We start from the raw sequence: 268,422 nt of genomic DNA on the forward strand, positions 1-268,422 counted from the left end.
ATGGGTTAATTTCTTCTTTCTTGTAGCCATCCACAGGTGGACAGGGTCTGGATGTTTCCCTGAACAAAGGCACTTTGGTTTAACATTCAGGCAGAGGGGCAGGGTTCCCCAAGGTAGGCCATTATGTATAGACAGTATCCTCTGAGTGAACAAAAGCAGTGGAAAGCAAACATTAAAGTAAAAGAAACAGATCCAACATGTAGTCAAATTTGGCTCTTCCCTGTTACAATATGATATCACTTATATGTGAACTATAAAACAAAAATGATACAAATGAACTTATATACAAAAGAGAAATAGACCCACAAACATAACAAATTTTGGTTACCAAAGGGGAAAGGGGTGGGGGAGAGATAAATTAGGAGTTCGGGATTAACATAAACACACTACTATATATAAAATAGATAACAGAGAACCTCAGACCCCAGGGAATATTAATCAGAGTGAGGCCTCCTGGAGGTCCTAATCTCAGCACCAAGACCTGGCTCTATCCAACTGCTTGCAAACTCCAGTGCTGGATGTCAAAGACCAACAACCAGTAAGACAGGAATACAGCCCAACCCATCAAAAAAAAAAAAAAATGAAACAACAAAAAAAATGTTATAGACGAAGAAGCAAGGTACAAACCTAACAGACCAAAATAAATGAAGACGAAATAGGCAACCTATCTGAAAAAGAATTCAGAGTAATGATAGTAAAGATGACCCCAAATCTCGGAAAAAGAATGGAGAAAACAAAAGAAACATTTAACAAGGATCTAGAAGAACTAAAGAGCACACAAACAGTGATGAACAACACATAACTGAAATGAAAAATACTCTAGAAGGAATCAATAACAGAATAACTGAGGCAGAAGAATGAAGTGAGCTGGAAGATAAAATGGTGGAAATAACTGCCAGGGAGCAGCATAAAGAAAAAAGAATGAAAAGAATTGAGGACAGTCTCGGAGACCTCTGGGACAACATTAAATGCACCAACATTCGAATTATAGGGGTCCCAGAAGAAGAAGAGAAAAAGAAAGGGACTGAGAAAATATTTGAAGGGATTATAGTTGAAAACTTCCCTAATATGGGAAAGGATATAGTTATTCAAGTCCAGGAAGCACAGAGAGTCCCATACAGGATAAGTCCAAGGAGAAACACACCAAGACACATATTAATCAAACTATCAAAAATTAAATACAAAGAAAAAATATCAAAAGCAGCAAGGGAAAAACAACAAATAACACACAAGGGAATCCCCATAAGGTTAACAGCTGATCTTTCAGCAGAAACTCTGCAAGCCAGAAGGGAGTGGCAGGACATATTTAAAGTGATGAAGGAGAAAAACCTACAACCAAGATTACTCTACCCAGCAAGGATCTCATTCAGATTTGATGGAGAAATTAACACCTTTACAGACAAGCAAAAGCTAAGAGAATTCAGCACCACCAAACCAGCTTTACAACAAATGCTGAAGGAACTTCTCTAGGCAGGAAACACAAGAGAAGGAAAAGACCTACAATAACAAACCCAAAACAATTAAGAAAATGGTCATAGGAACATACATATCAATAATTACCTTAAATGTAAATGGATTAAATGCTCCAACCAAAAGACATAGACTGGCTGAATGGATATAAAAACAAGACCCATGTATATGCTGTCTACAAGAGACCCATTTCAGACCTAGGGACACATACAGACTGAAAGTGAGGGGATGGAAAAAGATATTCCATGCAAATGGAAATCAAAAGAAAGCTGGAGTAGCAATTCTCTTATCAGACAAAATAGACTTTAAAACAAAGACTATTATAAGAGACAAAGAAGGACACTACATAATGATCAAGGGATCAATCCAAGAAGAAGATATAACAATGGAAAATATTTATGCACCCAACATAGGAGCACCTCAATACATAAGGCAAATGCTAACAGCCATAAAAGGGGAAATCGACAGTAACACAATCATAGTAGGGGACTTTAACACTCCACTTTCACCAATGGACAGATCATCCAAAATAAAAATAAATAAGGAAACACAAGCTTTAAATGATACATTAAATAAGATGGACTTAATTGATATTTATAGGACATTCCATCCAAAAACAACAGAATACACATTCTTCTCAAGTGCTCATGGAACATTCTCCAGGATAGATCATATCTTGGGTCACAAATCAAGCCTTGGTAAATTTAAGAAAGTTGAAATCGTACCAAGTATCTTTTCTGACCACAACGCTATGAGACTCGATATCAATTACAGGAAAAAATCTGTCAAAAGTACAAACACATGGAGGTTAAACAATACACTACTTAATAACCAAGAGATCACTGAGGAAATCAAAAAATACCTAGAAACAAATGACAATGAAAACATGACGACCCAAAAGCTATGGGATGCAGCAAAAGCAGGTCTAAGAGAGAAGTTTATAGCAATACAATCCTACCTTAAGAAACGAGAAACATTTATGCCCCAGTATAGGTGCTCAGTAATGTTTGCTCAGTGTTAAATGAATGGCAATAACAATCTCATGAATTTGTGGAGCAATTCATAGCTTTCAAAGCCAGATTCCACATATAATCTCATTGGATCCTCACAACAACTCAGTAAGGCAGGCAGGCCAAGTTGTCTTAGCCTCATTTTATAGATCAGCAGTTCTCAAACTTGTGTAGGTTTGGAGCAATCAGAGGTCACTGTGCCCTCTGAGGAATCATGTGAGCTACTGACATTTTAAATTACATAGTAACTGATTGTAGATTCTGGGCAGCAATGTCTGACTATAGGCCAGGCAGAAGCCACGTGGGCTGTTGGTGGAGTAGGTGGTGGGGGAAGCAGAATGGGGCTGGAAGACAAAAGCAGGGACTTTTCTACTGAGGTGATCTGAAGGCGTTTTAGGGATAAATTCAAGGAGCAAGATGAGGAACCTAAGCTAGGCAATGCAAGAGGTTCAGAGTTACAGGCATGAAAACATGGGTTCTTGTTGGTTTCGTGATGTTCAAACAGAGAACCAAAATTAGCCAAAGTCACCTTATACTCTGATGAGATGGTCTGAATCACGCTGGAGGGCTCTTCTCTGAGACCTAGATGAAGGGTAAGGGAGGTTTGACCCTTTTCCTCCTTTTACATAAACTGATCTTAGGGACCTCCCATGTGAAGAGCCCCTATTAGAGTTGGTCCTGCACGGAACTTGGGGAGAGTGGAAGGAAGCTAAGACCACCTGTAAGTCAGAGCACGTGAACAATAATCACAACTGAACTCCCCATCCAAGGATTGATGGACCAAAAACAACAACAACAACAATGCTTGGATTCCCCTTGGGAGTTATAGTAGGGAAAAATGAAGAGGACAGAGTCTCTTGGGGGTTAGTTATGGTGAGTTGAGTGGAAAAAGGTTATCCTGCAGTCCACACAGTACGAGAAAATGTTCCCATTTTGACCAGTGGTATTACTATTTCTTCTAGTATAAGGCTCACAACGGTAGCATTCCCTTACTCTTTCTTGTTCCTTATAGACCTAGAGTATATAGAAATGACAAATATCTATTGAGCCAGTTCCATCTTTTCGATTTTACATATGGAGAAAATGTTGTCTTCTGCTCTGTTGCCACTCTTGTAAAACTCCTCATTCTATCATGGATGAATTTCTGCAATTCCCAACATGCTTCTCTGAATCAGTGTCTGCCTCTAGCCTGTACAGCGTTTGTTACCAATCCATCCCAAAGCATGTCTTTCCCCCATCACTGTCCCTGCTCAAGAGCCTTTAATGTTTCTTCTAAGTTGCTTACTGACCTCAAACTCCTCTCTTTAAAGTCCCTCCATAATCTGACCACAGCACCAGGTTAAATTAGTTCTTTTATGTTGGCTAGATAGAGTGAGATCAGATTTATCACCTTTTCTCCAAGTCAGTGTTATCAGCAGGGAGTTAACCCTTGCAAGTAGTCAGGGGCAATCCAGAGAAAAAGAAAAGGAAATTAGGCTTTTAGTCAAGATGTCCTCCTTCCCTACTTGGAAGCTGAAAGCTCCTCCTACTGCTATATCCAGCAGTTTCAAAAGATGGAGGAGAAAACAGCTAGGCTGGTGATTGTGAATATTCACAATACACATGAAGAGTCTTAGGACTTTACACCTTCTGGAGAAGGGACAGTGTCTGGCAATGGGGACAGAGAGGTAGGACTTCTGGAGGAAAAAAATGATAAAAGGAGAGAAGGGAAGGTTTAGATTGGGCCTCTCTCCACCATGTTAGGGAACATCTAAGAGGGGAGCTCATGAAGGTCTGGGCGGGGAGGCCTTACACGTCTCTAGATAAGGGGACCAGATAGTTAGACTAAGAGACACAAATGCCTGATTCTTTTTACCCCTATCTCTTATCACTAATTCTTGGATCGCGCACGCGCGCGCGCGTGTGTGTGTGTGTGTGTGTGTGTGTGTGTGTGTGTGTGTGTTCTTGTGTATTTTTGCTCAGGAAGGAATGTAGCCAAGATCTTCAACAGCACGGGGAGGAGAATACATTCCCAAGTTCATGTTATATAATTTTACTGTAATGAAAGAATGTTGATGAACGAATCCAGCCAGGGAAGATCCTCAAATGGCAAAGGCATTTAAGGGGCCAAAGATTAGGGACCTATTGCCTGGTTGAGGTAAGGGTGCCGAGGCGATAGTGTGGGACGTGCTTTAACCCTTTCCACACACCCTCCACTCTTTGATGTGGACAATCGATTCGTTCTTGATCTTACATAAAGTCAAACGCAAGCCAAGCTCCATTTTCCAACCACATTGCTGATCTATTAAGCCACCACAGTCCGGGTGATAATAGTGATGTCCATTGCATTCTCACACCCTTTTATTATAATCCAGAAAGATTATGAAGAGGATGATGGCTCTCCAGTTCTGCAATCTATCTGCTCTTCTTAAGACTGCAGTTGGAGCTTCATAGCTCTGGCTAATATTTTTATCTTTAATCTTTGTTTATTTAACAGGTTAAACAAATACTCACCTTGTTGTTTTAATTAACTTTAGTACGGCTAGCTTGCTTTATTTGTTAATTGGCCATTTGTATTTACTCTTCAGTGAATTTCTCACTGCGTTCACTAGAGTTTTAGGGTTTTCTTATTGATTAGTGTGAACATTTTTATATATCAAGTGTATGAATCCTTTACCACATTACTATAAATATTTTTCTAATTTCAAAAAAAAAAAAAAGAAAAGACTGCAGTTGGAGAGGGAATTCCCTGGCTGTCCAGTGGTTAGGACTCTGTGTTTTCACTGCCCAGGGCCAGGGTTCAATCCCAGGTGGGGGAAGTAAGATCCCTCAAGCTGCATGGCATGGCCAAAAACTTCAAAAAAATTAAAAAAAAAAAAAAAAGACTGCAGTTGTAGAGAATCTAAACAGAGGGCAGAAGTACATATTCCCTAGTGGCAGTGGCCAAGATACTACTCTTCACTCTATTGCCAATGATGATGTCACTCTTGGTAAGTCCCTCAGCCCTGAGCTTCATTTTTTTTTTTAAAAAAAAATTTATTTATTTATTTATATTTATTTTTGGCTGTTTTGGGTCTTCGTTTCTGTGCGAGGGCTTTCTCCAGTTGCGGAGAGTGGGGGCCACTCTTCATCGCGGTGCGCGGGCCTCTGACCGTCGCGGCCTCCCTTGTTGCGGAGCACAGGCTCCAGACGCGCAGGCTCAGTAGTTGTGGTGCATGGGCTTAGTCGCTCTGCGGCATGTGGGATCTTCCCAGACCAGGGCTCGAACCCGTGTCCCCTGCATTGGCAGGCAGATTCTTAACCACTGCGCCACCAGGGAAGACCTGAGCTTCATTTTTAAAATCTAAAAATAAAGAGATCCCCTAAGGACCTTAAGAACTTCACTAAGGTCCTTATCCCTTCCAGTGACAACAACATTGTGGAGAGTTGTGCTGTTAAGAGGACAGATTGGTTGTGATTGTTACTGCAGAAGCTGATTTAAGGAAAGGCACTTTCTCTGGGAAAGAGGAATATGAAGTCGAAGGTCAGCCCACCGAGAGAAAAGGGGAAAATGATCGTATCAGCAATAGGAAGACCAAGTGTTCCTATTCAGGGCGGAGGGGTGGAGTCCAGGCACTGCTGCCAAACAGCCAAGCCCTCCAGTGTATGCTTATGTGAATCACCCAGGAACTTGGTGACAAGGCTGATACTGGGCGGAGAAGGTACTTTAACTATGTGAAAGGGAATGACTTTGTAAGTGGCATCTTAGGGGGAAAGATGGTGGATTTAGCCAACTCCTTTTCCCCATAGTCTCCACTCAGCTGTTAGGAAAACCGACAGAAATTGTTGGGGGAGGGTGCCAGGGTGGGGGGTGGTCAGGACCTAGAGAGACCTTCCACGATGACTCATACAAACAATGGTGCTTAGGAAAGAGCCTCTCTCAAATCAAAGTTCAGGGTTTCAAAGAGCTCACATGTTTTCCTTCTATCTTGATGTTTATTTTATATTAGAAATACCAGGGTTTAGAGAACACAGAGACTCAATAAGAAATTTCATAGACTCAGACAATACCTCTAGAGCTTTGGACGGTAATTCACCTAAGCCTATAAGTTTCCATATGTCAAACGTTATATTGATACAATGCCAGGAGCTGAAGATTTCATTTGATCATGAATCTAAGATACGATGATGGCAAGGTATACTACTAAACTGCCAACTGTATCATGCAATGCCATTGTTAAGAGGCATTCCTATTTTGGAGATACTAAAAAATATATATTTTGAATGAATGAAGCATGTTTAATATCCTAACTGTTGAATACTGTGGTTTCTATGTAAGTCTAACTTTAACTGCTACCCAAACACTGGTATACTATCCGGGGATGTGGTAAGGCAACTCTGGCCAAGAGTTTATTAATTCTCAGGGCCTTGTTATGATACCTGGCTCAGAATCCTGAACACCAAGCTGGTAGAATTAAGTGGGGAGGGTCACTGGTGGTGTGTTGGTAGCAGGGGTGCCGGGTGGTAATAGGAAAACTGATTGTCTTGGCAAATTGATAGCATAGCACAAGAGACCAAGGATAACAGTGTTTTTTCTTTTTTTCAAGTTTTAAATTTTATTTTATTTATAAGAGTGCTTTTCAACTCCATTTCCAAGTGTTGACAGTGCCCTTATCTTAGTATTGTCCCTTCTTTTTTTTAAAAAAATTATTTCATTGAAGTATAGTTGATTTATGTTGTATTAATTTCTGCTGTACAGCAAAGTGATTCAGTTACACACACACACACACATATATATATACACACACATATATATATATACACACACATATACATATATATACGTCCTAATATTGTCCTTTCTTTAGTGGAAGAGATTTGGGGCCATCAAGGCATCAAATCCATAAGATCCACAGAATGTCTCATTCACCTGTCTAAAGCATCAGCAATGTTGCATTGGGGTTAACGTTGCCTGCACTTTCCTCTGGAGGGCCCGGCTTTCAGTATTGTTGTGAGGTTTCCTCTAGTCTAGCCCAGTTGCCTGGAGAGAATATGGGATTAGGAGATAAAAGAGCCTGGATTCCAGTCTCATGGACTATTAGCGTAGTAATGAAACTCACAAGGAAATGTACTTGATTGAGAAAAATGGACTCAGTAAATTGTGTGAGTACCTACTTATTTGTGAGACTCAGTCTTCACAACAATTGGAGTCGGTCTTATCGTTTTCATTATGCAGATGAGGACAGCGAGGCACCTTGTCCAACTCACGTGGCTCATAAGGGAAGGGGCCAGCATTTGAACGTGGGTAGTTTGAATTCCAGAGCTTGTGCTTTTAATCACTGCACCCATAAATAAGAACTAAATCTTGCCATTAAGGAGAGTCAGACATAAATTAGCCATGATATAAAGATAAAAGTGCTTTAATAGACATGTTTACGAAGTGCTACACAGCCCAGAGGATGAAGCAATTAAGTTCATGCATCTTACATATTAATAAGAAAACTGAGCCTGAGAATTAGTCAGCTACATTTTTTTTTTAAAGAAGGGACACATCTTACTCTATAATTTCAGACCATGGGTTTCTAAAATACCATGCATTTGTTTGTTTGTGGATCGAACAGCAATGCATTTACTACAAGACTCCTGAATATCAAACACAAGATGCATCAGATAATAGCCAATAAATGTGATATAAACACATTTTTTGACTGTGGAAAATTTTAAACACACACAAAAGTAGAGAGGAGGGTATAATGATTATAATGAACTCCCAAGTACCCCTAACTCAGCTTCAGCTATTAGCAACATTCTGCTGTTCTTGCCTTAGCTATACCTACCTCTCCTCCCCCTCCCCACTTTTTTTTTTTTTCCTGGAGTATTTGAAAGCAAATCCAAGCATGCATATAATTTATTGGTAAATACGTTGGTGTGACTACATAAACTACCAAGCCTAAAAAATAATTAAAATGTCATTATGCCAACCAATGAAATGAACAATTCCAAATATTCACCTAATACCTAGTTTATGTCTAACTTTTCCTGATTAATAAACATGCTTTCAATGGAAGAACTTTTGTCACTATCAAATGTCTTCCAAAACCTCATCAGGACACCAACTGTTCAGGATGCGGAGCCCCTCTCAGCGTGCTCTGAGTCAGTCCAGCATTCAAGGTAACTATCATCATTTTCACCTTTTAGATTTCTTTTGTCTTTGACTTTGGAAAGGCAGATTATGAAAACAGGATTGAGAAATTTGGTTGTTTGCCTCTGAGGAAAAATTATATATGTGTGTGTATATATATGTATATATGTAGATATATATGTATTTTATATATATGTATACACACACAAACACGTACACACACATTATCTAAAATATTGTATCCCCCTAAATACTTTTTTTGTTTCTTCCCCACTAGTATTTACTATTGCATTCTTTCCTTAGTATTTATTGAGCACCTACTATACGGCAAATATCACCAAGGATATATTGATAAATAAGATATAACTTCTGTCTTCACGGATGGAGGGAGGCAGACAAATGATAACTATGTGCTACGGGCTAACCTCAGAACCACAGTGGGGGGCAACTATTGGTCACGGGAAAAATAAGAAGGGGGATCTACTCTACAGGAGAGAGAAAAAGCATCAAGTTTAGCAGTATACAGAAAAGGAGCTGAGTTAGTAGATTAAAGTGTGCTATATATCAGAAGGTGAAATGAGGAGAGAACACACAAGGACTGGTTCTGTTTCTTAGGGAGCAGGACGATTGTGACTGTGACTTGGCTAGATTTGTTTTCCTTCAGTTTACTGTAAAACTAGCCAAATATTCATATAATGATGTACATGAGACCAAGAATACAGATGAGTGGGTGGGCCTTCCAGTTGCCCCCCTCAATCCACTTTTTGCAGTTATCAGAGTTTGATCATCTTGGCAGCCTGTGCAGTGAGGAATCAACTGGAGCTCAGTGCCTGTTCTATTTTTAGTTTGATAGGAGACACCTGAGCAGGCAAGAGTCTACACTGTTAAAGTGTATGCATGTTCCTGTGACACCATGCTTACAGGCTTCTGGGGTCCATTTCTGAATTTTGGGGTCTACTCAAGGTTCAAGTGTAGCAAGCTGGGCCGTGACTTAAGACCAAGATCGTGAACTATTTTGATAGGTATAAAAAGGTCTGTGGGGTGTGTGTATTGTGTGTGTGTAATACAGCTTCCAGATATATCTCACCTGTTGCTTCTCCTTCTGAATCTTAACACTTCTTTCACACCCACACCCACAAACACCCTGTCTGTTCTACTCACTGGCATTGTTGACTAGAAGGAATCTTGGAATGAGAAAGGGCAGAGCTCATTCTCCTCATGTCCTATATAAGTTGACCTTGAGGTGGAGGCAGAGGGGTTTAGAACAAAGTCAACAGCATCTGAGGACTCAGAACAAGTGGTGATGATGATGGTGGGGTGAGGGGAGAACAAGGAGTAGAGGAAAGTGACTCAGGTAGAGGAAATGGCTTGTGCAAAGGCTTCAAGATGAGCCTGTTGGATATTCAGAGAGCTGAAAGCCATTCGTCATGAGGTCCTCTCAATGTTGCAATTATGACTTATGGAACATTTCGGGCTGTCCTTTAAACACAGCCTGGAGTTATTTGATGGGACACTTAGAAAAGCCAAGGCTGCTTTGTGATTAGGAACATTTCCTTTTGCAAACCTCAGAAACGTAGGCTGTAATAATAAAGGACCATAGTCAATAAAGCTTACTGAGGGTTGAGAATGCCAGCCATATTCTAGCTAAGGTTTGTTTTCTAGAAAGTGTGCTGTGGTTGGTTACTCTGAACCTTAGCCTTGGACTTCAGGTGTTAGGCAGTAATTTCTAGATCTTGTAGGCATTGCTTCCCTCCCTCAGTTTTCTTAAGTGTAAAGAGGGAGCTTTGCAGAATTAGCTGAGATGGGCTGGGGAGGGGCTGAGAAGAGGAGGGACACTGATATCTATCCAGCCATTGCTAAATGCTAGGCATCTACATGACTTTCAATTCTCACAACGTTATGAGACAATGTAGGAGAAAATACATTTTAAATTACAAAGCACAATACAAACTATAAGGTGTGCAAAAACAGTTTGGAAATATGTCCCCTTTGTATATTTCATAGATTCTCAATAAAGGATTCAGATTCTTTTGAAGAATGTGGTATAATTGAGAAATGCATATGGGTGGTTTTTGCTACTTTTTTTGTGGTCCTCATGTTACTCCGTTCTTTCAGGTTTTTCCAGTTCGTCAGTTAGTCTTTATTACCCTTGCTGATTGAATACACTTTAACTTAGAGAAGTATAAACAAGCTTGAACACTCTGCTGGGAAAGTAAAAGATCCAGTGGACATAATGAAAGGAAGAATCTTAATGATTTAGGAGGGCAAGGATCAGGTGTGTAATTAGACAAGTCACGACTCATGTGGGTGGAGCGAACCCATTAGAAAGTGGTTTCTATGAGGAGTGGGTGTGATCAGCATTTCCTCTGAAGAGAAAGGGACAGCAGTCTGTACCGTAACGCTTACAGACATCCCAACAGCCTTGGTCTATGTGTGCCTCTTTAAAGCAGCTTGGCTGCGTGCACAAAATTTAACAGCCCAGAAGTATTCCACAAAGGATCATATATTTTAAGTGACTTTGCCTGCTGATTACTGTGGCTGGAATATGTAGCTGTAGACCAGCTGAAGACATGTGGACCTTACAATATGTTTGCGGCTTTTTTATTATTTTCAAAACAGTGCATTTCTTTCAGGCTCCATCCAACGCGTGACACTTTGGGCCCAGGTGACCTTGAATGGCTGGTTGATAAGATAATTAGGGGAAAAAGGTCTGAAGTTACTGTCACTGCTTTTAGGTCAGAGTTAGGAGAGAATCATGAGTGATTAGGTATAATCCCTTCAAACAAAAAAGTACTGCTGCTGCTAGGTTGGTTGTTAAGGAAGCATAAGAAAGTAATTCTGATGTAACCTGGCTGGTAAATTTCAGGTATTCTAAGTGTCCGGCTCTTATGTTCACTGGAGCATAAAGCACAAGGATATACTGTATAAATACACTGAGAGTTTCAATAATTAATTTAGGTTCCTTAATTTGATCATCAGCAAATATTTTCCTTTGGTGTATACAAGTAGCTCACGATTGATATTTCCTCTTGGTAACAGTTTCCACGGTTATGTTAAACTATTAATCATCTTGATCTGAACTCTTCTCTAAAGATTCCTGAAGGAGTGTTTAAACAAAATTATAGGGAGGCACAATCTTTAAACATGCCAATGCATATGCCAGATTAATTAGGGTAAACGGAAAGATGATATACTCATTCACGTGGGGCTTTTACTTCAACTCACTTTTACAAATTTAAGATTATTTTGCATGAATATGAAAGTATATTTATGAATGTAAAACTAATATATTTTCATTGAAAATTGTCAGAAATGAAGGGAAAATTTGGATGAGATAAAAATCACCCATAGTTCCATGTCTTAGGGAAAATCATTATTAACAAAGTTAGGTAAATCTCTTTCTATGCATATTGCATATGCATTTCTAGGCAATTAAGAGCACATTATAAATACATTTTATATACTGTTTTCCACTGAACATTATGCCATAATGATTTTTTCTGTTATTAAAACTCTTTGTAAATGTAATATTTAATGGCTTCATAATATTTAACCCTATGAATTCCATAACCAATACCATGAATTCCACAACGAATTCCAGGATTTTTCATCATATAATTTGTTGCTGATTTTTAATATTAAAAATGCTGTGATAATTACCTTTGTGCATAAATATTTGCCCCTAGGTTAGATTTTTTCTTTTTTTAATGAGATTGTGTTTCGGGCAAGGAATTACTGAAGTAAAAGGCATGCATTCACATTAAAAAATTTTTTGATTCAAGTTGCCAGTTGTTTGGAAGAAAGGTTGTACTAGTTTATACTCCCTACAAATGTTCAAGAAAATGGTTTTATCTAGTAGCCAGCTGCATATAGTCATTAAAACAAACACTGCTACCACCACTACCAAAACCCCGCCAAGTGGGTAGGTGAAAAATTTACATCATTTCTTTTATCATTAGTGAAACTGCTCATTTTCTACCCATATTTCTCCTCTAGTGAGTTGTCTGTTCATATCTCTGCCCAAAATAAAATGTTTTCTTATGGCTGTTAAATCATGATATTTTAGAATATTATTATTTTGTCATGCATGATTCTGCTTGGTTTTACAATGCAGATTGTGTTAAATTTTTTTTTAAAATAAATTTATTTATTTATGGGCCTTTGTTGCTGCACGCAGGCTTTCTCTAGTTGCTGCACGCAGGCTTTCTCTAGTTGCTGCAAGCGGGGGCTACTCTTCGTTGCGGTGCGCGGGCTTCTCAATGGGTGGCTTTTCTTGTTGTGGAGCACTGGCTCTAGGCGTGCGGGCTTCAGTAGTTGTGGCATATGGGCTCAGTAGTTGTGGCTTGCGGGATCTAGAGCACAGGCTCAGTATTTGTGGCGCACGGGCTTAGCTGCTCCACAGTATGTGGGATCTTCCCGGACCAGGGCTCGAACCCGTGTCCGCTGCATTGGCAGGCAGATTCTTAACCACTGTGCCACCACGGAAGCCCTGTGTTAAATTTCAACTTGTGAGAGAAGCTTCCACATTTTTGTAGTTAAATATATTTCTTTTGTGGGTCCTTTAAAATTTTATTTAAAAAAATTTAAAGTGTATACGTCAGTGGTTTTTAGCATACAATTTATAAAGTTGTGCAACTATCACCACTATCAAATTATAGAATACTTCATCAGTCCTGTACCTATTAGCAATTACTCTTCATTCTCTCCTCTCTCATCTTCTGTCTCTATAGATTTGCCTATTCTGGGCATTTCATATAGATGGAAGCATATAATACATGGCTTTTTGTGTCTGGCTTCTTTCACTTAGCATAATGTTTTCAAGGTTCCCAGGGTTCATGTCAGTCTTTGTTTTTTTTGTCTCCTTTTGACCCTGTTTGGTTTTGCTACATCCTTTGTCTTTTTTGAGGAACCACAGGAACTTAAAATCTATTTGGCCATAGTACACCTTAACCCACTGGCTGTAGTTAATTTGCCATTCAGCTTCTACTGCTTCTTACATCAGAGCATTAAGCATGATGGGTATTTGTTTGAAAAGGAAAAGCTTTACGACAGTAGAGAAGTATCCTTCTAGTCTGAGTTTTAGAGATTCTATTAAGAATAGATATTAAATTTTTCTGAAAGCTCTTCCTACATCTACTGAAATGATCATATGGCTTTTAGTACTTGACATTCCTATGATATACAGTAGGAGTTGGACAATTTTTTCATTCTTGTGGTAAAAAACCATGGATTGTTGAATTTGTTTGTATCTGTTATCATTAACTATTTTATGTTTGCCACGTGGATATTCCAAAGTTGAGAATAAGTGTTTGAATACAGTGAAAACACAGATATTTGGGGCCAGCATATCTGAGTTTTAATTTAAGTTCCAATATTCATAATCCTGTGACCTTGGGCATTTTCCTTCTCATCCTCACTTTGCATTATTTTTGTAGATTTTCAATCATATGAGTATGGAAAATTTTATATCCTGCTTTTTTCCTCACTTAACTTTACACCACATACATTTTCCATGTTACTGCATTATCTTTTTGAAGGCTGGTATAATGTATGATTTAGAAATGTGCTTGAGGTAGCATAGTTTAGAGTTCTTTATTGTTGGGCCTTTCATCCATGTCCACATTTTCACCAATAATAACGTTGTGATGAAATTTATTATGTCTAAAACTTGTGTATATTAGCTCAAAGCATATAAAAATACTTTAAGGGATATAGATCATCATAGTGCTTTCTAAAATTATTATACCAATTTACACTCTCACTGACGATATATAAAATTTCCTATTTTACTGCATACTTTCCAGCATTGTTTATTAACATTAAAAAAAAGTCACTGCTGGGGCTTCCCTGGTGGTGCAGTGGTTGAGAGTCTGCCTGCCAATGCAGGGGACACGGGTTCGAGCCCTGGTCTGGGAGGATCCCACATGCCGCGGAGCAACTGGGCCCGTGAGCCACAATTACTGAGCCTGCGCGTCTGGAGCCTGTGCTCCGCAGCAGGAGAGGCCGCGGTGGTGAGAGGCCCGCGCACCGCGATGAAGATTGGCCCCCGTTTGCCACAACTAGAGAAAGCCCTAGCACAGAAACGAAGACCCAACACAGCCATAAATAAATAAATAAAAATTAAAAAAAAAAAAAAAGTCACTGCTAATCTGGTAAACAAAATGTTTTCTATTTGTGAGGTTGTACTTTTTCTCACACAAATATGAATATATGGCATTTCTTTGGTGAGTCGTCTGTGTTCTGGAGTTCCATAAGTTTTTTTTTCAATTTATATAATAAAGACATTATAATAAAAATATTCGTACTTGGTCTGTCATAAAAATTTTTCTTTCCATTTTGTATATCTTCTTTTTTTTTTGGCTGCGCGGCTTGTGGGATCTTAGCTCCTCATTGATCAAACCCACACTCTTGGCAGTGAAAGTGCAGAGTCCTAACCACTGGACCACCAGGGAATTCCCTATCTTTCCATTTTGATTATGATCTTCTGAATGATAGCCCAAACTTTCTATTTATGCTATCAAATCTGTTTATTATTCCTACTGTAATTTCTCTGTAACGTCTAGGTTTAGAAGGTTCTTTTTTTTTATTTTTTGATACATTTATTTATTTATTTATTTATTTATGGTTGCGTTGGATCTTTGCTGCTGCGTGCAGGCTTTCCCTAGTTGCGGCGAGCGTGGGCTACTCTTCGTTGAGGTGCGCGGGCATCTCATTGCGGTGGCCTCGCTTGTTGCAGAGCACGGGCTATAGGCATGCGGGCTTCAGCAGTTGTGGCACGTGGGCTCAGTAGTTGTGGCTCACAGGCTCTAGAGAGCAGGCTCAGTAGTTGTGGTGCACAGGCTTAGTTGTTCTGTGGCACGTGGGATCCTCCCAGACCAGGGCTCAAACCCGTGTCCCCTGCATTGGCAGGCGGATTCCCAACCACTGCACCACCAGGGAAGTCCTTAGAAGGTTCTTTAAAGCCTTTATATTTTTGAGAAAAATTAATTCTAAAAACCATCTTATTGTTTAATATCAATATTTAACTCCCCAATCCACCTTGAATTTATTTTTATGTGGTGAGAATATAAATTAAAAGATTTTCAAATTTTTACCAATTGTCTAATGCCAGTCACTCTCTTACTTTCTAATATTTTACAACAAAAATTCCACTGGTTGTTGGTGTTTTCTTCATGACTTCTGAGTTTTTAAGTAGAATATTTAAATTTGTAGGTACAGACTTCCATATTGATGCTTTCCTGTTTCTTGATCCAGCATGCACTATTTTAATTACTGCAGCTTTTTATTATGCTTTTTTAGTAAAGATGGTCCTTTTCATTATTTTTCTTTAAAATATTTTAATTTTCCATTTTTTTTCTTCTTAATGAACATTAGAATAAATAATTTGGTCATGTTCCCCCCAAAAATCCAATATATTAAGGGTGACTGGAATTACATTACGACTATAATTTTATTTGGGAAAAATTAACATCTTTAAGACATGTTGTTCTCTCATCCAGGAGATGGCATGCTTCTCATTATTTTAGCATTTATAAATGTTTATAGATACAATTTTGTAATATTCTTCCTTGAGGTCACATAGATTTCTTACTTATATATGCATATATATTGTGAATAGGATGTTTTTCACTGTACTTTCTATTTATAAATGACAAGCAGGAAAACTATTTTTCTATTTTGTAACCATCCAGTTTACGGGACTGAGTGTTTCTAATAGATTTTCATGCCTTTGGTTTTTATCTTATAAGGTATATCTTCATGTTTTCTGCCAAAATGAAAATTGTGACTCTTAATTTTCTCCTTTTTATACCCTTTATCTATAAATTTATGTATTATTACTTTGGCTAGAACTCACAGAATAATGTTCAAGATCAACGGGGATAGCCTTTCTGCTTTGTTTCTGGTTTAAAGGGAAGCATTTAATGGTTCACTACAGAACTGGTTATAGTTGGTTTGAAACAGATATGCTTTAGTAATGCTGGACAAACACCCTTATTTCTTTTTTTAGAAATTTAAGAATTCACTATGAATATATTTAGTACTGGAGATTTAAAAAATAACATTGTTCTGTAAATTAGTACAGCCACTATGGAAAACAGTATGGAGGTTCCTCAAAAAACTAAAAACAGAGTTGCCATCTGATCCAGCAATCCCATTCCTGGGCATATATCTGGAAAAAACTATAATTCGAAAAGATACATGCACCTCTATGCTCATAGCAGCCTATTTATAATAGCCAAGACCTGGGAACAACCTAAATATCCATCAACAGATGAATGGATAAAGAAGATGTGGTATATGTACAATGGAATACTACTCAGCCATAAAAAAGAATAAAATAATGCCACTGCAGCAATATGGATGAACCTAGAGATTATCATACTTATCATACTAATTGAAGTAAGTCAGACAAAGAAAGACAAATATCATATATCACTTATATGCAAAATCTAAAATATGACACAAATGAACAGAAACAGACTCACTGACATAGCGAACAGACTTGTGGTTGCCAAAGGGGAGGGGGGGTGGGGGAGGGATGGATTGGGAGTTTGGGTTAACAGATGCAAACTATTATATATAGAATGGATAAACAACAAGGTCCTACTCTATAGCACAGGAAACTATATTCAATATCCTGTAATAACCCATAATGGAAAAGAATATGAAAAAGAATATATACGTATATATGTATATATATATATATATAAAACTGAATCACTTTGCTGTGCAGCAGAAATTTGCACAAGATTGTAAATCAACTATACTTCAATAAAATTAAAAAAAATTCTTCAACTCCTTTTAGTATTATTTCCCTGTGAATCACATTTCTAGATATGTAGAAACTCATATCATTTGCAAACCTCACTCGTATGGTGCTTTACTTCCTTATTCTGTCTGCATAATGCAACTAATTTGACTTACTGTGCAGTACAGATCTTTTAATCTATTCAAAGTAACCCAATACAAATTCTACATAGTAGGTACACTTTCAGAACTGTGTTTTGTTTTCAATTGCAGTAGCTTTTCCTAGCTAAAAATGTCTGGTACCATCTTTCTTTTTATTATTTAGATTTTGAGCTTTATTTTATAGTTTTATGATTATAAATGACAAAAATCAACATAATTTGGAAGTTGATGGGGTATAAATTAAATAAAAGGAATACTCATAAGCGTGGAAGATTGGTCAAAAGTGTGAATGTCAGAAGAAAGAAGGAAGAGGAGTCAATGGCTGAGGGAAGTGAAGGCGCTGAAGAGAACCACTCAGACAATCAAGATCTTTTTCATTGTTCCTGTGTTTCTTCAGAGTGCTACAGTGTGCCCCGTGCCCTATGTGGAAGCAGTTCTCCCAGAGGATGGAGGTGAGTTGATCGGGATTTTCCTACTTGAAAGAAAATCTAGTGTTCTTGCTTTTTTTCCCCCCCAGAAGCCTGAGGAAGTCTTTATCCTGGTAGAAGGATAGTGATGGAGTTAGGGGAAGCGTTGGAGTCTGACGAGCAGCTCAGCTCTGCCTTGGGCAAACTCCATTCTTTCTTTGCAGGTGGAGCCAGGAGCACAGGTCTGGGAATTTTCCTCATTTGCCTTTTTCCTTCCCTTTCCCTGTTCTTTTATTCCAATCTCCTTTCTCCCAAAGCAGTGAGTTGTGGGATTATGACCCAGAAATGGGCTGTCTGTTAATCTTCCAGTACTTGCATTTCTTATTCCAGCTGTGAGAAGGAAGGGGAGCACTTTATTTTGTGAACCATGGTCATTATGCTTTTTTCCCCCATCCACTAAGTTGATGCCTATAGCTTTCCAAATGTTGGTGAAGGAATTAGCCAGGCTGCCCTCAGCACCAGGACAGCGTCTTGTGTGGAGGGTAGTAGGTCCAACAGTTACTTTCCGATTAAATAAAAGGAAACCTTTACTGTTACACATACGGTAGAGAAGATGGAAATAGCATGAAGGGGTCTCCTTTATTGTAATTTCTCAGTACACTGCGTGGAATTCCATAATATGCTAGTGGCATAGATCATGAATCCTCTTCATTATTCCCGGGCCACCTCACAAAATGGCACTATCCAGCAAAACATTATTTAGTAGCAAAATATATTTTAATTGAAAAATCATTTTAAGTAACTGAATAAAAATGTGTATCAGGAACTTTCCCCATAGACAGGAGAATATGTACATTTTGTGAGAGTGGAGCAGCATCTATTTAATATATTTTTATATAGAAAATACAGGCGTATTTAAAAAAAGAAAGTATGTCACAAGAAATAACAAAATATAACACAAAATAAAAAGGTAAACCAAAAGTAACAAGTTGACTAAAACAAGACAAGACCCAGCACCGTGTTGGAATGTCTTTGCGTAAATTCTGGGACGTCCAGGACTGCCAGGAAGAGATGATCCTGCATTTTAGGAGAGCTGGTTGGTTGTGCAGTGGTTAAAAGCCAGTCCTCCTTTTCCTGGAACAACAACAACAAAAAAGAGATTCAACAGAAAAGACTGAATTGAAGGGGGAACAGCTATTTGGGGGCTGATTAAAACGCAATTGAAAGTCTCAGATACCTGGGCATCATCTGTGATGTTGTTTGGATGGATGGGGGCCATTCCTTGAGAAAACAAAGGGACATGGAGAAAAAGCGCTAACATATGAAAAGATGTGAGAATCAGCACACTGGAGTTTTAGTCCTGGCTCTGTCACTAGTTTCCTGTTTGATAATCCGCTCATCTGTACAATGAGGGGTTTGGACTTGGTGAACCTGAAGGTCTCTTACAGCATGAACCGTCTGTGGGTTGTTTTTTTTTTTAATAAATTTTTAAATTTATTTTTGGCTGCATTGGGTCTTCATTGCTGTGTGCGGGCTTTCTCTAGTTGCGGCGAGCGGGGTCTACTCTTCGTTGCGGTGCACGGGCTTCTCATTGCGGTGGCTTCTTTTGTTGCAGAGCATGGGCTCTAGGAGCGCGGGCTTCAGTAGTTGTGGTGTGCGGGCTTCAGTAGTTGTGGCACGCAGGCTCAGTAGTTGTGGCTCGTGGGCTCTAGAGCACAGGCTCAGTAGTTGCGGCGCACGGGCTTAGTTGCTCCGCGGCATGTGGGATCTTCCCGGACCAGGGCTCGAACCCGTGTCCCCTGAATTGGCAGGTGGATTCTTAACCACTGCGCCACCAGGGAGGCCCCCATCTATGGTTTTTATTTATGGCATTTGTTTAGGATTCATTTTCTGCACACAGAGATCAGAGGACACAGTCTCTTCCTTAAGGATTGAGCTATCTGGGAAGAATACTGGGTCAGTCTTATTCATCATCAGAGAAGGACACAGGTTGAGGGATTTAATGAATGCCACAGGGTGTTTCTCCACCAGCTGTCACAGCTGCCCAGAAACTGCTCTGTCAACCAGCATTGATTGAGCATCAATTTTTGTGCCTATACTAAGTATGAGGGAGACAATCTTTAAGGCACTCCATCTCGTGGGAGAGAAGGAAATAAATATTATTTGTAAACATTTATCATTTTGAGTTTTCAGAAAAGTTTTCTCCCCGTCCCATTTCAGGGAATTATACTCCACTTTTCTTTCTTCAGTGAATTGCCAGTCTCTTCTGCCCTTTACCCAAAGGTATGGTAAAAGTTTTAGCAAAATGACTTTTCACGTTAGTATAACATGACCTAACCTAGGATCACCATTGACTGACCGATCCATGGTGGGCCCTTTAATCAATCTGGACTCGTGAGTTCTTCTCCTGGATTTTTAAACTGGGTCAGCACACTATTTCTGTAGATACTGGAGTGTGACAGGTAAAATGTGGGCTCTATAAGCAGTTCTGTCCTTCCATGCGCACTGAACAGCAGAGGAAAGCACTCTGCAGCAAGAGAGCATGGAGAAGATGCTGGAGAGAGGAGGTGAGACGGGAGGTGAGAGACTTCAGATGGCTTTCAAGAACTCAGTCTGGTCGTCCTGATGCTGAGCCAACCCACATCTTCTGGTTCCATACACGATCCCATTATTGTGATAACAGATTCCTTTCTTTGCTTAAGCCAGTTAGAGTTGCAGTAAGAGAGTCCTAGCTAATTCAGGTCTCCTAGAAAAATCCATCACAGCATAAGGATGGGCAGGGGGGCTGCTGAGGCCTCTGGGTTGACCTTTCCTTGAATGTGGGAAATGCCTCTAAGGTGAATCTGCCATCATTTTTTTGGATTCCTTTATCAACCTTTTGCGTAAAAAAATCTAGAAGACTTTTATCTTTATTAATAGACAGTATTTTAATATAAGCTGATAACTACCCTTCCCCTGGTCAAGAAAAAGCTCCTTTGACCCTTGAACAATGTCAGGGTTAGGGGCGCTGACCCTCTCAGCAGTCAAAAATTGGTGTACAACTTTACATTTGGTCAGTCCTCTGTTGTTGTGGCTCTGTATCCACAGAGTCAACCAGATCGTGTGTACTGTACTATGGATTTATTGCAAAAAATCTACATACAGGTAAACAAATCCATGTTGTTCAAGGGTCAACTGTATTTTGATATTAGGGAATCACGCAAACTCTGAGTTTCCTTTTCTTATCTGTAAAATGAAGTAGTTGAAACATAAAGTCTAAAATTATAAGAACGTTACAAATACTTCTTGTTCCTTTTTGAGTCACTATCATTCTTACTCCTTTTATTTTCTCTCTCTCTCTTCTATTCTTTGCTCTCTTTTTTCCCAGCAGTTCTCTCCAGTTTGACTCGCAAGTTCTTTCGACTCTGCTCTCAGGTAAAATGATCATCTTTATCTTGGAAACGTCTAAATATACTTGTACAATCCAAATTTGTTCTTTGGGGTTCAGTATTTTTTTCTCTCTGCAGAGGTGGCATATATTTGAGGTGATATGAAGAAATTCATGGGCATGAGATATTTTTGTTAATTAAGTTTGTATTTAGATAGATTTTTGTCTTTGCAAGTTGACTTTGATATTCCAATCGAAATGAAATAAAAGGAAATGGAAAAATAAAAGCTCTTTTCAGTTAACTTTTAAAAATCAATATGGAAATATCCATTTGTTTTTAATGATTCCTGTAAGATGGAAGTAAATATACAAAATACAAATCTAAGTGATGTAATACAATGATGTATATTAAAAGTTTTAAAATAGAGCTGGTGATGTTCCAACATTGCAATATTTGTGAGGACAATGTTTTAATATTGAAACTATTTTGGCAATGGTATGACGCAATATATAATCAGAATGGTATGTTACTGGCATAAAAACAGATACATAGATCAATGAAGCAGAATAGAGAACCCAGAAATAAATCCACACATATATGGTCAGTTAACTTATGACAAAAGAGCCACGAATATACAATGGGGAAAGGACAGTCTCTTTGATGAATGGTACTGGGAAAACTGGACAGCCACGTGCAAAAGGATGAAAGTAGACCATTATCTTACACCATACACAAAAATCAACTCAAAATGAATTAAAGATTTGAATGTAAGACTTGAAACCTTAAAACTCCTAGAAGAAAACATAGGTGGTAGGCTCCTTGACGTCAGCCTTGGCATGATTTTTTTGGGTTTGACTCCAAAAACAAAGGCAACAGAAGCAAAAATAAACAAGTGGGACTACATCCAACTAAAAAGATTTTGCACAGCACAGAAAAGCATCAGCAAAATGAAAAGTCAACCTACTGAACGGGAGAAAATATTTGCCAACCATATATCTTGTAAGGGGTTAACATCCAAAAAATATAAAGAACTCATACAACTCAAAAGCAAAAAAAACTCCATCTGATTAAAGAATGGGCAGAGGATCCAAACAGACATTTTTCCATAGAAGACATACAGAAGGCCAACAGGTAGGTACATGAACAGATGCTCAACATCACTAATCATCGGGAAACACAAATTAAAACTACAATTAGACATCATCTCACACCTGTTAGAATGGCTATTATCAAAAAGACAAGAAATAACAAGCATTGTTGAGGATGTAGAGAAAAGGAAACCCTTGTGCACTATTGGTGGGAATGTAAATTGGTACAGCCACTGTACAAAACAGTATGGAGGCTCCTCAAAAAATTTAAAATAAAACTACCATATGATTCTGCAATTCCACTTCTGGGTATTTAACTGAAGAAAACAAAAACACTAACTCTAAAAGATATCTGCACCCCCATGTTCATTTCAGCATAATTTACAACAGCCAAGACATGGAAACAACCTGTGTCCATCAATGGATAAATGGATAAAGAAAATATGTGTGTGTGTACACACACACACACACACACACACACACACACACACACCACAGTGGAATATTATTAAGCCATAAAAAGAATGAAATCTTGCCAACTCTGGCAACATGGATGGACCTTGAGGGCATTATGCTAAGTGAAATGAGTCAAAGAAAGACAAATACCGTATGATCTCGCTTGTATGTAGAATTTACAACCAAAACCCAAACCAAACTTACAGATACACAGAACAGGTGGGTGGTCGCCAGAGGTAGCGGTGGGGGTAGCGGGTGAGCAAAATGGGTGAAAGGAGTCAAAAGGTACAAACTTCCAGTTATAAAATAAATGTCATGCGGATGTAATGTATAACATGGCAATTATAATTAATAATGCTGTATAGCACATTTTATGTTGCTAAGACAGTAGATCTTAAAGGTTCTCATCACAAGAAAAATATTTTATAACTATGTACATGGACTTACATAGTTAACTAGACTTATTGTGGTGTTCACTGTGCAATATATACATACAAATATTGAATCACTATGTTGTACTAATATACTAAACTAATATAATGCTGTATGTCCATTACACCTCAATAAAAAGTTTAAATTATTATTATTTTTTAAAAATTATTTCAAACTATTTCTCCTTTGATTTATTTTTGTGATGATCTTTTCTTAACTATGATATTTATCTGGTTAGAAATGAGAAACCAATTGCTAGAACATATTTTTACATAAATTTTCTTGTAGTCCATTAAATATTGACTATATATACCGTAAAAAATATGAAACAAAAATTTTGACTTTAAAAACAAACATTCCTTATCATCAATTTCAATTCTATTTTTTATTATAAACAGGAATAGAAATGAACATCAATAAAACATATTGAGTTTGTTATTTATTTGCATCCTTGCATATGAAGGGTGCAATCTTCTGTTCAAGAAGGCAGTTAATTTATTTGTTTAATTAACCCTTTTTTCTTTTTATTTTTGTGGAAAAATATGGAAGACTTCACAAATTTGCAAGTCCTCCTTATGCAGGGGCTATGCTAATCTTCTCTGTGTTGTTCCAATTTTAGTATATGTGCTGTAACACATATGTGTTTTTGAAAAATCATTGTTTTATTTGTCAATCCTTAACTAATACTTCTTTGTTTGGCTTTAGTTCAAATTTAGGGAATATCTCAAAATGGATAGTTTTGGATACAAAATGCTTACGTTCAAACTAGAGGTACCTTCTGGCTCTTGAGACAACTTAACTGACTTGAATTTCAGTCTCCTTATGTTATAGATAAAGAGTAGTTTTTGGTTTTCTTACCTGGAACAGTCATGTCCTGTCCAAGCCGAGAGACAATGGCATCGGTTTGGTCTTACGCATTTTCCACCATTTAAGCAGGGAGACTGGCAAACAGCTGGGATGAAAAATTCATGTGTTTATTTAATGAATACCGAGCAATTCTGAAGATGCCCATGAAGGCAGGCAGAATAAGATTTGACTCTGCTTTCTGCTCCAGCCGCCAACATTCCTCATGGACTGCATCCTGCTACTTTGCTCAACCTCATGTCATTACGTGGTACCACCTCCCTTTTTCCTTCCAGCCGAGTCAATTTTCATATTTAAGCCCCAGGTTAAGTTCTACCTACATACTGAAACCTTTGCTGATAACTCAGAGTTGACTGATTTTTCTCTTTAATCTTTTTATTTGTTCAACCAATTTGACACATACTGTTTTGAACTGTAAATTATTCAAATACTCGATGAGACTGTAGGTCTCTGGAGGGAGCCAGCACTGAACTCTATGACTGATGAAGTCATTACATCAGACATCAACTCTTACGACAACAGATCAGGCGCGCAGATTGTCCAACATGACAGATGATTCAAAAGCCCTTTGTGTTTGCTAGGAAATGTATTTCATGGCTTTTACCATTGGAATTACAGAAACTGGGGTAGAGTTAAAAATTAGCCACAGGTGAAACCCTGAGTGAACACCCAGAGATTTACTACGCAGACATCTTTCTCACAAGTCCTTAGTCTCAGAGTCAAACACTTCATCTGCATGAATCTGTTAAAAAACCTAAGGACACTAAAAACTGATGAAGACCAGTCAGTTTAACGTATCAAAGAAAAAACTAAAATGTCTGTTGGGAGAAAGCTGGGAATGAGAAACATTTAAGTCTCATGATTTCAGCCTCATTATAGCTTGGAAAGGGCAGGCTTCCCCACAGGAAAAACTCATCTTTGGTGAGAGATAAAGAAATGTCACTTCTCTAATCACTCATTCATAAAATATGGGGAAAACGTCAGCAATCCAGGCACTGGATAAGCGCTGAGAGAGGACAAGAAGGAAAACACCAGTCTTTGCCCTTAGCTTTCTTGACGAGCAAGCTAACGGAATGAGCGTATTTGCAATATAACAAAAAGGAAATTATGAAATAAAGCAGGGTTAAAAATAGCAAAAATAAAACCCAATAATCCACAACTAATTCTCCATCTCTGCTTGCTAATATATATAAAAAAAATTACTCTTTTTCAAGAGCATGATGATTTAGTGGTACTTGACTGTACTAACACATTTTTTATTATGTTCACTTCTCTGTCTAAAAGCCTAACACCTTCCTCCTTCCCTATAACATGGGTGCCCCCAACGTTCTATTCCGGGCCACCTTCTCACGCTACGTGTCTTCTGCAAAGACTTATTTTTTCTCCCCCATGAATGTTTTCCAATGATGACTGACATATTTCTATCTTCAATGTAGATGAGTCTTCTGGGAACCTAAACCATCATCCAATTGCCTGTCAGACCTCTCCCTTTTACGTTCCACTGGCCCCTCAAACTCAGCATGTCCTTACGTACTTAACTCCTTATCTGTACCTTCAAACCTGTTCCTCTTGGGTTCTCTACCTCAAGGGTAGAAGTGGCGCCACCTTCCACTCAGGGGCCCAAACTGGAAATATCAGCCTTGGCTCTCTTCAGACCTTTACTCCTACAATACATCTATAACCAAGTAGTGTTGACTCATCTCCCTAACTTCTCTCCAATCCATCCTTTTCGGTCGTCCTCATTTCTCTAGACTTCATAACCTCTTGCCAGTTCTGCTTTGATAACTCCCTAACAAGTCTCCCTAATTGAAGTCTTGCTTTCTGCCCTTCTCCGTACTGCTGCCAGAATCATTTTTCAAAAAGAAAATCTGATCACATGCTTTTCCTGCTTAAGACCCTTTAGTGGCTTCTGTGGCTCAGAAGACATAATCCAGCATCTTGAACTTGGCATGCAACGCGCTTCCTAATCTGGCTCTGCCCATCTTTACAGCTTCATTTCCAGCCACACCCCTACACGGCCTCTGTGGCTTCAGCTCTGTTTTGCTGATCACGTTTGTGCTACTCTTCCATGCCTTTGGCTAGAACGAGCTCCTCCTGGTGACTCCTCTTCCTTTGATTCTATGCTTGGAAAGCCTTTTCTGAATGTCTGCACTTGGGTAGTTTACCCATCTTCACTGTTGTCCTTTTAGAGAATTCAGTTAGCCTCTAGTCACCTACTTATAGGCCACTCTGTATCCTTTCTTATTTTCTACATTGGATTCTGGAGGGCAGGAGCTCCTGTTTTATACAATTTTGTATATTGAATATCAATACTTAGTGGGTATAAGTGGGATATGGGCGGAGGAAGCTGCAGCAAGATTGAAAAAACATAAAGACTATACGGCTCATGTCATGAAGGTGCTTAATGTCAGTTAGGGAGCTAAGGAGCTAAAAGAAATACAAATAAATCAGATCAACTGAGCTTTAAATGGCATGGTTCTAGCTAACTGTGTAATATCTATAGACATGGAATGTTAGAAGATAGATTATCGTGGTAGAGAGCAAGTTTAGGGACAAGAGGAAACTTGGGCAGGGCTTTGGAGGTTGGGTCAAGTTTCAATAGGTAGAGGAAGCCACGTCTGCGGGGGACAGGATGTGACTGGCAGGATGGGAAGTAAGGTGTATCAGGTGTGCTGACGCCAGTCTGAGAGTCAGAAGAATTTGGGTTGGATGTGAAGACAATAGGCAACCATCTTAGGTTCTTAAAAAGGGCAATTCATGCCCAAGGTAGTGTGTAATGGTGTTGTTTTGGAAAAGGAGATGGGAAGGTCAAGTAGTAGACTCTGGCGGTGATCCAAAGGAGGGGTCTTTTACTAGCTGGTGATAGTGGGGATAGAGTAAGATGCAAGAGATACTGTGCAGGAAGGAACAGAAGGAGTGCTGATACTGGTAATCTCAGATGACGGGGAGGGAGAGTGGAGGATGTCTCCATCTGGAAGCATGATGCCACCACCTGCGAAGATAAGATGCCTGGGAAAGGGCAAGGCTGGTTTGCAGGTAGCTTCAATTTTGTATGCATGAGAAATATAGATAAATACCAAGGCTGATTTGTAATAAAGAAATACCAAATAGATTGCTGTAAGAGTTTCAAATAAAAGCTTCAAATTTAGCCTCCGGAATTACATTTTTCCTTTCCTACACTCACGGATGCCTCACTTTTGGCTTTATGTGGGATGGCTGCACATCTGATTTTGCCTTTTTGCCTTTCACTACCATTTCCCTGGCTTACCTATTAATAGTGCCCCTTTCATTCTCAAAAATGTCCCAGTCTGGAGGCTAAATTACATGGTCACCCCAGCCTCAGAGCTCATGACAAGCTCTGGTGTCAGCTAGCCTGTTCTACTTTACAATTAACCTCACTAGGAGGTGGTATACATATTATTTACACGAGGAATAGTGGAGTGTTAAATAAATATAGCAAGTTCTTTGCTTTTAATAGTTGCCTGAAAATTAGGACATTAAAAAGGTAAAAACATCTATCATTTTAAACTGATTGATTTATTAGACAATTACTGAAAATCCTATCATATGCAGGCACTATGCTAGGTACTGAAGATATAAAGGTCACAAAGGAATATCCCTGCCCTCAGGTGGCATACAATCTAGTGAGGGCAGGGAAAGATCAATAACCAAGCAATTAAACAGATATCAAAGTACAGTGGGATAAATGCCCGTATTTGAGATAGACAAGGGTTACTAAGGGGACATGTTTGTCACCAACCAATCAACAACAGTTTGTTACAGTCTTCCATGATAAGAAACCATCTCTTGTTGAGTTTTTTCACTTTAACTTAAATTGTATTTACTTAGAGTCTTGTTCTTTCTAGATAGGTACTGCGAATTTAGTGATTTATCTTCATAGAGATTAAAATAAATATTCTTCCAAACTTCTGCATTATGTTTCCTCTACATTCTGCAAAATAGAGCAAATGACATGAAAAAGGCTGACAACTGAGTCGACTCAGATGCTCTTTTTTGTCACACGACCCCGAGAGGTGTCTCTGAGGCAGCCATAGGTTCAGCATTGAGACCGCCATTCAAGGGACCGCCTTGAGGAATGTTTTTTGTTGTTTTTTTTTTTTTTTTTTGGATCTTTTCAACCAAGATCCCATGTGGGATCTTAGTTCCCCGACCAGGGATTGAACCCATGCCCCCTGCATTGGAAGCATGGAATCTTAACCACTGGACCACCACGGAAGTCCCTTGAGGAATTCTTGAGAAATTCTGATACCCTTTTGTTTTGCTGCCACCTCTGAATCTGAGTCACACTCATCAGTGTCCTCTAGGGCTTCACGGAGTCAAGTCACCAAGAAAACAAACCATGAGAGGAGGCCTACCTGTGTGACAGCGGGACCCTGTCCAGCCAGATGGACAGTCACACTGATACGGTGCCACACAGCGACCGCCGTTCAGACAGGGAAGAATGCAGATTGCTAGAAAGGAGATCAGAAAGGATTTGATCAAAACACGCACACTCAGATATGTTCAAGTGTCCAAAAAACATTTTCCAGGAGGAGTAAAACCTTGGATGACCCACTAGATAATCTTCCGTATGTGCTCTGTTTATTAATAAGTATCATTGGGAAAACACAATCCAGAAAGTCAGTCTGAACCCTCAACCTGATGTAATGACTCTAATGCCAAATGCACTCTTTCCGAGAGGACACACCGTAATTGATGCCTGCTAAGTGCTTTGCTTTCTATTCACAAACTAAGCAGAATGTTCTCCATTTGTTATCGTTTCAAATTTCCATTACAAATTACATAAAATGCTCTGAGAGGGTTTGGCTACCTCGAGATTCTCTTCTTGCCTTTAATTAAATGTGAGAATGGGAGTCAGATAAGCTCTTCCATGGGCTGGTGTTGGCAACACATTAGTAGTGATGGGACAGCTCAGCCTTTATTTTCTTGGAGCTGAGGCCTGATGGTGACTGAATGAGGCCTCCCCTACACCCTCCACGGCAATCACTTCTCCTACTAGAAATTACTGAGCTCTGTAAAGAGGTGTAGTCTGTTTAAAAGGAGTGAGATTGTCTACTGGCTTGGTACTCAAAGCACGGTTCTCAAACCCAAAACGTTAGTATTATGTAGGACTTGGCTAGAAATGCAGAACCTCAGGTCCCAACCCAGATCTACCAAATCAGAATCTGCATTTAACTTCTCCCAGGTGTTTTGTATGCACAGTAAAGCTTGGGAAGGCCTGCTCTAATGCATTACCGGCACATGTTCAGTGAACTAAGCCAAGCCTGTTGTTACCCCAGGGTAAATGTTTCCCCAGTCTTTGGATCCTTGGCATTATAGCAGGCCATGTGTGGGAGCCCTAAGTGGGAAGGCAGGATTGGAGAGAAGAAGAAGGAAAAATGCAATTCTCTTCTTTCTGAATCACTGTGAGAACACTTGCTTTGGCAAGTTGTTAGCAGCCTAAATTGATTTCCATCCTATATTTTCCTTTCTAGATTAGCTGAAATAGTTACACTTTGGAATCTCTTATAAAATGTCTGGCCTTAAAAAGAACTGATATAGACCAATGGCCATCACGTTAGTGACTCAATGTGATTTACACGCTCCCAATGAAACATGAAATCATTTTATCCATACATATATATTTTTTAAGATATTGAAACAAAGTATAGTTTAGACATTAAAAAAAATTAAAACCATTCATTTACATTCTTTCGGAAATTCAAATTTAAATGCATTTCCATGAGGATCGAAATTCTATGTTAATTTATCAAGCACTGTATAGATATGAGAGTACCAACTTTCCTTACTTTCTTAATTGGGAAGAGCTACCCTTAATTAATGGTGGGCTCCAAATCTTACCTGAAAAGTACAATGTTATGCAATGCCATGAATTTATACCAACTGTAGCAATGAGTGGCACAGAACATAAACAGAAGTGAGATAAAGGAAGACCAAGGTTGTGGAACCCTCTATTATAAGCTCCTTCCCAAGAAGATTCTTGGAAATCTGTGCCAGGAGGCAGATGAAGACAGCTTTGGATGGATCTTGGTAACTGTATTTTTCAAGATCACTGATATTCTAGATGTTCTGCAACTAAATGACATGTGTAAATCAGCCCTTGGCCCTCTGTCTGGTCTGCTAGGGGATTTAAGCAAGTGAATCTCTGCCACTGGTAAAGCCAGCTCCTAGTAACTCCCCTGAGTTGGCAACTTCTAGGCTAACCACTGGGACTCAAAGTAAGATTTGAGGACAGACTCACGCTCTTCACAGAGACGCCCCATCCAGCCGTCTGGACAGGAACAAGCATTTGGGCGTTGGCAGATACCTCCATTCTGACATGGGAACCGACAGACAGCTGGAAAACAAGCAGGATGAACCATAAATCTAGGGAATTATGGAAGGGTGGTTGTCAGAAAATAGGACTGATTATTTACATTTCATGCTATTTCCTTGAATCGAGTTTTAAGGAAGAGAAACAAAACCCAACCTCAAGATTCGGTTGGGGATGAGCATGAGGGGCTCAGGAGGGGCATAAACAAGCTTGGGTAGTTCTGAGACTGTAACTATCAACATTTTCATAATTTGAGGATTCAGGGCAGGAGGGAACAAGGTGGTTTATATAAAAAGATAGTCTCTTTTGATCTGGACCAGGGGAAGTGCCCTTCTAGAAGATGCGAAAATTCTCTTCCAAAGGAGGCCTTTGATGGCCGGTAGCTCTTTGGTGATACCACTGTCCTACACTATCTTAAACAAGTGAAGAAACAAACAAACAAGTAAACAAACACACAACTTTCATTTGACTTCTGACTTTAAGTGACACCTGGGCTATTCCTTGAGGATACCACCTCCTCAGCAACCCTCTCAAGAGGAGTTTGCACATACTCTTACAACCCATGTGCTGGTGATCTCATTTCTCATTGCTGCTTCCAGACAATTAATCTCCTTTCTCTTGCAATAACCCTTGCCTCTTTTGAGGCTCATGCCTTTCATTCACTGATTTCCTCAATTCTCCCTGCCCCCAAAGTCACTGAAGACTTTGGCATTTTTGACTTAAGACATGACACCATAAAACTCCTAGAAGAGAACATTAGCAAAACATTCTCTGACATAAATTGTAGCACTATTTTCTCAGGTCAGTTTCCCAAGGCAAAAGAAATAAAAGCAAAAATAAACAAATGGGACCTAGTCAAACCTATAAGCTTTTGCATAGCAAAGGAAACCATAAACAAAATGAAAAGACAACCTATGGGCTGGGAGAAAATATTTGCAAATGATGCTACCGACAAGGGCTTAATTTCCAAAATATACAAACAGCCCATACAACTCAATATCAAAAAAACCAACAACCTAATTTAAAAATGGGCAGAAGATCTAAATAGACATTTCTCCAAAGAAGACATACAGATGGCCAACAGGCACATGAAAAGATGCTCAACATCACTAGTTACTAGAGAAATGCAAACCAAAACTACAATGAGTTATCACCTCACACTGGTCAGAATGGCCATCATCAAAAAGTCTACAAATAATAAATGCTGGACAGGGTGTGGAGAAAACCCTCCTACACTGTTGGTGGGAATGTAAATTGGTGCAGCCACTAAGGAGAACAGTATGGAGGTCCCTTAAAAATTTTAAAAAATTTACCATATTAGTTACCGTATGATCTAGCAATCCTACTCCTGGGCATATATCCAGAAAAGACAAAAACTGTAATACGAAAAGATACACGCACCCCAGTGTTCATAGCAGACAATAGCCAATAGCTATTAGCAGACAATAGCTGCTAATAGGCAATAGCTAATAGCAGACAACAGACAATAGCCAAGAAGCAACCTAAGTGTCCATCAACCTAAGTGTCCAGATATATATGCACACACACACACACACACACACACACACACACACACACACACACACACACACTGGAATATTACTCAGCCATAAAGAAGAACGAAATATTGCCATTTGCAGCAACATGGATGGACCTAGAGATTATCGTACTAAGTGAAGTACGTCAGAGAAAGACAAATATTATATGGTATCACTTATATGTGGAAACTAAAAAATAATAAAAATGAACTTATTTACAAAACAGAAACAGACTCACAGATAAAGAAAACAAAATTATGGTTACCAAAGGGGAAAGGAGGAGGAGTATGGGACTAACAGATAAACAATACTATATATAAAATAAATAAAAAGGATTTATTGTATAGCATAGGGAACTATATTCAATATCTTTTTCTTTTTGGCGGGGGTCCGCACCATGCGGGCTTGTGGGATCTTAGTTTGCCAACCAGATATTGAACCCGGGCCCTCGGCAGTGAAAGTACAGAGTCCTAACCACTGGATCAGCTGGGAATTCCCTCAATATCTTGTAATAACCTATAATGGAAAAGAATCTGGAAAAGAATATATATCCGAATCACTTTGCTGTACACCTGAAACTAACACAGTATTGTAAATCAACTATAAAACTGAAAAATCAACAATAAAATAATAAAAAAAAGACTTTGGCCTTTTTTCACCCCAAATCCAAATCTGACCACTGTCCTCATGGCCATGTGGACAACCCATCTAACAACTTGATTATTCTTTTAGTTCCTTGGTGATGTCTGTCTTGTTCAGTAGCAGAATTTCTCACTTTCAGTAAGTATTTGTAGAATCAATGGAATAATTATTATGATTTGTAAAAAAAAGTAGCCTATCTTATTAGAGAAATGTAAGCTTTAGAAGGACATACTAGGATGTCTCATTATCTACCTCATTCCATTTTGCAGAATTTTCAACACAGAAACCTCCCCCTCCGAGAAGATATTATTATTATTATTATTTTTAGTTTTATTTATTTATTTATTTTTGGCTGCATTGGGTCTTCATTGCTGTGCACAGGCTTTCTCTAGTTGTGGCGAGCGGGGGCTACTCTTCGTTGCGGTGCGCGGGCTTGTCATTGCGGTGGCTTCTCTTGTTGTGGAGCCTGGGCTCTAGGTGCGTGCAGGCTCAGTAGTTGTGGCTTGCGGGCTCAGTAGTTGTGGCTCACGGGCTTAGCTGCTCCATGGCATGTGGGATCTTCCTGGACCAGGGCTCGAACCTGTGTCCCCCCTGCATTGGCAGGCAGATTCTTAACCACTGCACCACCAGGGAAGTCCCCGAGAAGATATTATTGAATGCACTCACAAAATTCACCCTTAGGTTTGCAAATTCAATCCAGCAAGTAAAGAGACAGCTCGTGTAAACATGGAATGCTCGCCACCAGCCCCCGGCATGTCCAGGGAGACCAAGTGGTGGGCTCTGCTTCCCTGGGGCCGCCCAGTACCTCTTGTCTCATACTCTGCCCTCTGGGTGGACTGCCTCATCCCTTATGGGGCTCAGGGTCTGCTCAGGATGGACGAGTAGAACTGGAATCTGTGTTGAAACACCTGAGTGTCCAGGAGGTGCCCTCATCGCCCAGACATGACACAGCTCCCCTTAGCAGCTGGAGAGCACTTCCAAGATTTGGAGAGAAGACTTGCGTAAGGAGCCATGATTGACTCAGAAAGGGGCCATGAGCTGGGCCAGAGGTCTGTGTGCAAGTCTTCAAAAATCAAACTCATAAAGTTAAGGAAAATGACACACATGTTAAAAGAAGACTGAAAGCCAAGGAAAGATAGAATAGCATGCATACTAGTTGTTGGCCATATCAGACTGCCATATACATTTTCCTACAGCTTCACTAAGAACTAACCATTCAAATATTTCCTTACCTCTGCAGACAGGAGGTGATGTCCAGGTTCCATTCTCTAGGCAAACACTCCTCAGGGAACCCTCCAACATGTATCCACTGTAACACGAGTAGGTGATCATGTCCCCATACTGATAATGTACACCTCGGGCAATTGCATTTTCTACGTGAGTTGGTGGACCACATGAGATTTCTATAGGAAAACCAAAAATATAATTAAGCTTGTGCTACTAACCCAGCCAGTGGTTGGGAGAGGACACAGTTTCACCTCTAAGACTTAAAGAGGAAAGACAAAATACACAAAGGTAACCTTTTCACCTACATAATATCTGAAAGACACCAGAAACTAAAAGCATCACCTGCTGCTCTCTAGAAAAATTAGATGTACAATCAAAGGTTTTGTCTCCTGATTCATATGTTGAAGCTGAGCTGTTTTATACTCAAGGCAATAAGTCTTGCCTTCTTATACCTCGCCAAAGAGGTATAAGAACTTCAATGCAGCATGCTTATCAAATAAGAAGAGAAGAAGCATGGGGATTATTTATAGTCTATCACTTTCGAGTAAAGATCATGAATTGTAGTACTGCAGATTCCATCATGGCTGTTTTATTAGCGCCTAGAACAGTGCCTGGCGTACAATGGGCTCTCGATACATGTTTGAAAGGTGAGTATATGAATGAATACCGTCTCTAGCCTAAAGATACTCCATTTACACAGCTTGATGAGGTTTATGAAATTCAAGGTTTCACATTAGTTTCCCTCTTTCCAAGACTGTAAAGCAGTGACTCTCTTCTTTTGGAAGATGTAAGATTGAAGGAGAATCCTCTCTTTTAAAAGAGCAGGTACTGAATATTTAAATAAAAATGTTTATAACTAATTTTGCTTTGAGAATTTTACAAGAGAATAAACTAGATAACTAGAGTTTTTCTGTGGTGTCTCACAAGACAAGGACTGGATTGGAGTCAGGACTCTCATTAGTATCCAGTTTGTATAAGGCTAACGTTTAGATGAGTCTTCATGAACTGGCTTCTAAAAGGTCACTTTGTGGTCATAATACTATTAAAATCTTGCCAGAGGGGATGATCAATTTGTCTGATTCTTCTAAATTTTCTTTTCCTTCTAAGGTAGTTAAAAACATTAATTCAATCAGTCAGATATCCAATATGTATCAATGCATACTGTGTACCAGAAACTGGAAGGCAATAAATGGAGAAAATGCTGTACCTTTGCTCAGACAAATGGGTGAAGATAGACAGAGAAATACTATTGTACAACTTAAAAAGAGCTATATTAGAGGTCCGGATGCCATACTGTAGAAAAATTGAGGTGAATGTAACTAATTATGCTTAGGATTGTCAGGGTATGAATCACGACAGTGGCCTTTGGACCAGGCTATAAAGCTCGAGTGGATAGGAGGACTATTGCTTCCAGGTTGGGGGAACAGCATGTAAAAAGATGCCAGTGAGCTTGATGGTTCACAGACGTGGTTGTCAAAGCACGGATTTCAGGCCACCTGTGTGGGAATCAGCTTGGGTTCTTATTAAAAATGCAAACTTCTGGGCTTTCTAGCTTTTGAGTCTGCATCTTACATACTCTCCCCAGAGGATTCTCATACACACTAAATTTACTCACTGATTTGTAGTGATAAATAGCAGGATGAGGTGAAAAGGATGAGGAAGGTGGCTGCTTTGGTCCCTCAGGAAGGATATTTGTTCTAAGCCAAAGACTTCCTGTCTAACAGAAAATGCAAAAGAGGGATTGAGGACAACAAGTGTGGAAACTGTCTCCTCTCCTAGGCAACCCCGGATCTTCTCAAGAATACTGAGGAATAATTAAGCATGCACTGAAGGGACATTTGTAATAAATGCATGTCTCTCCTGGCTCTTGCTTCCAGTGCCCTGAGTGGTAAGTCTCCGGGAGCTAAGGCCAACGTGAGGATATGTGGGCAGAATCGGGCCACTTGGCCTGCTTTAGTTCAGGCTGATGGCTTTAAAGGAGCCTAGACAGTCAAGGCTTATACATACTTAGTTCGTCCCACTTCACTAGGGGTAGATTTCATAAGGAGTTGGGACCCAAATCCCAGCTAAAAGTATGATACACACTTTTCTGGAGTAAAATCAAAATTCTAATGCTGCAGTAGGCTGCTAGCTGAAAATTCAAGGATTTGGGGTTATTTTACAGCTCTTCCTATCAGGACATATCACAAATATACACCAATTCATTTTTCAAAACAAACCTATAAGATAGGCATTATTGGTGCTATTTACAAATGAGAACTCCAAAGTTCTGAGAAGTAAGTCAGACAGAGAAAGACAAATATCATATGATATCACTTATAGGTGGAATCTAAGAAATGATACAAGTGAACTTATTTATACAACAGAAACAGACCCACAGACATATAAAACAATCTTATGGTTACTAAAGGGAAAGGAGGGGGAGGGATAACTTAGGAATTTGGGATTAACAGATACACACTACTATATATAAAATAGCACAGGGTACTATATTCAATATCTTGTAATAACCTATACTGGAAAAGAATCTGAAGAAGAATATATATATATAGATATTTGTAACTGAATCACTTTGCTGTCCACCTGAAACACAACATTGTATATCTACTATACTTCAATAAAAGAAAAAAATAAAAAAGCATATGCTTATGTAAATTAAAATATTAAAAAAAAGCAGAATAATGTCAAGAGTTATCACAAGGCAGCAAGAGAGGCTGCCAGACTGTGTGGTAGGTATCAGCATGGTGCTAGTCCAGAGGTTTTCCAGTTGTGGTTCCAGGACCAGCAGTATTGCCATCAGCCACACCTGGGAAACTGTTAAAGATGAAAATTCTCAGGGCTCACTCCAGACCTATTGAATCAGATACTCTAGGATGGGCCCAGCAATCTGCTTTTTAAAAAATTTTTAAAATATTTATTTACATATGTATGCATGCATGCATGCTGCGCCGGGTCTTAGGTGCAGCATGTGGGATCTAGTTCCCTGACCAGGGATTGAACCCAGGCCCCCTGCATTGGGAGCATGGAGTCTTAACCACTGGACCACCAGGGAAGTCTCCCAGCAATCTGTTTTTAACAAGCCCTCTAGGTGGTTCTGATATCTGCTCAAGCTGGAGAACCACAGTGAAATAATTTTTGTATTGCAAAGCATGCATAGCCCATTAAAGGAGAGTTTAGGGACTCTGACAGTGTGGAGAAAAATAGGTATCTTAGATTTAATATCCTGCGCATTCTTAGGAGAGCACGTTTTGAAAACCTGTTCAGTAAATTCTGGTCAGGCAGGTTTTAGTCTAGTTCTGGATTGTGGTTTTATGTTTGGATTTCAAGTTAAAAAAAAAAAATTTAAAGTAGCAAGACAGAAGTTGATGACCATGATAAGACAGAGTTCTAAATATCTACATGTAAGTTGCCTGATTGAAAATAATCTCCCAAAGATGAGAAAACACTTCCCACTAATGGAATTCACTGGATCCCATGTGCTGACTTACTTTCACATCTGGCACTTGTCTGTGTCCACGTCTCGTCAGGGTTGCAGGTGATGATGCTTTGGCCCTGGAGCAGGAAGCCTTCCCTACACTTGATAGATACGTTCTGATCGACATAAAACTCCTTTTCAGAAAGCACAGCATTCTCAGGGATCACAAAAGGGACAGGGCATGGATTTGCTGTTAAAAATAAAAGAAAATGTGTACTGGTATTTTCCCTCTTTTCTGAGTTTGCTTCTTTGAAGGCAGAGCATTAGCCCTGCTGGAGCTGGGTTCTCAGTGATGATAATATAAGGCTTAAAAATATAGAACTTCACACCATCACCCTGATACCAAAACCAGACAAAGATGTCACAAAAAAAGAAAACTACAGGCCAATATCTCTGATGAACATAGATGCCAAAATCCTCAACAAAATACTAGCAAACAGCATCCAATAGCACATTAAAAGGATCATACACCATGATCAAGTGGGGTTTATCCCAGGAATGCAAGAATTCTTCAATATATGTAAATCAATCAATGTGATACACCACATTAACAAACTGAAGGAGGAAAACCATATGATCATCTCAAGAGATGCAGAAAAAGCTTTTAACAAAATTCAACACCCATTTATGATAAAAACTCTCCAGAAACTAGGCATAGAGGGAACCTACTTCAACATAATAAAGGTCATATATGACACACCCACAGCCAACATCGTTCTCAATGGTGAAAAACTGAAACCATTTCCTCTAAGATCAGGAAAAACACAAGGTTGCCCACTCTCACCACTATTATTCAGCATAGTTTTGGAAGTTTTAGCCACGGCAATCAGAGAAGAAAAAGGTATAAAAAGAATCCAAATCAGAAAAGAAGTAAAACTGTCACTGTTTGCAGATGACAAGATACTATACACAGAGAATCCTAAAGATGCTACCAGAAAACTACTAGAGCTAATTAATGAATTTGGTAGAGTAGCAGGATACAAAATTAATGCACAGAAATCTTTTGCATTCCTATACACTAACAACGAAAAATGTGAAAGAGAGATTAAGGAAACACTCCCATTTACCAATGCAACAAACAGAATAAAATACCTAGGAATAAACCTACCTAAGGAGACAAAAGACCTGTATGCAGAAAACTACAAGACACTGATGAAAGAAATTAAAGATGATACAAACAGATAGAGAGATATATCATGTTCTTGGATTGGAAGAATCAACATTGTGAAAATGAAAAATGACACAAAGCAATCTACAGATTCAATGCAATCCCTATCAAACTACCAACGGCCATTTTCACAGAACTAGAACAAAAAATTTCACAATTCGTATGGAAACACACAAGACCCCAAATAGCCAAAGCAATCTTGAGAAAGAAAAATGGAGCTGGAGGAATCAGGCTCCCTGACCTCAGACTATACTACAAAACTACAGTAATCAAGACAGTACAGTACTGGCACAAAAACAGAAATATAGATCAATGGAACAGGATAGAAAGCCCAGAAATAAACCCACGCACATATGGTCACCTTATCTTTGATAAAGGAGGCAAGAGTATACAATGGAGGAAAGACAGGCTCTTCAATAAGTGGTGCTGGGAAAACTGGACAGCTACATGTAAAAGAAGGAAATTAGAACACTTTCTAGCACCATACACAAAAGTAAACTCAAAATGGATTGAAGACCTAAATGTAAGGTCAGACACTATAAAACTCTTAGAGGAAAACATAGGCAGAACATTCTATGACATAAATCACAGCAACAACCTTTTTGACCCACCTCCTAGAGAAATGGAAATAAAAACAAAAATAAACAAATGGGACCTAATGAAACTTAAAAGCTTTTGCACAGCAAAGGAAACTATAAAAAAGATGAAAAGACAACCCTCAGAATGGGAGAAAATATTTGCAAATGAAGTAACTGACAAAGGATTAATCTCCAAAATATACAAGTAGTTCATGCAGCTCAACATCAAAAATCAAACAACCCAATCCAAAAATGGGCAGAAGACCTAAATAGACATTTCTCCAAAGAAGATATACAGATTGCCAACAAACATATGAAAGAATGCTCAACATCACTAATTATTAGAGAAATAAAAATCAAAACAAAAATGAGTTATCACTTCACACCAGTCAGAATGGCCATCATCAAAAAATCTACAAACAGTAAATGCTGGAGAGGGTGTGGAGGAAAGGGAACCCTCTAGCACTGTTGGTGGGAATGTAAATGGATACAGTCACTATGGAGAACAGTATGGAGGTTCCTTAAAAAACTAAAAATAGAACTACCATATGACCCAGCAATCCCACTACTGGGCATATACCCTGAGAAAACCATAATTCAAAAAGAGTCATGTACCACAATGTTCACTGTAGCACTATTTACAGTAGCCAGGACATGGAAGCAACCTAAGTGTCCATCGACAGATGAATGGATAAAGAAGATGTGGCACATATATACAATGGAATATTACTCAGCCATAAAAAGAAATGAAATTGAGTTATTTGTACTGAGGTGGATGGACTTAGAGTTGGTCACACAGAGTGAAGTAAGTCAGAAAGAAAAACAAATACCGTATTCTAACACAAATACATGGAATCTAAAAAAAAAAAAAGGTTCTGATGAACATAGGGGCAGGATAGAAATAAAGACACAGATGTAGAGAATGGACTTGAGGACATGGGGAGGGAGAAGGGTAGGCTGGGACGAAGTGAGAGAGTAGCATTGACATATATACACTACCAAATGTAAAATAGATAGCTAGTGGGAAGCAGCTGCATCGCATGGGGAGATCAGCTCGGTGTCGACCACCTAGAGCGGTGGGATAGGGAGGGTGGGAGGGAGACACAAGAGGGAGGGGATATGGGGATATATGTATATGTATAGCTGATTCACTTTGTTATACAGCAGAAACTAACACAACATTATAAAGCAATTATATTCCAATAAAGATATTAAAAAAAAATACCCCATAGTATTTGGTTTGGATATGCAAAGATACCTTTCTCTGGGCCAATCTCACCTATAGGTGAATTTTCCACCATGGTTTAGACATTTGGGAAACTAATTAGAAACCTGAATCTGATTTAATCCCCTCCTAAGGTCAACACACACGTTTGCAGAGAGGAACTGGGTGGCTCCAAGTCCCATTTTCCGTGCAGGAGGCCTCGGGTGCCCCTTCAAGGCTGTAGCCTCTGTTGCAGGAATACACCACGCTGGGCCCAGCAGTACTGTTTTCAACTTCAGCTTTCCCGTTCAGAAACCCAAGTGGAGCTTCACACTTGGTCTCTAAAAAGAAAAAGAAAAGCTTCATCTTAAGTGATTCTCCCAGTCCTCTTTCCTTCTGCAAAGAACTTGTATCACTTATTTAATAATTTAGAAAGAAAAAGAAAAGAAAACCACAGAGTAACAGGATCCACACAGAGCATTTTCTTACTATCTTGCATTTCAGAGATAGAAACTATTCAAACCATTATCATTGTAGTGTGAATTAAACCTGCTGCAAAACGGAAACAATCCCCTCACCGACACCATAGCAACTTCCTATTCCAGACATAGGTGTTTCCTTTTCATTCTCCTCTCCTTTCACCCTGCACATACATTCACACACTTTTTGATAATGAACAACTGAGATAAAAAAAATGCTATTACTGGGAATGCCCAATGATGCCTTTCTGGGACTTGAGATGTTACTCAATGTTTATGTATGTGTTTATGTATACACACACACGCACACACGGTTCTTTTTTAGAACTAAAAAGTCATATTCCCCATTGAATTTCAGCCATATAATATTGCTTAAAAGACTTAAGATTCCTATTGCATACAAAATCAACTGATTAATCTATACTAGACAGTTTGGTTGAAACAACAGTGAACAAAGATTCAGGTACCCCAAGTCCTAGTGTTAGCTCTGCCACTAAAATCATTTCTGATACTGGGCAGGTCACTTCCCCTCTCCCAGCCCGTTTTCACTCATTGGTCAACTCAAGGGTCTGGACTAGATTATTCAAGAGGCCCCTTCTAGTTTGAAAATTTGATGACTCCTCCAGAATTATTAAGAGAAAAACATTTTTAAGCCTGCCATTTTGATTGGTTTGTAACTACTGTATTTAAATACATTGTCTTTCGGCAGAGGAGTAATATGAGCCATGTCCTAGGAACAGAGTCACCTGTATTCACCCGCATCCTGCTAAATACACTTGGCTGTTCTCATACAATGAGTTAATGAAAGTTCCACAAACAGTGTGAATATTCATTTATTGGACAGTGGTACCAACATCATTTTAAGATGTCAGTATTGCCCAGGACTGTTACCAAGGCAACAGCTCTAAGCCTTCTAATTTATCATTATTTTGGGGAAAAGCCCATAAAAAGAAGGCAGGTAAACTCAATAATTAACTAGTTTCTAAACAAAATGTTTGCCATTCCAGTGTCAGCAATCTTGTGCTCTATTCCAGTTTAATCATTAATCTCTACCACAGCGTTTCACCCTTCTATCGGTTTGGTGCCCTTGAGCAAAAGCCAGTAAAATGTTCTCATGCAGTTCACGGAGTCAATTTCTTTTTTTTTTTAATTACAAAAATGACTTATAAAGAAAATGTGGCCACATTGTTATTTTGTGTCCTTAGTATCGTTTTGGGGACTAAGTGTCATTTGACTTACTTTTGCACGTTGCCACCCCTCCACTCCACAGTCCGTTCTCCTGACAGACCCGTTCCCTGTTCCCCTGTGAATCAATGAAAACAGGTCATTGACAAGATGGTACCTCTATAATGAAAAACTAAGGGAATACAAAGTCATCTCGGATGTGAACTTGAAACTCTTGGCACTGGAATGCTAAATAAATTCATTAAATAAATATAGTTTAAGAGGTAGGTTTAAACTTTCAAAAATGTTTTCATCAAATTACCTCAAAATTCGTATTCTGGCTGATGAGTGTAATTAAGGTACAGACTTTGTTTCACTTTTTGTTTAAATGATAACTAATTATAACCAATAGCAAAGACTGATGAAGAATGTGTCTGAAATGTCAGAGAGGTACATTTGCTTAGGATACTTAATATTTTGAATTAAATTTATTTTTTAATATCTGAGAGGTACAGCAAAGAAGGTGAATTAGTTTATTTATACCCTTGGACATGAAACATGTCAAGATATCTTATGGGTATCAGGATTGACTTTTTGACAATGTAACGTATCCATTAAAGATAAACTTACCCTATTAAGGGCCCGAGCAAGTAAAATTTTACATATTTTGAGTAAAAATCTTTCTAAAATTTATTTCCCTGCCTTCAGAAATAGAGTAAAAATAATGTAATTTACTTAAAAAAATATTTATAGTTGTTATTCTCAATGCACTTTTGGTATATTTTCCAATATCTCATAGCCCTTGGGGGCTATACAGGCTGTTTGCCCCCCCTAGAGTTATTATAGGCTGAGCTAGGCTAAGATTACTGGGTTTTTATTTCTGGATATAATTTTTATGCGTCCTTGCTTCCTCTTTTTTTGTTGTTTATTTTTTACTGTAATCATCAGTGTTCCTAATGATAACCTTTTCCCATGTTTTAAACTCCTAATTTACTATGGAATAATTAGATAAATAAAATTCTCTAACATTATATGTTAAAAAAAAAAAGATTAGGTTCCAATAATGTATTAAGGGGCTTGACTCTAAGTCAAGTATATGAACCTTAGCACATGGATTTTGTCTCATGGCTTTTCAGTCCTCAGAGCTCTTTGGATACATATTCTCTTGAAGCTGTGCTCTAAATTAGCAAAATGTCTGAAAAGGAGCAATCACCTCTACTTTGGTTTTTATCTGATTGACTGATGTCTTTTATCCTTAATCTTCTATTCAAAGGTATTTTCTTTGAGCTATCAGTTTAATTACTGACAGATTTTTACATATAAAAATTCCATTGACTTTGATGGAAGGATACTCTCCTGACTTTCCAAGAAAATAATTGAACCAATAAAATTAAATTTTTAAAAAATATATATTCATTATTTTCTTCTTATTGAAAAAATAATATGTTTTGACTACAGAAAGGTTGGAAAACATGAAAGAAAAGTACAAAGTTTTCTAGGATTCTTCATTCAGAGATAAACCCTGTTAACATTTGCTGTACTTTCCTTGTGTTTATATACTTATGTATGCACAGGAAAATATACTATTCTAGTTTGTGAATTATTTTTTATTACTTTTGAGGAAGTATGTGCCAAGCCATCAAAGCCAGCTCCCTATTTGGGTACTTCCAGAGTGGACTACACTCAAGTAGCTAATTTTAGTCAATAGGTTAGCATTTTTCCCACTAAGATATTTTCCTTTTTCTTCCAATAATTCACATAATATTCTGTTCCAATTACGTCAATTTTTGTTCCAATAAAAGCTCAACTCTATTTTCTGTAACTATTGCTGTAAAAAACAAAAATCAAACACCGCCCGTTGGTTCCCTCCTTAGTAAGTTGCAAATTTTATCATGCTTTTCCTTCTTTCTTTTTCTCTCTCTATCCCTTTACTTATCTTGTTTTTGTTTTTGTTTTGTTTTTTATCTGGAGTTTTAGATCCAGATTAGCATCAAGTTACTATTTTTGACATAATGTATCTGCTTAATCAACAATTAAGTTAGATAGTTATAGTAAGTTTTAGAATCATAGAAACCACTTTATTGCTCACTACCAGTGATTTTAGAACATGACTATCCCATTTTTGAGTTATTTTGATTTATTCCTCAGTTGCCTGTAGTGATTTTTATTTCGAGAAGACTGCATGTGTAGTAAAATTTTTGAGATTTAGATGGCTCAAAGAAGTTGTTTACCTTACATAAAAATGATAATTTATTTACATATTAGAAAATTTAACATGATTTACATTAGCTGTCTTAATTGCTTTGTCTGATTTTGGTAATAATATGCATACTAGGAGTAATGATAATAACTACCCTCTACTGAACTCAGACAATGCATAAAGGGTGGTGTTGCCACTTTCTTTTATCTCCAGTCCTTGCAGTAACTTTGCAAAGGTGGTTATGGCATTTCTACTACAGATGGGATGAAACAGAGGCTCAGAGAGGTTCAGTCAGTTCCCCAACATCTTTCATCCAGCAAGAGCAGAGAGCCTGTAACAGAGGTCTGCTGGGACCAAGTCCCTATTCTTAACCACTTTTCCAGCCATTGACCTTTGGTATCTGGGGCACTTGTTAAAAATGCAAAAATTCAAATTCAACAGTTCTTTTTTTGGTAAGACTTTTCCCTAATGGTGTGTTTTTCCATCCAGAGGCATTATAATGTCTGGGTGCCTCTATTTTTTTTTCTGACATCAGTAGCCATGATGATGATAACCTAAATCCATTAATTCATAAGAGCTGCAAATTCTGAGATTTAAATTCTATCATTATTGACTGATTTCATCTACTACTTGGTTACTTAGTCATCCAGTTAGCATTGAAAAGATACTTTTCCCCCTTTTGCTGTGTTTGCAAAATAATGAATTTGCTCATGGGTATCCCCTAAAAGTTACCAACTAATTTTCTTCTAGTATCATTGTGAGTCTACTGTCATTCATGACGTATTTGATGTGTTTCAGTCCATTAAAGTTATTACCCTTATTGATGCTAAGATGGTCTCATCTTGGCCTGTGGAAGCCTCATCCAATTGGCTCCTGAGTTTTTTTTTTTAACATCTCGCCTTTAATAGGTTCCCTCCTAACTCATAGGATAAGCTTTTCTAGGCTAATCTTTTACATTTCATGTTCCAGACCTGGACTTGGTTATTTCTGTAAGTAACTGGACATTAATATTTATAAAAACTTTCTCAGGTGATTCAAACATGTAGCTTGGAATAAGAACAATTGTTATAGCATCTCTCTCAATTTTGTGGTTAACACTGGGATATTTCTAAAATTTTTAAGGTAAATTATCTACTTCCTCAAATTTAATGACCCATCAGTTTGCTATATATTTGTTTAGATTTTACACCACTTTTCTTCTTAACAAATTGCAAGATTAGTACTCTCACATGAAGAGAAATTGAGTTTCAAAAACAGAAAAACTCTTCAATTGCAATAACCATTACATTATCATCCTTCTTTCCCCCCATCTTTTTTTAAAAAAAAGTCTTTTGAGGAAATAAAACAAGATCCACCTAAGCCTAGTTCCAGCTTTCATGGACCTATCTTATGAAAGTTCTCTGGTTCTATGGTCAGCAGAAAAAAAATGGAACATGCTATACACATTTAACAAATCACTGGCAATGCATACGTCTGCAAAACCTACATTTAATACCATTATAACAGCAAAACAGGAAAGAAGTTTCCTGAAAAACCAAAGGACAACATTATGTAATATAAAACAGGCCTCTTAAAGTTCAAGTTTGATGATGTGATCATGCTTTTAGCAAAACTGACTGCAGCATTCGCACCAAAGTAAATAGGTGCTGCTGATGGGATTTTAACATTACAAACCAGGCAAGCGTGGTCTTGAGACCTATCGTGGTACTTGGTTAGAACTGCTCTGGGGATTTTTTTTCAGGCCATAGCTGCCTGGTGGGAACCTGGCATCTCAATCAAAAACCCTCCAAGGTATTTGGGCCCATTGCTTGAGGAAACCCTAGCTCTGTATAACTAAATCCTTATGGTTGCCTCCCCACAGTGACAGAAGGACTGTGCAGAATACAATTAACAGGAGGCGAAAACACAGGTTTAAATGACCAACTAAAGTCTTGTGGCTGGTATACAAAGTTCCTCTTTTTTTCATGGCTTTGATTCTTTAATTTGAGACTTACTTTGCTTTTTAAAATTGTAAGTCACTTTAAATATTTCTCAGAGACTGCTGAAATATAAGGCAACAAAGTATAGAAAAGTCTTTTAGGACCCAAATCGGTGAAACAAAATGGCGTAACACTAAAACTACTCCTAAGTATATTGGAAAAACAAATTAATGCTAGTTAAACAATTTGTTCGCTTACCTCTAATTCATAACCAGTTTCACAGTGATAAATAATCATGCTTTCAAAGCTGTATTCACTGCCAAACACAAACCCATGTTCTGGACTTTCAGGTTTCCCACAAGAAACTGGACTGCAGGATTCATCAGAAAATGGTGGCTCCCAGGTGCCATCAATCTAAATAACAAGTTGTAAGTTACATTTAGAAATTAGTACCCATGAATGAAGAAGTCTGCAAATATTGCTTGTATAACAGAATAATCCCCAAATGATAGTCAGAGGACCTAGAACTTGGTCCTACTTCTGCCACTTATTATCTTTGGCCTTAAAAAACACACACTAATTATCAGATGGCTTTAACAGTCATCACTAAACAATTTTAGACATTCCTGAAACTCACAAAACAAGCATTTTCTTCCTAATAGAATCCTTTAAAAAATCAAGAACACCAAGAAGTATGTTTTCATTATGATGCATGAGGACTGGATGATAGATACCAATATTCCATGACTTGTAGTAATACACCCTTATATTTTACATAATTCTGCATTTTAATCTAAAGTTGATGAGAAACAGCAACTTTCAGGCATACGATCCAAAGTTTAAAAAGATGGCTTCCTTTTTCTCCCTTCCCAACACGAATACTTGAAAACATTCTATCATATATTGTGAGCAAGTCACATAGTTACAGAAAAAAAAAAAGACACACATACATTTACTTTATTTCCTCATCAACACAGTTAGAATTAACATGTTCCAGCCTTCTTTTCAGGTATAGTGAGGCGTACACAGATGTTTCCCTTGAAGACTGTTATTCTCTTGCTAATGTTGTTTTGTTTTCTTTGAGGAAATAGCATATGAGTTGAATAGCAGTCTAAAACAAGACTTGAGGCTAAGCCCTTTATTCTACAGATGAGCCAGAAATAATTATATATATATATATATATATATGACTGCCTCATAATTAACCATTCCCCTAATGTCAGAAATATACATTGTATCTAATTTTTCAATACTGTAAATAATGCTTCAATAAATATATTTTTTGCACAAATGATATTCTGGGTATTACTATTAACTTTTAAAAGCTACATAGTATTGTTTTCTTTTGATACATCTGGAGTTTATTTTGGTATATATTAATTTTTTCCCTAGTGGTTACTTCATTGTATCAGAATGATTTGTTTATTAATGATTCCTTTCTTCACTGACTTGTGATGATTCCTTTATCAGGATCTACTTTTGACTTATTTCTTCCATTCCATTCATTTCCCCTTCTACCGAATTTTACACTAATACCACACTGATAGGAGCTTGGCAATTCTAAGTAGCTTTATTAAAGTGACACAAGTAGTAAGCAGAGGCAGAATTTGACTCCAATTTTTGTTTCTGCTACCTTTGCTCTTCTACTAAACCTGGAAACATATTTGGTAACAATTAGGCCTCATTTCTACACATAGAGAGTCTATGTGTAGACCATACACATAGTTGATTTGTCATGAATCTCTTGTTATAGATATTTTAACATTTTATTTACCTTTGGGACTTTTCACCTGCCCTTGGCACTTTCTTATTTTTAAAAATGGGACCATGGGAAAGAAAGATATATTTTATTATATTTCTACCAAAAAACTTCTCAAATTCTTTGACATGATTGGAAACGAGACATTTTCTCTTTTCAGGACAGCAAGATACTGCCTGTGCGGATATATGTATATGTATATCTATATCCACACACTTACATATACATATAACTATATACACACACACATATATATAGTATAATATACACTTACATATATATCCACACACACACACACACACACACACACACATAGTATAATATATATAAATGAGTTATACCCTACATGTTCTAATTAAGACAGAGAATCTTACCTGACATGTTGATATATTAACTCCCTCATAGGTATACCCTTTTGCACATGACACAGAAACTTGCTTATTCACACTGAAATCATCCCCATGAACAAGTATGTGTGTTATGCTTGCTGGCAAAGGACATTTTTTAGGACTGCAAGAGATTCTCTCAGGGAACCAACGACCATCTTTCTGACAGGTGAATGTGTCTATCTCTGTATCCATCATATAACCTTCTAGACACCTGCAATGGGAAAGTAAAAATGAGTGCCTTAAAGGGAGTGCAATATAGTTGGTGACTTATTCTTGGATTCAAGAAGCTGTTATAAAGCTTAGTAGACATTTTATGTGATGTATTAAAAATAACTCAAATGTCAGGGGGATGGAGCTGCCTTGCAAAAACACCAAGAAAACAATGACAACCAGATGAATCCTTAGTTATCCACATTAAGGATTAGCCAAGTCTAAAGTTGCTTTAAACGTTGTTGACATGATTTACCTTTGTTCTGGATAATATCATTATTAAATTCATTTTTATTATGAAAATATCTAACAGTTCAAGAAACTCTAGACGAAGTCAGTGGATTTCTGCATAATTGTGGGTAGAATAAAGCCAAGTGTTAAAAGCTTCAGTTTTTGGACTGCAGTCCAGAGAGGGTGTTTTCTTCCCAGTTAGCTAAATTTTTGACCTATCACTTTTCATTTTACAACCCTCCTGCCTGTGCCCCTTGGAGACTCTAGAGCCATGGTCTTACCTGAGTTTCACTTTACTTCCATAGGTGTGTACCTCTCCAGTTGCCACTGCACTGGAGACAGGTGGTGGGGGTCCACAGGACAGGGGCTCGCAGACAGGATAAGGCTGGCTCCACGTCCCTTTCTCTGTACAAATCAGATCTGAACTGCCTCGGATGACATACCCAGATCTGCAGTTGTAAGTTATCACATTTTCCTCCAAAGAGCCACTCTCACTGGTGAATGCATTTGGTATCGTTGGGGGAGAACCGCAAGAAGTGTGTTCACAGCGTGGGAAGCCAGAGCTCCATTGGCCATTGGCTTCGCAGGTGATTTCAGAAAGTCCCAGGAGCTGGAAGCCTTTGAAGCACTGAATCCGAGCTGCCTGTCCGCAAGCAAAATCTGTCCCGTTGACTGCTCCATTTTGAATGACTGGTGGGGAACACGTGCAAGGCAGGCAGGAAGGTGGGCTGCCACTCCAGGAACTATTGGAGAGACACTTTCTTGAAGGACTTCCATGGAGCTTATAACCGGGAAAGCACTGATACTGTATATGCCCCCCATGATAAAAGGAAAAGCCATTAGGGAAGCCATGGGCAAGATCTTCAGGAGGGCCACAGCTGACTGGTTTACAGAGAGGAACCTGGGCATCCCAGTTACCATCTGACTGACAGATGAGTTTGGGGGCACCGTGCAACACATAGCCGTCTTGACAATGGAACACCACTTTCTTCCCGAAGCCATAGTCCAGGCCATCCATCACCCCATTTGCCACCTGTAGCGGGGGGGCACACCTGACAGGCACACAGATGGGAGTCGTCCCACTCCAACTTCCATCAGCAAGACAAACACGACTGCTGGCCCCCTCCAGCAAGAACCCTTCATCGCAAGTGTACTCAACCTCTTTTTGGAATGTATACCCCTCTCCCTTTACCTGGCCATTTGCTGAGACTGGAGGTGAACCGCAGTCCACAGGAATACAGATTGGCTCATTCCTGTCCCAATTTTTATTTTCTTGACACGTTCTCCTGTCAGTGCCATTCAACACATACCCAGGATTACACTCATAGTACAATATGCTCAGGTATGTGTAATTGCTTCCTTTGATGGAGCCATTCATAACTAGATTTGGCTTGGGGCATGAGATGGCCTCACAGCGTGGGGAAGTACCACTCCATTCTCTATTCTGTAGACAAAGTCTTACGTCGGAGCCCACCAGAGTGTGCCCAGGTTTGCAGCTATACTGTATGGCACTGCCCATGGTAGTGTCTGTAAAATGCAAAAAGCCGTTTTCAGGAGCAACGGGCAGGTCACATTCAACTGAAATGCATGATGGCGCACTGCCATTCCAAGTTCCATCCTCCTGGCAGATCAGCACAGGGTTCCCCAAGAGTTCATATCCTGGATTACAGGTGTATGAAACCAGGGTGTTGTATCGGAATTTTGCTGAATGTGTAGCAGGAGATCCCTTTGTGTTTCCCCAGGTTTTAGCCCCTGTTCCCAGATGATGAGGCGGGTGAGGAGTCAGATATGGAACTTCCATCATGTCTTCTTCTTGGTTAAAATATTCCTGACCATCTCTGACCTTAGTACAGTCTCCAAAATCAATGTGAGGGGGGAGACCGCAGTCTATGAGTACACACGTTGGGATGGAGCTTGACCATCCCGACTCTTCACAGGTCTGCATGGCGTGACCAGCTACCTGGAACCCAGGGAAGCAGCTGTAGATGATCATGGCACCATAGCTGTAATCTGCACCTTCTACGAAACCGTTTTCAATGGGATGTGGGGGATCACAGTGGATGGCACTGCAAGATGGGACATCCACATCCCAATCACCTGTCTCTAAACAAGTCAAGGCTTTGGGACCTTTGAGCCTGAAGCCCCGGTCACAAGAGTAGGTGATGGTCTGCCCATAGTGTAGGTTTGTGTAAGAGAATTTGCCATTCGAAATCTCCTTGGGCTTTGGGCACTCAATGGGTTTACAGGTTGGTTTTCTTCCAAGCCAGTGACCTTTTTCCCCACAGAGAGTGGTAGAATTGCCCACCAACTCAAAGCCTGGCTTGCAGGTATAGAGAGCTGTGCTCAGATAGGCAAGACCTTGCACGTCAATGATACCATTGAGGATTTCCTCAGGTTGGGGGCATTCTACTGGCACACATTCTGGCAGTGGAGAGCTCCAGGTACCATCAGCCTGGCAGAAGGTGGTAGGATCTCCTCTTAAGAAAAACCCATCCACACAAGAATACTTGACAGTACTTCCAAAATGAAGAGCAGGAGAAGGAGCAGGGACCCCAAAGGAGATCAGCGGAGGCGGGAGGCAAAGAACCATCTTACACACAGGAAAAGAATCATTCCACTGCTGGGATGGCAAGCATTTCAGGACAGAGGGGCCCTGGAGGGCGTTCCCTTCTTTACAGGAAAATGTCACCACTCCCACCTCGGTGGGCAACTCCTTCAAAACCAGTTGGTTCTCCAAGAGGGGTGGCTCTGGGCACTTGGCGGGCACACACTTTTGGTTTGGCTTCTTATTCCATTTGCCAGATTTCAGGCATGTCCAAGAATGATCGCCAATAAGCTCGTAACCCTCATTGCAGAAAAACTGAACCTTGGACCCTACTTCAAAATTTTCTCCTTTCCTGTAGCCATTCTGGATTGGGGGAGGTTTTCCACAGTTGAGAGGGATGCACGACAGAGGGGATTCACTGTGCCAGTGGCGATTGGCTTGGCAGACAAACACAGGACTTCCGACTGACTTATAGCCTGGGTTACACCGGTATCTCACTTCACTCTCAAAGGTCCTGCCAGTTGTATGCTGGATAACAGGGAGAAAGCAATGAAGTACAATTTGTATAACACGTAATATAACTGACAAAATACAGCAAATCACAGTAAAGAAGAACTAAACTAAAATGCCTATGTTAAAATGGATCAATTAAGACATAAGCAAATGAAGACTTGTATTTTTCCAATAGGTCCACTCTATTTTTTTTATTTAAATAAACAAAAAGGATGGCAGAAGGTCAAATTAGGTAATCCCTACAGCAGAAATGTTGGCCACAGTGGTAAGCCCATAATAAGTAAAGATCAATAGTCTCTAAATCGATTGATGAGTTGATGAAGCAATACCAAAAATTATAAATTACTTGGTAAATTAAAAAAATCTCACTGACCAAAGCAGTGCTATAGTTTGTTGTTTTACTCACAGAAAAGGAAACATACACAAACATACATTTGTTGACGCTTAGATAATAAGAAAAACAAATTTTTTTATGGATATGGACCTACTGTCAGAGTTTTGTGTTCATTCTTAATATAACTTTAAAAAATTGCTGCCATAACATAAGGATGGAAAATAAAAAGTAATATTTTACGTTTTAAACAAAAAAGTTAATATTCATACTCTCAACATGCAAATATATAAGTGAATAACATAATAAGAGGTCTTTTTTAGGCAGTACAAAGATGAATTACTTATGAAAACTTTAAAAAGATTGCAATGTTTCTTTTGTTAATGGTACGTCTAGCTTCCGTGGTGCAGTGAACTTCTTGGTATTTGGACATGATTATTTGTTTTGTTTATTTATCTATTTCTTGGGTACCCCACATGCATGTAAACACCATGCCATCACAGACCTAATCCGTGTTATTAAATACTAGATCTCCAGTGCTTACCTGGCACCTAGTAGGAGCTCCAGAAATATTTGTTAAATGAATAAATGAAGAAAGCCTCCTTACATATACTAGACACCTTCTTCCAATGGAAAGCTAATACATCTGAGCAAAAGTCTTAAATAAAAGGCATTCACGGGCTTCCCTGGTGGCGCAGTGGTTGAGAATCTGCCTGCTAATGCAGGGGACACGGGTTCGAGCCCTGGTCTGGGAAGATCCCACATGCCACGGAGCAGCTGGGCCCGTGAGCCACAATTGCTGAGCCTGCGCGTCTGGAGCCTGTGCCCCGCGACGGGAGGGGCCGCGATAGAGAAAGGCCCGCGCACCGCGATGAAGGGCGGTCCCCGCACCGCGATGAAGAGTGGCCCCCGCTTGCCGCAACTGGAGAAAGCCCTCGCACGAACCGAAGACCCAACACAGCCAAAAATAAATAAATAAATAAATAAATAAATAAATAAGAAAATCCTTTAAAAAAAAAAAAAAAAAAAAAAGGCATTCACTGTTGTTTTAGAATATAAAGGAGAAAAGGCACTATGTATGCATGGGTTTTTAAAAAGTGTTTAATTAGAATACTGTCTCTTTAAAATGACCCTTGATTTGGGGGAATAGATTGTTATTCCTGTTTTCTTGATAGATTTAATGAGAAGACACATAGTAACGAGAAAGGAGGATATACGTGGATCTGACAAAACCCTTCGTCCTGATGAAGTTACCTTTAGGTTCCCTAAAGGAAAACTGCAAAAACCACCTTATGGTGAATGGATGGTTTACCCCCATCTTCTGTCTAAAAATAAGAAATGATAACAGATTTCTCTAGGTTCCATTTAGACCTTGATTTCTATAAACAATACATCCATCTTGGAATAACTTTTTGTAAATCAAAATAGTATCTCTTAAAACTATTTTATTCTTACTTCATAGCTGGGCTAAGATATTGCTATAAAGTGTTTCAAGTGCCTATATGCTAGTAGAAGGTAGAAAGCTATAGATTAAAAGGATTCATGACCTCTATCAAATTCTCTCCAATATTTACCACCAATAGATTTAGTGGCTTCTGTTATTCACCTATTAGTCTGTTCATGTCTCTGCTTCTGAATAAGCCACAGTGGGCTGGCCCTGTAAACGATGAAAGCCATGGACACATGTGAATCAGTCTCTTACCTCCAGAAAGCCATTCTCAACCTTTGGTGGTTCATTGCAAGATACAGGGTGGCATGTGGGTATGGGGCTACTCCACTGTCCTGTGGCTTCGCAGGCGCTCTTCTTCTCCCCTTTGATGTAGAAGCCCCTGCTGCAGCTATAAGCCACCACGGCTCCAAAACTGTAGTTTGATCCAATCGCATAGCCGTTCATGATGCGGGGTGGCTCTCCGCAGCGCACGGGGATGCACTGGATGGACATGGGGGAAGGACTCCACTGCCCACCTCTCAGACATTCAATCTTTGCTGAGGTGTTCAGCACGAAACCCTCCATGCATTTGAAGCTCACAACTGAGCCTGCGGCAAATTTTGCTTTGCTCACAGATTCCAAGATGCTGTAGGAAACAGCAGGGGGTTTTTCACAAAAATGAGCTATACAACGGGGCATGGCCTGATCTTCGGGGGGAACCCACTTGCCCTGGGCATTGCAGAGGAGCTGGGAGTTGTCTGCCAGGCTGTAACCGTCTGAACAATAGTAGAATGCAATGTCTCCAAATAACCGATGGGCAGTCTCTGGAGAGGCATGTTCCACACTGGGGGGCTCGTCACAGGAGACAGCCAGACACTGCTGGTCGCTTCTGCTCCACTTGCCATTGGCCAGGCACTCAATGGTGTCAGGACCGGCAAGGGTGTAGCTATGAGATGAGGGAGAAAGGAACAGTAACTAAGCATATTATTTGAGAAAAGGTGTTTGCATCTTCTTATTCTGCTTTTATTTTTTAAATCTTTCCACCAATGACTTTACTTTTACCCTTTATCCTTTAAAACAATATTTACGATTTGAATTTGAGCTTATTGATCAAATGACCTTCATTTAAGATATACATCTTGTTATTAATATTAGGGCTTGTTCAGAAAGGGAAGTGGATTTTGCTATTTATACTACCAAATGTAAAATAGATTGCTAGTGGGAAGCAGCCGCATAGCACAGGGAGATCAGCTCGGTGCTTTGTGACCACCTAGAGGGGTGGGATAGGGAAGGTGGGAGGGAGACACAAGAGGGAGGAGATATGGGGATATATGTATACGTATAGCTGATTCACTTTGTTATAAAGCAGAAAGTAACACACCACTGTAGAGCAATTATACTCCAATAAAGATGTTAAAAAAAAAAAGAACTCTAAAAATTGTTACACATTTCTTTAAAAATAAAAATGAGGACTAAGCTATGGTCCTGTCTGACTCAATTCAAAGTTGGAACTTCATCTATCTATAGATGATTTCCGTTGCTTAATTTGATCACCAGTCTTTGAAACAAAAGCTCTGATGAACCACAGGTAGCCTGCATATAACTCCTAGTTATCCACTTGCTTATAATCAATGAACTTTAAAGGAGGGATTATAATTTCAGTCTCCATTGTTTCCTAAACCCTTAACCATGTGGTTAGCATTAAAAGCTGTGTCTGCATATGACTCTGCTATTCAACCAGCACGAATAAATTTTGTTTTCTTTATGCACAGGTATTTCCCCATATATGATGCTAGATTGATGACTTACAAAAATCTTAAATTATGCTCAAGTGCTCTCTCAATGAAGCAGATCGAAATATTAGGATACGCAGTATTAGAATAATTACATTTGAGTCATTCTGATTTTCATTCTCACTTTCGCACTGAAGAGAAAGAGGACAGGGAGTTTGAAAGGACTGTCTAACATCCGATCAGTCTGTCGTCTTGATAATAATGAAGCGTAAGGGGACTAAAATAATTTGGCACCAATTGAACCCTGTTTAGAAATATTAATTTTTTCATTTTGCAGATGAGTGAATGGTCGTTCAGACAGGCTAGGAAATCTGCTGAGAGTCACATGGGTGCAAGCAGCAGAGTTAGGATCTGAATTCGGTTTACTGGATTCCAACCCTTCTATCTTTCCCATGATGTTGCTCTATCTCTCTTCCTTTTATTTTTTTTTTAGGAGATGACTCTCCCTTTGTATGTATGTATGTATGTATTTATTTATTTTTAACATCTTTATTGGAGTATAATTGCTTTACAATGTTGTGTTAGTTTCTGCTGTACAACAAAGTGAATCAGCTATACCTATACATATATCCCCATATCCCCTCCCTCTTGCGTCTCCCTCCCACCCTCCCTATCCCACCCCTCTAGGTGGTCACAAAGCACCGAGCTGATCTCCCTGTGCTGTGCGGCTGCTTCCCACTAGCTATCTATTTTACATTTGGTAGTGTATACATGTCAATGCTATTCTCACTTCATCCCAGCTTACCCCTCCCCCTCCCTGTGTCCTCAAGTCCATTCTCTATGTCTGCATCTTTATTTCTGTCCTGCCCCTAGGTTCATCAGAACCATATTTTTTTTTTAGATTCCATATATATGTGTTAGCATACAGTATTTGTTTTTCTTTATCTGACTTACTTCACTCCGTATGACAGACTCTAGGTCCATCCACCTCACTACAAATAACTCAATTTTGTTTCTTTTCATGGCTGAGTAATATTCCATTGTATATATGTGCCACATCTTCTTTATCCATTCATCTGTCGATGGACACTTAGGTTGCTTCCATGTCCTGGCTATTGTAAATAGTGCTACAGTGTCCTCTCCCTTTTTAAAAGGAGGTCGGTTAGATCGCAATCGGTGGGTGTCCTGTGGAAACTGTATGGCAGTGTCATTAGTACAACTTATCTGACCTGCCCTTCAGCAAAGATTCTTAAGTCATTAGCTAGCAAACATTTCTCCTGAGGTCCCTTTTCGTTTTATAAGGAATCGGCTCTTATAGAGAGATTGGAATTCCTTCACCCGCTCTGGCAAGATTTAGGAAATCCATAGGAAACAGAAAGATCAAGGAAAAAATGATAGAGCATCATCAGAGATGTGTGTTCCTACCCTACCTACAGTCATATATCGTGCTATGGATAGAAGTGGTCTCAAAGCGAATACTCATAGCCTTCCCCAATAGCTGAGCATAGTCTCCAGTTAGGGTCTGCTGCAGTTCATTGTTGTGGAAAAGCTCAGTTCTTTGCATAAGAATCTGAGCTGAATAAATTTTTGGACGGCTTCTGTCTTAAAGGATCCAGGAAGATATACAAAGACAGTATGTTACAAGCATAATTTTATTATTAAAAATACATTGCCCTAGGTCTGAGTGCCTAGACTCTGCTATTCCTGTGTAGAATGTGTTCCATTTACAGAGGCTCTTTTTTTTGGGTCTTCTTCAATTTATTTTATCAATGTTTTGTAGTTTCAGTGTACAGATTTTTCACATCCTTGGTTTAATCTACTTTTTTTTATACAGCAGGTTTTTATGAGTTATCTATTTTATACATATTAGTGTATATATGTCAATCCCAAAACCCAATTCATCCCCACCCACCCCCGCCAGCTTTCCCCCCTTGGTGTCCATACGTTTGTTCTCTACATCTGTGTCTCTATTTCTGTCTTGCAAACCGGTTCATCTGTACCATTTTTCTAGATTGCACATATATGCATTAATATACGATATTTGTTTTTCCCTTTATGACTTACTTCACTCTGTATGACAGATTCTAGGTCCATCCACCTCACTGCAAATAACTCAGTTTCGTTCCATTTTATGGCTGAGTAATATTCCATTGTATATATGTACCACATCTTCTTTATCCATTCGTCTGTCAATGGGCATTTAGGATGCTTCCTATAGAGGCTCTTGATGTTTTATATTTTTATAGCACAATTTACATCCTTTGCACACTTTGAACCATGCATCATTATTTTCACGGGGTCCTTTGATGTTGCTACCATATTTCATTGGCTGAAGTTTATAGACATCACCTGAGACATCCCTGATTTATTAGGACCCATTGTGCCATCTATAGAGTGCTTCCTTTAGGTAATGGGACTGGCTGCTTTGAGGCAGAAGCCTCTGCCTCCAGAATCTTCCTTATTCCTCAAAGCCTCTTGAGGACACAAGAACAGAGTTTTGTAATCTGGCAGCACTTTGTTAGGCCTCTGACCCCTGATCTGCTGGAAAATCTCCACCAATGACTCTTCCCTAATGGAAAATCACAGCAAAAAGCTCTTCTGTAATATAATGGAAGATTACCACTAAATATATGTATTTTGAATAAATGAATTTAAAGAATGCATTTTCAATACTATCCATACTTTCCTAGAACTGACACCATCCCTTTCTCTGACTTAAGAACTTGACTTTTCTTTATGATTCTCGATCAACATTTAGTTCTTCATTAGGCAATTCGGCCATGCTATGTGCTAGAATCCCTTCCTTAGTGTACAAGGCAATGTCAGTGCATGTACTTTGTGTCCCAGATGAAATGGCTTTTGAGGGGAGTCGTGAAAGAAGCAGGAAAGGAAGACAAGTAACAGGAGCAAAGAAATGGGAGTGTGATATAGCTGGGGACTTCTGGGGACTTACAAATAGTTAGGAATGGCCTATGAACATCTGGAAAAGGAAGCAGTGGTCACTAGGATCTTGTGTGTTTTTGACAGTTGTGATGGTTAATGGGTGAAGATGTGGCAGGCACAGATGAACTGGAAATGGTTTTTGACAGTTCCTTTGACAAGGATTCTCATAAGATTTTAGCAGAAGAAATGCTGCTAGAACAGAAAGATAGTTAAGTGGTTTATTAACTGGATGACCCAAAGAGTATTGGTTAATAGAAGTAAGCTAGTTGGGTGTTTCGTACCTTCTGAATGCCACAAAACTCTGTCCTTAGCCCATCAGTTTGTAAGCAACACATAACTGTAGGGTGAAGGATAAGGGTTTTAACAGGGCAGTTCAGTGTTTCTAATCTTACTAGGTAATATTTAACAAAGATAAAATGGGAGGTCCTGTATATAGATAATAAAGAAAAACTGCACAAAGGGAAACCTGGCTTAGTGGCAGCCAATGTGAAAGACTTTAGTTTCCTCGAATGAGTTGAATGAGTCAATGGTGACATCCTTAAAAGGGTTACTGCATCTTTAGAAACTCATTTATCCAGAAAGACAAGAAGAGAAATGAAATAAATTGTTATGTTTTAAGTACCACGTGTCAGTCCCTAGACTTGGTGTTTTTATCTCTCTTGCAGTTACATTCTAATTTGCACATTCAGCTCTGGGCATCACAATTCAAAAAGGGCTATAGACCTATTGGAATAGGCTCAGAGGAGAGTGACTTTGAGAGTGAACAGACTTGGAATCATGCCCATTGATGAGAAAGAGAAAGGCAGATTTGAGGTTGAGCTGGCTGAAACATCTGTCTCCCTACACCTTCACTTCCAAAGCTGCAAGCTTGGCATCTTAACCAGAGTGTAGGATCATTTTTCAGTCACGGAAATGTTATGAAGGGGCTGGGATCCCTTACTGAAACCTCTCAATTAGTTCTAATGATCCATTTGTAGAACCCTGGGGCCAAGCTATCAATACTTGAATGGCTGGCATTTCAGAGGAGCAGAGGAATTTACATTGAGTGGCTTCAAAAATAAATAAATAAAGCCAGTGCTTTAGACTAGATAGCATATTCAGTGAAGATGGGGACAGAGGCTTATCAAAAATAACTGTCTTCTGAAACATATATATCAGTTAGTCTTTTAAGATGCTAAAGAAGGATATATTCTCTGAATGCCAAAAAAACAGGAATTAATTTGTAGTTATTGCCTAGATAGAACTATAACTGGTCTCTGATCAAACTGCCACACCATTTCATTATGTTAGAAATCGAAATGAGTGTTAAGATTTCTGGAAGACATATTTCACCTGCTTATGTAAAAGAATCACTTAAAAATGATAAAGTTTTGTACAGATGATAAGATACATCCTATATACGCTGGCTACTAAAACAGGAAAAATTGGAATTGGTACAAATCTAAAACATTGAACTATTTAATTTTACTCTGTGTGACCTTTTGTATTCTCATTCAAGAGACACTGGGGACACCCTTGCAGTCTGTTATTTAAAATCAGGCCATACGTATTATAAAACAAGTTGTTTTCCTCCGTAATTCCAAGGAAAAATGTCCCATCGATATTACAGTGATGTCATAGAATGACACATTTTAGGATACACTGGCTGTAATACATTATCATACTTCTGGAATGATAACAAAAAATCCTTTGAAAATGGGCAGAGTAATCTCCAGATGCAATTTTCAGTGATTTGATTCATGGAGTGAATGCCTACTAACGGGCATGGGCCTGGGAAGCTTTGTGAGAAGGCTCCCCAGTGGGTTATTAGCTCTTCTCTTCTGAGAAAAAGAACCTTAAAAGAGTCTTAAAAGAGCAGCATACTAGATATTTAAAGGGCTGCAATTTAATAAGAGCAATAGAAAGTATAAATCTGTATCAGTAATTAGTTCTGTTTCCAATTGAAAAAGATTACAAAAATGTTATCGTAGTATATTCAGTAATTGCATTTAAACGTCTATATTTGAGAAGACTCAAAAGGGAAACATTCTATCAGGATGTTAGGATGTCAGTGACCCTTCCTTCCTACTGAGTTTCTCACCAAGAGAGTATACATGAGGATGAAAAGGAAAATGGGAAGCAAGTGACCATTTTATTAATTGAGGCAAAAAGCTGAAAACCACCAGTGTAATGTTTTGATAAAAGGTGAATTTGGAAGGCCAATTTCAGGGCAGGAGACAGAAATCAGACTTATTCCTTTTCTTCTCTGGCATTCATCTTACTACTCCAGTCTCCTAAAGTCTCTGTTCTTCTATCCTAATCTTGAGAGAATGCCTTCTTTTCTTAACCCAAGGAAAGGCCCATGCAAAGCACAACACCAATTAAGAGAAGACAAAAATATTGAGACCAAAACAAGAATGTGTGTATGTGCACCCGATAAAGAGGAGTGGGTAGCTTAAACGGTGTGTAGGTCAGTGGTCTATGTTAGGCAGCCCCAAGGGAGAAGAGGGGATTGAGAGGGTTAGGGAGGGAAATAGGCCCTAACATTCTTATCAGGCCAACAGCATCTTAGGAAGTGAAAGGAGACAGCAGGATGCCAAAGTCATTACACAAAAGCCATGACATGAACACAGTGATTCCATCCTGGAATAGAACAGACATAATGCATGTTGACCTATGGTAATCAATCCCTTGGTGGGAAGAGATAGAAAAGGAGTGAAGAGAGAGAGGACAAGCACTGACTTCTAGTTCTGGCTATAATATTGTCTGAACACCCTCCCTAAATAACACTTGATGAAATACAACAGAAATTATTTTAAATGCATAGCTTAGCTGACCAGAAAGGATATCTCCATGTGCCAGAAATGAAGAGGAAATTAAAAACAGAAAAGTAAGCCTGTGAATGAATGCTACGGTTGCCCTTGGATTGGACAGGAAAGGGGAAATAGAGAGTAATAGCTGAGTCTCTGGCAAGAATCTATGTCCTAGAAGGACATACACTGAAAGGATATTCACCAGAAAAATTCCACCTAGAGGCCTAGTGAGATGACAAGTGAGATCTCTGTATTTGCTGGGAATCTGGCTGGAAAAACAAAGTCCCGGCTAAGGTAGCAGAACCCAGGACTGCACGTCATGTGGACTTGAGGGTAGGGTTTATACCACTCATTTTGTATGGAAAGCCTTTGAACTGATAAATAAATGTAAACTTAGGTTTTTGGATGGTGATACTCCTGGGGCACCTAGAAGAAAAAATAATCCTTATACTCAGATCATTAAAGGACTGTCACAGATCAAACAAGTCCCAAACACTATAAGGACAGAATCTGAAATTACAAAACACACATGCACGCTTTCCATCATGAATGGGTCAGTAGACAGAACAAACAGCAAGATAAGGGCACCAATAAATTGAGATAATAGAAAAAGTGGTCTAAAATCTAAAAAAAAAAAGAAAGAAATATGTTCAAATAATTAAGGACAAAAACCCTTAAAATCCTATTTAAAAAGAAGAGACTATGTAAAAAGAAATAGTTGAAAAATAAAGAGAAATCCTAAAAATAAAAATATAGAAAATAAAAATTCAAAAAAAGGGGACACATTTCAAAAGCAGATTATAGATAGTAGAAAGGAAAATTAGTGAACTGGAAGATATATGTGAGGAGATTATCCAAATGCAACCCAAGTTTTTAAAGAGATGGAAAATGTGACAGGTTAATAAACATGTAAAGTAGAAATAAAAGCTCCAATATTTATCTAATAAAACTTACAGAAATGGAGAAAAGTGAAAGTTAAGAAGAAAAAATATTTAAAGTGAAAATAGCTTATTCTAAAATTGGTAAAAGATACAAATTCTCAGATGTAAGAAGTACAATGAGCCCTGAATAAGATGAATGGCAATTAGTACAACTTTAGTCATACCATAGAGAAACACCAAAACAATGAAGACAAATTAAAAAAATAAATAAAGGGAAAACACATTACTTATAAAGGAACAACAATTCAACCAGTTTCTCAACCTCAGCACTACTGACATTTTGGACCAGACAATTCTTTGTTGTGGGGGTCTGTCCTATGCATTGTAGGATGTTTTAGCAGCATCCCCAGACTCTATTCACTAGTTCCTATAGCACCTTTCCCTCAACAGGGACAACCAAAAACGTCTCCAGACATTGTCAAATATTTCTGGAGGGCAATATTGCCCCTGGTTGAGGGATACTAAACTAGACTGATGGAATCCTCTGTAGAAACACTAGAAGTCACAGGGCAGTGGAAATATCTTTCAAAAATGTTTATGGAAGCAAACTATTAATGTAGACTTGTATACCCAGCTAAACTATAATTCAGGAGCAAGGGTAAAATACTATTATTTTCAGACAAAGATTGTGTAACATACTGACTCTTGCCAAAAGAAAGATATAAAGGAGGTACTTCAGGAAGTAGAAGCATTAAACCCAAAGGAAGGAGTGGGATGGAAAAAGCAATTCATAAAAATGAATGCTTTTTATGAAAGATTCATAAAAATGTTAGTAAATCTAAATAAGCATTGAGTATATTAAAAAAATGACTAATTTGGAAAGTTGTAAAATAAGAGGGAAGTAAAACATAGATAGTGATAAGACATTTAAGATGAGAGGGGTGACAAAAACAAATATTTTCTAAGATCTTTGAGTTGTTCAGCAGAAAGGCAAAGAAACTGAGTATGATCTCAGAGTAGGAAAAACTTCTTAAATTTGACACATACAAAAAACAAACTCTAAAGGAAACGACTGATAAATATTAAGGACTATCTAATATAAAGTTAAAAATATGCATGCCTCATGACCCAACAATTCTCACTTTTGGTGTCTAGGCCAGAGGTATTCTTCCTTCTATGGACAGGGAGATGTGCAACAATGTTTACTTCAGCACTGCTGTATCATCAGATAAAGTGGAAATCAACTAACCCTCTACCAGCAGGGAAATGGGTAATTTAGAGATTGCTCAATCCGACAAGGAAGCACTATACAGCAGTTAAAATGAATTCTGTTGATTTACATTTATCAACAAAGGCAAAAAACATGACGTTAAATGAAAATCAAGCTTCAAAAGGATACTCAGAGTATGAAACAACGTACACGAAAATTAAAACATTTAAATCAACAGAATATTTGTTTATGAGGACATACATATGTAACACAGAAAAAAATGCACATTTACTTTGAGAAGAGTAAGTGATGAGAATGGCTTCTAGTTATTTTTGTAATACTGTATTTCTTTTATAAAGAGAGATCTACAATAACTATGGCAAAAATTTAACATGTACTTTTATCTCAGCGGTGGATACACAGGTAATTTTAAATAGAGATTAATTTGGTTTTGTGCTCTTTTGCATATTTAAATGTTTCATTAGGCATTTGTCCAGAAAAAAGGAATAAGACAGAGCTCTCCAATCTGGCCACCCTCATAACACTCTAAGAGTAAGTGTATGTAAAGGGGCAAAGTGTTCTTCCTCTCACCAAAATTTTTACTTTCAGAAAAATGAAACTATCTCCTAATAGCTATTGATATTTTTCTTTTAGGAAAAAAACATGAGTGGTAGTGATTTGTGACCATGTGTACTTTCTATTAATTTGATTAACTACTTAAGATAGTTTCCCCTATATTATTAAAACGTCATCACTTTACATAACAATAATGATGACACAGAAAATATTAATAAAGCCATATTTATATAGTACCTTCATGCACATATAAAGCACTTTTCTAAAAAATGGCCTCATACCCTTTAACAGCTATATGACTGAGGTGACAGATTTGGTTTCCATCTTTTCAATGAGAAGAAAGCTCCCACAGGGTGTCTATTTGCTTAGAGCAGAAGGGATCTGTACGATAACGTGGCCCAACACCTTTATGTATTAACTATAAAGTGGGAATAATATATCTTCTTCAAAATCCCCCTCTTTGTTGAAGGGAGCAGATGAGACAATTCACAGGAATGTCCTTTGAAGAATGTAAAACCCCCTATGAATGCAGGGGTTTGTTGTGATTTTCATTATTGTCTTTATTGCTTCTTTTAACAAACCCTTTTTGTATAATATGCAGACTTAACATTAGGCAGATATAGAACTCTTCTTATGATATAAGTGAATGATTTATAGAGAAAAAAAGAAAAATGGGAATTTTTATAAGAGCATGATCTTTAAAAGTACATGCAAAGACAAAATTCTAGTAGGAGATATAGTAAAGTATCATTTATCTTTGGGCAATTTAAAAAAATATATTTTTGGGCTTCCCTGGTGGCGCAGTGGTTGAGAATCTGCCTGCCAATGCAGGGGACGTAGGTTCGAGCCCTGGTCTGGGAAGATCCCACATGCCGCGGAGCAACTCGGCCCGTGAGCCACAATTACTGAGCCTGAGCGTCTGGAGCCTGTGCTCGGCAACGAGAAGCCACGATAGTGAGAGGCCTACGCACCGCGATGAAGAGTGGCCCCCACTTGCCACAACTAGAGAAAGCCCTCGCACAGAAACGAAGACCCAACACAGCCATACATACATACGTACACAAATAAAAAGAATGTAAGCAGACAAAAATAGCATTAAAAAAAAAAATAAAAAATTTAAAAAAAATTAAAAAAAAATATATATATTTTTATTTTCTAGTTTTATATGGTGATAATACATTACTTCTTAATCAGAAAAAAAAACCCAGAAGTTGTCAATATCTAGTTATTATTTGGAACATTTATATCGATAAGGTTTCACAAACATTTAAATGACTAATCTTAAATAGTACTATGTAGTTCGTTACGAAGCAAATTTTTAAATGAATCCATCCACAGGGGAGAGATGGGGCCATCAAAAGCTAATTCCTACAAATTGATACAACATTGTAAAGCAACTATACTTCAACAAAATAAATTTTAAAAAGCTAATTCTTACACTGACATTTTAATATTCAAGATTTCTTTTCTCACTTAAGAAGGTGTTAAGAGCCGGGATTTCTGTCAGTTATTTACGAGAGTATTTGACTCTCAAGAGCTTTTTGCAAGAAAATATTGTTGCCACCTGCTGGTGGCCTGTATTAGTGGAACGGTCTTCTATCTAGGTGAAAACAACTTCAACTTTCATGTTACTTTCATGAAACTGTGTCCTCTCTACTGTCGTAACATCATAATAGTGGCACAGCTTGTTGAGTTATTATTTTCTGGCTAGTCCATGCAGTATATCATTTTACTCCTCACAATATCCATAAGGAGTATCAACCTTTAATGAACCCATAGAAGCAGAGAGAGGTTAAACCATTTTCCCCGGGCTGCACAGTGAGTGAATGATAGAGCTGAGACACAAATCCAGAAAATGGCAGCCCCTCTGCTGCCACTCGTTCCAACTGTATGAAAAGCATCTGTGGTAAATCTGGAGTGTGAAAGTTATAAACTATTACTGGTGAAAACATTTACTGAGGAAGCACGGAAAAAAATGAGCAATGAAATGCCAGTCAGATGATCTGGGATTTAATCACCCCTCAATTCTTTACTGCCTGCCTGAGACCCTAAGCAGACCACCATCCCAGAGGGAGCCTCTCCTTTCTCTGTGTCTTACACGGTTTTTGTGAGGATAAAATGAGATAATGAGTATGAAAGCACCTTGTAATCTGTTCCTGTTTTTTTACACTTTACCTCTGAATTAAATGAGATCATTAAAAATTTTTAAATCTGAACTTTTAAATATTTTTTTCATGCAGATGTGGCATTTTTATGTTGTGACCTACGTCTTGCATTTGGTTTGGCAGAGGATAAATACACAAATACCTATCTAAATATGCTTTTTGCATCTTTAATTAAAGTATAGAGATATTTTCCACTGCACTGCCCAATGTCCATTATTCAAGGCCTAATTTGATAAATTACTCTAATTCCAGGAAAACATTGTTTCCACAGGGGAATATGCTCCCTTTCTGTTGTAAGAAAAGAACATAAAGCTCTCTTTGGCTTTGGCTGCCAGGAAATTTAATTTAGTATTCAATGGAGCCCATCTGCGTTTGGGCCCATCCTCTCCCCAAATTCCTTTCCTTCATTGGGTTTACTCACCCTTCTTTGCAAGTGTAAGTGACAGTGTTCCCAAAAGTGAAGTTACTCCCGGTGGTGACAGCATCTTTGATGGCCGGTGGCTCTCCACAGAAGACGAGATGGCAGGTAGGTGGCGCTCTGTCCCAGCTGCCTGAGGCCGAGCATTCGATGACCAGAGGGCCCTGCAAGCTACAGGAAAGAATGGTGCTGCCTCTTTTGTTGGCTATTTACTTTTTGCTTTGGAGATGAACTAGGAAGGACTTAGGAGAGAATAGGGGACACTTGCGGAATTTTAATACATAAAAATAAAGTTTCTTCCCATTTTATTGCTTTATATAAAAACAAGGGAAATCTGGGACTTCCCTGGCAGTCCAGTGGTTAAGACACTGCGCTTCCACTGCAGGAGACACAGGTTCAATCCCTGGTCAGGGAACTAAGATCCCACGTGGCAATCAATCAGTCAATCAATCACTTTTTTTTTTTTTTTTAAAGGGAAATCTCAGCTGGCTATAGATTCATTTAAAACTATGAGTAGGCTAAAACAACATAACTGGGGTACAAAATAAAATGGTTCAATGTGCTCATTGGTGGTGCTGTGATTAGCAGATTACTTGGATGAGAAGGGGTAACATGCTGGTTAGGATCCAGTGATAAGGAAGACAGACACCCAGGAAGTCAAGGTAACTGAGGTCAGAGGGCACTGCCCTTGCCATTAGCCTGGGCATCTGAACCGTGTTGCTCATCACTCTGACCTCTGGTCTTCCTTTGAATTTAAAAACCTCACAGGCCTACGGCATGGCTTATCCACCTTCACTGCCAACCAGCTTTTGATTGTACAACTCTATTTTCTGTTCACTTGATCTGTTTCATGTCAGATCCTGTTGGACAAGTTTTTGATCACAGCCCAACTCTTTATTGTCCCTTCTTTTTGTTTTGTTTTGTTTTTATTTATTTTATTTTTGGCTGTGTTGGGTCTTTGTTGCTGTGTGCGGGCTTTTTCTAGTTGCGGTGAGCGGGGGCTACTCTACGTTGTGGTGCGCGGGCTTCTCGACGTTGCGGGGCGTGGGCTTCTCATTGCGGTGGCTTCTCTTGTTGCAGAGCATGGGTTCTAGGTGCGTGGGCTTCCGTAGTTGTGGCTCGCAGGCTCAGTAGTTGTGACACACAGGCTTAGTTGCCCTGTGGCATGTGGGATCTTCCTGGACCAGGGCTTGAACCCGTGTCCCCTGCATTGGCAGGCAGATTCTTAATCACTGCGCCACCAGGGAAGCCCTTTTTTTTTTTTTAAGATTTTTTTGATGTGGACCATTTTAAAAATCTTTATTGAATTTGTTACAATATTAACAAATTCCTTAGTTCCTTGACCAGGGATTGAACCCGCACCCCCGGCATTGGAAGGTGAAGTCTTAACTACAGGACCACCAGAGATACTGTCCCTTCTTTTTGAATACACACACACACCCCATTAATCAAATTAACCTCTTAACAGTATTAAAGACCCTGGTCCTCATCTTGACATGATTTTTACGACATCCTATGCAATATTTCGTTTGCCAAAATATCCATCACTAAAGCATTTTATTAGGTGTTGTGTTATGCTTCATAAACATTTTTTGCTTTCCTTTTTAATGTCTGAATGTTTATAACATTGAATTAGAGGTCCCAGAGTCAAAATTAGATGGAATATTTCCCTGGGCATTTACTATAGGCTGGGCCTCAAGACGCATACACATTTGAGAATATCTTTTACATTTAAAAACTTGTATTTCAAGCCAGTCAGTCACATGCAAGTGAAACCCACTGAGTAAATAATGAGGAACAGGGTACTGTAGGAAGCTTGGCTGGTGTCTAGGACTGTACCTGTATCCATTCTCACACGAATACGATGCAGTAGAAAGATAGGTGAGCCCACTCAAAATATATTTCCCATTATTTATGTCTTCGGGGCTGGAACACTTGACCAGTTCACACAAGGGAGGAGAATGACTCCAAGAACTGCTAGCAAGGCAGGATGATTCTTTCTCACCCTCCAGAGTATATCCTTTGTTACACCTAATGAAGAGAAAAGAAAATGACAGAACAGAATGTCTTATTTTGCATAAGTTTATCTGTGCCAAAACTTCCAAAAAGATCAAGAATTTACACATATTGTTAGAGCACTTTTTTTTTTCCTACTGAAATAATGCTTTTAAAAATTTTTTTCAAGGTTGAATACTATGCATCTTGCTCGCAGGGATCCTGCTGAGTGATAAATAGAAGGACGGATTTAGGATTTGGCTTGTCTCCAGTTTGTGTCAGTAGCTGCAAACAGAAAATTCTTTTTTTAGAATTTATTTTATTGGAGTTGATTTACAATGTTGTGTCCATTTCTGCTGTACAGCACAGTGATTCAGTTATACATGTGTATATACATACTCTTTTTCATATTCTTTTCCATCACGGTTTATCATAGGATACTGAATATAGATCTCTGTGCTATACAGTAGGACCTTGTTGTTTATCCATTCTCTATATAATAGTTTGCATCTACTATCCCAAACTCCCAGTCCTTCCCTCCCCCACCCGCCTTCCCCTTGGCAACCACAAGTCTGTTTTCTATGTCTGTGAGTCTGCTTCTAGCAAACAGAAAATTCTTGGTTTGAGAGTGGTCCTGTCTAGAATGAGTCCCTAGGATGACATGGAAGAAGGCCCTGCAAGCTAATGAATATTTTTGGCTGTAAGCTGGAGCTCTGGATCCAAACCCAAACATATAATTCAACTAATTCCATATTAATTTGAAAACATCCTCTGGGATTACTCTTTGTCTTTTCTTCCAGTATTCTATCACTACCAGCATGTAATCAACAAACTCTACAATGCAGTGTTAATCTTGGACACTCACCTATATGTTACTTTACTGCCATAGGTAAATGATGATCCATCAATGACACCATTTTCTGGGCTAGCTGGTGCACCACAGGAAACGGCTTAAGGGAGGAGAAGCAAAAGGCATTGCTTTTCTTAGCCAGTATGTGTAAAAATCTCTAAAAGCTTAAGGGCAGCTCTAGGTTTTTGGTCACATTTAAATAAAAGCCCGATACTGGGCTTTAAATACAAAGAATACTGAGACAACATAACACTTGGCATTTCTCCACCTTGACTTTCTAGAATTGCCAAACACCATAAACATGGGGGAATTTACTCAACATACGTTCACAATATGGTATTAGATGACTCCATTCTCCAGACTCCAAACATGTTATTTTGGCTACTCCCATCAGCTGGTGTCCTTCATCACATGAAAATGTGACTTCAGCACCCACAGTATAAATCTCCCCGGAAGAGTGGCCGTTTTCTGGATTTCCTGGAGCCTTGCATTTTATAGGTTCTTGAAAGAGAGAAACAGTTTTTGTGGGTCAATAGGTGGCTTTCACACAACCATGCAAGGTCTCATAGCAAAAGAATTCCACTACAGTTAAGGTACCAGTTAAATCCTGAGGAGAAAAAAAAAGCTTTTGAAGGGAAAGGCATGAAGTCCAGGGACACACTAGCCGATCAGACCAGAACATACATTTAATAGGTGTTTTAAAAACAGCATTTTGAAACAGCAATGTATAAGAAAAAGAAACTAAATTTATCAGTCCCAAAAGGAAGCTGTTTATCGAGGAAGCAGTGGTGGTGCCTGGGCATGGCTCACAAGGGCTTCAGCAAGTCCTCCTTCTCCCAACCTCATACCCACTTTTTAAGAGCAATGGACCTTCTCTCAAGCTGATGTGAAGGCTGTCCCAAAGCACATTTAGGAGAAGTTCCCAGCCGCCCCTTCCAAACAGCCTACAGATCCTAAGCCTCCTATGTGTCGATCTGGGGTCAGTCACTACTTCTAGGAAAGGAAAAAAGTTAAAGGGAGATTTAGGGCTAGAGCTGAACGAGAGGAGTGAATAAATACTTAAATTCTCAAAAAGGGAAGATATACTGATTTAATCTTTCTGAAGATCCTTTTGGGTTATAAGCCAAGGACCTTAACTGAAACCCTTGCAAAAAGTAAAAGCAATTATAAGATTGATTTTGAGAATTCCTCTTTAATTTCTGTCTAATTGTTTTCTGATAGTTGCTTTCTCATAACAAATGTAGAAAGATATATATGGGTTATCACAAAACATAGAGATGTGTAAGGCAGGATTGTCTGTGTTTTTTCAATGATATAATTCTGTGTGCCTGAGGCAGAGGAAAGATACTGAAGGTGAAGAGGTGATGAAGCATCCTATTTGCTCTGACTGAGGCAGTAGAGGCCATTGCTTGTATTTCTAAATCCACTCTATTATTCTTCTATTATGTAGATATTTCTTCAACAGTCTGGTGATAAAGTTGGCTCTCAGTTTTGTTTTTCAGAAATTGGGAAGTTAGCAAAAGCACAATGCTAGTTTAAAGCACCTTTAATTGTTGCTTATGTATCATTAAAAAAATTTTTTTATTGAAGTATAGTTGATTTACAATGCTGTGTTAGTTTTACATGTACAGCAAAGTGATTCACTTATACATATATATATATATATATATATATATCCATTCTTTTTCAGATTCTTTTCCATTATAGGTTATTACAAGATATTGAATATAGTTCCCTGTGCTGTACAGTAGGTCCTTGTTACTTATCTATTTTATATACAGCAGTGTGTATCTGTTAATCCCAAACTCCCAATTTATCCCTCCCCCTGCTTTCCTCTTTGGTAACCATAAGTTTGTTTTCTATGTCTGTGAGTCTATTTCTGTTTTGTAAATAAGTTCATTTGTAACATTTTTTTAGATTCCACATATAAGTAATATCATATAATATTTGTCTTTCTCTGCTTATGTATCCTTTTAAAGGTGGTTTTTCTTTTCCATCTCCCCCTTGAAGTTAAAAATTCGTCTTACTTTTAAATAACATACATTTACAATATATACTTGAACTAAAAAATTGAAATAGACTTCCCAATTACACATAGCCTAGTTACCTGCACAGTTTTTACCATCTCCTGTGTAGGGTGGGATACATGAGCAGATGTAGGACCCATTTGTATTCAGGCAGGAAGCGTGCTCACTGCAATCTGACCCAACTGCACATTCATCAACATCTAAAATGAAGACAGTTTACAGATAGTAAAGTTGATGGATTTGTCTTATGTAGCAAACATTTGTTTTTACTTTTAAATCATTACATATCATTTAATGCATCACACTATATATTGATATATATTTTTATGAAATTTAGATATGAGAGTCATAATCACACTGCAGATCTACAATAAAAGCTATTATTTCCCCAGTTTATAGGTGAATAAGTAGAACAGAAATAAATATTCTTAATATTGAGCCTGGTAAAAATTTAAAACATGTTTGGCATGTCTATGGATAGCTGCTTTGTCACTGTGGCTTGCCCAGAGCTCACTAGGATGAGATGAAATTAACAAAGGCATGCCATAAAAGCCTCAGGAATTTGGGATAATTGTCTCCCACAGAGTTAGAGTAAATGCACACAGTAATTAAATGCATGCAGTAATTAAATGCACACAGTAATTGCCAAGATTTATCTCACCGAGACACGATGGTGAAATGCCATTCCAGCTCCCATTATCCGTACAGAACATCCTTGAATCACCCAACAGATAGTAGCCATTGTTGCACTGGTAGGTCACTGTGCTGCCAGCATGGAAGTCCTCGGCTGAATAAAAGCCGTTCTCCAAAGGGGGTGGCACCCCACAGCTAATGCCTGTAATGTGACAACTACATTAGGAGCAACATACTCAATGAACATTTTACTTATATTTATTTATTTTTTTAAAATAAATTTATTTATTTATTTTATTTTTGGCTGCGCTGGGTCTTCATTGCTGCATGCGGGTGAGCGGGGGCTACTCTTCGTTGGGGTGCGCGGGCTTCTCGTTGCGGTGGCTTCTCTTGTGGAGCACGGGCTCTAGGCACGCGGGCTCAGTAGTTGTGGCATGTGGGCTCAGTAGTTGTGGCTCGCGGGCTCTAGAGCACAGGCTCAGTAGTTGTGGCGCACGGGCTTAGTTGCTCCGCGGCATGTGGGATCTTCCCGGACCAGGGCTCGAACCCGTGGCCCCTGCATTGGCAGGCGGATTCTCAACCACTGCGCCACCAGGGAAGTCCCATTTTACTTATATTAAACTTGTAGTTGAGTTAAGCATGAACTTTTCATTGCACACAAACATTAGACTGAGAACGCTTAGGAATGGTGATAGGCTACAGCCATACCTGTGCCCAGAGCGTCTGGCTCACAGTAGGCATGCAATTCATTCATTTAAAAAAATATTTATGGAGATCCTGCTACGTGCTACACACTGTCCTGATGCTGAGGTTGCAGTAATGAACCAAACAGACAAAATCCCTGCCTTATAAAGTGTACTATCTAGTCAGAGAAGAGACACAAGAAACACATAAATATATGATATATCAGGTGGAAAGAGATGCACTGGAGGAACTTCTCTGATCACCCTATCTACAACAGCAGTCCTGCTTCCACCCAGCCCTCTCACTTTATATCTCCCTACCCTGCTTTACTTTTCTTCAGAGCCTTTACTTCTGGCCCTTGCTGTTCTTATTTACTATAAATAAATAATATTATATTTACTTGTTACTTTCTGCCTCTCCTACTACAATGTAAACTCCAAAAGAAGAGAGACTTTTTTCCCCAACTGCTGCATCTCCAGAACTTAGTTCAGTGTCTAGCACACACTCACACTAGGTACTTTCAAAACTGTTGAATAAATGAATGACTGGGTGTATCCAACTTAAGAGATCTATTCCTGTTTTCCCACCCAGCAGTGACCCATCTCCCTTTGGGCTCCAGCCCTCACACCTGTCTTTCCCTCCATCCAGTTCCTTGGGTCACCTGGGTGCCTTCACAGGTGGTGGGCTCTTTGGATCCTCATCTCCCACCTCCCTCATGGTGCCCAGCACACTTCATTACACAAGGGAAGTATTCAGTGAATATCTGCTATATTGGCTACTATGCATATGCAGTATTTCACTTTTATCTAACATTCCTGAAAAGTGTTCTTAGGGTTCCAGCATTTTTCAAGAATTTACTGAAACGCCTTCAACGAAGGCAGCTCACGTTCACAGAGAGGCAGCGGCTGTGTCCACTGTCCTTGATTCAGGCAATACTGCACGGGGTTCCCGACCATCTGGAAGCCTGGATCACAGAACAGACTGATTTTGGAGCCTGGCTTTACATCTCCTGATGCAGTTCGCAGATGAGGTACTGATCCTTCTAAAGGTGGGCAATCTGAGGGCAGAGAATGCAGGTTCAGAGCTTGTCAGTAACACAGTGGCAGCAGCACCAAGTTAAGGGTTTCAAATCATATGTTGTACCAGCGTTTGAGCGCCACTCTATTGATATTAAAACAAGATGACATGTAACCAGATCACTGGCAGGCAAAATTTCTGGAAAAAAAAAACTATTGGAGTCAACAAACAACTTTCCCTCTTCCAGCAGAAGTCTGCTGAATATTTTTTAAGGAAAAAATAGTATTTTAGAATTAATAAAATGTTCTTATGAGTTATCAAAAACCATGAATTCTAGGTTACCTTCAGAAACTTGTTTAAATACACTGAATTTTAGGAGGCATTTTTGATCATTCAGAGTTTGACTATTCAGTATGTGGGTCATAACATCCATTTCTTTTCTCTCTGTGCCACCTGCCCCTAGATGACAGCTAGGAAGTACAGAGCCGAGAGAGTACCCCATCTCAAACAGGAGGATGGGACTTCGGGGGGCATTTAAAAAATTAACTATATCCCTCCTCTCATTCTATTTTCCTTATCTTATTTTACCTTTGTTTAAGTTTCCTGCACAATTATTTTGTACCCTGTTACTCAGAATGTATTTAACTATTAAAAAATAATAGATCCTTCGGATGAAGGGTAAAATGAATTACTAGGTAAACAATAAACTGACAGACATATACTATTTGACCAATAGAGAATCAAATGTCTCCTTTTGCTAGAAAATCCCAGAGTAGTCAAGAGACAGCAGAGTCTATGGAAGAAGGAAACTAACCAGAACAGAATAAGCTCTTGGAATCGATCTTCACTCTCCCCACAATTCCTGACAGGAAATCAGGCCAGGCTAGCACATTTCCTTTACTGAGTTCCTCTGGGCATGAGGAAGCCAGCGATTTCACCTGAAAGTTTAAAAACACATCTTTAGATAAACCTCACTATTTTCACGAAGACAGAGTTATTATACCTCCTACTGAAAACCTTCACAGAAGTGTGGAGGGCAGTGGTGGGAAGCAGACTTTTGGATGTAGTGTGATTTCAGGGGCAAAGGAAAATTCTCTTCCTTCCCTCTCTCTCCTCCACCCCATCATTCCTTTTCCCAAATATTTCATTGTAACTGGAATTCTGAAATTCTACCTATAGAATTTCTGGTCTAAAACTTTGCAGTGTGTTCAGGTGTTATAGGGGTTCTCCCTTTCCAGTCTCCTGTCTTCTATCTCTCATCTGGAGTTGAGAAAGCTGAGGTTTAGGCAAGTTCTGCCACTATAATAATAAGAGCAAACATTTATCAGGCTCTTACTATGTGCCAAACAGCGTCTCAATCTTACATGCAGGATTTTGTTCCATCCTGCCAAACTCCACTATGCAGTTCTATTTGTTTCTCTTTCATAGATTAGAAAACTAAAGCTTTGAGAGATGGGGTAACACGTTCAAAATCATCAGAGTGAGTTCGTGGTAAAACTGGAATTTGAACCCAGGCCATTGGACTGCAGACTGGCTTTAACCACTAGCCCAGCTGTTACTCTTTGTGTGTAATCTTGCGCCAGCCCTAAATTTCTGCTTCTTTAGTCAGAGGGATTGGAAGTAGTCTTCTCTATGATTCTTTCTAGCTCTGAAACCACAAGATTTTATGAAACAATCATGTCCAATAAAATTGTAAAACATCACCAAGAGACTGAAAAGGAGATTCACTGAAAGTTACTGTAGATAATCTCTGCCTGGCTTAGTCTACGACCATAACATCAAATGATATCGGTGGTAAGTTCTGGAAACTCAGAGGTGTCAATAAGATATGGCATCGTTAGGCTGTGCACATTTGTACTAGTTTTGTACCTTTGCATCTCATTACTGTCATACACTGAAAATGGAATTGACCTGCTGTGGAGACAGGACATAGTCCCAGAGGTTGAGCTGGCTTATGGAGCCCACAAAAGACTCAGCTGGGTTGAATCCCTCTCCTTTTTTGTCTTGTTCTTGCCCAAGAACTAATGCACCACCACCTAAAGAGAAAGGAGAGAAAAAAGGAGGAAAACTGGCCTGATTGTTATTTCTAAAATGATAACTTAATGAAGGCACAGCCTATATAAATGGATCAGGGAAAGTTATTGAAAAGCTAAATTATCTACATTTGCTGCATGATTTATCAGTAAGATGAATTCAATATTTTATATACCAACTTAAAAAAATGGTCAAAGAGGATTTCGAATATTATATATTGGATTTATATATATTTAACTATAAAACTAGATATATACATATATAAGCATATGATATTTTATGTCAACAAAATAGCTAAGTCCTATTTCGCCTCCTTTGTTCTAGGAAATTACCCTCCATGACAGATTACCAGTAGCTGCTCTTCATCTTTTTATTCTTCAGCTTACAATGATTAAAGTTCTATCATCAATTCCAGGGAACATTCCAGTGGCCACCTAATTGCAAAATCCAATGGGACTTCCTTCAATATTCACCTCTGGTGACTTCTCTGTATCCCCTGTTTCTATTAACCATTTCATTCTATTAAACTGCCCTTCCTGGCATACTTAATGGTCTGTGTTTGCCCCTCCAGAACTACCCTCCCCCCTTCTCCGCTCTGCTTTGTGTCCCCTAGGTTGACACCTATGGACTACACCACCTGGTTTCCTTGGTCCTCTGGCTTCCATTTGGCCAATGGAAAGACCAATTAGAGGTAAGAAAGTGGGATGAGAGAGAAGTTTAACTTCCCGGATACCTTTCTCCCAGGCAACAGATGGTAGGGGTTGCTTTCCTCTCTCTCACATCATTGCTCCCGCTGGGTGATTTCTCCCCATCACTGCAGGTTTGCCTGCTTTCTGGCGACAACTCCCCATCCTTGTCAATTCATGTCCATCTCTTGTGATTTTTCCATTGTTGCTAGTCATGGTGTGTTTTACTACCACATCTTGGTTCTCAAGCATGCCCACACCTTTGAAAACAATCTCTTCATGAAACGCTTCAGCTACCCTCCTTGTGTGTTTCCTGCCAGGAGCCCGACTGATTCCACTTGGTTTCCATGACAGTATCCTCTCCTGGTTCTCCCTGAACCTTTCTGCTCATTCTCAGTCTCCCTTCTCTGCCTGCCTCTTAGACTCTGATGCGCCCAGGATTCCACCCTAGCCTCCTTTCTTCTTCCTTCAGCTGTTCCCGCTATCTGACCTCACTCCTGCCAATCCATGTCTATAGAGCCCTCATTCATGATTTCCCAACCTACATCTCTTTCTTACAAAATTAATCATTAAAATTAATACATACACGTAGAAGGAAATTTGAAAAAAGAAAAGTATAAAGAATTCCTTCTACCCAGAAACAATCATTTAACAGTTTTGTGTATTTCTTTCTAGGTTCTATATTCTTTTAATTATTTTTTTTAGTATGGGTGTGTGAGAGAGATTTTGAAACACACAACACAGGAGCCTACTACATGTGATGTTGGAAGCTTGCTTTTCTTCTTGAACATGTTCTCATTTCATGAGTTTTAATAGCTATTTTATCACGTGAATGCGCAACAATCGATAATTTTCTTCATTAACTAACAACCACTCCTTATTGGGTACTGGGGTTGTTTCCAGGTTTGGTGCTAAGATAACACTGAGATAAATATATTGATACGTAGATATTTGTTCAGATCATTGATTCTTTCTTTTCGATTGATTCCTGGTAGTGAAGTGTTGGTTGCGTGCAAAGGGTTTCTCTAAGGCTGTTGATGCAAGTTTCTGAATTGTTTCCCAGAAAGTCTGGATCAATTTTCACACCCTCCAGGACTCTGTAAGAACATTCACCATGCTGAATCCTTGCCAAGCATATCTTACCACTAAAAAGCAACTCTCAATTTGATATAAAGTGGTATCAACCTATGTTTGTAGCTGCACATATTCCTGGGATTAAATTCAAACTCAATATGCCTAAAACCAAATACAGAATCTTCCCCCACCCCTGATTCCTGCTCTGATAATTGTCCTTTCCTGAGAGAATTCCTATCTCAGCCAACAGACTCTTCAATAAATCTGGTCACCCAAACTGCAGTCAGTCATTAACTAGGGTCTGTCAGTTGGAGCTCTGCAATATTTATGGACTGTAATTCATTCTTATTGCTATGGTCAGACAACCATCTCCTTGGGTGGCTACTATTATAGTTCCCTTGTTCTATTTTCCTATTCCTTTAACTTACTTTTCACTCTTCTATTAGGATGTAATTTTTTTTTGAGATAGAAGTATTCCTTTTTTTTGAGATAGAAATATTCCTTTTTTTTTTTTTACCATCAATGAAATAAATGCTCATTATGAAAATATCAGAAAAGAATAAAGAAGAAAAATAAAAGCCACCTGCAATCCCATCACCCAGAGAAGGGAGAGTTAAAAACAAGAATACTCTAAATTAAACACAAAAAGGAGCCACCACCCCGCTTCACAGGATAATGCCACTTCCTGCAGAAACGCTTTTAATGTTTCCTTATTTACTACAGAGAACCTCCAGCCATTCCTCCTCATATGACATACGTCACAGAAGGACCTAGATAGTGCAGGCTTATTGCCAGGTACAAGGCTGAGAACACTGGAACATTTAATACTTTTGCATTCCTTCAAACAAAACTCTAAATATTTGTTTAAAAGTATTTTTAGAAGAGAGTTTGAGTTCCATCAGAAAAAGGGCCTAAAAGATGGATAGCTATTAGCAGTGCCCCAGCCTGTATTCTGGATCTACTTGTATACTGTGCATACGGATCACGAACCAAACCTAAAATAAAAACAACAACCAAAACCAACCAACAAAAAAACACCAGCAATTAATCTCCTCCTTGGAAGATAGTTTAGTAACCACCCACTGTTACTTCAGCACGCATCTTGGTAGTCTTAATATACATCCCAAAGGCATTTCTTACAGAGTCACACAGCTCACCTAGGAAAAGCTTCTAATAACTCAGTCAGGATAATCAGGGGGTGGTAAATGGGAGAGATAACTTAGCAAACTTGATGTTCATCAAAGCACCACCGCCTCTAGCATCAAATGGAATTATATTCCTTTTGCTAAGACATACCAGGGATGGGCGAACCAACAGAGAGGCCCATACCACCGTCAGATAATTTCCCATCGATATAGACTTTCCAGGCTCCATCAGCACTCGTCCAAGTGATTGCAATATGATGCCAACTGCCGTCATTCACCGAGGGACAGTCTGTTATTTTTTCCTTGCCATTCACATAAAGAACCCAGCTGCAGAAAGATTCCAGGGGATATAGTCATCAGTCATATGTCATAATCCCATCTGTGGGGCATGTTACTATCTTTCTTTTTTTCCTTCTTTTCCTTTTTTGTGGGTAAAGCACTTCGGGTAAAACCGTTACTTCTTTTTCTCCATTTCAGCCATGTTTCATAGAAGCAGATTTGATTACTAATTACTCTTTATTGTAGCTCACGGAAAACTGGTTTGTGTGAAACACTGAGGGGTAGGAAAAAGTCTTAGGATGAGCTGAAAGAAGTCAGTCCAACTTGAGATAATTCACCAACTGTCTATTCTGGAGAGACTGAGTCAAGAATGGAAGGAATGAGAGTTATGTAAATGTCAGTCTGGTTTCCTTCCTCTAGGATGCATGTTCCTACACCTCAGAACAGACTTCAGAGATCTCATAGGAAGTCAATCCTTTCTTTCTGTTGCCAAAACAGTCACATGGCAGACGAAGTATATCGATCCAAAGAAAAGAATAATTGGAACTAAACGGAGGTGACCAGACACAAGAGGGTTCCAACAACCATGTCACTTAGAGGACTGTCAAAGTTAACAAGCAGTTAAAAGTAAAATATCTTCAAAAGCACATGGAGACAAAGAAAAGACTAGGGAAAATTGATAAAGAAGGTTAAGAATTCATTGAATAACTCTCCCAGCATCTTCTGAGCCCCTATTCAAAGATGTTTATGAAAAAATATTTTTATTGATAAAACATGAATTGTTTCCCCTCTGTGTTTTCCCATTTTCCTCCCCCAATTCAAGCAGGCAACAGGTTTTCTCTTTCTATACATTCTGCCTCAGGGGAGGATTTTGCAAATTTCTTGGATTTTGTTTCTGAACGTTCAAGTCCATTAAGAAGAATGGGGTTTGAGGACGGGAAGATTTCCACCAGAATAGTGAGAATCTCATGGATTGATGAGAGGAAAGAGAGCTCAGTGGGTCCCTGAAGCCTGCAACCTGCTCACTAGCAAAAGGCCACAAATTTGGGCAGATCTGGGAGGAAAAGGCCATGTGGTACACCACAGAATCTCTCTAGACTGAAGGCATAAACTCTCAGCCTTGACAAGGACTCCACATGTGGCGAAGAGCAGTAGTTCTGCAAGGACCACAGAGGCTGAGGCAGTGGATAGCTCAGTGATCAGCAGGGTAGACAGATGACCAATGGCGGGAGTCCTGCCTGAGTCTTTGGCTCTTTAGCAAAACTCTGTGGGTTTTAGATGATCTGTGAGCATCTAAGACAGGAGAAGCAGTCAGTAGAAAGAAATCAGAGAAACAACCGGGGCTGACTTTCCCAGAGGGATGGGGTTCTGCATTTGGAATGAATTGATCCAAAAAGACATAAAGGAATGTCATCTTGCACACCTGAGATTATAGACGGATTCGTATTCAATACAAGTGTCTCCCAGGGGTCAACAGTGCCACTGAAATCTCTTGACTCTTGGCCGCTCTGATATGTAAATAAAGGAGCACTGGTCTGAAAAGTCAGAGTTTGCCACTCCCAGGGTGTGAGATTTGGGGGCAAAGCGTTTAGTTTCTCTGAAACTTCACTTTACCTTTTAAGGGGCATCAGTTCCTCAAGTCATTGTGAAGCTCAAATGAAATAATACATATGAAAACACTTAGCAAATAGCAAAATACAATACATGTATAAGGCATTACCACTGCAACTCTGCCTTCTTATAGGACTTGTCCAGATGTTCTGTTTGATTACTGTCACCCTGCTGTTCTGCTGGAACACCTGACCGCCCCCCCAACACCACCACTCCAACCCCCTTGTCAGTTCTAACTTGGTGCCAGGATACGTCCTAGCACAGCCTTCCTGACACCTCTGCTTACCCATTATAATCGGTTAGAAGGAAGGTATTGTCACTGCCATTCTCAAGTGCATAGGAGATTGGCGTCCCATAGTTGGTGGTGTCAGAAGATTTCATCCAGAACGTGCAGGTTACAGCACGGAGGGATGGAAGCGCACCATCCAGCATGACGTAACCATAGATGCCGGAAACTTCGAAATCCAGGTTAAAACCTGCAGACTGTTCTGCAACAAATAAGAAAGTATGAGCACACATACAGATGGCCAATAGACACGTGAAAAGATATTCAACATCGCTGACTATTAGAGAAATGTAAATCAAAACTACCATGAGGTATCACCTCACACCAGTTAGAAGAGCCATCATTAAAAAGTCTACAAATAATAAATGTTGGAGACGGTGTGGAGAAAAGGGAACCCTCCTGTACTGCTGGGAATGTAAACTGGTGCAGCTACTATGGAAAACAGTATGGAGGTTCCTCAAAAAAGTAAAAATAGAATTACCATATGATCCAGCAATCCCACTACTGGGCTTATATCTGGAGAAAACTCTAATTCTAAAAGATAGACGCACCCCGATGTTCACAGCAGCACTATTTACAATAGCCAAGACATGGAAGCAACCTAAATATCCATCAACAGATGAATGGATGAATGGATGAAGAAGATGTGGCATGTATACATATATATGGACCATTTAAAAATGTGGACCATTTTTAAAGTCTTTATTGAATCTGTTACAATATTGTTTCTGTTTTCTGTTTTGTTTTGTTTGGCCACGAGGCATGTGGGATTTTAGCTCCCCAACCAGGGGCCGAACCCACACCCCCTGCATTGGAGGGCGAAGTCTTAACCACTGGACCGCCAGTCCCTAACAAATTCTTTTAAATAAAATCATCAGTGAGTATCTAAGACAGGAAATGCACTCAGCAGTGAAAGGAAGCTGAGAAACAGGGAATAGTTGGAAGGAGAGGTGGGGTTGGGGAGTCATTAAAGATGAGAGACTCTAAGCACATGTGTGGAGTGACTGATACTGCAGGAGAGAAGGAGGGGGTCACTGCAAGGGCAACCCTCCAGCCCTGCTCAGGGCTCTGGCTCTTCTCCATTTTATGAGCCCCAATCCTGCATATCCCACTCAACAGAACAAAAGTCCTACAGCTGAAAGACTCCAGTGCTCTGAGAAAGCAGTTTAGCATTGACTCTCCAACATATCCATGGATTCTGACCTTCTAAATCAACTGACTTATCAAAGCATCCTTTCTAAACACGCAGAACATGAAGAGTTCTGCTAAATTCGATTTTCTCCATTTCTCCCTTACATCTCTAAGCTTCAGCCTCCTGTGTTACTGGAGATAACATGAACCAGTCTAGTGGGTGGCTGTGAAGAATGAGTACAAAATGCTTCGCATAGTTTTTGGTATATAGGTGGTGCTCGGTGCAGGTAAAAATTGACACTGTTATTATATCATTATTGTTAGTATCGTTACTAATAACATTAAGTTCATATATACCTGTTTCACACCTGCTGCCTGAAAATCCTGGCTGACATTTACAACTGTATGAGTTTAATTCATCCACACAGGTGGCCTGATTTCTGCAGGGGTTAGACTGACATTCGTTGATGTTCAAATCACAGTGTGGCCCTGTGAAGCCCACTGCACACTGGCACCTGAAAGAAAACAAAATATTGTAACAGAATAGTTGCAGAAAGGGCGTTAGAAGCAGTCTCCAATGACAACATTGTCTCAAAAGACTCTGAAAAGCTGAAGTGCTATTATGATCTCTCTTATACGTGGAATCTAAATATATGTGTACACACACACACACACACACACACACACACACACACACACACACACACACACACACCAAGCTTATAGAACATAAGCCAGAGACAGGCGGTGGGAGGTGGGAGAAATAGGTGAATCCTTTTTGTTTTTCTTTTTTTTCAGTTTAACTAAATTAAATTTTTAAAAAACCCTGAAATGCTGAAACATATTTTCCACATTAAAACAGTGCTTTAACTGTTACTTTTTTTAGTTCATTCAAATAAACCTATTTAAGACAACATATATTTGAGATATTGTAGTAGTAAAAATAGAGTATAAAGCAGTTCTGGTCAAGGTGAAGTATTATTCATACATTGGGAATTTCTCTCCCCACAGAAGTGCTAGAAGAAACAAAAATTCACATATGTTAATCCAATCTTTATAACAATGAGGTACTTTACAGATGAGTAAACCGTGGCGCAGTGAGGTTGATTTGCCTGAGTCCTCTTTTTACTAAGTGGTGGAGGAGGACTTTGACCTCAGTCTAGTGGCTTACTCTTAATCAGCATGCCATACAGTCTCTGTGGTATGCAACAAACGATTTAAACCCCTCAGAATGGAGGACACATCTAAGGATGTCAAATGTTGGCAAGGGTGTCATGAAATGGGAAATCTCGGTGAGTAGAACTACCATTTGGCAATGTCAAGGGAAGTGGAGAGTTTGTATTCCCAGAGCCCTGTATGTCCATTTCTAGTATGAACTCTAGGAGATTACTGCCCAGGTGCACAAGGACACACATAACAAATGTTCACAACAGCATCACTCTACACGTTCACAGAGAAGCGAATGGGAAAATAAACCATGGTATAATCATTCAGTGGAATACTAATCGGCAGGTGAAATGAGCAAACTAGAGCCAAATATATCAGTCTTGAAAATACGGAGTATTGAGTGAAAAACAAAACCCAAAATACAAAAGGATATATATACATATGATATGATACCACTTAACGTAACGTGTAAAACTATACTATATACTGTTTATGAAGTCATATATGTAGTAAAACAAAAAGTCTGAATGAGAAAGATATAAACCAACTTCAGGACAGTGATTATTATTGGGGAAGAAGAGGAATATGTGGGTGTATGTGTGCATATTTGGAGGGACTCCAAAACTATCTTTAGAATCTGATTTTTTAAAAACAAAAGACATAAATCAAATACGGCAAAAGGCTAAGGTTTGATAATTACTGTGATGAGTGTATGACTTTTATTATTCTTGGTAATTTTCTGTATGTCTGAAATATTTTTAATTAAAAAGGAACTGCCCAATAAATGTAGTTAATATTGTTACCAGCATGTTTATATGGGGACCTCTTTGATACTGGCAATAATATGAATAAATGGTATTTGGGGGTTTAAAAGAAAATCTCAGTTGGAATTGGCGTGCATCTTCGTGGAGTTCTGTGTAGTTGAGGGTAAATCTATTTTGGCTAGAATTTCACTCATCTTTATATGTACATGTGTGATATCATTATGGCAGTTCAATATCTTTGTCTATGAAACAGATTCACTTTGGTGGCAACTAACATTCCTTTTGAATTAGGAGGGTTTACCTTCACCTTTCCTCTAGTTAGGATTTAGACAAATTTGGTATGCATCAATTGTTTTGGACCCTGGGGAGAGTCTGGAACTCTTGCTGTTCATCTGGAAATTTCTCATTGCCTATGGTTAGGGGCTGTATGCCAGAAGATATAAAAAAGCCTACAAAAAGATGATGCTACCCTGCTAAGACCTCATTTCCGTATTAAGAGTGAAAGTCTCACTGGCAGAACTGGCTTCCTATTTCTTCCAGATAGTATCCTAGCTCTGTTAGGGGACGGTAATGGAAGGGGGCTGAACCGGAAAAGTACTGGGAAATGTTGCAACTGGGGTAGAATTTTTTTTTTTTTTTTTTTTTTTTTTTTGCTTTTAACTTTTGAAAACTTACAGAACCAGTTGCTTGTTGAGGGCAATAAAGTTTCCTAAAATTTTGCAAGCAAGACCAGTCTGTCTTTTGCACTGCAGAAGCCACAGATCCTGCAAGAGGAAGGGGATGGAATAGGGCAGACTTGATAGTAATAAAAAAAAAAAAGTGTTGGTTTTCAAACTGTTTTCTACTGGCTCCCTAAGAGCTGCCTCAGGAAGACAGAGTCTTTCTCCCCACAAACACCACTATTTTCAACCCCCAAAGCTTAGCTTTCATTGTTTTATTTGTTTACACTCAGATTTCTCCTGAAACAAGGGTTACTGGACTAAAAAATAAAAGTTTGAAAACCATGGTTATAGAATGTAGAATGGTGCTGTGACAGTAGAATTGCATAATTCCTATTTCAGCTAGTGGGAAAACTCCAGTTAAAATATAAAGCATTTAAAACTGGGTTTTGTACAGTGCCTCTGTATTTGCTTCTGAATAAATGTGCTTCCTTTCATCTTTTATGACTTCCCAAGTATAGAGCAGTGGTTTCCAAGTCTGGCTGTGCATCAGAATCACTGGGGAACTTAAAACATACAGGTTGTCTATTTTAAAATTATAGACTTCACCCAAGACTTAGGAAATCAGAACATCAGGTGGTAGACCGATTCTACCATAGCTTATCCTTGGGCTAGGATTTGTGAAGGGCTGATTTGGAATTCAAAGTAATACTGTGCAAAGACTGCAGAATGACTGAACAGTTCAGATAATAAAAATAGTGAAAGGAGCCAGACTTAGTCTTTTACCTGAAGCTATTGGCACCATCCTTGCAGGTAGCTCCATTCTTGCACGGTTGGCTGAAACACTCATCCATGTTTATTTCACACCGGCTGCCCAAAAATCCAGGTGGGCACTTGCACAAGAACCCCCCAAGCTGATCTTCACAGACTGCATTATTTAAGCATGGGCTTGACTGGCATTCATTGACTTCTGTTTCACAGTGTAGGCCTGGGGATGGATGAGGACGAGAACGAGCCCACATGTTAACCCCTTGGGAAAACTGGGATCGAGGTGCTGACCCCTTAGAACATGCTGCTTCTAAAGGATGGGAATGGAGGCTGCAGAGCCACTGGCCTACCAAACTGGTTTCAGAGCCATTCTTCAACAAGCTCTGGCTTTTCTAAATCATTTTAGGACTGTGTTTTTGAAAATCTGCTCTTCCAATCTTACCTCTTTCTGAAACTAACATTAGCAATGAATATCTAATTGAGATAATGTTAAAAAATGGAACTAGCAAATTTAGTTCAAAGCGTTCCTCTGTTTCTTTGACCTTGCCTCTTTCCTTCACTGATCATTTTCTGTTTTGGACTTCTTCTTTATCAGTTAAGTGTAGATAGATAGATATTTTAACTCTATTATTTAGCATCCATTCGCAATATGATTTTATATATAATTTAACTCCAGTTCCTTCTTGAGTGTTTGTCTTAGCATATAAACTCATGTCTTCTCTCTCTCTTTCTGTCTCTATACACACATATATATACACACATGTACAGGAACATATTCTTTTTTCTGAACTGTTTTAGAGTAAATTGTAGAAATGTTGCCCTTTTACCCCTAAATACTTCAGTGTGAATTTCCTCAAAAATAAGGACTCTCTCTTATGAAATCACAGCACAGTTGTAAAATCAGAAAATTAATATTAACTTATATAACATTACATATATATATATATATATATATATATATATATGTAATGTTCGTAAATGTAATGATTTCTGGGGCTTTACAGAACTCTATGACAACTAGGAAGAATGGAAACATCTTACCCATGTATCCTTTCACACATGTGCAGCGATAACCAGCCAAGCCATCAACGCAAGTTCCTTTATTTGAACAAGGACTGGAGCTACACTCATTTATGTTTTCTTCACAGAGTTGACCTGCAAAGAATCACAGAATATTTGAGCTGGAGAAAACTGAAAGGAATTTAAGACTAATCGGTTTTCAAGCAAGTTGTTCAGGTGTAAGAGCAAAACGATTGGAAATCATGGCTAACATGTTTGTGAAAAATTTTGCTCTTTGCCAAATACAATTATTTGCTGAATAATATTCCAATATATATTATATATATGATATCTATTTATCTATCTATGTATCTATATGTATCTATGTATGTATGTATCTATCTATCTACCTACCTACCTATCTCACATTTTCTTTATCCATTCATCCCTTGATTTATACTTAGCTTGTTTCCATATCTTGGCCATTGGCTATTGTGAATAATGCTGCAATGAACATGAAAATACAGATATCTCTTTGAGATAGTGATTTCATTTCCTTTGGATGCATACCCAGATGAGGGAATGCTGGATTGTATGGTAATTCTATTTTTAATTTTTTGAGGAACCTCCATGCTGTTTTCCATAATGGCTGCACCAATTTACATTCCCACCAACAGCTCACAATGGTCCCCTTTTCTCCATGTCCTTGCCAGCACTGTTATCTCTTATCTTTCTTAATTTTTAATTAATTTTTATTGGAGTATAGTTGATTTACAACGTTGTGTAAGTTTCTACTGTACAGCAAAGTGAATCAGTTATACATATATCCACTCTTTTTAGATTCTATTCCCATATAGGTCATTACAGAGTATTGAGTAGAGTTCCCTGTGCTATACAGTAGGTCCTTATTAGTTATCTATTTTAAATATAGTAGTGTTTATATGTCAGTCCCAATCTCCCAATTTATCCCTCCCCCTCCTTTTCCCTTTGGTAACCATAAGTTTGTTTTCTACATCTGTGACTCTATTTCTGTTTTGTAAATAGGTTCATTTGTACCATATTTTTTAGATCCCACATATAAGCAATATCATATGATAATCTGTCTTTCTCTTTCTGACTTACTTCACTTAGTACAATAATCTCTAGGTCTATCCATGTCGCTGCAAATAGCATTACTTCATTCTTTTTCATGGCTGAGTAATATTCCATTTTGTGTGTGTGTGTGTGTGTGTGTGTGTGTGTGTGTGTGTGTGTGTGTGTACACACCTCCCCCCCACATCTTCTTTATCCATTCCTCCGTTGATGGACATTTATATTTTGATAATAGCCATTCTAACAGGTGTGAGGTGGTAACTCATTATTTTAAGGATTCCAGGGTTAATATTCTAAGAATGAGAAACTTTCCCCTTACCTGTGTAACCAGATGGGCATTCACAAATGAACTCCCCAACTCGGTCTTTACAAATTCCATTGTTGTAGCATGGCAGTGAGCTGCATTCATCAATGTCTGTTTCACATTTTAAGCCTAAAATGCAAACCAGACACTGAAGGTCAATCAAAGAGCGGATTAACAGAAACAGAACCATGATCATTTAAACATAATTATCCCAATAATCTGAATTTATAGGGAGTGGTGGTGGTGAAGGAAAGGGCAATATTTGTTAAGAGCTACCATCTAGTTAAGTATTTAATGAAGGTATTACCTCTCTCTAAACAGCTTTAAGGTATCCTTATAAGGATACATAAAAGATAGCAAAAGATCCTAAGTTAGAAGTAGAGGGGGAAAAAGGGAAATCTGGAAGCATAAAATAGAGCCAGGAATTAGTTTAATTCCAAAGTGAAAAATACAGAGTCATATATACTTGCTACCTAGGCCACTTGGCGGAGGAAGTGGGGGCGGGACTAAATCCTGCCAGATCTCAGCTCATATGTCAGGTATCCTAGAATGGGGTGCACCTTCCCATAAGGTGCACACAGGCTTTCTATGGGCTAGCTCTGCCGAAACCCAGGTTCTTCTACACCAGGGGGTCTCAAAGTGTGGTCCCTGGACCAACAGCATCAGTAATCCCCTGGGAATGTGATAGAAATGCAAATTCTCACAACTTCCCTAGACCTACTGAATCAGAAGTTCTGGATTGGGGTCCAGCAATCTGTGTTTTAAGGAGTCCTCCAGATGATTCTGATGCACGTCAAAATTTGAGAATCACTGTCCTATATTATGCTTTTCTCAACCACCTCTCATTTATAAAATTCTAGGACAAGTTCATTATTTCTTGTGGAATGTTGGGACAAAAATTTTTATAAGAATTGAAACACACACACATGCACATATGCACATGTTGAAATAAGTGGAATGACAACATTCTGTATTTTGTTTTCCAACTTCTCTTTTGCTTATTTTGTGGTGAATTATTTAAACACCACTTTCTCATTAAAAACACTTCATGTTGGTGGCATAAAACTCGAAAAAAACATGTAAAAACTGCATTTCTGGAAGAAAACAGGACATTATTTTAAATAAACTGCAATTTTTTAAGATATAGTTCATTTCTCCTCAAAAATTATATTTCTGGACTGAGCTGGATTTGAACCAAACTGCAAGAAAACATAATTCTTACGTAATTCCTACATAATCAAGTTCAAAGCCACGCTGTTTTTCTAAGCACAGCTTCCAGAAAGAAATAAAGCAACAAATCATGGCCATTCATAAGAACTTCCATTCATGTGAAGCAAATGAGAGAAACTGGAGTTTGTTTAAAAATGTTTATGCTGGACAATCTGTTCTATGTTGAGTGTCATGCATTTAATTTGTGTTAGAATGCAACCTTGGACATGGCCTCTGGAACCGTATTCCAATTTAAATCGTGAGTTATGATGTGACTTTTCATAGAGAAGATGATTCTTTATTCTTCCCCCAAAATGTGCAAAGAAAACTGTCATTCGTAAGATATGTATGCTTTTTTCACTTATTGGTTTGTCTTGTTCAACCAAACCTTTGTGCAATTATACAGTCTAATGTATCTTATGGTGTTTATTTTTAATGTTTCAAAGTTTGATACCACAAGTCACAATGATACTGTATGAAAAACACATGAAAATTTGCATTCCTGTGTTACCTGTATATCCAGCTGGACAGAGACACACATAACCACGCCCAAGTTGTTGGCAGGTTCCACCATTGTGGCAGGGGTTTAAGAAACATTCATGGAAAACCTACCAGTGGCAGAAAAGAAATTTATCAGAGACAAAACACTATTTGTTTCAAAGCAATTCTGAGTAGGGAGTTAGAAGGTTTACATCAGGTTTTGGTTTCCAGGTGAGTCCAGCTGGACGGCTGCCTGCATAACGCTGGTACCCGCCATATATGGGCACAAATGCTATATATTATTCTTGAGTGATGTTCTGATAAACCCAGGCAGTGTTGCTAAATGCTGGCTCCATTTAAGGCATTTTAAAAAGTATTCTAAGGACAGGCCCCAACCCAGACCAGCTAAATCAGGAATCTCTGGAAGTGGTATCTGTGCATCATTCTTAAAAGTAAGCCAGTGGATTCTGATATGTCTGTGTCCATTACGTGCAGTTTCAAATATGACTTATGAAGCCCTTATAAGTGAGTATGTTTGGATGTAGGAAGTTAAAATAAGAAATATAACTTCATTATCCTCCTTAAAAATACTTAAAGCCAAGGAATTTATTATGACATTGGGCAAGGTGCATTCAGAGTCATGGCTGAATCACCCAAAAGAATTATTCTTAACTCGTCTTCAAAAAAATAAATGGAAAAGTTTTATGAGTTATGTTTCCTATTTTTTTAAAAACCCGCAACTTACTCCAATAAATGATTTTTATTTTTGCTGGCAAAAAATTTAAATAACTTTCATGAACGTTGAGTAACTCTTCCTGCTAATCGGAAAAGGGCTTTGGTTAATCCAAACGCCCTTACTCAAATGATGGGTTATGCTCATGGTACATGTTAATTATTAGCAAATCAAAAGACGCGCCACATCTACAATTCTCTGTGCCAGACATTGCTGGGAAAAATTCCCATTTCTGGTACTTAGAACTTCCAATGCTGCATTTTTGGCAAGTTCATTTTATAAGTCATAGGCAAATGTAATTATTCATTGATAATATTCATGAGTCTTGATTACTTGAAGTTTCAACTCTGGTAGTTTTCCTCTGTGGGACATGTACAATGACAAATTGTTTTCCAAGCATTCCATTAGAGAACATTTTATAAATATAAAATGGACTTGCCTGACTGCTGACTTCATACTTCTTTTTGATATGTCCAGGAGAAGCAACAGGCACTATACTTTCCTCTGCTGCTGAGAAAGTTGAACTAAAACCTAATAAAATTAATGGGAAAACAACTGAAAAACGTATTTGTGTGTAGTAGATATTGCCAATAAACAGACTCTATTTATTTTTGTCTTTTTCTTTTTTAAAATTGAAGTATAGTTGTTTTACTGCTAATTTCTGCTGTACAGCAAAGTGATTCAGTTATACAAATATATACATTCTTTTTAAAAATTCTTTTCCATTACGGTTTATCATAGGATATTGAATACAGTTCCCTGTGCTATACAGTAGGGCCTTGTTTGTCCATTCTATATATAACAGCTGACAACTGTTAATCCCAGCCTCCAACTCCACCCCTCCCCCAAAACCCCCTCCCCCTTGGCAACCGCAAGTCTGTTCTCTAGGAGCAGACTCTATTTAAATACCATGGTCAAGATTCTGACTCTCAGAGTGGGTAAAGCCACATATATTTTGTTTCAGTAATATAAAGAGAGCATAGAGATGGATGGAATTATATCATTAAATTCTAGACTTTTAGAAATTTGGAATTTATCAAGTTCGACATTCCCAAAATAAGAATCTTTGAGTCATCAAAAAGACCTTCAAAAGGATAGTTTAACACATCCAGACACCCAAAGGCACTGAAAATAGTAATATTCAGAATCGAAGCTACCACAGAGATGAACAAAAGTCTCCAACACAGGATTACATGAGAAGTGAAGTATATCATCTTACTGGAACAATCTGTGATGGATCTGGCACCAGTGATGGTTGTAGTTCCATAAAAGGGACAAGATAAGCAGAAGGACTTCCCTGGGTTGGGTTGGTAGTAGTCTTGAGGACATGGATAACAGGGCATTAACCCAGAACGAGAGAACTCTCCTACTGGACAAGGCACTGCAAAAGTAAGAACAAATCATTGGTGCTTCAGAGCAGTACACCCTACCTCTAAAAGAAGTGCATTAACCTTTGGTTATAAGAAAGCTATCGCATTGCTAATATTTTCTCTTAATACCCAGACCATTTTATAACCTAGATAAATGTTTTCTTGTTTCCTTCCCATCTTTAACAACACAACAACACACGGCAACTCAGTAAAAATCAGAATTGGCCACATAATATTGTGTTATGATTTTTCCACTTAACTTTATATCATAAGCAAATCATTCCCCAAATCATTCAGTAACATGGTGTTTAATAAATGAAAAATATCACATCTCATTGGCAGACCATAATCGATCTCACCTTTCCTCTCCTATGGAACACTCAGGTTGTTTCTACTAGTTTGCTATTATAAATAATGCTGACGTGAAATTTTCTATATAAATTTTTTAATATAGCTCTGATTACTTCCTTGGGATAACACTTGACTTTGAGTAGTTGAGTAGTTAGAGCTAAAGATATGACAATTTAAAGCCATAAATATGTCATGCCCAAATCTTTAAATAATGTAATTTACAGTCCCATTGGCAGAAATTTTTATTTCCCCTGTAGAGTTGTCTATTATTTATTGGGGGGTCTTTTATTTTTTTAACTTTTAATGTCATTTTGGGTTAGACATGCTTTTCGTAAACAACATGCAGTTGAATATTATCTTTTAACCAAATTGGAAATTCTCTTGCCAAGATTTGGTGGAATATAAGAAAACAGCCCTAAACATAAATTTTGGTTACATTTGGCAGAGGGATAGTGGGGTAGAGTACCCATGACTAAATCCTTGGGTTGGGGTTTTAGACTGTGATCCATAGACAAATTCAGGCAGAGTGTGTGATCTGGAGTCATTTGGGTGAGCCATAAAACCATTAAAAATGCTGAAAACTACTAAAACTATTAAGACTCGTCTGCATAAAATTAAGTATAGGAGACAGGACACAGGGAAACAGCTACTCAGGATATCAGCATACTTATCATTTAGGTTTTGGATTCTTGATAATAAAAATTAGTATAGCAGAAATAATTACCAATATGGTTGAAAATTTTAGAGATACACTTGAGGCTCAGGGGAGCAGGATACTCCAAGTGATGGCATCTCTTTTTTATTGGTATGACAATAAACATTAAGTAAATGACAACACATCTGTCGTAATCTCAAGACGCTTTGATCAAATTTCTTAAGCAAAAACAGCTAGGCAAATCTTTTGCAAAAGAGCTCTTTTACGTACCCAACTGACAAAAAGTAGAGAGTTGAATCAAGAGATGACAGAAGATAACATAGATATTAATGCATATTTAGAAAAAAAAAAATTTCTGGTGGCTACATTTGCTATATTCAAGGAGAGTTTTAAACTACAAGTATCTTTGTTTCACCAAGAATAAAATAATCCACTCTGTTACTAGATGTAGACAGGGCTTTGCACAAACATATTATAAACGTATAGGAGTTTAAAATGGGTTTTCTGATTCCCAAGTTTCCAAAAATGATTGTCTATTTGGAAAAGGTACCTTCCAAATAGCTAATTAGTTAATTGGAAGCATAAATCTTCCACTGATAAAAGTATAAATTTTCTGGGCTTCCCTGGTGGCGCAGTGGTTGAGAATCTGCCTGCTAATGCAGGGGACACGGGTTCGAGCCCTGGTCTGGGAGGATCCCACATGCCGCGGAGCAGCTGGGCCCGTGAGCCACAACTACTGAGCCTGCGCGTCTGGAGCCTGTGCCCCGCAACGGGAGGGGCCACGATAGTGAAAGGCCCGCGCACCGCGATGAAGAGCGGTCCCCGCACCGCGATGAAGAGTGGCCCCCACTTGCCGCAACTAGAGAAAGCCCTCGCACGAACCGAAGACCCAACACAGCCATAAATAAATAAATAAATAAATAAAGTAGGAAAAAAAAAAGTATAAATTTTCTGTTTGAGAGGATATCTATGAATGTGCATGATATGCTAGAAATATAAATGCTGCCACTTAAACCCAAGATGCTATAATGAATTAAACTGGTTTTTTCCATATAACTTTTTTCAGTACAATCTTACCCTTAAAAAGAAAAAAAGACTGTGCCCCTAAAAACTGACAGAATTATACTGTCAGTTGTAGCACATAATTATACTATAATTGTCAAAAATTATACTAAGATATAATAATAATAAAATCTTAAGATTAAAAATCAATAAGCCAATTAGCATCTCAAAATAGCAAACATGGTGTTGTGATGTCTATACTTTGCTTTTTGACCTAGAAAGTGTAAAATAAACTTTCATGTGGAAATTAGTTTAAATTACATTCCAAGGGCAGACAGTTGTCATCACAAATATACTTTCCAAGAGTGAATAATCAGCATTTAATATATAATTTATATATGCAGTACATATATATATATATATACACACACACATATACATACACATACATATATGAATGTATAAACATACACATATACATAATAGCACTACCTAGTACACAGTACAGTATTAAACACACACACATGCATACACACATGACACAGTTCCTAATGGACTAATGTCATAAGAAAAGATGTGAGAAAGTTTCATTTTGAACCTTGGCCAGAGAAACTGTGGTTTCTTAATCAAGACAAATGGAACAAAATTCTTCTCACCTCTTCTACTGTAGAGAAAGAGAAAAAAAGTATCCAAATATGCCAAAAGTGATATCAAAATAGAATTAAAAATAAAGCATTGAAATGACCAGGGAAAAATGTAACCTCACATGTCTGTCCCCTGATAGTGTAAAGGAATAAATTCAGCCTTGGAGCCATTGGTTTCCTATGACAAAGCCAGAAGTCAAAGCCTTGTATTCTGAGCCTCCTTTTAACTTCATCCTACAGGGCTGGGCTAAGAAGTGTTACCATCCTGTTCCACAAATAATCTTTCCTTCTATTGGGACCATATGTAAACAACACCACCACTAAAAACTCATTTGTGGGATTATTTTGATAAAAATCATTTTTAAAAAATGGAAAATTTCAGACTCTTCTGTAACCAAGGACTCAAGACTATTTAATATCCTAATAAGTGACAATAGGTGAAATGTATAAAGAATGTTACATTATGCTAACATAGTAATATACTTAAAGATAACTGTTATATTTATTAATGATATTTTAAGTTCAACAGGCCAAAGGAGGCAAAAAGTGATATGTCAGCAAAAAATAAGATAAACTGTACAACATGCCCATAAAACATAAATCAGTACAGAAAGAGAAAAGAGGAGAAGGAGAGAAAGAAAGAAGGGGAGGGGGAGAGAGGGAGAGAAAAGGGGTTGGCTGAAAACTAAGGAAAATATATAAGGGACTGTTTTAGAACTCACACACATTTAAATTTAAAGTAAAAGTAAAATGGTGTTTATCCAGCACCACAGGGGTAAGTGTCATTACCAAATATTACCAATTCCTACTCAGGACAAGTAGACTGTGGTTAAACATATGCTAGGAATATTAGGAGAAATGGAACAGTTACCAGAAGTTTAGAGATTTTCTGGGAATTATAATTACTTAATTGCAGTAATTTGGTATTAGAAAACCTCAAGGCTTATTTGGAAAGTTAAAGGATAAAAATTTGTCAAATATGAACTTGTTTCACCGTAAAAATCCTAGTTGCTTTTGTGGTTGGAAGGAAGGAAGGAAGGAAGGAAGGAAGGAGGGAAGGAGGGAGGGAGAGAGGGAGATGGGAGGGAGAGGGAGGGGCGGGGAGAGAGAGGGGGAGGGGGAGAGAGAGAAGGGGGGGGTGGGGGGGAGGGTGCGGATTTTTCCCTGCAGACTTTCTTCCATAGTTAGCTTGTATACTGACAAAATAATAGAGTCTTTGGCAGATCTCTTTCAACCATAATGTGAGGTTTTGTTTGACTTTTAATTAAAAAATAAAAAATCCACAGCTGGTATTACACAACACACATGGTTTATGAGTTTCAAATAGGTCCTAGTTAAATTCTCTTCTCATCAGTGAAACATTAGGCTGATGAACACTGCTCGCCCAATTCCTCAAGTCTAAGAGGCTTTCATCTACTGTGAAATTCTGAGATTCAAACCGATGGAGCATATAAAACCTATTACTCATAGTATGTATTTCCTGTAGCACTTAAGTTATGAGGACTACGACTCCCAGGATGCAATGCTGGACACGCCCCGTCCCCTCCCCACCACTACACTCAAACAGCCTAAGCATTTGTTTTCTAGGAATCTCAGCCTCTAACTGGATGCAGATGTATATATGATTGGGGTGCAATGAGCATGGGATGTGTGTGTGTGTAGCTTGAGGGAATGGGGAACCAGCAGACTGGCTTCTTAAAAACATCACTCACTCAGTAAGGGAAGAGTTTAAACTTTCAGATTGCCATAGACCTTAGGTTTTTCAATAAGGGTATTAAGAATGGGGAGACTGTCATACAGAGTGAAGTAAGTCAGAAAGAGAAAAACAAATATCGTATATTAACGCATGTATGTGGAACCTAGAAAAACGGTACAGATGAACCGGTTTGCGGGGCAGAAGTTGAGACACAGATGTAGAGAACAGACGTATGGACACCAAGGGGGGGAACCGTGGTGGGCTGGGGATGGTGGTGTGCTGAATTGGGCGATTGGGATTGACGTGTATACACTGATGTGTATAAAACTGATGACTGATTAAAAAAAAAGAAACTAGGTCAAGGAAAAAAAAAAAAAAAAAGAATGGGGAGGACACACAATTTTTTAAAAAGTCATCTTTTAGCCAGGCATGCTTGTTCTGTTCCCAGTGATGTAGCAGAGGGAGGCCAACAACTTTTTATTTTTTGCAAAGTTCCACTGAATTTGCAAAGTCATTGCAGTTTATTGGAGTTTCTGGCAATAGACCGACCTTGACTGTCAGACCTAGTTTCACTGTCATTCTAAGTTTTCATCTTTTACTTTTGTTTATGGCTTCCAGTTTTTTCACTGCTGGAAAACTGTACTTGGTAGGGATGTTAGAACTACTTGAAAAATAGAACTCTAATCTTTATATTTCTGTTTAAACCAGTGGTTCTTAATGTGTGGTCCCTGGACCAAGCAGAATCAGCATCACTTGAGAATTAGTTAGAAATGCAAATTCTCAGGCCCCACACATGACCTGCTGAATTAAAAACTCTGGGGCTGGGGCCCAGCACTCTGTGTTTTAACAAACCCTCCATGGTGACATTTGAGAACCAAAATTAGTCATACTTTAGAATCACCTGGGGGAACTTCAGAAGAAAACCAGAAAACTTAAATCAGAATATCTGGGGGGTGGGGCAGAGATTGGGTGTCAGTATTTTTAAAATACTGATGTAAATGTGCAATGATTCTAGTATGCAGCCAGAGTGGATAATCACTCACGAAAATCTTCAAACTGTAGGGAATGAACGTTACAATTCAGAGGTGGTATTTTTAGAGTTTCAAGGAACATTAGATAAGACCTCATTCTATACCCGAGGAATCTAAGTTCCTAGTTGAGATGTATTTCTATCATATCATGTGGCCACATGGTTACAGATGTTGAGGGCTGGGACCAAGTCTTGTGCTTCTTGTGTGTTCCTAACGGTACCAGCACGGTGTTTATATTATGGGTGTTTACACTTAAGTATTGACTGGCCGAATAGAAGGAAACGCTCTATGAAGACACAGTTATTTACATTCTTTGCATGCAGTAGACATATGGTTTTGCTGAAAAGATTCCACTCCTCCATGCATAGAACCTAGGAGGCTTGAAAAAAAAAAAAAGCGATGTCTAAGACTTAACCTCCGCAAGCAGAAATGTCCACGGCTCCTCTCTTCACAGTTGAAGTGTTTTCTGGACATACGAGGCATCCCCGGGAACCAAATGCTGGCTGATAGCTGCCCAGTGGACAAGATTCGCAGGTCTCAAGCCCATTTGATGAGTAGGTGCCTTGTTTACACTGAGCTAAAACGAAAAATGTAACGTGGTTAATAACGATGACATCAGCTATACAAAATCAGCACTGTGTACAATAGGATTTTCCACATTTGAATTTATTTAGGATAGAATGAGGGTCACGAAGAACTCCAAGCATACGTGTTATATTTTAGACTCCCCATACGTCTGTATACTAAGTCTTAGGCTCATTTCCAGTTACTTGTATTATGACCTAGCACGGTGTCTGACACGTAGAAAATGTCGACAAACACTTTTTGGGTGAAGTTAGAAATCTGCATCTCAGAAAGTCACTCTCATAAGATCAAGCTGTCCCGGGGAGGCTTGTTTTTGTACAAGTTCTCAGCTTGTACACTGTTCTCTTGAGGGACTGAAACAAAACCCCCGATTGAGCTCGAGTCTCATGACTATGCTGGGACCTTTTTCACTCTAAATAAGAACTGGCCCTCTTACCTCGTCCTCCCTACAGACACCATTTCATTTGAGGGTTGGCAGAGAAGAAGTAAAAGTAGTCTTAGCATCAGGCCCAGAGAGGTTAATTAAGCAGCTTTCCCAAACTCATAGCAATGGTTTGGTAGTAGAGCGGGCTTAAGGCCAGATTCCCCGATTCCCAGTGCACTGTCCTTTCCTTCTGCCCTTCTCCTCCGGATGACTCTCATTTTCAGCGCTGCTAACATTTTTAGTGCATTTGCAGTCACCTAGCACTGCTCTCAAGTTTACATGTGTCATGAAGTACCCATACCTGCATCGGCAACAACAGGCAAGGAGGAACAATTTTGCAATTCCTTCTTTTAGGTGTGTCTTACTGTAACTTTAAATGTGAAAGAAGATGTTTCCATCAGGAATGTTCACTGAGAATAACAGTAACAATATTTTGAAAGGACTGGATACTTTAGTAGCAAGAATAGGTGCATATGGGCCTGTAGTTATTCATTTCCAAGTAAACGGAGAGTGAATCTCATCATATCAAATATTATTCTAACCAAAAAGCAGCCTAAATGCTTGCTAAGAGCCATGAAAGTCCTTTCCACCAATTAAAGTGAGATTCACTATAAAACACCCAGGTTAACTGATGAATGTGGATTAGAGTTCTTGACAGCGGAGTTTGACCTAGAGCAATGGACTGTTGCAAAAGGAAAGATAAATGGACTTCTCTAAAGTGAGTAACAGTTTGCAATTAAAAGAAAGAAAAAAAGCAATTAGTGAAATTGCTTTTGGTAATGCTCGTATTTCATGCTATTTGCCATTGAGATTTTATAACTGGAAACAAAATTTAGGCTTCTGGTCAAAATGAGCACTAAGCCCCTACCTTTACATTCCGAGCTGCTTCTTGAATGGAGATATTCGGTGTAAGTTCCAGTTGGACAGGGTTTGCACTCGAGCTGCCCTTCTTCATCCTGATAGGAGCCCATCAAGCAGCTTTCACAGACAGAATTCTCCAGAGAATAGTAGGTTCCCAAAGGGCAATTGACTGAAGAGAAAACAAGCAGGAAACACTGAATATAGTATGGAATGCGCTATTTCCCTAAGGCATGAGAGTAATAAAGCCTGCTTTCAGATACTATTGTTTATGGGTTAAATTTTACTGCCAGAGGCTTACTCACATGATAAACCTTCCAGAAATGTATTCCTCTAAACCAACAGTAGATTCTTTTTTTTTTTTTTTTGAGAAAATGCAAATTCTTGTTGACCAAGCTTAGTGTTTATATGATGGGGGCTTTGAAGTGTGGGTTAAAGTTCTAATAAACCAGATTATTCTGGAAACACACAGTTCATGGAAGAAGAAGATAAAACAATGAATGTTTAGGTTAATTTGGGGCTTCGAGATATTAAAAATGATTTCATAGCTGTTCTTCTGAATGGTTTCCCTTATGAAATTGAGTGTCCATTATAGCATTATTTCTAGAAATAAAAACAGGCAAAGGTGGTGAGCCTAAAACAAGTGACTTAAGTCGACCCTTGTCTCTGACTGCAGGAATTACTGCCCACTGAAGGCAAGTCTGAGGCATCCTCAGACCCAAAGGCTCCGAGGAAACAGGCCAATTTTAGAACCTTCCTTCCTGGAAGATTTGGTCTACTATTTGGAGGCCTGGAGTGCAGAATTTCTGAGACCAAAGTGGGATGTTAAATTCACTGAAAGCCTGCTATCGAAGTTAGTATTTTTATAGAGAGGACACTTGAAAGAATCACTTGGGTGATTCTGAGGTGTTAAGGTATGTAAGAATTACCTGGCAACTTATTAAATTTCAGATTCCAATGCCCTGACCCCAAGGGGTCAGATGCATCCGTTTTGGGATGGGGCCTTAATCAAGCTGCATTTTGAAAGCACTTCAGGGTATGCTGACACAGGTAGTCTGAAGACCACACTGAGAAATGCAAAATGTTGGCCAAGGCAATTCCTGATTTTCACTCACAAGTTGAGAAAAAACAAGAGGAGGCTCAGAAAGACAACGTTAATGTGCTTTTGATGGGCTGGGTTTATCACACTGTGAAAAACTCAACTGAGCTCTGGGAATAGCAGTAAGAACTGTTGAGGAAGGTTTTCCGACCAGGACACAAGAGCCCCAACCTACAGAGAGGTTAACAGAAGACTCATGTCAGTTGGTTCCACTGAGCGTACAGAGTTTGGTTAGAGGAGATCCCACCATCTATAAATGATGACTTATTTGGGAAAGAGACTGGAACTGATCCAGATTGTGACAGTCTAAAATAGGGGTAAAAGCTAAGGGACTCAGGGGAGGGAGAATGGGGAATGGAAGTTTAATGGGTCTGGGGTCTCCTTTGGGGGTGATGAAAATGTTCTGGAATTGTGATAGAGGTGACAGTTGAATGACATTGCGATTGTACTAAATACCACTGAATTGTATACTTTTTAAAATAAATTTATTTATTTTATTTATTTATTTTTGGCTGTGTTGGGTCTTTGTTGCTGTGCACGGGCTTCCTCTAGTTGCAGCGAGTGGGGGCTACTCTTTGCTGTGCGCGGGCTTCTCAATGCGGTGGCTTCTCTTGTTGCGGAGCACGGGCTCTAGGCACGTGAGCTTCAGTAGTTGTGGCAGGTGGGTTCAGTAGTGGTGGCTTGTGGGCTCTAGAGCACAGGCTCAGTAGTTGTGGCGCATGGGCTTAGTTGATCTGCGGCATGTGGGATCTTCCCAGACCAGGGATCGAACCCGTGTCCTCTGCATTGGCAGGCAGATTCTTAACCACTGCGCCACCAGGGAAGTCCCTGAATTGTATACTTTAAAATGGTTCCGTTTATGCTATGTGAATTTCATGTTGGCTGCCTGGGTGGGAATCTCGGCTACACCACTTACTGTCTTAAACGGTAAGACTTACTGGGTAAGTTCTTAGCCTCCCTGACTTCAGTTTTCTCACGTATAAAATGTACTTAATAAGAATGGTACCTCATACAGTAGCTAAACAGGATTAAACACATGAGACGGGCTCAGCCAGCACACATGAGCGGTCAGAAGGTATGAGTTTCTATTATTGGAGTTGCTGCTGAAAGCTGTGAGGTCTAAAGATCTATAAATAAAACTAAGATTTGAGTCGCTCACCTAAAATAATTTTCTTGTCATGACCAATAGTGGTTATCTAGACTTTTGAGACACTAAGCATGTAACAATAAGAAAATGTAGCTTTCATCACAATATCCCTTTAGAGTTGTAAAACGACTCTATCCATGTCATTTGACCCAATAGGCACCGAATATTTTTGATTACAGGGAGAAGTCTTACCACACATACGCCCTCTCAGCATGGAGCCTGGTCTGCAGAAGAGGAAAGCCTTTTCGGTTTCTAAGGAATTGCTGTCAGCTACAAGCATTTCAGATGCAAGATGAAAGGAATACATGGGCTCCTTAGTAAGGGTCCTTTTCAGTCGATTTGTGATAGTTTCCAACGTCTTAATGAGTCGTTGCTGATTTTCCAATTCAACGGTATCATTTCTTTCATCGGGTAAGGGCACACTAGCTGAGATAAAAACGAAACAAGAGAAAACATAACACACACACATGGTGTTGCAGGAAGCCATTTGTAGTGAGTTTTTACCAAAGAGAAATAGCATATTAAAAATCTTCCAGGGGGCTTCCCTGGTGGCGCAGTGGTTGAGAATCTGCCTGTCAATGCAGCGGACACGGGTTCGAGCCCTGGTCTGGGAAGATCCCATATGCCATGGAGCAACTAGGCCCGTGAGCCACAACTACTGAGCCTGCGCGTCTGGAGCCTGTGCTCCGCAACAAGAGAGGCCGCGACGGTGAGAGGCCCACGCACTGCGATGAAGAGTGGCCCCCACTTGCCACAACTAGAGAAAGCCCTTGCACAGAAATGAAGACCCAACACAGCCAAAAATAAACAAATAAATTAATTAATTTAAAAAAATAGTTACCACTCTTTAAATAAATAAATAAATAAGTAAATAAAATTGTTTATTTAAAAAAAAAAAATCTTCCAGGAAAAATAAACTGAAACTTAAACACCACTTACTGAGCAACTAGTACCTGGAGAATATTAAGAACAACACGATTGGTTTTAATCTTTCTCTCCTATGCTGGATCTACATCACCCTTTTGTGGAGTTCTTCATGATTACATATTAAATTCCTGCAAACTCTCACTTTTTAAAAACACTCCATAGTTCATCATGTCAAGATAAGCACAAAGCAGGGGGCTTGTTGCTATGGGAACTATAAAATACATCTGTGATATTAAGAAAAAAGTGACAAAACTTGGTTGATTGTGCTTGCCCTAATTTTCAGTTCCAGGGTCATTTCCTAATAATGATAACAAATAGAAAATTTGAAAAACAGGTCTCCAACCAAGAATTTCCCACTATATTAACCTTTTCAAATAGATAGTCTATCCTTACCTGTGATGTTAAAAATTAACTTAATTTTGTGGTCAGATAACGGGGCACTTCTTTTAATCCGTGAAGATCTGGCTTTGCCAGCGCCCGTGGGTGTTTCTCGCACAGTGTCCAGGAAGTCATCGTAAGAGTAATCCAGCCTGTTAGCTGCAGCCCAGCCGCCAGGTCCTGGACAGTTGGGGCAGAGAGACAAAAGAAGTTACACTTGCACCCTTATCAGCGTTTAGGTTCTAATGTTAGGCCACAAATCAAACTGCCCTTGATCATTGCTTAAATTGCCCATAATATACCATATACGAGGTTTCGTCTGTAATACCATATTGTAGCTTTAGGCGCTTCATATTAAGTTTAGATTGCCAATGAATTCCGTAAAAAGTATAAAGCAAAATCTCTGTAGAGCTATACAGGCATTTAAAACATTCTATCCTTGACCTAATAATAAATTACCTTAACTTTGGAGGAAATGGGAGGAGGTACAGATTTTAATCAATTCCTATTTCCCTTCAGGGTTTGCTCCATTCTTGCTTTTTTATATCAGCGTTATAAACTTAATGCATGTAAACAGATTTCCTTTTGTGAAGACTGTTCAAATATCTGCGTATCTGCATTATATTTCAAAGGTGGGGGTAGTTTCTGAGGGCAGCATGTAAGTTAAATGATTGCGTAGTTAGGAAACTACGCTGGAGGCAGCGTGACTGCACGTGATTCTTTAGGTGCCCTCCATATCGTTGTGATGGCTTCTCAAATATGTTGTACGGCTGCACAACCTTAGTCAGGCTCCTTTCATCTCGCTGAATCTCAGTTTCCTTGTGTCTACACTGAGATAATTGTGCTTTCCTCATAGGTTTGCCTGTGGAATAATTGAGCTAATTTATGCAAACTATCTAGCTCATATTTGACTCATTCTAAAACCTCAGTGATAGTAAATGATATTAATATTGGTCTAGGCATACTGTTGTTGCTTAGTTAGGTGCTTTAAACATCAAATTCTATTTATACAGGCTTGTCCACTTAAGTAAGTTGGTTTTTGAGGGTTTTTTTTTTTTTAGCGTAATTCATGTTTGGGGCCATTAAAAAGAACTGGGATCAATATTTTTGTTTTTCACTTAAACATCTGTCCCACAAGTGTCATGTAGCCATTACGTTGATAGGAAAAAAAAACAGATTAGCAAAGAGAAAAATATAAAAGATTACTTATAATTCCATCACATAGAAATAATGACCATAACACTTTAGACAAGAATTTTTTCTATGAATATATAAACACACACATACACATTTATGCATACATACATATATATATATAGCTAGAATAAAAATAAACATACCGCACTTTTAACAAAACGAGATCATACTGTATGTATATTATTTCGTAATCGTTTTTCAAATTTTTTCAAAAATATATTATAATATTTCTGTGTCAAACGGTTTCATAATATTCTCTTCTATAGCTATACTACAAACTAAGCAGGTTTCTATCTTCAGACTTTTAGGTTATTTCAAAATTTTAGAACATCCTTGTACATACACTATTTCATAAAGTATAAGACACCATCAATGAGAAGACACATCCCAATTTCACAGATGTCCAAATGAAAAGTGTACATCTTAGAATTTATAAAATGTGGTACATGTTTGTACATTAGCATGACTTTTATCTTGAGAAATATCCTTAGAAGTGGAATTTCTGGGTCTGAGCATTTTTAATCCTTTAGATACATATCGTCAAATGCCCTTCAATGTCTCCTCTACACACAATATGTGAATATGATTTTTTTCTCCTGACACCCTTGCCAACTCTGGGTATTATGATTGTTATTCAAATTCGTTAATCTGACAGGTCAAAAATGGCATCTCATTTTAGTTTTCATTTGAATTGCATGATTATTATAAGATCAAACAATTTTAATATATTTATTGGCCCTTTATTTTCCATACATTATGACTTGCCAAGGTGTTATAACTATTACGCTGATCTTGTGACTCTGTTGTGAGGACACTCAAGGAGGAAGGGTTGTCTCTTAGGATCACTTGTACCACATGCCATCTGGATCCTTCTAGGATGACAAACATCACCCATCTCAAAGCATCATGATGACAACTGACTCCCTCTGTGTGTATCCCTGCACCCCTGCAACCTACCTCAACAATCTGGGGGTTGAGGGAAACCTGGGTCATGTGTGACAGAAGAGGCATTGTTATTCTAGATGTGCCACTGCCAGCTCCCCTGCCAGTGTCACCTTGGGTTTTTCTGTCTACAATTTTAATGTCCAATATGTTCACTGAGAAGTTGTACATAATAGTTAAAATTGGAAAACAACCTAAAGCCTAACAATAGGAAATTGTTTATATAAATTATGGCAAACTGATAAAATAATATGTAGATATTAGAATTGTATTGAAGTATAATATTTATGACATAAAAATGTCCTGCATAAAATCTTACCTAAAAATTCACGTTTACAAAATAGTATGGGTCAGCATACATATGCACGTACGGTTACATATTCATTAATATATTAACAGAATTATTTCTGGGATTGCAGGTTATCTCAATATCATTCTTTGTTCTTTAGCATTTTTCAAATTTTTTGCAATAAACATATATGCACAAATAATATTTTTAAATTTAAAAATCTAAAGCAACATTCAACATCACTCAATGCTGAATCACTAAAAACATGACTAGTGTCAGAAACAAAAAGGATGTTGCTGTCATGTGAATTAATACTATCTCAACCTTCTAAGCACTTTATTTATACTTGTACTTCCTCATTTAATCCTTACAATGGCTCTATGAGTTCAGTACTCTTATATACCCAATTTACAGGTGAGAAAATGGAGGCACAGAGTGGTTTGAGAACTTGGGCTCAAGACCACACACCTAGTTGGTGGGGAAGCCAGGATTCGGACCTTACTAGTTGCTTGTAGAGTTCGTGTGCTTTAAACACAACACTATTTTGTTATCACTATTATATTTTAAAACATTACTCTGCAAGTTCTGGACAGTTTTATAAGAATGAAATAAAAATAATTACTGGAAAGGACAATTTTGTTAATTGAGAGACACAATTGAAATCTAGAAATCTGAAGACAGTAAGCTAAATGGCCAGATGGACCAGCCAAAAAAAAATCACATAGCACACTTTGGAGTAGCTTTAATAAAAGTTATATGTCAATTATATCTCAAAAAAAAAAAAAAAACAAAACAAGAAAAAAGTGTTCAGACTCTACATGAAGAAAACATCAGAATTCCACTTGAAGGTATATTAGACTTGAATAAATGGCTTACTTGCAATTTAAGTTAAATGCCATATAAAAATTGCTGTTAGTACTTTATAGTTATTACTATTCTCTTCTAAGATCTCATATGAATATTTGAATTTTACAATCATAATGTGACCTAGTTTTCCTAGTTTTTATCATCCTGAGGCATTTTGGCTAATATTTTGAAAGAATTTATTTGATACCCCAAATGTAATATATTTATAAAGATCATTAAGCACAGTATCAAGTTATCCAGTCATCCTAAAATACTTGATGAATAAATGAATGAAAGATCATTTTTCCAGTTTGCCCCACTCTTCTGGAATGATTTTCTTAGTCTGCAGATCAGTTTTGCCAACTACCCACACTAAATAATTTCATTACCAATTGCAAAGCCATTTTCATACTCATAATTATATTCGAGGCAGTATTTTTTGGTCAGGTCCTCCAGTCTGCAGTCAATGTCATCAGCATCACTACAAAATGATGGGACCTGCAAATAAAAAATGAAGAGGACAAAATGTACTTCACATCTGGGTGTGCCTTGGATAAGCCCTTTGCTCCTCTGGCCTTCACATCTCCATCAGTAGGAGGGAGGGGAGGGCCCTAGAGCTCTGTCTGTTCTTAAAAAGGCTCCTGACCCTCCTCCATGCCCTCCCCTACCTCCTCTAAGTGCCTGTGGACCACCAGGATTAGCCTCATGCCTTTTCTTTCGGTTTATATTACTTACCGCAAGAAACCCAGGACTCTTGGGATATCTCTTGTCTCTTAACTTTCACCCCATTTGGCTTTTTTTAAATTGAAGTGCAGTTGATTTCCAACATTTTATTAATGGCTCTTTAGATCCCTTTTCTCTGACCCTATCTCCCACCTTTCTCCAAGTCCTCAAAACCCTCCTTGATGCCCTCTGAAATGCACAGTCAGTAATCAGCCAATCTCCTATTATTATTATTATTATTTTTTTTAACCTCCTCTCTTTATATTCTCTTCATTTTTGCTCTCAATGAAACCTGACTTCCTAGTTTTCTTAGGTGGTGGGCATGGAGGAAGTGTCCTCCTCACTCTTTATTGCTGTTTCCAGATCACGCTCCCATGAACCTCCTTGAAGCCTCAGAGTTTTGAAGCTCCTGCAATCAACTATACCACACACTGACCCTCCTTGTGGCCATCACCTACAGTCCTCCCCCACTCTGAGTTACCCTTTCATTCCGAGAACTCTTGGTAACCGTCCCTGTTACGGCCCTCGGTGATTTCTGCATCCACCCAGCTGATCCTTCTATCACCTTGGAGTCTCACTTCCTCTTCCGTCTTCCAGCTCTACTTTGTCACTTGACATACATGAGACATACACTTGAGGGTATGTCTCACGATCATACCCTCAGACCTCGTCGTTACCAGTAACTGCACCTTATCCTACTCCCAAGAATCCAACAATTTTTTGACTTCATAAGAATCTATAATCCACTGATGCTACCCACCTCCTCACTGTCTCTCAGCTCCTGATGTCTTCACTTCCTTATTTGCCCATCTTGGATCCCATGGTCTACCACCATGAATTACTCCCGTGCATGCACCCTCCTCAATTTGTTTGCCTGGAGAACCTTTAACCCTGGTTAAATTCATTGCTCTGCTTTCTCCACATTAGCGCCCACATGCTCAACTATAGCTTAGGAGAAAACACAATGCTGCTTACTGCCAATCCTACTACATTTCCCTAGTATATTCATTTATGCTCTCCTAGAAAATTATTTTATACCATGTTCTGTTTTCTCAAACCTCCAGCAACTCCTCCCCATCCACACTCCAGGCTGATCATTCCGCATCTTTTTTCACAGATCAAATAGTCACAAAAGATCCTTCCTTCACACACTTACATCACCATGTGGACTCACTCCTGTATCTATGCTTCTGTACACTCCGCCTCCTTGATGCCTCTCTTTCTCTCACACTCTGTATCAAATCTACTACTACTACTACATCTACTTTCAGAATCTATCCAAAATCTAAGCCACTCAACTCTGTTATGGATACAAATATATATATATATATGTCATCATTTCCTGCCTTCAAGACATTCAACACAGTTAAATACATTGTTTTGTTTTCCTGGAATCACTGAAAGAGTCCTAAACAAAAACGCATGAAAAAGAAAATCCTTTAAATGTTCAATGATCTCCTCATCATAAAAGAAATATAGTCTACAATGGCATTTTTGTCATACTTTAAATAACAAAGCAAACATTCTCAAACCACATGGACCCTAAGCTTTCCTTGCTGACTTGGAGTGTTTTAAAAAATTCAAAGTGCTTTAACACAGATTTACATGTAATTCACTCCAGAAGTCCAAAAACCTATGAATAATTCTAAATATGAGGAGCAAGTTTGGGTCACAAAGAAGAAGGGAATCATCAGGACAAAGAATTTTTGTTGCAGGTGACCCAGAGAGGTTAAAAAAAACTCAACAGCGAGTATCCTTTCAAATATGGCAAGCAACAAAGGAATGCTACTGACATACCATTTTCCCCAGGGTGGTCTCAAATGCTTCAGAAAACTTCTTCAACAGATCCGTGTCATCACAACGAGTTGCTTTGTACAGCATCTCAAAGGACTTGAACCCATGATTTGCAAAACGTTTTACTGGAAAATGTTGGAAAAAACAGCTCCAGTTGGTTAGTGTTTTCAAAACAACGATTTAATTTTCTGTGCAATTAACTGTAACTTGGTATTTTAATCCTGACATGATTTGTGGGACTGTTATAAAAACAAAAGATGACAGTTAAGTAACGTTTCCAGGCATTAATTGATCATAATAAACCATGAGCCAAGCAGCTCTGTACCCAGTTACCCGGTGATAAGTTTGCTTTGATATATTATTCTTTACCTTCCAATCATATAAAAAAAGGAGCATTTACGAGAAAAAGAGATATAAAATTTCTCCTCATTATATTCCTGGGAATCTTTGAAAAATCCTAGCTGCATCAAAGATATTATAATTTATATTTATGTAAACTTATAACTTATATGTTTATTATATTTTCAACCAATAGACATTGAAAATTTTCTGAATATTATGTGAAATTCTATTTCTTAAAAGTGTAATTTCACAAAGATAAATTTTTCCTTGGATCAGACGCTTAGAATTTAGACTCAGCAAGATGTCTTGGAATATTCAGAGACGATGTCTCCTAATAGCGTCACCATTAAAATCCTACTGTCTAAATCTTTGATAGAGGTGAGTGATATCACTTTTATTTGCTTCCCAAATTTGGGGAAAAAAATAGCTCAAGTAAGCGGGCTTTACTCTTCTTCTAAGACATTGGCATTTACACTTCATCTACAGTACTAGATCAAAGATTCACTCCAGAAAATATTATTTACACTAGACAAAGATATTGGGTTATTTTTTTAATAATATATAAGATTACAGAATAGCTCTAAATCTAAATCACTTCTAAAGAGAATGCGACTGATCTCTCACTGCATCACGTATATTGGCTCTTACTTTAAACATAAGCTCTTCTAAAGACTCTAAGACTATACTTTATAAGTTGAAGTTTACACGTCAAGAATGACATGCTGACAAGTCTCTTCGGATAATTCTGGTAAATAAAAATGAGAGCGCCAAGATGGTTTTGCCATAAACTGAGTCTTATCCTATAGCAATCCAATGAATAGCAAGACTCTGGGGGGCTAATATCTTAAGTCAAGGGACAAGCATTTCTCTTATCTGCAAACACTTCAAATTCACAGCACCATTTTCCACTCACCAAACCTAATCCCTATATTGAAGTAATTTTTCCCTTTAATGTTTAGAAATTTATACACATAGGCAGACAAATACATATTAACACATATGAAAGGACTCCAGAAAATAATTAGAACTTACTAGCACAGTCTGGCCATTCAGTGGAATATGGTGGTTTCCAGATACCATCTTCATAAGCACAATAATACTTGTCAGTAGACCCTTCTGTGAAATCATAGCCCTCTAAGCAACTTAATGTGCAGTTAACTCCAGCACTATCTTGAGTACATATAAAATCCCCATTTACAGGTGTAAATGGAACTTCACAGGGGGAACCTGTGTAAAAAAAATTGTATTACTCATATACAGTGGTATAAGAAATACAAATTAAAATCCAGGAGTCTAAGCTAAATTTTGAAAAGGATTCCTCCTGTCTGCCACTACTCCTAGAAAAACTCTCACAGTAAATCCTTAGTGTGGGATTGTTGCAAAGTCTGCTTTTTGATTCCTAGGTGGGTATAGTTAAAAAACTGTACCTATGTGTAATTATGGGTAATTAATTACCTATGTGTAACTGTGCATATTTTATGAAAAGATAAAGTACTTCTGATTTGCGAGTTATTTTTTGGCATTCCTTTAAGAAAAATGAAAACCAGATAACATTACATAGGAAATACATTTTCTGAATCTGTCTCCTCAAGCATTCAAAATAGTATCATGACAACAATACTTTACAACTTTGGAAAAAAATGTTAATAAGTCATTAATTAAAGACTACCTCGGAAGACAATATTTCTATTTACCATGAAGTGAAGGAATAATCATCAGAAATCTGGATAAAATCTGTCAGTATTCTAACTTTAAACATCTACTGCTCATAGCCTATTTTCTTTCACAAAATAGAGTGCAACAGCGATTACATATATCAAGTTCAACTAGATTTTTGGAGGCTTATGCAGAGTATACCTTTTATGATAATGTGGATGTCACATGTTCTGTTATTGCCTGAGGGATCAGTGGCTGTGTACCGCACTACCGTCTCCCCGTGAGGGAAAAGGTCTCCTGGTGTATGACTTCTGGTGATGGCCAACACAGCCCCTAGAAAGGAAAGAAGGGGAAAGAAGGAATCCAATTTGGGGGTTATTGTGTGCAGTCACTTTATTTGATTTGAATTTTCATTTTCTATTTATACAAACCAGCTGGGCATTCTATTTGTACTGATTTGGCCGCTAGTAGAAAATAAAAGATATAATCTTATGCTATAACACAGAAATTGTTGACTCAAAAACCTATTAAATTAAGGCATTCTTACTAAATAAATTATTTTCCTTGAATAGGTCAGTCTCTGTGAATACTGGAAATTTAATTAAGAAATCTATTTCACTTGCATTCTTATTGTTTTTGGGGTTTTGGTCAAAGCTTTAAAGTGAACTTCAGCTATATTAGCTCATTTTTTTCTGTTTTCCCATGAATTTTTATAACTTTTTTGACAAATGTTTAAGAACTGAGTATGAAAACAGAGAACTGCATTAGATTTACCAATAGGATGCATAGTTTATGTCTTTAGGACAATGGAAGCTTAGAGGCTCAATGAATTTATTAGAACACTTTCAAATAAAACATCTTGTACACGTTTAATAATGTCCACTGAATACTGAATGAAAGGAAGAGCCATGGATAGGTAGGATTAATAATGTTAAATTATATATAATTAGCCTAGCATTAAAACGTATTACCTTATATAATTAGTCCCTCTATTTAGATGTAATTTGCTTTTCATTTCTCTTTTATCTTTTTAAAAGCTTTTTAAAATAAAGCATAATTCGGCGGTAACATACTGACAACACGATCTCTGCGTTCTCACCTGAGTTGTCCGAGAACTGAGGCTCATCCCAGGTGGCAGCGTGCTCCTTCTCGGAGACCTGGACTGGAGGTGGGGATCTGCACCAGTCTATGCTAGGTGGTTCTACATCTAAAGAACATGAAATCAGAGCATGAAGTCACAACTGATGTTCAAAACTGATGAGGAAGGTTGCGAGAGAGAACTGAAGTCTACTTGTGCTGGCAGAGAACCTTGACCTTGTTAGACACAAGGCTGGCCCTGGGGTCCCTTTGATGATGAGGTATGTTTCATCCCTGCCCTCAACATCAAAAGAAAAAGCTGATTCTTGCTATATGTCCCTCTGCCTGTTGAAGAAGAAATACCAGATTGCTAAAATCACCATGAGCACAGCAGTATGAAAGGCAAATTCAGGATACGGAGAGCATTTAATTTGTGAGTTTTGCCACTGGTAGTTGAGCTGATCCACCTAGAAGTGTAAAAAACCTTCCCAGATAATCGGAAGGCGTGAAATGACCAAAGCAGTCATTTTACTGGGATCACTCTCACGATCCTCCTCTTAACGGAAGGGCTGATAGATGCTAAATGGAAGGACCAATGGGCAGAGATCCGAGTCACGCTGTAGAATACGAAGATGTAAGTGAGGATGCTGTATTGTTGGAAGGCCAGGAGGTTATGTCCATAGATGGGACACCGGAGTCTAAGATTCCTAAGGTCGATAAATTCCAGGTAAAGACAAAGAACAGGGTGTGGACATGGGAATGGGGGGCTACAGTGGAGAGGGGGTGAAAGCCATGGTAGAAATGAAAGAACTGTGAGTCTGTTGCTGGGCACTGTAATCTACACTGAAGGAGGGGTGTGAGGTGGCAGTGCGGGTGAGCCAGGTTTCAAAGCTCTGACGGAATGTGGTGGAATTTTTAGGATGTCAGTAAAGGACACTAAAGAAGGTGTAAAGGAGGAAATTTTAACATAACTGTTAATGTTTACACTTTTGCAATGTCCTTCTATCTGTAATAACATGCCTTTGAGGGAGACTGGACAAATACTACTTTTCTAATTATATAGGTAAGGAATCTTAAACCAGGCAAATTTAAGAGACTTGCCTTAGGTCATTAAGCTGGTAAATTATAGTCATAGGCCTCAAGACTAGGATGATATACTATCAATGACATATGGAAACATATAATCTGAAATTAAACGAGCTCTACCTCTGGAGAATATACAGATTTTTGTTTTAAGCTAAGTCTTATGAATAAATGTTCAGTTTTTCTCTTTTCCTCATGTTTGTCATTTCCTTAGTACAGGATCTTTGGTTTACTACTTTCCTGGGCTGTAAACTCTGTCAACCAGCAATGGAGCCTCTTTTGCTCACAGTTAGGTCTCCACGGCCTAGCACGGCACCTGGCCCATAACAGATGCTCAGAAAAAGTTGCTGAATAAAGAAAAGAATGAAGGAATGCTCGCAGGAGGTCAGTGCACTTTGAGAATGCTGAATCAAGCCAATTCATAGTTAAATTTACAAATCCAACAGTATTTACTATTTTCTCAAAAGAAATTGCAAATGAAATAGTTCCAAGATTTTCTAAATTTATCTGATTTTAGCCAAACAGTTTAAAGTTGAAACTCAGGGACAGGAGAGCAGTAAGACAAGACGAGGCCAATGACTGTCAAAGAATTGGAGGTACCAGCAGATGCATTGTCTCCAAGAGGGAGAGAAAGTCCTTTCAAAGCAAGTGAGGCAGCACTCTGCGGAATGTTAAGCAAAAGCATTCCTATTTCCTGTCATTTATCATTAAGACACCAACACCCCCGTCATCTGAAGAAAACAAGAAAATGTAGGCTTTGGAATATTTTCTGTGTCTCTCTCTCCCCCTCCCTTTCTCCCCCACTCTCTCTTTCCCCCTCCTTCTCCTGTCCCCTCCTCCCTCCCATTTCCTCTCTCTCTTTCATAATTTGAAAATTCAGCTAGTGTCTAGCTAGACACTCGAGTACACTTTTTACATTTCATCATGCTGACTCTTCATTGTAAAAAATGAAACTTGGCAAACTCTTGAATCACATTTTCATGTTTAAAATCACAGCGCCATAAAAACAAACCCAACATATTTTTCATGTGACTGATAAAGTTCATGCTTAAAACAACCTTGAAAAAGCAATTAAAAACAACTAAGCACTATGACATGAACTAGACTGACTTTTATATGAGTCTTTTTATCTACTTTCACCAAAACCTATCATTTCGGGCTTCCCTGGTGGCGCAGTGGTTGAGAATCTGCCTGCCAATGCAGGGGGCACGGGTTCGAGCCCTGGTCTGGGAAGATCCCACATGCCACGGAGCGACTGGGCCCGTGAGCCACAACTGCTGAGCCTGAGCGTCTGGAGCCTCTGCTCCGCAACAAGAGAGGCCGCGATAGTGAGAGGCCCGCGCACCGCGATGAAGAGTGGCCCCCACTCGCCGTAACTGGAGAGAGCCCTCACACAGAAACGAAGACCCAACACAGCCAAAAATAAAAAAATAATAATAAATAAATAATAAATAAAAAATTTTAAAAAAAAAACAAAAAAAACCCTATCATTTCTAGGGTAAGAAGCCAGTTTGATACACATTAGTTATTTCAAGAGGTTATGTAAAAGTCTTAAAATAAAATGAATTTAATGTACTGAATTTTAAAATAAACATTAAAAATATATCTGAGACCAAAATACAGAAATGTTAGTATATTTACACAGAGCTTAATGTGTCAGGCACTACCTTGAGCAGTTTGTATATCTTAACTAATCAAAAAATCTCACAATAACCCTATAAGGTAATATACTTATTAATTCTATTTCTGGATGAAGAAACTGAGGCACAGAGAGGTGACTGGTTACACTGCCTTAAGTGGGAGAGCTGGCTATGCAGTCAAGCAGTTTGGGTTCAGAATCTGTGGTCTTGAGTGCTACAGACCACTTCAAATACTCTCCACGTATTAAGTCTTGCTGGTGGGTAGCTGGTATCTACTGAATTGATTGAAAGCACAAACACCAACTGGGAGATGATGGAGTAAACCAAACCAAAAAAATAAAGTAAAATAAAAAAGAAGGAGTGATGTATAGCAGTGGGATGTGAGGATGGAGAGACTGGGACAGATTTCAGAGATACTAAGGAGATGAAACCAGTAGAACCTGATGAGGTATTGGATGTTGGTGATGGAGGGAGAGGAATCAAGAATGACTTCCAGATTTCTGCAATGGTAGCTAGGTCTTCACTCCATTTTCTGAGCTAAGAAATATTTTAGGTTTGGGTGAGTTTGAAGTGCCTGTGGGGCATCCACGTGGGAAAGTCGGTAGGCAGTATTATATATTGCTCTGAATTTCAGAAGAGAAATCTGAGCTGGAGATAGAAATCTGGGAGCTGTCAGTTAACAAAATTACCAGGAAAACTAGAGAGAAAGAAAGAGAAGAGGGCCAAGGCTGGAATCCTGGGGATGATCCACACTTGAGAGTTGGTCTGAGGAAGAGAAGCCTAAAAAAGCAATCAAGGAGGAAAAATGAGAATAATGGGGGAAAAAACCCAGAAAGACTGGTGTCAGAGAAGCTACGGAAGGAGGCAGTTTTGATAAAGAGAGCATTGTTAATAATGTAAAATCTATGGAAACATGTCAAATAAGGACTGAAAAGTGTGCAGTAGGATTAGTTCTAGAGATCACCGTAACCTTGATGAAAGTAGTTTCTATGAGTGAAGGAGACAGAAGCCAGACTTGAGTGACTTTGAGAATAAATGGCAGTTAAGCCAAAAGAGATGGCAACCATTGGGAACTTTTCAAAAGGCTCATATAGGAAGGGGTCAAAGAGATAGAGTGATAATTAAAGGGTACATAGGTTTCGAAGAGGAAGTGGCTTCAGTAGGCTTCAATGACAGAAGGAAGAATCAGTGAGAAAGGAACTGTTGAAGATAAAGGAGAAGCAAAGTCTTTGGGGGTACTGGATTATTTTCACAAACCTACCCAAGTAATTTGAAGACTTACCAATAACCTTGATATGGAAAGTGCAGCTGGCTTGGTTGCTGGATAGGTCAGTTGCTGTGTACGTGACAGCAACATCTCCAATTGGGAAAAGATAAGGTGGGGTAAAAGCTGGATGAACGTGGATTGACACCTATTGGAGAGAAATATTTGGAAAGTTAAAGTTAATATTAATAGTACTTTTATTATTTTTTGTTTTATATATTATTAGCAAAGTAAAGTCAAAAAGACACAATATTTTACGTATAGCAAAAAGGAAAAAAAAATCAGACATAGCCTTTGGTATACTTCTTTCTAGACTATTTATCTATATAGTTTATAGAGTTGGGATACATATGAAATGTTGTTCCTCTTTTATTAAACATAATATCTTAAAACATTTTTTATGCTCTTACATAGTTTTTAGAACTTATGACTCTTAAATATCTTTATAACCTATATAATAAATACATGGCAAGTTTTTCAAAGAAAAATCTATTCAAGGACATTTAAATTGGTCCCAAATTTTAATGTTGTAGGCAGCACTACGATGAACAGTTTTATACAGATAATTTTAAAATATTTTTATTATGTCCTTATAATAAATTTCCAGAAACAGAATTATTAACCTGAAAGTCATCAGCATTTTATTGATAGATAATACAAAATTTATTTCCCAGATCATGGTAAAAATTTGCATTCCCATTGTTAGCATTTGATAGTATCATTGTCAAAGTTCCCATTCAAAGTTCTCCGATCTATATTAAATATCATTACCTTTTGGTAAATCAAAACTATGGCATGAGGTCATTGTTTTAATTTGCAGTTTCTTAATGTCTTATGGTAAGATTAAATTCTCATATGATTGCATGATATAGATATATTCTTCCCTTTTTGAACCATATGTTTGCCTTCTCAGTCCGTTTGAAAATTATAATGTGATAAAGATAAATTTATATTAATACGTGATGTAATAAACATTCTAACATTTGACATATTTGAAGCATTTTTCTCTAGTTTGCTAGAGAACTATTAAAAATACAAATTGAGGGACTTCCCTGGTGGCGCAGTAGTTAAGAATCCACCTGCCAATGCAGGGGACATGGGTTCGATCCCTGGTGTGGGAAGATCCCACATGTTGTGGAGCAACTAAGCCCGTGTGCCACAACTACTAAGCCTGTGCTCTAGAGCCCACAAGCCACAACTACTGAGCCCAGGCGCCACAACTACTGAAGCCCGTGCACCTAGAGCCCATGCTCCGCAACAAGAGAAGCCACCATAAGGAGAAGCCCGCCCGCAACGGAGAGTAGCCCCCACTCTCCACAACTACAGAAAGCCCGCGCACAGCAAACGAAGACCCAACGCAGCCAAAAATAAATAATTAACAAAATAAATTTATTTTAAAAAATTGAGAAATACTTTTGAGGTCAAATCCATTGGTTTTTTCCATTGTATTTTTAAAAAATATTTCAGGGCTTCCCTGGTGGCGCAGTGGTTGAGAATCCGCCTGCCAATGCAGGGGACACGGGTTCGAGCCCTGGTCTGGGGGGATCCCACATGCCACGGAGCAACTAGGCCCGTGAGCCACAATTACTGAGCCTGCGCATCTGGAGCCTGTGCTCCGCAACAAGAGAGGCCCGCGCACCGCGATGAAGAGTGGCCCCCGCTTGCCACAACTAGAGAAAGCCCTCGCACAGAAACGAAGACCCAACACAGCCATAAATAAATAAATAAATAAATCAGACCTGGCTTTAAAAAAAAAAAAAAAAAAAATTTCAACACACAGGTGCTACATTTAGTCTAAATTCTTATGGATCCTGAAGTATGTCCCTGCACTCTTCTTAGTATTTGATGACAGTGACGAGGATGATGATGATAATGATGATAATGCATGTTTTCATGGGCCTCTTAATAGAATGTGGAAACTACACACGAGGGAGCACTCAATGCACACATCAGCTACAGTACAGTAAGTACTATAATTTACATTTACACTTTTAAAATCAGATTTAAAAGTTACCTTGTCTTTGGTTACCTAAAGATAAATACCATATGATCTCGCTAATAAGTGGCAGGAAAAAAAAAAAGGATCACAGATACAGAGAACAGTTTGGTGGTTGCCAGAAGAGGGGTATGGGGGTGCTCAAAATGGGTGAAGGTGGACAAAATGTACAAACTTCCACTTATAAAATAAATAAGTCCTGGAGATGTAATATACAGAGTGATGACTATATTTAATAATACACTTTAAAAAAGTTATCTTGATTTTTTAAAGTATATTGTGTTTATTCAACACAATTATCAGAACATATTGTGTGTGTTTGTTTGTGTGTCATGAATGGCACATGTCCTTGAATGACACAACTTACATACATATTTACATGCAGGTGTAAAAACTATATACTATTTAAGGGCATCTTCATGTATGTGAACAGTAAAAGTATAGATTTAAGAGGGTGTTAAATTCCTAATTCCTTTCCTAGCATCTGATGGATAATTATCTCAAGCTACTGTATATACAATACTAAAATACTGTGTTCTGAATAACGCTGGTTTTAAAAAAGCTGAGTAAGAAACACTGACGTTATCTTCTTCAGACTGGCCAATAGGCAATCATTTCAGGATCATATTTTAAAACATATGCTTAAAAATAGGAACTAAGATTGATTCCCCATCTTTCTTTTTCTTAAAAGATCTTCAGAGCCTAGGAAGGGGCAAAGAATTCTCAGCCAACGAATCCGCAGAATGAAGGGTTTCCGTTTTTAGATTTTCATCTGAAATTTCTAATGAAAAATTCAAGGCTGATCATTCTTCTATCGGATGGGGCATTAACATTTAGGAGTACAGCTAGAGAGAGCACTATCATTAGAGTATTAGTAAGTTTTCAACAGCACACGTATTTGCAGTGCATTTAGAATCTATCTGACAAAGGATGCAAATATTTGCTCAAACCTTACCTTTTCCCCAGAGTTGTCTTTAGCTGTTGGGATTTGCCAAGTGATATTAGCAGAGTCTTGCTGTTCCTGAGTCTCAGCCTCTATGTCCGCAGGACAGGTGATGTGAGGAGCTTCCACGTCTGATTCAGAAAATACACAAATCAGTTAACACATCAATGTGTAATTCTAAGTCGTCTAAGAGAGAGGTAAAAAGATATTAATACTCTGTGACTCGCTTTTTACACCCCAATTCCTGACTGATATGGAATTTACAACTGCCTTCAGGATAATGTATCTCAGGATGACTTTCGAAGCCCTTCCTGAACTGGTACCTGCTCCCCTCTTTGCCTCCTCTCTGACAAATCCCCTACCAGAACTCAGTCTCCACATCGAATACCCTCAGTCCCATGAGAGCACCATGGTTCTTCTTATACCTGGGTCTTTGTCCATGTTCCTTTATTTGCCTGAATGAATGCTCTCTTCCCCCTTTACCCAGGTAACCCCTACTTGTCCTTTAATTCTCAGCTTAGACACAAGCTCCTCAGGAAGCTGACCCCACTGGCCCATTTTAGGTGCTCACTCCAGAAGTTCCCATGGCCCTCTGTCCTTCCCAACCATAACTCGTTTTGCCATTTTGAAATTACATTTTCTCCCCCCAAAGAATTTAAGTTCTTTGAAAGCCAGGATATCTCTTGTCCCATTGTATTACATAGTTCCTGGCATATAACAGGAGTTTGATAAATATTTTTGGAATGAAATAAAGAGACAGAAAAAATGAATGTTGACTGTGGCAGGAAGGAAGTCCACTGGAAAACAATGCTGTCAAGTGGAATTAATTAGCGTGCTAAAATGTACTGGCAAAACAAACAACAAATTAAAGCCAGTGATATTTTTTGCAGTGTGAAACTCTGCAGTACAGATACTGAATTAGATGTGGTAACGTTCCACATAGCCACATCAGTCACTGTAGAGCTAAGTTCTTATTACATGGTATAATAAATCCTCTTACGTTACGTTAAATTAGGTCTTCCGTAACTTGCAGCTGAATATATCCGAATTGATCTAATTTGTGTCTCACCTTCTTGTTTCTTTAAAATTTTATTCAATTTATATTTTCCTTTTCTCAGAGGGGCTAATACTTAGACGATTTTTCCCCACAAAGATGCATTAGCATATTAACTCTTAAAATCTAAAGCAGCGTTTTATTTTTCCTTTACACTTGAATATTAGCTTGAATGGATTTGGAATTTAAAGTTTACATCTATTTTCCCTCTATATTCTTAGAACACTGTTACCTTTCCTTCTGGCATTTAGAGTTATAAATGAGAAGTGTAGTGTGAGTCTGATCCTTATTTCCTTTGTGAAATTTCTCTTTTCTCTCTGGAAACTTCAGATTTTCTCCTTAACTTTGGACCTTGGAAATTTCACCGGGAGTGGTGAAAGTATGTCTGCCCAACATTCAGAGGCTATTTTTTTTTAATTAATTAATTTATTTTTGACTGAGTTGGGTCTTTGTTGCTGCGCGTGGGCTTTCTCTAGTTGTGGCAAGCGGGGGCTACTCTTCGTTGCGGTGCACGGACCTTTCATTGCGGTGGCCTCTCCTCTTGCAGAGCACAGGCTCTAGGCACGCAGGCTTCAGTATTGCAGTATGCGGGCTTCAGTAGTTGTGGCACGTGGGCTCAGTAGTTGTGGCGCACTGGCCTAGCTGCTCCGCGGCATGTGGGATCCTCCTGGACCAGGGCTTGAACCCGTGTCCCCAGCATTGGCAAGCGGACTCCCAACCCCTGAGCCACCAGGGAAGCCCCTATTTTTTTTTTTTTGACTCACATTACTCACTGTTCTCTTGAACATGGATCAATAAACTCTATTTCTCTGGTAATGGTACTTTATTTTTTATTGAGGTATAGTTGATTTACAATGTTGCGTTAGTTTCAGGTGTACAGCAAAGTGATTCAGTTATACATACATACATATATATACACATATATATGTATATATATTTTTCCATTATAGGTTATTACAAGATATTGAATATAGTTCCCTAAGCTACTCGGTAGGACCTTGTTGTTGGGGAGAAGGGACAAGTTAAGAGCTTGGGGTTAACAGATATATACTACTTTATATAAAATAGATAAACAAGGTCTGAGGCTATTTTTTTCAAAAAATTCAAGCCTTTCTGAAGCGCAGGGAAACTTTCTTCCACTGGTAGGAAATTCTTCTCCTCCATCCCTTATCCTCTCTCTGCTTCTGGAACTCTTTACTGGGGTTTCTCGATTTATCACGGGTATCTCTTAACTTCCATCTTTTGGGCTTGATCCATTGGGATATTCAAGTTCCTTGTTTATCAGTTCTCCATTCTGAAGGAATTCTCAGTTTGCTTTGTCAAATCACTAATATTGTTTTCAACAACATCCACTCCACTTTTTGGCCCTTCTCTTAGAGATATTTATATTTTTACTTCTAAGAACTCTTTCTTGCTCTCAATAGCTTCTTTTCATAGCAGTTGGCTCTTGTTGCTAGGAAGATGGCAATGTTCTCTTGTGAATGTACTGAGATGCAGGTTTCAAAGGGCTGATGACTTGCATTTTTAAAAAAAAATATTTTAATCTCACCTGCTTTATAGGAACCAGAAATTTCCCAAAGATCTTCAACTCCCAATGGAAAACTTAACCTGATTTCCAGCTCTAATATCATCCTTAGTTTTCTATTTCTTCTATTATTGCCTGGTATACTGAAAATGGATTTTGTGAGCCCATGATTTTGTAACAGACATCTTCATAGCATTTTTTGGGGTTACATCTATCCTTTTACCATAGATTTGCAGCAAAAGTTGCAAAGAGGGACAGTCCCACACTGCACCAATGTGTCATTATACAGAATTTGGTTTTTAACCTGACCATTGTATGGACCTACCTTCACAAGCAGCTGTCTGAACTTTGGCACTCCATTTTCCGGAGGTGGTACACCTCACTTCTTCTCTGCCTCCTGATAAAATGAATCCTTGGTGGCAACTTAGCTGACAAATCGTCCCAGGTTTGGCTGGATGCTTGCCACAGTTGGGGGGTGACACGATGACACCTTTGGGCTTCTGAAAGGTGGAGCAGTGGCGCTCTATTGTAGGAGAGCAAGAAAATGTTATTTGCGTTCCCACAAATTGCAAATGTCACAGATTCGCTTTACTAGAGAAAAATACAATTGGTCTGCTGTGGGACTGACATAAGTCACTAAATGAGGTCTGTATGTGACACTAAACAAATGCTGTATTGTAAATAATGCTCAACCATATCTCTTTAGTTACCTCATGTTATTTTGCCGGTGCATCAAAATCTTGAAAGATTTCTAACTAGTACTTAAATCAATGCCGACTGTGACTTTCATCATTTGCTTAGAGCACCTTCATTCAGTTTGCAGAATATTACATTATGGCTACAAAGTATAAAATAGTGAATTAGATTCTATCTTTCATGGAATAAGTGATAATTCAGCAATCAGTCTCCATTTTATGAATTTTTTTGTGCCATCTTTAAGCAAGCACATAATGAGAATAGTTTTTATACTCTCCCTAGAATCACTGTGTCATAGTTAGGGCCTTGACTCTTAATGATGTTATTTTCAGCACAGATGAAGAACAGCAGATGAATTAGGTAGAATTAGGTAGACTGGAGATAGAATGGAAAATCAGACTATGGAAAATCAGACTAGGACTTAATGCAGGGTGTGTGTCTGTGTGTGTGTCACACACACACACGGGACCCCATATACACATTTGTTTGTTGTTGTAGTAGTGATTCTACTGGGAGCACTGCTGGTGTCTTTAGTCTGTATTTCCCATGTGATATGCCAGGCGTTATTCTAAGTGCTTTACAAGGATAGACTCATTTAAACATATGCAGTAAGGGCTGTTGTTATTATTCCCACTTACAAACAAGAGTGCTGGAACATAATAGTAGCTCTCATAGTTAACTTTCCTGAGGCTACCCGATGGGTAAGTAGCAGAACCTGTGCGCTCCTAAAATAGTCCACAACCATGCCTCCTCCCTGAAATGACTGCTTTCAAACCTCTCTGTCAGCAAAAGCAAATTTTCCTGAGAAATTGGTATGTTTCTTTATTTTTGCACAGTATGTACCACGTGGTTGCCCAGACTTCCTATTTTGCTTTGACCAAGAGGAAAATCAGAGCCAAATTTGTGGTTCAAATATAACAACTATATGGGACTCTAAATCGTTTATTTAGGTATGGTTGTTTATAAATTAAGAAAATTATTATTTTAGCTGTCATAACTGTTGAAGATTTTATTCCCTGTTAATATTCTCTTTCTTATTGTTTATGACCTTTTGAATGAATGTCTTTAGTTTTTATATAGTCTAATCTAATCTTTTCTAATCTAATGGAAAATCTTTTCCCATTGCTTTTATGCCTAATACATTCTAAAATGGGTTAATATTCACTTACATATATTAACTATACTCTCTTCTAGCTTTTAATGGTTTTATTTTTAATTTATATTTTTAAAACTATGAAGAATTTATGTGTCTGGTGTGTATTAAAGACATATGAAAATTTCATTTTGTTTTTCCCAAGGAGCTAGCCAATTTTCCTATATTATCAGTTGAATAAATCTTATCTTCTCAACTGAGCTATGATGCTTCCCTAATAATACGTGAAACTCGTAAGTTTTGGAATGTATTCAGTCCCACTGATCTGATGGCAATTCTTGCACACTCTTCATTTTTGCAGTTTTAGTATATATTTTAAAACCCAGTAGAGCTACTTTCTTTTTACTACTCTTTATTACTCTTCCCTTTCAATCTTATTTCAGTGAGTTTTGCCTACACATTCTTCCAGATGAATCCTGGAGTCAATCCCCAACTCCAAAAAGGGCGCAAAAAAGAAAAACCTTTTTGGGCTATTGGATGACATTGCATTTTACATATACATATATTTGGAGAGAACTTACATTTTGATAAAATTTTATAAAAACATTAAGGTGTTCTTTTTGTCTTTCAGTAATTTTGTAGTTTGTGTAACACAGGTTCCACACATTTCTGTTTAAGGTTATTCTTACATATTTTATATTTTCTATAGATCTTTTGAATGTGATTTTTCTCTATATATTCTGTTTATCATTTATATAGAAGAGTTGTTTATTTGATATTCTTATGACTTTAATGAACTCTCAGTCTTTTAGTAGGTTCATTCTTTTTTGGAGGTAGACACGTAGTTTACAAATGATGATTCTGAATCCTCTAAGCTCTAACCTTATGATTTATTACAAGAGCTAAAGCTTAGAGAACAATGCTAAATAATACGGATGATTCTGGAATCCTTTTGTTTTTCCAGATTTAGTTAAGACTGTCTACATTGTTTCCATAAGTGGATGCAGATTTAAGATGGACTTTTTTATTATGTCAGTAATCAATATGAGTTTCTTAGAGTTCTATTAAAAATGTGTTTTAAATGATAATAAAACATTTTTATCTTATACTGAGCAACCATATGAATTTTTCCTATTTTTTTATAATGAAGTAATTTATTATGTTGATAGAGTACCTAATTTTAAACCCTCCTTACATTCCTAGGATAAACCTCTACTCGTTTTGGCAGACCATTCTTTCGATTGTGGATTGCTAGTATATTTGCTGTCGTAGTTTTCTTTTTTTTTTTCTCTTGGTAAAAGTTGTCAGGTTGGCAATAGAATAATAATAGTTTGATAGTATGAACTGATTAACTTTCCACTAATTGGGCCAAATTACATGGTATGAGAATTACTGCTTTTTAAAAGTTTGAAAGAGTTTCACTGATCCCTCAGTCATTTGGGGAGGAGTAATTAAACTCTGATAACATTTCCATTTCTTTGTAAATTACCCACAGGTAACTATATACTTGCTTTTCTACTTTTTTCCTTGATTCATTTAATAATTTTCATTTTCTTAGAAAATCATGCATAATAAATGTATTGTATGGTGTCTTATTATTCTTCTAAAAACCTCAGACCTCTGGGACTTCCCTGGTGGCACAGTGGTTAAGAATCCGCCTGCCAATGCAGGGGGCGCGGGTTCGAGCCCTGGTCCAGGAAGACCCCACATGCTGTGGAGCAGCTAAGCCCGTGAGCCACAACTACTGAGCCCACGTGCCACAGCTACTGAAACCCACGTGCCTAGAGCTCGTGCTCCACAACAAGAGAAGCCACAGCAATGAGAAGCCCGCGCACAGCAATGAAGAGTAGCCCCCTCTCGCCACAACTAGAGAAAGCCCGTGCGCAGCAACGAAGACCCAACGCAGCCAAAAATAATAAATATATTAAAAAAAAATAAAATAAAAACCTCAGACCTCATATATTCCTTTGTGATAGCTTCCTGGAAAAATTCTAGTTTTGCATTTTTCTTTCTTCTTTTTAGAATTTATTTTATTACTTTATTCAAATATTTTCCTCTTATCCACTCTACTGCATTCCATCTCCTTTTATAATTCATCTTCCTTTATTATTATTATGTACTTCTTTCAACTTCTCTTACAATCATTATTTTCCTAGCTTTTGAATTTAATGTTTAGTTATTTTCATTCTTCCTGTTTAATAATGAAAATATTTATATCTGTGAAATTTTATCAGTGTATAATTTAACACATATCTCATAACTTTGGTTCTAGAATTTTCTCAATTTCATTGTTTATTTTTTAATTGTATTTTTTAAAACGTCTCCTTTGTTCATTTAATTCATTTCCTTTATCTCTCTTTGTATTGGAGTCTTCACATTTTTGTGTTTTGGTCTAGTTTCATATGTCAGAAAATGTTAAGGACATTGACTTTTTTTTTATGTGTTTCAAATAACTTTTTCTTGTTTGCATTTTAATAGTGCAGAGAATTCATTTGAAGTACAGAAATTTACATCTTTATGTATTCAAATCTATTGTCCTTTTTATTTTTATGACATTCTTCTCCATTAAAATCCGTATTTTCTCCATATTATTTCTTACATTTCACTTCTTAATTTGCCTCATTTAATTAATTAGTTAAATTAACTTAGTGATTTTTAAAAATGAGGTGAGTCAAAACTGACTAATTTTTAGATAAGCTTCTTTCCCCCATTGATATCTAAAATTTCCCTTATTGAATATTATATTCTTCTACAAAAAATAATGTTTGTTTCTGAGCCATGTTTGCTTCCATTGTTCTGTGCATCCTTGTACCATTAATGTACCATTTTAATTACTGTGGGTTCATAATCTGTCTTATGCTGGTGAGAATAAGTTCTCCCTCAGTGTACCTCATGTTCAAAATTTTCCTGTTTTGCAACTATTCTTCAATACGCTTTCCATTCATGTCTATCAATTTTTTAAGTGGAAAATTTCATAGTAATTATGGTTATTGTCAGAATTTGAGGGCTACGGTGAGTTGCTCCCCAATAAATTGTAAATAAGGATATAATTTCCTTTTGATGGTTATACTTCAAATCTACCAAGATTGACATATACTTTAAATCATTACAGAGATGTGCACAATAATTTTAAAGAGAATTCTTAAAGTTTGAAGAATTTTAAAATTTTAAGTTAAACTTAATAATTAAATTTAAATTCTTTAAAGAATAACTCCAGAGTAACCTTATTAAATGTATTACATTTTTAATAAAAGACTGGGTCCCTCACAAGAAAAGCTGCTCATCCATGGAGCCAGTGAAATAGATGATTCTCAGGAGTAACCATTAATATCTAGATACAAATTCTAACCTTGGGAGACAACGTTCCAACTAAAGGGATTTACTGAGATTTAATGTTCCACTGCCAAAGCAGCCTTTTTATGGTGGATAGATCCATCATCTTCATTTAATTCTGTGAACTATCTGGAGAAGCTAGCTCCCTTTGTTTTGGTTTTATGCCAACTAAGTCTGTTTGTGGTTTGGGAATCCTTGTAGCTTCTGCCTCCAGGGAAATATAATGCCTGTCAGGCCTATGTCTTTCAGTAGTCATGACAAGTATCTCATTGTTAATATAATTAACTTGTTATTTTTATTATTAAATTATTATTTAAATATTTAATACTCCCCTATAAGTTTTCTGAGCCTGCACCATGAGGGTCAACTCTAGGTCTGTTATTGAACCCCTCAGTAAAGCCCAATATCCTTTCTGGTGACACCCTCCCTTATTATCAGCCCTGGATCCAATACTAGATTATACTAGAATAAACCTGTACATCAATTTATAAAGAATAGAGATAGTTATAGTACCTAGTTTTCCCATCTAGGATTCTGGAATACCTCAATTTATTTCCTACATGTAGTTCTTCTTCCTATTTTGGAAGTTGGTCATTTAATGACATACCTGTTAGCACTCCCAGGTATACTGTATCTGACACATAGTAAGGGTTCACTAATGGTAGTTATTATCAGTTCATCATCATCATTATTACCATTGTTAATGTTTCAACAGTGTATAAGATGCAGCAAACTGGAAGAGCTACTGAGTTTATTCATTCTGGACCCAATTTCAGGCATGAGATGTCACAACTCTTAGTGAAGGACAAGGCAGAAAATCTTCTGCTGAAAGAGAATTTTACGGCCCATCTTAACATTCACTGGTTCATAATTTTGTCCGTTCATCAACAAGGTAAAGGTAAATTGTGTTTTAAAAATTGAGGGAATTGCACAGCATTTGCTGTTAAAAAATCCATCCAAATTTGCCCCAATTAAAACAAAAATCATTACCATTGGAAGCTGTAAACTTTAGGGATTCGGAAAACTGGATTGTGGTGAGAAGTCTTTTTACCAGTGGAGGGGAATAAAACCACATATTTGTTCGTGTATCTACAGCGCCATATACCTATACATATGGATGTGTATTTATACCCATAATGAGCCGGTTTTTAGTTCTAGGTCTTCACAGAAAACAGGAGAAACCAGAGAGCAAGAGAAATGACCCATCCAAGGCACCATGCCTTCTAAGAACTTACCCACACACCGGGGTTCTAGCCCATCCCACTGGGCGTTTACTTGGCAGGTAAGCCTAGCACTTCCTTCTAGTCTGTACCCTTCATCACAGGTGACCAAACACACTGTCCTATAGGACAGTTCCCCGGTAGAACAGCTGAGGCGGCCATGTTTGGGTTGGCGGAGACGAGGGCATGTTCTCACTATGTGAAATGAAAACAATTAGATCATATTCTACTCAATGAGGACAAAGATAATAATTATAAATTTAACAAGGCCTACACATTACAAACAGTGAATAACACACCATTATATTTGGAGTTAGAATGGGATAATGAAAAGCCTATGTTTCATCAAATGCATGGCCTAAACCACATCGTTGTGTTCCACCTCTGCCTATAGGTGCGAAACTTAAGCTGTTTAAGGAGTCTGGCCCTGAATGGACAGTGATGGCTAGAGATTGGGGATGGCTTACAAAGGGAGGTCCCTGCAGCCCTCAGCTGGGCCTTTGCTGTGATTCTCCAGGCTACGTTCGAACAAAAGGAAGGGGTCTTTTCCAGGACGGAGATCAGGTTCAATTCAGTTTTCAGACCTCATGGGCATATCCTGGGCTTTTTAATGATCCCAGACTCTTGACAGCTGCTCAGCCTCTGCAAGCTTGAACTCCAGCATTCTACTCTAGCCACAATTCTGGTCCTTTTAGCTTTTTCACTCCTTTCTTCCCAGACACTTCCTGCAAATCCTAGCTCATGATGATAATATTGACTTATGCATTATCATTGTTTTGTTTTTGCTGCTGTGGCAGAAACTGCTAGTTGCCCACCCAATAACCACTCCTCCCAGTTTTACTCAGCATAGTAACATGCACAGCTAGAAGATAACAATTCTCCACCTCCATCACAACAAATAAGAGCCAGTGACATATACGCTAAGGTTGTATGGGACTTCCGGAAAAGCTTTTGAGTGGGGACTGTCTCAGTTGAGAGAGTACTTTTTTTCCTTCCCCTCTTCCTCCTTCTTTGTCCTGAAATACAGACATGAAGGATAGGGCCCCAGCATATTACAGGGTAAGTCTCATGCACTAAGATGGTAGAGCAAAAAAATAAAAGAAGCCTGGGTCTCTGATGACAATGAGCTATCACAGCAGCTTTGGATTACCTACTTCTGTCCTTTCAGGTGAGAGAAAAACAAACCCTTAATTGGCTTATGACCTAGTTATTTGGGTCACTGATACCAGTAGGTATATGCAAACCCTAATTCCCTCTGCCCAGCATCCATTCATTTTCCCTTTGTTAATTTTCCAAGGGAAGCTCTTTCGCCTCTTTCAGCTCATGGGATTTGTGTGTGCTCCAACCTTGCTCAGGGGTAGAGCATGTGAGCCCGGATCACGTTCCCCTGGTCTGAGAAGTGACCAGGTTACAACTGGTGATATACTTCCTTTCTCTATTGACTTTGAAACCACCATGAAAAAGGAGCTAGAAGAGTATTTACTAAGCTCTGGAGGCTGGAAAGGGCCCTGTGCCTCAGCCAGCCTCAGCGCCACTAGCAGCAGAAGTGCCATGGGTTGTCCAGAGAACTGAGAATCTACAAGAAGGTACTTGGACTGCTCCTGCAGGCTCCCAAATGACATCTGTGCTCTGAGTTCCGGCAAGAGTCTACCACCGCCTAGCCTACCCAAATCCCATAAAGTGCCTTACTGTCCAGCTCAGTCAATTCCATCAGGCCCTATATTCTCGTTCATGACAATCGCTTCATCTACCAGGGTCATCCCCACACAGTTCTGATCCAAATCTAACTCATGCACCTGCCCTCTGGAATACATGATCAATCTTCAATAAATCCCGTCCTATCCTAAACTTCTCTTATGAACTTTTCCTTACTTTCTCATCCTCGTAAAAAATCTTATTGTCTCTTATAGACAGGACCTGCTCTTATTGCCTTCCCAGATCATTCTCTTTCTTCTTGCTAACTACCTCCAGCTCCCTGGAGGGAGGAAAAACGTCCCTTCCCCCACCTGCTCCCCAGTTGCCTACTGACCTTTTGGCCACTTCTCATTCTTTAATGATTTTATATTTCTCTCTCTCTCTCTCTTTCTCTCTCTGGCATGCACGCACACACACACCCACACACACACACACACACACAAGCTGGTGATTTCATGATCTATGTAGATGGTCATTCCAATACCCTAGAGTCATATTCCTCACCTCTTCTTCACCAATAACCACATCCTTCACCTTATTTCAGCCTCCCCTCCACTGCCTTATCCTCTAGACCTTGCCAGCACCAATCCAAGCACCCTCCTCTGACAACGACCTCCTATCTTCCTAGATTATTCCCTCAAGAGCTTCAACTCCATCAAATTCTATATCCTACTGGAGCCTCCAATCTATTATGTGTTCTTCTTTAGGTAAAATTATCTCTAAAGAGTTTATGCTCTTTCTACACTTCTTTTTCTCCAGTTCTAGCTTAGACCCACTCCAATCAGGATTTCAAATCAGGAGAAGGAGGAAGGACAGTAAAGGAGGAAAGAAAGGCGGAGAATAAGGAGAGGGGAGAAGGGGAGGAGAAAGGCAGGAGATAGAGAGGAAGAGGAGGGGAGGAGGAGACATGGAAGAGGATGGGGAAAGGAGAGTGCAGGGAAGGGAGAGGGAGAGGTGGGGGCTGCACAGAACCATGGCCGTGCACCCTTTCAGTCAGATGGCACGTACATCCTGGTCATAAACAGAGATACGGAGAGCACAAGAGAGTGGATTCTTGTTGACTATGCCAACAGATGGGCGCGGATACTCAATTTAATAGTTTACAGATATAATCCAATAAGCATCAGGCATTGTACAAAAAGCAAAAACAACCCCTGCCAAAGAACAAATCTCTCTTGTCTCTCAGATAACACTCCTGCAACACTAAAGGCCACAAGACAACAGAGCAATCTCTAAATATTTTTGAACAAAATCATTTGGGACTCAAGAACTTTGTTGAGACTCTGGGTAAGATGTCTTTTTCCTTCTTTTATGCATTTGCCAATTTTTCATATGAAGCATGCAGTTACTTATGATGAAAGCTTAACTTTAAAATAATAGGAAAGGAAGTTGGGGTAAAATATTCAGTGCATATTCAACTGAAGTCACGGTTTCACAGAATCTACTCTGAAGGAATCCATTCAAATTATATTAGTTGGCAGAACATAAATATTGGGTGCATGAAATATTCATTTAGGATTGATTACTCCTTAGAGAAAACTCAAGAATTAGATTAGAAGTTAAACCATAAGCCCTCTCCTTTCAATCACTGGGATAGTTTGGACCAAAGTCAACTATTAATGATGAGTAGAATTATTTTGCCTTCCATGTTTTGATTTTTATTGAGTGTGTCCACCAAGTAAGTAGAATCTTTACTGAGTGTATCTGTCAAGGGTGTAGAAATATTTTGCCTCCCATATTTTGACTTTTCTTGAGGGCACTCATCAGGCGTAGCACAATGCCAACAGCCAGGTAGGATTAAAAGTGAATGAGACAAATTACTATGATCAAGATATAGAAAATCTAGAAAACCATATTAAACAACCGCTTTTGATCCAATAAACTGCTGAAATGACTCCAGCTTTCCAACTTGAGACGAAATGAACTTGTAACATCTCTCAAGAGAACTGATAGTAAATTAGAGCTGGTGTTTCATACACATGCGAATTACATTGCTTCTCAAGTGTTGGTTTTAATAAACTTTCATTGCTCCTCAGGGAAAACAAAGCATATATAATAATTCCTATTTAGTTCTTAAACATTTTATACTCCTTTTCAACCAAGAATGACCATTTTTTATCATTTTTGATAGGAACATGCTTATTTATGAGTTTCAACTTCAAAAATATTTTTATTTCAATAAGCTGAACAATTCTGCAATAAACGTTTGACTGACATTCATGTTAAAGCAATCCTTAAATATTTATTTAGTCTTTTTAGAAAACAGCAATTTAGTCTTTCAAGAGAAGGGTCTACTAGGTAGCAGACAATGTGAGAACTTGATCTGGTTCTCAATGGAAAGACTCAGATTTTTTTCTCAGATTTACACTTCCTGTCACTCTCCCAATTTTGACAGCTTCTATACTGAAAATAAAATAAATCTGATGTTAAATGTAGGGTTCTCACTGTTGCCTGAACGTTTTTCTCAGGAAAAATACTATCACAAAATTTACTTTACTTTCATGTTGTGGTTTAGCTAGTTATCATTGAGAAACCACAAAGGAATCCTTACTAGTTTAGAAAGGAATGTGTAATTCAGATAAAATTCAGAGTGTAAGTGTTTTAATGAAGAATGTATAGGAGGAATAAGAATCAAGCCTATTAGTTATTATTTAACACTACAAAACATTTAGGATGTAACATGGAATTTGTAAAAGGTTTTATATTTTACACTGGTCTTTCATTTCTGCCTCACTTTTAGAAAGATTTTCAAGAAAAAAATAAACTTATCCTCTGTCTTTATAATTAGATTTAAATTAGATCTGTAAAATGCTACTTTCTCCATACTACCCCTCCTGAAACAGAAATGAATTCCCACATAACTGCCATATTTCACCGAATCCCAGACGCCCCAATTGTAAGGCACAACATTATTTTATAAGCTGCTAATAAAGAAACAATAATGTCTGTGAAAGGATTTAACGCCACGGTTGTTGAGGTACATCTCAGTTTTAGGATGTTAAGATGTGGGGAAAAAGTGTTTTTGAATTAAGGAATTATGGTATATGTTTCATAGAACAATACCTCAAGTACAGGCAGACCTCAGAGATATTGCAGGCTCGGTTCCAGACCACCAAATACAGTGACTATTGCAGTAAAGCAAGTCCCACGATTTTTTTGGTTTCCCAGTACATATAAAAGTTATGTTTACACTATACTGTAGTCTATTAAGTGTACAAATTAGAATTATTCTAAAAACCAATATACATCTATTACTTAAAAATAGTTTATTGCTGAAAAATGCTAACCATCATCTGACAACATGGGGTTGCTATCAATACAAACCTTCAATTTGTAAAAACTGCAACATCAGCAAAGCAAAATAAAGCAAAGCTCAGTAAAACGAAGTATGCCTGTAACCGAAACCATTCATGAGGAGCCAGAGGAAGAGCCTGACTTAGTACCTTCATTCAGGACAACTTTGTTCACTGGTAAGTTAGGGAGTAGTTTTTTGGAGGTGAAATTCAAGGGAGCTTAGAAAAGTTTACATCCTGGAGCATCGCTCTTATTTTGATTAAAGTTATTTTACTTATACGGGGACATCAATGCAAATTGCATAAAAGACAACAAGCCTGCTTTTTAAAAATGGGACTGCATAATGGGAAGTGACACAAGCAGACTGTCAGTGTATCTATTTGTCAATGCACTTATCCATATCATTTACCAGAAATATAACCAAGGATTAGCTGGGGTGGGGGAAGATACATTCTGTGCTCATAATGAGCTCACAGACTAGCAGAGGTGATCGACAAGTTAATTAATTAAAGTAAGTACAGTGGTTTGTATTGTAACAAGTTGGGTAAGCTGGGAAACACTGTCAGAATCCCCTTATTGTGGGCCAGTTTAGGGTTGATCAAAAGAAGAACCTGCACTTGATTTTGGAAGGCGGAAGAGAGGCAGTGATCACTGCAGGCAGAATCAGTGATGGACAAATGCAGACATGCACAGTAGGTTCCAGCTTGTCTTTGGTCACCTCCACTCCACATCCCAATTGCTGACCCTGTTTGACCCAAAGTGGCCCCAAGCTCACTGTTGGGCTCTTGGCTGTAGAGCGTCAGGGCATGGTTACACAGAGATAGAGCTTCTCTTAGACTTCCCAACACACTTCTCCTTCGTGATTCCACTTCAGCAGCTGGGTGGGCTTGCATTCTCAGACTGAACTGGTAGAAACTCCTCCGATGCTCCAATTTCTCTTCTGGACCTTCCACTTCCCACCTCCTTCCAAAATCGTGTAAGGTCTGATTCTTAAAATAAGTTCCTTATCCCATAGCACAGATGGTGTATTTCCTGGCCTTCCCTGACTGACCCTGACACACAAAGCACAAGGGCTAGAATGAGGGCAGGACAGGTTTGTGGATGAACATACAGAGGCTAGGGGTCATCCCATCCCAGCTGAGAAGGTCAGCGACAGGCAGGGCTTATACACAGGGACCAAAGGAATGACTGGACAATCATGGCTGTTGAAACAACTTGCAAACGGATGGCTTCCTGAGAGGGCATGGCCATTTCTTAAGGCTTTAGTGTAGGATTCGAGGCTCAGGATGGAGATTGTAGAGGGTTAAAGAGGCAGGGGCCAGACCTTATCCTAAAGGGGTTGTCTGCCTGATTTTCTCACTCTTCTTTGGAAGGTCAGTAAGTGGAAAGTTAAAATGTCATGTTTTCTACCTTCCGCCATGAGGTATTTGGAAGAAGGAGTAGAGATTTTACAAAGAACTTAATAACTATGTAACTTTACAGGAATATTTCTAAGAGGTTCCCATGATCAACCTTTTCAGTAATAGGCTTTTTACCATTTGAGACTGTATGACTAAGAATGTCTTTGCTTTGCTTTCCCACATAAACAATAGCTTGCCGGAGTTTAGAAACCTAGGGTCTAATTCTTTTCTTTCAGAATTCAGGAAACATACTCTTATCTTCTAATATTTAGAATGGCTAATAATGGGCTCAAGGCAAGTCTGATTCCCTTTCCTTTATAGGTAATATTATTTCTAACTGTGAAACAGGCCCCATTTTCTAATTTTTCCAGGGCTTTCAGAAGTTTCAATAAGATTATTTCCAGACATGGATCTGTTTTCAATAATTTGTTTTCTGGCACTCAGTAAGTGATTTTAAGTTGACTATCAAAGATTTCAGTCATGTGTATTTTCAAGATTTCAGCTTGCGGTTATATTCTTTGATCTTCTATTAGTGCCTCTCCTCCACTCCATTCTCTCTCTGGATTCCTAATCTGTGAAGAGTCTATTTCCTGTGACTATTCTCGTGTCATTTTATTCTTTCATCTTTTTTCTAATCTTTCAAATGTTGCTCTACTTTCAGAAGGATTTCTAGCGTTGATTTTCTAACTTATTAATCTGGCTTTTGACTATGTCTGTTCATTGTGTCAGCAACCTTTTTCTTCTCCCTAAGATATCTTTCTCCTCTCAGATTTCTCCCATTTTTTGGAATCCTAATCTTATTTTACCAATGTAATTGCCTTTGCATCTCAGTGATTCCATTTTTCTCCCCTCTTCTTTCAGGTCTCCTTTGTTCAATTTGCTGATTCCTTCTATTTTGTAAGTAGAGATAAGGGTCTGGACTGGGACCTGATTTAAGCAAATTCATATTCATAGATGAGTTCAGTATTGGTAGCCGATGAATGCAAACAGTGAATGTCTCCTGGGGTTCACAAATGACCTTGAAGTTGTGAGTAGGTTGGCTTCCCTTATGGGTGTGGGAGCCAAGAGAAGACTAGAAGACAGAACTTCTTACCCTACTCCAGTGAGCTGGGTGATACAGGGTCTTGGCGCAGTCAAAGCCTCAGCGAACTGTATTGCCAAAGGATGCCTAGGGGATGTGTTGGGGGTAACGTTGCCAGATTTAGCATAAAAACAAACAAATGAGGATATCCAGTTAAATTTGAATTTCAGAAAAGCAACAAATAATTTTTTGTATAAGAAGGTCTCCAATCTTGTATGGGACTTATATTGTACTAAAAAGTTATTTGTTGTTTATCTAAAATTTGAATCTAAACGGGTATCCTGTATTTCATCTGGCAACCCGGGGTGAGGGGGGGAATACTGTATTCAGAAGCTTCATGGGCAGGGATTCTCAAGTCCTTTGGCTTGTTCCCCTCTCTTCTTAGAGAGCCTTCTCTTTCAACCCAATTTGTGAAACCCCAGGTAGTTGGCCATGCAGTGGTCGTAAGAAGTAGGAAAGTAGGTCTTGGAGACGGCAAGAATGGAAGTGAATTAAGGTACTCTCAGTTTTGCTTGTTGTTTCTCTGTATCTGATGTGGGAGCCTCAGGTTCTACCTATGGTACTGCCCCCTTTTCTGTTGGCCTGATGAGGCTCTTTGGGATCTCACTTTAGCAAACTCCCACTTTCTATTGGCATGCTGTCTACTCAAAGTGAAGGCTGGGGATGTATACATTGGCTAACTACTCTTGTCACAGGATACTGGTGTGGTCCTTGGAGTCCTACAATCAAAGTAGACATCAAAGCCACACACTGACCATCCCCAAACTTTCCCTGGACCCTGTCTTGGTTGCTTGAAATCTGAGGTTTAAGGTAACCTGTCCATTTCTTTCCCAGGCAGGCTTTTCCTTTGCTTGTTCATAAAAGAAACACAAAGGGCATAGTTTATGATGATGTGGTCAACTGAACTTAGCAGTTCTGACTTCAAACCTCCTATAATTTTTTCTCTTTCTGTGGTCTATGGTCTATGAAATCAAAAGAAACAAAGAATCTACTAGTCCATTAGAGTTTAAGTTGAGGATGTCGAGCAAGACAATCAATAAACAATGTGAACTGGCAGTCTGCATACCTCTGCAGGAGCTCTCAGAACCGGACCACGAACCATCGGGCAGACACAGGAAGATGCTGCTTCCCACGAGGTCGAACCCGGGGTGACATCGGACCCCACAGGCTGCATTGAAGTGGCTGTTGCAAGTGTTCTGGATAAAGTAACCATTTTCAGGAGGCTTCAGGGCAGGGCAGCGGACAACTAACATTTACAGGGATAAGAGTAAAAAGCAAAGTGAGTCTCTGTCCATAAAGCATCCTCCCCCCGCTTTTTCTTTTCTGGTCAAGAGGACATTGTATACACAGAGCTAAATTATCAACAGCATTCCCATTTACTGCATATGAATTCCTAAGTGCACATTTGGAAGAAGAACACTTCTGGCTCATGCTTATTAGGTATTTGCTTCCAGTTAAGTTTAAAAACAGACTAAATATTATGGTTTAAGCTTAGAAATTTTAAAATCTTGATATCTATGTGGATACGAAATTTTCTAGTTCTTGACTTTCATATGTCATTAGCTATTTTCCTTCTCAGTTAGAGTGGCATAAAATAAAGAACAAATAAGTCCAGCAAAGCACGTCTGCCACAAATCCCAAGAGCCACAGCTTTGGCTAATTAAATATTTTTAATTTTTGATATGAATAATATCAAAGTACTTTACTTATAAAAATATTTTCTTTAAATGGACTTAAACATCACCAGAGCCCAAACTAGCTCATTTGTTATTCAAATTCGCTGTTAAATTTGTGACTTCTCTCCCTTAGATTCATTTTAGATCTTTTCCGATACTAAATCTGTTTTCATAGTCACATTACTTGTGGAGTCTCAGATATCCTTTCTCTGGAGCAAGATATGGATATGTTCAGTGATAAGGAATGCTAGATAATAAAAACAAAGAATTCCCCCCAAATAAGATTAGAGGAAGGAATATTAAAGACCATGCCCAATTAATTGGATGAAAACACCGGCATTACTTCCCTAAAAGAGATCAGCTTTTATATTTCCTATCTGCCAGGGGTGGGATCCTTACCTTTGCAGGTCTGGCCAGATGCCCGGTACCCCTCCTTGCAGACACAGTCTTCAGGGGAAGTACTTCCAGGTGGAGAAGTGTGATTTTCATCAGGACATGGAAGGCAAGTGCTGATTCCTCCTGGTGAACCTTCTGGTTTGTATGTCCCGGATGGGCAAGCTGTGGGTAAGCCAGGGAAGCCCATTTTATGTGAGGTACATCAATGGACAGTTAACAACATTTTGGAAACTGATTAGGGGGGAAAATCCCAAACAATAGCTTTTCATAGAAATAATCGTATAATTCAAGCAAGGAGAGAAACCAAGATTTTTTTAAAAGAGTGATATAGTTGGCTATTTGCAGGTAATGAAGTGGCCTCTTTGATGTCCCACAATTAGTTACAATCACAACACATCATGGCATGATATGGCTGGGCTTATTTATGGGAAAATTCAAAACAGCAATGTACATAAAGGGACTAAAAGGAATCAATGATACTCAACGCGTAAAAAAATCTTGCTAAAGACAGTATACCCCATATTCCATCAACCCCCCCAACCTGTGCAGCTGCACCTCCCCCATTGTGTCCCCCAACACTCACTCCAGCAGAATAGAATAACTGTAGATATGCAAAAAGCACTGGGCCCCTTGTTTCGGTTCAAAGCACTGGACAAAGGGTGAGGAGAAAGTAAAGGGCTTGAGGGAAATGATCCTACTGACGGGAAATAAGCCTTTTGAAGAAAAAAGAATCACAGACCCTGCTTTTCCCAGGCTCAAGAAGAAAAAAAAAAAAAAAAGATGAAAAGCAGGACCTGATTGACCTTGCTTCTTATCTTCCCTCTGCACTGACAATGCGGCTTTGAATCTGTATTTACTCTCCCTGGAGTTACACATCTGTAAAGTAGCTCACAATTAAGAATTCAATAACAGAGAAATTGTGGAATAAAGAGACTTGCAATGCTTAATAAAGCCAAATAAATGCAGTGTAGTCAAGTATGCATTAGATTATTTAAAAAAATAGTAGCAACCAAGGAATGTGCACTTATGTGGTGATATTTGATATAAATTATCTCCTTTAATCCTCACAGTATTAATAAGTAGTATTAATAATTACTAATATTTTTATTAATAGGTACATTACTTTTATTAGTATTGTGTCCATTTTAAAGAGAGAATGGAGGCTTAGAGTAATTTGATGATTTGACTAAAGTTACTCAGTTAACAGGTGATAGCGCTAGGAGATTTTTTTAGCATTTAACATTGGTTTATTACATTTTTATGCTGAAATTCAAAATCACATTTATCTTGTTTGCAATTAGTAAGTCAAATATTTTTAAATGGTAGTACACTCCTTTCTTCTTCCTATTGTCATTTGTTTAAGGCCTGTTTCTAGGTAGACAAGCTCTGGCTTGTTTATCTTTTTTAAAGACTTTTTTTTAGGTTTACAACAAAATTGAGATGAAGATTAGAGCTGGAATTTTAAAGCAGATATTTAAATAGCATTCACTATGTCCCAGGGACTGTTCTACATATTTTATAAATATTATCTGTTTATCCATTTAAGAACTTATGAAGTAACAAATATTATTAATCTCATTTTACAGATGAGAAAACTAAGGCACTAAGAGGTTAACTAACTTGCCAAAGTTACACAGTAAGTGACAAAGCTGGGGTTTGAACCAAGAGAATTGGGATCCAGAGGCCATGTTCTTTACCACTACAGGTTCTATGTCTCAAACCCAGGTCTCCTGGATGCAAAAGTCCTTGTCTTAACACTAAAATATGCTAAAAACAGAAGAAATCATTATTGAGAGAGAAGACTCGTAATATAATGTAATTTTTAGAAAAAAAGCATGCTCCTAACATTCTTGATTATATTTAAAAACAGAAGAGAACATTTTCCCATGTATATAGTAGAAAATTCCAGAATTGATAAAGCTGTAGCTATTTAAGAATGAGAGAAACATTTGTAGGAAATATATAATGATGTGTGACTTATGAAAAATACTTCAGCAGAAAAAAAGGGAACATTACTTCAAAGCATCATAGCATTAAATATTGAATTATTATTGAATTATTCATATTTCTGAATATTCCTTTTTTATAAAAAGTTCAGTAAATATTGGCACAGATCTTCAAGAAGATGCAAGACAACACTGTATCCTTTGAACAGAAGGCAGCAGCTATAGGAGAAAATGATTAAGATAAACACACAAATGGAAAAGAAAACATAAACTGTAACAGCAAGATTAAAGCTGTTGTTGGAGGCAGTAAAAAGAAGCCAGAAAATTCCAGAACAACACAAGTAAAAGCTGTGATATTAATGCAAGAAAATATTCCTTACTTGAAGTTTCAGGGCAATAAAAACTCATCAAGTTCCCAGCAAAATGAATAAAAAGTGATTAACACCCAAAACAAAGGAAAAGTATGACAAGTGTCTAGGAAAGAAAAACAGAATAAATGGGAAAATCAAATTGACATTTCATTTCTCCTGTGCAGAAACAAATGCCATGAAAAAAGAATGAAATAAGATACACAGCTATGTGGAAAAATATTATGAACCCAAAACTCTATATCTGGGCAAGCTACTGGTAAATATGAGGGAAGAGAAAGACATTTGAGAATGTGCATGACTTCTGGAAATCAAGATGTATTTCACTGATTGAAAAGAAATCAACATAAAGAACTCAAGTATGAGGGAAAAAACTGGTATTCAATAAATTGCTTGAGATTAAGAAAGTAGTGGAACATACCATATATTGCTAAGTATCTTGCTAAAATAATTGTAAAAATTATTAAATAGCAAATAAAGCCCCTCCTTAAAAAGAAAGACATATGATCTAAGGGAAAAATATAATAATCTTTACATATTATAAAGAAAAAACGTTTAAAGTCTGAGGGAAACGGGATGGTTGGGAAGAGGAAAAGATAAAGCTCTCATTTCCTTTCATACATATCAATATGAAAAAACTGAAAGAAAAACATAGGTTCAAATTTGTACACAAAAAATTCACATAACTATGAATAGAAAAAGAATGCATAACCTCCAAATCAGTGGAAGAGAAAAAAACCCAAATAACAAAGGTAGAAAAACATAGCTACTAAACAACCAATGGATCACTGAAGAAATCCAAGAGGAAATCAAAAAATACCTAGAGACAAATGAAAACAAAATCACAATGATCAAAAAACCCATGGGATGCAGCAAAAGCAGTTCAAAGAGGCAAGTCCATAGCAATACAATCTTACCTCAGGAAACAAGAAAAATCACAAATAAACAACCTAACCTTACACCTAAAGCAACTAGAGAAAGAAGAACAAACAAAACCCAAAGTTAGCAGAGGGGAAGAAATTATAAAGATCAGAGCAGAAATAAATGGATTAGAGAGCAAGAAAACAGTAGAAATGATCAATGAAACTAAAAGCTGGTTCTTTGAAAAGATAAACAAAATGGATAAACCTTTAGCAAGACTCATCAAGAAAAAAAAAAGGAGAGGGCTCAAATCAATAAAATTAGGAATGAAAAAGGAGAAGTTACAATGGACAACACAGAAATACAAAGGATCATAAGAGACTACTACAAGCAACTGTATGCCAATAAAATGGACAACTTAGAAGAAATGGACAAATTCTTAGAAATGTACAATCTCCCAAGACTGAACCAGGAAGCAACAGAAAATATGAACAGACCAACCACAAGTACTGAAATTGAAACCATGATTAAAAAACTCCCAACAAGCAAAAGTCTAGGACCAGATGGCTTCACAGGTGAATTCTATCAAACATTTAGAGAAGAGTTAACACCTATCCTTCTGAAACTATTCCAAAAAACTGCAGAGGAAGGAACACTCCTGAACTCATTCTATGAGGCCACCATCACCCTGATACCAAAACTAGATAAAGATACCACAAAAAAAGAAAATTATAGGCCAATATCACTGATGAATATAGACGCCAAAATCCTCAACGAAATACCAGCAATCCAAATCCAACAATACATTAAAAGGATCATACACCATGAGCGAGTGGGATTTATCCCAGGGATGCAAGGATTTTTCGATACCTGCAAATCAAACAATGTGCTATACCACATCAACAAATTGAAAAATAAAAACCATATGATCATCTCAACAGCTGCAGAAAAAGCTCTTGACAAAATTCAACACCCATTTATGATAAAAACTCTCCAGAAAATGGGCACAGAGGGAACATACCTCAACATAATAAAGGCCATATATGACAAACCTACAGCTAACATCATACTCAGTGGTGAAAAGCTGAAAGCATTTCCTCTAAGATAAGGAACAAGACAAGGATGTCCACTCTCACCACTTTCATTCAACATAGTTTTGGAAGTCCTAGCCATGGCAATCAGAGAAGAAAAAGAAATAAAAGGAATCCAAATTGGAAAAGAAGACATAAAACTGTCACTGTTTGCAGATGACATGATACTATACATAGAAAATCCTAAAAATGCTACCAGAAAATTACTAGAGCTCATCAATGAATTTGGTAAAGTTGCAGGATACAAAATTAATATACAGAAATCTGTTGCATTTCTATACACTAACAACAGAAGATCAGAAAGAGAAATTTTTAAAAAAATCCTATTTACCATTGCATCAAAAACAATAAAATACCTAGGATAAACCTACCTAAGGAGATAAAAGACTTGTACTCTGAAAACTATACGATGCTGATGAAAGAAACTGAAGACGACACAAACAGATGGAAACATATACCATGTTCTTGGATTGGAAGAATCAATATTGTTAAAATGACTGTACTACCCAAGGCAATCTACAGATTCAATGCAATCCCTATTAAATTACCAATGGCATTTTTCACAGAACTAGATCCAAAAATCTTAAAATTTGTATAGAGACACAAAAGACCCCAAATAGCCAAAGCAATCTTGACAAAGAAAAACAGAGCTGGAGGAATCAGGCTCCCTGACTTCAGATTATACTACAAAGCCACAGTCATCAAAACAGCAATGGTACTGGCACAAAAAGAGAAATATAGACCAATGGAACAGGACAGAAAGCCAGAAATAAACCCACGCACCTATGGTCATTTAATCTACGACAAAGGAGGCAAGACTACCATGGAGAAAAGACAGTCTCTTCAATAAACGGTGCTGGGAAAACTGAACAGCTACATGTAAAAAAACAAAACTAGAACATTCTTTAACACTATACATAAAAATAAACTCAAAAGCCCTAAATGTAAGACCAGATAGTATAAAACTCTTAGAGAAAAACATAGGCAGAACACTATTTGACATAAATCACAGCAATATCTTTTTCGATCTGTCTCCCAGAGTAACGGAAGTAAAAACAAAAATAAACAAATGGGACCAAATTAAACTTGAAAGCTTTTGCACAGCAAAGGAAACCACAACAAAACAAAAAGACAACCCACAGAACGGAAGAAAGTATTCGCAAATGATGTGACTGACAAGGGATTAGTCTCCAAAATTTACAAACAGCTCAAGTGGCTCAATATCCAAAAATCAAACAACCCAATCAAAAAATGGTCAGAAGACCTAAATAGACATTTCTCCTAAGAAGACATACAGATGGCCAAGAGGGACAAGAAAAGATGCTCAACATCACTAATTATTAGAGAAATGCAAATCAAAACTACAATGAGATTACCTCACACCAGTCAGAATGGCCATCATCAAATGGACAGTAAATGTTGGAGAGGGTGTGGAGAAAAGGGAACCCTCCTACACTGTTGGTGGGAATGTAAATTGGTACAGCCACTATGGAGAACAGTATGGCGGTTTCTTAAAAAACTAAAAACAGAGTTACCATATGATCCAGCAATCCCACTCCTGGGCATTTATCTGGAGAAAAACATGGTTCGAAAGGATACATGCACCCCAATGTTCATTGCAGCACTGTTTACAATAGCCAAGACATGGATGCAACCTAAATGTCCATCAACAGATGAATGGATAAAGAAGACGTGGTACATACGTACAATGGAATGTTACTCAGCCATTAAAAAGAATGAAATAATGCCATTTATAGCAACATGGATGGACCTGGAGATTATCATACTAAGTGAAATAAGTCAGACAGAGAAAGACAAATATCATATGATATCGCTTATATGCAGAATCTAAAAAAAATGATACAAATGAACTTATTTACATAACAGAAACAGACTCACAGACTTAGAGAATGAACTTATGGTTACCAGGGGGGAAAGGTAGGGGGAAGGGATAGACTGGGAGTTTGGGACTGACATGTACACACTGCTACATTTAAAATAGATAACCAACAAGGACCTACCGTAAAAAAAAAAAAAAGTTGAAAATTTTTAAAAATTAAAAAAAGAAAAACAGAACAAGAAGATAAATAGCAGAAAGAATTTATAACAAAATGTCCTTAACTAAGGTAATAGAAATAAAACCAAATATATCAGTTATCATCAATAATAGTAATGGGTTAATTTAACCCTGCTGATAAGATATAAACTTAAAAACAAGCCAGAGATACAGGTTAAAGATAGTTGGATGTAAAAATATATGTTAAATATTTCAAAAAATTTTCAGGAAGCAAACAAATTACTACCTTAAGGAGAAATAAAAGCTTAACACATAAAGAGCGTTTTCTAATATATGAAAAAGATAGGAATACTTCAATAGAAAAGTTGACAAAGAACAAAAGCTGGAAATTTACTAAAGAAGAAATGAAAATGACCTATAATCGTAGGATACACTGTCTAACCTCACTTATAATGAAAAATGCAAATTGATGACTACTTTTTACTTTGGAAAAATTTTTAATGGATGTTAGTACCCATTGCTGGCAGGCATGTGGGCAAACAGGCTCTCTCCCACTCTGTAGGGCAACCTGAGGGTAGACACCAAAAGCCTCAAGTGGAGCTTTCCCTTTGATATAGCATTTCATTTCTAATAATTTGTCCAAGTGAAAGGAAACATTTTTTACCTACACATATAAGTATGTATAATTATTGTCTGTCATTACACAGCACTGGAAACCAAGACAAATGTCAAGAGATGGGGGGTTTGTTAAATTCTTATGACAAATCCATCAAACGGTATATTAGCCATAAAAATGGAATTCTTGACATGGAAGGTCAATCAAATTGTGTAGTTGAGTGTAAAAAAAAAGCATGTTTCAAACACCATATGTATTGTATGATCTTCTGGCTAATGAATGCATAAAATTCTATAATGTTATGAATACATGTCATATATTCATGGTAGAATTATGAGGCTTCCAAGTTTGTTTATTTTTGCTGATTTACATTTTGTTTTGTTATACTGAATAGGTATTGTGCAAAAAACATTAAAAGTAAATAAAAATTATACATAAAAGAAAGTCATTGTCTCAAATGCTGTATTTCATTTCACAGTTATTGGTTCTCTGACTTCAGAGATCACTTTGATTCCTACTTCTCCCTCCATCTCCTTCAATATCCAAATTGAAATCATGTTGTTTGGGTTTTACTCCTTAAAAACCCTCTGCATTTCGCCTATCCCTCCATCTGCATCGCTCTTATCTTAGACAGGAACTCATTACCTCTCTTCCAGGTTTTTACAAAGTCCTTTCACTGGTTCCCTCAACCTTCATCTCTACTCTTTAATCCATCTTAGATGTTGCTGTCTGAACATCTTTCTAAAATATAAATGTGATCAAAGCACTTTCTACCAAAAACTGCAACAACAGGATGAGGCCCCCTGTCTTTACTCTGATCTATTGGGTTGGCCAAAAAGTTCTTTTGGGTTTCTCTGTAATTCTTTGATCCATCTATAACTTTCCTGCCTGTCTGCTACAATGAACCAGTGAACTCCATATCCTGATCAGAAGCTGCTTCACAATCAAGCACAGACTAGTTTTGCACCACACCTCCCCCACCTCAGTTTACTGGACTTGGGAGTTTGACCAATTTACTTAATTTTTCTGAGACTTTGTTTCTTCGCGTGTAATGTTAGTAGTACTTGCCTTATAAATTTGTTGTTAGGATTAATTGAAATAATGTGAGTAAAGCAACAATGCCGGGCACGTAGTTGGCATTCAGTAAATGTTAGAATAATGTCCCCAACTCTTAATTTTCTCAACTATAAAAGAGACAGTTATACTTCTTTTATGGCTTGTTGTGCCTTGTAGATGCTTTGGAGCTTGGTAAATATTATCTCCCTCTCTTTCCCTTTCCTATCTTCCACTTAGCTTCTGCCTTGGCATATGCTTTCCTTTCTCTAAATGAACCTCCAGTATCCTTCAAGACTAACTTGTTCTTCAAAGCTTCTCTTTTTCAGACAGATATTGTTAACTTCATTTCTGTGCCCCAGAGCACGTTACCCCCACCTCTGCTCTGGCACATATCACACTGTGTGTAACATATGCACTTGCCTCTTTCTCTCCATGGGGAACACACTCTTGTAAGTTCAGGGAGTCTTCCAGTCATCTGACCCAGCCATTGCCCATCCCATTGCCCGAACCAGCAGTCACTCAGTCAAAGGAGGGCAGGAGAAAACAAGCTCTATTGGAAGTGGAGGATGGGTTAGTGTGAGGGCGGAGTGAAAGGACGTTAGACTAGGAGTCAAGACAACTGAGTTGCTGCTATCTTGGCTGCTCCAGTAACAAGCTACGGGGTCACTGGCAAGTGATTTTTTTTTTAATTTTCCTACAAAATACAGAGGTTACATTTAATGATGGCTATGACCTTTCCAATGCTAACATTTGATGATTCTATAAATAGAATAATACTAAAAAGTTAAATAAACTTTTCATATGAACACTCAGATTTTATCTACAGATTTTATAATTTATTTAAAAAATATATTACATAAAAAGGAGCTAATCTTACACCATTACTCTCCAAAACCTTTTGAGTAATCAAGAATTTACAACATTGGAGAACAGTGTTTTGGATAAAAATATCCAAAACTACATTTGGAAATGTATTGTGAAATTCATAATGGTAATGGAAAACAGACTTCAGGAGAACTATTTAAAGGCATTGCACAACTCTAGTGGGAGAGGTGTAATCAACTTCTTTGATTCCCAAGGGGGAAAATTCCTCATCTAAAACCAAGCAAAAGTTGAAAAGATGAAATTAACTGTGGTTTGAAAAAGTTCCACAAGTGATGGTAAAGGGCTAGGGTATAATTCTTTTCTTTATCATATGAAAAGATTCCCTTCCTGGAAATGTACCAAATGTACCAAATAATGTTTCTTAATTGCTCTTCTTGTTGTTGTTAAAATAAACACTTTCTCTTTTCAGAAACATCTTAGCAGTTATCAGCTACTATTATTGGAACTGAGATTCTTGAAATTATCATGTGCTAACATTAGATTTTTCTTCAACTGCCAACACAATTTTTTGACTCAAGTAAATAAAAATATCAACCAGTTTGGAATTTGTAGAATATAAAGAAGTCTCTGTTCTCTAAATATCAATCCTTTAGATGACTATTTTAGTTAATAATATTTATTATACAGTAACTTATACTTTACAAAATTCCTTCTTATACATAATCAAAGATTAATGTTTTAAAAAATCTCTATAAATACTAAGAGCCTCTGTTCTTTGCACAATTCACCTTTAAAGGTTAATGAAACTCTTTAAAGAATATAGTTTTAGGGAAGTTCCATCAGCTGCATTCAGGCTGTGAAGTACACAACTCCAAGTGTGCCCATGCATGTAGCTGATAATGGGACCCAGGAGTTGTGCAAATCAAAAGCCCTAGGTAGGACATCAAGCAAGTTATCTGGGCCCCCCAAAAAGGCTCTTTATTATTACAATATCATGCTTCTTCTCAACTTCATGGATTCATTCTGAATAAGGAATCTGTTCCTACAAATAGTTGTGCTAGGATTTTGAGCACAGGGGTCCACTGCACTAGAAAAGAACCAGCTTTCCCCGAGGCTAAGTCAATCCTTGTCACAAGTACAAGACAAGGACCTAGGTATACGTATGAGGGACTTTCTTTTTAGTAGACAGCCAAGATTCATTTCTATTTTCATCAAGGAATTAGAAGAGGAGACTTTTAACTGACCTGGATTCGGCACATCTGAATCTGTGTAAAATGTATGAGCATCCTGCCAACCTCCGTGTGATTGGTTAGCTCACCTGGCTGGAATACAGACTATTTGGGCAAAATTGTGAATGTAGGCAACGGTGTGGTGCCAGAGCAGCAAATAGCACCCAAGCTGCAGGACACCGTGTGGCAAATGCAAACATCTGCTCCAACTAGAAAGGAAATTACTGATGGATGAGCCTATCAAAAAAGAAAAGACAAAACTCTCAAAAGACTGTGTCCAAAAGAAGATGCATCAGTGAAGTAAGCGTCATATGTTAAGAATATATGTGCACACACATACATACACATATAGACATAAATACATATATCACACATAAACACATATATTACACACAAATATAACCTGGCTGAGGATAGAACCCTTAGGCAAGGTCTTTTTAGTTGAAAACTCTGTGTTCTCTCTTTTTTTTTTTTTGGCTGTGCCACGCGGCTTGTGGGATCTTAGTTCCCCGACCAGGGATCAAACCCGGGCCCCTGGACCACCAGGGAATTCCCTGAAAACTCTTAATTGTCTTAAGGTGTTTACTGTCTGGGTGAGAAATGTGAGATCATCCTGAGTTTTACAATTAAAACTTCACGGGCAAGCACTTTTAGGAAAGGCCTCTGGAGATTTTAGAATTATCTTCAACTTATTTATTCCTTCTAAAATAGCTAATAACTCAGAATTGTATAAAGAAGAAAATAAAATTTACCATAAGCTTGACTACTCTGGTTTAACTATTCTTTTAATGTTTAATATTTAGGTTGATTCCAATTTTTTACAATTAAAAACAACGTTCCTATAATCATCTTTTTCCCTTATATCTTTCACCCATTAACATTTTTTTTCCTTAGGCAAAATAATATTAACTTTTCATTAGCCTACTGTCAAGTTATTGTATATTCCCATTATCAGGAATAAAAGTATATATCTTACTGTACTCTCATGAGTTTTTTAAATTACCAATTAATCATTATTTAAATGTGAAGTCCCATGAATTCCAATGCAACAGATTTTCAACTTGAATCTAGGGTGAATCTATCTCTGAGATTCAGACATGTGTAGGCCCAACAGAAGTCTATTTTCTTATGGAACTTGAGAACCTTCTGGGAGAAAACTCTATCCCTGGTAGGGGTAATATTTAAAATGTTACCAGAGGGACTTCCCTGGTGGTCCAGTGGTAAAGAATCAGCCTTATAAGGCAGGGGACGCGGGTTCGATCCCTGGTCAGGGAACTAAGATCCCACATGCTGTGGGGCAACTAAGTCTGTGTGCCACAACTATTGAGCTCGCGTGCCTCAACTAGAGAGCCTGCATGCTGCAAACTACAGAGCCCACGCGCCCTGGAGCCTGCGCGCCACAACTAGAGAGAGAAAAACCCACACACCATGACTAGAGAGAAGCCCACGCGCCGCAACCAAGAGCCTGCACGCTGCAACGAAAGATCCTGCACGCCTCAATGAAGATCCCGCGTGCCACAACTAAGACCCGACACAGCCAAAGATAAACAAAAATAAATAAATAAAGAGTACTAAAAATAAATAAATAAAATGTTACCATAATGGCATGATCACTGATCAACGAGAGCAGACATGAGCTGTAGCATCAAGCAGAGTTCTGCACGCCCACTAATCTGCCAGATGTTACCTCTGTAGGTGCTGGATTGTGGGATAGACCAGTGAGGCTGGAGAGAGGGTGAGATCAGTAACGGGTCATTTAGGGACTTGGGGGCAGCAGCTATTTACCAACCAACACATTTGTATTTCAAAATTTTAACAACTTTTACAACTGTACTGATGCATATCTGAGGAATTAGCCTGGCCTAAGGAACAAGAGAAATGGCGCATGCTGGATCTGGTAACACTTGACTTTAGCAGTCAGAAAGGAGAAAGATTCTGAGTATAGTTTGGTGTTTGTTGTCAAATTTGTTTCCCTTTGGGTCATATAAAGAGTGGTAGGTTTTGAGTAAAGTCTCGGGCCATAGTCGCCTTTGATATTTTTCTTTCCTCATCTCTTCTACCTCAGTTCAATAAGACTTTAAGGTCTTTGAGGGCTTGGTAATATGGATAATATCAGTTTCTATGCCCATTGGTTGCTGTGCTAATTTAGGACCTTATTATTTTATGACTTGATTGATCTGTAACCTCTATACATACATCTCTTGTTCTAGGTTACTTCAGATTCCGTGATTTCTGCCACAGATGCTGAATTAATATTCCTGTAACATGTCTTTCATCATACCACTTTCCTGTTCAAAAATCTTCAATGGCTTACAGTTGCCCATTGACCAAAGGCCATCTCTGTAGCCTGGAATTCAAGTCCCAGTACAATCTAGTGCACTGCTCCTTACCATTCTTTCCATGAATCCCACTTTTCCCCATAGATTTTGGCTACTTACCCACCCATACAAGCTAACTTCAGTCCCCATCACAAGCCTGTACTTTTCATTGTCCACAACAGTACCCCTATTTCTAACTGTCCTCATTCTATCTTTCAAACCCAGTTCAAATCCCATCATCTCCATAACTAATAGTAAATATTTTTTGAACAGCCATAGCATTTTGCATATCACATGTGTCACATCATTTTTATTTTTATTCAATCTCAGTTGCTTAGAACTGGATTAACCATAATTCTTGGTTCATGGCACACATTCTGACTTGTTTGCAGTAATTATAGCTCTACTTTATATTAAGCTACTTTAAGGCAAGTACTGTGCAAGAATCATATCTTCTGAAGTACCTAACAGATAATTCGATAAATATTTAAAGGAGTCAGTGGACAGATTTAAATGATTTCCTTCTGTAGTTTCCATAAAACCCGATTCAGAGTGACCCGTTCTGCCTGGCATTCATTCATTCTGATGATCTGTGTGGTCTCCTCTACTGCACCTTGAAATACTCTACGCATCTAGTCAATTTTTCCCTTCCATATTCCCATATTCAAATGTTTGGATTATTTTCTGAATAATCTGTGTGTAAATAAAATTGCAAGTATTTTACTTTGGCAATTACAATGCTTTCGACACGTTAAATTTCACCACCTCACCACCTTTCTCCCAGTTCATCCCTTAAAGGAGGGTGTGGTGCAAAGCATCAAGGGAGAATCCTCGGATGAGAATTCTACTAATTACTACGGGTTGTGACACTGTCTGACCTTCTCTACTTGATGTAACCAATTGGAGAACTGTTTTTCCATCACAATGCATGGGTGATCAAGTTTATAGCCAACTAGTTGTAAAACTAAAATGTCTTCACCCTCTGTAGGGATGAAAAGGATATGACAGGTAATGGGATACTTGGGATAGACAGAAGGATAAGACAGAACTTTGCCTGTGGTCTTCAACAGAGGATTAAAAAGGGGCAAAGTACCATGTTACGTGACAACACATGAGAGGGATGTTATCCAGACTTGAGGCAGGGGTGGGGTGGTCAGGAAAGCTCTGTTGGTCAAAGTGATTTCAGAGGTAAGACCAAGACCAAGCATAGAAGTGAGGAGAGGGGTGTAGAAACAGGGTGATAGCATTCCAGACAGAGGGAACAACATGTGCAGACCCAGAGGGAAGAGAGGGCAATCCTGAAAATATAAGAGTTCACACTGGCTGGAGGACAGAGGGGTGAGGCTTAGAAAGGCGAGTGCCAGAACCACTGGGGCTGGACAGGTCACTTTCAAAAGCTAGGAGTTTATTCTTAAGACAATGAGAATAATGACAACATGTTAAGTTACGGTGTGTGAAAAGATCACTTTGGATGCCTTTTGGAGAATGATTTTGAATGTGAATAACATTTCATTCTCAAACACATGGAAAGATTCACTCACCCCCATCTACCTCTATACATAAGGATGATTTAAGAACTTTGAGCTATAGTTAATTAATGCTTTTTTTTTTTTTTGCTTAATTGCTTTAATGTCTTTTTCTCCATAATTCTTGCTAAAATTGTTATCCTTTATTGATTGGCCGTTAACCTTTTTTTTTCCATTGTCTTTTTGGTTACTTTTGGTTTTCCAGAAATAAAAGTCATCATCAGGCATAAGATATGAGAAAAACTGACATCACCACTTCTACAAAGAGTGACCCTAAAGACATAACACATAAAGAACAATATCACTGTTGGATTGATACAACCATCATGGAAAAACCTGTCAACAGAGAAGAAATGATGCACACAAAAAGCAGAGGAACATTTTTCTGGGAAGATGGAGTAGATGTATTTTTCCTTAGTCCTTCTGCTAAAGTACAACTAAAACCCCCAGACGTTATATATAAAATAAACAAGAAATGAACTGATAAGAAGGCAGACCAACTAGGGACCTTGAGATTCAAAGAACAACATGGTAGTCAGTTCCTTGCACTTCCTTTTTCCTCATGTATCCTAGACATAGACCTGAAGAAGCTGGCATCCCCAAAAACACCAATGGGGATGGACAAAAAACCCCAAAACAACAAAATACAGTTCTCTCAGCCAAAGGATGAAGAAAAGGGCAGCCTAGCAAGATGGAACACTTGTGGACAGTCAACAATTGACTCCTCTATTCTAGCCAAACTCCACAGAAAAAGACCTGTGACCCAAGCCCAGCCATACCAGGCAGAGGCCAAGTGGAGAGCCTAGACTTCCACTCCTGCAAAGCTCTAGAAAAGCACTCCCACACCTCTGCCAGAGTTGGTATGGGAGAAGGCCAAGTAGAGAGATGGGTCTTTCATGCCAATGAAGAACACAGAGGTGAGGATGGTGTCTCTCTTCCATACTCACCCAGAAGTACCAAGGGGTCCCACCCCGCCCCACTGGAGTGGTGTCTCGGAGTAGGTTCAGTGGAGAGTGAGGACTTGCACCACCACCAAGCAGTAAAGAGGTTCCTTCCTTGCAGTGTCAGTGGAGGCCACATGGGGAGCAATCATCAGGCATCCCTACCCCTTCCATCCAGGGTGGTATCAGTGAAGGCTTAACAAAGAGCATGGACTTCCATCCACATCCAGCAGTAATGAGGATCCCCTCACCACACACATACACATCAGTGTCAATCAACAGGGCAAAATGAGGAACCTGGATTTCTATGTTCACCTGGCAGTGCTCCTCATCCCTCCTCCTCTGCTGGAGGAATGTTTATCTAACACTCGTGAAATGACAAAATTGTGGAAATGGAGGACAGATTAGAGGTTTCAAGAGGTTAAAGTAGGGGCAGCCAAGGGTAGGAGGGAAGTGTTTGTTGTTCTAAAAAAGCATGTTATAGATTCTCGTGGTGGTAGAGCTGTTCTATATCTTGTCTGTATCAATGTCAATATCCTGACTGTGATATTCTACTGTAGTTTTGCAAAATGATAACACTGAGAAAAACTAGGAAAATGATATAGGGGATCTCTCTGTATTAGTTCTTAAAACTGCACGTGACAATATTATCTCAAAAGAAAACATGTAATAAAAATTTAAAAAGCAAAAGGCAGAGAAGCAAAATTTCAAGGTGTATCCAGAAACATGCAATATAGAGAAACTGTATCTTGGAGCCTGGGGTATCTGCGTCACTACAGAGGTGCAGTTGGTTGGAGGTCAGGGATATTTCTTCATACCTAACCATTGCTTTATACATGGAACAGAATATGATGAAGAGTATGCTTGAGTATTAGCAAGACCGGAGAGGGTATTCCTCCTGTAGAAATTCACAAATCGACCCTCTTATTCATATATCAGTTTCTTTGAAATGTTACGGTTCCTAATGAGGGTCACACATTTCTCTTTCAAATTAATCTTAGGAAACACATTTTTTCCTTATTATTGTAAATGGGATTTCATCACATTTTTAAAACTTAATGTTTCATTGATTTGAAGTCTTTATCTTGCTACCTTACAAGTCTATTAATTTTACTGGTTTTCCATGGATTTCTTTGGATTTTCTAGGTTAACAATAACATCATATGAAAATAGTAAAACGGCTCTTTTTTTTGTTTAACATATTAAATATTGATGGTGAAAAAGAGTAACCTTGCCCTACTAATCTTTATGGTTATGTCTTTACATATTTCACGTTTCACATATAACGTGTATTTGATTACTTTTTTCTCATAACTTATTCTATAGTTTATGACTTATTTTAATACAACTGCTTCCATATTTTGACAAAATCTATACATTTCAAGGTTTTATGAAAAATTTCCCAACCACTAACACTATGCTGCATATAGTGATAATGGTTTGTTTTATATTTGTTAAATGATTGTTTAAATGGTAAAACCCCACAATATCCTGGAATGCTGTCTTGACTGTGATATGAATTAAAACACTACCCCAAACCATCAATCATCAATATATGTAAATAGCTTTACACACACATACAAACACATACACACACACAAAATACCGTGGTTTTAGAACAAAATTTGGAAAATTATCTCAGTAACTAGATAACATGAAAGAGATAAATGTGTGATTAGCCACTTCCTACTGTTGAACTCGGCCTTCCAGATGGCTGACTTTGATTCTAAGCCAGTGCTTCTAAGGGTCAGTAGACTTGTTCACCTTCATTTCTCTAAAAAAGGAATGGAAAATTCTCAGGAAGTTGGGAACCAAGCAGAGTTTCCATATGCTGTATTCCAATATCTAAACATGAAATTTGCTTTATTTATTTACTCGTTCATTCATTCACTCAAAGTTTATTAATGCTTACTCCAAGTTCATGGTCATGTAGCAGAGGCGATGGGAGAGAGAGAGAGAGACATAGACATAATCCTGCCCTAAAGGGATTCATAGAACACCAGAGGAGGAAAAAACCTAACAAAAATGATGATGCTGTGTGGTAAATGTTAACAGAAAAAAAAGATATTTATGAGAACCAAAAAATCTAGATCTATCTGTTCCAGGGCAAGAAGGAATGAAAGGGAAAGTTCCATAGAGAAGTGAGTTTGTTACGAATCCTGATGGATAGGTAAGAACTGAACAGACAGATAAAATGTGGAATATTCTAAGCAAAGGAGGACAAAAATGCACAAGTGTGGAGCCGTGAAAGAGCTTGCAGTGTCTGAGCGGCCACCAGCACCCTGGGGTGGCCAGAGCATAAGATGCTGCAATGTTCATACCCAAGAGATCATTTAAACCTAGTAGAATCTCATGGCTTTGATATTTATTCTCAAACTTTAAAAAGAGACACAGTAATGTTTTCTGAATCTTACGTTAAAGCATTAATTCAGTTTGTCAATATAGAGCAGGTGTCTCATCCTCAGTAGAGGGTGACATTTGGAACTTGTCACAGCTGTTTGGTGTATCGTAGGCTATTTAGCAGCTTCCCTGGCCTCTGGCCACTAGATGACAACAGCTCCTTCCACTGTGACAACCAATAACATCTTCAGACATTGCCAAATGTCCCCAAGGGGGCAAAATCTCTCCTTGTTGAGAACCGCCACTGGTAGAGCGTAACAATTTAAATTAATCAAGGACTTACTATATGCCAAGCACCATAGCAAGCTTTTCACACATATTATCTCACTGCCTTTTTATAACAATCCTACTGGTATTAACCCCATTTCATAGACTAAGAAACTAAGGCCCACAGAGGTCAAAGAACTTGCCCAGAAAAACACAGTGAGGAAGTGACAGAACTAGGATTCATCACTAGCATTCATACCACTAACTGTAATCCATAACTATTTATTTATAGATTTATTTATGGATTTACAAGGTTGTATAAGGATTGAATCATGTATCTCGGCATTACCAGCCTTTAGCACACTCACAGCGCCCATCATTTTACTGAGCCTGATTTTTCTCTAGCTTGGGCTATCATTTTCAAATTGCTAACCTTGGCTACCATCCAAACTTGGCTAATCATCTCATATTTAGTAAGCACCAACTCCATGCAGAGTCCATGGAACCAAACACTTGAGATGCTAAGCTACAGCTGAGAAGCAACTGTTTATTTTAAATGTAGTCTGGAAAGAGCAGCAAAATATTTCTGGATCATTTCCTTGATGGATAAGGACGGAGCAATGAGTGCTATGGAATCACTGGAGGCAATAAAATGGCGCAGAGACAGCACGGATTCTGGGCTCCGAGAGAGCTGGGTCTGCTCACTAACTTCTTTAGAGATGAATGCCATTAGGAAAACTTAAAAATTCTTTCACACTGTTTCCTCTTCTGCCAAAGAGGCACATAAGCGGGCAAAGACTTTGCAAGATGCATGTGGCTGTGGCATGAATCATTTTAGAGAGCCAATTTCCAGGACCTCAACATTCCTTTGTCCTCTTAGCTAAACTGATATGACAGAGAAAGCATCTAGGGCACCTTTACACAATTGCCCTTTGTTCATTTTTCAAAAGAAATGTGTACTTTTCACCCCTTCTAAATCTTGATGCATTGCCCCAAGGCAATAAATCTCCAGCACAAGTCAAAATCTTGGTATCTGGAGACCCTTCAGATTAAGGCACAATAAGCAGGTCCTCTAAGAAACTCTTCTAGTCTTTCACATATTTCAGTTAAGTATCTTTCAATATTTCTTGACATTGGAAATGGAGTATTTTGGCTCACTTCTGGGATGTTTTGAATTCAGATACATTGTAGGGTGGGGACGGGGGAGGCAAGGCATCGTTCATTTACCGCCTTTCCTTTTCAACCCCCTGACTACTGTCAAAGCACATGCCACTTCTTTAGAAGAGTTGCATGAGGGCAAAGCAAGGAAGAAAATGTCCGTAAGAAATACTGAAGGTGGCAGCAGCTTATTTCACCCAGATGACAAATTCAGGGCAGGCTCTCTGCCTCGTTTATCAATTGTAGAATTCTAAAGTAATATGATTGCCACTGGAATGTGCATTGGCTTATTTAGGCCTTTTTCTCTCAGAAAATAAATCTGATTTGGAGGATAGGTTTGACTGTGAGAAACATTTTCACAAATAGGTGATATGGTAGATATTTGTCCAGAAATTAAATAAGCTAAATCTATGGCTCCAAGATTTTGATAAGAAGATATTAATGCACATTTTAGGGTAAAATAATTTTATCAAAGACTATTGAATTGTTAAAAGTTTATTAAAATTCAGGGACTTCCCTGGTGGTGCAGTGGTTAAGAATCCACCTGCCAATGCAGGGGACACAGGTTTGAGCCCTGTTCCGGGAAGATCCCACATACCGCAGAGCAACTAAGCCTGTGCACCACAACTACTGAGCCTGCGTGTCACAACTACTGAAGACTGCATGCCTAGAGCCTGTGCTCCGTAACAAGAGAAGCCACCGTAATGAGAAGCCCGCGCACTGCAACGAAGAGTAGCCCCCGCAAACCACAACTAGAGAAAGCCCGCACGCAGCAACAAAGGCCCAACGCAGCCAAAAATATATAAATTTTAAAAATAAATTTATTTTTTTAAAAAGTTTATTAAAATTCATACTATTTTGTTTTTCCCAAAATCAACTTTAAACAAAATGCTTCCAAATGAAATAGTAACAGGTAGTCTTTTAATAAGTCCTGGTAAAGTTCTAGTCTTTGGGGGGGCTTCCCAGAAATCTGAGAAAGTGAATGATTGGAATGATGGGTTAAAAACTCCTTTTGCTGGTGAAAAGTTTTCCAATTCCTTAGTTTCAATAAAATTGAAAGAGGACCTAAGGGAATTGTCAGCTGAGAGATCATTTACAATCCTTTTTTGACAATAGATAACTCTTGTTATTTTTGGCATGTAACTCAGGAGGAACTCCAAGAACTGAGTGACATCAATTTAACACAACTCTTTCAAGTGCCATCTACATATTTGTATGAAGAAGGTTTTCAGCACTAAAACCTATAAAAATGAAAAACAGCACTGAAATGAATGCTGTATGCTCTCTTATTCTAATAGTGAACAACAGAAATCCATGGGTCCATGAATTAATGAACAACCCGTCTGATTAAGAGATGAATCTCCAATAGTATCTTATTTTTTATATGTAACAAGTATCAAAATGTGTAATAATGTTTGACAAGTTATATACAAGTAACAACTGCAATAATAACTCAATCTGTTAGCAATTTTGGTCACAGAAAATGTAAAAATTTCAATTGATATCAACAATTTTTGTAGCAGAGAAGTAGAATTCTGCAATCAATAAAAGGCTTTAGGACATAAAAATATGTTGCATTAGAAGAGAATTATGTAGGGACTTCCCCCTGGTGGCACAGTGGTTAAGACTCCACTCTCCCAATGCAGGGGGGCCTGGGTTCAATCCCTGGTCAGGGAACTAGATCCCACATGCATGCCGCAACTAAAAGTTTGCATGCCACAACTAAGGAGCCGGCGAGCCACAACTAAGGAGCCTGTGAGCCGCAACTAAGGAGCCTGCCTGCTGCAACTAAGACCCAGTGCAACCAAATAAATAAATAAAATAAATATTTTTTAAAAAAGAACTATAAAAGAAAAAGAATAGAATTATGTGGTAGAAGTGGAGTAAAGAGACCTAAGAAAACATGCAAAGTTTCGGCATTAAAAAAAGGCGCTTGCAGACATAGAAAACAAACTTATGTTTACCAAAGGGGCAAGGGGGGGAGGAGGGATAAATTAGGAGTTTGGGATTAACATATACACATTACTATATATAAAATAGATAACCAACAAGGACCTACTGTATAGCACAGGGACCTACACTCAATATTTTGTGATAACCTATACGGGAAACAGAATCTGAAAAAGAAAAAATATATATATATATAAAACGGAATCACTTTGCTGCACACCTGAAACTAACACAACATTGTATCAACTATACTTCAATAAAACTTTTTTTAAAAAGGTGCTTGTTCATCAATGGATACTACTAGAAGGAATCAAATTTGCTGTAGTACTTAGATTTCGGTGGGTGCATTTAATAGTGCTGCAACAGTTTTATTTTAAAACATCAATACAGTACTATAGAAATGCCATCTTTACGAACCCCGTTGAAAAGTTTACGGGGCCTCTTAAAAATCAATGAGGGGCACGTGGGTTTTCAGTCTTTAGGGGTTACGTGAGCAAACACATTTGAAGATTACTGATTTCGCAGATGTTAACTGTTTTCCCTTTGTCTCCTTTTCATTGTTATTGGAAAGAGTTACTTATAATGGGGCTGGGGAAAAGAAGAAGGGAGAGAGGAAGATTTTACAGTGAGAAGCAGAAATTGGTCATAATCCTTCTTTTGACAATTTTAAAATATTGGGTATACTTATGAGTATCTCTAAAGGAAACAACATTCTGACTTTGAGAGGTTCCGTTCAAGATGGTGATGGAGGAGGATCCTGGGCTCACCACCTCCCCCAACACACTGAATCTGCAGCTACATATGGGACAACTTCCTCCGAAAAAAACTAAAAGCTGTCTGAGCGACCCCTACACATTGGGCAAATGACAGAAGGCCCACGTCAAAACAGGCAGGAGGGGCTGGGACACAACCCAGCCACAAACCCCATCACAGCGTGGCCACCCACAATCCAGAGAGAACTCAAAACCCGAAGCTGCTCCCTGAGGCGGGAGGAGTTTGAACCCCACCGTGAGCACCCAACTTGTAAGACCTGCATCTGAGAGAAGAGACCCCAAAACATCTAGCTTTGAAAATCAACAGGGCTCGAGTCCGCGAGACCCACAGACCATAAGGAACTGAGAAACGCCTCTTAATGGGCTCTTTCATGACTCACCTGCCCCAGGGCTCAGCGCAGAGGCAGTGGGTCCAGGGGGCATCCAGACTTGATGTGATTCAAGCTCATTTGCTCATCTTAAAGCATCTGAGTTTAGCACACACCTAGGGGCCCGCTGGCTGGCGGACACCATCTTCACCCCCTTCCTCTTCTTCGCTCTAGCCAGTGGGTAGCATCATTTTTTCTTCTTCTGTTTCCAGCAGATGCCATCTATACTCTCTCCCTCTGCTGTGCTCTAGAGCCATAGTATCTCCCGAAGGGGAGCTTTCACACATGGCTGGTGCCCTGGCTTTTGCGGCTGCTGAGGAGGGGATACCCCTTGATTGCCTGGCTCCGGAGGCCGGCAGGGCTTATGCTTGTGGGTCCCGCAGGACGTAACCAATGGAGAAAGAGTTCTTAAACAGCTTCCACCCCCCAAGAGACAGGAAGAGACAACAGACACAGGAGCTCAGACTCTCTGTGAAAGTGGCCAGTTAGCAAATCATCACAGCTGCAGCCCGAGGGCCAGGTTGCTAATTAAACACACATGTAAGTGCTAACTACGATCCTTTCCAGAGATCTCCAAGAGGAGGTGCTTTCTTCATGCTCTCCCTGGCCATGCTCCAAAACGCCAATATCTCCCAGAGGGGGGCTTTCCCACGTGTCTGGTGCCCTGGTTTTTGCAACTGCCTCCCAGGAGATGTCCCTGGATTGCCTGGCTCTGGAGGCCGGGGCTGGGGGGAGGCTAGTGTTCTTGGGTCCCCTGGAACGATCGGAGAGACAGTTCCGGGCAGGCTACTCCCCACCAGGGCACTGCACAGACAATAGACTGAAACCAACCACCGCCCCCCTGCTTCTGTGAAAGAGGCCTATTTTCTTCCTCTGGAGCCGGAGGGGTGGCTTCAGCTTTGCCAAGCAAATAGAGGCCTACGGAGGTGCTCTCAGGGAACCCAGGCAGTTGGGTGCCATCTATGCGTGCTCTCTCTGCCATGCCACACCTTCCTGATACCTCCTGGAAAGGAGTTTATACACTCATCTGGAGCCCCAGTTTTTGTGACTGCCACCCAGGGTACACCTCCAGATCACCCGGCTCTGGCAGCCAACAGGTCTTTTACACTTGCGGTCCCAGAGGACCATATATATCGCATACTTTAAATATCTGCATACTTTAAAAGCTGCTACCCGAAGGTGTGAATTCCAAACAGCTTGAATCTAGGTGCTGACTGAGATCCTCCCCTTTGGGACACTGACAGGTCCTAGCACAGCCTCAACGAAAATAATTTAAAAGTAAAATAGGCTGCGTGGACAATCCCAAAGGTTCAAGAGACAACCAAGAGCTAGGGGAGGGGTGAACGATAAGGGTCATCTCCTACACGGGGCCGCTCCTTCAAGACTGAGAGAGGTGTCTGTTTTATCTAATGCACAGAAGGCAACTCGGAGAGTCAAGGAGAATGAAGAAACGGCTGTTCCAAACAAAAGAACAAGACAAAACCTCAGGAAAAAACCTTAATTAAATAGAGATAAGTAATTCACCTGATAAAGAGTTCAAAGTCATGGTCATAAAGATGCTCACCAAACTTGGGAGAAGACTGAATACAGTGAGAACTTCAACAAAGAAACAGAAAATATAGTCAAGTACCAAACAGAAGGTACAGAGCTGAAGAATACAATGACTGAACTGAAATACAATATTCTGGCTTTGGAGTTTGGTGATGTTTCACACCTACGGTCTAATGATATGCATTTTCCTGTTATAAAAATTATGATAGACTGGAAAATGCACCATCAGGACTGAATACCTACCACATTCAGTGGCAAACTGAACAAACTAGCCCAGGGCAGGCAGCAGTGACCCATCCTCCTCAAGCTGATGGGAACCAGGGTCAACATGCCAGCAATATTCCCTCATAAAAAAGCGAATAGGGATACATTGTACAAATTCCTTACACCTTACAAATCCATTATTAGGCACCGCTGGGGATGTTTTTTGGGGAAAAAAACCAGCTACGTTCTGCTCAGAGAACAAGATTTCCAAATGTTCTGGTTTCTATTCAAGAATTTCTAGAGCTTTCTGTCCTTTCTCTTTCCAAAATGTTAGACAAGAAAATGTGTGTGTGTGTGTGTGTGTGTGTGAGTACGCAGGTGTGTGCAGGGTGGGGGTGGGGAACTGTGTGTATATATTTACATGTGTAATAAGATATTCCCACATAAATATTCCATTGTTACCATTTCTATTGTGTATCCTCCTTTAATGAAAAATAATATAACCGGGGCTTTGGCTCATTATCTGTTCCTCAGCCTTGACCCCCATCCAGTTATAATTTTAAATCTGCTAATCATTCCAAACTCACTGAAATGGAGTCGATGACTGCAAAGCAGTGTCTCAAGATGTCTATTGTCTCTGTGTCTCTCAAATCCCTTCAGGCGAAATTCAGAACAGCTGCAACTGCTTGGATTTACAACAGGAGTTCACTGGCTATTCACAACTGATTATGATGATCTAGCTATGTAAAAATGACTCATCTAGTGAATTAACCATACTCTATTTGATTTATTGCTGACAAAATTTAACCAAATGTAAATATTTTGCATTCAAACAAATTGAGTACATTCTTAAAAATGTCTTACCACATGCCTTTGTGCTAAGGACCCTGTGGTGCCCAAGGCAGAGGTGGAAACCAGGCAATTGCCTAAGATTTCAATAATGAGTTCTCGTCCATTTAAGATTCTGGTATTAAACCTGGCCTCTTATCTACATCCGTTTTCTTTTCCTTTTTTTTAAAATAAATTTATTTGTTTGTTTATGGCTGCATTGCGTCTTCCTTGCTGCGCGGGCTTTCTCTAGTTGCGGCGAGGGGGTCTACTCTTCGTTTCAGTGCACGGGCTTCTCACTGAGGTGGCTTCTCTTGTTGCAGAGCGCGGGCTCTAGGCGTGCGGGCTTCAGTAGTTGTGTCTCGTGGGCTCCAGAGTGCAGGCTCAGTAGTTGTGGTGCACGGGCTTAGTTGCTCCGCGTCATGTGGGATCTTCCCGGACCAGGGCTCGAACCCGTGTCCCCTGCATTGGCAGGCAGATTCTCAACCACTGCACCACCAGGGAAGCCCATATCCTTTTCCTTGATGGGCTCTGAAGGCAGGCAGTGGGGATACAGAATGAGCTAGAAAATCACTGCCCATTAAATCACTAGTCTGATGAAGCAGGAACAAAGCAAATGGTTGGACCAAATGTAAAATAGATAGCTAGTGGGAAGCAGCCGCACAGCACAGGGAGATCAGCTCTGTGCTTTGTGTCCACCTAGAGGGGTGGGATAGGGAGGGTGGGAGGGAGACGCAAGAGGTAGGAGATATGGGGATATATGTATATGTATAGCTGATTCACTTTGTTATACAGCAGAAATTAACACATCATTGTAAAGCAATTATACTCCAATAAAAATGTTTAAAAAAAAAAAGCGAATAGTTGGGTGTGGTGGGAAAGGGAACCTGCAGAAGCATGAAGAAATGTCTGAGGAATGAAATAGAGTGGTATTTGGGGGAAACTATAACTAGCTCCAGCTTTTAGGTCAAAGGGTAAAGAGAGGTCAAATCATACAACCTTAATGCTCTGCTAAAGAGCTTGAAGTTTATTGCACAAATGAGTCATAATTAAAAAACAGTAAGCAGGGGTGTGGCATGATCGGGTTTATATAACTCATTCTCTTCTTTTCCTGCCTAATATTACGTTGAGCTGCATGAAGCTGCTACCTTGTGGGTTGAAAGTAATCAAATATTGATGATCTCATAAGGATCAAACTGATACTTACCAGAATTTGAAATTATATTTTCAATTGTGTTTATTTGTTGACTGTCTGTCTCTATGGCTAGATGGTAGACTCCAGAGCCAGACAACTTGGGTTCATAAATCAGCTCTATTAGCTGTGTGACCCTGGACCAGTTACTTTACCTCTCAGACTTTGTTTCCTTGTCTCACAATACTCCAGAGAGTTATTGTGACCATTACATGAGTTAATATATATCGATGATTGAAATGGTGTCTGGGATGTAGTAAGTGCTACTCAAATATTAGCTATTATTATTATTATCATCATCGTCATCAGTTATTACTGCTGTCATCAGCATCATCACCACTTCCAAATGTCTATGTTAAATGTGAAGAATGAGGAAAGTAATCCTAGAGCTAGAAATTGGAAGCGACTCCCTTTCATTAGATTCCACAGTTTTTTAGTCCTCTTCCCTTAAGTTCAATAACTAATCCTAGCAGGATGTTTTCTCAGCCCTTGAAACCTGCTCATGTAGTATTAAAGTCCCATACCTGAATTTCTGAATTATACAAAATACCTGCAGTAAATGAAAGCGAGTTATGTAGATTTTTAAAAAACAAAAACAAAAACAGAATATCAACAGCCTTTCATAAAGCACTGATTTACAACCAAAAAAAAAAAAAAAAAACTTCCTATATGGGATGCAGTTTCCTCATTTCCCAAATGAATTGTGAGAAAAACCCTTACAGCTAGCTCTAGTACTCTACTTTTCTATGAAATTAACAAATACAATTTGCCTCAGCATATAACTTTTCCCTAATCAAGCAAACAACCTCTACTTCAAAATCCAGTGGCACATTATCCCACTGCCTTTTCTCACACAGGATTCTTGGCTTTCACTGGATACTCATCATGTCAATATGGTATCCGCCTTTAGTAGCGGCAAAGCTTCTTGATGGTATTCACCTGCATGCAGGGATCTTCCTTATCCTCCCCATAGCACAATTCCTCAGGTTAGGGCCACTAGTCTAGCCCAGAAGAGTGGAATTTACAAAATAGATGGTGTCCCTTGCCTTCAAGTATCTCATTCTTGAGATAATTATTTTAATGTTCATTCATTAGCTTTCTCATAATATTTATATTATCTCACAATAATGATTAATAATAAAAGCTACCATTGATCAAGAATTGATGTACCAGATACTGTCCTAAGCATTCTAAGTATATTCTCTCAATTACCCAATCATCTGTCTACGCATATACACATGACTGTATACACACACACATATCTATAGGTACACTTCTATATACATATATGTATGTGTATATATATACATAAAACTATACCAAAATATATATATACATAAAACTATACATATATATACACATAAAACTATACCATTATTAAGCCCATTTTACAGAAGAAACTGGGAATCAGAAAGAATTAATCATCCAAAGCCACATAGTTTATGTCAGAGGCTGAATTTGAGCTAGACCCTTCTGCATTTTTAAACACTTTCAGTTCAGTGTTTATGGTCTCCAAAAAGCAATGTACCCAAGAAGCTTTTTTCAAAAGTGCAAAATAAGCAGTTTGATACCTTGAAAACAGGATTTAGAGAAAAGTGTCCTGGGTCCCTTCCTGGTCCTGCTGATTTGATGGTGGGATATGCCATCTTTAGCAAAATACTCGTCTTTCCCTGAGACCTCAATTTCCTCTTGTAGAATGAAGGGTTTAGAGCAGATAATCCCTAAGGTTTCTTTTGGCTCGAAAGAGAAATGATTTGCTTCGGAAAGGCATTGTTTCTACAATGAGGATAAATACCCAGAATGCCAACTCTTCTTAATGAAAGGTAACATCCTCTCCTGAAGCAACAAAATAACTATCTTCTAGTCATCCTTCAGATCTTGGTTTAGAGAGTTCAATATTAGTCTAACCTTCTCTGGAGTCCCTTCTTCATACTGCACTTCACAGTTTGTGATTACAAATTGATTTGTGTAGTTAGATTGTAAGTTCTAAGAAGGTAGGCACCATGTCTGCCTGTTCACCACTGAACACCTGCACATTGAATCACTGAACCACTGGCACAGAGAAAGTGCTCAGGAACATTTGTCAGCTAAATGGATTTTAAAAGGGGCTCACAGCTGCTAGGTTTTCAGTATTGGATGATTTAGAGCAAATATTTCTTTCTGCCTTTCCAAAAGATAGGAGTCTAGTAATGAGTCTTTCATGTCATTGGAAGGCTATAATTTATTTATTTTCTCTTAGCTGGTACCATGCAGGAGAAGCCAGTGATGAACACTGCCTCCCGAAAGTGTGAAAATCACAGCTCAGCGTTCCAATACCACTTTCTCTAACCCCTGAGAAACAAATATTGAAGATGACGATATCAACATTTATATCAGGGACTTTCTGGCAGTCCAGTGGTTAAGACTCTGTGCTTCCACTGCAGGGAGTGCGGGTTGGATCTCTGCTCGGGGAACTAAGATCCCACGTGCTGCGTGGCACGGCCAAAAAAAAAAAAAAGAAAACATTTATATAAATGAACTGGATCTAACTGCAATCCTGCACGTAAGGAAGGCTTACTAATTTAAGAGAAGGGATGGAGAAACGAATCTTTTTGTGCTTGGTGTTCTTGGCTGGAACCAGCAGCCAAAGTGCTGTTGTCCCCTCTACTGCAGCTCCACTGACAGGCCCACCCAACTGTGTACATTTTACAGACGGACGGCTGTGCCTCTCTGCCTGGAATGCACGACTGGTAGCAGCCACAGCGACCTGGGTAACTGGGGGCAGTGGGTTTGTGAACCGCCCCCATCCCTTCCTGCAGCTTATCCCCTGGGATGCAAGATGACAGTGCCCGGGAGTGGTGGAGGCCGGGTACAGCACGGCTGAGGCTGCTGGGCAGGCGCACGGCAGTGGCTTGTTGGCAGCAAGCTCAGTCTAGGACCACACGGAAAGCAGACATGCTGACTACAGCATGCAGCAAAGAAAACGAGAGCTTCTGCCTCTGTTCGGTGGGCTTGGACGGGAGAGGGAAGGAGGGGGCGTCGGGGAGAGTGCCAAGCTGGGCTGTTCATGAAAGTGTGGGAAGATTCAAGGGGAGGCATTTGGCCAACTCAGAGGCAGTTGGGCAGATCCCACCCTCCCTTTTTTTTCTGCTTAAATGAGAAATCCTGCTTGATGGAGTGGGAGCAGGGCCAAGAAAGGAATGATTCTGCTGGGCGAGCATGGGATGCTCGGACCCAGGAAGGATGTCCGCCAGCTGGGATCAGGGCCAGTGGTGGGGGGAGGAGAAATCAAGGGAAGGGAGATGAGGAGCAGCAAGAATGAAAGCAAGTGTCAGAGGCTGGGACTAGCACATGCCAACGATTATATACAGCATGGATCAACAAGGTCCTACCGTATAGCACAGGAAACTATATTCAGTATCCTGTGAGAAACCATAATGGAAAAGAACATAAAAAAAGAATGTATATATATATGTATATGTATAACTGAATCACTTTGCTGTACAGCAGAAACTAACGCAACACCGTAAATCAACTATACTTCAATTTAAAAAACAAAGTAAAAGTGAGTAAAAGAAGAATATGAGAAGAAATGTCCCACTAGGAGAAGAAAAGAGAGAAAGCAGGTCAGGTCAAAGACCTGGGAGGTTCACCCCTGGGAGAACCACATTTCTGCATTATAGAGCAGACCCACCTACCTTCCAAATAGCAGAATGAAATAATGTTCACGTGAAACGAGGAGTGAAAGACCACACCGGACAGTATAAAGTAAACCTACTGCCCCAAAATTCTCCTGGTGGGTATTAATTTCCATAGGAATACATTTTTCCCAAACAGCAAACCATGGAAGAGTTGTAAGTTCTAAAAAACGGGTTACCTTTTAAGTAAAACAGAGCAAACAAAATGCTATCACAGAAAAACCATATAGTACTTCTATGTATTTGATATTTCCTAAAATATAATTTATTTTTTTAAAACAGCTAAAATATAATTTAGAACCCAAGAATCCTAAGTTGTTCTTCTTGTCTTTCTAATATAGTATTAAAAACATGAAGATCCTGTGGTAAGAAAACCTAGAGGAGATAAAATTACAAATGTCGAAGAAGTGAATTCCATTTTGAAGTGATGCCACTTTTAGAGCTTTCTAATGTCCCTTCATGGAGACTTGTGAAGAGCTAAAAGACCATCAGTTACATTTTTTGGTGACGATCCTACAAGTTACATGTGGCCTGAGGACCAGAATCCCACTGGCTGCAATCTCTTACAGAGGCTGAGGCATATTTTGGCGATTTGGCTATTGACTGATTACAAATAAAAGGCCCCAGATCTTCCCCCTTCCTGGATCTGAACCTAGGCTTCAAGAGGCCATTCTTCCTCTTGGAGCTCTGCCCCTACCATGTAAACAAGGCTGGGCTGGCTTCATGGGGTCTGAGAGGCCATATAAAAGACAACCTAGTAGTCCTAGACAAGCCATTTTAGACCAGCCTCCAGCTAGCTGATCCCCAAACAGGTGAGAGAACTCAGGTAAGATCAGCGGGGCAGCCAACCCTACTCACAGTCAACGACAAATGCTTGAGCCAACACAGCTGAGACCAAAAGTGCTGCCCAACCAATCCACAGACTCATGAGCAGTACCAAATACTTAGTGTTTACCCACTGAGTATGTGGATTGATTCCTACACAGGAACAGACAACTGATACAGTTACACACAGACCGGGCACTCACCTGTGCATTCGTACTGTAGACCTTTCCCGTAATACCCCTTCTCACAGATGCACTCAAATTGACCCGTGTGTGTCCCACATTTGCAGCTTGCCATCTGGTCACAGCAGTCTTTGCCGGCTTCACACAGATATGAGCAATGGGACATATCCTCTTGAATAAAACTCCCAGAAGGCAGATCTACCAAGCACATATGACAGGGGGTCATTAAAAAAAATGAATAAGCAGTTGAATGTTACATTCTCTCATTACCACAATCGAAGCTCAAGACAGAGAAAATATCTTTTCATTTCCGTCAAATTCCCAACTGCTCCCCACTCCCATCCAAATATGAAGGTGTGTGATTTGCAGGACCACAGACTGGGAATTTGATTCAGCTGGTTAAGCTATTTCAGTCTGGGACCTCATCATAAGTTCTCAAGGCCAGGCAGGGTCGGGCAGAAATTAAGTAGTTTCAGCGAGGAATCTCCAGATGCAGCAGGAAGTAGTGTAGTCGGTTCTCCAGGTCAGTCCCCTGGCTTCCACACCAGCATGAGGTCAGGCAGCAGTAACCAGATTTCTAGAATCCTTGTTCAGATAAATCAATAAAGCTGCAATCCTGACTGCTGTCAAAGGGGGCTGATGGTGAGTTACTGATTTAAGAATAAATACCATAGGGCTTCCCTGGTGGCGCAGTGGTTGACAGTCTGCCTGCCAATGCAGGGGACACGGGTTCGAGCCCTGGTCTGGGAAGATCCCACATGCCGCGGAGCAACTGGGCCCGTGAGCCACAATTACTGAGCCTGCGCATCTGGAGCCTGTGCTCCGCAACAAGAGAGGCCACGACAGTGAGAGGCCCGCGCACCGCGATGAAGAGTGGCCCCCGCTCGCCGCAACTAGAGAAAGCCCTCGCACAGAAACGAAGACCCAACACAGCCAAAAATAAAAAAATAAATAAATAAATAAATAAAAATTTTTAAAAAAAAAGAATAAATACCATCGCTTCTGTAATGATTTGATTAAAAACGGAAACAATGGCACCACACACGTCGAATAACAGAACCAGGATCTGGTTTCTCTCTCAATTTTAAATAAATTTTCACTTATGCAAAAGGAGACCATACAGATAACTTGAGCCATGCTCTGAAGTGAGCCATGCTGGGAATTCAACAACACAGGCAGAGCTGTCCTGTTCTGAAAGTGACTTAACGGGGCAGGGTAAGGTTGACTATGGCTTATCAGGAATGGATGACCTAGAATCAGGCACACGGTAAGTTCCATTTACCTTGCTGAGGAAGTTCAAAAGTCTTAGCCTAAATTTCAGCACTAGGCCCACAGTTCTAGGCCCAGGTACAGTGATAGGCCCACAGTAGAAACTCAAATGAGTGAGTTTCAGCAAGACACATGAACTGCCATTGAATACCCAGAAAGGAGATTGGTGATGGCCTCGGTTATGGAACATCTGTCTCTATGCATTAAGACCCTGAACAATAGACAGGGACAATGTAAAGGGAAGACCCCAGCCCTAACAGAAAGAGACTTGTACAACCAAGTACCCTATTAAAGCCCCATCTAATAGACTGTGGTGTGGGTACAAGGTCTGCAACATGGGCATCTTGGACTTAGCTCTGAGACACAGGTTTATCTGGCAGTTGAGGGAGCAAGAAAAACGTAGCTATAAGACTGATGCACTGGCATTTAGGTTGGGGAGAGAGATAAGTGAACAAGGTGCATATGTGGAAAGCTATTATTCTGGAAACTACATCTATTGAGAATGGCCACAAACATGGACAGCCTTGAGACCAAAAGTGGATCCATCCAAATTGAAAGTAGTTTCTGCAGACCACAGGTAGAGAGAACAAACTAGTGGTTACCAGTGAGGGGAGGGGCAGTATGGGGGTGAGGGAGTGGAAGGTACAAACTCTTGGGTATAAGATGGGCTCAAGGATGTATTGTACAACACAGGGAATACAGGCAATATTTTGTAATAACTGTAAATTGGAAGTAACCTTTAAAAATTGTATAAAAATAAAAAACTATAAAAAAAGAAAGTTGCTTCAGAGAACATGGAGGCAGAAGAAATGAGGTTCACTTCCTTTGCCCCCATCGTTTCTCTTCAGTAAAAACAGGATTTTTTCTTATGGAACCTGGAAACTTGATTAGAGTATTACACATTTTAGATTTTAGTATTTTGTAATTAAAGTGATGTCTTCCAAAACTCTGTTGTGATAGGGTAACCAAAATCCTTTCCTTGAAGACTCTGTCCCATCCAGTTTGACTCAACTTGCATTGGGCAGAAGGCCCTCATCCTACAAGACAGAAGGTTGGTAGGACTGGAAATGAGTCCTCTACGACACAGCTAATAACACCCACAATTTCATAATCCCATCTAGTGCAACAGCCCCTCTGTCTTCCTACTCAGCATATCACTTTTCCCAGAGAAAAGGAGAAACAAAAAAAGCCCCAGTTACTGAACTTCCGTCATATGCCAAACACTGTGCTGGTGAAATTTAAATATTTTATTTAATCCTCCTGACAAAGCTATTGGGTACATGTTATCATATCTCTATTTTAAAAGTAGAGGAAACTGAAGCTCATAGATGTTAGATAAATTGGCTAAGGTAATAGCCAATGGACAGTTATTGAGAGCTTAGTATAATAAGCTCAGTGACTTTTCTAATCATTTAATCCTTGGAATAAGCCTATGAAGTAGGTACTATTCTTGTACCCTATTCTATTAACAAGAAATCTAGGGAGTGCAAAAGTTAAATAATTTGCCCAAAGCCACCCAGTTAGTAGGTTGACTAATTGGGAATTTTTGCTCTACCCATAGGTAGCCTGAGATGCTGCTCTAAACTCTTCTGTTGGAACTACAGTAAGGCTGACCCACTTATTTTGAACATCACTAATTGTGAGGAAACCTCATGTTGCCATGATTTGCCCATCAAACTGAATCTTTCATGTGGATACCTGCAAAGATCAAGCCTAATTTGCTCCATGGCTTTGGTCTGAGGCTAGATCCCCATCTCCTCCTCCCAATCTGCACTTTCTCTCCTGGATCACTGCAAGATACATGCCAATACTACACCTGGAAGTTCATCTGACTTAAGTCACCCAAATAAACATCCTTATAAATGGTGCACAAAGAACTCTAATGAATGGATTTACTGATGCTATTCCCTGTCGCTGTCACTGCTCTTCAGTTTATCCATAAGCATATCGATACTCAAACTGTCAGGTCAAGAAGTATGTGTTAAGTATTTATTGTCCCTATAATCTTCATGTATATTCTGGAAACATTCTGGTGAGATTCACTAAGCATGTCTCTGAATGTTTACTTCATCCTTCCAGATAACTGAAGATGAGATGTAAGTCAAGGCTTCCGACTCCGTGTGTGGCCTCAAAACACACCTCAGTTCATTCTACTGATTCTAATGGTTCCAGGTGGGAGTATATGGATATTTTAGTGAAAATATATCACAGTTATTAAAAACCAAAACAAAACAAATACTCCTGTTGCAAGGCCAGAATGTCATCTCTACTTATGAAGTTCAACGCAGCTCATAATACACAAAGAACACATGGGCATCACGCCCAGCGAAGACCTCATAGGGCTTGGTATTATCCCCACAGTGGGTTTCAAGAAATCAGCAAGAAGGAAACCCTGTTTAAAGGCACTGCGTTATGCCAGTAGGTTTCCATTACCTTCGTGCAATGCTCGGCGGGCTAAAGCCTCAAATTCTTCAAAACTGTGGAGCAGGTAGCAGTGCTCCTCCTTTGGGGTGGAAGCCATGTCATTCAGTTCTCGAATGTTTCCTTGCCATATGCCAAAAGTGAAGATTTCCACTCCAAAATCTCGCAGTGATGCTGCAATGGGTCTTGGATCTCCCCCGTTGGAATATCCATCCGTAATGAGAAATATAACTTTTGTTGAGTTTTCTCTAGAGTGACGAAGAATTTGCTGTAATGAAATAGGGCAAGTTAGAATGAGTATGTATCGTGTTGGCCTACTCTGTGCCTCCCTTATTAGGTAAGGGAGTGCTTGTGAAGATCATTAACATTTCACAAGAGTGAGGAATGGAACACTGATCAGTGAGGGTAAAACACAAACAGGCACAGAGGAGAGCCTACAATGGTCTTCTCAAAGAACCACAATAAACCTCAAAAGCATTTAAAATGTATCATCATCATCACCATCATCATCATCATCATCGTCATAGAGCTTGCTAATTGAGAGCAACAAATGTTTATGGGGACTTCCCTGGTGGTCCAGTGTAAAGAATCCACCTTCCAATGCAGGGGATGCAGGTTCAATCCCTGGTCAGGGAACGAAGATCCCACATGCTGTGAGGCAACTAAGCCCGCACACCACAACTAGAGAAGCCTGCGCACCACAATGAAGAGCCCACGCACCGCAACGAAGATCCAGCACAGCCAAAAAAACCAAAAGTTTGTGGAATGAATTTGTATTAATATTATCAATTATTGTTAAACTATTTGTATTGATTTTCAGGCTCAAAATATGGACCAAATCTGAGTCTTATGTATCTACTTCCTATCATATTTAGCTAGCTACCCACTTACCTACCTAGCTGAACCACCTCATGATCATACACTAAAAGCTGGACGAGAAGAAAATTTAACAGAACATGTCTTTTCCAGAGTTAATAATGACTCACTTGCCTCCTCTATTTGTTTTTCCACTGCTCCTCCAAAATTGGAGAATTGATTCAATACTTCATCTTTTTTGGACCACCCAGTATTAGCACAAAATCAGCTGTTTTTTTGGTGGTGTCCTATCTTCATGAGAAAATACTGACTCACTCAATTTGACAATTGGGCTTTACTGTTTTAGGACAAGTGAGTTATCATTTATAATGTTAGATGCTGTTCCTTCTCTATAGATAAAAGGAAAAAGATGAAACCTTTTTTTTAAAAAAAGTGTATATTCATTGCCACTAAGCTTTGTAACGTCATACTGTAAAGGCACAAGAGATCCAATGGTGAGTCTGGCTTATAATTAAATTTGCTGTTGTTGCTTTTCATTAGAAATGGGTAGGAAAGGTAAAGAAGCACCAGGGTATATTTTCTGGCAAGTTCTTAGAAGGAATCCAATGTTTCTTAAGCAATGATTCAAGAAATAGTACATTCAGAAGAAGAGCAACATTGTAACCTACATTCTGTTAAAGTTAAAAGGAGATATTATGATTTTAAAAATAACTTTGCCTCAATTCATTTTAGGGGACAGGCTCAGCTATAAGACCCAGATTCTCTCATAAGATTCATGTCTGTAGAAAGCATATTTCATTAGTATATAATTAATAGGTATTTATTCTAATTCAATAATTCCTGCCAATTAGTTTCAGAGTTTGTGAGCTAAAGATAAAGCTGTTAAATCCGAATTTAAAGACAATTAAACTGGGCTTCCCTGGTGACGCAGTGGTTGAGAATCTGCCTGCCAATGCAGGGGACACGGGTTCGAGCCCTGGTCTGGGAAGATCCCACGTGCCGCGGAGCAACTAGGCCCGTGAGCCACAACTACTGAGCCTGTGCGTCTGGAGCCTGTGCTCCGCAACGAGAGGCCGCGACAGTGAGAGGCCCGCGCACCGTGATGAAGAGTGGCCCCCGCTTGCCGCAACTGGAGAAAGCCCTCGCACAGAAATGAAGACCCAACATAGCCAAAAATAAAATAAATAAATAAATTTTCTGCAATGCCTTAGTAAATATTTAAAAAAATAAAATAAAATAAAATAAAGACAATTAAACTAAAAGTTACTCTGGAAAACATCTGGAAAGCCAGCAATCTGACAAAAGGTATTCAAACACTTCATTCCACTTCTCGAAAACCAAGTGAAATAAAGGAAAACAAACAGTGTGGCAGGACCGTACTGAAGACAGGAACGGAGGGCAGGTGTATGTGGCAGAATAACATGAGACACTAATGGCTCTTAAAGCTTAAAAAGCCTCCCTCTTGATGAATGACAAAAAGATCTGGGATGAATACTTGGTACGTGTGAGACATTTCCTCACTCCAGACAAGAAAAGAATGGCTCTGAATGGCTATCATCAAAAAGAACAGAAGTAACTAATGCTGGTGATGATGTGGAGAAAAGGGAACCCTTGTACATTGTTGGTGGGAATATAAATTGGTGCAGCCACTGTGGAGAACAGTATGGAGGTTGCTCAAAAATCTAAAAATAGAATTACCATATGACCCAGCAATCCCACTCCTGGGTATATATCTGAAGAAAACAAGAACACTAATTTGAAAAGATACCTGAATCCCAACGTTCACAGCAGCATTATTTACAAATGCCAAGATATGGATGCAACCTAAGTGTCCATCAAAAGATGAATGGATAAAGAGGATGTGGTATATACACAATGGAATACCACTCATCCATAAAAAAGAACGAAATTTTGCCATTTGCAGTAATATGGATGGATTTGGAGGGCATTATGCTAAGTGAAATAAGTCAGACAGAAAGACAAATACTGTATGGTATCACTTATTATGTGGAATCTAAAATGTACAACAAACTAGTGAATATAACAAAAAAGAAGCAGACTCATAAATATAGAGAACAAACCAGTGGTTACCAGTGGGGAGAGAGAGGGGAGGGACAGTATACAGGTGAGGGAGTGGGAAGTACAAACTATTGGGTATAAGATAGGCTACAGGGATGTATTGTACAACATGGGGAATATAGCCAATATTTTGTAATAACTGTAAATGGAGTGTAACCTTTAAAAATTGTTTAAAAACTAAAAAAATAATAAAAAAAAGAACCTCTGAGGAGAGGGAGAGAAAGAGAAGTTAGGGGAGAAGGAGAGATTTTAGACGTTGCTGTGAGGCGCTGTGTTCTACACCAATCCCTCCACACCCCCCAACTCGGTCACCGTAGGAGCGATGACTGACATTCCTTTATAGGGATGGGTATAGGGATCCATGAGTCCTCTTTCCATGTGGATATTTGGGATAATGGTAAGTCCCACAGAAATGCTGCTGGTCACAGTGACATGGGGCAATAGAATATAACTATGTGGGATGTTCAAGGGGAGTGGGAAGTACAAGACCTGATGAGTCTTGTGTATTCCTGGAGAGGCTTAGGAGAGAGAGTTGGTGCAATATGAAGACTCCTAGGGAGTTTTGCAATATTAAGGATGTGGGAGTGGCTGACAGCATGGACCATGAGAGCTATGTCTCTCTCAGGCAATATCAACATGAAGAAATCCTGGAAGCCCCAGGAGATTGCTGCACCAAGGGTGGCAAATCTGACAAACCCATATGCAGATGACCAAGGATGATCATCATGACCACTGATGAGAGAACTGAGACAATTCCAGATGATGGACGTGCAGGGAATGTCAGAGCTGAGAGGTGGACATCCACTCCCTTGCTGCAGCTTTGCAGAAGCTCCAAAGTTTAGACTCAACTAGAGGGAGAAACGGAAGAGGGAAACATTCCTGAAGGTGGCTCAGTTTTCAAAAGTGAAGCACTTGAGAAATTTCTGATTTTGAATTTGCTTGGAAGTACCTGGATGGAGTTTTCTCTCATCGGGTGGATTGGAGCCTCAAAATAGAAATGACAGTTAGTATTAGAAAAATAAAGAATTTTTTAAAAATCTTAATTGGCAGATAGTGAAATATGTTCTTTTTTACAAACACAGCTTCTCTTACTGATGGAACCTTGTGATATCTTGGTAAACAGGTAGAAAAAAGTCTTTTGGAACTCCGACAACCCCACCTTATTCAGAGGGAGAGGCAAAGGCTAGAGATGAAGGGCAGGGGGAGAGAGAAGGAGGTCCCTTGATTCAACCTCTTTGCAACACAGCTCAAAGATATTCCGAGGTGACAAAGGCAAGGACAACTTCAGACAGAAACCTAGTCTTCTCCCCACATGTAACTTCCTTGAAGGCAGATATTTTTGTCTAGTTCTTCAATTCTTAACTCTCAAAGTTTAGCACAGCACTTGGGAAACAGTACACACTCAATAAATATTAGTCAATAAATAGCAGCCCATAATGCAGCCAGTGCTCAGGCCAAAAACCTTGGAGTCACCCTTATCTCTCTCTCTTCTTGTATACTGCTTTAGAAAGCTTCCCCTCCCCAAGTCTATTAAAATATTCTCATATTCTTTTCTCTAATACTTCTGTTTTTTAAATATTGTTAAATCCATACATTTTTCTTTGATGTGAAATAGATACTCCCTTTACTTTTATCCAACTTCATAAGCAATTTTCTTCCCTGGTTAAAGTCTCTTCATTCTGTTTTATTGACTTACTTGCTGATTCATGGCCAACGCCACATAGTTTGGTTGCTATACCGTCATAGTATTTTTTTTCGTATCTGGTAGGGAAACTCTAACATCCTTTTATTTTCTCTTTTAAAATGTTTGTAGTTAACCTTGAACATTCTCCTTTCCAATTGAGCTTGAGAGTCAGCTTATCAAATTCTTCATTAATTTTTTTTTTCTATCTAACCATTTGATCCAGCAATTCCACATCTAGAAATCTAGAGCGGATAAACTCTAGGATACACTGGAGAGAGTTGCTTGAGTATGTTGGTCTTAAGCGAGCAGTGGGAATATACAGAATGTGTGTGTGTGCTGTATGTTGTATAGTTTTGCACAAAAAAAGATAAAGTTTTCTTTTTGTGCCTTTATTGTCCTTCAGACACAAACAAATACCATCTTGGAATATTAATCTTCACTCCTGTCAATAACATTCCTTAACATCCAGGTTAGGATTTGCAGAGATTTCTGGTTGTACTACTCACTATGTACAAAACACTTTAAGCTGTGATTCTATTTTTCTTCTCTTCTTGCAGAGAACTACTGAGTATTTACAGGAACCATTATATCTGTTGGCAAGACAATATATTAAGCTTAAAATAGTAAGAAGAATAGCAGGACTAGTAGTCCAAGCAAAGAATTACACAAGATCTGGGTTTGGAATGCACTTTAAGGATAGAGCAGGGAATGGATGATTTACTGAAAATAATCTACCCCCCTCCCCCAATCTCTGTGCTTCATCATACTTGAATAAGAACATAATTCAATAAAAACATTTTTTTCATCCCACAGATCTAAGAAGTAAATAGAGCTGTGGTAATGTTGGTGGAATGTGGTAGAGGACCAACTCTTGATTCTCCTCTTACTGTTCCTGAAATAGTTTACATCATCTGCAATCCTTTGAAAGGCATTTAAGAAATAGAATTTTTTGGTCCAGAATACTGAATGAGGCAAACCCTTTGTGGCCAACAAAAAACTTGACATGAACTTTGTATAGCAAAAGGTTATCACCATCTGTATTGCATCAAGTCTCTGATTAGCTTGTATAAATATCTGGCAGAGGAGTAAGCTCCCCTTGTCCAGTAAGAGTCATTAGAATGATAAAAATGCAGAGTTGTGTAACATTGTTCTAACACCCGAGATCCATCACCATTACACAAGACTGCAATCCCCCTCCCCACACCCTCCAAGTCAGGCCACAAGGGAACTGTTTTGAAAAATGATCTTGATAGAAAAACAGAGGTTACAAGAAAGCTGACATAGGGACAATATTTGCCCTTGGGCTCCATTAATTAAACTACATGTAGATATAATACCAACCTCAGCACAACCTTAGCTGCAATTACCCACTGTGGACAACTTCGACTGAGGATAGTAACTACAGAAACTCATAAGTCATCTTTTAAAATTTTTGGTTTTGTGAACTGATACCTATTGTGACTCTATCAGAGCCACTTTCCTCCAGGAGGCAGAAAACTAGTGAATTATGCCAGTGTTTCAACTTATTTTCCACAAATGTTTTTTTTTTCATGTTAGGGAACATTAAGTACAAACAATTCACCATAAGGAATGTAAGTTGGTACAGCCACTATGGAAAACAGTATGGATATTCCTCAAAAAACTAAAAATAGAGTTGCCATATGATCAAGCAATCCCACTCCTGGGCATATTTCCAGACAAAACTATAATTCAAAAAGATACATGCATCCGTATCTTCATAGCAGCACTATCTACAATAGCCAAGACATGGAAACAATCTAAATGTCCATCGATAGATGAATGGACAAAGAAGATGTGGTGTGTATATATCACATACAATGGAATACTACTCAGCCATAAAAAAGAATGAAATAATGCCATTTGTAGCAACATGGATGGACCTAGAGATTATCATACTAAGCAAAGTAAGTCAGAAAGAGAAAGACAAATACCACAGGATATCACTTATATGTGGAATCTAAAATACAACACAAGTGAACCTATCTATGAAACAGAAACAGACTCACAGACACAGAGAACAGACTTGTGGTTGCCAAGGGGGATGAGGGGTGGGGGAGGGATGGATTGGAAGTTTGGGGTTAGCAGATGCAAACCATTATATATAGAATGGATAAACAACAAGGTCCTACTGAATAGCACAGGGAAGTATATTCAATATCCTGTGATAAACCATAATGGAAAAGAATTTTTAAAAGACTATGTATACATATATGTATAACTGAATAACTTTGCTGCACAGCAGAAATTAATACAACATTGTAAATCAACTATACTTCAATTTAAAAAGAGACACCATAAGCTACTTGTAATACTTTCCTCATTCTTCAAATTCCAAAATTTCACCAAGCTTCATCTGCTATTTAGTTAATATTTTTAATTTGAATACTCAAATATTCTTCAGTTCAAGGAATGTTTATTGCTTTACATTTGTGACTAGTATATCTGGGAAAAGAATATATTCATATTCTTATATATTCAGATGAACATATATATATATTCATCTGTTGGTTCATCATTTTCTGGACATATTCTATTCTTTTTTCATTTTTTTATCTCATTCTACTTCCTTCCAAATTGGGTGGAAATGTCTCAAGCTTTTCTTCCATATCACTTGTTTTACACAGTGTTTCTCTTCCCTTCTACTTCCAATTAAGAATTAATCCTGGACCTAGAGATTATGATACTAAGTGAAGTAAGGAGACAGAGAAAGACAAATACCATATGATATCACTTATATGTGGGATCTAAAAACATGATACAAATGTATTTATTTACAAAACAGAAACAGACTCACAGACATAGAAAACAAACTTATGGTTACCAAAGGGGAGGGGGGAAGGGATAAATTAGGAGTTTGAGATTAAAATATACACACTACTATATATAAAACAGATAAACAACAAGGACCTACTATATAGCACAGGGAACTATATTCAACAACTTGTAATAACCTATAATGGAAGAGAATCTGAAAAAGAATAGATATATAACAGAATCACTTTGTTGTATACCAGAAACTAACACAACATTGTAAATCGACTATACTTCCTATTTAAAAAAAGCACCTTAAAAATCGCCTAAAAATTGTCACCTTAAAAAAAAGAGAATTAATCCTGGCATTGCATTTATTTTTCTTTTTACAATACTTCTTTGTTTCACACAGTTTTCTCTTTATTCCCTTTAGCTTCTCAGCCAGTTTTGTTTTCCTTTCAGTCCTTTGTTTATTTCATTTCTCATCACCATTTCAGTGTTTTATTTACCTATGGTAAGTGCACATAATAAATGCTTTCTAGGATTTAGTTCTGTTTTTCACAGTGAATTCCTAAACTTTATCTGTACCTTACATTCTATCTTTACTTTATTTAGCAAAAAAATTTCAAAGAAGCCAGATAGGAGTTTTGTGTCCTCCTTTTTCCTCACCCATGAATGAAATGGTATATCCAGTGAAAGTGTTTGCAGCAAACAATCAACAAGTGGGTAAAATTAGTGTTGGAAATACATGGCTATAAAATTTGCTATTATTATTATTGATAAAACAAATCGAAAACCTACCCAAGTGATCAGTGAAGAGGGTTAAAAATAAACCACACACTGTGTCTGGAAACAGAGGGTCTAAGTAAGCATTGTCCAACAGAACTTTCTGTGATAAGTGACATGTTATCTGCTCTGTTCAATAGAGTAGCCTCTAGGCACATGTGGCTACTGAACACATGAAAGGAAGCTATTGCAACTAAGGAAGTGAATTCATAACTATGTGTAATTTTAATTAATTTAAATTTAAATAGCCACATCTAGCTAGTGTCTACCATACTGGACCATGCAGGTCAAACTAGATATAGCCTTGTCCCTGGAGGGAAAAACACAAAAAGTCTAAGCAGGCCCATAAAAATATTGTCAACTCAAGAAATGCAAAATCAACTTGAAGATTTGGAAGAATACAGAATTTAATACTGAAATAAGAAGAAAGTAATGCAATAGAATGGTACTTGCATCACTAGGATTTAGAAAGCCATAGCGTCTATGAAAACAGGAACTGAAAGCCACAGAAAGAGAGCAGGCTAAGAAGAAAACAGAGATGTGCAGGAGGAGAGGGACTGGATAAGAAAAAAACAATGCCAGGAAACCAAAAAGGTAACGAAAGACAGAAATACACCTTGGTAGTAGTGAGATAAAATGTCAGAAATCCAAACTAAAAAAGTTTATTTGTACAAATTTAGAGTAAAAAGCTGCTGACTAACCTCATTTATAAACATAAATGCACAATTCCAAATAAATACTCCCAAACTGAATTCAAATGATATTCAAAACAGAGAAAGACAAATATCATACGATATCACTTACATGTGAAATCTAAAAAAATGATACAAATGAACTTCTTTACAAAACAGAAATAGACTCACAGACATAGAAAACAAACTTATGGTTACCAAAGTGGAAAGGGGGGAAGAATAAATTACGAGTTTGGGACTAGCAGATACAAATGACTATATACAAAATCGGTAAACAACAAGGTCCTACTGTATAGCACAGGGAACTATATTCAATATTGTGTAATAACCTATAATGGAAAAGAATCTGAAAAAGAATAAATATATATATATATATATATATAACTGAATCACTTTGCTGTACACCTGAAACACTGTAAATCAACCATATTTCAATAAAAAATAAAAATAATGTGAATCTAAATAAAAAAATAAGATCCAAAAGATCTTTCTCCTTTATTCAATAAGGTTCATTCCTCATGTGCAAAAGTAGATTAAAATTGTCTTTTGCTATAACACAACACAATCGTTGTGCCAATTAAAAGAAAATAATAATCCAAGATACTAAAAAGGCATTCAATAAAATTAAGTTTTGCTTTTTTATGAATGAAAATTAGAAATAAAAAGATACTCAGTAATATGATAGAGTATCTATCTCAAAGCAACACTGCAAAATCATGCTCAACTGTGAAGACTCAGCATAACTCCCAATTAGATAAGGAGCAAATCAGCAATTCTAAGTATTTTCACTCTTACTTAAAATCCTTTTGCAATTTCTAGCCAAGGCAATAAGACAAAACCATAATTAGTACTGCATTCCTTAAAGTTTCTGCTCTGTCTCAAAAAATCAAAATTAGAAAGCAAGGGACAAACTGGAAAATATATTCATCATGCTTGTCAAATAGAGTATTAAGGTCCTTAAAATATAAAGAACTTTTATATATCTCTAAAGGAAAAGAATGAGAAAAATAACAGAAACATAGATGTTTGAACAAAACAAAGACAAAAAAAAAGGAATTCTATTTGTCAGAAAATATGAAAAACATTTAACTTCACTAACAACCAAAATAATGTAAGTTCAATAATAGAAATACTATTTTTTCACTTCTCAAATGGTCAAAGTTTTTTTTTTAAGGTAAAAGTTGTAAAATATGTGGGGAAACAGTTACCTCTACTGGAAATGCCACCTGGACTGTTAATATTTGGGAGTACAGTGTGACAAAGTGACCATAGCCTCAAAAATTTCATGTGATTTGAACTACAATTCTACATCTAAGAATATCTTAAGGAAATAACCATGGATACACATAAAAAGTGATCAAAAGGATGAATATCCTAGAATAATTTGCAAAATAGAAAATGGAAACAATATAAAATTGCAACAATAGGTTACTGGTTAAATAAATTACAGGGCAATCATGAAATATCCTTATAATAATAATACTGAATAATATTAAATGTAAAAAGTAGGTAACCAAAAACAATGATCTTTTTACATTAGTGTGCATGTGTGTGTAAATGTATTCAATACTACATGTATGTGCACGTGTGTATGAGTATGACTAACAGCATGTACCTCAAAATGTTGACTATCTCTTGGTAGTATATTTACAGGGTTTTATTTACCTCTATTTTGTCCTTTTACATCATTTCCAAATTTTCTCTTTCTCCTTCATCTATTCTTCCTCTACGAAACGTCACGTGAACTCAGAACTTCGAGTCTCACCTATAAACTAATGACTCCTAAATCGATGCCAAATAAACTCAAACTCCCAATGTGAAGTTCCAGCAGCCCAGTGGACACCTCTGCCTAAACATGCCATATGCCCCTCAAACTCAATTTATCCTCACCGTGCACAAGTAAGGTTTCCTTCCTTCTGTTTTTAAAACAGGTCAACTATGGTACCATAATCTATCCCACCTTATAAATCTGCAATCTCGTAGTAACCTATGATGCCTTCTTTCTAATCTATCACCTTCAGTAACCGATCCAGACCTATACATTTCACCTCTGAACTATCTACGAGTCTCACGATTGTATTGCCCCAGCCTTGGTTTAGGTACAGGATATTGGTTCTGTCTGGATTATTGAAAAACACCAGTTGTTTTAAGCATCTCTAGCTGAAGCCGCTCTTCTTTCAAATCCATTGTCTGACCTGCCATCCAACTTATCTTTCTGAAATACTGATCTAATCATGTTTAAAATTTCTACGATTTCCCCTCCATCTACAAAATAAAGCCTAAATTTCTTTACAAGCCCTTTTATCACCTCGTCCTAAATAACACTTCCAGTCACATCCCTTATCCCATCCCTATCTCCTACCTCCCCAACCTACTTCTTACACCATATGCTCCCTACACCATTCTATTCAGAGGTTTTGAAACACACCATGCTTTCCTTCTGTTTGCTCTACCTGGAAATTAACAACTCTTTCTTATCTCCCACTATGTCTACCTCCACTTTTACCAGTTCTTCAAAATCCAGATCAAAGTTCATCTCCTCATTGAAACTTTCCCAAGTATTAAATCCACCTAAATGCCCCCCACTACACACCAACCCCATCATACTTATAGTTGACACTTATATATCTGGCCATATCCCAAGCTAGCAAGATACTCAATGGCAAGGTTGACTCATATTTTTATTCTGGTGAAGATCAAAAAATAACTATGAAATAAGTGGATGAAAGAATAAACAAGTAAATGCCTTAATTTTCATTAGATATGTGTCCAACATGCAGAATAAACTAATAAATTCTAGGCCAAAACTTTTGTTGCAGTAATCTCGTTATGCAATTGTGAAATGAAAAAATCTTACAAATGTTATATTTAAACTTATTTCACCAAACCTATACTGAGCTTCTATTATATACCAAGCATTGTGCTAGGGATTTTTAATCGTACTACTTGATGATACAACAGAAACATTCACTAAAAACAAACACGCAAAAAGTAAAACAATGACAAAAGTGCAACTGGAAAGAGTATTCTGCAGTAACTCAGCTTTCCTATTTATACTGTAATATCAAATCAATTATATTTAGTATGTCTTATTTATTTTAAGCATTTACTCAGGCTTTCTAGACTGAAATTCTAGAATGAAAAAAGAATGTTGGCTTGAGTAACATTTGGGCTATTTTTTACAGTCTAGCCAAATCAGAAAAGAACCAGAGGGTCGAAAAAGAACTTAATCTCAGATTTATGGTCACAGAGTTTCTCCACCCACGTACATGCTTTAGTTATTAAACACAGACACAAAACATTCTGAAGTGGACCCACTGGAACAGTACATCAAATTGGGAAATGATGTGCACGGGAGTTGATGAGTAGCAGACTTAATCCAGACTGTAAAAAAACAACAGAATAAACATGCAAAAGACCAAACAGTCTTCCAATAATGCTAAGTTCCACCATCCGTTCTAGAAACATGCCAGGAATAAAGAAAATCTGGAGAGCAAAAAGTGAAGTCATCGGAATCCAAATGACAATGAAAGAGGGCTAAATGACATGTCACTCAAACTGCTAATTTACAACAAAATGATAAAATAAAATTCAAATTTATGATTAATATTGTTGTCAATCAATTTATAAAATGATTTCAGCTAACATGTTAAATGTCTATACAGTATGACCGAGTAGCAGCCCATAAAGTCAAAGGTATTAGGGAGTCTGCTCAGGTGCTTCACATCAAGTGGTCAAAGGAGAAAGTAACCTCAAATGATACTTGGGTATCAGTTTATGGTTTTACAAATGACTTAGGCAAAGAATACAGGGGCACTTCCTTAATATGATAGAAAGAGCTATTGTAAACCAATGGGCAAAAACATGCTTGAAACAGTCTCATTAAATTTAATAACAAAGCTAGACTGTCCCATCACTTCTATGTGGAAAGTCTAGCTAATATGATGAGGCAAGGAATGGAAATGAATAATCCAAAAATTTCCGATGAAACAGAATTAAATAAAAAGGAAATACTGAGAGATGTTGAGAAAGAGGTACGCACAAGGGTAAATGTTTTAATTGCAAAGTTCTGTAGCGACAACTGACTGGTAATATTTAAAAATTCAATTGTGATAAACTTGAAGGGTAATTTCAGGAGAATTTTATTGTATGGGGAAATTTTCAATATGAAGCTTTAAAAATAAAACTTAAAAAACATACTTCTACTACATATTTATACATAATTATATATGTACTCACACACATAGAAAAAAAGAGTAAAAAACAAAAACTAGAATAGTTACATTTTTGTTTCACCTAAAACTATTAATTGGTCTATTATTTACATAATAAGGAAAAGAAGCAAAAGTTATTTTTAAAGAAACACATGCAAACCCCTCCTCACACTGATGGGATTCCTCTGGTTCCCTGTGTATAGTCCTACCTCTATTCCCTACCCACTGGGAAAAAAATTCTACTCTCTCAGAGCTCTCTGCGCCTGAGTCCAAATTTCCAGGAGACAGAATATAAATGATCCATCTCAACTACTGGGATCGCCACCCTCAGTCCATCCAGAATGGGACAACCTCTACAGGTGGGCAAAGGATTGAGGAGGAGGATGGGTGTGGCTCTTGGGGAAAATGGTTGTTGATTGACATGGACCACAGAAGAAATGAGCTACAATGGAAAGGAAGAATTTAATGCTATGCTTAGACTTATCCAGCAGAAAAACTGCTTTGGAAACTTATCAGGTCAAACTGTCCTTCCAAAAAAGCACCAAATGTTAGGAAACATGGTGTATAGACTGGAAGAATTCAAGTGTAAAAATATAACTGAGAAAGTAGAAACACATTATTTTTTTTTCCTTTGTATTTATTTATTTATATTATTATTATTTTTTAACATCTTTATTGGAGTATAATAGCTTTACAATGGTTAGTTTCTGCTTTATAACAAAGTGAATCAGTTATACATATACATATAGCCCCATATCTCCTCCCTCTTGCTTCTCCCTCCCACCCTCCCTATCCCACCCCTCTAGGTGGTCACAAAGCACCGAGCTGATCTCCCTGTGCTATGCGGCTGCTTCCCACTAGCTATCTGTTTTATGTTTGGTAGAGAAACACATTATTGATGATTCAAAGCTGTCAGGAAAGAAACTATGTCTTCTTACCAGGTATTTCAATAGTAACTCTGAAGGAAAAGTTTAGCAGGAGTTTAGAATATACAAGACACAGAGAATCTAACCATTATATTGTAAATATTTGGGATTCAGAAACAACACAACTTTTCAAAAAGCCGGATGTATTTCAAATCAAGTGTACTGACACAGGGGAGATTCAAAGAGGGTGGAGGTTGAGTGGAGGTTCTCAGTTCATGAACTTATTGTGTATGTTGTTATAATTATCCTAAATTTATCAAAAACCACATTTAATTGTGACATTTATTAGCATTCCAAATAAATGACACTTGGAAGTTTATTTTGTTTTCCTTTTGTTTCCTTTGTTTTGTTTTGTATTTTAGTTTCTATGAATGACTATATTAATTGCCATTATAGGGCAAAAGATTCTGTGTATCATGTTTTTTAAAAAAACTGAAATTAGACCCCAAACAATTTAGGGTTGAGTTTGCACAGATTAGAAGACTTATTATATGTATATACTTAAATTATCAATCAATGACTGTAGTAATACTTACATCCATCATCATTCAAACATGCTGACTTTTAAAATTACTATAATACAGTCTCTAGTGAATTAAACAATTCTTATCATTTAAATACATGCTTACACCTAGAACAGTGACAGTGTTCCTTAAATATGCACTGGATATATAAATGAATCTAGTTCATTACCTAAGGTACTTGAAGAAAGATTTTTCTAAGCATTGAGGATCATGGAGCCGATTGCTAAAGTGAGATTTTCTTATCTGAAGAAAATACTAAAATAGCCATAATGGAGATATTTTTCTTTTGTGAAATGGAACGGCATATAAAAAAACAGGAATGTTATGATGCAGGGGAACACTGAGTATCCCAGATCAGGATAAACTGAATTTAGTTGGAAGACCAAGTTTTATACCGAGGTTTGGCATGTAAATTTATAAACTTAAGTTTACACTGTATGACATTTTGAGACATGGACGAGAAGTACCTAGGACTAAAAAATAGTAATTTTGCTTGAGTCACATTTTCATTTCAACAAAAGGTGTGAGGCTGAGTGCTGACCTTGGATTAGAGGAACTGAAAAACTCAGAAAAGTAGATAAATAAAGAGGACAGAGGCAGATGTGTTGCAAACAGGAGATACAATCTCCCACTGCTTCAGTGGCTTGGTCTCTGCAAGGATTGGTGGAGACATCTGTTAAGATACCCGAGGTGGGAGACGCTGGCCAGTGTAATTATACTGTGTAAAAATGGCATAAACAACAAGGTCCTACTGTATAGCACAGGGAACTGTATTCCATGTCCTGTAATAAGCCATAATGGAAAAGAATATGAAAAGAAGGTATATATTTGCATAACTGAATCACTTCGCTGTACAGCAGAAATTAATACAACATTGTAAATCAACTACACTTCAATAAAATAAATTTTTAAAAAATGGCATCTGAGAGGCAATTCCCTGTACTGAGTGGGGGTGAAGGGGATGGGGGCTAAAGATCATCACTTGGGATTATCAGATGCTTTACAGAGTGTCCACTCAAATGACATTCCCCAAATGTTCCCTCCTCTTAGTCCTGTGTCTGTTCTACTTGGTCTCCTACGTGGGCATCCACATACTCAAGTCCCCCTCACAGCTGCCCTTTCTGCCTCGTCTTTGCAATGAACTTCATTGCTGAGTATGTATCAGTGGGTCTTGCACTTACTGGATCCTCTAATAGAGCACAGAGGCAGTATTACATGGGGGTTAAAAGTTTAGACTTTGGCCCAGACTGCCTGGATTTGAAATCCAGTACACCTTGACTTATCAGCAGTGTCACTTTGGTCAAGTTACTTACGTTCTCTGTGTCTCAGTTTCCTCATCCGTACTTGGGAAATAATAATAACAACCTAACTGAGGACACTTTTCTGTTGCAAGGGTTTAATGAATTCATATAGGGGGAGTGCTTAGTGTGGGACCTGACAAGTAGCAATTACTCACTACCATTATTCGTAAAAGAAACTTTTAACGTGTTGCTAGAATATATCCATCAAGTAGGTAAACCAATGACAATGAAACCAATATTTCATTTGAAGCGGTGAATGAAAATAAGTCATCATATTTGTGAAGGCTGACAAGATACGTCAGGGGATTAGGGAAAATTGTGACTCTATAACCAAAACCCATACAACTCCACCTGAGCCGAGAAGGGGGTGATGATGCCCCAGGTAGAGGAACAGAAAAAGAACCACTTGAACCTGTCCTGTTGTGAGGATGCCATTACAGAAGTGGTTAAAGGGCGGTGCTGACAGTGATATGGAGAGAAGACATGAATTTAAAACCTCAGATGCCTGCATGTTCTCTTTGGAACTCATTGGATGTTCTCTCTAGAGGTGCTGTGGGGTTTGCCTCCTGGACCAGATTTAGGGGAAAAAGGTAAGAATTCACGCCTAAGATTCTACTCAGCACTTTATATTTCTCCCCTGGGAAAGTGGTCTAAAGGGTGAATTTGCTAAAATTATTATAACCTATCATTTAAGAAGCCAAGCATCCACTGGATATTCCTTTAAGAAGATGTCATAGCCATCCTTGTTTTAGTTAGAAATCATAGAAGCACAATACTATCTTTGATATACTAAAGTTAAAAATACTGAATACTAAGGTTATAATAAATATCATTTTCTAGGTCCTACAGGAGATATAAAGTCAAATAAGATGTGATCTCTGTCCTCAACAAGCAGAGGGTAGACAGACATCACCCAGACAACAAGTGCTACAAAAGAGTATGTACCATGTTTCCCTGTAATTTCCCAACATAATTAGGTAACTCCCGCCAGTATTTCCCCACATTTGGGAAAATATCAAATAGGTGAATACAGATTACACTGCAAAATTTCCGAAAAGAACTGTACTGCTGGGACTTCAGCTACCTCTGCCTCCTAGATTCTGATATTGGGCCTCATACCTTGAAACCACAGGAGAAACAGGAAATTTCAAAAGAGGAAAAAGTGAAAGGTGATAGAGAAAAAGTCATTGGTGCTTCCTGTGTTTGTGGACTGACAATCTCTGGCCCATGTTCAGATCCCACTTCTGGTAGTACACCCAGTAACTTCTCCCTATGCCAGTTGTCTGTTTAGCAGGCAATAAAGTGACGCAAGCCCAGTTCTTTTCCTTGTTCTCTTTCCCCTATGGAAAAGTCACGCACCCTTGCTTTGCCAAATGTTGGCAGGGCAAGCTGTTCCTCTGAGGCCCCTTTCTGCCTGCAACACTCGACCCTGTCAATAACGCCCCCGTCCCATATCCCAGTATCTGTATCTCTTTGTCTGAGGGCTTCCTTTGGAGACCACTCTATTCACTTGCAGGGGAGGTGAGAGTGGCAGAGAATTAATGCTCTCCAGAGAGCGGCCCTCAACAGTGACTGATGAGAGTAGGTCTATAAATGCCCCCAGATCCCTCTCTGCTGTGCTCATTCAAAGGCTTGAATTCCACCCCCGGCTCCTAGTGGGATTAAGCACAAATTACCTTTCCTGTAATTGTTGGTTCCCTTCCTGTCTCACATCCTGACTCTCCTAGCAATGTTTACTAGGTTTGTTTACCTCCCAAACAAGCTACTTGCACTCGAATCCTCATCTCAGTTCCGCTTCAGGCAGAGCCCAAATGGAGACACTGGCTCTGTCTCTGGCTTGCTTTGTCTCCATTCAATCGGCACAGGAGCAGATCAAGGCTTCTGCCCAAGTAAATTTTCAACCAGTACAGAGAATGCTGGTCTCCCCTTCACTTAGCTGTTGGAAGGGGAGAGTCCTCTACGAGGGCCAGGAGAGATCAGCCTTTCAGTAGGAACTCTGCTCTCCCCAAAGGCAAAGATCCCAATGCCTGCTCTGTTTCTGGGTCTCAGTTTTTCCCTTGTTTCTCAGCCCTCTGATGGTATAAACTAGAGTAGGGTGCCAGGTGGGGGCTGAGGGGGACGGCTGATGGTGTAGGGCCCGCTCTGCACAGTATCCATCCATTTCCTCTGAGGGAACGTATCAAAGTTGTTGGTGGCACTCTTTAAAATGTGGAATATTCAGGGCTTCCCTGGTGGCGCAGTGGTTGAGAATCTGCCTGCTAATGCAGGGGACACGGGTTCGAGCCCTGGTCTGGGAAGATCCCACATGCCACGGAGCAGCTGGGCCCGTGAGCCACAATTGCTGAGCCTGCGCGTCTGGAGCCTGTGCCCCGCGACGGGAGGGGCCGCGATAGAGAAAGGCACGCGCACCGCGATGAAGAGCGGTCCCCGCACCGCGATGAAGAGTGGCCCCCGCTTGCCGCAACTGGAGAAAGCCCTCGCACGAACCGAAGACCCAACACAGCCAAAAATAAATAAATAAATAAATAAATAAATAAGAAAAAAATCCTTTAAAAAAAAAAAAAAAAAAAAATGTGGAATATTCAGCGCTCATTAGTTTAAGCCACAGGTCCCAGTGCCAAATCTGAGACCACAGTGAAAGTCCTACATCACGCCCTGCTGCCGATGAGTACTTAAAATGCAGATTTTTACTACTGATTAGCTACAAATAGCCCAAACTTTGGTATCTTTATTGCTAGAAACTTCCAACAATAACGGCCTGAAATCACCACTTTGGGAGCAACATTTAAAAGCCAAGCATGCATATTTTGAAGGAAATTGTGACTAAAAAGAGAGAAATCTTGGCTAGAAACAGTGCTGTGAAAAACACAAACAAGCAAATAAAAATTGCTTAACTTTTTCTAAGTCAACTGCAGATTCATCTGGAAAGGTAAAGCCTGTAAAATAGGGTTAAGACAATGAGGCCTTATTTGCAGATATGACTTGATTGGTGCAGGTCAAAATGAGTGAGCCAAGTTGATAGAGGTACCATTATCAAAATACACTATCAAACAACACAGCTGAATGTGCCTGAACCCTCTCCACCAACAACAGCAGGCAAATAGGCTGCCTGTTTCCGCACAGGACAAAAAGCACACACACAAAACAAAATGAACCTTGAGAGCTAGAGAAGAATGGATTGTGGAAAATGGGTCCTTTGAGGCAATTATTTCATGTACGTGTGATGATATTAACGGGTTAGAGAATACCTTTCTGCTATGAGAATGTCTTTGATCAGTGAGAGTAAGAGGGACTCACAGGGCAGTGGGTCGGCCTCCCTCTCCACGTGCGACCAGCCAAAGGAAGGTCACGTTCCCCAGCCTCTCAGCAAGGTGATGGAGTCAGTTGTTTCCACCATCTGCAGCCTCAACGCTCTCCTCTGTGTCACACTGTGGCCAGCCATCAGGGCTCCTCTCCTGAATGAATACCCACAGGGAGCTTGCCAAGTGGTGAAACAACCACTGTCATCTGCGTGCAGATTTTTATGGGAGTTTGGATCCTCAAGACGCAATGTGACGCTAGGAGGGAGGAAAGGGACAGCTGGAGGGCATAACAGGATCTGTAGGGTCAGTGCTTTCAACCCAGGACGATTCTCCAGTCCTGATGGACTCCGTACAACAGCATTTGGCATTCGGGGGAAAAAAAAAAAGTTGGAATTGTTTCACTTCAATTTCCTGATAATCAGCTAAAGCATTATTTTATTTCTTAAAGCAGAGCTGTTTTGTGGGATAGTATACAAAGTTCTCATGACAATTTAGATAAAAGCTGAGATTCAAAAGGATTTTATACTTGAGACCAACCGCTTCAGGCTATGCCTCCAGATGCCCCAAAGGCATGTCTTCAATCATCTGTACCCAGGTGAGCAATGATATTTCACTTCCTAGTAAGTAATACATGTTCGTTATAACTAGATTTTCAAAGGCAGAAGAAATGGATTTATTTAAACAGGTAAATATACTGCCTATAGATAACTACTGTTAACATTTTGAAATTTTTCTTCCCAGTTGTTTTCCTGAGTGCATATATTTTATGAAATTGGACTTTTATATATACAGTTTTATACAGTGATGGTAAACACACAGAGAGTTTTGGCTCATTTAATATGATATTTGGCCAATTTACAATGTCATTAAATAGTCTTTCAAGATATGATTTTACTGAATATATTTCACTGTGGATGTGTTTTTATTTTAACCTTGGAACTTGGTTGTTGCTGCCTCTAGTTTCTGGGTGGAGTGTCAGCCATCAGAGTTATCCTCTGGTCCCCCGCCACCCCCATTCTCACCCTGCCCCTGGGGAGGAAGGCTTCCTCGTCTCCTCCCTCTCCCCTTTTCTTTGGCCTTGGGTTGCCCGTCTGTGGTTTATAGAGACAGGCTCCATGTGCCCAGCACTGCCTGTTCTGGGGGATGCAAGTCAATCTAATTTAGAGATTCAGTATTAGGTTGCTGTGCACCTAAGCCTGCATTAAGCAGGAGATGCGGGCATGCTTGATTCTCCACCTGACTTCTCTGTTGTATTATAATTCAACTGATTTAGTACTCAGGAGAGGTGAAGAAAGGTGTCATTTATTAAGCCCTCCCAAACCATAGCCAAATTGTTTCTAAGTTCCTATTCCAAGGAATGCTGGGATGAACATCCTTTTACAGGAATCTTTATGTGTTTCTTGTATTATTTCTTATGAGAAGCTCCTTGATGGGTAATTTAGTTTTACTATTTATACTTTTTAGACTGCAAACATACTGACAATTTACCATATTATTCTGGAAACATGTTACCAATTTTAAATACACAGATGTATTGTGAATGCTCTATGTTAAGAGGAAGGAGGCTATTAAGAGGAAGACCTTGAAGATAGAAGAAAGAAGGAGAAATATTCAGTAGAAGGTCTTCCTTGGCTGAGGGAAGAGACCCTTACTCTAATAAAGGTGAGGAAGTATGGTTAAATACAGATGCATGTAAGTTTGGAGGTGGAACTAGTGGAATTTTGAGAGTTCGTAGCTGAGAAAATTAGAAATGTATGTATTTTAACCATATACACATATATACATTTTAAATATCACCTTCGAAATTTTATAAAACTATATTTTACATTAGCAACCAGTATATCCTGTAACCAGGTGCAGTAGGATGGGCATTAAACAATGAAGGCTATCAGGAGCGTTTCAGAGGGAATTAAGAAAATAGTGCATTGAACTCACGTACCTCAAAATATATTTTATACACTCTAGCGATAACTTACACCTGGAAAAATATCCAACTTGGACTCTACTTAGTAAATGACTAAGTAAATTTACTAAGTAAACTAATTTTACTCTGTAAATGATTCTATCTTGTAATAAACCCTGCTAAGAACTTTCTTTAAAATTTTTTTCTCTATTACTCTCGTAGGAAGTTTTGTCCTTAATTTTGAATGACATCTATTCACACAAAACAAGGTAGCCGTCTCTATTTCAACATATGTAGCAACTAGACTGCTCCTCAAGTTTATAGTTTTCAGGTTCACTGCAACTAGAAAGAAAGAATGCTCTGAATTTGAAACATGTTATTGCTTGACACTTTACACAAATAAAACGCAACTGGTTGAATGACCTAATGACAAAGGCAGATAGCAAAGAAGATGAATATTTAAAAAATCTTTTCATCAAGATTGATAAGAAAATGCACCTACTAATGCACTGCATATTTCAGTTCCTTCTCACTATCATTCATTTCAAATGAAGTGTTGTAACAACATTCATGGGCTACAACATCTCACAGAATGTTTCCTATCCACAATTGGCCTCCAAACCAAAGCAGGTTACTGTATGTAAGCAGATTCTATGCCAGAAATACATTCTTCATATGGCCGGGGGAGATTTAGAGAATAGTGTTAAAAATCTACGGGAAAGGCAGAGATAATACAGAACAGGAAATTCCTTTTAATGTAGAAGTCTCTTAACCTGACAGCTTCCTCTGAAGAGCCAAAGAAGAACCATGTTTTCCTGAGAAAGGTTCATTTGGATTTACTAACTGATAATAAAATATTGATTATATTTTGTGGGATGCATTTTTCCCCCCATCACTCTCAGTATAATCTTTTATTTGGGAGTGAATGCCATATTATTTAGAAGCTTCTGGGAAACTAACATAGGAAGTTTCTGTTGCCAAAATTTAAACAGATTGCTCAGGAACTTTGATAGTTTTTCTAAAACAAAAGCATGATCTAGCACAAGGACAAAGGTATTTTTTAGTTAGGCAAGGCCTGACTCTTCCCTCTTGAGCTGGGCCACTTGAGGAGGAAACGAAATGGGATTTCCAGATATTTCTCTGGTTAGACATACACTCTTCCTGACACACTGGTTTGGTAAAGACCACTCATCACTTCCTCAGTATCCACACTCTCCTTCCTCTTCAGTAACAAAACTCTGTAAAGCTAAGGATGGGATTGAGACCAAGTCCCCCTCAGTGAGATCTACGTGGAAGTATTGTGTGAATTGCTACAGAGTCTTCTTAAACAGCAATATGACTGTCTTTATCCTTTCTTGCCTCCTGGAATGAGCCCCTGATGGCAGGAGCTCCAACAGCTATCTTGGACCATGAGGTGACCCGAAGATGATAGAACAGAGGTCTGAAAGAGAGGACTCTGGGTCCCTGAAGACATCAGACAGCTGCCATATTAGCTCTGACTTTTCTACTCAAGACTTAATTTGAGAGAGATACAACTGTTTATCATGTTTAAGCTCGTGGTACTTTAGATGTTTCTACTACATCCAGCTAAATTTAATCTTAGCTAATATATTGGGTTAAAAAGGAAGCTCAGAGGACAAACTAGAAGGGATTATACCATCTCAGGCTCTGCCAATGATTGGTCCCTGTTAGAGCGTGGAACACAATCAAGGATCACAAAATGAAATTCTAAGTGCCAGGTGGGGATGCTGGAGTTGAGAGAAATCACACCCAGAACTGTTACACACCCCGATCTGTCAAGAGTAGGCCCCACATGGACATATACACACTACCAAGTGTAAAACAGATAGCTAGTGGGAAGCAGCCACATAGCACAGGGAGATCAGCTCCGTCTCTCTAGATCACCTAGAGGGGTGGGATAGGGAGGGTGGGAGGGAGACGCAAGAGGGAGGAGATATGGGGATACATGTAAATGTATAGCTGATTCACTTTGTTGTAGGGCGGAAACTAACACACCATTGTAAAGCAATTATACTCCAATAAAGATGTTAAAAAAAAAAAAAAGTAAGCCCCAAACTCAGATTTTTAAAAAATGCTATCTCCTGATTTTAAAATGCCTGCCAAAATTAAAACATACATTAAATATACATATATATTTTAAAATACACAAATACATACACACACACACATATATATGCACCTGCACACACACACATAGGCCATATATATGTCACACACATTAAGGGCCAATTGAAAAGCACCCACGGAATGACTGTGGCCTTAAAGCCATGGTTTTTGTCTTCTGGGTTAGATTGGCATTATATCTTATGTAACCCTTTAGAAGCTCTGGAGATGGAATTCCCTACTTCTCCCTGGCTTTTGATACAACTCAACAAATGGAGGTAATACAGTAAGATGTGGGTGGGGTGAGGGGCGGTGGGGAGGAGAAAGACCAGATGACAATTCGGACACTGGATTGACTCTACCTTTGGCATTTATTCAGCCCTGTGAGTACCATTTAGTTACCTAACCTCTCCTAGTATCCAGGCCTTTTCTGTAAAACTTGATTCTGGAAAATCATAACATGAAAGCGCTTCATAAGTTACAGATCACTTTACAAATTAAAGGTATATCTGGTCAAGAATGAATACATTTAATAATTCTACTTCATGGTTGCTGTTAAGAGAAATCCACTCTAGCACATTGTACCAAGAGGACACTGGGGAAGGCTTTTCTATCCTCTGACCACAGAAGTGAAGTAGGACAGAGCAGTCTGCCATTCCTCTGTGTTTAAGCATTCAGTCTTTGACCAAGTACCCTCATGATGGATTTCAACCAAACATCATATAATACTGGCAGCCAACAGGGATAAGTGTCTTTAACAGTAGCATAAGTGCACCCTCTTAATACATATCACAGTGTCCTGTATGCTGGGCATAACAAAACTAATAAATAAAATACACAGATACCAGACTAAGAAGAAATTAGAATTCAATATTTGACAATTATTTGCTCTCTCTCCAAATAAATTTCAGTACCATCTTTGCCTGGGAAATATACGAGAGGTCTGGATCTATTTTATGCACTGAGGATTCATTCATTCATTCATTCCTTCATTCACACTTCTAAAGTACAGATGGGATTACAAAAGAACTGCCTACAGAAGACCAAGGCAACATGAGAATTGTTTTAAAGTTTAAGAAGCACAAAAGAGAGAACACTTCCAGAGGTGTATTTAGAAAGATCATCTTTCCAGCATCAAAAAAGAACTTAGCTCCTTCAACGGTGAGTAATTCTTGACATCTAAATCATGCTCTGAGTTTGGAACAGCTGAATCCACTGCAGATTGTATGACTCCCCTCTACCTCTTCCAATAGGGAAGGAGAACCCAAACTTTGCTTATTCCTTCAGCATCTGGGCCATCAGAAAGACTGCTGCATAGGCTATTATTGGCTCATTGTATCGAAATAAAATAGCCTTAATTTTATTCATCAGGGTTTTAATCTGGTGGCATCTCACACAACTCCAGGTTTTATCAGAACACTTAAAAGGTAAAGGTGTGAACGTGTAGCAGCGAGGACACATAACGATGATGCCTTTCCCTTGAAGCTAGGAAGAGTCTCCACCTGTCTCTTCCCAGTCTTCGGGCCACACCTAAAGCTCAGATTTTTGGCAAGGCAGCACGTTCCCCACCATCGGATCATATTTCTGGAACTCTGGAACAATAAAGAAAGCAGTAGTTTTTTCCAAAGGAAGCTCCATGCTATGTTTGTGTAAGAGAGATTTAGCAAAAGTGAAGTGGGATGAGGGGCTCTGATTTTATTATGATGTGAAATGCTTAGGAGTTGAAGAGTTCTGCATTCATAGAGGGGCCAATCCAAAATATGCACTTTAGGAAAGGCAATTTATAAATACATGGCAGGGAGAAAAACCAAAAGAAAGGTCACTGTGAAAGTCATCTCTTGGAAAGGAAAAGCTGAAGAGCTTTTCATTTGTTTTGTCAAAGGCTTTCATGTAATTAAGTTCAAGGTGCTAAATCTTTCCCCCATTCTATTGATTGTGTCTCTGGAGGAAACTGTACTAACTACAGATTTCACTGCTTTTGCCCTATACTCTTTGATGACAGTCGGGGATGGTGCTCCAAAAGAAAACATCTACATTGCAGTTCATCCATTCAAATAAAGTGTGTCTGTGCATATACTCCCCCCATCAAGCGGTACAATTCTGACACCCTATAAAAAATGAAGCAACACTGTTACCCTTTTTGTTTCGTCAATCATATGTGCTGAGAGATAACAGCAAATTTCATGTTGGTAAAGGAAATTCTCTATCTTGAAATTTTACATAAGAGGAGAAGATGTCTGAATTGGGGTGGGGGGTAGCCATGTACTTGCAAGTGTGTATCTATGTGTTTGCATATTTGTCTGCCTGTGTTTGTGGCTGTGGACAGCTGTGAGGGCATTCAGTGTCAAATGGAAAAGGTTTGAAAAACTCAGTTTTCTGGGGAAAGTAATGAGTAACCTCAAAAATGTCCCCATGATTTTCAGTTTCACATAAAGGCCAGATCACAATCAGTTCCAATATTACCATTCTACGCACACATGGGAATCTGATGAACTGTTTCATCTCCATGAAGAAATGTCTAAATTTCCAAACAGAACCACACAGTTTATCATTTTCAAACTAATCCTGTGATAAAACAGGCTTGCTTGATCTCTTTGCCAAAATTCCCATTCAAACTTCTACTAATGCCATTTCTAAACAGCGGTCATCTTCTATCAACTTTCTCCATAAATATCATATTTTAATTATACCTAAGCATACTCATCAGAGGCTTGGCAAAGTTACAATAAAGACATGTAGGTTTCCAGGTTAGACAGGAACTGAGTCCAGCTGACCCTCTGCTGTACCTTCTCATAACCCAACCAAAATGAGAAAAGGAAAATAAAGTCAAGGGAAAGTTCAGTTAAAACAAACTTCTGAGAAATTTCTGCTTGTTAGATTACAAACGGATCCAGACTGAAGAAAGGCACTGGGACCCCTATTGGCAATTCCACTTTCCAAGACAGGATGTAGTATTTGGAAGGAGAAAGCTGAAGACAGAGTAGGTCTTGAGGAAAGCAGTTCATACTCAACTCATTACCCATTGAACTGACTTGGATCAACAGTACTGAGAGGCCCTGGGCAGACCTGGCCAAGCCAAACAGAGGAGCTGGTCTATGGCAAGTTTTTCCCTGATGCAGAGGGGTTCTTCCCTGATGGAGTGGGCAGTGACATGAGGAATAAGGCCAGCCTCTGGGACCTCATGAGAACTCGGAGTGGAGGCCAACAGAGGACTGAGTCTACAAAACTGAACCCTGCCTGGAGTAACTACTTCAATTAAGAGAGGATATCTTTAGGGAGTTCTTTTGTCTCTTAAAGCCAAAAGCCTTTCAAACTTCATAGGAAAGGGAAAAAAAGCACAAATTAAAAGTAGATTCAACAGATTGATAAAATGGTAGATGCTAGCATCATAAACAAAATTCAAAGGCAAGTGAAACACAGAGAAAAAAATACTTGCCACAGACTTGGCAGCAGGAGGGTTAATATCATTAATATTTATAATGCATTTACAAATCACTAAGAAAAAGAAGCACCCTCAAATGAAAAATGGATAATAATCCCAAAGTATTTTAAGAGGTATTCAAAAAAAAGAGCTATATATGGCCAACAGTACATGAAAAAGGTGTTCAGCCTCACTAGTGAGGAAATGCAATATAAAATGGGATTCTAGGGACTTCTCTGGTGGCACAGTGGTTAAGAATCCACCTGCCAATGCAGGGGACATAGGTTTGATCCTGGTCTAGGAAGATCCCACATGCCGCGGAGCAACTAAGCCCCTGCGCCACAACTACTGAGCGTGCGCTCTAGAACCCACAAGCCACAACTACTGAGCCCATGTGCCACAACTACTGAAGCCCACGTGCCTAGAGCCCGTGCTCTGCAGCAAGAGAAGCCACTGCAATGAGAAGCCCACGCACAGCAATGATGAGTAGCCCCTGCTCACCGCAACTACAGAAAAGCCCACGCGCAGCAACGAAGACCCAACGCAGCCAAAAAAAATGGGATTCTACTTTTCACATATAAATTAGGAGTGTCATGTTCAAATGATACTAACCTGTGTTGGCTGTGTCCTATATACAGACCCAGGCACTACATGTAGGCGTGCAATTTGGTACCCATTTTCTACAGAGCCACTTGGCACACGTATCAAAGGCCTTAAAAAATAGGCATCCTCTTTGAAGGAATAATACCTACCACTTCAGAAATTTGTATTAAGGAAATTATTAGAAATATGAGCAAAGATTTGCTCACACAGTATTGTTTGTAACAGCCTAAATATACAATAATAGGTAATTACGTGATAAAAATAAAAGCACATCCTGTAATGGAATACTGTGTGACCATGAAAAATGATAAAGTAGAAGTGTATTTCTTATTATGAAAAGAAGACTGCAAAATATGATGGAAAAGTCAAGTTAAAGAAGAGAACATACAATACAATCCTTTTTTGAGTAAACATTATTTATGCATGATATATGTATGAAAACATACCTACTACCTTGACAACTGCAAAAAGAAGGATATGTACCAAAATATTACAGTGTATTTACAGAAAAATTTTCTGATTATTTTATCTTCTACAATAAACACTATCAGTAAAATAAAATGTATTTTAAAAAAATGAATCAAAGAGACTTTGACAAAAATTCAGATACATAAGTCATGTTTAAAAAAATCAACGTTTCTTTACATCAAGAATAATTGTCTAGGGGCTTCCCTGGTGGCGCAGTGGTTGAGAATCTGCCTGCCAATGCAGGGGACACGGGTTCGAGCCCTGGTCTGGGAAGATCCCACATGCCGCGGAACAGCTGGGCCTGTGAGCCAAAATTACTGAGCCTGTGCGTCTGGAGCCTGTGCTCCGCAACAAGAGAGGCCGCGATAGTGAGAGGCCCGCGCACCGCAATGAAGAGTGGCCACCGCTTGCCACAACTAGAGAAAGCCCTTGCACAGAAACAAAGACCCAACACAGCCATAAATTAATTAATTTAAAAAAAAAAAGAATAATTGTCTAACAGCTCATACTACTCAATAACAAAAAAACAAACAACCCAATCCAAAAGTGGGAATAAGACCTAAATAGATGGACTATTACTCAGCCATAAAAAAGAATGAAATAATGCCATTTGCAGCAACATGGATGGACCTAGAGATTATCATACTAAGCGAAGTCAGAAAGAGAAAGACAAATACCATGTGACATCACTTATATGTGGAATCTAAAATACAACACAAATGAACATATCTATGAAACAGAAACAGACTCACAGACATAGAGAACAGACTGTGGTTGCTAAGGGGGAGGGGGAGGGGGAGTGGGGAAGGGAAGGATTGGGAGTTTGCAATTAGCAAATGCAAACTAGTATATATAGGATGGATAAACAACAAGGTCCTACTGTATAGCACAGGGAACTATATTCAATATCTTGTGATAAACCATAATGCAAAAAATATGAAAAAGGATATACATGTATAACTTTGTATATAAGTCACTTTGATGTACAGCAGAAATTAACACAACACTGTAAATTGACTATACTTCAATAAAATTTTTAAAATTTTTAAAAAGTAAAAGAAGAATAATTGTTTAAAATTTAATTTGAAAAGATGCTATTCATGATAGCAGTATTGAATAGAATACATTTAGGTCTAAATTTGAAAAATATATGCAGGACTTAATTACTAGAAATCTACGACTTTACTGAAGGATACAAAAAGAACTGGTTATAAATGGACATACCATATTTTTGACTTGGAAGGACTATTATTATAAAATGTAAATAATCCCCAATTTAATTCTATATTTTCTATATTGAAATCAAAATCCTGGCTGGTTTCATTTGGAATATGTGAAAGTGAATTAAAAATTCATATTAAGTTATAAATATATAAGAACTGATTTAAAGAGAAAAGATAAGAAAAAGGAGAATTTGCATTACCAGATATTTAAATATATTGTAAGGTTATAATAATTAAATCACTTTTTGAAAGCTTAAAAATAATAGATAGATAATAGGATGGACTATCCTATCATCCAGGATAATAAAAAATTCATAGAAAGCCAGGAGGAGATCAAATACCCATAAGCTTTTAGTGTATGATAAAAGTGGCATTCAATTAAATTGGAAAAGGATGAATGGATAGTAAACAAATGATGCTGGGACAACTGGTTAGCTATTTATTAAAAAATAAAGTTAGACATCTTTGTCATACCATACACTAAAACAAGCTCCTGATAGATTAAACTGTTAGATGGGAAAATATTTCTCTGATTTGGGAAATGAGAAAGCCATTCTAAGAATATAAGCAAATGTAGGATCTTAAAGACAAAGTTTGATGGATTTGGCTATATACAAATTTAAATCATCCATCTAACAACACTGTGATAAAGAAAAGTAAAAGGCAGTGAACTGGAGAAACATTTGCAGCATGTATGAAAAAGAGTTACCAGTCTTACTATGTAAAGAGCTTTTACAAATCATTAAAATAAACCAACAAACACACACCATAATTGCAAAATGGGCAAAAATTATGACCAGGTAATTATCAAAGGAAAAATACAAATGCCCAGTAAATGTATCAGAAAATGTTCATTCCCCAGTAAAACTAAAACAATTGAATTTGCTAAAATGATACCTCTATTCACCTACCAAATTGGCAAAGACATTAAAAATATGAGTGCATGTTATTGGTGACCATGTGGCAAACTTACTGCTGTGATAACTCTGCTGGTGGGAATGTAAATCTATACAAGCCTCCAAGGGAGAACTGGAAATATGTATCAAGTAGTTTACAAATGTCTGTATCTTTAATTCAGCAACTTTACAGAAATTCTTCCTACAGAAGTAATCAAAGGGGTCCGTAAATATTTGTGTTTACCATGACAATAAAAACCTAAGTCTCCAACAACTGGTGACAGGTAAAATAGATCATAGTATATGCACCCATTAGACTAGTATGCGAGTTAGGTAGGTATATAATAACTATATTATATTACATATATAATGATGTAGATCATTTCATGATATAACAAATGAAAAATGTAGGCTACAAAAGAGCAAGACACCAGTTTGGTTTAAAGTATGTGCAGATGTGCATCCTGGGCAAATATTCAACAACATGTAAACAGTGGCTTTATAAGGGTGATGGGATTAGAGGCTTCTTTCCCCCCCCCCCCCTTTTCCTCCTCTGATTTCATTCATTTCACAAACATTGGCTTGCTATCATGTGTCTGACATTTCTATATGCTCCAAATTTTCTTCAACTGAATATGTGTCACATTGTAATCAGAAAAAGTTAAATTTTGGAAAAGTAAAAGTCCAGCATCTTAAACTGACTTCCTCTTCCAGGTGCTAAGAATCTTGTAAAGGACTCAGAGCAACGAAATTCATGCTGAAAGCATAAAATCACGTACCAGAGAATTGGGGAAATGTTCAGGTCACTTCACCTCTTACCTTTAGAGACACTTCATAAAACGTACTCACCTGTTCCAGTTTGGCCACGGTTTGTCCCTATGAGCGTGAATTGTGAAGAGCATCTCAAGGACCTCTTCCTAAGAGGGTCCTCAAAGACCACTTAATAAGGAGTCTGACATCTTCTTAGGCCTTTAAAATCCAACATCCCAAGGGACCCCACCCACCAACAATAGAAGAGTAGGTATGATTCTGACTTTGGGGATGGGGACGCTTGACTCAGGGTGCTGTGACTTGCCCTAGGCTGAGCCCGGCTTTGAGCCAGACAGGCAGCGGGGGGTGGGCAGGGCCGGGGCGCGGGCTGGGGCCGGGGCCGGGGCCGGGAGGGGCGGGCACCTTACCGCGGCTTGCTGGAAGGCGCCCTTGGTGTAGGTGCCGCCACCGCGGTAGGTGATGGCCGGGATCTCGCGGCTGAGCAGCGCGCACTTGTGCTGGTGCGCGCGGCGGGAGGAGATGTAATCGACGCGCGGCACCACGTTGTTCTTGGACGAGAAGGTCACGATGGCCACGCGCGTGGCCGTGGGCACCACGGGGAAGTCGGACAGCAGCTTACGGACGAACTTGAGCTCGCTGAGGAAGTTGGCTTGGCCCACGCTGGACGACTCGTCCACCAGGAAGACAAGCTCCAGGCGCTCGCTGAGCTCCCGCAGCCGCCGCACGCGTCGCCGGAAAGCCTGGCCCAGCCGCTCCACTTTGCTCTCCGCCGCCGCCGCGTCCTCGCCGGGCGCGGGCGGCGCGGGCAGCCGCCCCGGGGTCTCGGGCGCGGCCTCGGGGAAGAGGCGGAAGCTGAAATTGCGAGACGGAGACAGCTGCTGAAAGGTCGCCCAGCCCGAAGCGAGCGCCAGACCCCAGCAACAAAAGGCCAGGCGCGCCCACATTGCGCTGGAGACGGAGCGGCCGCCCGGGGCGCAGGCGTCGGCCCGGCGCGGAGAGATGCTCAGCCGCCGGGCTCGCCGAGGGGCGTGCGCGGCGCGGGGCACGGGGCGCGGGGCACGGGACGGCGGCCGCGAGCCTCAGCGCCCTCTCATCTGACACTGGGGACAGAGTCCAACCTCCTCCGGCAGCCCGGGGACAAGGGATGGAACGGCGCGCGCTCGCTACCCCTCTCGCTCTCGTCTTTTCTCTCCCCTCTCTCCTCCTCCTCGCTCTCCCTGAAGCCTATAAAATGTTTGAAGGAAAGGGGGCAGTCAAGAAAAATCTCCCGCTTCCCTCCTTCTCTCCCTCCTATCTCTGTCTCTCCCTCTCCCCTCTCCTTCCTCTATCTCTGCCTCTATCTCTCTCCTCCCCCTTCTCATTCTCCTCCCGAGTTCAAGCCAAAGACTCTCGGAGATTCCATGACACCAGAACCCCGCGTCTGTCAGGCTGTCAACATTCCCGCAGCAAGCGCACCAGCGCCGAAGCCCTGATTGATCCCATATGTCTGGCAGGAGCTGCAGAGGAATTCACTGGAGATGGATCCAGATACCGAGAGTGCCACAGTAATTGGAAACACTTCGTAGAGGAAACACACGGACTGGCCAGGGAGTTGAACGCATCCTTTGAAAACTGCTTGCTCACCTTTTGTGTCTCTTTTTCCCCCTCCGGTTCCTCAAAGCCTTCACCAAGTGGATGTTTATTTGCCTTTCCTGGTGGGGCTTTCTGGTCAGCGGTGTGTGTGAGTGTGTCCTCTTGAGGGTCGCCTCAGATCACACCATATAGGGGTTGCATCTACCCCTATGCAGCCCATAGGGATGATTTGTCATGGTGCTGCATTCATGCATTTATTTATTCATCCATTTGGTCACTCCTTCATTCATTCAACAAATATTTTTGAGCACCTACTGTGTGCCAGGACACCTGGAATATAAGGAGGAACACAAATTGACAGATCTTGTCCCCAAGGAACTTATAGGGTAACAAGTGACGTGACCATTAACCAGATATTTCACAAATAATGTATATAATTACAGCTGACCATGCTAAGGCTATGAAGCAGATCTTAGGCAGATAGATTTGACCTTAGAAGACCAGGGAAGCCTTTGCAGAGGACATGAAGTTTGAGCTGAAATCTGATGATGAGCAAGGGTCCCTTTTCCCCAGTCCTCTTTCATGTACCCAGTGGTCTGTTTCAACAGGTGAGACCCATAGAGGGCTATTTCCTTGGCTTTGAATGGTACCTGGCACATAGCTACTTTGAAACACAAGTTGCCACCTGGGGGTAGTTTTTCCAAAACAAAACCCCGAAAGGGATGGTGCAAGTGCAAAGAAGGAGTAAACTTTGCATAAGAGGTGGAGTAAACTTTGCAAAAATGATTCTAGCTAGGAGTCAGGAGCCCTGTGTAGATATGCCTCTGCAATTATATAAATCCCCTGAACCAAGACACTTCCAACTCTTGGCTTCAATTTCCACATCTGTTTCATGATGGAATTCAATGATCTCAGAGTTTCCTTTGTCTCTAATATCAGATGATTTAATTCCATCTATATTTAATGAAATACCTTCACAGTATATTGGTTGAAATGTTAGGGCTCTTGGAGTCTGTTTGCCCAGAATGAAGTCTTGGCTCTGCCATTCAGTAGTTGTATGACCTTGACATTAGTTTGCTCATCTGTAAAATGGAGTAATAATAATAGCATATTAGAGGTTATTGTGAGGATATAATCATAAAAACAAAGTTCTTAGGCTAGTGCTTAGACTATAGCATGTACTCTACAAATGCTGATTGCTACTATTGCCACATTTAACCATAAATACTCTTCAAATCCTCATTTTTCTAGGATTTTTCCATTTGACCATCTACCGTGCCAGAATATTAGATATTGAGGATTTAAAGCTGAATAAGACTCAGTTCCAGTCTTCCAGAAGTTCAAAGGATATCAGAAGAGAACACAGACTTGCAAACAATTACAGAGCAGTAGGATGATTTCAAGGATGGAGAAGAGAGAGCAAGAAGAGAAAGTTCTCAATCTTCCCCGGGAATAAGCAAGACCTCATTTGAGCTGAGACTTTAAAAAAAGAGAAATTCTGTCCAAATTTCATCTACTCGGTGTTATTTCAAATACGTCATTAAGAGCTAACATTTTAGGACCTTTATGTGCCAGGCACCATGGCAACTACTATGTGTATTTGCTCATATGCTCCCAAAGAAACCCAGGGATGTAGACGATTGCTTTAGGACTTTCTGGTTGCAAGCAATAGGCACCCAACTTCTCCTTGCTGTAAACAAGAAGGGATTGCTTCGCTCAGTAACTAAACTGGACAAAAGGCAGTGGTGGACTGGTCTCAAAAAGGCTTGGAAAAGGAAATCAAGAACTACGTAAGTGTTCCATTTTTCTCTCTCTTCTGCTTCTCTTTGCATGTTGGATTAAGTTTCTGGCTTTGTATTTATGACCTGAGAAGGAAAGACTCTTCCCCCTAAGCTCAAGTTAAAAAAAAAAATCAAGAAAAACCACCACCCCCATGACCCTAAAGAAAGATTCCACTGAAGCAAGCATGGGCTATATGCCCATTCCTTAGCCCAGCACTGTGATGAAGGGGATGGGCCATTATCATTGTCCTAACTTAGGTCATATGCTCACTGTGGTAGAGACTCCTGTCACCTACCTACCGTATCTGGTCTCCCCTTCTTGAACAGAAATAGAGCTCTTGAGTTTTAGCTGAGCGCAAAGGTACCCAAAATAAAGATTACATATCCCAGCCTCCCTTACAGATGAATGCGGCCATGAAGCTAGGATCTGGGTAATGATATATAAATCCTGGTTCTGTGTGGCAGCTTCCAGAAAACCTCTTTAAAAGACAGCTGCTTCTTTTGTTGGTTGTCTCCTTTCATCCCTTATTCCATTTTCTGCCTGGAACATGAATATGGTGTCAGACCTCTAGCAGCCATCTTGGATCATGAGAAGAATGGTCACATTATAGCGACAGCTGAGTAGTAATCTAGAACGAGCCTGGGTCCCTGCAGACTTCACAGAGCAAAACCACCACAGTCATCTCAGATTGCCTATCTACCCCTTTTAATTGAGTTTTCCTGTTACATTCAGCTGAACTTGATCCTGTATAATAAACTCAAACCTGTAGCCATGGAAGCTATCCTCTCAAAATATGCTTTCATAAATGCTATGGCAGAGAAAAGAGGACATACATAGTGAATTACTCACTACCCCCCAAAAGTGACACACATCACTTCTGCTTCATTTCATTGGCCAAAAAAAGATGCATGGCCATGTCCAATTCCAAAGGTTGGGAAGTACAATCCTACCATATTCCGAGAAAGCAGAAAGTAGAAATATTTAGTGAACAGAGCAAATAATTACCATATTGAGTCACCTGAATTGGGAAGACAGTTGAGTTCAAAAAGCAAAGTAGAGACAAAACCCTGGGAAGCTTAGTCTGCCCTAAAATTGAGGAGGTTCCTATAGGAAAGTTATAAATCAGTTTCTGCAAGGACTTTCTGATCTTTAGTTTGGGATAGTAAATTCACCTGATGCCTGCTATATTACATATAACCGTGATGAATTACGTAGCAGTGGTTGACTCTAGCAGGAGTTTGTAATTGAGCAGCTGTGGGCATTTGATTAAATTCTTTCCTACATTTTTCATCCCAGCTCTTCTTGGAATTTTTGTCCTTTTGGCACAAAAAAACCCCAATTATACTAAAATACAGTTATCAAAGTGTTCTTTAAAACTAAATTTGTCATATAGTAATACGTGTACTTTTTCATGACCACGTTAAATAACATCACCTATCCACTGTTCTAATAAATGCCTTGTTTTCAAAGTATTGATGAAGTAACGATATTCTGCTGTGGATCTAGGTGCATTTAAAGCTCCCTCGATAATTCTGACACATGCCCTAGCGGTGAGAGCATAAGGCCAACATACTCTGGCATTGTGTATTTCCAGTGGGTTGAACAGTCAGGCCTATGTTAACTGTCCCAGTGGTAAGGAGTGGAGACTTAGAGGAATCTTGCCTGTACATTATTAAGACTGCTGCTCCAAGCTTGGCACTGCTCCCCAGAGCTCTCTAGTGTATTAAACTCTCTGGTCTAAAGCAGTGGTTCTCCATGGGGTGATTCTGCACCCCACTGACTTCGCCATCCCCATCACCAGGGAACATTAGGCAATGTTTGGAGATATCTGTGGGGGAAACAGTGCTACTGGCATCTAGTGTAGAGGCAGGGATGCAACTAAACATCCTACGATGCATGGGACAGCCTCCACAATAAAGAATTATTCAGCCCAACCCGTCAGGAGTGCTGAGGTTCAGAAACCCTGGCCTATAGGACAATAAATAACAGACACAAAAAAAGATAAAACTTTCACTATAGGGATGTAAGTCAGAAAGAGAAAGACAAATACCATATGATATCACTTATATGTGGAATCTAAAATACGACACAAATGAACTTATCTATGAAACAGAAACAGACTCATGGACATAGAGAACAGACTGGTGGTTGCCAAGGGGAAGGGGGTTAGGGGAGGGATGGAGTGGGAGGTTGGGGTGAGCAGATGTGAGCTTTTATATATAGAATGGATAAACAACAAGGTCCTACCGTATAGCATAGCAAACTATATTCAGTATCCTATGATAAACCATAATGGAAAAGGATATAAAAAAAGGACATGTGTATATATATATATATATATATATATATATATATATGTGTGTGTATAACTGAATCACTTTGCTATACAGCAGTAATTAACACAACGTTGTAAATCAACTGTACTTCAATTAAAAAAATAAAAACTTTCACTATAGCAAAGACTAAGACTGAGAAGCAACCTAAAGGTACTGAAATGACAACATGGAGCCAGACTGAGAAGAAACTACCTGGGATTCATCTCGTGACATAAAGACATACGTGGGAAAAAAAAAAAAGTGTGTTGGTGGTGTAAGGGATGGGGGATGCCTTATATTTGTCTCACCACCTGCACCCTGATCAACAGGAAACTGAACCTCAATCCCTGTCTATCCAATGGGACTTGTGTAAAGGACACCCACCTTCACCCCACCCTTCACTGCAACCACCTTCCTGCATTAAAGCAGGTGCTGTAAAAAGACAGGACAGATTTGTAGGGGGGGGGAGATAGAAGGGGAAGTGAGGAAGAAAGCAGAGAGTGGTGCTGGCAAAGGTCCTTCTGAGATGTCAAGAATCAAGTCCAGTAAATGGAAGCGGAGGCAGGAAAAGTTTCAGTTTCCACGCATGTTGGGCATAGTGTCTCGTTTTGTTTTAAAATCTATCACACAGTGTTAGTGAATCACAGCGACAGGCAGCAGGGACAGTAGGAAGATGCCACCTTGTGACTGTATTTTATAAGACTCTCAGCTGTGAATTTAACAAAGACATTCTCCCCTGCACAGATTGTTTCTTTAAGTAGAATTATCTGAAGATGGAGTTCATGATGGAAAAGTCTTAGCAGGGGACACTGTAAACAATTAAAAAGTAGTAAACATAAATGTATGTTCTAACACTAGATACAGATAAAAAATTTTAAATACATATCATTTTATGTGTCTTATTTCATTTAATCCTGCCCTAAATCCTGAAATATAGTGGGTAGTCCATTTTTATGGGTGAAGAAATAGAGCTCTATGAGGTAGCCATAAAGTCTGGAAGTAAAAATGGTTTATTGCTATTACATTGCAGTGCATGGTGTGTTTAACGTGTTGTCCCTTGCTAGCAGCGCAAGCTTGCAGTGAAGGTGGTAATTAACACAGCATGTGTGTCCATCCCTGCATTTGTATGTACAGTGCACTGCCTCAGATAATTGTGGTCTCTGATTTCTGCGGACAAAACCTGAGCCTTTAACAAACCCCAGAGGAAGGAATCAAGGGGGTTCAGATCTGGCAGCTTCCTCCACACAACCATGTCAGCCAAACCAGTTTTGGAAATTATCCAACCAATCCCTCACCTTCTGGCTTAATGGGGTGCTGAGCGTGCCAGCCTGTTGGAACCACTCCTGGCAGCCTTCCCCTAGCCTGTCATATGCCGGCATTAACTGGTTACTTTACGTGATAAAATACATCTTTTCAGACACGTTACTTCAAAGAAAAATGGTCCCGAGACACGTGCTTTCCACGGGTCACACCACACCATCACCTTTGCCTTGCGTGTGAGTGGCTGAAGTACAGCGTGGGTTTTCTTGATTGTCTCCTGACCCAGCATTGCATCTACTGGTTGCCTCCCGTTTTACATAAAAAGTAGCTTGGTCTCAGTCTTTGGCATTCTTATCCAGGAGATCTGAGCGCCTTGAGCACATTTCCAAACAACAATTGGGATTATCCTCAGCTAAACTTTGTAGGACTTACATCTTGAACTGGTGAAAGGCACATGGATTGAGAATTTTTCATGTGGTACTGAAAAGTACCCCCAGTTTCTAGAATGCTCTTTGAGCTGGCTATTATGTCCACAGTGACCATTTCTTTTACCTCTTCAGAAACAGTCATCCACAAAACAGTGTGCCCAAAACGTTGCCTGTGGTCTTGAATTTGTGAACCAGCCTTCCAAAGGTGCTCTCTTCCAGAAGGACATGCATTGAAGGACTCTTTATATTCAGTGACAGGACCAGCCCTCATGTCCACTTAGAAGTAGCAGCATAGTGTGTTCATCTTTCATCATCTTCAACCTGTAAAAAGTAAAATAGCATCATTTATGTTTCTAGATATTATATCCAAGGTCAAGGCTTGAACCAAACTCCATTTGTGATTTTCACCGTAATTCTTGAGGTTGCTCTGCTAAAAACAAATAATAATAATCATAGAAGTTTTTAAAAGGCATATTCTTTTTATCTTTATCTTTTCTTTCTCCCACAAGTGTGTGGAATACAAAGAGATCAGTAAAGATAATTAATTTCCTGTTGACAAATTATGACACCACCACTCCCATCTGGAGGCAGCTATAACTATAGTTACTTTATAAAATTTATTTTTAAATTATCATGCAGGAAAATTAACTTTTTGTGGGTGTACAGTTCCATGAATTCAAACACATATACAGATTCATGTAACCATACCCACAATCAGGCTACAAAACAGTTCCATCACTCCAAAAAACTCCGTTTGCAGTTACCCCCTCCTCTCACTCCTAATCCCTGGCAACCCACTGATCTGTTCTCCATCACTACAGTTTTGTCTTTTCAAGAATCATATAAACGGAATTATACAGTATGTAATTTTCTGAGACTAGCTTTTTTCACTCAGCAAAATAACTTTGAAATTCATCTAAGTTTGTGTACAGGTGTTTATATGAACTTAAATTTTTATTGACTTAGAATAAATACCCAGAGATAGGATTACTAAATCGTATGGTAAAGTATGTTTAATGTTTTAAGAAACTGCCAAAATGTTTTTCAGAATGGTGCGTGTACCACTGCTCATTCACAATAGAAATGTATCAGTTCTAGTGGTTCTGCATCCCATGCAGCACCTGGTACTGCATGTCTGGGTGTGTGTACACATATATTTGTGTGGGTACATATATATAATATATATATATAATATATATAATTCTAGATTGATAGTCCTCCTCTTTCTCTGTCATCTTGAGTCCAATATTGAGCCCATTCAGCAAATTTTAAATTTCAGTTATTATATTTTTCAGTTCTACAATTTTAATTTGATTCTTCTTTATATCTTCTATTTGTTGGAAGAACATTTCTATTTCTCCATTTGTTCAAGACAGTTTATAATTGCTTGTTGAAGCATTTGTATGATAGCTGCTTTGTGATATAATTCCAATATCTGTCAGCTGGCATTGTCTTTTCCCACACAAGTTGTGAGTTGTTGTTTTTTTTGGAGGGCAAATTGAATTGTTTCCAGAGTATTTTGAATATTATGTTATGAAATTCTGGGTCTTATTGAAGTCCTATAGCAAGTACTGATTTTTTTTTTTTTTTTTGAGCAGGTAGTTAACCAAGGAAGGTTCTGGTCACAAGACCCAACCATCCTTCTGTGGGAGCTGGCTCCAGTGTTAGTTCAGATTTCAAAGTTTTTGCACTGCTATTAAGATTTTTCCTGTGTATGAGCCCCGTGGTCGATCTGGGATCCGGGTGGTGTTCTCTTTTATAGTTCAGCTACTAACTAAGATCAGATACATGCGTGGGCAGCTCAGAAGTTCCCAAGCCATTGGCTCCTCATGATCTCCCCCATTACATTCCACTTTTCTGGGGGTTCCCCCTTTTCAGTCCTTTGCCCCAAAAAACTGAGACTTTAGTTGCCTCACTCTCCTTACTTCTGTGACTATGTTTTGCATTTGGGCCAAATGGCAGGAGGACAGTGCGGTTCTGCCCCATCCTCCTGAGTTTACAAATCCACTGATAAGAGAGGAAGGTTCTTCCTCCAAGTTTTGGGTCCTGCTGTTGCTCTGCAGCCTCTGCCATCACTGCTGCTGCCAAGACATTGCCTGAGATTTGGGAAATATTGTACAAAAACAGGGAGAGGAAAAACAAACACACACACTCTCTCTTTCCCACTCTTCTGCACCTGTGCCTACCTGTGGGCTTCAGACTGTTGCACAGAGGCCCAGAGGATCCTAGACGGGGAAGAAAATGGTAAACTCACTGCTGGTTCAGTGGTATTTTAAATTCTGGTCTTCTTCCCCAAGCTACCTGCTACTGTTAACTTTCTGAGTCCTCAAATAGTGGCTCCACGCACCCTATAGATTTTACAGTTGTCATTAGACAGGGTGGAATGTATTCACACCATCTTACTTAGAACCAGTACCATTACTTTATATTTGAATAACAATTTTATTTTCCTTCATTACTCTTCCAAGGTTATCTGTTCATTTAAATTTTTATACTTCTTCTTAAGGAAGTCTTAGTAATTTACATTCTGTTAGGCAATTGTCCTTAATTTAAATGTAGACTTAAAATTTATCAACGTAAAGATTTAAGTAGCACACATTTTCGATTATTATATTCTCCTCCGTATGTATGGTATTAGTTTCTTTCCAATGTTATATATTGGTAATTTGACTTTTTTTTCTCTTGATTACTCTCACAAACATTTTATCTATTGTGGTGCCTTTTAGAGAACAAACACTTGGACTCTGCTTTTTGATACATTAATTTACGCTTTTATCCTGAAGAATTTTTTTTGTAGTTCCTTAACTTGAGTCCTTTCTTTATTTTCATTTATTCTGTTTTTTAAATAGAGTTCTTGCAGATATCATTTCCACTGAGTATAACTTTAGCTCAATCTCATGTGTAGTGTCATTATTGTTCTCTAAACAACATATAATTAGACTTTTATTGCCTCGTTGGCCCATAAATTATTGAAGTGGGAAATTTATTTTATTTTATTTTGTTATTATTTTAACTCTGAGTGTTTGTATGTTTTGTTAAACTATTTTTAAACTAATTTTCACGTTTATTTCATTGAGGGCTGAGAACAGGACTGTACATTTTTTGTTCTTATTGAAATTTCTTAGGATACAGTAAAACATACATTAAATTTTGGAAAAAAAAATAAGCATTTTTGGTTGTAAGATATAAATTCTTCTATCTTATAAATCAACTTTATTGTATACATTATTCAAATACTCCATATCCGCATTCACTTTAATCTGTTCCATCTGTTCAAGACTGAAAGTATGTGAAAATCTGGTACAGTCATTTTTTGACACTTTTTACGTATGTTTTTAGGGTTTGCTTTATATTTTTGTGATATATTAAATTTTATGCATAAATGTTTGTAATAGTTATAGTCTCTGTGAATAAATACTCATTAACAAGCTAACTTCATAACTTCAACAACATAAAATCAGCTTTATTCATTTATTATATTTACCTTGAATTTTACTATGTCTGGGTGGCACCTCAGCTTTACGACAACTATATTATCATGATCATTATCAATATCACTGTTTTTAATTTGCTTGATATTTCCTTACTCAGTCTTTTTTATCTCCTTCTTTAGTCTGTCTCTCTTTGAAATGTCTTAGGAGGAGGATATTAGATTTCTGATGGATTAAAGAGACAAATATGAATTAAATCATAAAGAAACCAGAAGAATATACAGATGAACATTTATAGGATTGTAGTGTGTGGAAGGTTTTAATCATGTAAACGAAGGAAGAAATCACAAAGAGAAACATTAATTTGACCACATAGCAATGAACACTCTTATCATCATAAAATATCATAAACAAATTAAAAGGACAATGACAAACTGGAAAATGGCAGAAAAAATTTTATCATCCTGATGTATAAAAAGCATTCTCGTTAACTCTACATTAGCAAGACAACTGAAAATATAGACAAAGGGTAATGGAAAAGCAATTCTGAGAAGAATAAACTCAGATGGACACCAAGCATATGAATAACTATTGAACCACATTTATAATTATGGAAATATGCATTATAACAGAAACAAGAAACTTTTTTTTTTCTGCATTTCATGTTGGCAAAAATTAATGAATATATATTCTACCCTGGAAGTGGCTAAGGCTGGGTTAGCAGAAACAAAGCACATGTGCTTCCATTCTTCAATCCCTCGTTGAGGTTAAACACCACTAATTTATCTTAGCATTCTCTGCTGATGGACCCAGATGTGGTCTTGCAGTCCTTCCCATCAAGGAATACCAAGTCACCACTACTAACTAATTGATGCTGGTACTCCAATGGAATGTATTTGCCATTCCTGAAGTTTAATGAAAGTGGAGCTACTCTACATGGCTAGGCTTTGGCAGCCTAATTCAATAATATGATTTTTTTTTAAGGTATGATAATGATCATATCCTTTAGCTAGGAATCCTTTCTAAGGAGAAAATCAGAGACAAGTACACACATTTATGTACAAGGCTGGAATTTATGGTACTAATTATAAAAGTAAAATGTTGGGAACACTGGAAATAATCTTAACGTATAATAATAAGAGAATGGGAACTTCCCTGGTGGTGCAATGGTTAAGAATCCGCCTGCCAATGCAGGGGACAAGGGTTCGAGCCCTGGTCCAGGAAGATCCCACATGCTGCAGAGCAACTAAGCCCCTGTGCCACAACTACTCAGCCTGTGCTCTAGAGCCCGTAAGCCACAACTACTGAGCCCGCATGCCACAACTATTGAAGCCCACGCACCTAGAGCCCATGCTTCGCAACAAGAGAAGCTACCGCAATGAGAAGCCTGCAACGAAGAGTAGCCCCCGCTCACCGCAACTAGAGAAAGCCTGCCTGCAGCAATGAAGACCCAATGCGGCCAAAAATAAATTAATTAATTAATTAATTAAAAAAAAATAAGAGAATGGTTAGATGAAGCATATTAAATACATAAAAAGAAAATTTAGTCATTATGCTTATAGTTTCAAAAAATTTAATGCTATAAAAATACTCAGTACATCCTGTTAAATTGGGATGGGGGAGGCAAAAAACCCACTGGTGTCATGTGAATTGTTTTAAAAAATATGCACATAGAAAACCATGATAAAAGGAAACATACAAATATGTAATAATGTTTATCTTAGGTAGAACAATAACTATCAATTCTTATTTCATTCATTATATGTTGAGAGGGTAGAGAAATAAACTCTACCTCTTGATAGGGGAGTAGCAAGATCACATGGCAGAAGATCATGTGGAAGAAAAATATTATTGTGGACCTCTTTGGAAAATACATTCTGCCACTCAATATTAGAAGCAAATCTGTCACTTTTGGGAATCTCCTACCTGCTCTTCAACTTGCCAGTCTCATACTTGAGAATTCTAACTCTTCAGAGAGCTTTAATATATTCAGTGGGTCTTCAGCTGATGTAAAGTCTAAAAAATAGGAACTTCTCCCTTATTTCACTACTTTATAAAGAACAATTTGCAGTGGCATAATTTATCCCTTGTGGAATGTGATGTGATCTCAGACTTACAGTGTTTGCAAACTTGCACAGTTTAAAATGAAGCAACATACTCCACTAATTTCTGTGTATCCTGTTAACTTGTGCATTGTTTTCCTCCAGCCAGATGTTTCTTATACTTAATTTGCCTAACAATATTCAGACTAGAAAACCATTCTAGCATTAAAATGATGCACCAAACATACCCACATTAATTTTCCATATCCTTGGCTCTTTCTAGATCTGCCTTGCATTTTTCAACATCCTTAATTTCTATTGAACTCAGATGGAATCTATGTTTGCCAGGAAAGAAAGAAAACAAAACATGTGACGGCATTTTATATTTTTCCGTGTCATATGGAAAAAGCTTAAAGACATAATATAGTCTTAAAAATCACGCTGGTGTGCATGATTTTTAAGAGTATATTATATCTTCAGACTTGAAACCATAATACTCCTAGAAGAAAACATAGGCAGTACACTCAGTGACGTAGGTCTTAGAAACATATTTTTGGGTATGTCTCCTTAAGGAAGGGAAACAAAAGCAAAAATAAGCAAATGGGACCTCAGCAAACTTAAAAACTTTTGCACAGTGAAGGAAACCATCAACAAAACAAAAAGGCAACCTACTGAATAAGAGAAGACATTTTCAAACGACATATCTGATAAGGGGTTAATATCCAAAATGTATAAAGAACTCATACAACTCCATATCAAAATAACTAACAACCCGATTAAAAAATGGGCAGAAGAACTGAATAGGCATTTTCCCAAAGACATATACAGATGGCCAACAGGCATATGAAAAGATGCTCAATACCACTAATCATCAGGGAGATGCAAATTAAAACTACAATGAGATATCATCTCACACCTGTCAGAATGGCTATCATCAAAAAGACCAGAAATAACAAGTGGTGGTTATGATGTGGGGAAAAGGGAGGGAACCCTCATACACTGTTGGTGGGAATGTAAATTGTTACAGCAACTATGGAAAACAGTACGGAGGTTCCTCAAAATGTTAAAGATAGAACTACCATATGATCCAGAAATTCCACACCTAGGTATATATCTGAAGAAAATGAAAACGCTAATACAGAAAGATATATTTGCCCCAATGTTCACAGCAACATTATTTATAATAGACAAGATATGGAAGCAACCCAAGTATCTATCAACAGATGAATGGTTGTAATACACACACACACACACACACACACACACACACACACACACACACAATGGAATACTACTCAGCCATACAAAAGAATGAATTTCTGCCATTTGCAATAACATGGATGGACCTGGAGGGTATTATGCTTAGTGAAATAAGTCAGACAGAAAAAGACAAATACTGTATGTTTTCCCTTATATGCAGAATCTAAAAAATAAAATGAATGCATATAACAAAACAGAAACAGATTCACAGATATAGAAAACAAACTAGAGGGGAGAGGGGTCGGGGAGAAGAGGTGAAGGGGAGTAAGAGATATAGACAAATAGATATAAAATAAATAAGTTATAAGGATATAATGTACACATGGGAATATAGCCAATATTTTATAATAACTTTACATGGAGTATAATCTATAAAAATATTGAGTCACTATGCTATACACCTGAAACTAATGGTGTAAGTCAATTATACTGCAATTTAAAAAAATCATGCACACCGGGCATTTGATTTAAGAAAGTGTGGTCGACAACCTTTGAAATGGCCTCTAATGACCCCTGCCTCCTGATATTCGTGTCTTTGTAATTCTTTCCCCTTGAATGTGGGTTGTCCTTCATGACTGACTTCCAACAATAAAATATGGCAAAAATGTTGGGATGTCACTTTCAAGATTAAGTTACAAAAGACTCTGTTTTCCATTTTGCTCACTCTCCCCCTCTCTTGCTCTGAGGAAAGCCAGTTGCCATGTCGTGAGATGCCTGATGGAGAGGCTCACAGGGCAGGGAACTGATGTCTCTGGCCAAGAGCCAACAAGGGCCTGCAGTCTGTCAACAGCCAGGTAGTAAGCTTTGAAGTGGGGCTTCTGAAGCCTTTCAACAGCCATATGAGTGAGCGTGGAAGCAGAGCCGCCACTGTCAAGCCCTAAGATGACCGTAGCCCTGGGCAACATCGTGGCTGTAGTTTTTTGCAAGACACTTTGAGCCAGATAACCCAGCTTAGCAACACCTGAAATGTCAGATATGAATAGAAAATGCCAGATATGAAATGTTTGTTGTGTTAAGCCACTGCATTTTAGGGTAATTTACCATGGCAGCAGCAATGTGGGCACCTAAAGCCCATAAAGAAAACTCATGTCTCTGACTAGAAGAGCAAATAAAAGGGCCCCTGTGGTTCAACGACTTTGGAGGGAATCACCATTATTTTCCCCCTATGTTTTCTCTTGCTACTTCATCCTGCTGGCCATCTCAGTAGCATGGACTGTACAACTTGAAAGAAACTCTGGCTTTCTGGTCCAAAAACCAGGGAAAGGAACCATAAGGGACAGAGTGTGTAGGGGAAATTCTAGGGAGAAGAGATCTGGAGAAAGAGATCCTCCAATTCTGTGTATGAACTGAGACAAGTCCTCAGTCATGAGCTGCAAATTCAGGGACAGACACAAAGAACCAAAGCTTTGAGAACTAGACTACAATATAAACCTGTATCCATTATTCTAGACTAACCCATATGAGGTGTGTGTGTGGAGCAGACCTAAACAGCACAGAAAGGGCTTTGAAAATTGAACTTACATTAGACTTGCCACAGAAGGAGAGACAGAATGTGTGGTCTCAACCTAACTGGGTTTATTCACTGTTAAAACAAAACAGAAGACAAGATATTGGTGTCTCCTCTAAAATCCAGAGGATTTTAACAGGACCTGGAATCTCACAGTATAATACTCAAAATGTCCAGGATACATCTCAAAATTACTTCAAAATAAAAAAAGGAAAAAAGAAGAATCTGATCACTTTTTATCAGGAAGAGACAATCAACAAATGCAAACCCCAAGACTGTCTAGATATCTGAATTATCAGACAAAGATATTAAAACAGCTATTATAAACATGTCCCATAAGGTAAAGGTGAACACTCTAAAAATGTATAAAAAAAGAAGTTTTGAGCAGATAAACTATAAAAATGAACCAAATAGAAATTTAAAAACTGAAAAATGCAATATCTGAAATTTAAAAAAAATTACTGGATGGGCTCAATGGCAGAAGGGGATGACGATGACAAAGGAAATATTCAGTGAACTTGAAAATAGATAAATAGAAATGAGCCAATCTGAAGAACAAAGAGTCAAAAAAAGATTAGGGGGGAAAAAGAACAAAATCTCTCGTACTTGTGGGACAGTATCAAAGTTCTAACTTTGTGTCATTAGAGTCCCAGAAGAGAGAAAATATAGATTGGTGCAAATATATATATATATATTTAAGAAATAACAGGTGAACACTTCTTAAATATAGTAAAAGACATAAATGTACAGATTCAAGAAGTTCTGAGACCCATCACAGGACAAACTAAAAAAAAAATGCCCAGGGCTTCCCTGGTGGCGCAGTGGTTGAGAATCTGCCTGCCAATGCAGGGGACACGGGTTCGAGCCCTGGTCTGGGAAGATCCCACATGCCACGGAGCGACTAAGCCCGTGAGCCACAATTGCTGAGCCTGCGCGTCTGGAGCCTGTGCTCCGCAACGGGAGAGGCCACGATAGTGAGAGGCCCGCGCACTGCGATGAAGAGTGGCCCCCACTTGCCGCAACTAGAGAAAGCCCTCGCACAGAAACGAAGACCCAACACAGCCATAAATAAATAAATAAATAAATAAAATTAAAAAAAAAAAATAATCCACATGCCAAAGTTGTTCATTTAAAAAGAAAAAAAAATGGCCAGACACATCATAATCAAACTATCAAAAACCAAAGATTAAATTATATGTATTTTTAAATCTATATCTATCTATATATATACACACATATATAAATTATACATATAGCAGTCAGAGACAAATGACATATTACATACAGGGAAACAACAGTTTGAATAACTAAGGATTTCTCATCAAAAATCATGGAGGCCAAAGTAGTTAAATAACATTCAAGAGCTGAGAGAAAGGAATTGTCAACCTCAAATTCAATAGCCAACGAAATGTCCTTCAGGAATAATAGCAAAATAAAGACATTTTCAGCTGATGGAAAATTAGAAGAATTAGAAACCACCAGATCTGCTCTAAAAAAATGCTGAAGGACGCTCTTAAAGATGGAGAAAAATGATACAAGGGGTAAAATATAACTCCAGAAATAAAGGAAGCGCAACAGAAAAGGTAAATATCAAGGTAAATAGACTATTTTTGTCCTTTTACACATTCTTTTCAAATAACTATCAAATGCAAAAATTACAACATTGTCTGATGGTATTTTTAATGTGAGTATATGAATATGAATTACAACTATAACATAAAGAAAGTGATGTAAGGAACCTATGTGGATGTAAGGCTTCTAAATTTCCACATGTTTCAATAAGAAGACAGAGACTTTTAGGTTAGATTTTCAAAAGGACTCAATTATATGTTAACCCATTTTAAATGTAAATATAGTAGATTGATAAAAGTAAAAGGAAGGTAAGAGATACACTGTGAAATCACCAATCAAAAGGATACCTCAGTGGCTATATTATCACAGTCAGAGTAGACTTTAGAACAGGGAAATATTATCAGGGATAGCAAAGGACATTAAATACTGATAAAGGGGTGAATGCTAGAAGAAGATATAATAATCTTAAATGTGTATGCTCCTAACAACAGACATCAAACTACATGAAGCAAAAACTGACAGAACTGAAAGAAGAATAAATAGACAAATTAACAAATATAGTGGGAGATATCTCTAGTCAGTAATTAATAGAAGAACTTGATAGAAAATCAGCAAGGATATAGAAGACTTAAGCAACACTAATTGCCATTTATAGAACACTGTACAATTAGAGCAGAATACATATTCTTTTCAAGTGTTCACAGAACACTCACCAAGATAGATGATATCCTGAGCCATAAAATGAGCCTTAATCAATTTACAAGAATTGAAACCATATGAAGTATGTGCTCACTATAATGGAATTAAACTAGAAATCAGAAATTAAACAGAGAAACATCTGGAAAACCCCCAAACATTTGGAAATGAAACAACTCATGGACCAAAGAAAAAATCTCAAGGGAAATTAGAAAATATTCTTAACTGAATGAAAATGAAAATACACCATATCATAATTTATGGAATGTGGTTAAAGCAGTATTTAGAGAGAAATTTATAGCATTAAATGCTTGTATTTTAAAAGAAGGATGGTCTCAAGTTGATTTTCTAACCTCATATTAAGAGACTAGTAAAGAACAAATTCAACCCAAAACAAGTAGAAGGAAGAAAATAATGAATGCATTATTAGGGGAGTATACTCCCTAAATAAAGAAACAGAAATAAATGAAGTGGAAAACAGAAAAACAGTAGGGAAAATCAATGAAACCAAGGAATGGTTCTCTGATTAAAACTAACCAGACAGACCATGGGGGAAAAAAAGATTCAAATTACCAATATCAGGACTAAAAGGGGAGATATCACTACAGACCGCACACACATTACAAGGACAACAAAGGAATGCTACAAACAACTCTATCACACAAATTCAATAACTTTTATGAGATGGACCAATTCCTTGAAAACTACAAACTACCAAAAGTCACCCAAACTAAATTTAGGGGGAATAGAGGTATCTATCTCAGGAGACTCTCCAGGCTTTATTCAGGACCACTGCCTGCTCCCAGTATGCTGTTTCTCCAGCCTCAGGCTGAGTTCTCATCTCCATAACTCCAGCTACCATCAAAGCTTAGTCCTGAATCTTGGTCATTGTTTCATTAGTCCACCCTTTTTGCTATAAACCTCTAATTCCATCCCTCTCCCCTTCCCAGAATATCTATATTGAGAGGAGAATTAATACAATCTTTAGGAACCTTGGATAGCTTAGGTTTTGCAGAAAAATTTGAAGAATCTGATTAGCCTCTCTTAGGAGCCCCTGTCCCCACTGCCCTCTGCCAAAACTTTCTCAGCAGCACGTGTGTACTCTGTATGAGTGCACATTCAGGAAGGTTCAAAGCACTTGCCTGCTACTCTCTACATGGCCAAGCCCTCTGTCAAGGGGCTGTCTTCACCCAGCAACACTCCTCCTCAAATCACCTAGTTTTCAGTAGTATGTGGCTTTTCTCATGAGCTTTATTTCCTGCTTTTAAGGACCAACAGAGTCCTCAGAGGAACTAACTGTTATTTGCTCCAATAACTGTTGCAAGGTTAGGACCCTAAAAGTACATCTACTCCAGCTCTTCATTGTAATTTAAGGGAGAACTCAATATGTTTTTTTACAGCTTATGTCTGTAGATTTATGGTTTATGAATTAACATCTAGGGTCCTTCCTCTCTTGTCAGCTTTCCAGTTAGTTTTTGTTCGTTTATAAAATGGAAAACACACACATCAAAAGCATAGTTCTCAACTCTGTCTGAAACTGATGAAGTAGTTTTTACCCATTTCTTACAATTTTGGAGTGGTGTTCCCAAACTAACATTGCCTGTGAGGGACAAATATATACTTCCAGGCAGCATTTGCCAGCATCTTGACAGGCGTGACAAGGTGCATTCCTGGCAACATTTTGAGAGAATACAAAAGCAATGGAGTGTGCAAGAGATTCAACAGTTAAGCCAAGAAGTTATAATGTCTGAACTTCCCAAGAGCCACCCCCCATAATTAATATGGATTTCTTTAAACCACCAGAGCTGGGCCTCGTTCCTCTCGCACACTCCCTGGGAATGTTAACTCTCATCCAAGACCTCCCCTTAAGACCAGCAGGACATGGTGTTTATGGTCTCAACAAAACTGGACTTTTCCTCCTGGTTACATGTTGACCAATTTCTCATTGAAGTGATTCTTCACCTTTGCAGAAACACCTGAATGCTGCCACCAACGCCTCTCTGAGCTGAGCCCTCGCCCCATCTTTGTTTCTGTTTGTTTTTCAGAACCAGAATCGGCAAGGGCTCATCTTGCCTTCTAAGCAAATATAACTCCTACTCACCTCTTCCCTTTTGGCAGCAGCAGGCCCTGCTTACCATCCCCTCTTTCACATAATTACCTCTTTCTTTATGCTCTGCCCCTTCTCTAAACAGGTATTTTTCTTTTTGTTCTCTTGTTTCCCTTAAGTAGCTAGGAGTGTAAAAGCTAGGGCTTGATTTTCACTTTGAAATGTTTCCCACACTTGTAGCGTGACTGTCACTAGAGGATTTATATTAGATTAAGTGAAGGAAAAAAAATGGAGTGTGAGAGGAATGAAGAATGAAAAATACTCTCCTGTGACAGATCAATTATTTTCAGATAAAACGTAATGTCAACCCATAGCTTAAAGTAACTCTGAGAACTGTAGCCAGTTGGGGTAACCAATAACATGAATGTGCTTAGTTCTTCTCCTTTAGAACACTGGTTTTCAAATTTGAGTACCCATTGGAATCACCTGAGAAATTTTTTTAGCATACTGATACATAGATCCCATCCACAAAGACTCTGATTTAACTTGTATGAGTTGCAGCCTGGGCATCAAGATTTTAAAAATTTCCCCGGGTGACTGTACTGTGCGCCAAAGGGGCTCTATCGTGTAGGAAATTTCAGCAGGATCAGAATCCCCAGGAGAGTTTGATAAAATATCAATGGCTAGAGTTTCTGATTCAGTTGGTTTGGATGGGGGCCTGAGACTTTCCGTGTCTAATGAATTCCCAGCTGAAGCTGATGCTGTTGTCCTGGAGGCCTTACTTTGAGAACCGCTGCTTCAGAGCACTTTCCTTTGCATCAGAATCACTTTTCTGTGCCCAGGAGTCTGTGAAAAGGCAGGCCTGCTTTAGTAGGTGTGCGATCGGACCTAAGATTCTGCATTTCTAATATGCTCTCAGGTGATACCAATGTTGCTGATCCCTGGACCATACTTTTACAGCAAAAGATTAGAGTACAGGAAGTCAACTATTAAGAGTATTCATTAAATAAATATGATTCCGTGAAAAGAGTGAGAAAAAAATATAGTACCAAAGCACCGATCTGAAGGAAGTTTTCAACAGTAATTTCAGTATCATTATACAGATACATGAGAAAAATTTCATAATCTTTGAGAAATTACCCCCGAAATGGATAATGTCATATAATGCAAAATTCAAAATTACCCTGAGTATTTTTAAGGCAAAAGTGTCTAATGTTCAAGAATGCCACCTCCAGAAAAAACAGTATTGAATGAATATTTGTTTTTAACAGCTTTATTGAGATATAATTTACTCACCATAAAGCTCATCTATTTAAAGTGTACAATTCAATGGTTTTTAGTATATTTACAGAGTTGTGCAACCATCAGCCTAATCTAATTTTAGAACATTTTCATCATTCCAAATACAAACCCCATACCCATGGGTAGTCTCTCCCCATCTCCCTTACTCTCCCAGCTCCAGGCAATCACTCATTGACTTTCTATCTCTATAGCTTGCCTACTTGGAACATTTCAGACAAATGGGATCACACAATATGTGGTCTTTTGTGCTTGGCTTCTTTCATTTAGCATCATGTCTGTCCTCTTATAGAATCCTATCAGCATTATATCAATACATATATAGTTTTTTTTCTGTTGATATTTAAAAATTAATGTTCAGTTTTTACATCTTTTTTTTTTTGCAAGTGCAAACGATCAGTCCTAACCAAGAATGTAAAAGTAAACTACTAACTCACATTTCTGCTTTTAAATATATAATAAACAGTCTCAGATTTGACTCTGTCCTGAAAACTAAGAAGAACACATAAAGATTCTGTTTGTAATGTAACTGGTTTGCTAACATACTGGTGGAGCTTCCCAATTTTCTTACCTGGGGTGACAAGGTTATGTGACTGTAAGTGCCTTTTGTTGAACTCGAAAATGTACTACTAGCCCCTCTAAAATATAACGCGATCTCTATTAAGGCCTGACAGTTTTCTGATGATCCACTATCAAATAAGTTCATTGGGAAGGGAAAACCAAATGCCAAGAATCTTGAAATAATAATATAACTTTTATGGTAGTTTGTAAAAAACAAAAATCAGTGTCTGAAAATTGCCTGTTAGAGTAAGAAATGGAAACACCAGGGTCATGAATAATTGTTTTGGGGGTAATTTCCACAAAAGAGCTCTAATATAACAATTTTGTTTCTGCTGACCACCTTATATTTTTTAATCTCTAGGCTTAAACTTAGGGTTAATAATTTTTATACTCTTTTTACTCTGCAAGTGCTTATCCATTTTTACACAAATGACAAATCAGTTTCTGAAGTTTGTTTAGTACTTTCTTTCTATGCCTTGGGTGATGAGGGTCTTATGATAAGGTGGAGAGACAACATTTGGTTCCCATCAAGTACTCATACACACGTTAAAGCAATGGCTTCAGTTTCAGGAACTCCTGAATTTTCTGAAACATCAGAATGTGACATTTCCAAATTCTAAGACAATATGCAAATAACCAAACAAAATGGCACTTTAGTGTGAGAGCTAAACCCTAGATTTAAGATGCTAGGTTTTAAAGGAAGTGACAGATATGAAAAATGACAAGAGAGAGAAAATATCAGAAAATATTAAAGAATTTGATAAGGTCATCTTTCAACATTAGGAATAAGCTATGTAGCAGATTTTAGTAAAACATAATAAAATCAGTAATATGTACATTTGTTTCTTCCAAATTAGAATTATTCTCGCCAATCTGAGAGCTCATATCTGAAGGCATAAGAAGCTATGGGTGGTGACTAACACAAGTGAACATGGCATGATGTGGTGGACAGCCCGTTTGGGCTCTGTAAAACGAGAAGTTTTTACTAGACTGTTTCTTAGTCTGTTTGGGGTGGGGGGAGCACAAAATGCTTTGAGAAGCTTATGAAAGCTATGGACCCTCTCTCCAGAAAAATTCAGAATTTTGCATACAATTTCCATAGATTCCAGATGCCTTGAGGATGACTAATGGGTAAGGATCCCTAGAGCCCACACAGTACTTGGCATGTCACGAGTTATAAATGTGGTGATGACGATAATAAATAGCTTTGTGTCATGAGTCGAAGAATGAGGAAAAAAAAGACACTTTAAAAATGGAGTTTCAGGGCTTCCCTGGTGGCGCAGTGGTTAAGAATCTGCCTGCCAATTCACGGGACACAGGTTCGAGCCCTGGTCCAGGAAGATCCCACATGCTGCGGAACAACTAAGCCCGTGCGCCACAACTACTGAGCCTGCGCTCTAGAGCTCGCAAGCCACAACTACTGAGCCCACGTGCCGCATCTACTGAAGCCCATGCACTCTAGAGCCCGTGCTCTGCAACAAGAGAAGCCACAGCAAAGAGAAGCCCGAACACCGCAAACGAAGAGTAGCCCCCGCTCGCCACAACTAGAGAAAGCCCGCGTGCAGCAACGAAGACCCAACACAGCCAAAAATCATAAACAAAAATAAATAAATGTTTAAAAAAATGGACTTTCATTCAGGTTAGTGATTAGTGAAAATTCCTCCCAGATTCTGGCAACCGGCTGTCTGTCAATATTCATTATCAGTGTTTGTTATTTGGAATGTTCATTCTTTTTTGCTTTAATCAGTATTTTTTGCCAACTTGGGAGAGGATCCATTTTGGAGCTACTATTTATTAATTGTTTTGTACCAAGCACTCTGATAAGCAATTAGTCTGCATTAGCTTATTTCATCCAAACAAATCCCAATAAAAAGATTTTACTAATGAAGAAGCTGAGACTTCAGGTAGCTCCCAAGAGCCCCAAAGACTGTTCCCAGAAAGGAACAGATTTGTTTCATGCAGTGAAGAACATGTAGAACACAAACCATTTTTTAAAAACAAATTTACGTTCATTGGCCCAATAATTACTAAAAATTTCTTCCAGATTCTAGCAACACTCTCTTAATATTAATTTTTACTGTTTGTTATTTTGGATTGTCACTATTGTCTGGATTTTGTCAATATTTTAATGGGAACTCTGGACAGGGGAAACTAGGGGCGGCTAGCCAGAGACCACGTTCGCCTTCTACCAGCCATTCTGACCAGAACTGTCATCTCCCTGACATAGCTCCAACATTGCCATTTGGCTTCCTTCTTATCTTTGGGTTTTCCCAAGAACCTGCTACATGGGTTACAAACTGAACCTTATTTTATGTTCTAGACCTGCGTACTTTGTTTTCTTTTCCATTCATCCTGGTTTCATGCTGAATATGAAACTAGCTAGAAAATTACCACTTTAAAATGTTCATTGCAAGGTTGTGAAGAAAAGAACACAATTTTGGTAAAGACCGACACGTCCAAACTTATTTGGTAAATGTTTGTCATGAATGTCAATGGGTAATGAAAAGTTAATGTCAATAGGTCGTGGAAACTGCTCACACTGTGATCATCTGCTTTCTCTTTTTAGTTTTCTAGGCTTCTGCCTTCTTCCATCATTTTTTAAAAGCTTCTTTTATGCATATTCCTGGTTTTGGCCACATACTTTCATCTCTACACATTCTCCTTGGTGACCTCATCCACTCTCAAGTATTCATGCTATGCGAATCTCCATTTCCAGTCCAGACCTCCCTCCAAACTCAACTTGTTCAATCACGTACAGCCTGGATCCATCCATCCAGGTTTCCATGGGCATTTCAAACTCAACATGTCCAAATGAAGTTATCATCCTCAAAAATCCTTCAATCTCTCACCGTATCCATTTCTCTCCCATCGTTCACCTCCCCAAAACATTACCTTCTGACGTTTCTCACCACCCCATAATAATCACTGGTATTAATTTATCCATGTGAAATTCAGAAGCGCCTACATTCTTTGATCCATGTGGTCTTTTCACTCATTAATCACCATCTTCTGCATATATGAGTAGGAAGAATAACATCTACTTATCTCAGCAGTGGTTTTGTAATTATTTTAAGGCCTTTTCAAATATATTTTTGTGAATTTAAAATGATGGACTATCTTTTAATGTATTTACATATACAATGCAAAATGTTTCACCTTTGTAAGTTTGTAACTTTTGGCTTAGAAAGCATTAATATTTTTACTCAAGCCATCTGGGTCTTGGAGATGTCGTGTGTTTTTGATAATTATATGTGGAAACTGATTTTGATCTTTAAAAATTACTTTAGGAATGTTATTTGCTAAATTTCTTTCCCTTTCTGTTTTTCTGAGTGTATTACAACTAACTTGCAATTCAAAAGAAAAATTTGGAAAGGCTTATATTTAAGCAATTTCAAGTGAACATCACAGATATCAAACGATCAAACTAAAACATTAATAGCTGTAGATGACTCAAATGTTTCCTTGACTTAACTGTCTTGTTTTTATGTAATTTTTCCTCCACATTTAAAAAAATCCTTTAGCACCGTCTGCTTCTATAATACTTTGTCATGCTTTAAAAATTTCATTCCCAGACTCTGCAGTCTTGAAATACCTCCATGAAAGTTTCGTAAAGGAAATAAATTGGAAAAAGAATTTCCATTCCTCCTAGCTTGTTTCTTAACAAATAGCAGACAAATTGCTCAAGAAACATAGAGCTGCATAATTTTTGTCACAATCAGGCACTTCCCTTCTGATTTTCCCTCTGACCTTATGACCATGTTGTGCCTGAGGAAACAGTATTTTATGTGCTATGTACACAACTTGTGCAATAATTTTTCTTTAAAATATGCAGATCTGGTTTTATAATCTGTACCATTAAATATGATGAATTTCCATATACTCTCATTCATTTTATAGATAAACATTTAACAGATGACTAGATTACCAAAATAAATTCTCCAAGGGACATTGATGGACTGAAGCAATAATACCAGTAAAAGAAATCCGATAAAGTAAATAGACTCTTCCTCGATGAAATTAAAGCACACGTTTAGATAAAAATCAGACTTTTCGGGCTTCCCTGATGGCGCAGTGGTTGAGAATCTGCCTGCCAATGCAGGGGATACGGGTTCGAGCCCTGGTCTGGGAAGATCCCACATGCCACGGAGCGACTAGGCCCATGAGCCACAATTGCTGAGCCTGCGCGTCTGGAGCCTGTGCTCCGCAACAAGAGAGGCCCGCGCACCGCGATGAAGAGTGGCCCCCGCTTGCCGCAACTAGAGAAAGCCCTCGCACAGAAATGAAGACCCAACACAGCCATAAATCAGACTTTTCCAGTTTGGGACAGCAGTAATGGAAGATTAAGTGGCTCACTTTTGCACTGTGTACAACTCAAGTCTGATATTGATTTAGAAATAGAAATAAGTGGTATTAAAATAGTGATGCTGAAATTATGGTAGAAGAAATAGCAATAGGCCAACAGTCTCCTCGGGGAAGTCTAAATATGGATGTTCAATTGTTTACAAATACATTCAACCTTTCAATCATTATTCAATATACATCAAACACCTGCTGTGTCTAGATTCTATACAAGTTTCTGTAATGAATCAATAATTTTCTAAATAATTTTAAATGAAATTGATTCATCATCTTATAGATAGAACTGGACTCCCTTCCTCCTGTATTTTCTTCTCTGGTCAATTTTCCACATACTAACCAGAATTAACTTTGTAAAGTTAAAATTATATTATATAATAAAGTACAAACTCCTTAATGTGGTTTACAGAAACTTGATGGTTTCACGCTTGCTACCTCTCTGGCCTTGCGCTCGCCCCTGCCCTCCGGCCACACTGAACGACTAAGCATTCACAGAAGTCAGGCCTTTGCATGCATTTCCACTGCCCAGATAATTTTCCTCCTCTCCTTTTCTGACTCTTTTTCCTTGCTTTTTAGTTTCTGGCCTAAATATCTTCTTGGCTAAAACTTCTCTAAGGAATAAAGCCTGGTCCGGTGAGCTTCTTATGCAGTCAAATACTCTACACCTGAGCTCTCTCCATCAGGTGTGTCTCTTATGAACCACATTTAACATGCCATGCCTTCCACCTTTTAGCACCTAACACAGCAAGTTATTCACTTGTCTGCCTCTTCTACTGGACTGGCTACCCCTCAAGGACAATTGTTTGCTCTGGAAATCTCGTTACGTGAAATAGGGCCTTGGTGATAATTGGCTGAATGAGGAAACAGAAAATTGAAATACATTTTTCCCATTTATTTTGGTGAGGCCATTTTACAGTGGCATGTGTGTGAAGTAAGGGAAATTATCCTTGGTCTCACTACTTGACTACGTGGATTGAAATATTTGATGGAAAATGCACACACTTAAGCACAGTCTCCTTTTTCACATGTTTTAATTTTAATTTATTATTAAATGTTTTGTACTGAAATCAGTAATGCCCCCGTCTTCCCGACTGAGAAGATTAAGTGGCTTAATCTTGCTTTGATGTATTATGATGAGTCAAAATACAAAGCAACTCCAAAATCAACTTAAATTTTTTCTCTTTTTTGTTTCTTTTTAAAGCAGGGTAAGAAGGAATTGCACTAACAATAGTTATTTCTGGTTGACTTTTACTTACATTTTTTACTCTCCCATGTTTTCCTAAACATTGACAATGGGCAGGTCAAAAAGGAAACCAATAAATATTTTACACACAGGAAAGAACAGGAAAGATAATTACATTGTACAAAAGACAGCTTAGTAATATGGGTGATCTGTGACTTTCTTGCTACCTTTAAAATTCTATAATTTTATGGCTTCTCAATTGTACTATGCAAAAATATGTAGATTTTAATCCATACTAGATACAGTAGGGATTCAACTAGAAATGTCTGTGAAATGTTCTATCACGATAGAAATAATTAATGAAGAAGTTTACATATGACTTTAGTCACAATAAAAGGTAAATGCCTTGCACATAGTGAGCACTCATTAACTGTTAAACAAATAAATCTATGAACTGGTCAATGAATGTTAAATGAAGTTTGTGTATTAAAATCCTGTCTCTGCTGCCCTCCAGTGGCTCAAAGGCTAAACTCTGAAAGACTTCATTTTCTGCATTTCATTTTCAGATCCTTATTTGAGAGGAGTATGAATGTTCAGGTTTGGGGACTTGGTATTTTTCGTGGACAGTTTTGTATTTGTTCTCTGAAATATTACCTTGGTGGATCAAGACTAAATCCCCAAGATCAAATGCATTACCCATCTCTTCCCATTTGCAGGTTAAACTTCAGCAGTAGTAATAGGTGGTGTCAATAAACAGTAACATTTGTATGTTCACAGTTTATAGAGATTTTTCATTTGTGTCATCACATAAAATTCCTTGTAAGAAATAGTGGTGTCAATGACAACGACAACTGCAACTGTTTTATTAGAAATAGCTCTGGCCTCTTGTTACTATAAAAAGTAGGTGATAGTCTTGCCATGTGCTATTAGGCATGAGGGTTCACATAAATGACATGCCCTGTGAGCAGCCTGGGACTCTAAATTTACATGTAATCTAAAAGTAGTACTATAGAAAAATGTTAACTTAGCAGCAAATACCATTACAAATATCAGTTCTGCAATCGGGTGAACTACAGAACTGTATTTTTGTATTGCCCTGGTCTGTGAGAGTTATATCCTGAATTCAACCGGTTACTAGAGTAGATGCAGGAGAAAACTTTTGTTTCCAAAAAAATGGAGTTTTTGACATTGGCTAGGAGCTAACTGCCAGATCTCCTGTGCTTCAGGCCTCATCCTGGGGTCTTAGATAACGATCTCCAACTGATTTATCTTCTAGATGACTTCTCTAAATGTTTACCTTCCCTTGTTATTATAGTTCTTCTGGAATTTCCTTTCAGTTTTAGCCAAGGAAGTCTCTAAATTCCTTCCTAGTCTGCCACCATACCTCTAGGTGTTGTGATTGTTTCCATTTTTTGCTCACCTACAATCTATCATCTTGAATCATAGTCTCTTACTTTATGTCTCTTACTTAAACGTTATTTCTTCCTTTTCTGTAATATGTATGTCCCATTTATCCTTCATAATAATACTTGTGTTTTTCTTATTATCAATTAGATTATTAGAATTTTGTGTATTTTATTGATGTTTTCATAAGCTCTTGGGTTTATTTAACAATTGTGTAATTTTTCTACTTTTTACTTCACTGTAATTTTGCAACTTGTTTTCAGTTAATAATATATTGGGAATATTATAAAAGAAAAATTATTTTTAGAACTAATCCTAAGAATATTTTCTCACCAAAGCATTTTTATAACAGTGAAGCATTTAAAAAGAATAAGTAAACTGAAATAAATGTCCATTAAGAGGAGATGTGTTATATAAATTTCAGTGACATCATAAAATGTAATAATATTCACTAATTAAAATTATGTTTTCTTTAAATATTTATTTGCTTGTTACAAGTCCATAAAATAACAAGTTAAAATTACAGGACATTTTGTGAGTTAAAATATAAAGAAGTATTTTTTTCCGTTTTTAGAAATGGATGTGCATGGATGTATTGTGAGTGTGTGTGTATATGTTACATATATGCACACATAAATGTCTGAAAGAATATACTCTAAGCTACTAGCAGTGATTTTATCTGTGGTGTGGTTGTTATCATAAGAATCTATAACCAAAAATGTCCCAACTCTCCTTATTCTTCATGAGGCCTTTAACCTAATGTGCCTTAAACTTCAACATATACTTTAATATAATTTTCTAAACACTTCCAAAAATTTTATGGAGATACAGGCACAAAAATAAAAGAAAACAGCCAAACTGGGATGCTTTCCATTCTTGTTACAAGAAAAGCGAACCAAGAACATAGTGAGAAATTGTTTTAAGACAGGTTTGTGGTACTTCGTTATGGCACTCCTAGGAAACTAATACAATTTCCTTAGGAAATTATCCATTTTATCAAGGTTTTAAAATTTTATTTGTATAGAAGTCTATACAGCAGTCTCTTAGGATTTGTAATTGCTTCTGCTTCATTTTGTTTTCACTCAATTCTTCATTTTTTACTTTCTCTCTTAAGTTAGGGGTATTTTGTCTATTGTTTTATTTCACCTCAAAATAAGGACTTTATTTGTGAATTAGATTTATTGTTTTCTATTCTGAACCTCAACAATTCCTGCTTTTACCCTTACTATATCTTTGATTATTTATTTCTTTGGTTTATTTTGTTGTTTACCTTTATCTTTTTCTTTGTTTTTATTTTTGGTTTGTTTTTGCATTTTGAGCTGGCCATTTAATTCATTTATCTTCATTCTTTCATTTTTATTCATGAACGTGTTTAAGGTTTTGAGTTTTCCTCTCACCAGTACTTTAAATATCTTCAAAAGACTGAAATATAGTGTTTTGTCACTGGTTTTCAATAATTCTGTAATTTGTATTTCCCCTTTCACCCATTAAGCAGAAATTGTTTAATGGAAGGCTTTTAAATTGCCAGTTGGACATACATTTATTTATTGTTAATAATTTTTCATTTTTTGGTTTTGTGATAAATAATATTTCTTATTCATGGTACTTATTGATCTTTTCTTTGTGACATTCTATATGGTCAATTCTCATGACTTCCATGTGCCCTTAAGTAGGTACACTCTATTATCAGAGTCTGAAGCTTTATATATCCTTAAGATCTGTCTTACTATAAGTCTGATATTTGTGGTCTCAAGTCTATCATATTATTTTATTTTATAATTATTATTATGTTATATTTGCTGAGTTTTTTCTACACACTATAGATACGTTTTGCTCTTCTACCTTTTAAACTTTGCTATTTACAAAGTGATTAACTTTATCCTTATGTATTTTTTAACGCCCTTAGTCCTGTTTCCTTATTTAAACTTTTACTCAATACTCTGTTGTTTTACTCTGGTATCCATTAATTCTCACCTGTTCACTATATGTATAAAAAAATTAGTAAAATTATTCTACTTTCCTCTTTTGTTCTCCATTCTCCTCTGATATGTTGGTTGTGTTATTTATACTTGTAAAAGATACAACACATAACTGATATTGTGTATAACATTATTTTACCATTGTCCTCATTTTTATAGTACTATAGTCTTACATAGATCTATATACAACTGAATGTATGAAATGTATACCAATAGTCTTTTTTTCTGGTTTCAGCAGTCAGATCTTGGTTAGAAGATGCTCATTCTCTAGTGAATTCCTCAAGAAAGGCTACTGAGTACAGAATGTCCTGATCTCTTGCATATTTAAAGCATTGCTATCAAAGACAACTTGGCTTTATAAAATTCTTGGTTTGCACATCCTTCCCTGAAAGGATTTGAAAATTCTGCTTCATTGATGCCTTGCTTTATGTATGTTTTTCTAAGAAATTTGATGCTAGTGTAATTTTGTCCTTGTAACTTTTTTTTTTAACCTGATGGCCCTGAGAATTTTTTTCTTCATCTTTAAAGTCTAATAGTTTTACTAGAATATGTCACAGCATTGATCATTGTAGGTCAATTTTCCCTGGTACCTGGTAGATCATTTCAATATGTAAATATGGGTTTTGTTTATTTCTAGAAACTTTACTTAGATTATACATTTTAGTATTAGTTCTGTTTAATTTTTCTCCTTCTGAAACTCCAATAATACATAAATTAGTTCTTTTTTTCTTGAATACCATTTAAATCACTTTTCTTTGGCCTTTTAAAAACCCTTTATTTTTTCATTCCCATGGTTGTTCCGTCCTCCCCCACTGAATTCAATCAACTCCTATTTCATTTCTTCTTATTCTTGACTTTTGAATTTTTTTTTTTTTTTAATGCTAGCATCTTTTTATTTTATTTATTTATTTATTTATGGCTGTGTTGGGTCTTCGTTTCTGTGCAAGGGCTTTCTCTAGTTGCAGCAAGTGGGGGCCACTCTTCATCGCAGTGCGCGGGCCTCTCACTGTCGTGGCCTCTCTTGTTGTAGAGCACAGGCTCCAGACGCGCAGGCTCAGTAATTGTGGCTCACGGGCCTAGTTGCTCCGTGGCATGTGGGATCTTCCCAGACCAGGGCTCGAACCTGTGTCCCCTGCATTGGCAGGCAGATTCTCAACCACTGCGCCACCAGGGAAGCCCTTGACTTTTGAATTTTTGATGCAAAGTGCTGTTTTAAAAATTCCCAAGGGACTTCCCTGGTGGTCCAGTGGTAAAGAATCTGCCTTACAATGCAAGGACTGTGGGTTCAATTCCTGGTTGGGGAAGTAGGATCCCACATGCTGCGGGGCAACTAAGCCCACGTGCCATAACTACTGAGCTTGCATGCCTCAACTAGAGAGCCTGTGTGCTGCAAACTGCAGAGCTCACGCACCCTGGAGCCCGCATGCCACACCAGAGAGAAGCCTTTGCACCACAACGAAGATACTGCATGCCTCAACAAAGATCCCGCGTGCTGCAACTAAGACCTGACACAGACAAAAATAAATAAACTAAATAAATAGTAAGTAAATCTTTTTTAAAAAAATTCCCAAATACTTGTTTGACAATACATAATTCAGTTTGGAACATTGTGTGATAGTTTCCTTTTCCTTTGCTTTTCTTCTGTTTACGGGAAAATTCATTAGAAAACTGTTTTGATTTTCATTTGCTTTATTTTAATAGTAATCTATACAGACAAAGACTGTATCCCTGCTTGGGGTAGATTACCAGATTCTTAATTCAAAATTATCTTCTTCAGTCTGTAGAGCAAAATATAACTTCTCTCTAGATGGCTTTCGTTTTTCTGTAGGGGGTAAGGAGAATGATTATGTGCTCTTTGATATTTTAATTTCCTTTTGTTTTCTAGGATCTCAAATTTCCCTCTCTCACTTCTTTTTCTCATTCACTCTGAATTTTCCAAGTTGTGTTTCTCCCATCTGTTTAACCCCTACATCCCTGCAAACTTACTCTTTTCTAATTGCCTCCTTGCATCCTCTGTACATTTCTCAGTCCCTTCCATGAGATCAGTACTCTTTTTCAATATTTTTACACTTAGGTTTGGTTTTCTTTCTCTGGAAGTAATTTCGAGATTAACCTTAGGCCCACTGCCAGTTTCCCTCTTCTTTCACATGCAGTTTTTAATAGACTGCTTTTGCTCTCCATGGACACTTCTGTCAGGAATGTGAGTAGTTCACTGGTATTTTGTTTTTATTTTTCCAGTTTTACAAGTAATTGGAAGTCTGGATGTTCTCTACTACTAGAATTTTGCATAGTTTTATTTGTTCTTGTTGTTCTGACTTTTCTTAAGAGGATATGTTGGGAGATTTGAATTTACTGAATGCCTCAACGAAAATCCCGCGTGCCGCAACTAAGACCTGACGCAGACAAAGATACATAAATAAATCTTTAAAAAAATATTTCCAAATACTTGTTTGAGAATACTTAATTCAGTTTGGAACACTGTGTGATAGTTTCCTTTGCTTTAGCTTCCCTGCCATTGCTTTAGCTTCCCTAAGTTCCCCCAATTTTATTTTAAGTGGTAGATTTTAATATATTATTGTCAATTAAAAGTAACTTCGAAAATGAGTACTTTTTAAAGCAAAAAAAAAAAATCCTACAAAGTTGCATGAGACGCTTCACAGGAAAGACATATCTAAGTCTTCAAGCCTGTGATCCAAAAAGAATTGCTATTGAGATACTGGAATCACTATTAATGATCTTTGAGATACCAAAGAGACATGGAACAGTTGCGAGGATATCGCAAATGGGTAAATCCTGTTGAAATTTTCACAATGTGAAAGATGGATTATGTAAGATAACTATAGCAATTTTGACTTTGAGCCTAAATAGTGTTCTAGGATGGTTATTTAAGAGGTCGTTTGGAGTTACTCAGATGAAGCTCAGGTTGAACGTGGGTTCCTTGTGAAGAAGTACTATCAGGTTAGCTAGACTCCTTTTTTTTGAAAGTATGGGTAGATTTGGGAATTATGTGAATATAATGTATCTGGAATTGAGAAGACATTTGACAAATCGTTTATTATATCCTTTTGGGCAAAATGGAAAAATATAAGCTGTATTATAATATCATCTTTTTCTTGCTTCCTCTAAGCTATTAGGCCTATCTTTGTGTCAGGTGCTCACTCCACCGTATAAAAGAGGTCCAAGAACACATTAGTTTTACTACCATATTGTAAACAATTCTCCCTTGCTTGTTTCGTGTTTATTTTACCCCAACTTCTGACCTGATTCATTTTCCCATTTATGACTTTAACTTGAGCCTTGGAACTATTGCTCATTACAAGTTGCTGGCTAGCAGCTACGCTTGGCTGGAATTCATAGTCTCTCTTTGATTACTTCTATGAAAAGGGATGAATATAAATTAAAGATGATAAAACTATAAATAAAATGAAGGGATAAAAGAATGATAAAGTTCATAATTCAGATTCTGAAAACTGTTTTAACGGTACCATATATATGCTACATTAAGGAAATTCCACAAGATTTTTCCTTATATATCCCTCTTTTTCTTAAAATTTTATAATGTTTAATTTTGATAACTACCGCCTTCCCTAAGTTCTAAACATTTTGCTGGTGGTGTTGTTCTGAGGAAACACTCCCAAGACGATCAGCAGATGGCACTGCTAACTTGAGGAACCAATTCCAGATGAACTAAAATTTGGAGATGTGACTTTTTAAAACTATTAACAGTCACTATTTTTTCATTACACAAGTGTATTGAAGAATAATGAGAACATAAAGTTAAGCAGATGGAAGAAATTTTAAAATCAGATAAATAACAGGTAAATTCACTATGAATATTTTAGTGCAGCGCCAGGTTTTATGGTCACATGGAAACAAAAATGGAATATATCCCACAAGAGCTTAGTGACTAGGTTTTTTAAATGAATAATGTATTATAAACAAATTGCTATGTCATCTTTCTCAGCAACATGATTTTTTCTGCCTATAAAACTATATCATAATTTGCTTAACTAATAACATGTTGTCTGAAATTTAGGCTATTTCCAATTCCTTATTCTCATAAATAACACTGTCATGAACATCCTTGTGCCTAATTCCTTAGTTATAAGTATCACATACTTAATTGTCTCCCAACAGGATAAATTTTTAGAAGTACAACTTCTGTTTCAAAATATATCTATATGTTTAAAGTACTGTTTTCAAATTGGTCACAAGAAAGGCTATACTAATTTACACACTCCTTTTTGCTTTGATTTACATACACTGAATATTATATTAAAAAGCATTTGCTTCAAAATGGGAACAAAAGTTAACTTTAAAGCAAATGTCTGTCTTTTATTAAATATTTTTAACTTTTAATAGGTTTATGATCTGCTTGATTTTTGTGAAATTCGTATTCAGGTCTTTTACCCCTTTTAAAAACAGAGTAAGTCATGATTTCTCTGCTTATTCTGTAAGCACTCTGTATACATTAAGGTTATCATTGTCACAAAATATCCCAATACCATTAACCCAAGAGTTATTTAAGAGAGCATTATTTTATTTTAGAAAGAATATACTTCTTCTTTGTAAAGTTTATTAACTTGTTTTGAGTATTATTTTATAATTAATTTTAATAAATGTCCCCAGGGGTTACGAAAAGGCTTAGTCTATATTTGTATGCTCTAGAATTCAAATTTTACAATCCTGTTATATTTCTCTAATTCTCTATATGTTATTTATTTTTGACCATTTGACTTCTCATGGAGAAGAGATGCTAAAATTTTCAACAATTATGTTTCTCTTTACTCACATTTGTTTTTTCTTTTTACGTTTTATCATTATATTATTTGATGCATTAAAGCTTATAACTCATATTCTTAGTGTGGATTTTGCATTTTAGCTTAAAGAAAGCCCTCTACCCTATTTCAGTTGTCTCTTTAAAAAAAAATCAAATTATACTTGGTGTACTCCCTAATTAATATATCAATTGTATATTATTAATATATCAGTTAAGAGATGCTTCTCAAGTGGTTGAAAAGTTTGATCTTTTCAGTAGCTTTAAACATTTTACTCATAATGTTTCCTGTTTTTTCAATGGGTTCCTTCAAACTGTCCCACAGGTCTATGTCATTCCATATTATAAATTAATAGAATTTGAATTCCATAATATACATGCTTTAAAAGAGGATGTGACTGTCTCTTATGCACTTAATGTTTAGGGAGCTGCCTAACTGGAATAGAGTATTTCTCATGTAAATCAATGGATTTTTTAAAATAATGGCATTCACTCTGACAGGGTTTTCAGGATAGGTGTATTTAACTCATCAAAACATCTACGTGAAAAAAAATTTTTTTAAAAAACAACAAAACATCTACATGAAGTAGATATTATTATTATCGTTATTGTATTATTACTGTAACATTTTAGAAATGAGGAACAGAGAGATTAAGTTATTGCCCAAGGTAAGATAACCAGGATCCAAACCCACACAACAAAAACATCTGAGTTAGTGGTTTTATTTCCACAACCAAGCCAGAGAGAGAGAGGCCTGCGAGCAAAAACTAAAAGTGATGATTTTATTTGTGACTTTGTAGGATGATGGTGTACGAAACAATACTGCTGGTGCCTGGTGGCAGCACCGCGGCAACCACAGTGGAGGTTGTTTCGACAGCTTCGGGAGTATTAGAAGACAGTCCCTTTGGCCGGCCTGGCGACAGTATTATGGTGAGCAATGGAAGGACAGTGATGAAGCGCACTTACAACAGGCTTGGCAAGATGCCAATGGAAGGGGCTGGCGCCAAAGAGCAAGACAGAAGCAGAGATGGAGCAGGTCAGGACTCAGTTGTGAATTCAAGTGCACGCCCCCTCCCCACCCCCTGGGGACTTGCAATGAAAATGACAGAGTCCAGAAAAGACCTGATGCCACAGGAGGGGATGAAGCTGAAAGCAGAAAATTTTGCTTATGTCTTGACAAACTGCTGTACTTCTACCTGTCTGCTAGTATGGCCTAGGAAATACAGGATCCTTCTATGGGGCGGCGGGGGGTGTGAGGGGCAGCTATATTGACAGAGCAAAGGCAGTGTAACCCACTTGGCAGGAATTACATTTGCAAAATCAAAAGATTGGTTTCCACAGCCATGGTTCACACCTGGCCCGCAATGCTTTGTGATGCCTTAGATCCTATTATCCTGATCCTGAGTCTAGAAGTCTTTTCACTAAAGCATCTGCGTATGATTAAGAGCAGCTAACGTAGGATTTAAAAAGAAGCACCCCTGGGTTACACATGATAGTTTTTTATGAATGATTACTAAACAAGTCAGAGTGAACATCTACCATTTCACCTGCAGAGTTGAAGCCCTAGCTCTGTCAACTGCCCTGAGATTTGTGTGATCTTAGGGAAAGCATACATCTGAGAGCCTTGGTACATCCACCAAGGATGTACCAAACTTCCCATATTCCAAGTGACACTGACCCTCAAATTAAAACAAGCCTCTCTCTTAGGGGTAAAATTAGTGACCAATGGACCCAAAGGTTTTTGAATTTTGATGATAATGAAATGAAATTCTGTTAGAGTAACTAGGCAAAAACAAAATAAAACAAAACAGGTAACTTTGAATGACACAAAAATTAGATTTACCTCTAACTTCTATGTAATATTGGATGTCAGACAACATTGAAGAAAAGTCTACAGTCAAATCCACTGTCTTTTACCCGAGAGCCTTCAGTAGATATTCTTTGATTATACAAGGCCTCAGCAAACACACCTCCTATGTACCCTTCTCGAAAAGAAGAAAAATATTTTACTCCATCGAAAAATGAATCAAAATTCACAAGATGATTCTGAGACACATAGAACTGATAAGCTCATGAATAATATATAGAATTATCTAAAGAGTGCTGTAAGTCTAGCTACAAAAATGGGTACAAATATGAAAATTGTGTTTATTTATGAATTTGTAATGCATATGTATATTTAAAAGTAATACAGCAGAAATTAATACAACATTGTAAATAAACTATACTTCAATAAAATAAATTTTTTAAAAAGGTAATACAAAATTATGGTGGGTAATTTAAGGAGTCAAAAAAGTATGGAGAAATAATCATTTGTAATTCTGCCTATGAAAAAAAAAAAATCTTAACATTTCAGTGTATTTCCTCCTGCTACACATATGCATGTTGCAAGCCAACTATAAATGGCAAATTTTATTCTTACATTTTAAAACTTAATAACGGATAAAATCTAATAGCCTGAATTTCTGAAAACACGATTTTTAATATTTTTGCATAATATTACATTCTACAAAAATCCTATAATTTCAAAAGATTTCCTTTTGGGGGCCATTAGATCATTTCTACATTTTTGGGCTATTGTGTATAACATAGATGTAAATGTCTTTTAATCTCTGCATTGGATAGAGTCCTGAACATGAAATTAGTGAGTCAAAATGTATTATCTTTATAAAGCTCTAGATAAAAATTTCCCATTAATTTATACAACCACCATCTGTGAAGGAGAATATTGGTCTATGTCATCAATAGCAATGATCATCCTTAGAAAGTATAACTTCCCAATTTGAAAGGCAAACAATGACATATTTTATTCTATTTAGGTCCTAATGTTTTTCGCAGAAATTCAAATCGGGGTATTTTCCCTGGGTAAATGTGACTGGCCAAGGAGTCAAGGAATCATGTTCTGTCTGATACGTTATCTCAACAAACTGTGTCTATATCCTGACTGCACACACCCCTCAAGCACATCAGCCCCACTTTCTACCATCCCATCCACTCCTCTCTCACTACACTGTCTGTCCTTCTAGCCCTGAGCTAATGTCCTATCGTTGCACCATCCACCATACAGATGGAAGCAAAGCAAGTTAGGGCTGGAGGTAGGAGCATGGTGTATTACATGCTGCCCATTGACTAACATTCTCCTACAACTTGCTATTTAGAAATGGGGAACCAATTCTTACTGGTGCATTTGATTTAACTCTTAGAGTTATCATTCCACCTTGGAGAGAAAAGCAGGGTCCATTAGCTTCTGTGCAACTGGTATTGTGATAATGAAGTACAAGCAATGGCCTTGTACCAATCAGCCACTGGTGACTGTAAGAATGATTTAATTCCTGATGTTATTAGCGTCAATCTTATCAAAGAAATCTCATATACACATTAACATTTACTATTTGTTATTTCGTTGAATACTGATTAGTTTGAGAATTTTCATGCTGTTAGGTTTTTGTAATTCTCTGACTTGTTCATGTCCTTTGTTGAATTTTAGGTTGGAATTTTTTTCTTATTAGGTTATATGAGCTCTTTGCACACTATAGTTAGTAATCAATGCAATTTCTGTAACTAATATTTACCCTTAATTTGTCTTAGGTAGAGAATGGTCCTACCTCATTCCTGATGTCTATGTGTGAATTCTACGTGCATGAGATTCCTGGACATATTCTGACCTTGTTATCACTTCTTTTCGAGGGAGAAGCAGCATCATGATCCAATTGCTGAGTTTGGGAGCAAAATCTGTGCATACACAGCTCAGTACCCTTTTCAAGTGTTTTCTAATTTGAGAGCAAACTTCCCCCCAGTGAGACAAGAGGGACAAGTTCTATTCTGCTTTCTCATGTCGTAAGTTCAACAGGCGCAGACCCCAAACGTGAAGGCTTGGGTTGCTCCAAGGCTGCCTGTGAGTTGACGGGTACATAAACCTAACTCAGGGGCTCTATGGTAGCAAACTCACCCGTCTGTCACTGTTCGGCAACATTCTCCAACATAAGCTTGATAATAATAAAGGTGATATTTTGGCCTCTGTCTATTGACTTATCTCTTTTATATTTCAATTGGTTCAGAAGTTGGACGGGGGAGACAGATACTATTTATTGAATCTTTGAATTCCAGTAATTTGTTTCTTAATGATGTGGTTTTTTAAATAATATAAAATAGTTCAATTTTTGTAAAGTCAAATTTATTGCTGCTTTCCTTTATTCCTTACATTGCTTTTATTCTTAGAAAATCTATCCCCATGCTAAGATCATTCAGATTTATCTATATTTTCATCCAGCTCTTATGTACTTTGGCTTTTTGTTATTTAAATCTATTTGAAATTAGCTTATGAACATGATGTAAAGTGAAGATTTCTTTTCCAAATAATTAAGAAAACACCTTGGCACACCTTTTTTGAATAATCCTTATTAGGCACAAAATTGTAATAACCTTCTCATTTACTACCAAATATGTACACGTGGCTTCACCGACAGCACCATCAGGATCTGGGACCTGCAGGACCAGGGCGTGGTCAGGGCCCTGCCGTGTCACCCTAACGAAACCAAGACCATCGTTGTCAAAGACCAGAACATCCAGACGTGACAGTCTGGACTCCTGCCAGCGGCGCTGAGACCCAGGGACAGCCGGGAGCCCCAGGAATACCAATTCATGTCTCAGATAATGAGCCTGTACCCCCGCCTCCGAGAGGACCGGGTACTGGTGGGCACAGCCAATAGCCAGCGGTAGCTGCAGCACATCTGTGGGAGCCCGAAGTACACGGTGGGGTGTAAGGATAGCACCATCCTTCGTCTCAACTTCTCTTCCCTCCGCCAGGGGTGGGTGAGTGTTGGGATGGACCACCTGGTTAGCATCTACTGCATGCCCATGGTGACCAAGGTGTCCCAGGCACCCGAGACCTCCTCCATCGTGTGCTGGGATGTGTCCCCCACAGCTGCCTGATGGTTACTGGGGTCCAGGGGCTGCTCCTGATGTACCAGATCACGTACTGAGGGGCTTGCCCCTGTTGTCCCGACGCCGGCTCCTTTTTTTTGGTCCTTTTTTTCCCCCAGGGATGGGGGGCAGGTGGTAGTGGTGTTGTGTGGTGTGGGGATGCTGAGTTTCTTTGGCATTACAAGACTGGACTGGTGATCTTTGCCACATGCAGTAAAGCAACTGAGGGAAACAATAACCCCACCACCACATATAGATGTTATGTATATATGCATATATACATGTATCTGTGTGTTTACATACATATTACATATACACACAGTCATGTCTCTGGACTGTCAATTATATACCATTGATTCTTTTGCCAAAGTTCTATTTTTCAGTTACGATGGCTTCATATTTTTTTTTTGATCAGGTAAGGGAGGTTTTACCTCGCACAATCCATCGTATGAATACATGTTATAATAAAATACCATTTTTGGCTATCAAGTTTTGCAAGCAAACGTTAATTAATTTTCTGCAATAAACTTTTATTATTTTGTAAGTGTGATCTCTACACATTGTGCATGCCTGTGAGTCAGGCACGGACTGGACCGTGGCCTGTGCTCCCAGCTGGCCTGCCGCACGACCGAGAATGGTCTCCACCAGTCACAAATTACATCTGTTTGTGCCTCTATTTGTTAGACAATCTGGCACCAGGAACAGCTGAGAGGAAAGATTTGAAAACAGCTTGCTTGACTGATGTGTCTAGAGTTATCTCTAAATCCAAATAAAATGTTAAGTGCTATCAAGAAATCATAAATCAGGCATGTCTCTCTTTGAGCCATGAGAAGATCTTGCTACAGCTTTTATGACACCCATTTGTGAGGGACTGGCTTGCATTCAAAGACAGAATTTAGATCTGCTTGTTCCACACAATTAATTAGGTTGCATTTTTAACCTGATTGAGCTGCAAGGTGTAGCACAGGGCCTAGCATTTAAGTCATGGTGACGAAAACTATTGCAACTAGGATTGTCAGCCAGGTAAGAGGAATATAGCACCTACTAAGAGTGCAGAACGTGCCTGATACCAAAGAACATGTTGGGAGAGCAGCTATGATCCAGGAGATGTGTTTGTGGGTAGTGAGACCTTGATCAGGATGGGCATGAACAATACAGGGTAGCTGAGCAAAACACCAGTAGGACATCACCTTGGGGGAGATCCCAGTACTGAACTTCATGGGTTTATAACAAGAAGTTTTCAAGGGAACCCTCCTACACTGTTGTCCGGAATATAAATTGGTGCAGCCACTATGGAAAACAGTAAGGAGTTTCCTCAAAAAACTAAAACTAGAGTTGCCATATGATCCAGCAATCCTACTCCTGGGCAAATATCCAGACAACACTATAATTTGAAAAGATACATGCACCCCTACGTTCATAGCAGCACTACTTACGATAGTTAAAACGTGGAAACAACCTCGATGTCCATCAACAGATGAATGGATAAAGAAGATGGAATACTATGGAATACTACTCAGCCATAGTATACAATGGAATACTACAATGGAATACTACTCAGCCGCAAAAAAGAACTGAAATAATGCCATTTGCCGTTACATGGATGGACCTAGAGATTATCATATTAAGTGAAGTAAGTCAGAAAGAGAAAGACAAATACCATATGATATCACTTATATGTGGAATCTAAAATATGACACAAATGAACTTATCTACGAAACAGAAACAGAATCACAGATGTAAAGAACAGACTTGCAGTTGCCAAGGCGGGGGCGGGGAGGGGAGGGATGGATTGGGAGTTTGGGATTAGCAGATGTAAGCTATTACATATAGAATGGATAAACAACAAGGTCCTACTGTATAACACAGGGAATTATATTCAGTATCCTGTAATAAACCATAATACAAAAGAATATGAAAAAGAATATAAACATATAACAATCACCTCGCTGTACACCAGAAACACAACATCGTAAATCAACTATACTTCAATAAAAAAAAGTTTTCACATTTTTACATTTGTGAAAACCCTAAAGGTCACGTGAGGGTGCAAATGGACCTCTTCTCCAGGCAAAGCTTTGTTTTAAGAAAAAAATTTCCTAACTGTTGTATTAGATGCCATCAGTTAACGCCAGCTCGGCCTAATTTAGGCAGAAAAGTAATTACTGGAAGAATATTGTGAAGCTCACAGAATCAACAGAAAGGCTAGTGAACCGAACTTGAAAAATGGGTAAAAACCAAGGAAAGTTAGGCAGGATGCACTACGTCAAGGCCATGCCCCAGGAGCAGTTGGGCTCTGGTGACGTCTTGGCACCAGCACCTCTACCCTCAACCATGGCTGCCCTGCGCCATGTCAGTGAATGAATTCTCACGTGACTTTGGCTTTTGCTGACTCACTTAAGACTGGAAGTAGTGGTCAGGAACATCTGATTGGCTGATCCTGGTTGTGTGCCCACCCGGGTTTGGAGGCAAGTGGGGGAGAATCTGGAAACTTGGGCTTCTTTATGTAAGGCTGGGCCTTGACTCCTTAGCAAGACTGTTGAGACTGGGAGGGGAGGGAGTCTGGGTGTTGGGTAGCGAAACAAAACAACAACAAAAAAAACCCCCACAAACACAAATATAATATATCAGCAATGGATTTCTATACCCGAAATTTCAACATTTTGAATATTTGTTACTTATAAAAATCTGTTTCTGTTTTCTGCAATAATTTGTTTTTAAAAGTCTAATGCTTAAGGTCTGTTTTTTTCCCACTTTTTGTGAAAGGAATATTTTTTCTTTACCCTTTCTTTTGATAGGGTCCTGGTATATCTCCCCAGTAATAGGGTGCTTACAGCGCCCCCTGGATCTCCCTAAACGTCACTTGGGTCTTCATAAGGAAGGCTGGTCTCCAGCTCCTTGATCCAGTAGCCCAAACTGAGTGCAGAGGGACCTAGGGCATTGGGCAGCCTTGGCAGGTAAGTCTCATTTCTGAAGTAAATCTCATCTGTCTCTCTCAAAACTTACATGCCAGATACCACATCTTTCCTGGAGCAGCATAAGCCACGGAAACCTGATGTAAATGTGCCACCTACAGAAGACTGTTCCCCACCTCCACCTACCCCCATTTTAGCACTCTGAACAGTTAGCGGCCTGGGCTTAGGCAAAAGTTTTCCAATATCACCTTTGCCAGCAGCCAGTGGCTTGACAAAGCCATCCAGGGCTCAGACCTCTCAGCTTAACTACTCTCAAATCTGGCTGGATTCCCCCAAGGCACTTATACCAGTGAATCTGGCGAGGAGCAGCTGCCCAAGACCCTCGAGGAGGAGGGTTTTCTTATGATCTGATGGTTCATTTCCAACTCAAGCCCTAGACCATATAAACTAATGTATATTTATGGCATTCACAATTTCTTCTTAATTTTTGAAAGCCTCTAATTTCTAAGGCAAGAGTTTGCAAGTCAATCCTGATTAACCTTCTTTAAGCAGATCCCATGTGCCCTGTAATGAAAAGAAATTCTAGCATTTGGATGGTACCCTTCCCTGGTTTCCTATATGAATGTAGCTGTTTCTCCATTTCTTGGCTGATTTCACTAGCCACTGGGAAGAGAAATATTAAACATCTGTTGTCAAGTAGCTACCTTCCCACAGATGGCAACGAGATCTGCGTTTGTTCTTTTTATATTTTATTTCACCTCTTCCTTTGAGTTCCTGTCTCATTGCTTTCTCTTGGCATTCATAAAAAGGTATGAGGCAAAAATGAATTAGGCGAGAAAAGAGGTAGCACATTTCTCTCATACCCCACACATCGTGGACAGGTGGTTTCCCTTGGGCTCTACTTCTCTCCCTGCTCTCACATTTACCTAGTTAACAGTGGCTCAGCTCAAATGCTCTCCGCTCTGTGGCGGTCATCTCAGACCGGCCTCACCATTGCAGGACCCACATCAGCACCCAGAGTGCCCCCCCCACAGGGCTCTAAACATGCCTCTCTCACACCTATTGTACTCTTCCATCATTGTCCATGCACTCACAGCATCTCCCTAGCCAGACTGTGAACTCCCTGATAGTTACCCGTCACTGGATCCCCAAGGTCAAGTTGAGTTTGTGAAATGAATGAACAGGTTTGGGAAAGAGATAGAAAAGACAAGAAGAAAACTTTTCTTAGAACCTCTAGGTTGTTCCTAAAGTGGTAACATCTAAGATCTCTCACACTTTGTTCAACCAATTTGGGAGGACAAATGTGAAGAAAGAGCTAGATTACGGGGCTGATAACCATTTCTGTTTATTCTGCTAAAAGCATAGTGCGTGTGTTAGAGGCTAACAATGTAAATAATTACTAACAGCAAATAAAGTATATAAACATAGCTTTGGATAACAGTTTCTATATAATTCCCATTTCTTTATAATGAATGCCCTATTCTGCATTTATTATTAGAAAAACGAATTGTCCACTGTGGAAGAGCTACCCATCACCCTCACAGCTCCTAAGCAATATACAATCTCGTCTTTTATGGCTCTCAGCTGCACCCTGCCTGGAAGATGCTTTAGACGTGAGCCAACTTTTGACGTCTAACAAATGCCCAGTAAAAGACACTTCGAATTCCAGTTGGACTGAACTTGCCCTTGCTCCAGAGGGCACATAAATGAATAAATACATCGTGCACACACATATGCGCGCACGCAATCCTCAGAGCAGCTGTGTTATATTATAAGTTGGAGGCCTTTTGTTAGTTCAGATGTTTCAGGTCTGTAAAAGCACTCTGGAGAAGAAATAAATATTATGAGTAAGTCTCGTTTCCAGGCTTATAGTGGAGAAACACTTACTAGCACGGTTTACTACAGCTTTATACTCAAACAATCTCGTAAAAGAATACCAGCATTACTCACTCAGCACATGACTGCTAAGACAAGATGGTGTTTGTTTTATTCTCTAAATATTCAAAACATGATTTCATTCAGACCATTTCCCAGATGGATTTTCTTTTCAGTAAAACTAATCAGGATAATCATGGATCATGGACCCACTTTCTTCTTTTTTTTTTCTTAAAGCATTCATCTTTCTTTTACTTTACCAAATATTGAATATTAACAAAACTTCACAATGAGAGAGACAAGATATATACATTTGAATTGTCAAAGGAGAGGCAGGAAGCTGGGCAGGAACTCAACGTGGACTCTAGATCATTCCATTTGAGGTTTTGGGCTTTTGCTGTGAAGGCTCAGGGTCTGAGGCTGACAAATTAGGCAACAAGAGGAGAATGTACTGAAGGCTGATATAAATGTGAATTTATTAATTTACAAGGAGAAAGGACTCTCATAATAACCAAAATACTATAAGTCTGCCTATCAGTGCACTCTCTTCTTATCATTAAACTCTACGTGAAGCCAAATTATAACAAGATTGTTTAGTGAACATAAAGTCAGAACAAAGGGACAGGGGGAAGTTGATTTTTAATGGCAATGAGAGCCTGATATGTCCATATCCCTATGAGGTCTTGTTAAGGGGATTAGAAACACTCTGCCATGCTCTTCCCAAAGCCTGGTACATTCTTCCCCCATTCTTCATTAACTTTTACTAATCCATCTAATCGTAGCTTAATTATCACTTTCTTAGAGAGACCTTTTCTGGTCTTCTTATCTAAGAAAGGGTCCCCACTGTACACTCCAGAGCACTCTGTAATTTCTCTTTATAGCACTTACCTCGATTTGTACTTATATACTTATTTGTTGCTTCAAGTCCTGTCTACCTGCAGACTCTAAGTTCCAGGAGAGCGGGCATCATGTTTGTTTTGAGTCCCACCAGGTTTTCAGTACCAACCACAGCACCTGGCACCTCTGCAAGCATTCAGTACATATTTGTTAAATGAATGTTCATCCAGAAGCTGCCTGGAGTAGTGGCTAAGAGCACAGGTGCTGGATTCAGGCTCCCCAGATTGAAATTCTGGCTCTGCCTCTTAATAACTATGGGAGCCTGAGCAAATTACAGAATAAGATCCCTTATCTTACGATAAGGGAGGACACTGATAGTGCCTGCCTCACAGCATTCTAATGAGGATTAAATAAGATAATAGATGGAAAATACTTGAAACACTGACTGGCACAGTAATCACTCAAGCAGAGTTAGATCTTAATAGTTTCTTTCAAAGCATAATTCCAAGAAAAATTGAAAGCCTGATTGCTAAAACTCAATTTCCCTGGGAATTATTAGGATGAGTACCAGCAATACTAATCTCTGAAGATATTTATTTATGTTCCCATGGTTGAGCAGACCATCTTTTTGATTAAAAAATCCTTTATTATTAAATATGTGGATATATTGAAACAAGTCATACTCAAGCCCTTCCAGCCTAGGATTCACTTTATCTTCTCATGATGTTTTGTGTCTATGTACTGATCCACTGTGCATGGGCGACAGAGCTTAACTCTAATGGCAGCTGTATTATCCTCATTTCTGAGTTTTTGGGAGGGCCACCTCTGTAACAATGAATTAGGGACAATACTCAAGGTGGATATTTTATAAAATTTAGTAAGGAAAGAAGAAGAACACAATAAACACACAAAATTCTGTAAGAACAGAGGTAATCATTATTGTATTCATTTGTTTTAAACGCTTTACTGATAAACACTATGGGGCATGCACCATATTTGTAATGAATTAGCATTGCAGTTTTTGCCCCCCTGCCGCCCCCCGTGGGTTTCACTTGGGTGCTTATGGGTAAGCGCCTGGACACTAAGAGAAAAGTTACATAACCTCAAGCTGTCAATCAACTTGTCAGTCAAATGACACAGGACACAGGGAGGGGCCACCACTCTAAAAAAAAACCCAACCCTACCCCACTGCAGGGATGCTTCTGGTTTCCAACAGCCCGTTCTCATCCTTTCTCGGGACTGTACTTTTGCTCTGCTTAATAAAACTCTGGCTGCTTAAAAATGCTCTATGCCTCTCAACTGAATTCTTTCCCTCAAGAGGGCAAGAACTGAGGAAACGGCCGATCCACCAGTGATAGACAGATAAGAAATAAATCCATATACATATAGTCAACTATAATTTTTGAGAAAGGAGACATGAAAACACAATGAGGGAAGGATAGTTTCTTCAATAAATGGTGTTGGGAAAACTGGATATTCCCATGCAAGAGAATGAAATTAGACATCTGTCTTACAACATACACAGAAATCAACCCAAAGTGGAGTAAGACTTAAATGAATGACCTGAAACGGTAAAACTTGTAGAGGAAAACATGGGAGAAAATCTCCTTGACATCCATCTTGACAGTGATTTTTTAGATTTGACACCAAAAGTAAAGGCAATAAAAGCAAAAATAAATAAGTGGGACTACATCAAACTAAAAAGCTTCTGCACAGCAAAGGAAACCAACAACAAAATGAGAAGGCAACCTACTGAATGGGAGAAAATATTTGCAAATCATATATCTGATAAGGGGTTAATATCCAAAATATATCAAGAACTCATACAACTCAGTAAAAACAAACAAACGGGGCTTCCCTGGTGGCATAGTGGTTAAGAATCTGCCTGCCAATGTAGGGGACACGGGTTCGAGCCCTGGTCTGGGAAGATCCCACATGCCGCGGAGCAACTAAGCCCATGCGCTATAACTACTAAGCCTGCGCTCTAGAGCCCGCGCGCCACAACTACTGAAGCCCATGCGCCTAGAGCCCATGCTCCGCAACAAGAGAAGCCGCCGCAATGAGAAGCCCATGCACCCCAACAAAGAGTAGCCCCCGCTCGCCGCAACTAGAGAAAGCCCGCACACAGCAACAAAGACCCAATGCAGCCAAAGACAAATAAAATAAATTAAAAAAAAAAAACCAACAAATTGAAAAATTGGAGGAGGAACTGAGTAGACATTTTTCCAAAGAAGACATACAAATGGCAAACAGGTACATAAAAATGTGCTCAACATCACTAGTCATCTGGGAAATGCAAATCAAAACCACAATCAGATATCACCTCCCACCTATTAAAATGGCTATCAGCCAAAACCAAGCAATAGCAAGTTCTGACAAGGATGTGGAGAAAACAGAACCATTTTTCACCGTTGGTAAGAATATAAATTGGTGCAGCCACTGTGGAGGTTCCTCAAAATATTCAAAATAGAACTACCTTATGATCCAGCAATCCCACTTCTGGGTATTTACCCAAAAGAAATGAAATCATAATCTCAGAGAAATATCTGTACTCCCATGTTCATCGCAGCATTATTCAAAATAGTCAACATATGGAAACAATTTAAGTATCCATTAACAGATGAATCGATAAAGAAAATGTGGTATACACGTACAATGGAACATTATTCAGCCTTAAAAGAAGAAGGAATCCTTGCCAGCATTTGGTGCTGTCAGTGTCCAGGACTTTGGACATTTTAATAGGTGTGTAGTGGCATCTCACTGTTGTTTTAACTTGCATTTCTCTGAAAACATATTATGTAAAACAGATTATTCATATGCTTAATTTGCCATCTGTGTATCCTCTTTGCTGAGGTGTCTGTTAGGGTCTTTGGCCCACTTTTGGATTGGGTTGTTTGTTTTCTTGGCATTGAGTTTTAGGAGCTCTTTGTGTATTTTGGGTAGCAGTTCTTTGTCAGATGTGTCCTATGCAAATATTTTCTAACACTTTGTGGCTTGTCTTCTCATTATCTTGACATTGTCTTTTTTTTTTTTAGGTAGTGAAATTAGAGGAAGCTTTATTATTTATAGTATTCTTCCATTAATCTATTTTACACCATGCTAATTGTAAAATAATTTGCACTCATTTTTTGAAATATGTGAACATTAATGTTCATCATTTATACATTTCATTGTACCTGGAATATAGAATTAGTAAACTAGAAAAGAGAACTGGTACAATGCTTGTTCATCCTATTTGGAGAATAAAGCTGGGGAAAGGAATTAACAATTATGAATGCTAGTTTATTATGAGCTAGATATTGCCCTTGTTCACAAAATACATCATCCCCTTTTAACTTCATCACTCCATGAGAAAGTTTCATTACCATCTTTTTTTTAAGACTATTTTTTAGAGCAGTTTGTGGTTTACATCAAAATTGAGAAGAAGGTAAAGAGATTTTCCAAATACCTTCTGTCCCTACATGTGCATAACTTCCATTATCAACATCACTCAACAGAATGATACATTCTTTAACAAGGATGAATCGATACTGACGAATCATAATCACCCAAAGTCCGCAGTTTACCTTAGGGTTCACTCTTGGTGCTGTGGACCAAGGATTTGGACAAATGTATAATGACATGTATCCATCATTATAATATAATACATAATATTTTCACTAAAAAACATTGTCTTTTGCAGAGCAGGCTTTAATTTTAATAAATTCCAGCTTGTCAATTAAAAAAAAAAAGAAGGAAATAGAGCCATTTTTGACAACCTGGATGAACCTGGAGGACATTACGGTAAGCCAAGTAAGTGAGACAGAGAAAGACAAACACTGTATTTGTGGGGGTGGAAAAAATGGGGAGAGGTTGGTAAAACAGTACAAACTTTTAGTTATGAGATGAGTAAGTTCCGAGGATCTAATGTACAGCATGATGACCACAGTTAACAATGCTGTATTGCATACTTGAAATGTACTAAGAGAGTAAGTCTTACGTTTTCTCATCGAAAAAAAAAAAAAGGTAACTATGCGAAGGGATGGATACGTTAATTACCTTGGTAGTGGAAATCATTTCACAATGTATACAGATATCAAATCATCACGTTATACATTTTAAATAGATTACAATTTGTCAATTATATCTCAATAAAACTGGAAAAAACCTACAATTTTTCCACTTGAATTATCAATTACAAAGAGGTGTGTTAAAATCTTCCACAATGGTTGAAATGGTTCTATAATGGCTGTGGATTTGCCAATTTCTCATAGTAATTCTATAATTTTTATTATAAATTATAATTATATTTCTATAATTTTATATAAATTATAATTCTATAATTTTTTGCTATATATATTCTTTATATACATATATTAGGTGCATGAAGCTACATATATGATAGTGGGTGAAGAATAGATAGACATCAATGAAACACAATGTACAAATATAAAGCATCTTTCCCGTTACCCCCTCACATATGTGCTCATGGGAGTCCTTAGTAATCAATCATGGCACTCCATTCTGATGCTAAAGTTGTTCCAGAATATGTTTAACATAGTGCTCCGTGCAATCATCTTAGTCACCCTTCAAGGTAATTCCTTTTTGCCTTTCCCTTCCTTACCATCTTATTGTCCTCAAGAATTTAATACACTCAAAAAGATGAGATCTCAGGTAAATGGGATAAATAAGAGATTACTTTTTAATAAATGGAGATTATTATTTATTATCTAATCAATTATTAAATTTAATAAATGGAGATTATTTAATACATGGGTTAGTTAATAAAGAGATTATTTAATAATTGATACTTTAAAAAATAATGTCATATTTCTACTTTCCATGATGCTAAGGAAAATTCTGGGTTGATTGAAAATTTAATATAAAGATAATAAACTCTTAGTTGGTCTAGAAAAGAATGTAGGTTGTTATTATCTTTTCTTGGAATCCAGAGAGCTTTTATAAACATAAAAGCAGGGCCTGGGTAGCGGGCACAAGGAAAAAGTCTGATAGATTTAAGTTTTATAAAAATTTAAAAAAATTTTTTCAGTCATAAAAGGCAAACTGAATAAATGAGGACTAGATCGACAATGCATATAATACTTTAAGTTCTTAATATATACAGATCTTATAAATTAAATAAGAAAAAGACAAACATCTTAGAGGAAAAAGAGACTAAGAACAAGCTCACATAATTTACAATAGAAGAAGTATTAACAGCCAATACACATATTGCAAAAGGTTACATTTCACACATAAAACAACACAAGATACCTATTTTACCCATCAAATTATCACAGACAGAAAGACAAAGATTATATGATTTCACTTACATGTAGAATCTAAAAAACAAATGAACAAACATAACGAAACGGAAACAGAGTCATAGATACAGAGAACAAACAGATGGTTGCCAGAGGGGAGGGGAGTGGGGGGATGAGAAAAATAGGTGAGGGAGATTAAGAGGTACAAACTTCCAGTCACAAAATACATGAGTCATGGGTACGAAATGTACAGTGTGGGGAATACAGTCAACAATAACGTAATATCTTTGTACGGTGACAGATGCTAACTAGAATTAGCTTCGTGATCATCTTGCAATGTATAGAAATAGCGAATCACTTTGTTGTGCACCAGGAACCAATGTAGTGTTGTAGGTCAACTGGTCTTCAAAAACAAACAAGCAAACAAAAAAATCTTATAGAAAAGAAGACCAGATTTGTGCTTACCAGAGGCAGGGGTGGGGGAGAGGGAATTGGATCAAGGTGGTCAAAAGGTACGAACTTCCAGTTATAACATAAATAAGTACTAGGGATGACATGTACAGCATGATTAATATAATTAACACTGCTGTATGTTCTATACGAATGTTGTTAAGACAGTAAATCTTAAGAGTTCTCATCATAAGGAAAAAAAATTGTTTTCCTTTCATTTGTATGAAGTGATGAATGTTGACTAAACTTATTGTGATAATCATTTCATGGTGTACGTAAGTCAAATCATTCTGCTGTACACCTTAAACTTACACAGTGCTGTATGTAAATTATATCTCAACAAAACTGGAAGAAAAAAATTATCATAGATAATTCAAAAATGATATCATGATAGGGTGAAAATTGGTGACACTGGTAAAAATATCGGGAAGGAAATTTGGAAACATATATCAAGGGCTTCATAAATATTCACATACACTCAGTAATTCCGTTCCTATATTTATCTAAAGGTCAGAGGATCACATGAACAAGAATGGATGAGGTGCTGATATTTTACTTCTAAGGTTAGGAATTGGAAATAACTAAAATGGGTGAACGATTGCACAGATGGTATTAATAGTATATCTGTAAGTTAGAATAAAACCCGTAATAATCAATGTTGGTAGAAATGTACACAAAACAATGTGCAGTGTTCTTCAAACTTTAACATATATTCTATGTGTAACATGAAAGAAGTTGAGAAATAAATGTACAAACATGGCAATAATGTCTGTTTGCTAAGTCTGGACACTACTATTAAATGACTGACTACTGTTTTTATTGTTCTTAATGTTTTATGATTGTTTTCTTTTTCTTATTTATTTTTTACTATGAATGGCTAAAAACAGAAAAAGATTTTTAAAAAGAAAATGTCAGCAAACAAAGAGTGCCTAAAAATCACATCAGACTATTGCAGTCTTCAAATATTTCCTAATTCAGAGAAGTACAACTAAAAACAGTTTTATTAGACCACTGACAAAGAAACATCTCAAAAATATTACTCCACTCGCAAAGCTAGAAAATCACAGAAAATGTCTCGTTGAGTATGTACTGTAATAATTTATAAAGCCCTATGTAAACCGCTACTCAAAATCTCCAGAACTTTCCCTAGTCTGCACAGTTCAGTCTGGCCCTTGCCCTGGGCTAACCAAAAGCAACCTGTCCTCTGGCCCATAGGCCACACACATCCAGGCTTTGCAAAAGGGCCAGAGGTATGGCTGGTCTGCCTACCCTAATCCTGGTGATTACCGGGACATTACAAAATAAGACTTATCTGTGGGTTTATATTTTTATTAAATTAAATCCCCTGAGGGTGTCAGAGTTATGCAAAAACCGCATTTACTAATCCTTGCAACAGCTCAAAGAGATCACTGCAAAAACAGGCTGTGAATACACTGACCTTGTCATACTGATTCAGTGTGCAGCGTAATCTTCTGAGCGTTATTTGGTCCTGCTAAGCTGTTGAGGGTCTAAATGAAGCCTTCTCTGTCCCTGAGACGGTATGTCTTTCAAAACTGGAAAATTCTTTCCAGGCCATTTGGACATTAGTACACACTTCCTGAGCCCTTATTTATCCAGCACGTCACTATAAGGGTACTGCGCTGTTTATAGAAAATGCTAGAAGATGTATCTAGCACCTTGTCCAATCTGTTTAAGATGACTGGATTCAACCATATAAAGAAGCACTGTCATAGTCTGTGTGTGCAACTAGCAACTATTGCCAGGCAAGGAGAAGGGAGTGCTGACTATATTCTTTTTCTCATTGTTTAGTCACCTGGCAAAAATGAAAGCTAGCAATTTCAGCAAGCAAACGACAAAGCTACTTTCAATATGGTGTCAACAGTTCAAATATATTATGCTTTCGTTTTTGGAAATGAGGATTTCATAAATCAAATTAAATCATACTGAAATTTAATAAACACAGAGATCTAAGAATTCAGCATGTGAATTGTGTTCTGCGATTTTCTTCCGTGCTCACGTTAGCCCTTAACCGTGCATGTTTGAAATATTCCTGACAAGGTCACCACCAACCACCATGTGGCGAAATCAGATGGACACTTCCCATCCCTAAACTCCACCACCCCTCAGCAGCATTTGACCGAATTAACCACTCCCTCCTGCTTGAGGAGTTTCCTTCTTCCCACAAGAATGCACACACCTGCTTTTCCAACTTGTCTGGCAATTGTTTCTCACTCTCTTCTGCCTTATTAACTTACTCTTCTCAGTACAGCCTCTAAAAGTTGGCATTCCTAAGAGCTCAGTCCTGGGGTCTCAAATTTGCTCCAGCTACACTTTTCCATGACGATCTCTGCTGTCTTATGATAAAACAACATCAACATGCTGAAAACTCCTGAATTTACATAGAAGCCCAAGCTTTTCTTCTGAGCTTCAGCCCTAAATCTAACCTGTTTAGCAGACATTTTTATTTGTGTGTCACACAGACTTCTCAAACTTCACATCCAGAACCAAAATCATGGTTAAGAACATTTTCCTTCTTAAGCTGCTTTTTTTTTCCCTTTCTAAAAAAAATCCAGTCTTCAGCATCTTAGTAAATGACACCCCGTCCATCCAGGTATTCAATCTAAAACCCTGAACATCACTTTTGAAGGACTACCTCACCAAGTCCTGATGTTCTAATATCCCAGATGAAGGAGCGGTCTTTTTACAACCTAATATCGGAGGTGACATACCATTGCTTCTGCTGTGTTTTATTCATTAGAAGTGAGTCATTAAATCCAGACCACACTCAAGGAAAGGGGATTACAAAAGGGCATTCCACGTTTGGGGGCTATCTAAGAGGCTGTCAAAACACTCCCCCACTGTTCGGGCAGTGCTCCCAGCCCTGCCAAGAGCTTCTCTCCTTACAATGCCACATGGCCTAGTGGAAGCAGTTGTCGATGTTTCTTTTGGATTCCAGTGCCTGGCATGAGGCCTCGCAATGACCTGTTGAACTGAATTGAATTGTACGTCTCTAAGGCATGGTAAGAATATGTAAACAGTGCTGATGGTTGGAACTAAATTGAGAAATAAAGCTCTTAAAATGGGATGTTTCCTTTGGAGGTGGTCTAGTTCAGGGTTTTCCAATCTTTTCCACAGTCCCCTGAAAATAGATCTAATGTTTTTGAGGAATATGTGGTAGGAATCTGGAACACACCAGTTATGATGATGAGGAAGAAGGAAGGAGACAGGTGGTGAGAAACAGGGATGACTCTTGTCAGCCTTGTAAGGGGCTTAAATGATGGTTTATGGTCTTCTCTGTGCCTCTCTGTCTCAGGAAACTCTGGATGAAGTTTAAGATTGAGGAAAGCAGAAGAGATGACAATACAGAGGGGCAGCTTACAGGGCACTCAGGTACTAGTTTTATTACAAGAGGAACTGAAGGAGGACATTTGCTTACCACTACCCTCAGGTTCCCAAATGATAAAGGCCAGAGAACGCCCAAACCAAATTCACTCTTTTCCTGTACACAGGATATGCCCAGAATTCCTGCACACAGGATATGCCCAGAATTCCTGCCTGCCATTTTCTTCCCTAATGATCTGGGTAAATACAGTAACATAGATTATCTTTCTTCTCTACCAAAAGCATAGACTTCAAGCATCCAGCCCTATGACTCCGGTCCTGTTTTTTCTCCAGTGTTGACTATGCCTTCAAACCATCATTTCCCCAAGCTGCAAAATGCAATTCTGCATGACCTAACACTCCAAATGCTCCTCTGGAGGAAAGGAAAAAAATACAACCTATGAAAGTAAGCCAAGGGAATCCCTTTTAATGCTTCACTCCTGTGTCAAAAGAATCCACCGCCAAGGCCTAAAATTCCTAGGGAGAAAGGAGGATATTGTTTCATTTATTCCTCTCTCATCATAAAATAGGTGCCAGGGGTACAATACGTCAGGAACTCTGCTAGGCACAGGAATCACAAAGATAAAAGATACAAAAATCAGCCTTCGATAAGCTCACATTCAAGAGCAGGTAAGAATCCTATTGTACAGTGTGTGGTGATATAGAGAGATGGGAGCACAGGGTCGGAGCACTGAGGAGAACAAAGAAGAGGGCATCCTACCTAGGTCGAGGCATCAAACGAGGCTTCTTAGGGAGGTAAGAACCAGCTGGAATCTTGAAGGACAAGCCGTGATTGGCTAGAAAAAAAAAGCAGAAGAGTAACATTTCAGCAGAAAGGAAGCCATGTTAAAATGCAGAGAGGCCAGAAAGAATGTGGTGATTTCAAGGCACTACAGTTACTCCTCAAAGAGTGTGAGGAAGGGAGGATGAGAGAAGAGGGAGGAGAGGTGAACAGAGGTTTGCCATGCTAGGGAGTGTAGAGTTTACCCCCCAAAACAGTGGGAAGCCATAAAACATTCTGGGCAGGAGAACAAAGTGGCCAAATTTGTATACTAGAAGGAACTCTGACATTGGTGGAGAGAAATGATTGGCAGACCCATTAGGGGGCTGCTGTAGCGAACAGACAATAAAGTAAAGAGGGCTTAAAGTAAGGCAGTGAGGGCACTGAGAAAGGGACAAACTAGAAATGTAAATCTGATAAGATTCACATTCAATTTAAGGTTAAGGGGGAAAAAAGGGTGTCAGGGATGATTCACAGCTTAATGGCTTGAGAAGCTGAGTAGAAGATGGTGATATTGACTGAAACAAGAGGTAAAGGAATTCCCACATTTCAGGGAAGATGATGAGTTTAGTATTGGACATACTGATGCTGTAGGGACTTTGGACCAATCTCCTCTGTTACTAGGATCTTGGATTCATTTAAATGAAGACAGATCTTTTGGTCGGTAGAAATTTAGACTCCAGGTCTTGAGAGCTTTGGGAAAAGGTTTTGTATCAGATTTAATCAGCTCTGAAATCATAACACCTTCCCAAGCTGTCTCCCACAACTCCCCAAAATAACTTCCCACTACCATACAGGGATTGGGGCATATAGGGGACAAACAACCGAGACTGTCTTACTTAAAGATACAGACAGCTGTACAGGACTAGCTCTTGGTCTGTAACTAACTTACTCTAAGGAAACTTTAACATTGAAAATCACGTTTTACAGGTAATTTAGAGCCACATCAACTTGAAAAAGTTATTAATTCATGTTCAACTCTTATTTATTAAACACATTCCATACGCCAGTCACTATTCTAAAATACTTGCCTTCATAGAACTCACCAATAAGAGGAAACACGTGTTCTCCAACTTTCCCACTGGCACCTTCACTTATGAGTTTGGAACTAGGTCTAGTTTCTGGAGATATGTGGGTTTCCAGAACTATTTTAGCTCAAATGAGAACAGTAGAAAGCCATTATGGAGATATGGTCTGTAAATGACATTGTCATCTTAAAGAGCCCCTTGCAGTGATGAGGAGAAAAAGCAAAGTTTGAAGGTTTTCTGTCCTCTCTGATCTCACTGTTAATTCTGGTTGAATATTAAATGGTTTTAAGATTAAAAATATTATATCTCAACTGTCAAGTTTCAGTTGCTGTGGAGCAGTCAGGTGGGTGACCACATATGCAGGTGTCTCCAAAAGAGAGATTTAATTCAAAGATACAGGTGTAGGAGTCATACATGCATAGATGTTGTCTAATGCTGTAAAATGGCTAAAACCACTCTTAGAATGTGTGTGCAAAAGAGGAATGCCAAGGACTTAATGTTGGGGAAAAAAAAATTTAAATTCTACATGGGAAAGAAATGGTTTTATGAGGGTGACAACAAAAAATAACAAGAAAGAGCACTATGCAGAAAAGCCAAGTGAAAAAGAACTTCGAGTAAAAACAACTGGCCAATATTGTCATATGCTGAGGAAAATTCAAGTTAAGATACATACTGAGATATCTATTAGCTTAGGAAGTTTTTATCTTTTTCCTTTTTGATATTTGCCGTTTGGCAATATGTTTTCCAAGGTAGACGTGAAAACTTTATGTAGTCAAATGTATTCATCCTTATATGACTTGTAGGTTTTGTATCATATGACTTTTCCCATAAGAATATACACATGTGTTTTTTTCATGCGTTCTTCTACTGCTTTTAATTGTTTTAGAATTTTACTTTGGTGTAATATATGAAGAACATACGTAATTTTTTACTTTGGTGTAATCTATGAGGTATATATATAATTAATTTTTTAGATGGCTACCCAGTTGATAGAAGTTATCTTTTCCCACTGATTTAAAATGTCACCTATCATTTATTCAATTTCCATTGATCTATTTATAGCCTAGTACTACACTATTTTAATTATTATAGCTTTTACAATGTGTTTCAACATTTGCTAGGCAAATTACCCCTTGTTAGTCTATTTTTTCAACAACTTTCCTTGATCATTTTTTTAATTTAGTTTCCATATATGCATCCTAAAATCAGTTCTCCTACTTCCAAAAATACTACTGGAATTTCACTGGGTTTACCTTAAATGTAGAGACCACACATTATCTCAGGGGGCAATAGTTCTGCTAAAACTGTGCCTTGCTCTTTTTCTTCTTCACAAACTGCCGTTAGGAGTAAATGAAACACTATTACAGGTAGTTCTCCTTTAGGGTCTAGATCTCTAGCTCTAACCAAGATTACCTGAACTGAGGGTACATACATAGGATTGATGTAAAACTGAGGTCCCGGTGGAGGGGGAAATACACGCTTCTATACACTAAGAAGAAAACAAACGCCCAAACCTCTCCATCGTTTGTACACTTGCCTGACGTCTTAGGTGTTAATGTCACCGAACCAGCTTCACTCACCGGGGGTGCAGCAAGCCAGACCCTGAGACGCCAAAGTTTGCAGCAGAGAAAGGGTTTATTCACGAGGCAGCCAAACGAGGAAATGGGTGAACGAATCTCAAATCCGCGTTGGCAAAGTTGAAGGGCTCGGGATATTTATGGGATAAAGCTGGGGCGTGCGGAAAGTGGGGAAAGGTGATTGGAGATAATAAACAGCTGAGGCACTTCTAGTTCTGCACAGGCGCAACTAAGCTACCGGCTTCTTCACTGGCCGCTCCTCCAGAAAAGTGGCAGCAGCATGTTCTGAGGGTGGAGCTCCTGGCCCGCCGACGTCAAAAGGTCACTGAGCGGACACCCGCGCATGCCCAGTTGGAGGGTCAGTGGTCCCAACCAGTTTTTTCTGGCTTAAGCGCAAACGGGACACAGCTGACTCCAAGTTTCCAAAAAAACAACTTGGGCAAACATCTCGTTGTTTAGGCTACGTGAGGCTTGGAGGAAATGGGAGTTTTTGTAAAAAACCAAATTAAAGCAAGCTTGATCCAGTGAAGGCAGGTCACAGTTTATTATTTATTAATGGCTAACTAACTGATAATTGCCCTTGGTTTCACTCATACACCAAGATAGGTAGACGCACAAGAAATTCATAGTCAATATTGATGACAGTAGGCTAAGTAGTTAAAATCCAATAATTAAGTCTCCCATTCACAATCCTGTGAGTGGCAAAAAGCAGTGGGTGAACACAAATGATAGTAATTCGGTGGAGAAACTCCAGGTTTCTAGGGACAGTAATTCCTGATGCTATCATCTCTGGCTCTTACAGATAAGTCATTACCTCCTGCATCTCCATAGAAAACTGGAATACTTTGCAGGATGAGATTAAGTTTGAAGGCAGTAAGTACTGAGGTTTTGGGGTTTGTTGGTTGGTTGGTTTGGTTTGGTTTGGTTTTAATAGGCACCAGGAAGTAGAAGGGAAGCAGTGACTAGGAGGAAAGCCCTGCATGAACCATCTGGTCTCCTAGAAGTTCGGGAATATTTAAGTTTTGCCTGCTGAGGAAGTTAGTTTTGGTCCCAAAGGGGAGGAAGCATGTACTTACCTGCCTCCCAAGTTTATTGGCTAAGTCCCACCAAACACCTGACTGATCTCATCTGTAGTCATGTATACATCTTGGGTCACCTTCTAAGCCAGCCTGCTTACTATGACTGTTCACACCAATTTGTAAAGAACCCCAGATGACTCACCTCCTTACGGCAGGACATGTCCAATGTGATCTTGGGACAGCATTTGCCATCCCCATCCTTCTTCCAGAGTTACTGTATAACCATGTTTGCTATTTCCCTGATTTCTCAGTTTGTATTCATCAGAGGAGATAAAATCACCGCTTACCTTGACTAGTTCAACCTCTACGCTTGTTTGGCCATTAAAACACCCACCTATCATATGAAGCGTATACTGTATCCGCATTGTAGATGCAGTGGTTTGGGGGCTGGGATGGGCGGGAATCATATTTAGAAGCCAGACAGACCTGTATTAGAATTCTGCCTCCATCATTTACTAGTTATAAAACTTTGGACACATTTTCAAGCTTTCAAAGCTTTAATTTTCTTTTCTGCAAAATAGACATTTATTGTTGAAATCAACAACAAATGACTGGTTTATTTAGGAGAAAGGGAACTTGGGGGAAGGATATTGGGTAGTTTATGGAATCCTGGGGAACACTGAAGAGCCAGGCAGGAACCGAAGGTGGCAAGCACTTGGGCCATGATCTCAGCAGAGGAACAGCCAGGTCAGGATGACACAGCTCTGCAGCTGAACGCTGGGCACTGGCACCGCCATCGCTAGACACTGGATACTGCTAAGGCGCTGCTATGGGCGCATGCTGCCTTTGGCACCACTGCCACTGAACACTTGATGCCACCACCACTGGCATGAATTCTAACTACCTCTTTCTTTGTGACACTTGCTCCAGATTCACAGTCCCGGCAAAGGCGTCTGATTGTCTGAGCTTAGGTCACTTACCATACCCAGCTAGCAGGTTCACAAGAGTAAGTGTTCACTTTTCTTAGCTTTTGTAGGGACAGCATAGACTTTCCTCCTACCAAAACTCACACAACCATAGGAGGAATTTCAAATACTGAATTAAAACAAAACAAAACAAAACAACTTCACTATGGAGTATAATGCCTTCCTTGCAAAGATGTTTTTATGACTAGCTCTTGATCATAAAAGGACACCTGTAGTTGTCATAATTTTTCAATATTTATAATAAAACTTTTATAAAAACATGAATACTATCATTGTACTTGACTTTTTACATAAATTCTTTTTTAAAAAAGACTTTATATTTTTAAAGCAGTTTTAGGTTTACAACAAAATTGAGAAGGAGGTCCAGAGATTTCTCATACACCCCCTGCCCCACATATGCATACCTGTCTCATTATCAACATCACTCACCAGAATGGTATGTTTTTTAGCAAGGATGCTTACACTGACACATCATAATGATCCAAAGTTCATAGTTTACCTTAGGGTTCAATCTTGGTGTCATACATTATATGGGTTTGGACAGATGTATAATGACATATATCCATCATGATTATTTCATACAGAGTATTTTCACTGCCCTAAAATTCCTCTGTGCTCTGCCTACTCATCTTTTCCCTCCTTTCCCTGCCCCTCAAAACCACTGATCTTTTTACCATCTCTATAGCTGTGCCTTTTCTAGAATGTCATATAGTTGGATCATACAATATGTAGCCATTTCAGATTGACTTATTTCTCTTAGTAATATGCATTTATGTTTCCTCCATGTCTTTTCATGACTTGATAGCTCATTTCTTTTTAGCACTGAATAATAGTCCATCATTTGGATGTACCACAGTTTATTTATCCACTCACCTACAGAAGAACAACTTGGTTGCTTCCGAGTTTTGACAATTATGAATAGAGTTGCTATAAACATCTGTGTGCAAATTTTTGTGTGGACATAAGTTTTCAACTCCTTTGGGTAAATACCAGGCAGTGCCATTGCTGGATCAGATGGTAAGAGTATGTTTAGTTTTGTAAGAAACCACAAACTGTCTTCTGAAATGGCTGTACCATTTTGCATTCCCATCAACAATGGATGTGAATTCCATCCATCCATCCACATACTCCCGAGCATTTGGTGGTGTCAGTGCTCCAGATTTTGGCCATTCTAATAGGCGTGTAGCGGACAATTTTTTAAATTACTTGAAAATCCCACTGGCAGCAGCATTAAGGGGCTGAACAGCCTGTGGCAGAAGATTGAGGCAAGGTTGACGAAACCTGAAGAGTAATGGCAGCTCCAAACATTTCTCTAGCAGGTGGCAGATGAAATTGGCATTCCCAGTAGGCAGGGTGGAGGACTTCTTCCCTCAGTGCTATTTAAGCCAGATGTAGGAACTTCAGAGTCTTTGAACTGTAACCATATTAGAATTTTGCATTGGATTTTCAGATTGATCTCTTGATGCTGCCAGAGGGGTTCGATGAACCAGAAAGAACTGCTAAATTCAGGGATATGAACAGGTTAGAGGCCTCAGAGAATACTTTTGTTCCATAGTCTAGAAAAGCCAGAGAAGTAGACCCATAGTCTGGAAAAGCCCCTGTAACACATTGTAGTATCGAAGATGTATTTCAAAGGGGCAAATAGTGGTTGATATAGAAGCAGTGTAATCAGTCTTTGGGAACAATTAGAGAGATGGGTGAAGTATGACATAATGATTGAATGATTCAAAAAGAAATTGTTACAACGAATGGGAATACTGGCACGCCTCTCTTATCTGTTATCTCATTTGTGCTCCAGGTGAAGCTGGAATTCCTAAAGAGGCCTCCTGGGGTGTCCTTCCATTTGTTCTCCAGACCAATTTCTCCCCTGCTCTGTGGCTGTGGAAACTGACTTCTTTGAATTCTACCAATGGGCTTTCTTGCCCTCTTGTTTCCTGTTGGGTTCGACTAATGGTGAGAATCTGCAGAAATCAAAGGCACTCTCACGAGCTGGCAGAATCCCTCAACCAAAGGTCTTCGCTCCTATTAGGAAGCTCTCTCTCAACACAGTCATCTCTGCCTCTAGGTTCCAGTAAATGTTTTCCTGCCCTTTAAACCCTTAGGCCTAGAAATGGCAAAGGGCGACTGTTAGTGGTTTACAGTTTCCACACTAATTCTTGTAGTTTCCCAATACCTTACACCTTTGGACATCTTCCTTTATTCTGTTTGATTCGGCCATCTATTTTGTTTTGGGACCCAAACAGCATCCTGAGATATATAAAATATACATTTACCTGTTGGAAATTCCTGCTAGCATACAATACTCCATTTTCTATATTCACTCAATTTTTCCAGTTGGAAATCTGTCTTTATGAACAAATCCTTCTGATTCACCTTTCCATACTTGTCCTAAATCTGTCCTTTTCTCTCCATCTACACTGTTACAACCTCATTGCCCCTCGTGTGAATAGCAGCAGCTACAGAGCTGGTCTCCACTCTGAGAAATGAGCTTAACTACACATAGGCAAAATGGCCCTGGGTCATGGGCTGTGTTCCCAATATGAACTCCTAAACTGGTTTAAACCTACCCCCATCCCTGAATTCACCCTTTTCATTGCTTGCTCCCATTGTCCATTTCCTACCTTCTTTGTCCTGCCAGTATCATCAATGGTTTATTGACTATCTCCAACTCAATACATCCACTTTGCTTCCTATCATTACACTTCATTCTATCTTCTGGAATGCTGTTTCCTTGGGTTAATGTATCACTGACAAATATCCTTTCCTTCCCCCATCCCCCAAATAAACCTAAAAATTCAACATCTGTTATGTGGAAAGCTGAGAATTGGTAGAGAAAAAAAATTACACCAGGGTATATGAGAATCAGTATGACTCTATACTGAACAATCTCAGCAGTGTGTTCTCTTCTTCTCCAGAGTAACTGTTTTAAATCTTCTCCGACCTCATCTTCTACTTGATAGAGATGATAGAAGTCATCAGATGAGGGCTCAGTAAACTCTTTGCCATTCCTTCCAAAAATTTCCCTACTTATCCCTTCCTCATCATCTTCTACTACAAGATCCTATCCACCTGGTTTCCTTGAGACCGTGAATTGTCTATTATCTCTTTTCTCTCCTGTGTCTTTAACCTCTTTCTTTCTACAGGATCCTTCACAGCACACCTTCAAAGTAAATGAAAAATCAATTCTGTCTTCATCCAACCTCTCCGTCCAGCTGCTTAACTTTCTCTATCCCTTCATAGTCACTCTTCTTGAGAGAATCTTATTTCCATACTGTCTCCAATTTCACACCTCTTATTCACTCTTCCATCTCTCTATACCGCTCTGATTTCTCACCTCATTCTCCACTGTTTCCTGAGACTGCCCTTTATCAACGTCATTAATTACTTCTATGTTGCTAAATTCAATGGAAACCTTTCCGTTCCTTCTTACTCGACCTCTCGGTAGCATTCAGAACAGTCCTGGAAAGTAGGCTCTCCTTCTGGAAACGCTCTCTTCCCTTCCCTCCCCTTTTGTGACACTCTATCAGTTTTTTTTCTATCTCGCTAGCTGCTCCTTGTCAATCTCTTTCTCTGGCTCTTTATCTTCTACTGAATTTTAAAGGGTGGGATGTTTCATGGCTCAGTTCTAGGGCTTCCTGTCCTTCTACACTCTCCCCTTAGCCTAGCTGATTCACTTTTATAGCTTTATTTGTGATCTACATTCCCATGAGTTATTCCTGCTCTTAGAATGAAGTGCTTACTGAAATATACAAGATCCTGAATGACCTCCTCTACCTGCCTCTGTAGGTTTTACCCTCACTTTCTATACGCCAAACACACTGACCCGCTTTCTTTCCATCACATCACATCCTTCATGTTCTGGGTCATTTCCACGTTCTTCTCCCACTACCTGTTATGGCCCACTCCCAGACCTCCCGAGTTTAGTTGTCTGGCTTTTACTTATCCTGCAGGGTTTAAGCCTCACTAGCGTCTTCTCAGAGAAGCATTTCTTGAGCCCTCAGACTAGGTCAGGCTCAGTTCTTATATAATTTCACAGCACAATGTATCTCTCCAGATTATAATTTAGTTAATTATTAATGTTATTGTATAATATTCACTCTATCACCAGCCATTGTTTCTTGCTCCATTGATTCCTGCTGAATGTTCAGCAAACAGTAGGTAGTTAATATAATTCATTCATTCATTGAATAAACATTTTAAGAGTCCCTCCCAATTTTACAAGGTATATGTTCCCAGAGTATTGATGCATCTCTAATTGCCATCCTAATATTTAATCAGACATTAAATCCATTTGTAAAAATAGAACTCCAGAATATCCCTTTGACTTCCCAGGAATTTTCTGGAGAGGGCAATCCATGTGGCATTTCTGAACCACTGTCTGCTGACTGGTGAGGCAGAGAACCAGGTCATTGCCCTTCGTGATAATTAGAAGGGGCTCCTTGCCAAGCCTCAGCAGATGTATGAGAGCAGGGTACAGACCAGCAGCACTAACTGGGGGATGTGCTGACTCCAGCAGGAATGGGGCCGGTCTCATCAGCCACTGTATGGTCGAATTCTGGCATCAAGTTTAAGATATAGCTCAGCATGGTGCTACTTGCTCTTGTGGCCAGCTCCTGAGATGAAGAAGCAGAGATACCAGAGGTGGCAGGACAAGCTTACCTGGTGACTGAGTGCATTTTACTGAAGGGATGACTGGCCATCAGCCCCATTTACTCTCCACATGCCCAAGAAAGAAGCCAAATAACTGGCTGGCACCCAGTCTCCACTCTCTGTGGCTGAATGAGCCTGCTTTATAAGAAATAGGTTTGCTTGTATCATAGGATGGAAGGCCATTTTGTATCCAGGTTCCAAGAAACTGCTGCAAGGACCATAATTGGCTGACAACCTCCAGCTGCTACACTTTGGGAGCTGCTGCAGCGTCCATGCCTAAGCCACACTCGCCAGGGGCTTCTCTTAGCCAACAGTTGATTCATTTTATTTATTTATTTATTTCAATTGAAGTATAATTGATTTACAATGTTGTGTTAGTTTCAGATATACAGAAAAGTGATTCAGTTATACATACATATATATTTATATTTTTTCAGATTCTTTTTCCTTATAGGTTATTACAAAATATTGAGTATATTTCCCTGTGCTATGCAGTAGGTCCTTGTTGTTTATCCATTGTATATATAATAGTTTGCATCTGTTAATCCCAAACTCCTATATTTATTCCTCCCCCACTTCCCCTTTGGTAACCATAAGTTTGTTTTCTGTGTCTGTGGGTCTATTTCTGTTTTGCATGTAAGTTCATTTGTATCATTTTTAAAATGTGGTTTATTTATACAATGGAATATTACTCAGCCATCAAAAAGAATGAAATAATGCCATTTGCAGCAACATGGATGGACCTAGAGATTATCATACTAAGTGAAGTAAGCCAGACAAAGACAAATATCATAGGATATCGCTTATATGTGGAATCTAAAAAAAAATGATACAAATGAACTTATATGCAAAACAGAAATAGATTGATTCATTTTAAACCAGCCCGCAGCCACACATTCTGGCTTTCCCTCCACAGAGTTTTGTCTCCCCTTAGCTTCACACAGTACTGTTGTCACCTTCAGGCTCAGGGTGTGGTGGAAGTTGAAGTAGGGGATAATTTCCTGGGGTCACTGGTCTAGAGGGTACAATTCCTGTTGGATTCAAAATGGGCACCATCAGTGCTTGTTCTATACTTTAGGGGAAAGGGAAAGAGGATGGAGAGTGCTCACTCCCAAATCCTCCTCCTGGACATTTGAATAGAGGCCCCTTGAATCACTCACCTTGGACTTCCCTTTATTAACAGCTGGTGGTGATCCTGAGCTTAATTTTAGCTCACAAATCTATAGTCACCCAAATCTCTGGAACCCTGTGCTTTCCCTAGTGCTGCTTATGGGAACCACAGCCACTCTGTTCATCCTGCTGATTCCTAAATTTCACATAAAAAAAAAAGTGCTTATCCTGCTAATGTCAAAGTTTCCCACGAAGTATGTAGCATTCGCAGGATATTCTCAGAGCAGAAACCACACCAAATTTATATCTCTTCTATTAAAATTACATCAGGATTATTTTGATTGCAATTTAAGGAATCAAATTCATATTAGCCAAGCAAAAAAAATAAAAAGGAATTTATTAATTTCAAAAACAAGGAAATCTGATGGATCGTTCTGGCTTTGCACACTATTTCTTGTTAATGAAGCATGAAGCCTCCAGCAACCTTGGCTTTCCTGGTCCTCACAGGTGGTGATCTAAGAAAGAGGAGCTTATTTTGTATTAGGTCCAGTAAAATACCATGGAGACCTTGAGCCATAAACCAGCTTGAGCCCTAAGCCCATTTCTGAAGCAATCACTATGGCTAGGTAGTAGAGCTATTCTACACAGAAAATATTTGCAAAATATACAGTGGACCAATGATATAAATTATTTACATCCAGAGTAGTTTTTAAAACTCCTATAAATTAATAAGAAAAAGAAAAATGACCTAAGAGGAAAATAGACAAAAGCCACAGAAGAGGAAAATGAATAACAAACAGATGAGAAATTCTCATTACCAATAGTAAGAGTGGAATACATGTAAATTAAGACAACGACATACCCTTTTTATTCTACTTAAATGTAAAAATTCAAAGATAAGTGTTGATGAGAGTATGGGGAAATGGATTCTCTCATACATTGTTGGGGCATGGTTAAATATACCATCATACATCCACAATTTAGAAATCTGTGTAGCCAATAGAAATAATGAGGTAGTGCTGTACATTAACATGGAAAAGTCTCCAAGACACATTGTTCCAGTGGGAAAAGGCAATTCGCATAGGAGAACATTTTGGAAGAATCTGCTGCAATTGACAGTCCATGGCTGCTGACCCTGTGGACTCATGAAGCCAAAGAATGAGGGAGACACCAACACAAGCGGAAAAAAGTCTTAAAACCATGTGGTAAGTCCAATGACAGAGAAGCCCAGAGGAGGTAAACCTCACGCAACTTTGGGAAGATGTGGGAGTTTTGGTCCAGGATGGCTCCCAGGAGGAGATGATGATCAAGCTGAGATAGGTATTAACTGGGTGGAGAGGAGGGGGAAGCATTCCAAGATGGGAGAACAGTAGGAACAATTCATGGAGGCAGGAAGGCTGTAAACAGGGAACCAGGTTGCTAAATACTAAACTAGAGGCATGGATTGTAGCAGATGGGGCTAAACAGGTAGGCAGAGTCCAGCGAGCCTTCCTACGTCATATTAGATTTGAATATTTTTTTCTATGTGATGAAGAGCCACTGAAGACTTTTGAGTAGGGCAGGTGATCTGAAAAGAGATTAGAGGACAGTAGGACACAAGGCACAGAGAACAGACAGGAGGTTACCACTGTCATTCCAAGAAGATGAATGTCTGAAAGGGAGGTT

General features: G+C 38.5%; 2 protein-coding genes and 1 pseudogene across 5 annotated transcripts; 1 reads left to right on the forward strand and 2 right to left on the reverse strand.

The window, feature by feature from the left end:
- Positions 1–18,522: 18,522 nt before the first annotated feature.
- On the reverse strand, positions 18,523–201,842 carry SVEP1 (sushi, von Willebrand factor type A, EGF and pentraxin domain containing 1). Its single transcript, XM_057548136.1, has 48 exons — positions 200,919–201,842; positions 170,019–170,274; positions 166,338–166,514; positions 136,211–136,369; positions 135,202–135,381; positions 126,681–126,860; positions 120,649–120,846; positions 117,757–117,875; positions 114,824–114,953; positions 110,841–110,948; positions 109,943–110,074; positions 109,118–109,312; positions 107,747–107,868; positions 105,616–105,724; positions 101,968–102,132; positions 100,840–101,073; positions 98,412–98,573; positions 96,950–97,111; positions 91,005–91,166; positions 90,225–90,316; positions 89,084–89,180; positions 87,379–87,492; positions 86,010–86,123; positions 84,987–85,188; positions 81,968–82,125; positions 80,480–80,681; positions 78,455–78,630; positions 75,276–75,400; positions 74,179–74,302; positions 73,234–73,404; positions 71,692–71,865; positions 71,111–71,230; positions 69,328–69,504; positions 69,019–69,103; positions 67,998–68,189; positions 66,162–66,329; positions 53,714–54,386; positions 48,904–51,695; positions 48,167–48,392; positions 46,292–46,447; positions 41,990–42,053; positions 40,439–40,612; positions 37,335–37,511; positions 33,852–34,022; positions 30,368–30,463; positions 28,482–28,577; positions 24,100–24,193; positions 18,523–19,031 (listed from the first exon to the last, which is right to left on the reverse strand). The coding sequence occupies exons 1-48, from the start codon at positions 201,453–201,455 to the stop codon at positions 19,010–19,012; spliced, it is 10,719 nt and encodes a 3,572-aa protein (XP_057404119.1). The 5' UTR covers positions 201,456–201,842; the 3' UTR covers positions 18,523–19,009.
- On the reverse strand, positions 23,778–23,877 carry LOC114237168 (U6 spliceosomal RNA; annotated as a pseudogene).
- A 69-nt stretch (positions 201,843–201,911) lies between the features above and the next one.
- LOC130708360 (uncharacterized) lies at positions 201,912–238,010 on the forward strand. 4 transcript variants are annotated; one of them, XM_057548137.1, is made up of 3 exons: positions 201,912–202,691; positions 203,335–203,873; positions 236,783–238,010. In XM_057548137.1, exons 2-3 carry the CDS (start codon positions 203,650–203,652, stop codon positions 237,252–237,254), a joined length of 696 nt encoding a protein of 231 aa, XP_057404120.1. In that variant the 5' UTR covers positions 201,912–202,691; positions 203,335–203,649; the 3' UTR covers positions 237,255–238,010. The 4 variants fall into 4 exon arrangements, 3 of the variants coding, with proteins under 3 accessions (XP_057404120.1, XP_057404123.1, XP_057404121.1); XM_057548140.1 differs by having other exon boundaries at positions 201,912–202,055; XR_009008585.1 differs by lacking the exon at positions 236,783–238,010 and adding an exon at positions 206,322–208,324 and having other exon boundaries at positions 201,912–203,873.
- The last annotated feature ends 30,412 nt before the right edge of the window (positions 238,011–268,422 follow it).

This window comes from Balaenoptera acutorostrata, chromosome 6 (genome assembly GCF_949987535.1).
Source record: "Balaenoptera acutorostrata chromosome 6, mBalAcu1.1, whole genome shotgun sequence".
NCBI lineage: Eukaryota > Metazoa > Chordata > Mammalia > Artiodactyla > Balaenopteridae > Balaenoptera > Balaenoptera acutorostrata.

What these genes read in the sequence shown, in the direction of transcription:
- LOC130708360 (XM_057548138.1), top strand. Translation starts at nt 203,650, where the DNA reads ATGTGCCAGGCACCATGGCAACTACTATGTGTATTTGCTCATATGCTC. An exon ending in AAAAGGAAATCAAGAACTAC is followed by an intron (nt 203,874 to 236,782) that starts GTAAGTGTTCCA and finishes GTGACTTTGTAG; the next exon opens with GATGATGGTGTACGAAACAA.
- SVEP1 (XM_057548136.1), bottom strand. Translation starts at nt 201,455, where the DNA reads ATGTGGGCGCGCCTGGCCTTTTGTTGCTGGGGTCTGGCGCTCGCTTCG. An exon ending in CCGCCGAGCATTGCACGAAG is followed by an intron (nt 166,515 to 170,018) that starts GTAATGGAAACC and finishes TGTGCTTGGTAG; the next exon opens with ATCTGCCTTCTGGGAGTTTT. An exon ending in AAGCAGCTCGGAATGTAAAG is followed by an intron (nt 97,112 to 98,411) that starts GTAGGGGCTTAG and finishes TTTTCGTTTTAG; the next exon opens with CTCAGTGTAAACAAGGCACC.